This window comes from Chiroxiphia lanceolata, chromosome 2, assembly GCF_009829145.1.
Source record: "Chiroxiphia lanceolata isolate bChiLan1 chromosome 2, bChiLan1.pri, whole genome shotgun sequence".
NCBI classification, from domain to species: Eukaryota; Metazoa; Chordata; class Aves; order Passeriformes; family Pipridae; genus Chiroxiphia; species Chiroxiphia lanceolata.
The window spans coordinates 40,396,674-40,630,591 of record NC_045638.1 but is presented as its reverse complement, the minus strand read 5'-3'; the positions used below and the strand labels follow the sequence as shown (position 1 = coordinate 40,630,591).

Sequence of the window (233,918 nt, the reverse complement as noted above, 5' to 3'; positions counted from 1 at the left end):
CTAGGTTGGATATTAGGAAAAGTTTCTTCGCTCAGGGGACGGTTGTACTCACTGGGGAAGTGGTCACAACTCTAAGCCTGATGGAGTTCAAGAAGTGTTTGGACAATGCTCTCAGGCACATAGTGTGATTCTTGGTGCTGTTGTGTGCAGAGCTGGGAGTTGGACTTTTTAATGATCCTTGTAGGTCCCTTCCAACGCAGGATATTCTATGATTCTATGAAAAGCATGACACAAATATTTCTTGAATGAAATCACTGGGTTTTTGTGGGTGACATATAGGATCTCTGGACTCACCCACTTTCACTGAGATGTCTGCAAAGCAAGTGTCTTCATGTGAGAAAAAAATTCAACTCTAATATTCAGACTCAGACCCTGGAGCTGAGAAAAGGTAAACCCTCGGGAGCTTCCAGTGGATAAAAAAGTAGTGAAAAGTTACAATCTGGCAGCCTGGGCAGCGAATTAGAAAACAGTACAGCTCTGTTTGCTGTTATTTCTTAGATTTAGGACATAATCCTGCTCTGATTTAAGAGTTTTGCGATTGAATTCAGAGGGACCAGAATCAAGCACTTTGTCTGCTCCAGAGCTGACCACTTTATTTGGAAATATAACTTTTTAAAGCACACACTTTTCTCTTAAAATGCTACAAAGTAAAGCAAGTAATTACATTAGGCTCTACCTGAAGCTCCAGAGAATTAATACAAAGGCTGCTTGGCTCTTGCCAACTTTCACTATTACATTTTTACTAGCACCATATGCAGCACTACCGTACCTGCTTGTTTCACTTAGTAAAATCATTGGGTTCTGTTTTGGGGGTTTTTTTCTGTTTCTAAGGAACATGCAATATCCACAAACAAATGCTCCAGGGAGTGGAGACCAGCTCGGAAGCCCATATGGTCTTAGTATCAAAGCAATCAGGGACGGAGCAAGTCTGTTCGCTCAGCAACCCCGTCCTTTTTGCAAACACAGGAGAGTTGGCTCGGGAAAAGGTGCTCTTTTGGGTGGTTTCTGTTGTTTGCTGTCATGCAAGAAACTGTGAAGTGAGATTTCCAGTGTTATTTTCATCACCCCTGTAACCCGAAAGGAAAGGAGCTGTGAGGTAGGGACCTTGCAACTGGCTGCATCAGCTTTGAGACAGTGGAAGGCTTGGGGACAATTTTCTAAGCACAGCCAGGAAAGGGTTTCTCTGCAGAGGAAAGTTTTAACCAGAAAAAGCCAATCCTGTGATTCTCATGTGACTAATTCCAATGCAGGAGAAGAACTGAGTGCAAATTATACATGCAAGGCTTCACATAAAGGGTAAAGTGTCTGAGAAGGCAGAGAAAATTGATGAGGGATTTTTCATCACTGGACTTGAAAATACAGTGATATCTGTCTGAAAGATGGGTTTTGAAGACCAGGGATTCTGCCAGTATGCCACTTTGTCATGCACAAGTACACTGAGATGTGACTACTACAAGGCACAACTGAGTGGAAGTCAGACATTGGTGACTTTAAGACACCAGCTAGCTAAGGCTGACAGGTTTGTTTGCAAACTTGCGTCTAAGCCCCAGCATTGCCTAATGCACACTTGTAAGTGCTAGGCTGAGACCAGTCCTCATGAGACAGGATCTGGCAGAGGTGTCCTCTCTCTCTCTGAACAGGTGCTGATGCTTTGGGACATGCTTCCCCATTGCTCTGGGAAAAAGAACCACAGAATCACAGAAATGTTGGTTTCATGGGACTACTGGAAGTCACCTAGCCTTATCTCCTCTTGGAGCAGGACTACCACCACCATCATACCATTAAATCAGCCTTTATCCAGCCAAGTCATAACAAGCCTCCAAGGAAGGAGCCACCATCACTTCTCTGGAGCATCTGATGGAAAAGGCTTTCCTAATGGCCAATCTGTACATACCCATCTGACATATGTGGGTTTTTCCTTTGTTAAGTCCTCTGGCACACCAAAAAGAGTTTGGCTCTGTCATCTTTGATCTTCAGGCAGACACAGGCTGCTGTTCTATCACCCTTTGGGCTCCTCTTCACTGGGCAAAACAGACCCAGCTTCCTCCACCTCTCTCACACTGCATCTGCACTCCAGACACTGGGCCATGGTGGCAGCCCTTAGCTGCACTGTCCAGTTTTCCACATCCCTCTGGAGGCAGGAGTCCCAAAAATAGATGTTGTACTTCAGTTGGGGATGCACCAGTGCTGGTAAGGGGAAGTGCATGGTGCCAGCTCTTTCAGCCACAGCCTCATTTTGTGGGCCAATGCATGGTGCAGATGCCACTATGCCTCCACTCATGTTCCCACTGCTGTCAAAGGGATCTCAACATTGATATAAACTAGGAGAAACAGAGCAATTTTGGTTAGAGCTACAGATTCAGCTCAGTATCTGCATATCATTTGCCATGCTTGCTCAGCAAATCAGAGCAGCGCCCAACTTACATCCTCTTATTCCTTGAGCTCGTCTTTCAGTCTAAGACTTACCAAAACATAGTTTTATATGCTAATTTCCTTACAGTAAACCCCTTGCTGCATGTCATTCATTGATACCAAGCAGTGTACATGTAAGAGTAGGCCAATATTCTGTATATATTACCAACTTTATGAGTTAAAGAATTACAATGTGCTTGCTTTATTTAGGTGGTAAACTTTTTTAATGAGTCTGGAGGGTCCTTTACATAAAAGTAGTGACTCTAGCTTGGAACCTCTTTCCATGTTTATTAGAAATGTGGTTTACTTTACCATGAAAAAAGCCAAGGAAACACACAGCCTTAAAGTCTAATGAAGTAGTTACTCCTGCAGTCAGAGTTCATAAATTTTAAACACATTTAATTTATAAATTGAAAACATAGCTTGCACTGGCTTTTTCAAGATTATTGCTTGCCACAGGGGTTTTAGGATAGTGGCTGGGCCATGCTTCTTACCTCTTTCCTTTCAAGGACGAGAGGATCTTCAGGATTTGCTCACATTCACGTTTTGTTTTGTTTTGTTTTGATTTGCTTTTTTAAGTGTCTTTTCAGAAAGAGAGCTTTTTCAAATATTAAAAATCATAACCCAGCCAGCAGTCTCTTTGTTCTCAACTGAGGTAAAAGTCGGTTTTGAGCTGACACTTTAGTAGAGAGATCTTTCTCCTGGTGAGAAGCCCTTTCTCCTCCTGGAGACCTCTCTTCTGAGCTAATTGCAAAGAGCAGTCCCTGCAGTGGCAGTCAGAGCTGGATTCCAGTCTCACACCAATAAAACCTCAGTGCCAGCCTGGGTGAGGAGCCCAGCTCCCAGGAAAAAAGAATTTAGGGAAGTGGGGAAAGGAAGATACCAGCTCCCCACTTTTGCCCTCTGCAGTCCACGGACGGCTCATCCATCTTTCATGAGCAACTCTGGCTGCACAAGCTTTACCATGATTTGTCCTACTTGCAAAGCAGTCATGGGTACAAAAGATGCCATAGGGATGTCTGGCACACAGTGGTGCTCTGCCTATTTCAGGAGGAGGTGAGAGGAGGGTTCCAGCCTTATGCCAGCTGGAATTTCCACCCAGCATCCTCAATGGGCACACTGCCTCGTGCTGGTGCCTCCATGAAGTGAGCCAGCAGATAGCTGATGACTGCAGGATTGCTGTTTGTTTACTTGGAGTCACAAGAGGTCAGTTCTGGAGCTTCAGATCACTTCACGTGGATGTCCTTAAAATAGGAATGTGCCTATGATAAGGGAGAACATTGAGTCCACAATACCTAGAATAGTGGTGTTGATATTTAACTATTGTATATTTAGATTTATATGGACAATCCCCCTAAATTTCTTTTAGCAATATAGCAATGCAGCTAAAGAAAAAGGAGTAGCAGGGCTCACTCTCTCTGTTTCCACGCCCCCAAAGCAGTCAATTATACCCAAGTCATTTCAGAAAGATATTTGTCTCATTTGGTCTCAATGTCTACATGCCTTGTCCAGGGAACTTGCTGAGTCCCTGTCCTAACACTTGTAAGGGCCACTTCTGCATGGCTCATCCAGATGACTCCATCTTTAGCCAAGCAGGCACTTCCAAGGACTTCTGCAAAAGGTAGCAGTGAGATGATGCCCTCCCAGCAACTGATGCAAGTCCCCGCTCTGCCTCACTGTTTCTTTTGTCTCCTCCCACCTTAAGCCCCACAGTCCCACATCACTGCCAAGCTGGCAGCACACACCGGGCCCAGCCAGCGCTGGGAGCAGGGCCAGTAATTGGAAAGGGGAATTGCAAAGCACCAAAGCTTATCAACAGGCAGAGAGGGAGAGTTCAGCAGCCACCTCAGGGGCCAGCCCAAGGTCTGGAGTAGGTCGGCAGCCTTTTGTTTGGTGGCACAGGGACATGCACGGCTGCTCCGCTCAGAGTGGGCACCACCACGGCTAAAGCAGGGTGATGGATCACTGTCTGGTGCAGCCTTCCCTTTCTGGGAAGAGCTGCCAAGGCTGTGAAGGAGAGTACTATGGGAGGAGGGAATAGGCATGGCACAGCGCTCAGGGAGCTTGCACTCACCAAGTGTTTTCAGGGTAGCCTCAGGCATGGCTTCTTGGCCCCCAAAGTGCCACCAAGCACCATCACTGTGCACAGAAGTAACAGCTATGTGCTCATATATCTTTTACTCATTAACCATAGCTTCTATATATAGCCTTGACTAGCACTAGTAAGAGATGGTGGGTGCCCTCTGTGGTTGGGTCTTTGCTGCCTGCCTACCTGCAGCACTCACACCTGATCCTTCACTTTGCCAGTGCCAGGTCAGGTGCCCTATGCTCTCAGCCTGGGGCACATGGATAATTTACATTACAGGTTTCCTGATACCACAAACATAGGAAAAGCATGCAGCCCCAGAAATGGAGCCAGCTCCTCCCGTGTTCCTGCCAGCCCTCCATGTGTCGTGCAGTCCTCCCCTTCATTCCTATGCTGACTCCTGACCAAAAAATATTGCTCCTGTCTGGGAGAAACCAGGCTCCTGGTACAGCCAACACGGGTAAAACTCCGGCATCCAAAGCCTGACTCCTTTTGAAGGAGCTGGTCTCACTCATTACCTAGGATGGGTCCATCAGGAGCTCTCCATTCTCTATGGAGAAGGACATAATCTTATCAGGGAGGTAAAATGGAAACTTGCCTTTGCCAGGAAACTTTCAGGATGTATCTAACATGCTTGTTGTTACTATGTTCCATAAGAATTGAAAAAGACAGTCAAGGTACAAAAATTAAAGGACCATTTGCACTTTGTCTGACAAAGAAAAAGGTTATGGATTTTTAAAGGTTTGTTGCTATATTCTAGGTAAAGGAATATGATTATCTTGCATATTGAAATATGAAGTCACTTGTCAGCTTAATGTTAATATAATTCTTTGCCCATTCCTAACAAAATAAGCTTTCCAATGCAGCAAAAAATCTAGGTAGTCTCCAAAACTCCTCCTCAGAGCAGCCTACCATGAAACTTTGTAATCTCTCTATGTGAATTCCTCAGCTCATCTGTCTCAACACCATTTTCTTGGAGTAAATGGATGACCACACTTCTCTAAGCCTGGAATTTGTGGCAGGACAGCATTTTATATAGAGAAAAAAAAGCTTGTAATTGGCATAATAGCCTCATCAGAAGTAATCTGCCTTTTAGTGAATGGCTCCTCATCCATCCTCCCTTACCAACAGATAATTTTTTTTTTTGGTGGCTGGAAATCTAACTATCCATTTCTTCTCTTGGGAAAACAGTATGAGAAAAAAAAATATGTCAGTGAACAAATACTTGGTGGCAAAGCCAAAGAAATCATGTTCTTTTGAGACAAAACTCTCTTTACTTACAGCTGAGTAGACAGAGATTAAGTTATAAGGAATCCGGGCTCCTTTCCAATTCAGCCCCATCTGCTTGTCAGGAACAAATGCTTTGTTATTTGGCTCGGTGAGGGAGCAAAGAACAGGGGAGAGGGCAGTGGGCCATGGCCATGACCTCCTGCAGGTGCTTCCCCACCCACAGGAGCTGCTCTTGCCTGGGACCTCCGGCACTTATGCTTTATGCTGACAGAGAGGGCCAGGGCTAGCTAGCCAGCAGAAGAGGGCACCATTCAGGAAAAAAAACCATCTGGATAGGAGAGAAACGAATCAAGATGAACGTGTGAGGCTTAAGAAAAACAAAGGTGGGTATGAGAAATCAAGAAAGAAGAGAGATTTGCAGTGCCCCTGTGAGATCAAGACACATTGTGCCACAATTAGTGGCTGAGAGACTTCTGGGGGCTGTGTACAACTGAAAGAGCTTGGTAGTACCTGGAGCTCTTAGTGTCACCAGTATACTCTAAAAATGTGAAAAAATCATAACAGCAAGACCAAGAACCATGCACCTTTACCACTGCAGTGGTAATTCATGGGATTTCAGCAATCCCATGAAGTTCAACAAGGAGACACTGAAAGTTTAGCATGTGGGACTGAATAACTCCAAGATGTGAAGTAACAGCTCTGCTGAAAAGGGGCTATGGGGGGTGCTGGGAGGAGGGTGGCCAGCAGATTAAACTGAACATCTGCATGGCACAGGAAAGTCTGCAGGTGGTTGGGACTCCTGCCTCCAGAGGGATGTGGAAAACTGGACAGGTGCAGCTAAGGGCTGCCACCATGGCCCAGTGTCTGGAGTGCAGATGCAGTGTGAGAGAGGTGGAGGGAGCTGGGTCTGTTTTGCCCAGTGAAGAGGAGCCCAAAGGGTGATAGAACAGCAGCCTGTGTCTGCCTGAAGATCAAAGATGACAGAGCCAAACTCTTTTTGGTGTGCCAGAGGACATAACAAAGAGCGACAGGCACACATGGCAGATCGGGAAGTTCAGGCTTGCCACTAGGAAAGCCTTCTGTACCAGGTGCTCCAGAGAAGTGGTGGCAGTTCCTGCCTTGGAAGGTTTTCACAACTTAGCTGGATAAAGGCACAGCTGTCTTAACAGTGGTAGCACTACACTGGCAGTAGACCTGCTTCGAGGGAGGTGATCTCCAACATTTCTGTGACTCTATGATCTTATTTCTTCATGTAAAAATTATCAGTGTAGGTACTGCCTCCTTCACTGGATGGATGGAATTTCAGAGAAGTTGCAAACAACCAATGCAACGCTACGTAGAGAACTTGCTGCAATCCAAACATGTCACCCAAGTCAGGTCAATGAATGCACAGTTTGCATATTCAACTGCATGTATTTTCCATTCAGCTAGATCATACAAATACAATTGTGTGCTTTATGAAGCTTTTCCCACTGCACCCAAGGTGCTGAGTTACTAGCAGACTCAGCTGTTGATTTTCCATAATTGCTTCCAGATTCATGATTTTTGGCAGGCCAAGTCACCACAGATTGCTCTTTTTTTTTTCTTGGCTTGCAAAACTCCTGAAGTAATGTGCTTCAAACACAAATACAGTACTAAGAGATCCTACAGTCCATATGAATCCATAGATTGCTCTGTCAGATGCACTGCCAGCCTACCAGACTACCACTCTGCACTTACTCATTTTTATGAAGGAGGAACAGTATAGAAACTGATCCTTGCTAAAACAGTTGTCAAACATTCAACATACAATATAGTAGCCAGTGCACCCAGTCTGAGTATCTGTGAACAGAGCTGCAGCATTATGTAACATCAGAATAATAATTACCCTTTCCACACTTAAATTTTTTATTTTTAATTTAGAACTATAATTGTTCTGCACATTGCAAAGTCATGCTACTTAGGAGACCATCTAAACTGAAAAGAGAAATAAAAATCTGACTTGCAAAAATCTTGGTATTGATAGATTTTGGATTGTGTTACATTTCCATTTTCTCAGTGGCACTGCACTGTATTCCTGCTCATCCAAAGCCAAGAATGGCAAACAAACACCTTTTTCTGAGCAGTGCCAAGTAACCTTTTCAGACCTACCCACCACGTAGGAGTGTTTATAGATAATTTTCATTATAAGTATACTGAGATTTGCATTGTTAGCGAACTCACACGTCAGGTGAGATTCTTTTCACTACAACCTCTATTTTCTCCTCTGCCTATTTGCACAGTGATCCATACATAGCATGGCAAGTAAACCTCCCAGGGAACATACTGTACTTTCCAGAGAGAAAAGGTCACTGAGAGAGCCATCATCTTTTGACCGGAACTTCCTAAGCATTTCTGTCTCTTTCTTATGTGAATGACATGCATGGATTTTTTCACATCTGATCAACCTTCCTCCCACCAATCATAAATTAAAGAGACAGTTTTGCATTTATCTGTAGTCTACATGAGATATGGAAGATATAAATCAGAATGTAATTTGAAATTTCCCCTAGTTTCCAATGAATTGATAACACAGAATAATAGAGATGATAATTCTTCTACCCAATGTTTTACATCAACTTTTCACATCCTAATCCCATTGATTGCTAATTTAATTAAGCTTTAGACTAACCTCCATCCTGTTATAGAGTGGGACATATTAAGAAAAAAATGTAAAAGAATGTGGTGCTTTAAAAATTATCTCAGCAGAGATCTTATACAAAAATCAATGGGAGGACCTCCTGCTCCTGGTGCACTCTTCTGCCTGAATTATCTAAGCACTCCTAACATGTCACTTTGGAAGGGGCAACAGGGGCACCTAAGAAAGAAGTTTATTTGCAAATGGGGACAAATAGGCAAATAACCTTATTAAACCAGCTTGTGGGTGTCAGCTGGCAAACCCACCTCTTGCAATCTATCCAGTAGAAAAATGTACCTCTTGGTTTGTTTAATCATTCAAATTTGGGTACTTAAAAACCCCAAGAGAATTCATTATGGGGGGAGTTGCAGTAGGTTGGCTTGCTTTTCTTCCTCATTTGAGAAAACAAAAAGCTTCATGCAAAGGATCTTAATATTTTTCTCAGCGTAGGGCAGGTTTGTATTTACTGATCTGGCAAATCCGGTTCTGTTTACAGTCACACACCGTTGCTAAGAAGGCAAAGGCATTTGCATGAAACTACAACACTAGATGTGTAATATTGTGTTCAGGTTTTAGTTTGAATGCTTTTTTTTTATTCCAGAGGAAAAAAAAGTTACCCCATTTTGTACCACCTTCTCTCTCCACACCTAATTCTTCCTCTTCTGTCTTCCACATGCTTGTCTGATCCCTTGCCTCCTTTCTACCCCACACTGCAGCAGTTTAATGAAGACCACATATCCCTAGTTCACCCATGAGAGTGTTATATGGGACAGCATGGGAACGTTTCCTTGTACTTCCTGCCTGCAAGCCACCTTTTATACCATCTTTTTGACTGTCAGGTCATCTTCCTAGGTGGTCACACTGGCCTCTCCCCACATCTTGCTGAGATGTGGTTTTTCATTGCATCTTTGATGCCTCTTTGAGGAGCTGAGAGTTCTCCAGGGCTCCCTTTCCCATTAAAATTCCTTTCCACAAGACTGCATTTACCAATTCTTTGAGCGGGTTGAAGTCTTCTGGTTTAAGTTCATTAGTCCACTGCTTTTGCTCCCTCCTCTCCTGAAATTCGAGAGCTCTGCTGATTTGTGATCTTTTCCACTCAGATTTCCTTCCTCCAGCAACAGCCTCTCAACCAGTTTTCCCACATTAACCAGCAGCAAACTGCAAGCCACCAGATACAGCTGCACAAGCCTCATGTCACTGGAATAAAAAGCTGCTCTTTATCCACAAAACTTCAGGGATGGGCTACACAGTGTGATTGCCTCCCAAACCCATATCTAGGACAGAGTTTCTGGTGCTGTGGGGTGTATCCTACAGGAGGTATAGGAATCACTTCCCCTTGTCCCCTGCTGCAGGCAGGTATCAGCTGGTTCAAGGTATCAGCTCACTGCGGCTAAAGCAGGATGTTTGCAGTTCTACAATCAGCCTCCTAGTCTCCATGCAAACAATTCCCCTAGGAGCTGGGAACCAGCTCAAATGCTTTGGCTCTGTGCTGCCCCACACTCCCTATAAGCCCTAGGATGTGACTGACTGGAAAGAGATGGGTCTGGGAGCTTCAAAGCTCTGTCGACATCCCCGTCTCTGAATCAATGCACTTCTTTCCCTAGTAACAGGCAGTCAGACGTTCAGATGCAGATACTGGTTTTGCATGGTTCTCATCTTGGATGCTGAATTTCTCTCAAGGGAAGTGGCATCAAGCACCCAGCAACACTAAAAGTCTTAAGCAGGTTGTCTTAAGGAGGGCAACAAAAAACCCCAACAAAACCCACAAAAACTCAAGGCATATAAATCTGAAATGCAGAATTTAGAAAAACAGGGGAAAAGAATTTTTATCTGGATTTCTCGCAGAAACAACTACTAAAATTCTCTGTTAGGCTGAAGATGAAGAAAATTATCCTTTAGTTCTACCCACATCATCTTACATAGTATTTTCAACATAATATTATTCATCATAATTTTTCCCTTCTAATTGTGAAGTCCTTTCACTTCTTTTACTTCCAAGTACACAGCTTAAAAGAGGTAAGCAAAACTCTTTTCAGTGTCAAATTCCCCCCAGTTTAGAGGGCTGGCTGCACTGAACTACCATTACCATTTAACATACATCCTGCTTTTCGTGGCTCTCTGTCTTGCTTTTGCTTTTCTCCATTTATTACCTTCTTTCCTTTCTCCACTTTCTATTTCAGGCTGTCAAGGAGAAAGCCGAGTCCCACTCTCGCAATGAAATGCTTCACCTGCAGAGCCTGCTGAGAGTGAAATTGATAAAGGACAGCACCAGCCCAGGCAATTTCACTCACAGCGGGCACTTGCAGGTGAAGCACTACCATAAAATGGAGCAAGGTTACTTGCCCGCTGCCTCCCAGCACAAGTCACCTGCTGATAGCTGCTTCTTTCGTGATCTTTTCCCTCATCTCCTGCCAGGCACCTCTTGCTCCGACCCCAGTGCAAGAGGCAGGAATTGGCCACGTAGACCAGCGTTTTTGCTAGTGGGGGTTGAGCCCAAGTAAGTGCTTCAAATGTTGAACATTGGGCTGAAGCGTGGCCTGGCCACAGGATTCCTGGAGGCCTTCTTCAGGCCATCTTCCCACCAGTGGCATCCCAGGGAGGATGCCTGAAGTCCCATCCGCCTCACTGGGTAGGACAACAGTCCCACAGGGCTGTCACCACTGCAACCACCTAATAGGACAACGGGAACTTGTAGATGTTTCTGTAACATCTGTATAGGTTACCAATCTGATGCTTGATGCAATTTAGGACAATCCATATATCATTTTAGCTGGTGGCTCCCATCGATTTATTTCAGCACAGGTTTGATCACAAACGGCAGGGACACTGTCAGTCCAGCATCACTTTGCCCCAGTCCCACTCTCTTCACTATTTGAAAAACTCGTGTATTAGAGGACACTTTTTGTCCCACATCAGGACTTTTTATTTTGATAGGAATATTCCCCAGAGCCTGACTGACACCAAAGCTGAGGTTTTTCCCTAAGACGGGTTAGTATAATGAGTAGTCATAAGGGAAATGTGGTGATGCAAGGTAGGGAAACTGGGCTCTGTCATCCACCCCTTTTTTCAATACTAGGAGTAGAGGATGAAGCTTAAAAGCTCCAGATTTGAAACAAATTAAAAAAAAATTACGTAATTCATCAAGTATTTATTAAGGTAATTACACTATTTCATACCCACAACAAAAATATTTTGAAATCTAAAAGGGCTTAAGCCTTTAAGGGGAACACTCATAGCTGCAGTTAGATCACATGGATAAAGCAGACTTAAAAGTTATGACAAATAACCTTTCTCATACTTCAGGGCATAAAATTCCAGGAACTGAAGGGATTATTGAGAAACTCCCTTTCTAAACAGTCCTTCTTATGGAGTGCTCTATAGTCCTTCTTAGACACCTAAATACCCGGCAGTGACAGACGTGTTGCTGAACAGATAACCAGATCAACTGATTTGGGGCTCATAGAGCTATAAAAAGAAGCATTCCTCTTTGTTTTATCCACAAACATATTTCTGTGTAAAGGTTTGTTTCTTTGCAATCCCTATAATTGGTACTGATGTTAAAAACATTTATATTCTTACACTCTGAGGGCTGAACACTCTAATTGGTGCAGCCTGAACCAGACCCGCTCCAAACATGGGAGACGTGGGCCAGGGAGGCAGCAATCTTCCCACACTTCCTTTTGTGCTGGTTTAAAACCCACCAGGGACCTCACAGAAACCTTACCTATAGCAACTGCTGGAGAGACTCATAAATGTAGCTGCTCCCAAAGCCCTTAGTGCTCAGACCTCACTAGCTGGTGCCACGTGTCCCTTCTCCCTCATGGAGGAGTCTGGTTAGTGTTTGCTGCAAGGCATAGCCATGTCCCTCTCAGCACGCTCATTTCTCCAAAGGCTCTGCCCCATCGCTCGGGCAAAAGAGTCAGCTGAGCTTAATTTAGCCTTAAATATACGGCAATAGTCTCAGTATTTTCCTTTAAGAGGTAATTCATTAGCTGCTTTTACCTGACAGAGCTCTTTTTTGCCTACTTTATTCAGTAAGTTCCTCTTTTTAATTTGGTGAGTCAGGTATTGGACAGTTGCATATTTCTAGTGCCCTAGGAAACAGAGGGAGAAAAGGACATAGGCCTCTAGAGCATACCAAAAGCCTGAAAGAAGTTATGTTAAACATTAATTTGAAGTTGGTCATAAAGTCACAGGAAGTGCTGGATCTAACGCCTGAACAAAGATTAAAAAAAAAAAAAAAGCACAAAACCAGACTTGCCGGTCACAAAAGCCAAACAAAGTCAGCAATGGTACAACCAGATGAGTTTCTACACACTCTGTGACTACTCTGAATGCTGCACTGTTTATTTAGGTAGTGAATTGGCTGCTGCACTAGAATATATGCTTTTCCTGAAACACTATAGTTCTACTCACTCTCGAGGAGAAAAGGCAACGCAGGAAGAACCGTGTCTTGCGGAATACACCATCTAAGGAGTCTTTCTGTTGTGCCTTTTGCAACCGGATATGTCTGTCACGTATTGGCCTCATAAGTCACCAACGTGCCTGTAACAAATATGGATAAAGCCTTCCCAAATCTTCGTTCGCGAAGCCCAGCCATGATAGTTCTACTCTGACCTGAAGGAGAAGCACACCTCACATGCCACCAAGCCCTGCAGAGTGTTCACAGGTTGCAGTCCTGAGCTGCAGGAGGCCAACACCTACCCACTGGAGGACTGTGCCTTCAGAAAGAGGCAAACCAGCAGGACGTCTGCTCTGGTACCTCACAGATGATGCTGCCATTCATCTGTGTAGGCTGATGATATGATGCCTCCACTCCCCCACGTAAGCTGGTCAATCACAAATTTCTATTGCCATGGAAGCTTTGGATCCACAAAGGACTAGGGCACTCAGTGTGCTCAACTTTGACTCTAGATGCAGAACCATAGCTCTCCTGTAGCTGTGCTCCGCTGTCATCCCACCGAGGAGGAACGCAGATCCCCCTGTTTTCAGGCTCAAAGCTCCCTAAAGGTTGTTGTTCAATCACTTGCAGAAGTACCTTATGCTTAGCAGGACGTTATTGTTCAAATCTCCTCAGGCCAAAGCAGAATGAGTCTTCACAGACTGTAATCCTTCACCTGTTTAATCTGTGAGAAGTTTGTTGACACACTTGATACTCCTGCTGCAGGAGGAACAGAAATTATTATGAGCAATGACTGTTAGCACTGCCATTGGGGACTTTAATTCAGCTTCCATCTCCAGCTGATGAAGTCTTCATCCTTACTTCTCATTTTATAGAAAAATGGCCAGTCTACCAGTGTAGGGGCTACTCAACAGCAGGGGATTTCCACACAAATATGAAAGACAAATATGAAATTTGTCATTATTATTGCCAGTTGTCTCAGGAGAGAAAAAGAAAAAACTTATTTACAAAACTCTGAATTTTAGTTGGTAGGGGACATTCTGGTTCGAGGCTGCAAATAAATAGTCTATATTAAAAGAAAAAAAAGTTGAAATGACAATTAGCAGCAAAGTGGATGTTAGTTGTATCCAGTTAGCACCCTAAACATTATGCAGCAGACTATCATTTTGCTCTTCTGGTACTAAAATTGTAACTGAATTGTAACCTGTGCCTGTAAAACCTGTAGTGGAGGAAACAAGTGTGCGCTTGCAGCTGCCACAGCAAGGATTATTGATCTGTTCCACAGCAAGTGGAATAGCCCCACAGCTTGCCTGCTAAGGCACTATAGTGAGAAAAGCGGGTTACAGCGCCTTCAGGTAGAGGAGGGAATATGCTAGGAGAAGGCATTAGCCCCTGAGCTGTAGGATACAAGGGACTTTTAAGACTTTGAAATAAAGAACTGAACCGTGGGAACTGTGAATCCTCAAACGAAGGTGGCACCCCTTGGAGATCAGATATGAGCAGCAAAAGGTGGAACCACTGCAAGAATAGCAAAAGTTGTTCACAACAGCTTCTGATAAAAAGAAGGGTAAAACTTTTCAAGGAGTGACACTTACTTTCCCAGCAGTTTCTGGCCACTATATTCCTATCTTCATATTTTCTTATCACAAGAATTTATCAGGAAAAAAACCAGACTGTTCTTTTGCTTTGGCTTCTGTTGGTTCATAAGTGTCTGAAAAAATATTTTTTCGTGTGTTTTATTTCGCAGTCTCGCATAACCTTGGAATTTCTGATGATAAAAACCTGTGATACTTGTTTTTCTGGTACTAAAACCACACCCCCTGATCTGTAACCTATGTAGCAGGGGAATTTAAGAAGAGAAATTACCAAGCAAAGTACCATTGAAGTTCTCATTAAATTAGAGAAGATGGGTTTTGCCCAGCCTCAAGTTAGATCTCAAGGACCGTGGTCATTCCTGGGATTATAACCCACTGTTATAGTTGCTCCAGAATAACACAGCCTACAAACGGTTTTTCCACATTACCTTTGCAGAGTAGAGAGGAGGGAGCATCACAGCATATGGCACCACATCCACTGAAATGCTGTTTGGACCAAGTGGTAGAGCATCCCTTAAAATGGATGTGAGTCAGCAGGTTTGGCAGTCACAAAGGCATAGTAAAAGGAGAGATTTAAGCAGATCACAAAATACACAACAACTCCTACCCATTGTGCAGTTTTTTGAGCGTTCTCAAGGAAGAAGAGGATTAAATGGGCAAATGCTTTTAAATATTCTCTCATGCGAAGGAATGGAACTAGGCCCACAAAAGTAATTTGCTTGGAATATTAACCTGGGAAATGGGAGATATGTTCGAACTCCCCTGTGGCAGAAAAGAAACTGAACTTGGGTCATTTACAACCTGATTATCCTAACCATGAGTAATTTTAAATAAAAAGAGGGAACTGGGATTTCTTCTCCAGCTGTGCTTGTCATAAGGCTTGATCTTATAATTGTGCTCTTAGGATATCTACAGGATGAGATAAGTAGGAATTGGAATGAGAAAGGCAGATGAACAACTTAAATTTTAAATATATGGAGAGTTCAAAAATATCTAATGTATATGCTATAAATTAACATGCATTCATCTCAAACTTGAAGAATGGCTTGTGTAATGTAGAAACTATATGAAAATTTATTACAATTATCTTACCTAAAGACTACATTATGTGGCCTAGGTGTTTAGATGCTTAACCCTTTATCTGGTCAGATGCTGTGTGAATTGACCCACCTGAAGCTTCACCCTGCCCTAGACAGGTTGGCCACCATAGCCTGGCATCTCTCTTCCTGCTTTCTCAGGTACTGGAATATTGTGTTGCAGGACACAGACCTTAGGCAACACCTTAGCTGCCTAAAGACTTTGGCTATATATAGGATCGTGTGAGCAACAGGTATGTTCCCCCAACCCTGTAATAACTAGAAGAAAGGAAATAAAACATGTTCTGAGAATCAAGGAAATTAGTGGAAACACTGCAACATTTATAAATATAGTTTTTTGTGAGAGGGTGTTTCTGAAGCTGCACAAACTCAAACTGATGGAAAATATTAGGAAGCAGGGAAAGGTGAAATGAGAATCTGAGCAATGTCCTTTTCTACCTTATCAAAATATACTTTTTATGTCTGCCCCTTCTATAGGTTTGTGGGTTTTTTTGTTGGGATTTTTTTCAGTAGATTGTGCCACAGGATGGCAGCCATTGGTGAAATGGAGGTAACATAGACTCGGGTTGTTCTGAACATTTGGCTGCAATGGGAGTCAACCACAGCCAACACCTACTTGTCTGTCTGTTTTCTCCCAGGCTCCACTCAGCCAGCAGGTACGTCTCATCTGAGAGCTCAGTTTGAAAACAGTGAAGAGTTGTCCATAGAAAAACCCCTGTGAATTAAAAAAAAAAGACAGGGATGTTGTTTGCTCCAAATCTGTTGTGGGCAATAACGTGCCATGGCCATGCACCGCCTGGGTTTGGAGACCATCCTGCCTCCTTGACTACTCAGCCTTCAGGGGCGATTGCTCCCTGTCTAGCTGTGTCAGTCATCATTTCCCCCCAAGGGCCTATGGGAAGAGGAGGGAATAATAGAGACTGGATTATCTATTTGAAAGAGATTGGTTTACATTTTGCATGAAAGTTTTCATATTTTTGTAAAAAATAAGCCTCCTTACCCCTCCCCTTTTCAGACTCCAACCATATTCCGCCGAGGAAGTTTGTGTTTTATTTCAGTGCTGTGAAATTAACTTTATATTCAAATAACCTCTTTCACACTTCAAAACTCTTGGATTGCAAACCGTAGGGAACTCAAGGGTGTTGGCATGAGTGGCTGGGTGCGGCAGATCCCTCCTCCCAGTAAAACCCTTGAGAATTTAAAAAAAAAACCGACAAAAAAAAACCCAGGCAAAATTTATTTTAAAAAAGACAAAATTTATTTTAGAAAGAACAAGGACTGCTGGACAGGCACGAAGCCAGTGCAGCCTAACCGGGATTGGTGGGCTCAGGCCTTTCTGGGACTGCCCAGGCGGGGAGTCTCAAACAGCTGCTGAATGCTGCTCCTGTCACCTGTGGAAATTCACAGAAACACTGAACAGGTCAGGCTGGAAAGGACCTCAGTGGGTCACCTGGGCCAGCCTCCCTGCTCAAGCAGGGTCACCCCAGAGCACATGGCACAGGATTGCGTCCAGAGGGTTCCTGAGTATCTCCAGTGGGGGAGACTCCACAACCTCTCTGGGCATCTGTTCCAGTGTTCGATCACTCACACAGTAAAGAAGTTCTTCCTTCATATTCAGGTAGAACTTCCTGTGTATCAGTTTCTGCCCATTGCCTCTTGTGCTACTGCTTGACACCACCGAGAAGAGCTTGGATCCATCCTCCTGGCACCCTCCCTTCAGACACTTATAGTCTTTGTGAGGTCTCCTCTCAGTCGTCTCTTCTCAAGGCTGAACAGGCCCTGGTCTCTCAGCCTATCCCTGTAAAAGAGATGCTCCAGTCCCCTCATCATCTTTGTTGCCCTCCACTGGACCCTCCAGGGGGGCTCCACGTCTCTCTTGCACTGAGGAGACCAGACCTGGACACTGCACTCCAGATGTGGCCTCACCAGGGCTGAGCAGAGGGGGCAGGATCAGCTCCCTCGGCCTGCTGGCAAGCTGTTGCTAACACATTCCCGGTATCCCTGCCTCTGGAGCGCTCCCGGCGGGACGGCGCCGCGCTGCCATGGCAACAGGGGCCGCCACACCCCGGAAGGGACGGCGCTCGCCGGCCCCGCCCCCCCCGCCGCTCCGTCGGGCGGCCCCGCGCGCCGAGGGTGACGACGTGTCTCGCGCGCGCGCGAGGGGGAAGCCGGAAGCGGCGCGGCCGCGTCAGGGCGGGCGCGCGCGGGGGGAGAGACGGAGGCGCGGCCCCGCTGCCGCCCAGCCACCGCCGGGCCCGGCCCGCCATGGCCCTGCCGCCGCTCCTCCTCACGGCCGCCGTGCTGGCGGCCGCCGCCGCGCCCGCCGCCGCCTTCTACCTGCCAGGCCTGGCGCCCGTCAACTTCTGCGAGGCCGGCAAGGAGAAGCCCGAGTGCAAGGTGAGCCCGGGGGGCGCCGAGCGGAGGCCCCTGGGGCCGCCCGGGATGCGGCGCGGCCCTCGTGTTGTTCCCCTGCGCGGGGGCTGCGTGCTGGGTTTTGCCCGGAGCGTTCGCAGCCGCTCCGCGATGCCGCACCGGAGCTCCCGACGGCGCCGGGGCTGCGGGGGCTCGGAGCGTGGTCCAGTTCCCGCTGTGCTCACAGGATAGTTCGGGTTGGGAGAGATCTCTGGAGATCACCCAACCCCTCCGCCAAGGCAGGGTCACCTAGAGCAGGTGACATAGGAACATGTCCAGATGGGCTTGGAATGTCTCCAGAGAGGGACATTTCACGACCCTGAGCAGTCTGTTCCAGTGCTCTGCCACCGTCAATTTAAAGCAGTTCTTCCTCATGTTGAGATGGAACTTCTTGTGTTTTAGTTTATGGCCATTGCTCATTGAAAATGAAATTCATGAGACAGAGGACCCAGGGGAGTGGTAGAGCTGCTGTCCTGACTCCTGGCTCAGCTCCGGCCCTGCTGGGAAGTGCCTGCGGTCCCTCCGAGGGAAGGAGAGAGCTGTGGGCTCACCCCGTGAGTTACGGCCACGTTGGGGAAGTAGGAAGCCCCGGCCGTTCATCTCTCGGGCCCTTTCAAATCCTTGTAGGAAAGCTGCAGCAAGTAAGGAAGGTCGTGTCGGGGGGTGTGTGATTCTTGGCAGGAGCGAGCAGCTGGTGGCTGCAAGCAGCTGGCAAACTAGAGTAAGCATCCAGTGACGCTTTCCTTTGCTCTGTCTTCCGGGCAGCCGGAACCTGAACTGTAGGGGCTTCTAGGCCCCAGAGTCTCAAGTGAAGCTTAAACTTGGTTTTATGCTTGCAGAAGTGAGAAGCAAAGTTCACATAACCAGGTTACTTGTTTGGTGGATGTCGGTGGGTCAGGGGTCTGTACTTAAAATAGTCTTTGCTGCTTTGGAGCACCTTTTGAAGTTTTTTGCTGCTGCTGTGATGGAGATTACACCAGACTGTTCTTTAATACTTGAATGAGAAAGTTCAAGACCAATCAATTTAATGATCCATGGTCTTACTGCTGTGGAAAGTTGCCGTCCTGCACTTTCTGCGCTCTCAGCTCCTGCAGTACATGAAACACTGGTCTGTGATTCTCCAGAATACGAGCCTATTTAAACTGTATGCTTTTGGTAAATGTGCTTACTTTATCCATTTGCTATCCTGAATCAACAGATTAGGTAGTAAGCCAAACATGTAATGAAGGTGCTTTGGTTGTAGTAGTAAAGCATTCTGTGGACATTCTTTTATAGGACCACAGAAATGGTGAGACCTCAGGAGGTCACATATTGCAGCCTCATGCTTGAAGCACAACTGTTGTAAACACTAGGTCTGCTCAGCTCTATCTTTGTTTAAGCCAGCCTTGGAAACATCCAAGCATGGAGCATCCATCTCCTCCCTGGGTGACCTATTATGGTGCTGCAGTACCCTCTTAAGGAATGTTTTTTCTTCAAATACAGGCTAAGACTTTCAAGCTGCAGTTGGTGTTTTTTCACAACATGCTCGAAAAACATTGCTATGTTTGGATTATTCCTATTTTAAGCTTTTAGAAGAAAGATTTATTTTTTTTAAGTCAGGTGAACCAGGGTGCCTACTGTCTTTTGTAACCAACCTGAGTCACATATGGGGTGACCTTTCTCAGATGTCTCTGCATTTTTATTCCTCATATAATGTGTACAAAATGTTTGTCCCCTCCTGAGAATTTATCATTTAATAAATGTGACGTGAAGTACTTGGGTAATGTAAGTGCCCCATCAGTGGGCAACTGAGCACCCCAACAGGTGTAATATTACAAATATTGGCCACCTCTTATCAATTTACATACGAAGTGAAACACAGGCATATGGAGAAGTCTAAATCACTCCTCACATATGGTTCTCTCTGTGTAGTCTGCAACGGAATGTAGTCTGGTGAGGAGAAACAATAAATAGTCACATAATTGCTATATCATAATATTTATATAAGTGAATAGAACTGAGCTTTCCTGGACAGCTGTCTTTTTTCACATGTTCTCACAGAGTTCTTGCAGTTGTCACTGTTGATTGCAATGTCGGTAATAGCAGTGAATTTTTTTCTGCCTTGAGGACTTCAATCCACATACCAGATCTCTAAATGATACTCTTTAGCTATCATGATCCCTGTGGATCTCCTGTCCTGTGATGGTGAGAAGGGATGGGATGCTGTTAATGGAGCTTGTACGTAGCAGCACAAGAGTGATGAGACTCATGACTTTTCTCCCTTCTTTCAAGTTGCCTGCTAATCTGCTTGGGCAAACTCAATTTGGCTACTTTTCGTGGTTTTGGTTGGAATATCATCAGAAGTGGAATGTGATCTGTGCAGGCTGAAATAGTAATTCTTGCCTGAAGATTAAGAATCCTTACTCAGTTGAAAAAAATACTGATGGCTTCAAAGGATACTTGCTGTTGTATGGGAAATTATCAAATATGCTGATCTGCAGGAATGCATATACTTCTTATGAAAAATTGGAGCATTCAGGTAAATCCTCTCCAGTGAAAAACAGCTAATCTGAGGCCATGGTTCTGTGACCAGCTGAGGCAGTCTAATTCCCTGCTGCTGGGAGTGAGAGATTTCATTCCTGTCTTCCCCTGGGCAATGTGTTCCTGCCCTCTGCGCTGACCCAGCTGTGTTACTTGTTATATCCTTTTTTGAGCTTGTTAACATGGCAGGAAACTATCCAAGTTTTTGCCAGTCCGGGTTTTTGCAGTGTTAGGAAGTTGACGTGGCTCACAGAATTAGGCCAAGCGCGCGTTACCCAGAGGTGAGCAGCAGGTCTGCATGGCTTGGGGGGGGAAAGAGGAGCCGTAAGGTGTGTCTTCACTTGGTGAGTCAACCTAAGAGCTCACAGCTGCCTGCCTCTCACAGAGCTGCATCCTGACTTGGACAAGAACAGCTAAGGTATATTGGTAAAATACAGTACCTGACTGAAGTATCTGAGCTACACACAGAGGTGAACAATTCCATCTTTTTTTTTTTTTCTTTCCTCCAGAATTTCTTGGTTTGTCTAAACTTGAGTGAATTTTCATAGGGACGAAAAGCTCTTTTGTTGGTGAGAAAATAGATGACTTCTTATTGAAAGGGAGAGGTCTTGTTCTTGAGGGCACTCATCTTCCTTTTGCTCTTCAGCTCTTGATTACACAGTAAGACAGCTCAACTTCTGTTGTGGTTTAACTCCAGCTGGCAACTAAGAACTTTGCAGCTGCTGTCTCGCTCCCTGCTGCCCCTGGTGGGATGAGGAGAATCGGGGGAAAAAAAGTAAAAACTTGTGGGTTGAAACAAGTAGAGTTTAATAATTGAAACAAAATAAAATATACTAATAATACTAATTATAATAATATCCATAATAATAACAATAATTACTTTAATGAAAAAGTGAAAGACAGAGAGGGAGAGGAATAAAACCCAAGAGAAATAAGTGATGCACAGTACAGTTGCTGACCATCCACTGACCGATGCCCAACCTGTCCCTGAGCAGTGAGCAGTGGCTCCTGGTCAATTCCCCCCAGTTTATATACTGAGCATGATGTTCTGTGATACGGAAGAGCCCTTTAGCCAGTGCAGGTCAGCTTTTCCTGGCTTCTTGTGTGTTTCCTCGGTGGCAAAGCCTGGGAAACTGAGACGTCCTTGACTAGGGTAAGCACTACTTAGCTTTACTTTAGCCAAAACTAAAACATCAGTGTGTTATCAACATTATGCTCATACTTAATGAAAAACACTGTAGCAGCTACTAGGAAGAAAATTAACTATCCCAGCTGAAATGAAAACAACTTGCTGTGCTACTAAGAACTGCTCTTTAAAATTTTTTTGGGTAAGTCTTTTGCTGTTTTAGCCAGTTGAACTGGTTTACCATGCAAGCAGATAACTGCCAAAACCAGTGTAAGATAAACACTTGAAATACATTGGGACTGTGGGGCTAGAATAAGGGAAGGGATTTTGAGACTAAGAGGGAAAAGACCTCTCCCTTTCCATAGCAGCAGGCTTCCCCATCTGTAATTAATGTATATAGACCAAAGTAGTCGGAAACCAGAGCAGACTGAATTTCAGGTTCTTACTCAAGAGTTGGTAGAGTTACTGAAAAACTTTTATAAGAAGTTAAATCTTTGTCTTCTCTTTGGAAAGAGCTTCTGTTGAAACTTAAAGTAGTGTATCAATCTGAAAAGATTGTTGAAATTCTCACAGGTCAGTTTTCAGCTGGAAAACATAGATAAAATTATCTACTACATAGATAAAATTGCAGAGTACCTTAATTATAGGAAGAAGTACTGATCTTATCTGTACTTTTATTCATGTTCTTTTAAGACTTTTATTACACAAAAGTTATGGTGATGACTAATATAGCTCTAACATGGTACATAAAACTAAAACACTGGCAGCTGTGCTAACTGTATTATCTTTGTGCACGATTCCTTGCTGTCTTGTAGTTTGAGTGGTTGTTAGCCCTGAAGCGAGTTTGTCATGTGGTCACTGCTTTTGTGATGGTTTTACTTATGCTCTCAGCAGATATATTTCATTACACTTCCAAGATGTACAATTACATGTCTTACATTTCCAACTTTCCTTTTATCTCATTCAAACAAACCTATTCTTATATATCCATGAGAATTGAGGGAGTGCTTGAGTGTAACTGCTGATTATCTCTACTCTTTCAGTCTGGAATCGAACTGTTTGTGAACAGGCTTGACTCTGTAGAGTCTGTCCTTCCCTACGAATATACCGCGTAAGTATATTATTCTGTTTATGTTGTTTTAGTTGTAAGTTATTGCAAAAAGACGGATTTAATTTATCTAAAAGTTTTATCTGTATCTTGCTACGGTCATTTGCCTCTGAGGAATGCCTATTTATTTTTTTAACATAAGTTTGCAAAAATAGAAATATCAGTGAATAGATAGGTGTTAATAAGGTAAACGGAAATTAGACTTTTTGAAAAAAGTATGATACTGAATTATTAACATCAGTACATTACTTCCTTCTCAGTTGTCTTTGCTCTTACTTTAGAAGTAGTGCATGGGTTCATAGGCCCTCATGTAGGTTGAATCACTGCTTGAGTGTAATTTAAGATTAAAATGTGTGTGTGTATATATATATTTATATATAGTATTCACTTTTCTGCATTAGTTGTCATTTTGTAGATCAAAGTATTACTGCTGTCTTTAGTAGCCTATAGCCAGATGAGTTAAAGTGGTAATGAGGTGTGAACATCCTATCAATTATCTTAATGAGGTGTTAAATGTTTTCTTGGTACACATCATAGGAGCAAACAAAATGTATCAGTGCCTGGTACAACTATGTAAAGTTTTTGCTTCAAAGAATATTTTGACTGTTAATATTGAAGAGATTAAACACGGATTATATCTATACTTTAGTGAACGCAAATGTGATATACTTAAAAATAGACTGGAAAAACTTGGAGGATGTGCTATGAAATGTGTTGGTGAATAAAACTGCAATAACCTGTTTAATAGTGCTTGTTGTAAGGGAGCTGTCTGTGTGTAGGTTTTTAGTTTTGGGGTTTTTTTGCTGTTATCACGTGCCCTGCCTGCCCCAAGAATCTGGCCTGCATGCTTTTTTCTCACAGTCATCATGAAACTCTATGTAAAGGTTTAAATTTTGGCTAAAATTCCTATTCAAATGGGAAACTTGTAATTACTCAAGGAAACTTTTGTGCTACACTATTCTGAAATAGCCGATTATGAGATTTGGTTGTTGGTTCTGTTTGGTTTATTTTCAAACCGTGTGATTTTCACAGTCTGCTTTACAGTTTAAAGGAGGAAACTGTTGTCTACCAGGAAGGCTGTATAGTTCCTTTACTTGTGATGTAGGTGCTGATTAGGGAACATTATTTGCAGCTGAGAATATTTTATTAATTTTTGTATCTTTTCTCTAATTCAGGTTTGATTTTTGTCAAGCAGAAGGAAAGAAACGGCCTTCTGAAAACCTTGGCCAAGTATTGTTTGGAGAGAGGATAGAACCGTCTCCTTACAGGGTTTGTTCTCTGTCAGGGGGTGTTTGGTAATGTGTATGTTCAAAGGTAACCAGAGGAGATAGGAATCTTGGAGAACATTTTCAGGAGGGCTTTATCTGAAAGACCTTCAAAATCTGAAATTCCACATAATAGAAATCTCTCAGTTTAATCTAATTGTAACTCTGTGCTTTGCACCATGGTGTTGTAGGCTGAAATGGTGCAGAGGTTGTCTTTTCTCTTTGGAACTGGACAAAACCTTATTATTGCTCCTCAACACTGCTGTTTCTTGGAACCATATCTGAAAATACTGGATCCATAAAATGGAAGAATTAGAAATGGTGTTAGCCAGCTTGTCTTATCTGGTGACTGAAGCTCTCGTGTTCTGTGGTACGGGTAGTAGGAGAGAAAGTTATCAATTGAAGCTGCCTGTGACAGCATTGCTGCTGTGAGGTCAAATGACTTGTCTGGTAAATCATGGCAGAAAACATGTTTTAGTCAGTAACAAGGAGCTCTTGGTGCAGGGCTCCTGCAATGAGCACAGAAGGGGTTTATATACGTCAATATAAAAACCTCCTCTGCAGGATTAATATACCTAGTCTTGGTAGTTTGTTAGGTGATTTTATTATAATAGTACAGGCAATTAAATGCATAGGGGAAATTGTTAAATACTGAAATAAGACAAAATTTGTTACAACATTATTGCTTATATGTGTTTCATTCTTCTTAGTTCACATTCAACAAGAAGGAGACATGTAAATCTGTTTGTACAAGAACATATGATACCACAAAGCCAGAAGATAAACAGAAATTAGACTTTTTGAAAAAAAGTATGCTACTGAATTATCAACATCATTGGTAAGTTGGTATCAAAATTGATAGATTGGTTAGTCTAGTGTGTTGGTGATAAATTTATTTAGTTTATAATTTTTTATTTGCAAGTTAATACAGATTTAACACTAGGTATTTGCACTGAATATATTTCCCCTTCTGGTTTTGCAGATGTTGTTTGTTGCCTTCATAAAAATACTTCCTTTACGTGGAGGATAAACACCAGGCATAATGGAAATTAATCTGTTTCCGAACACAAAGCTTTGTGCTTACTGTAAAATACTATTTCTTTGCACCTGTAAATGTAGAAGTTAGTCCTGCCTTAGCTTGAGAAAAGTCTTAAGGGACTTCTATTCTGTTGCTATGTTGTCTTTGGTTTCCTTGAGAACCACTGCACTCCCCTTCAAATATTGTGTTCAGGAAACAGGATCAGTGGTTCTGAAAGAGTTTTATGCAACGTTTGTTTGTCTTCTAGGATATGAAAGGGAAAAGTGGACAATGAAAATTTAATTAATGAAATCATCTTGAGGAACGCATAAATGCTTGGACCTTTCCTATTCTCTGAGTCCCTCTGTAACCACCTGAGTCACCTTGGAGCCTGTTGGGGCTCTGTTTCTGTTTGGATGTGGAGGTCCTCTTCCCGTGGTCATTAAGGGTGGGGCAAGGCTGAATGTGTGTGCTGAATCTCATGGAGATTTTCAGTAGGGATGTAGCCATGTGCTCTGCAACCACAGCCAAGATTGGAAATACCCAACCATGCTATCAGTGTTTGTTTAAGTGCGTTGCATGTTGGTATGCTCTGCTAACAGCAGCCTTCAGGTGCAAGGATAAAAGGAACAACCTGGGCATAAGTTCCTGTGGCATGTTTTTGCAAGGAATACATAAGCATCATTAACCAGTGTTGACCATAGGTATGCCCCAATCCCAAATATGTGCTTCCTGCCTCTCTGGAACAAACATTTCAGTCTTCATCTGATTAGATTAAAACTGTCTGGATATATTAGTAAAAATGCAGGTGAAATGTTGAATATTGCCACTGTCATTAACTGTTTTTCTGTAATGTCACATTCCATTTCCTCAATTTTGTAACAGCCACCCATGCTGGAAAGGCAGCAAGTGCATTTTCTACTGCTCTTGGGAACTGATATGGGATATCCCTTTGTGGGGATAAACTGTGGCTCACCGATGTAAATATTTCTGGGAATCTCTTGAAATTAGTCCTGTAGGAAATTGATAGATTAGGTCAGAAGGGTTCACAGGCAATAGCGATATGTTCGGGTAGGTGAGCGAAGGAGTAATGAAAGAAACTCTGAAAGGTTCAGCTACTGCTGCAGGGATTTGAAGTGTAAATGGCTAATGCTAAAATAAATAGAGCTTCAAACATGCTGGGCTTGGTTTTATATTCCTGTTAAATACTGCATATATTTATAATATTTACACCACTTTGAATTTTAGTGATGCATGTGGGTCTGGCTTAAAGCTTCCACTTTAAAAGTTTGTGTATGTCTTCGTTTATAAATTAAAAATAATTTCCCAAAGCTATGATACTTGAAATAAATTAATTTTTTTAGGAAAACCCATAGCTTAAGGTGATAGAAACTGAAACAGAACTTTGTAAAACTAATCACAGAGAAAATTCTTCAGACTGTTTGGGGGTTTTTTCCCCCATAGATTAAATTGTTTTACAGATATATTTAGTGTATTTAAGTAATATTTTTAGCCAGTATAGGTAACTTGATATGACTGTTGTGATTTAAGTAAGATATAGTTCTGTTTTTCAGTATGAAACCTTCCCTTGAAATTTAGGGTATTTCTGGTATTCTTAGTCCTTTTTAATGGCATTTCTACTATTTAATTTTTTTTGCTAGGCCCACTGCCCTAAAATTTTAGAACGAGTGGCATGAAAAATCCCTGTTTATGGCTGTTAGTCCTCCTTAGGCTTAGCTTCACAAAGTGGCAGTGGCTGGATTTTGTGAATAATGACGCATGCTCCAGGAGTATGGTACAGAGGTATGTTGAACAGGGATCAACAAGGTAGCATAAGCGAGGATTTAATAGAGGTTTATTATCCAGCTTCAATTTATCATGAAATTCCCAGGGAACACAGATGGTGCAAAGTACTTTTAAGGTTTAAAAGCCACTTAATAAGATTAGGAATTGACAGACTGAATTGGACTCAACAGCTATGCTGATATCTTAGCTGACAATGTTCATCACCAGATGTTCTTGAGAGACATATAAGAGCACTGTTGAATAGCATATTTGCTCCACATGTATAATCTCTTCAAGTCATTTTAAATTTGAAGATTAACTGTGAAAAATGATTTGGTGCTTAAACTATCAATTTGTTCCAGCATTGCTGCTTGAAGGCAGCTCAGTATGTCTTTGCTGCAGAAGATGCGAGGGAAAGCCTTTACCCCAGCCAGACTTACTTGCAATAGGTTAATGTTTTACCTGGGTTTGGTTGTGAAATTAAAATACTAACAAAAGCAAAAGTTCTCTCTAGCATATATTATGGAAGTAAAATTTCAAAGATATAATCATAGAGTTGTTTAGATTGGAAAAGACCTTTAAGATCATTGAGTCCTGCTGTGCAGTGGGTTGACCCTTGCAGGTTTTTTTCCCCCTTCTTAAATCTGTTTCCCAGAGGTGCTGCCATAGTCGCTTAAGGGTAACCCAGAGGTGCTGCCACTCGGCCTTGGCCAGTGGCGGGTCTGCCTTGGAGCTGGCTGGCACTGATTCTGTCAGACATAGGGAAAGCTTCTGGCAGCTTCTCACTGAAACCTACCTCTGTACCCCCCTGCCAACTAAAATATTGCCACACAAACCCAATATAAACATTAACCTAACACTGCCAAGTACACCACTAAACCATGTCCCAGAGTGCCACATCTAGATGTCTTTTAAATACTTCCGGGGTTGATGACTCCAGCACTTCGCTGGGCAGCCTGTTCCAATGCCTGACTACCCTTTCAGTGAAAAAATTTTTCCTAATATCCAATCTGACCTCCCCTGGCACAAATCAAGGCAATTTCCTCTGTCGCTTGTTACCTGGGAGAAGAGACCAACCCCACCTCGAATATCCTTTCAGGTAGTTGTATAGAGGTATAAGGTCTCCCCTGAGTCTTCTTTTCTCCAGATTAAACACCCCAGCTTTCTCAGCTGCTCCTCCTAAGCCTATGCTTCAGAACCTTCACCAGCTACATTGCCCTTCTCTGGACATGCTCTAGCACCTCAATATCTTTCTTGTAGTGAGGGGCCCAGAACTGGATGCGGGGTTCAAAGGTGTGGCCTCACGAGTGCCAAGTGCAGGGGAAAAATTAATGCCTTAATCCTGCTGGCCACACTATTTCTGATACAGGGCTAGGATGCCATTGACCTTTGTGGCCACGCTGCTGTTTTATGTTTGGCCACTGTCAACCAGCACCCCTGGGTCCTTTTTCACCGGGCTGCTTTCCAGCCACTCTGCCCCCAGCCTGGAGGACTGCCTGGGGTTGTTGCGACTGCGGTGGTTTGAAACTCCCAAGAATCCAATTTCTAAGTTCAAGCCCCCTCCCACAATTTGCCCCTGTGAGAGGGTTTAGTGATGGCATGGACTTGATATCTTCCTCACTTCATGTGGAGAGTTTTCAGACAAAACACAACTATTCGATATTGGGGGAAGGGGAAAATATTTACAATGGTTTATTTACGTACATATATATATTTACATTAAATTAAATTAAATTCCTCTTTTCCTTCAATAAAAGTCTAAGAAGAAAAGAGAAAAGTCTTTCTGTCACTCCTCAGGCCACAGTTCCTTCATTTCAGTTTTTTGTGGCACTGGTTAGTGTCTTTCATTTTTCTAAGGCAGCATATTTAAGTATAGCACTCAGGATTTTTGTTCTTACTTTGTGGAAATTCCAACCTGACTTTTAGGTAATATTAGAAAAAGGTTCTTCACCCAGAGGGTGCTTGGATGCTGGAACAGGTTCCTCAGGGAAGTGGTCACAGCACCAAGCCTGACAGAGTTCAAGATGCATTTGGATGATACTCTCAGGCATATAGTGTGACTCTTGGGGATGGTCCTGTAAAGGGTCAGGAATTAGACTCAATGAACCTTGTGGATCCCTTCCAACTCAGCATATTCTGTGATTCTGTAATATGAATATAAATCTTGTAAGGCAGTAATATAAAAGGAGCAGGTTTGAAAGTATTTCCCCGATTGCTCGATGGCTTACAATTTTTTGCTCATGCAAACCAACTAGTTAAAATATTCCTTACTCTTGAGTACCTACAACTGAGGTTAATGGTCAAGAGTTTACTTAAATAGCAAAAGAAAAAAAAGTTTAAGGAGTGCCATGAAAAATGTATTTTGCAATGGAAGAGCAATGAGGAAGCTGGACAATGAATAATATGTGATGTACACTTTTTTTGTTATTTTATGCTTTGTCTTAAACTTGAAATAAATTTTAGCTGGTTTAGTAATGATTTTGGCCATTTTTTAATGACAAAATAATGAAATGTTAGACTGTTGTGACTTTGGAGTGGGGGGATTTTTCTGCCTGGGCTATTTCTGTAAGGGGACTTCAGAAAAGAGCTACATGCTCGTAACTCGTTTGGAAACTGGATTGGCAATCAGTGGAATTCCATGGGTTAAGATGTGAAAGAAATATTATTCTTGTAGTTAATTTACCAATAATAATTGTTAGCAAAGTTAGATTAATGTTAATCTGGTATTGTTTCCGTTACACCGTGTATTTTAGGAAGAAATTCTTTACAAAGAGGGTAATCAGGCATTGGAATGGGCTGCCCAGGGAAGTGGTAGATTCACCATCCCTAGAGGTTTTTAAGATGAGACTGGATGTGGCACTTGGTGCCGTGATCTAGTAACCACAGTGGTAGTGGATCAAGGGTTGGGCTTGATGATCTCAGAGGTCCTTTCCAACCCAGCTGATTCTATGATTTTGAATAATTGTCAAATGTCACTGCCATTTACAGGATTGTGGACAACATGCCTGTGACCTGGTGTTATGATGTGGAAGATGGCCAGAGGTTCTGCAATCCTGGTTTTCCTATTGGCTGTTACATTACTGAAGATGGCCGTCCAAAAGATGCCTGTGTTATTAACGTATGTTTATGCAATTCTATATATTTTTAATATCCCATTTTTACTAATTTAAAGACTGGCATTTCTCCTATGTATGTTTCTATGGAAAGTCCTTGCTGTCTTGAGAACCCGTGTGGCCCAAAAACAACTAAGTGTTTTGGTATCTCTGCAAGTACCACAATTTGAAATCCTGATGTAAGCCTAAGAACCTTGTCTCTTATGCTGCGGAATACAGAAGGGCTCTGAAAGATCAAGGGATGAACATGCATAGCATATCATTTAGTACATGTGAAGGGTAAAGGTGAAGGAAAGCACGTTATCTTCATTACCAAAGAAGCTGAAATATTTGAACGCTTGGACTTTACATTTCTGTGGGATAGAAGTGTTTTCATGGTATCAGATTTGCATAGGTATGTTTGTAACTGTGCAGAATTAATACTTTCTGAAGGATTCCTTCCCTAAAACTGGGAACTAATGGAAGAAGGCATAATGTAAGATTTCTGCATTAACAAAATTCTCCTCTGGTAGATCTATTGGATTAGGTGATGGAGGTCCAGATGAATGCAGTAGAAAGTCCAGGAGATCTTTAGATTATCTGAGACTTCCTCCATGGAGAGGTCACTAAGAACTTGGAATAGCATTTGTTTTTTTCAGAATGGCTGGTTTTACTTAATAGATCTTACCAAAGACAACAGTTTCTGCAATTTCCAGTTTTGTTTCCTTGCCTCCATAATAAATTGGTTTCAGAGGCTATATATGAATGGATGCATTTATGATCAAATATGTAATCTGTCAGTATTTTAATCTTATTTAAATACTTACTTTTAATAAAGAGAAAATAAGTCTTGAAGAGGTAACTGAAGGAGATTTATAAAACTATTCTTATAATTAGGGTGAAAAGGGTGGGGATAGAACCCTTAAGAGGTACTAATTGAGCTTCAGTAGACACAGCTGTTAAATCACAGCTGATGATTTAACCTCTTTAACTGACTAAATTCTAAGGCAATGTTTCCCTTCACCTGAGGTTTGTATTTAGCATTCCTGGCTGCTGCATACAGTTCATCCCTGTGCATCTTTGGTTTCAAATGTCATGGTGGTTCTGTCACAGAAAGCATTTGTTTGTGTTGTTTGTCTTGGAAGGTTCTGTTGTCACAATTATCTATTCAGTTTGCTGCTTAAATAAAATAGGACATCTTCAGTTACAGAAATATATTTTACAAATACTTTAAATTCATTTTTCTACTTTTCAGGTATAGTAGACTGTTCTTAGCATTAACTTTTCTAGCTTGTCTTTTTAATGCAGGGATGCACTTTACTGTCTTTGTATTCACAGAATCTCATATTCATACTGTAGGAGAATTTGACAGAAAATGGTATGCAGTCTGTGTTATGTAAGCTTCTGCCTAAGGCTTTTAGATGTCTATATCTTTTTGATTGTTTAATGTCATCTTTTATCATTGCAGTCAGAATTCCATGATAAAGATACCTTTTATATTTTCAACCATGTTGACATAAAAATATATTACCATGTTGTGGAAAATGAAGCTCTAGGAGCAAGACTAGTTGCTGCTAAACTTGAACCAAAAAGGTTGGTATTCGGAAGTAATTTTTCATCAAAAAGTGATCCATCCCAAGATATTTGCTTTGATCTGGGGACCTCCTGGTAGTCAGAAGTTTTTCAGATATGTGACCTGTAGATTAGATGTAGTGTAGTGTAGGACACTCGAACGTGATTTTGTTCTGAATTCAGTGGATCCTGGTGAACTGTTTCCTGTTTGGGCCAAGAAAAGATAAAACCTGGAAGTATTGGTGGGGTGTGGGGTGTGTGTAGTGCATGTAGAACCCTCATTTCCCAGCTGGGGGACATTTGTCTTGTATCGGATGCTCCACCAGTGCCTGATGGAAGCGTGACTGAAGTGCAACATTTCATGTCTTCAGCAGTCAGGATTTGAATAGAATGATTTCACAGATACACTTGTCAGTTGTTCTGGTGTTTTATGTGGCTTTTGCAAAACTGATATCTGTTGTATTATTTCTTAGCATGTTGTTTTTCTTTTCGTCGTATAACTGAACTTGTCACATCGTTGGTTCAGTTGAAAGTATTTTTTCATTACAGAAGCTAATAACTCTAGTGTTGTAACTTTTTGAGTGTTTTAGAGTTCTTAGGAGTACTCAGACCTGTTTCATTTTTGGCACTCTGCTTTAGAGACTGTGCTCTCTATATTTTTCATTTTAGAAGAGACAACTCTTGTTTAAAAAGTTCAAGTTTCAAAAAGTCCTGAGCTTATGATACCTTCCTTATGAGTTCTGAAATTTTTGAGACATTAAGAACAATTTCTATATTTAAGGGGAAGAATGCTTGATATGCTTTTGTAAGATGAATGAATTCTTTCTTAAGAGTGTTGTCAGTGAAGCAGCTTTCATTTTGTGTGTTTTCTTCCTGCAGTTACAAGCACACTAATCCAGACAACCCCGATTGCTCAGGAGTACCTATGGATATAAATAATAAGGCTAGTGGAGAAGTAAAAATTGCTTACACATACTCAGTTTCTTTTCAAGTGAGTACTAAGATTTCTCTGGTCGTTACCTCTTAAAATCATGCATTAATACTCTGAATTATAAAGATGGACAACTAAAATTAGCTCAAAATAGTAAATTTGTAGTTATAAAACTTTATTTGAACTGGAATATCAGCGGTGACTTGGAATTTAACCACATGCTTTACAATTCTGCATACCACCACAGACAGATTGAGTGAGAAATGTGGTTTTTAAAAGAATACCATTTGCATGTTTACCTAGGTTTTCTGGTAGATTATTTTTCAATCCAGACTCTTAAGTCTGAGAAACTGCGTGTTTCATCAAATTCCTCTTGTACGTAGGTTGAAGCTGATCATTTTCTGCTCTCCTGATGCAAAAGCCGCCTTCCTTCTAGGGTCTTACTCCCATGAAAAATGACAAAAGAGTAGGAAGCTGTTCTGCTACTCTTTATTGAAAAGCAGAGGAGCAGTATATCAGGCAACTGCAGGGGAGCAGTGATACTTGAATATGTCTTCTTCTGGTGACAAATAAGATAGGGGTTCTTTGTTGATTTTCCTTTTTTTTAAATGAGTTTTGCTGAACAAACTGTTTCCCAAAATTTTGTACTCTTAATCTAAGACGAAGTTCAAAATACAATAAATGGTATAAGAAATATATACTATGTATGATGTAATAATTGTATTTTGAGAAATTATATCAGTTATGATGCTGAAATGAATTTGTTTACTGAAAAGCAAGTATTTCTGAAAACCTGTGAGAAGTTAGTAATTAAGAATGACCTTAGCTTCATGCTATTATATTGTTCTTCCTTAAAAAATTACATGCCCAGCTTATTTGTATGTGTTGCTGTACTGTGCACAATGTTACATCAATTGGAGGTAGTCTTCTGAAATTGTGTTGGCAGATCAGGTCATCTCAGTAAGACAGAAAAAAGACAGTCTAGGTATGATGAAAAATGCAGTTCTATCTTAGAATCATTTATACTGTTTTAGAAACTTGTTGCTGGCTTTGAGACCTAGTTTTATTACCTCAGTGAACCAGATATTTGACCTTGGCTAATTTTTTTAACCCATTGTTGTTTTTTTTATTTTCAAAACCTGACTTTTCTGGAAAGCACTCTTGCTCTTGCATAAATTACTGAAATAACATCCCGTCAGAAAGACACCTAGCCAATCTTATTACTTGATAGTAGTGTTTGTGGTTTGCTTAATAGCAATCTTCAGGTTAATCAGCACTGTCTATTCCTTTTTTTCATATTTACTGTACAAAATAAAACAAAGAAATGCTCTTCTTGAAGTGTTTCTGATTGATGGTTGAAATGCCTGAAGGAATAATTTGTTTCCCTCTACTAATAGTATAAGTTCTGTAGTATTGTCTCCCCATCTGTCTGGCAGTATAAGCTGTTTGTAACTGGATTGACAGTTGGTACTGAAATGAGGTTGAATGAAAGCAAAGGACAATTCGGACAGACCACTATCTAGAGAGTGAAGTTTTGTGCTGGAGACTGCATAGCATAGCTTAGTTTCTTTGTGTGGACTTACGTATGCTAAAAAATGCATGTTCTTTTATTATTCTGCTGGTCATTTGAATTCCAGGTGAACTCATATAATTCTTGAAGGGAGGAAGCAGAATTAAAATAATTTGATAGGCCTTTATGTCTTAAGAAGACAGGTGCTCAAATTCAGAAAATATTTTTGGTTTCAATTCTATGGTCAAATCTTATGTTTTTTATGGGTAGTCATTACTAAACTATTTTAGGCATGGAGCACTAAATTCACTTAGTCACAAGATTTAAGACTGCTTTGCATGAACATCAGCTTGTAAATGTGCAAGTTGGATACTAACTGTATCTGAGCTCATGTGTTTACTCTTTCAGGAAGAAAAAAGTATCAGGTGGGCATCAAGATGGGATTATATTTTGGAATCCATGCCTCACACTCACATCCAGTGGTTTAGGTGAGAAGAAAATTTGCCTTCAAGTGTACTGTACTGAAGTGTTTACATTGCAGTTTGAATTATGATTTTTCTTTTTTTTTTTTTAATTCAGTATTATGAATTCCTTGGTGATTGTACTCTTTCTGTCTGGAATGGTAGCTATGATTATGCTGAGGACACTGCATAAAGACATTGCAAGATACAATCAGATGGATTCCACTGTAAGTCTAAAATGTACCTCCTAAAATTTATTCGGAACGTAATTTTTTCAGCTAAATGTATAGCTGTAACAGGCTATTTAAATGGCAATCTACTGGGGTAAAATAGGTTTATTTCTTTTACAGGAAGATGCACAAGAAGAATTTGGCTGGAAACTGGTTCATGGTGATATTTTCAGGCCCCCAAGGAAAGGAATGCTGTTGTCTGTTTTTCTAGGCTCTGGCACACAGATCTTAATAATGACTTTTGTTACCCTGTGTAAGTAATTAAGTGGAGAGGAATCAGTTGAATACAGATGATTTTTCACTGCTAGTTGCGTAGTACTAGTAAAAATAGCAGTATAGTTTTTTCTAGAAATTTCTTAAAAGTCATTAAAAACACCTGAGCTGATATAGTAGACATGCAACTTAGTATACACAGATTTTAAGATAACTGATGTACTAGTTTTAAGTTACAGACACTTTCTACTGGTGTGCATCTCTACTTCACAGTTTTTGCCTGCCTGGGATTTTTGTCACCGGCTAACAGGGGAGCTCTAATGACCTGTGCTGTAGTTTTGTGGGTACTACTTGGAACTCCAGCTGGTTATGTTGCTGCCAGATTCTACAAATGTGAGTAAAAGTTATTGAAAATGACAAGGCTTAAGTTCATTAAAGTAAATTATCATCACAGAACTGATTTTTATTTTGCAGCACTGTTTGTAGTTTCCCTTAGGGCAAATTGGAGAAATGTAATTACCGTAATAACAGAAAATACATATAGAACACTAACATGGTTACACTCGTTTGGGTGTAAGCATGACCAAAGACCTTGAATTGCTCTTGCTACTATGTATTTGTGAAATTGGGAAGCAAATTTCATTTTACTAGTACTGAGCTCATTATGTCAGACAGTTCTGTACTTCTGTTTCCTATAGTTGGGGGAGATGATGCAAACCTGCGTTTTGTTTTAGCCATCAGTGTTGCTTGGTAACACTCACCCTCACCCCCAAGTCATGAACCTCAGTTCTTGCATGCCTGTGACTGTCACCTCCTTTTAGCTAGTTCCTAGGTCTGTAGGAGAGTAGTGCTTATCAGACTGTGGCAGGAAGAAGCATTATTAGGTATTCTTTAGCTGTAGAAATCAGCCCAACAGTGTTTAGGCCCCTGACAGGAGTTAGTGGGTACTGCTTTCCTTCACTGGTCCCAGCTATTGTTTCAAGAACTGTCTACCAGCCTCAAAAGGTTGACTCCTCTACCCTCTGGTTTGTTTCAAGGTGAAGCATGGCATTCTACATACAACTTGTTTAATTACCTTGCTCTAGATAAAAGACTCTTTTGACTGAGAGGGGTGAATCTTTTAGACTACTTTAGTTCTGAATATACATGAATAGAGAAGGAGTTTATTTCTGAACTTCAGCCTGGCAGTAGACACTGGAGTTGTTTCTTCTAACTATTTTGTAATTTTCATGTGGGGAGAACCAGTGGGAAAAGTGGGTTTGTATCTTGTGGGGAGTTTTACTACAGTGGTGGTGATGTGATAACAAACTATTCCTCTTCCTGATCTCCAAGCCAGTTAGACTTAAACAGAAGGAGATTTTAGTATGAAGAGCATAATTGAGGACAGAATTATTCTTTACATCGTACTGTATGTTGTGTGTTTTGAAGGATATTTTGAAGTGTATTGATGATAAATTGAATCCTGTTTCTTTGGTGGAGATCTGGCTATTCATGATTGTATTTCATATTAAACTTACTGGGAATCACTTAGCTGATCTTTGAATGTTGTGTTTAACTTCTAAGATAGTGAGTGACTGATCCGGTGATGTTTTTGTTACAACGTGAGGTGGTTCATACCCTGTATAGACCATGCAAGCATGAATATTTTTCCTTATAGTATACAAGTAAAGTAATGTGAGACAAACAAAAATGCAACTGAAATGGATAGCCAGTTTTAAAAGTTGTTGGGTTTTTTTCAACACTGCATTTAAAAAATGAAACCTGACTTGAAATTAAATGGTTAAACTTAATAACCACTGCCATGTTCTACCAAGTTTTTATGAAGAAGTAGAAACTTAATTAAAATCACTCTAACCATAAGCACTTCTGACTCTTGAAATAAAGAAGCATGTCATTATGGCAGTGCTCATATGAAATTATCAGCTTCACTGAATTCCAGCAGGATATTTTCATTTGAAAGTATACTGACTAGAATTTTTATCAGCACAGTGCAAATTCATAAAGATTTTCTTAATAAAGCTATCTTTGGTCTTTTGGTATCACCACTGCTTAATGCTGTTAAGACTCAAGAGAACATCACTGGTTCTGTAAGCATGTTAGTCCTGAGTCTCTTGTAAGATTCACAGGCAAGAATTATTTCAAGAAAACTGTTAAGCTTGCTTTTCACATATTTATGAATCTTTTCCTACTGAAACCTGCAGTCAAATGCTAGAAAGCTTAAACTTCTTAATCACTCCAGGTTTAAGATGTTTTTTAAAGACTTAAAAGAACTCCAAATCTACGTCCTCCTTTTAGCAGATGAACTGGTCAGAGACACAGTTTTAGTTGGATACATTTCCTGACCTTGGTCTGAGACTTTGCTTTGAAGCTCTGTGGCTAAGCAATATGATAAGGAAATTTAGTTTTATTACTGAAGGTTTAGTTTACTGTTTTAAATTTGGGCACGATAGCACGTTATTTGAGTATTTGCAAGCTAAGTATAAAAGGTAAATGGACTGGAAAATTAATAGTTGTGAACCTATAATGCATGTTTTGATATCTGTCAAATGTTTTAATACAGCATTTGGAGGTGAGAAATGGAAAACAAATGTCCTGCTGACATCATTTCTTTGTCCTGGGTAAGTTGAGAAATACCACCATGATTAACAGAATTAAATTGTATCTCTGACATGCATAGCTAATTTTTTAAGTTTCAGCTATACAAGTAAATCTTATTACATCGTCCCTTTATTCTGGAAGTTACAAGACTATTATCACAGTGCTTTTGATAAAGATGAATATGTTAGTGGTATTTATTTTGTAAGCATTTGTTTACTCTTGCCATATGAAAATGTTGATTAAGAAAAAGCATTTTGATAGTAGAAAGTTTTAGACAGACCAATTTTTCATTGCTTTCTTCTGTTATCTGGGCTGTTTCTCTCACCACACTGTAGTTGGTCTTATATAGTGTCATATACTGTATAACCACTCTGATAAATTTTTCTTCTTAATCACAGCAAGCAGTCGTACCTTTAACTCTAGTTAAGACAAGCATATATTTGAAACAGCTTAATTGGAACGTCAGCTCCTGCTGGAGTTCAGTCCCACTGGATTAACAAACAATTTCTTGCGTGACCTCTTTGTTTTGATATTTCGTGTGTCATTTGGTTTTAACAGAGATTTACACTGAAATCTTAGTACAGTGCTATTCTTTTCTTAACATTATAAAATGTTAAGGAGTATTTCTGTGCTCTGTGTATTTTTCAGAATTGTATTTGCGGATTTTTTTATCATGAACCTCATTCTCTGGGGAGAAGGCTCTTCAGCAGCTATTCCATTTGGTACTTTGGTTGCTATTTTGGCACTCTGGTTTTGCATATCTGTACCGCTGACATTTATTGGTGCCTACTTCGGTTTTAAGAAAAATGTAAGTGTTTCTGAGAAGTTGTTTTGTAAGTGTATATACATATATACACACATAAATATTTTTCACTGTATAGGCTATTACCCCTAAGATGGTTGCATTGTTGGTTTCAGTTCTGTTCAGTTACTTTAGAACTTTTAGATATGTGATCTTGGAAGTCGAAGGCTTTGATATTCAGTTAGTTGTTGGGGGTGATACTTCTCTGCAATAGTTGGGGTATTGTGGTTTGTTTTTTTTTGAGTGACTGCTACAGATAAGTCAGTATTTTTAATTTAATTTTTATTTTAATTAGCATCTTTTTCATTACTGAAAAAATTAGTTGACTCAGCAAACATAAGGGAACGTAGGCGTTTGTGGTTTTCCTCATGTATTTTTTGTTCCTGTTTGCCCACTACACTTAGGATATTTTCTGATAAAATTGCTAGAGTTCTCCTGTGAATTATCCTCTTTGCATAAGTGTTCTGTAAATGGTTATCACTGCTTGGCAGACATTAATTGGGATTTACTCATAAACTGATCAATTTTACTTATTTATATGAAGGCTTTTTGTGCCACTGGTGACCAAACATTTCGTAATTGGGTGACCAAATCATTAAATAATGAGATTGGTGGTTTGTTGGGTTTTTTTCACCTTAAAAACTAGTTTACTATCCCCCACAAACATAAATATCTTTAAGTTCACATATTTTTGTGGGTTTTTTCCTGTATCGGAAGCCGGAGTTCTGTCTTTGTAGATCTCGTGTAGTACTTTCACAGAATATTACCTTAAAAGGCACTTTAGGCACTTTTTAAGTCAACTGTGTAGTTATCCTCTTTTTCTTAACCAGAATTCAGTGGGTTTTTTCTGATAACCATGTTGAAATTCCAGCAAGTCCCCCTGCACTGTACAGAGGCACTTCCTTTAAGAAAGGCTGATTTGATAAACTAATAAGACAACATGGTAGGTGCCACAAAAACGTGAAAATCAAATCAGAGAGCAAGTACCTAGCACGTATCTATTGATGCTTCTGATGTAATCTTTATGAAAGGGGAAAGATGGAAAAGTATGCATTTATCTGCCTTTAAACTTTTTTCTCCCACCATGCATGCATCTTAAAGTAGGATTTAATTGCTAGGTTGAATCCTCTCCATTTGTAAGGATTCATGTAAGAATCCTTATGTGATTCTTGAAGTAAATCCTGAAAAACAACATGAAGAGATTTTTAGAAGGGGAAGGCAGGAGGCTGCACCACCACTACTACCAGCTGAAAAGTGATAAATCAGGTCAGGCTCTGTAACAGAGGATAAGTAAAAATAAAAAGCAAAGTTCGAAATATCTGTCATGTTTTCAGTAAGAGCTGTCTGTAGCTGAAAGCAAATGTAGGTAGCTGGGTATGCACATGTTCAAAACAAAGTGCAGACTTTCGTCACCACTCATTTTAAAAAGAAAGCAAAAAGGTGGTCATGTAATTTGACATTTTATTTATTTAGCAATTTCTTATGTTGTTTAAAGGCTATTGAACATCCTGTTCGCACAAATCAAATTCCTCGTCAGATTCCTGAGCAATCGTTCTATACGAAGCCGTTACCTGGTATTGTCATGGGAGGGATTCTTCCTTTTGGATGTATCTTTATACAGTTGTTCTTTATTCTCAATAGTATTTGGTAAGTTAACCACAACCTATTTGAGTTTTCTCTATCACAAAAAGTGGTAATTTCTTTGTATAAGTTTTTCTTCAAGATGCTTTGCCTGATTTTTGGTGATGCAGGGTTACCATAATATTGGTTCAATAAAAATTTGAATGTTAACATCTTTTAATATTTTGTGGGTGTGAAGATACTCAGTGCCTGTTTTGCTTGTTGGTGTGTGTAGAGAGGTGGCTTAGCAATTTACAGCTGACCTACAATATTCAGATAGTTCATTTTCTCGTGCTACTCCTCTGACTTCATGTGGAAGTGGGTGACATGGCATATAACTTAAACGTAGTAAGAATATTAGAATTGACTTGAGGGGGTTTTTTTGTAGTTGTTGTTAGGCTAGAAAAATATTAATGCTCTCAGGAGAAAAAAACAAATTGAGAACAAACTCTTGTGAAATCATTATAAAGGAACCAAGAGAGTAATTATTTTAAAAAATAAAGCACCAAAGACTAGTACAGTATAAGTGAATTTTGATGTGAGCTCATAGCACACTGACAAACTAATCTAGTGTGAGGAATTTGTCTTCCTTCTGGCACAATTTAGTTACTGGATCTTGTTAAACTGCTTCTGAACCTTGAATAGGTGCCTCTACCCAACACAGACAGCTACAGCATTTGACATTTCTTGTTGTTTTGCAGCTCTGCCTCTTTGATTGAAATGTGAGGTGAAATCCAAGTTCTGCTGAAGTCAGTGGAAGAGGTCATGCTGACTTCACTGGAACTATAGTTTCACCATTATGTAATTTCTTTCCTAAAATCCCAACGAGGAGCATACTTTGGGATTGCTTTCTTACTGTTGTCAGACTGAGCTGCCAAGGCACCTCTTCTTTAGTTTGAGAATAAATTAGTCAATTGTATGGCCACACAACTGACAGTACTTCAATAGAAAGTGAAGTACTTCATGTGAATGTCATATGACTGCATATGAAGAGATAATATTACCACAGTGGCCATTTTAATTTTTTTTAACACCTTTTTATAGGTCCCACCAGATGTATTACATGTTTGGTTTCCTGTTTCTGGTATTCATTATTTTGGTTATTACATGTTCTGAGGCTACAATATTGCTCTGCTACTTCCATCTATGTGCAGAGGTAAGAAATGCTCTTCAGTATTCAAACTTGATATTGTTTTAAGAATGCTTAAAAAAGAAGTTAACACTTCCGCGATTGAAAATAAGTATTCCAGTATTCAATGTGAACAACATTACTGAATGAGATGTACTTTAGCCATATCTTTCAAAAGTGAAGGGGGCAACTTCTGGCAAAACTTGTAACAAATATTAAAAGCCTGCACTAGGTACTGCTAAGTCAGATATCACATCTTAAGGTTCCAACTCCCTGTTTTCTGAACATGCTAAACTAATCCATTAACTTTTTTCAGTCAGAGTGCATTTTGGACATGCCTACCCTTGGGAAAAAAAATCTCTGTGGCTGGAAATAAGTACATCTGGCTTATTTGGGGGGTTTAGTATTTTGTTTATTTGATATTGATCCTTAGGTTTCTTATCTTGAATTGTGAATGGTGTAATAAAAGCGGTATTGATTATATATAGTTCTTTTTCCTGTAGATAGAAAAACCTATAAAACCTCACCTTTGGACAAAGTTATATAGAAAAAGTAGCTCTGCATTGAGTAGTAGAGTCAGTGCATTAGAAGTGCACTATTACTAATACTTCTTTTTTCCTCACTCCTTCTAGGACTATCACTGGCAGTGGCGTTCATTTCTCACTAGTGGTTTCACTGCAGTTTATTTCCTAATATATGCAATACATTATTTTTTCTCTAAACTGCAAATCACAGGAACAGCTAGCACCATTTTGTATTTTGGTTATACCATGATTATGGTTTTGATCTTCTTCCTTTTCACAGGTAAGTATTGAACGTTAACTTTAAATTTTGAGTCTACCTTTAGTTTTGCACAGTAGACTCCTTGGCAAAATTTACCTTGATACAGAATTAAAAATTACATATGCCTTTGATTTTTTTCCAGGTAGTTATGTAGCATATTGCAACTCTGATCACAAATTTTAGTGAAAGAAATTAAGTGAGGATGAGGCAAAACTACTGCTAATTTGAGGTGTGGCCAATAATTAGGTCTTCAAATATGTGATAAATACTTCTCCAGATTTCATTCTTATGTAAGTCATGTGACAAACTCATTTTTTAAAATTAGTTGTCTTCAGAGAAGCACACTTCAAATCACACACAATCAAGTATATAAGTTACAGTGTCAAGATAAAAATTGCAGCTTTTGTGGAATAGGAGGAAGGAAAAGAGAGGCAGAGAGAGGAATAAAAATTGACAGAGAATGCTTTTTTCTTTATTGCATTGAAGTGACATGAAAAGCAGACAGAATTTCTCTGACATTTTTTGTATCAATCTCGTCAGAACCTTGTAATCCTTATTGTGAGCTTCTGGAAAAACACCTGTCTTAGGTGCTGCCTTTTCATTTCCTCTTCAGTATGTGAGATGAGGCCACAAAATCATCCATTGTCATCTTCAGTACTAAGAAGGAACCTTTAGTCAGACACATATATTGCTTGTTTAGGGTGGGAGAATGGCAGTGAAAATGCAAAAAGTCTCCACTGAAACTGATGCAACCTCCAACTCCTCAAAAAATCTCAAGAATTCTATGTTTTGCTCCAGCAGAATACAATCTGTCCTTGTATACTTTACCCTATAGAGCAATATTTTTGAAACTATTTTGAACCAATGGTTTAAATAATTTCAAGTTTTACAAGTTTATGATGACATTTAATGATTCTGAAGGCTTTGATGCATAGTTATGTATGCACGCTATATTTTGAGGCTTCCTAGAATACAAATGGCTTGCCATCAGAGCTTTTAATACAGATCTCACTGTAACTATTAAACAGAATTTTCATTTCCACTTACCACAGGAGAGCAAAAATGGTCTAATGAGAAAAGAACTGACATTTGAGAATGGAGTTGATTTTAAGTATAACTGAATATTATTCAAAGACATTGCCACTTCAGCTAAGGAAATATTGAAGCTGTTTGTGCACCATGACAATGCAGATGATGATAATGAACAGGAGCAATGGCCTGCAAGGATTTTCTTGGGTCATTGCCTGTTAAAAGGAAGGAATGGGACTTAGTTACATTATATAATCTCGAAATGAGATGAAAACTGATCAAGCTGTGTTCCAGAAGTGGTTAGTTTTATCTTCCATCCTTCATTTTAAGTCAGAGATTCTGCTTCCCTTGCTCACTTTGTTTTCCTTCTCACACTGCTTTTCTCTTTAATCTTTATTTCTGCTCTGGGTTTACTGATAGTCTCATTTAACTAAGGAATCATAGAATGCATGGTTGTTCAATTAGAAATGAATGGGTAGTGCTGTATGTAGATCGATTTTTAAATGCAGTACAAACTAACAAAGTAGCGTGAAAAATAATTAGGCCTTACGTAAGTGTAAGGTCAATTAGTTTCACGAGCTTTTCCCACAGATGATCAGCATGTCTGCCTTTAATAGTAGTTTTGCCCAAAACCAGGACTGTGTTTACCCTTTCTCCTTTGTTCACTCCGTTTACTTTGGATGCGTGTAGTAATTCTGGAGTGCACACATTCAGGGAAATTTACAGTAATTTTCTGTGCAGAGATTTGATTGAGCTGCCTTTCTGCAATTCAGGTACCCATATAATTTCCATCTTTTGCCCATATTCTTTCAAGTCTGTCATGTCACATGACATTGTCTAGAGGCATTAAGATGTGCCTGGAGCATTCCCCCTTTTCCTTTGCTCATGTGTTCACTTTCTGTTGACCAAATGGCTGTGCAGTGCCTGCCAGCAGATTTGGGAAGTCATTTTTAGGGTAGGTTCACAAGCATGCAAAGAAGAGGTGATTTATTCTCAGCCCCCTTAGATGCTTTCTGTGGCAGTCACTTCTTTGTAATTGGGACAGTGGAGATGTGAGTTGTGCTGTGCAACTTGAACTACGCTTTCAGAGTTTGTATACTCTTGGTTTTTTAAATTTTCAGTTTCTATATTGAAATCGGGAGAATACATATGAATACATATGAAGTTAACCAGGTGGTTAGAACTCTGAAACATCATATACTTAATGATTTTTTTTGTCTACTTCCCACAAGGTTAAGTGCAAATTATCTTCTAATTTCGGGGAATAATCCTATTCCTTAAATTTAAGAATAATTTTGTTCACTTAGGTTGATAAGAACTTGAGAGCAGGTATGCTCAGTTCTCTGAGATCTACGGAAGTGCCCTGAGATAAGGTTTTACTGGAGAAGTTAAGACATGGGGTAAAGAGACAAAGAATTCTCCAGATTCCTAAACAAAAAAGCATATTAGTAGTTTAGCAGAAACTGCTCCCAAAGGCAACTGACTTTTCCCATGTCAGGATGATAAAGAAGCTAAAAGGAAAAAATCATAATTGTTGTATCAAAACTATTCTGCTGCTGCTTACTCATCTGTTAAAAATTGTCAGTATCAGGAAGGGTTTTGACAGTGCCCTGCTGCTATGTAACACATGCTTCAGGCACTTGCATCCATACTGCATTCCAGGTCATTGATCAGACTCAGCAGGCAAAATACCGGGAGCTACATGACAAACCTTTGATTCACAGCTGGGACCACAACTACGTATCATAGTAAATGAGTCAGTTAAACATCAGTAGTTTAGGAAGCGTAAAGGGAAAAAGAAAATTACCATGATATCATTCATGGTTTCTTTCAAGGTTTTCTAGCAAGTGAGTTACCACACAAATTTTGTTGTGCCTCTTACCAGATCTAAAATAAAGGCATCTTTTTCCTTTAAAGAACTTCCTTGGCTCTTGCATAACTTAAGGCTACGATTTTAGAAGTACTCAGGCAAAAATCAGATAATCTTCAGGGCTTTTTTCTTGTCTTAGTTTTTGTGGAAAATTAAGGTTCCTGTAACAGGTGTTCTGAGCTGCTGTTTAGTCCAGTATCATTCTGATTGAGGCTGAATTTTGAAGTAATCCAGTTAAATTAACAAAGCCCAACTGCATTAACTATTTCACATCCAGAATAATATTTTTGTTAAAAGCTTCTGTTGGTGTTTCACCAAGAGAACGGATAAAGCTATTTTTATTCTGCTAAGTTATCAGGGAAATGGTTTTCATCCTTAAAGTTCAGTTCAAATTTGTGTATACCCTTTGACTGCCTTAAGTATTTCAAAAGTGTTTATTGTTGAGGAACATTACAAGTTTTCAGTAGGAACTACAAGTTGTGTAGTAACTACACTATGGTTTGAAATTTCTATTATCTTGATTTTTGTAGAAAGAAAGGTAGTGCTCCAATTTTCCGGGACCTTAAAGTATAACTAAGAAAGGAGAACTCCCTTTGATGCTGTCAGTTTAATTGGTTTATTAACTCTAATAATATTCTGACAGCTGAGTGTGTGTGACTAGTCACTGAAGAAGGGTGAAATGGAGCAATGTGAAGGAGTTGGACTGCAGCATACTGAAACAACAAAGAGTGAATATGTAGTAAGACCAATAACACAGAAACATCTTAAAACAAGAATCTTCCACATGATCTGTGATCGTAAAGTTATTGAGATACTTTATATAGAGTAGTTGATGCTTATAAAGACCAGGTACTGTCTGTAACTTTCCATTATCTGATCTGATTAATATGAAGACTATGGATAGCAGATCGCATATACGTATGTCCTGATTCATGAAGTACAAGTAGAAAATGGGTGTCTCCTGTGTCAGTGTTCCTAACATGTAACTTTTATCTTTTTTTTTTTTTTTCTTTTTTAGGGACAATTGGATTCTTTGCATGCTTTTGGTTTGTAACCAAAATATACAGCGTAGTGAAAGTTGACTGAAGAAACCAATGTAAAGAATAACACAGAAGAGGTTTAATCTTCATTAACGTAACTTAAAGACCTGGTCTTGCTGATGAACTTGAGCTTTATCAGAAGTATTGGCTTCCTGTTCTTTGACAATGATACTGAATATGCACCTACTTTTACACTAACACGTTTGTATTGTGACTTAACCTGTTTTCATTCAAATCTTAATGAAGATCAGAGTTACAGTATTTATGCATTTGTAAATACAATTATACTTTAAAAGAAATATTAAATTCTAATGGCAGGGTAGAAGTGGCTGTATTACACAACTTAATGATACTTCTGATCAAAGTACAACTGTAAATAGGTTTTTCTAGCTTGGTAGGTGGGATGAATTATTTTTCTTTGAGGGAAATGAGAACTTTTTATTATGCTGACTTTGAAGGATGACTCTTAAGAAGTGTTGCTTTTAGGCTGGATGTGATTTTTATTTTTTACTGGTATTACATCCATAAATATTCTGATTTTTGTGACTTAATTAGTTTTGGTGTTCTCGGCCTTTTAAACTATGTGCCTCTTGAGTCCTTGAATTTATAAATTCATAATCTAATAAACATTGTAAAAATGTCTTCAGTGGCTTATTAATAAGTTCATTAAAATATGTAAATACAGTTATATTGAAGATAGATGCTTAAAGATTGCATAGAGTATTTTATGGCATTTTCTATGGTTTAATGTATATTGACACACCCTTAGATCTGCAAGAAATGTTATTTGTGCTACATGGCTACAACACGGAAATATGATTGTGGCGCATGAGAACTGAATTATACACACATTTAAAAAAACCACTTTGCAGCATTAATCCAGTCCTTAACCTAGAAACATTTCCAGAGTTGCTATGGAATTGTCAGTATGTTGAGAAGATCTTACAGTGCATGAGTCAGCATTCTCTGCTGATCTTGCCTTTAGATCTCGATGATGCATATTCTACAGGGCAACTATTGCTGATTGTACTTACTGTAGGTTAAAAAATAAAAGAAAATTACTATTTTTGCCTTATATTAAGAGACTAATGTCGATTTTGAATGACTGGCATTAAACCTATATTTGCCTTTTTTTGGAAATGGAGTATTTTGTTCAAACCTTGTTCGGTAGTTTTAGACTCATAACACGATTTGGCTTTTGGCGTTTCACAAGCCTGGTAAAATTTTATTTAAAATTAAACTTTGTGCACCAATTGCCATTCATAAGGTTGAGGGGGGTTATTCTTACCAGTTTACTTTTCTAAAGAACCTTAACTTGGGCACTCGTGCTCTGCCTGTCCCCAGCCACAGCTCTGTTCAGATGTCATGAACAGGTTTTTTTCCTGCACCCCTCCCAATATGCAGTCTCTAGGAAATGCTGATTTTAGATAAATCTTCCATGTTTTATGTTGAAAACAGGAAAAGGGTGATTGTGGTAAGGATTTGCTCTTTACTAGTGGAATGAACTGCAGTGTGACTCTTGATTCAAATTTTTAAAACTTATAAAATTGAATATTCTTATCCCTGTTTTTGTGATGACCTTCTATATGTATAGTCACTGCCTGAAATCTTCAGTAGTTATTACACAAATGGGAATACTTAGTTTGAGAAACATTATATATACATATATATATATATGAAATATAATATATATATATATATAAAAAATATAATGGATGGTCAAGAGTTTTGGTATGGATATATGAAAACAGATTTTTCTGATGTATTTACAACTGCTGTTTAAAAATCAGATTAATAGAAATGACTTGAAGCCACTGTGGTGTGCTATATGGGTTTTAAACTGATGGGTGTATTTCCCTGGGGTTTTTTTCTACAGACTAGTTGATGAGTCATGGTAGCTTCTTAAGTATCTTATTTTCCCCTTTAAAGGCAGTTTGTGAAGTGTGTCATTATCTTCTGGAATCTAAACCTACTGTATATGCAGTTTTTCAAACAGCCTTGCCTTGTAATAATTGTAGCTGTTTTGCAATTGAAATGTTAAAGTTTCAGCGTGGAGCACTTGAGACAATCCAGAAAGTTATGCGTCATAGTTTTTGCAGAAGAGCTGTTCTAAACTTGTCCCTGCCCTTGTAACTCATTATTGCCTTAGATAATTTTAAAAGATTTTCTATAATTTAGGCTTCTGGTGTGTGTTAGGGCATATAAATTTCTTCTGTATACTATACCTGTTCTTCAGATCTCTTGGGAGGTCTGTGGTTTTGTCTAAACTTTCAAAATAATGGCCCTTTCCAAAATCTTACCGTACTACCTGGTATTTTCTTAAAATGGACTTACTGCATGGATATCTGAGAAAATGTGAATTCATAGGAGGGTTAGGAAGTAGGACAAACTGCTGGGCTGCATGAAGACACAGCAAATTTAGACAAAGCGTAACAGTTCAGAGAAGTGTCACTTTTTGGTGACACGGATTCTTTGGAATCTGAAAAGAAGTGACCATCACTGACAAATGTAGTCTGAAAGGAATCCTTGGTCCAAATCATGTTATGAAACAATGATACAGGAGTTAGTGGCTTGGTTTTCTTTCTCTAAGAAGAAATAAAAAAGCAGCTTTAGGGCAAGCTGTCTCTCATGGTGAGCTCCCCAGCCCATCTTTAGCCTTGTAGCTTCCCTTCTTATTCAAAAGCTCGGCTGTGTTTGAGCACACATAAGAGTCCTCAGATTTCTGCAGTCATACAAGATCATGTGTGCCCTCAGCTGCTTGGCTGAAGTCTTGCAACCATTACCATAAATATTAGGTGACTGTAAGCTAGTTGTTGACAGTATCTTGATGCTCGTGCAATTCTCAGGTAAAAGGCAGTGAGGGATGACTTCAGAAAAAGTCTGGAAGTGAGGACGAGAGGTGAAGCAGGACGGAATTCAGGCAGGCATCCAGGGCACTCAGTTATACTGATTTGAATATCTATTTTGAAGGAATGGGAAACACCAACCAAGTCCTGTTTGAACTGACTTACAAATCCAAAATGTGAAATGCTATGGATGTGAAATACTGGTTTGTTAATACTAGTAAAGGCAAAAATACCAATCTAGGAAGAGTAGGCTGGACAAGATCTGTACTTCAGGCAAGACGGGAGAAGTGAGAAACCTTGAAAGGGAGTGGTTTTGGTGTATCTGACTTTGGTCAGTAGAGTTGGAAATTGTGACCAAATTTTTCTGCCAAGCTCTGTGAGATTGTTGGGGAAAGGCTGCTGCAGCCAGTCCTGATGACATGGGTAGTGCAGAGTAAGTAAAACTGAAGTTGTTATGTGAATTGTTACTCAGCTGATAAGAGATCTGGAGTAACTTACCTGAAATCTTGTAATGGAAGTAGGGTAAATCCTTAACAGCTGGTAGATATTTTTGTATTTGATGATTGATTAAACATAGTCCTAAGCATAGAATCACAGAATGTTAGAGCAGTCCAACTGTTGATTTTTTGGTCTTGTTTGTTTGTTGTGTGGGTTTTTTGTTTGTTTTGGGTTTTGTTTGGGGTTTTTTTTTCCTTTTGATTGAACGATACTGCACTGTTAGATTTAGCATTAGTGTTCCAAGAATGCATGAACTAGAACTGTAGTAAGCTTAGCTGGTGTGGGACATATGTGTCCATGAGTTTATGCCATGAAGTTACAGACCATCCTCTTTCTGTTTGGACATCCTTACCAGTTTGGACAACACCTTTATTTCTGGGGGCAGCTGCATCTCCAACTCCAACAGCACATAACCATTACATATTTTCTTAAATGAAGGAAGTTTACTTGTGCAGAGATGTTCTAGTCTTCTCCCAGCTATGCTGTTTCCTACTAATTGAATTTTTCATTCTCCATATCCCTCTGTTTGTTCTTATGTCAGACAGTTACTAGTGATCTACTCATTTATGTATCTCCATAAATCAGTTCCTCAACAGACTCCTGAAATATTTCTGCTGTTACCTCATATATTGACTTCAGGTACATGTGCCTACACAAGTGAGTGACACTTCAGATTAAAGCACAAACCTTCAGGGACTACTGAGGACTTAATTTATCGGTTGATTACTGTATAACTGCCATCGTGCACTTTCTTTCTTCTTATGGGAAACATCTGTAACTCACTGTTGATGAGATGAAAGTAGTTAACTGCTTGTAAATCAGGTAAGCCAGAAGATTACAAATGAAGCCTGTCATGTCTGGGTGATGGCACATTCTTGCCACTTGACAGGATTCCAGCACTTTCAATGAAAATACAGTTGAAGTTCTTCCCTTGGAGGTATTTGAGCATCGCCTGCTGGCCACAGCACACACACAGGTACAGGGTGCAGGAGCAGAGTCAAGGGGATGACAGGAAAGCTTTACCAGAGCAATCTACAGGAGGGGCTTATCCTTGGCATTAGATCTTTAAATGTATGCTAACTTCAAAGTTTCTGGAAGTGGGCAGCCAAAAATCATGGCAAAAAACAATAACAGTAATTATACAAGTAATTTTTTAGTGAACGTGCAGACATTGTGTCCCCTCCATCTGGTATGGGCACGCTGCTAGCAAGGGTCCTTTACAATTCACTGTATTTCAACCTTGCTTTTATTGCTTTTTTCAACCTTACTCAGGAACCTGTTCTGATACCTTCAAACAGTGGTTTTAAGCTCACAAGAAAATGGTGCTCCAGAGGGGGGCCCACAGGGTGTCCTGAGAGGCTGGACAGCCTGGGCAGTGAGAAGGGCCAAATGCCATGTCCCAGCTTCATACGTTCAGCAGTGGCAACTCCTCGTTTTTGAACAGTTCAGCATGACCGTTGTTTTGCTGCTGCAAAACTTAGTGTGACTTGTGTGGGGTGGTTTGGTTTGGCTTTGGTTTATTTGGAGGAGGGGAGAGGGGCTGGAGGGGGCTTTGTTTAGGGTTGGGTTTTTTTCAGTGATTATATGAAGTCAAAAAGACAGGGCATTTATTTTTAAATTTTGTCTCTATTTTGGAGAAATTATTCAGGTAGAGAAGACATTCTTCCTGATATTTTTCCCAACTTTCCATGACTGTCTTTTGATTTCCTCACTATTATACATTTGGTTGAGGTACACGAAATCATTAAACTGACTCAGCTGTAACTACGCAAAGGAAAAAAATGTGCCTGTGAGAAGAAAAGTGTCATCCCAGCAGGGCAGGCACATCCACATAGACAGTGTGGCCTCTGCTTGCCCTCAGTGTTGCAGGGAGGCTCATTCTCTCTCTTCGTAGCCCAAGGATACAAGAAGTAGTAGGGTTGTGACATTTCTTCTCCAACCTTGCTTAGGAGCTGCAAAATGGAGCAGTCAGAAAGTCAGATGTTTCCTACCCTTTTCTGCAGGTTCTCACGAGGAGTGCTCTCCACTTTTCCACTGGAAACAGCTCCTCTGCCCACTGCAGCAAGGCTAGCAAGACAGCTGAGAAGAAATTAATGTTTTGTTCTGTAACCCTCCTCCCGGTGCCTGCTGGCTGTAGTGACAGCAACAGAGCTAAATCACACAGTTAAGTGTGTTCTGCTGCTGCAGACCAGTGCAGCCGTGAGGCAGGTGGAGGGCAAGGCATAGAGGAAGCAGCAGGTGGCCTTAAATTTGCTATTTATCCCAGAAAGCTGGGTGACTGTAGTAACACTGGACAAAAATTACAGAGAGGAAAAAGAGGCTTCCTTCCCTTCAAGAAGGACAATATTCATGCCCAGGAGGGCAGAGCCCAAATGAATTGACTAACATACCAGGACAATGATGGTTTATTAAACCTAAGTCTTTTCTGTCAGTCTGTTACCAGGTTCAAGTGGGGGTTTTTGCTGGAAGAAACATGTTAGATCCAGAACTGAATTTCTGAATAGACCAAGACAAGCAGATAAATTTAGGCAGATTAAGATGTGACTCTAAATCCCCAGAGATTTTCTTGAGCAGTGGATCATTTTAGGGTTACCATGTCTATCTTTTCTCTTTTGAAACAGCTTTACCAACAGGTTTGTGATGCTGTTACTGTACAGAATGGGACAGAACTTGCAATCTCAGTGTTTAATTGGAGAGGACACTGTCTCCTGTTTCACTCATCCCTGACACTTCTGAGGAATGCTGGTAAAATAATCTGAGCAAGCCATCTTCCATATAATATGATGCAGGAAGACACGATTGCTCTAAGTGCACAATGTCCAGATAAACAGATACCCAGCAGAAGCCCCTGCAGTCTGATGGGCTGTCTCTGTGCAGGACTGGGAAGGGAAAATTGTAGCCACGGAATCCTCAGTGAAAACACTGCCACAGAAAAAGGAGTTAAATAGGAAACAGAAATTGCATGAAAAGTGTTAGAGTTCTAGGGCTGCAAATAGATGACAGCAGAGACAAATACTCTCTCTTACACTTTTTCTTAACTTTGAATTTCACAGCCTGAGCAAATACAGATAAAGCTGCAACACTGCTAGTTCATATACGGTATATAGCATAAATCCATCTAAGTCAGGGCTAGTCACACCAAAAGAAGGTCATGGAAGAACAAATAAATATGCTCTTGCAAGGTTTACAGGAGTCAAGTGCTCTATTTACTGCAGTTAAGCTTCAAAAGAAAATCTGAGCTGCCTGGAATAAAAGGGAAAAGGAACCGGGGTAATCAGAAAATTTAAGATGGTATAAAATGTAAATTGTATTAAAATGATGTTGCTGCTGCAAAGAATTTGTTGAATATTTTTTCATGGGTCTTGGTAAATTTATTTGGAATATCAAAGAACTGGGCATTTTCAGAAAGTCATGATGCAGAAGTTGATACTGAAGAAGTTTGTTCAGAGTACATGAAGAGAAGTGCTGTCATAACCCATCCTGAGCAAGACCATTGTCCAGCACGCTGGTACACAGCTCTCATGCCTCCTTGAGTTACAGATCCTTGAGAACTGTAAAAATCTTGAGATCATGCCCTCAGCCCCACCAAGCTCTGCTCTTCTGCAAGGCTGTGATCTGATCATATTTCAGACTTTCTTTTGGCCTCCTCTCTTCCATCACCCAGAGAGGCTGGATTTTTCCAGACATAGCACTAGCCAGAGGGCCCAGTTTGGTAGGGACATGTTCCAGCCCTTTGCATTTATTTGTGTGGGTGCAAACAGGTTTTTTCTTTTATTTTTTAACACAGCTTCAATACAGTAGCCACATGTTAATGAGTGAAGGCATGGGAAGAAGCAGGTATGTCTCCTGCCTCCACACCTTGCTGGCAGTGGCAATATCCACAGCAGGGACAAAAGACATTTGATAGGGCCAACAAATCAGAGAGCAATAATTATTACCCACCCCTTTCATTATAATTTTGGGCCATTTGTTCCACTGCCTGTCCTGGCAGTTGAGTGGTTTTTGTTGCAGTTTTCCCCCTCTCTCTGTTGTTCATTGTCACAGAAACTCCTGTTGAAATTTTGGTTAGAATCTGCAGGTCACTGTTAGTAGTTTAACACCTGGAGGTCTTTGGGAAGCAGTGCGGAAGTCTGTAGTAAAGGATCACAGATTGGTATCAGTGAATTGGTAACATTACAAATTAAATTTCTAAAATTTGGCATTTTTGAGGGGCTAGGTTTATTCCTGTAGATGAACACTGACAAGATTTTTACACTTGGAAAAGATTGAATTCATCTTATGGTCACCAAGCATAGCAGTTCTCATTTTCAACTGTTCTGTTAAAAAGTGAGTAACTAAAGGCCACTCCTAAACAGCCCAACGCCACGATGGTTAATCAGGCCAGCCGTCATTATCTGGCAGATACAGAGGCGGCTGTCATAGTAGCTGTCACTCACAGCAGCATTAAGTATAAACCACAGCATTAAAATAACAAAGAGAAGAGGAAAGCTGGGCTGCAGAAGGATTATCCTGGGTCCTGTCCCTACTGAAAACACCACATGACCTTCTTCACAAAATGGTAGTCAATCACTTGGTTGCGTGGCAGTGAGTGATCCCCTGGTGAAACTCTGGAAGGCAGCCTTTTCTGAAAGTTACTCTTGATAGAGATTTTTCTTGTCTGCTTAGAGTACAGATTTGGAAGTATTTCTGAAGATGATGATTTTTTTTTTGATGACTGTGTGCTTCCACCATGGATGACAATGGGTTTCTGTGTGGTGTATGGTCTACATCTACTGGCCAAAATTATTTGTCATTTTTACTTTCGGTTTAACTTAGGTTTAATTGTCTTGATTTAAGCCTCTTGCACTAACACTAAGCTGCTTTTGTTTTTACTTTGGATCCAATAATTTTAATGTTTCCTCCATATGGCAGTGGGTTTTCGAAGGAAAAAACAAGGTTTGAGATGGAGTTACTTGAATGGATTGAAATTTGGAAAGTGAAACTAAAAACATAAATAGGAAATACCAAGATATTGTGACATATATGTAGGAATTCCTGTGTGATATAAACATATTCAAAAATTTGACAAAATTTTTCACTTTTATGTTCAATCCTTTTGTATCTACAGCGGATTTTCTACACCTTCAGCAGCTGGAAAAGCAGCACAGCTATTCCTTTGGGATGAATGCCAGAGAATAACAGTTATAAAATACATTTCAGTGATTCTAAACAATTAATTACACCTCCTTGTCAAAAGCATTTTTGTCAACCATAACTGGCCTGTGGGCTTATTCTTGGAGTGTGGTGTACTTTGTTAGCCAAGTTTCCTTTGTAGTCACTTGGATTATTAGCACAGGGAGAAAATACAAGGCTGTCAACCTAGTTTTTTAGTCTAATAGGTATATTTATTCTCCTTTTGAGAATATTTAACCATTTGTTAAATTGGTAAACCCGATATTGCTTCACTGGGGTCTGAAATCTGGGTCCTCTTCCAATTGTGGCTGTGTCCTGTGAGGCCAGACTAGGGGGCTTCACTCCTAAAGGTGGTATGTCAGAGACTATATCTGAAATGTTCATGTGACCACCCTGAACTCATTTCATTTCAAACACGTTTGGTTAGCCAAGGTCTCCTACTTAAACCAGCTGATTTCAACTAAACACCTTGTGGAGTAATCATATGATCCTTTCTCTCAAGTCACCCACCAGGCAGTTTGGGAGGTCCTGCAGGTCTTCTCTGCTAGCAGTTACAATCTCTGCTTAAGGACAGGTCTAACATAATTATGTCCCACTACTCATCTGATGAAGAGTCTGTGTTTTTTTGCTGGGATGGACTGTTACCTGAGTTATTTGAGGAATACAAAATAATTTCACTTGATGTTTCACACACTGAAAAACATTAATGAAATCTTATCACGCTTGCCACACATTTTTGTTCTCTTTATAAAAATGAGAAAATGACCTTATTGAAGTGATATAAGACACTATCCTTTGGATATTTAATGGTCTTTGGAAAACTATTTAGTTTTGAGATACGCTGCTTTTTGACATGACAAAAAGCAGTAGCATCAAAATGATGTTTCAGATTCTATAAACAGAATAATATATTCAGAGTATGCACTGTATTTGGAACACGTGCTCTTACCTTCTTGATCTCGGCAAACTTACTGGTTGAGAAAATCTCACTAGCAATCAGTGAAAGCTGTATTTTTGTTTTCTTTTTCCTACTTTTTACCTTTTGCCATTAAAGAATAATGTACTACATGCAGCCTTTTATATACGGATTTCAGAAATGTTTAAAAATTATGTAAAGTCAGTCAAAGTGGTAGGTAGGCTGGTTATATTTAACTTCTCTATGACTTCTTTAAATGTTTCTTTCATTCACTATTATAGTAGAGCATAACTTCTGAAGCTAGCAAATCCAAATAGCATAAATTCTGAAGCTAGTACCATTGGGCTAAGTTATAAAAGACTATTTAACTAAGGAGAAGTAAAGGCTAAATTGTACAAACCTTTAGATTAGGATTAGATAGAAATTGGACATTCCTTAAATGTTGCCTCCCGGAGAGCTGTGCTGGTAAATCAAGCTCACAAGCTTTTTTCTACATATTTTCCCCTCCAGTTTCCCAGAACTGGTTCCCCAGTTCTCTGCTCTTTTGGAGATGCATTGAAAGGCTGCCAAACGTCCTTCTTTTATTTCATGTTGATTCATGTGACACTTTTTAGAATATGAAGGTTACCTGGTCCCTGCTACACTACCCTGTGCATGAGCATCATGGCCTACAAGTGCAATAGTTTTCCTACTTGCAAGTCACACTTGCTCCCAGAGCAGTGCCTCTGTGGATGCCTTGTGCCGACTCCATTGGCCGTGCCCTTCTGAATGAGGTTTCATAAACTTCTTACAAACCACAGCATCATATGCCATGGGACTGTACAGATATAGGAAATGGACCTGAAAATTAAGATACAATTCAGCTGGTGGATAGTTTGTGGAAGAGAAATCCCCAGCACCGGCATGCTTGCAAGAGTTTAATTTGCATGATATGAGTGTCTGAACCCCTATTCAGAAATATCCAGACTCCTCTGTAAAGTACAATAGGGACCTGGACTAGCAACAACAGGATTAAAAAAAAATACCAAACAAAGCCACAGCTAAAACTGGGATTATAAACAATTTGCAGTATAACTGAAATTTAGTATAAACACATTCCACCTTGGGAAAAAAAAATGGCTCTGTTTTACTTGTTGTAAATATCATGATTTCTATACACAATTTTTTCTTTTCATGTTGGCACTTCACTACTAAAATTTTACTTTGCCCACTAGTTCGCCTGAAAACAAGTGTCAACCAGAGTTCAGCTCCCCATTACACAGAGCGAGCTTTAAAGACAGTGATCCGTGGCAGGCACACAAACAAACACAAGGGTCTCTGCCTTTTAGATAAACCCATTTTCCTCCCCCTTCAGCCAGTAAACAGCTTCTGGCTGCAGATTTGGTCCTATATAGAAGAGATTTTTAAGATGCCAGCTGACCTGTCCAACAGCCTGGTAATCCTCAAATCATCTGCTCGCCATGCTCACATGGAGATGTCACCAAAAAGACATGTTGACAACCTTGCGTTGCATTAAAGATAAGTCTGTAAAACTGCCACTGTGTTACTCAGTTCAACCTCACCACATGCTTGAATAAAACTTCCCCTTCTGACAAATTCAGAAAGACTGTTGACAAAAGAAGATTGTATGAAAAAAAACCTTTTGGTTTCCAGTTCGATTTAGATTACATTGACAGTGATCTGTACAACAGCTAGTGAACCCTTTTTAAAAAATAAAAAAAAAAATTAACAAGCTATTATTTCAGAATTCTGAATGTTCTTTCCATGCACATTCTCATACAATGCACTTTAAACCATCCAAATACCATATTTTATATTAGTATGAAGCTAAACTATTTTAATCGGTAACAGATTTATGTCAGTTATTCAGTTTTTACTTTTGTCACGGAAAGTGACAATTCTCAGGTCTTAATAAGAACTCGTGGCAAAAAGTCAGTAATTTAGTGATGAAATACAAACTGTGATATTATAAGCATCTATGAATCCTTCAATCAAATTTTGCATTGAGTAATAAATACTAATCTCAGCTAAACTGTTTTGTTACACATACAGCATACTCTGATCCCAAACAACTCCTTAATCCACTATTTTAATAATAGTCTATGGATTAAGGGATCTATACTGTATACTGATGCAATGTATTGAGTTCAGGTTCTATAGATGAATATTTCTGTGATCCATTTTAATGGCACACAAGCCATGGTAGCATTATGGTGTCAACAAGCCTGCAGATTATCTCCTGACTTTCAAAGCATCTTGCAGGAAAGCGAGTTTAATGGATCTCCAAAAAGGTGAAAACGTTATCAAATCTATGGGAGGAGAGGACTTTAAAATGAAAGTTGACATTCTATAATTACCAACAAGCATTTATATATAACCAGCTATAAGATATACAGAATGTTTTGAGTTTTGAAATCTGTCAAAATAACAATGTTAAGAAGGACAGTCTGCTTTCTTGGCCCCCTCCTCCTCTACACATGGATCACAATTTTCTCCTAGCATCCTCATTTTCTTCTCACAGCTTGCCAGTATCTCATGTAGGAAATCCATCATGATGGACTTTACTCTTTTTTAAAATAAATTTGCTTCAAATAGCTCCATGTCTGTTATAGTCCTGCTTCTGAACTGTAGTATCACCTGCCTCACGTTAAGTAAAACCGCTTGCGCTGGTGGCAGAGGTTCTCCAGCACCACGTAAGGTAGGGAAGTGTCCCCACCACCCAGCTTCACCTGGCAGCCTCACTAGGTGTTTAAGGTTATTTTTCTCAAGCCCTGCCTGTAGTCAGGGAAAGGACACATTCCTGCAGGAGTAGGAGTTGTTGTTGCTCTGAGGTGCCCTCTTCTCCTTGAACAAGAAGGGTGTTGAGGATGAGCCCAGGCAGGCTGCAGTCAGTGCCCATAGTCAGCACCACATCCTCTGGGAGAGGCATCGGCACTGCTCACAGTCCTCGCTCTGGGCTAAAGTGCTGGGACTCCTTCTCCACAGTGGGCATTGTGTTAGCAAGCCCAAGGTAACACATGCAGGGGAGAGCATCTTGAACCATCCCCATGCATCAATCATCACTACGTGACCAGCTAATACTCAGGAAATACAGCCCTGCTCCAGTCCAGTGAAAGTATCTACTCAATGTACAGCACCAAATGAAATGTGGGGACTTGTGAAGAACGAGGAAGAAACCAAATACAGAAACCACACCACTTTTTGTAATAGATCACCTGCTCCCACTTGGAGAATTGTGAAGCACATCCCTCCAAAGTCTCTTAAAAACTGTTATCTCGTTTCCCCCGTTTCGTCCCGCCGCCCACTTCTAATCTCCCCCAGCCAATGTACAGAGCACATGGGGTGTGTGCTGCTTCCTAGCATGAAAATATTTTGACTTTTTTGAATTCCAGTGATTTCATAAAGCCACTTTTCAGTAATCTCCTCCCAAAGTTGCTTAGTACATAATAGCAGCCAAACTGTATGGCAAAACAATTCACTGTAATGTTCTTCTGATGTCAGGAATTCTTCATATCACTTACGGAGCACTTTCTTTAGGTAACACCTAGACCTGTTCTCGTAGTTTCTACTCACTGCAGCTTCACCTCAGCTACTGGTCCTTTGTTTTTTCCAGATGCTTCTCCCTTTTTTTACTTTCTTTTTCCATCTGTTTATGATACTTACCAGAATCCCCAGCTTACTGGGGAAGAGTTTGATTTCAAAGGTGGAGAACCACACTTGGACAAACAACCTCTAGATAACATCTCTGGTGAGGAGGTTGGGACAGGCAAGGGATATTTATCTTTCTTGAGGAGCTTCCTGTGATCTGGGGAGGATCCAAGAGCATAAGGCTGTGGATTTCCCCTGGTTCAAAAGGATGACGGTAGCAGAGGCTCTCTGCCCTCCCCAAGAGGAGGAAACAGCTGCCTGAGTGGTGCTTTGAGATGGTTAAGAAAGGGAAGCTGGGGTGCTTTGGGCCCTTCAAGACTGCAGAGAAAATTTTTCTTGACGAAATGATCCTGTCTCGATACACCAGGGCTATTCAATCCATTTTCATTAAAATCCACTTTCCATCACACTAAATGCATAGGCTCCAGATGATGTACTCTACATGGATTTATGGTGGATTAAAACACTGCACACTGCTGAAATACAACATGCACTGCACTTCTGTTAAACATAACAGTGCAATGAATAGAGACTGGACAATTTTTCACCCATGAAAGCTATACAGTGTTTGCTGGCTTATTTTTAGTCTTGTATAAATAAAGTTCTGCAGGAGGTCCCTAAGATTTTTTTATTGTTGGAAAGCAGATCCTTCCTTTGGCTCTCCTTCTCCTATGGGAGTAGATGTGTAACTTGAGGGAGTGCTGTGAGCTGCCTGGTGGCATAGGAGGCACTGCAGGAGAAAGCTCCCACTGGGTGACGAGTGGTCTCAGAGCCAGGAGGCAGCAAACACTTGGGCAGGTAGGAGCTCAGGCCCGAGGTAGCATGTTCACCACAGGAGCACTTTAACACTGCTGGCCAGCAGAAATGAATGCCTGTCAGAAGAAGGCACAGAAATCTCAGCAACAGTGGTGCCAGCAGTTATTTATTTCCCATTCTTGCACAATGAGCTGAGGAGGACACCCGTTGGTGTTCAAAACAGCAAGAGGAAGGCACAACATGCCTTGGCTGTTATGATGCTCATTTCTCTCTTGAAAATCAAAGTAAATGAGTGTAAAGAGGACACTGGACACTGACATGCAATAGCTTCAGGTAGCAGAACAGGTCTTTTTTCTACTCAGATTCCAATAAAAAATTATTTATTTTTGTCAGCATGGCTTATTAATAGTTCTACAGTACTCCTGTTCTATACTGCTTCTTTTTTCCTTTCTCATTCAAAAATACTTGCTTTAGTCACTAGTCATACCATTAAGAGATCATTAAGAATTAGAAAATGACTGTAGAAAAATGACCACCACATATACTTCCAAAATATTTGATTTGCACTTTCGTAGCCACCTTATGCTTTCAACATTTCAGAAGATACAACACCAACATTACAAAACAGGTGTTTGAAATATGACAGTTGAAAAAAACAGTGTACATGAAATGTATGTTGCAGCACTGTGGCCGGTGGGATGCTTTGTTGAAATGAGAGAAGGAAAACTGGTAGGCACTTAACCTTTTTTTAGACTATTTTGCCTAATCCATTATAGTTGCTAAATTATTTTCAACAGCACAGTCTGTGAGTAATTCAACCTTTGTAATTTGATGCAGGATTGCTCTCTAGTTATCTCACATTCAGCTGAAACACTTGTGCAGATGAGTTTTTGCAAGGAAACACAAAATCCAATAGCACCCACAGAAGTATCGTAACACTGATGACCAGCCTCCAATGAGCCCAGTGACCCTTTTCTGCACATATTCTTCATGTATGTATGGCTCCAGGGGTCTTAGCCCCAACCATACTGTTGCTATAAGACTCACATCCTCACAAGCACCTGCTACTTAACTCTTGAAGATGTCAGTGGGAATTAGGCTCATAAATACTTTCTGAGCATCCTGGAAAATGTTACATTGGCTTGATCCAATTAAGTGAAAACACAGCATCTTTAAAAAGTCTTCCAATTTTAAAAGGGCAAAACAGACGAACAGTATTTTTCCCAGAACACAGAAAGGAAAAGACAGTAATGAGATTTAATTAGTGTCCCTGTGCTCCTATGATCATTTACAAGTCGAAGGGTCATACATCGTTTGGGCAACGCTCTCAGGTACATGGTGTAACTCTTGGGGCTGTCCTGAGCAGCACCAGGAGCTGGACTTTGATGATCCTTGTGAGTCCCTATCCAATATAAGGATATGCTATGATTCTGTGATTCGCATTTTGGGGGCTCTTCCCCTGTCTGGCTGCACCTCTGCTCACATCCTTTCCAGGCTGGCATGGGGGGTCCTAGAGTGACATAAGCCGAGAGGGTCTGCCAGGTGCCACACATCTCTTTTTTCCCCCACTGCAGGCCATCCTTATCAGCAAAGTGGGGAAGGAGAGCATTTTGTACACCTGGGAGTCTTGGAGCTGGAAAGGGAAAAGACAAGTGGGGTGCCAGAAAAGAAATCCCTTGTTCCTACAGAAGTAAGAGAGCGGCAGGAGACAAGGCTCTCCTCCACCACCTCATGCCATATCATCTCTCATGAGGAAGCTCCCCAAGGAGATAAGACTGGTGGGAGCAGGGAGTGAAGGGAAGGAGGCATTAGTGATAGGAGGGAGAAGAAATAGTCTCTGCCACACAGAGTTCACTGGACCTGTGCTGAGAAGGGTTAACCCTGTCATGCTGCTGTTGATGACAAGAAATGTTTTTTTGTTATCATGGTATGTCAGATTCAAGTGGTATCACCCATGACTTGCACGCAAGATTACAGAAGGAAGGGAAGCTGAGTGCAGGTCACATTCATGGTTCAGCACAGCTCTTCAAAACAGTGTATTTCATTTTTGCTAGGAGGGGAAACTCACACTTTGCTGACACCACTTCCCACTAAGTGATTCTAAGCTAAACCGGAAAATTTGTACACAGCCCTCTGACAAAGAAAAGCAAATCATGTCTCGGAGAAAGAATAAAGTTATACAGCAAAACTCAGTGACCCTAGGAAATAAAGAAGCTCTTCCATGAAGACCTGAACTCGACCCACATGGATGTGAACCTGGGTTTTCTGAGGGGTGGGGGCTCTGGTTTGGGGTGTTATTTCATTATCTTTCTCCTGTTTTATAAAAGCAGTAGAATCTGAGTGCCTTGGGGATGTCTCTCATGTGGCCAGACTTGGTCCAAAGTGGGCAATGTGTTCAGCGGTTGTGGGAGGGTGGGGATGGGAGATGACAGGACAGAGAGGGTGGCATGATCCAATTCCTGTCTTTAGAAAACCTGGTTGAAATATCAACAGTATTGGAGGAGCTTGCTGGGACTATGCTTTGTGGCCTCCCGCACATTCAAGCACAGCAAGGAAAATTATATTCTCAGTCCAGTTTTGGACTGATGGAAAAGATAATCAGAATCCTTGTTTCATTTTCAGGACCCTCTTCTCAAGTTCATTTCCTTCCTGACCCCTCCGCTGCTACTTCATACATTACCCTTGGTCTGAGCTCTTTATTCTCTGTAAGAACCAACTACTCCCACTCATGGCAGTAATTCCCACACTGAGAGGTACGGAGCTGGAGCATCCCAGCCAGAACTGACCCCTGAAGCTGGGGGCATCTGTGCCAAAGGCCTCTGCTGCAGCCACAGGGCTGACCCACCACTAAGGGTCAGCCAGCATTACCCCAAGCATGTGCTGGCTCCAGCAGCCTCACCACAAACACAGTCATAGCTGTAAGTTTTGCTGTGCCAGAGTGCATATCCCGGCGGGCCTGCAGACACTGTCTGGGCACAGCTGACCGCCTCACCACTTCTGTCCCTGACAGAAGCCAGAAAATAAAGGGCCATTGTGTACGTCTCAAATTCCAATAGCTGGATGGCTGTGGAGGAAATCAGGGATCGTTGGTAATAACAGACAAGGACTGTCGGTATTAACGCTCCATCAGAAAGAACATACCCTCACCAAGTCCAGGAGGCGCCTCCACAACTCCAGACATCCCATCACTGGAACCAGGACTGGTGATTTCCTTCTTTCCCTCCTTCCTTTTTTTCTCTCTTTCTTTTTCCTTCTTTCCTCCTATCTTTCTTCCCTTTCTTTTTCTTTTCCTTCCTTCCTTCGCTTCCTTCTTTATTTCTTTCCCTCTCTCCCTTTTCAATCCATCCCTTTCCTTCTCTCTTCCCTTTCACCCTAACCCTTTATCCAAAGCCCACCGCCGTCTGCTTAGACAGCAGCTCAGCGGCACATCAATTTCCATTCCAAGTGGGTAATTTACTAAAAAACTTTGCGGTTTTTTTGCTGACTTCTGTCGTTCCTTTCCACCACGAGCATTTACGGATCCTGGTTATTCCCTTCCCCTTAAAGGCGCTTCGTCACAGGCAGCTGCGGCGGACGCAAGCCCTCCTGCCCTGCCGGCCCGTGGGCTAGTTGCGCTGGAGCAGCGGGGGGAGGCGGGAGCCGTCCCGGTGTCCCGCGGCGGGGGCGAGAGCGGTCCCGACATTCCCGACATTCGCGGCGTTCCCGCCAGGAGCGTCCCCAGTCAGCCGCTGCGCATGCCCCGCCCCCGCGGTGACGTCACGAGCGGGCACGTGCAGAGGGGGCGTGGCCACGGGACCGCCCCCGCCGCGGCCAATGGAAGCTGGGGGCGTGGCCTCGGCGGTGGCGATGGCGGCGGTGTGGCGGGCGCTTTGCCGGGCCGGGCCGCGCGCGGGGAGGCGGAGACTGTGAGTGACGCGGGAGCGCGCGCGGCGGGCGGGGCCGGCGGACCCCCGGACCGCCCCCTCCCCATTCCGGGCTGCAGGCGGCTCTTGGGGGTCTGCCCCCGACACCCCCCGAAAGCCGAGGGGCCCGGGGCGGGGGGGCAGCAGGGCCCGAGGACGCCTCCCCGAGGACTGGGGGGCGGCGGCGACTCCCCACAGCCGGAGCCCCGGGGGCTGCTGGAGGAGGACTTGGCGCTCGGGCACGGGGAACGTAGGAATGGAAATCTACTTCCTGGTCTGAACAGTGTCCCTGCCCACGGCAGGGGGGTTGGGACGAGGTGGTCTTTAAGGTCCCTTCTAAACCAAATCATACTGTGGTTCATCGAGCTACACAAAATCCCCCGTGCCTGGTTGTCTGCTTTGGTGCAGCTTCTGCATGGGAAGTGACCTGGGTCTTTCCCTTTTCTGCAACCAGCCTTGGATTCTAGTGGGCTCCACATGGCTACCGTGCCCCATTTGCCGCAGGGGAAAGCGAGGGACCAGACGGGCTGGATCCACACAGTTGGCTTTCCCCTTTCCTTAAGAGCATCCTGTGTTACCTCCTCTATCAATGCCCCGCTCTAGATGGAGCTGAGGATTGCTAAGGATTGGTCGTGGTTTGGGCAGAAGCGACGCTGTCACAGGCCCCCTCAGCATCCCTCATACTGGCCTTTGGGAGACCCTTGTGAGTCCGGAGCAGTGCTGAGACCCTGTGCTCCTGCCGTGGCAGTGGTTGGATGAGAGAGGGTTTTGTAGGCAACACGTCTGGGGACCAAAACCACCGGGTGTTTTCCTACAAGTGGGTGAACAGATGTCAGGGCTTGGACTTTGGGCAGGATGCTAGGAAAGCTGTACTGTAAATACTGGATCCCCATGCCAGACAGTTTGCAAGATCAGGCTCTGAGTGGTGTATGCTGTGTAAGATGAAGGCTTCACCACACCTTCCTCCTGGAGATCTGTGTGGGTTTGATGTCCAGCTTTCTGCCTGCAGGTGTGGGCCTGCATGTTCCCTGTAGACAGAGAATGACTTCTGCCAGAGTGAGTGATTTAAGGGAAGTTTTCAACAGCACTTAGAGCACTTTTTTTTTTTTTTAATACTGATGTTAGCAAGGCAATCAAGTGAAGCTTTAAATTCTTGCAGTCTCTGCTGAGACCATGATACTGTAAATATTTCATAGTTGAGTGACAAAAGCCTAAGCAGTCTGTAATAACTGTAACATAGATGTTACTGGGAACATGCAGTATTGATGCTGGTGTTCTTTGGGAACCTCAGGGACAGTTAGAATGCCTTGTGTTCTGCTAGAGGCAGCGTGAAGAGCCCAGAAAATCCACGTCAGCCATTCCTGCCCACTATGTCCTGCACAGTTCCCAGCATATCTCCTTTAGCACACGATCCAGCCAGTTTCTGAAGACAATGCATGCATGTACATGCCTTTTTTTTTCTTATTTTCCTCCTTTCTTTCCCCCCACGTTAGTGCGGAATCAGAAATGCTATGCCTTGATATTTCTGATTATGAGGAATTATGAATATTTATAGTGTGGGGAGGAGTCTACACATTGTGAGGGCAATTGGATGATCACGTTTATATGTTCATAGCACCTGTTTAGGGCTGGGAGAGGAGGCTGACTGCATGCCCATGGTGAGGCTGCTCTCTTCCAGCTGTGGTCAGAGGGGGCTTCCTTGTCTGGTGGTGCTAAGGAATCACAATCCCACTGCTAGACTTGCAGAAAAAGTGATGGCCTCCCTGTGTTCCCCCTTGTCATCAATGCTTCTGTGGAGTGCAAGAGGCCACTGGGCAGCTGGAGACCACAGAATTTTGGGCATTCAAGCAGCAGAGACCAGGGCAGGATGAGGCATGAGTCCTTACTTACCTTTAAGCTAGGCATCCATGTGGCTGTGTGCAGTGGGGAGAGAAAATACAGGAACAACTTCAAATGTCAGCAACAGCCGAACATGTTGGTTGGATTTAATTAGCAGCTTCCTGATCTGTAGCAGGAATTGGCAGGTGCCACTGTGTCCAGACCGTGGTGCCTGGGTCCTACAGTGCTCACTGCCATGCTGTTGGGCTGGGACCCTAATTATAGCAGGTACCTCCAATGTAGTGCAGCTGCCTTTCCAGCCACTACCATTCTCTCTTCACTTGGATGTTGCTGCCCCTGTGAAATTGCTGGGCAGTGCTGCCCTGAAAATGTGGACCAAGTATTTATGTCATTATCAGGCAGGTGTAGCATACGGTACCCAGAGCTGGTTTTGATTATTTGTAATGTTCCAGAGCCTATTGAAAGGCTTTCCCTGCCTGTGAAAGATTTTTGTCGTGTTGGAAAAAGTTAAAAACCCTGCTGTTTTTTTAACTTTAACCATCAGCTGTTTTTTAATAACAAATGCAGCTGTTTTTTTCTGTTGTTGTCAAGAGCTTCAAATGTGTTTTTAAAGACAATGTAAACATTAACTGTGAAAACTTCCTTGCTGACAGATCTTTGTGAAGGATTCTCTATTTGCTTGGCAATTATGCTGCAAGAGAAGAGCATTGCACATGTAAGCATGATCACCCTCAGCAAGCCAAGGGCACTTCTGCTACACCCATGTACAAGAGGGGTTTTTACAGGTACTCATTTACATGGCATATTCCAGGCAGATCCATATCCACATGCCTGTACTAAATCTATCAAAAACGGTGTCCACATCTCAGTGGAACACTACAGAGTATGGAATATACAGTGTGTTGATACCAGCATGCCTGCTAGGAACAAAGGAGCCTGAAAAGAGTAATAACCCCGTGTCAGATCTTGTTTAGGGACTGTGCCGATGTCATTTAAAATTTCTATCATTGGGAGTTTCTTCTCTCATCCCTGATTGCCATCTTCCCTCTGAGGAATCCACCGCTTCTCTTTCTTGTGTTTCATGCTCCAAGTTTGTGTCTGCTTGGCAAATTAGTGAAGACATTTTTCATGGGTTGGACACTGGAGGGTGCTAATGCAATGGGAGCTGAAATTGTTCTAGCAAATTAAAGGGTACCCCTTTGTTACTTGTGAAATAGTTTTATTTTTTGTTGAAACGTTTAAATGGAAAGACATGAATCGTGGTCCTTACCAGTAGCTGATCCTGCTCGGTGTGTGTAGAGCTATGACAAAGAATATCAATAAAGTGATGTGTCTGTGAGGCGTTTCTTCCCTGAAACTCTACCAAAAAAAATCACTCATTTTATGTTCTACACATTTTTAAGTGTGTCTTTTGAGATTATGGCCTCGAGGTGAAAATTATGTGAAAGTGTGACTTTCTAGTGATAAAACCACTTTATCTGGGAGAATTGTTGAGATGTTTCTACACAATCTGCTTTTCTACAAGGTCACTTTGGTTCACATAAACTAATACTGTCAGATTGCTAGTGAGGTGAGAACCTGATAGTAGCTCACACTGGGGAGGGAGGGGACGCCCTGAACACTGCTAATCAAGTCCCTGGCGTTGTGATCCTCTCTCTGGGGATGTTCCTGATGGAGTCTCAGTTTACCTTTCAACCACCATTGCTAGGCCATGTGTGAGGGAACGTGCAGGATGGAGCCTTTCGTCAGCCACCGCTGCTAGGGCACATTACAAAACTGAGCCCTAGATCTGGTGTTTCAAATTCGCTCAAACATTTTTGGCAGGTTAAAATTACATTGGGAGGACTTACAGCAAAGGAGGTATTACCTGTTTGCTCCGCTCCAGCTTTCAGCTGAACCAGGTCTCTGCTTTCCTCTGCCCTTGGCAGAAAGACATGGGGGCAACATAAGCTCCCCATTGTGCACTCTGGCAACTCCATACTCGGCTTTAAGGACTGTGAAACTACTGCCTGAGCCAGTTTTCATCCTGGCAGCAGCAGAGGTATGATGATGGGTAATTAATGCTAATGAGAAGCAGGGTGCAAAGCTGAGCATGTCCAGCTAATCACCACTGGCACCCCAACTAGTCTGCTTAAAGCTTACGCTATTCTGGACAGTCCTGCATGGTCCTACCTTTGCAAACTGATTGCCCAAATGAAAGTTGGTATTTGTAACATATGAGAGCAAAACAGAATTGGCTACAAATACATTTTGCTTAGAAGCCTTTTTTGTTCAAGATGCGTGGGAAATGCATTACTCCTCTATTTCATTCCTTTTGCAAATGGATTGCGCTGTCCTCTCCTGGAAAATGTTTTTATCTTGCTGTATGATATTGGCCAGGTTTTGTTCTCTCCCACGTGTTGCAGTTTGCTTACATATGGCTGCTTCAATTTTTATTTCTTTTAAAAATACACCTTTTTTTTTCTGAATTCCTCCTTAAACTGAAGATGTGTAGGAGCATTGGAGAAAGAGCCTGTGGGTGAGGAAACCAAAATCTCCTGTTCTAATACCAGTGGAGACCTGCTGTTCATCTTGCAAACAGAAGCATGGACAATTTCACAGCAAAGTTGCTTAGGTGTTTATCAGAAGCAGCAAAAACATATCTAACTGAAAGTTTACACTTCTATTGCAAAGAGTTTTAGTAGCTGATCAGAATAGGGTTATAAGGAAATGTGAGCCGAAAAGCTTTTAAAAATCATTGTAATAAGTGGTGGTACTGAAGACACTCTGCTTAAGGAGAGATAATGTATTTATTCTAAGCAAACAAAAAGAGATCTGCTTGACAGTGTCATTTCAAGAATGGACATACTAGCTGTGGTGCCAAAAGGATTTGAATTTGTGCATTTTATGTAGGTAGTGCCCTAATTTATCCTGGGAGACCTTTCTCTGGGAGAGAGGCTTAACAGACCTTCCACCAAACCTGTGTGTGTGATTGCATTGAGTTAAACGCTGCCAACTGCAGGATGGCATCTTGAGGTCCAATGCCACCCCTGCATGGTGGCCCTGCATGAAAAAACAGGGTACATGTTCCCTTGGTGGGTGCTTGGTACCCAGCGTTGAGCCTTCGCTCACTTGTGCAGTATTTCTTGGCTACTCATAAAGGCTGGGTGAGTGGGGTCCCTGGGGTTGTCATACCTTCTGGGGAGATTGGGCTGCTGTACTTGAAGTCTCTTTTCTTAAGAGCCATTCTAGCAGGCAGAAGCCCCTTGATGCTAAGAGCTTTGTAGGGTTTCTGCTGATGAACCCCTGTGTATCTCCTTGTTTGGAAAGGGGAAATACTCAATTTTCACTTACTTTGTTAGCTAGGCTGTGCATAGAGGTGTTTCTTCAGCCACTGCCTTTTTCACATTTTTCTCTCCTGCCCCATGAGGCCAAGGAGCACATCAGGTCTGCAGAACTTCGACTGCAAGTGGGTGTGGAGGTCAGCTGTGTGGTTACTGAGCCCCTGGATGTTGAATAAATCCCCTTCATATTTTTCCCTTATTTTCTCATTGGACCTATATTTACTTCTCAAGTCTCCCTATGCCCTTTAAATCTCCCATCATCATTGGTGTAAATAGGATTTGCTTGTCCCTGTGAAATGGGCATCACTGTGACTGCTTGCCTTGCCCTTCTCTAACTCTTCGTGGGCCAGGGTTGTTCAGTTTCATGGGCTGAGGGGCCAAACCTGCTTTCTTCTCTGCCTTTTTAATTAAAAATGGTTGGCATCAGGGGCTTTGCAGCAATGAAAGGGAAACGATGAAACTTTGAAGAATTTGAGGCATAAAGTTGATCTCTAAATTTTAATGTACTCATTGCACTTAAACAGTTGATACATTTTATTATTGAGCATTCAGGTGACCTAATTTCCCTTAGTACTGTACTTTTAGCTTTATACATCTGCACCTAATTTGTAAAAAAGGACTTAATGAGAAACTTCAAACAGTTTAAATGTCAATTACAAAGAAAGCGAGGTTTTAAAGTTCCAGTAATCTGTCCATATTGGTCATCGAAACATGATCCCAGGTGGACGTTAATTCAAGACAGATGGCATTCCAAAGGCACAATTACAAAGAGCTTATATATTTTCAACACTAACAAGCTGTCACGCTATGTTGTAGCTACACTTCCAATACTGTATAAGCACAATTGCTGCTTTATCTGCAGTGGACTCAATAATAAAGGGGTTTGATTCCCCACTCTTGATATTGTCAGTGGGATTTTGGAGGGAGGCTGAACTGGAGAGCAGGGTTAGTTAGTGTGAATATCTTGCATTTGCTCAGTCTGTTGGGTCGGAGGCTTATGTTTGTTTTTATGGTTTTTGTTAAGTTGGTGAAATGCTCTTCAAAGAAGGGGAAATATTGAATATGGGCATAACACGACTAGCTCATCACAGCTATGTTTCTATTTCCTAGATGTTTGCAGTTAGAAAGTCATCTGAAAGCCTTTGGAGTAATGCACATGTTACTTGGAAGACTGAAGTCCAGGGGATTAATAGTGGCTTGAATTGCAATGGTGTAAATGGGCAGCAGCTTGGCTGCAGCCAGGCAGGAGTACTACACCCTGTGTAAAAGGCAACTTGGTTTATTTTCAGTTTCTGAAAGTATTCCTAGGTCCAAAGGCAGAGGTGAAGGAGCTGGACGAACGTAGGGCTTCCATTAGACTGAAGAATCAACATGTGGTATAGTTGATCTAGTTGAAGTTATCCCTGGCCATGGCAGGGGGGTTGGACTAGCTGGCTTTTAAAAGTCCCTTCCAAAGCAAACTGTTCTATATGGTAGATGGCAAGGATGTTGTAAAAGGATGATGTCTGAGTTGAGCTGAGAAGTGATCCGTGCAGCTGAACAATGAAAGCTAATTTAGCAAAATTTCCACTAATTTTTTGTTTGTTTCTTGAAACCAGGTCACGAAAAAGCAAGACTTGCATGTCTATGACTAGATGATGTTTTAACAAGCTTTAAAAATTCTGTGCTGTTAGCAGCAGGATTAATAATGCTCTCCAGGAATGTTTTTAAGCTCCTATGGGCATGTGTATCCTCTAAGAGATGCTGAGAATGAAGAGCTTATATTTCCGCTCATTTATTTACCTTTCATTGGAAAGTGGAGAAGAAAGCAGAAAGGCTAAGATGTTCATCCTCAGAAGACAGGAATTAAATGGTGAGCTTATACTCTTTAATTTTTGTTTTTCATTAATGAATGTGGTAAACGTGTTTTTGAAAGCATTTTACCTGGCTTGCATTTTTGGATGAAATGTAAGTGCTATTTGAAATATGCAGCTCGCCAACAAGTGAATTGGACTCCTGAGCCGCACTTGAAACAAAATGCCAATTTTACCTACAGTTTTACTAGGTTTCCTGGTTTATGCAGTGGCATTTGAATGGCCTCTAGTAATTGTTTTTAGCAGGAAAAAAAATCAAACAAAAATGAAAAACACAACCCGAAGCTCATTAGCACTGTATTTGGCATGCCATGAATCGTTAAATCTTTATATAAATGCAGAAGTAATTTGTGACAAACTAAATCCTTTCTTTTTTCGGAAAGACTTTCTTCTGACTTTTTGTTCATACTGCTGAGGTGCAGTGTGTTTTCCAAACACTGGATATTATTACCAGAATTGGGGCGGAACCAATTAATGTTTTAATTAAATATTATCTATAATCCTTGACTCAGATATGCTTAGTGGTGATAAGTGAATACAATTATGTGAAAAACAAAAGGCAATAGATAAATAAATGCTTAGATAGGGTCTTTTTTACCTAAATTTTTTCTAACCTAAATTTGATGCTAGTGTGTGTTGCTCTCAAGTGGTTTCCCCATGGATTTTCCCAGTCCTTATCAGGGTAACATACTGCAGTCTTTTTATTTAGATCAGGCTTTGCTTTGAGAGTTAACTAATTGTCGAAGCCCAAGCGGGAAACTTTCTTGCACCTGGAAAATTAGGAAAGCAAAAGATGTCCGCATCCTTTCCCTGGTGGTTCTTCACCTGCAAATTTGAACTGCAGTGGTAATAAAAGTTTTGTGGACCTCATTTTATGTGAGATCATTAAGCGACAGGAGAATTCAGGACTAGTTGCCCTTCATAATTCGGGACACTGAAAGGTGCCATTTATAAGCTCGAAGTGCCTGCAGGAAGGCAAAACAGGCTTGTAAAACCCATACTTGAAACCCTGAAAGGGAACCGGTTTGTACTGCTGGCTGCAGCCTTGGAGTGGCAAAATTGCAAAGATGGTAGGGATTTGGTTTGAAAAAATGAAAAAACACCTGCCTCTAATAGTTAATGTAACAGCCTGGATTTTCACACTTCCTGTGTTGATATCTCTTTTGTCCAAAATGACCCCAAAACATCCTGAGCAATGATACCAGTAAAAGCCTTATCAATTGTACTGCCCAGCTGTTGGGCTTATTATCTTTCTTGCTATAGCTCACTGTTTTGCTGAGCTGTTAATTTGGCGATAAAATAAGTTTTTCCTGACCTTTTAGTAATATTTTGCGACTGGTGACCTTTGCCCCTTATGTAGGCCAGGCATTTTGTAGGGAGAACTCTTGCCACCTTTGCTTGAGAATGAGTAGCAGCATGTGCAACACTTCAAATGAAAGGGGTGATATGCCATCATACCCAGTCATAAAAGTGATTGTTACAACTCTAAATGAGCAGTGTAATCTGCAAAATTCACAATATACTGCAGCTTTATGGACTTAGAAAGCCTGAAAGGCAGCTCAAGGAAGCACTGAGCCCAGCGTTCATATTCAGAACAGGTACTGCTTTCCTCACCTGCTTCCCTGTTACTCCTCAAATAAGAACTGGAGCCATAATTTTAAAATTTATGACCAAAGTGTAGCAATTTCTACCCAGAATGAGGTATCCATATCTGTAATCTTAAATGGCTGGGGCTCAGCTTTCCTAGTCCAGCCAACGTAAGCCAGCTATTTGTGGTCACGTTAACGTCCCATGACTGAAGTTACTTGGGTGCCCATTTGTGCCATCAAAGCCTAAATTCCAGTGAAGGCAAGAGCTGACTGCTCATCAAGTCTGCCTGTAGCATCTTTACTTTATTAATCTGTATTAGTTCCATACCTATGTGCTTATGCACACCAATTTTAGCAGCATCTGGCTGTACAGTGTGGTATCCAACCTGTCATCCCTCCTTATGTCAATCGCATAGGAGCTGGTGAAGCTCTGGCTATGCTTCAGAAGTGTATTGGTATTATTCCATGATATTTTCTGATGCTGTTTTTGTTACCTGGATTGATGTGCTCGGGATCCCAGACGCTGCACTGAGCTTAGTATGACCCCAGGACCTTTGCAGGATTGACTGCAGGACTCAAACCTTTATATCCACTATTAAAAGGCAGTTATGTGACTGTTAATGTTAGAGCCAGTTGCTTTGTTGCCTGTGCACGTGCTGTTCCTTGACAAAATTTAGTATTTTTTTTTAATTTATGGTCAAAATGTGATGCATATACTTACCGGAGTACCTTGCTCTGCCTAAATGGCCTGGCTGCCTTCAGTCACCACTCAGATTTCTGTGGGAGAACGGGAGTTGGGGTTTTCTGGCTTTCTGTAGGGATGTGTTCATGGCAGCATTCCTGTTATTTCTATATTTTCTTTGTAAAGGACATAAAGTTTCTAGATGGCATGTTGTCAGTATATTTTTAAATGACATTTTGGGGGTATTTTTCATATAAGTTCTCTAATTTGTAATACATTTCTAGGTTTTGTGGGTTCTTTTATTTAGGCTTTATATATGAATGCATGCTTTGTGGGCTTATTGCCTTAAACATTCACTGGCTTTTGTTAAATCTCTAGCAATACTAAAGTACTGAAGGTGCTTTGGGCTGGGTCAGTACCAAATAATGTATTTGGCATACTAGAAGTATAAAATTTGTTTTCTTACTGAGTGGGGTTTTTTTGAGAAGTTGATAGATGTGAAAACCATTTAACAGCTGGGGTTTTTTCTTCCTTTCCTGTTAAACTAAGCTACTGAGGAAATCTTCCTACTGCTACACGCTGCAATATGTCAGAAACACCGTTATGTTATAGTTGCATCATTATCTAAAGGAAAAATTGAGTGTGGGTTTGAAGTCGACAAGTGATGAAAGTAGCCCTGAGGTTGTCAATTAGAAAGCCAGGGCCTGGAACTGATAAGTTAATGGCTAGTTCCCTTCACACCCCCCTCGCTTTGCTGCCTGCTCCCACCTCACCCTGCAGCAACTTTACTGCTTGAAACAGAAATAAAAGGCTCCCGTTGCTTTGTGTCCTAAAATTTATCTCACTGATATGATTCACTTAAATTCTTGGCTGGTTGCAATGTTCTTAGTTATGAACAGATAGTTAAACGAGGAGAAATGAGATGTAACAGAAAATACAAACTCAAAATCCTTCCCCCCCCGCCCCCCCCGCTTTTTTAAATTAGTTTGTTTATTTTTGTTTAAATGTTGAACTGTTAACATGGTTGTTTCAGACCATCATCTTGCAGTACACACAGCAAATTTAGCAGCAGTGCAAAATTTTAACTTCTACCATATGTTTGTTTGCAAGTTTTAAAACCTGAAATTTAATGGCAGCCAGTGGGAATCCATGTGTTCCTGTTAAAGGCGGAGGGCAACACATGTGGTTTTTCCTGAAGGGAGATACTGGTTACCAAAGTTTATAATATAATGTAATATAATACAAAGTGTTTCTATTTTGCTTGGGCAGGAGGGAACTAACGTGTTGGCATTTCTCCTAAGGAACACATGGGTTTAGATAAATAGATAAATTATGGAAAATAACAAACAGGATTTATTCAGATTTTAATCATTCTTAGTGTTCTAAGTTGTGAGAACAACAGTAACTTTATGAAAAGAGCTTTAAAGTAGTATTGGAAGTAGATGTAGTTCAAAAAGGCATTGTGCAAAACAAAACATGTAATTCATCTTCAGTTTTTTAAACTTTAGGTACAGTGTGGGATTTTAGGGCTTGTAAAAATTTGCAGTTGGGCACCACCTCTGCAGCCTGAGGTTTCTGCTCATGACACAGCAGCTTCAGTGACAATAGAAATCCAAGATTTTTTCCACATAGCCCTGTCTCAACCTAGAACAGATGAATAATAATCATGAGTTTGTGAAGGCAGTTTAATTTGTAAACACAGTCACGTTTTTGACCTTTCTGGTAGTTTCACCATAACCAGCAAACATCTATTGAGTAATAAACAAACTGCAGTTGCTACTTACCCACCACAATCAAATGAAACAGGGTGCTCTGAGCAGAGACTGCTGCTCTTGAGTCCTTCTCTCCTCCAGACAGATTTCAAAACATAAAGTAAATATTTTTCTAGCTTCATTCACAGAAAAAGAGGTGTGACATCGTATTAAACAACTCAGCATGGGATGGTGCTCTCTCCTGATGTGCTAACTTGGCCCAAGACCCATGTGGTTGAGCTTTTCCAGGGCTTCACCAGAGAAGCAGTGTAGAAGAAGTAGTACATGATTTTCCAAAGACACGTGTTCTATCTGTGCCCTACTTTGACTTACTCCTTGAAATACATGTTTCACAGTACCCATAAATAATGAAAATATGCAATGACATTTTTAATCAGAGGCTTTGTTTTCTTACACATTGTGACACTGGTGTTTCTGGTGCTACAAGATAACCTGCTGCAGTGGCCTGCTACAAGAGAGGTTGTCTCAAAATGAATGGTATTTTATCTAGTTTAGCCTGGCTTGTTCAGATATCACACCTACCAGAAAGCATAATTCTGTAGTTTCCTCCTGAACGGATCCTTTCCTTGAATTGCAGTTTTGTCTTTGCAGGAATCTTCTGTAGTTATTTTTTGAATGAGGTTCTGAAAGTTAATGGTGGTGTGTCAACAAAGCTCATCTTCCAGGGAAAAGTCATCTCTATCTGGTTTTTTCTTCTCTTAACCTCTTTCATATGCTTTTATATACCTGTCGGCCCAGCAGGCTGTTGTGCAAGGTGCATTCACATGCTGTATGGAAGCCAGGCAGCCAAATTTTGGTGAAGCCAATCACTGCTCTGCAAAAGGCAGATGGATGCCAAAAATCTCCATCTCTTTCAGTGGGTTGCTCCAGGATGCTGATCTCTGCTCGTCCGGGTTTCTTCCCCCCAGCTTTTGTTTTCGCTGTTGGTTAACTGCATTTTCTCAGTCATGGTACTCTTTCAGTCTGAGAGATGCTCTCTTGCCATGTGTTTCTTTACTTTTGTCATGCCTTAAGTATATCCATGTCTTTCAGTGTGGATGACCATGTGTGCTGTCTGTTCACCAGTTTACACCAGTTACTTCCTTACTTCCAAAACACACGAAGCATAGTGTGCTCAACAGTGCCCACTGTTTAGGGTAAAGGCTGTGGTGTTCTACAGAGAGGTTACAGGTTGCACTGGCCTTTTTGCCCCTTTCCCTACCTAAGGAGGAAGAGTCTCATTTTAGGAAGAAAAGTTTCTTTCCTCCCTGCAAGGCTGGGTCCACATAAACTCTTCAGCGTTCTAGAAGTTTGGTTGCATTGGATCACTTCTGTCTGCAGGTACAGAAGCCTAGTGCCAGAGCTTTTGATGATTTAGAGCTTTCTAAGGCTAAGAATCAAAGGGGCTCCTTTCCACCCACATACTTTACTTTTTCTGACAAATAGAGTTGGAGCAGTGCTCTTTCCTTCCCGTATGAGCATTCTCAAGCCCAAAATTCTTGCCTTGCTTCAAATGAATGTTGGAAAGAAATGAAAATTGCTTACTAAAAAGCGGTGTGGCATTTCCTAGTTGTCTTTCATTCCCATAGGGAACCTTAAAATAGGGAAAAGCTTGTCTAGATTCAGTAATTTGGAATGGATAAAACCATGTCTTATACACAAGGAATTTAAAAAAAAAAAAAAAGGAAAGGAAAACACAGTGACAGAGTGATTGCACAAAGATATGTTCCAAGTGAGAAAGTTGACTTGGCATTTCCAGATTTTTAATTTCTAAAATAAAATTGAAGTGCTCTATTGTCTTTATGCAGTCATGATAGATTTTCTTTAAGTATATCTGAAATTATATAACAGAGCTCAGTTAAGTCAACTTTGTCGTTAATGTCACTGTCATCATCTAAGACATATTTATTAGCAGGATGTCATCCCACAGGAACTCAGCCCACTGAACAAGATAAAGGAATTCCAAAAAAGGAATATGCTGTCAAAGGGCTGCATTTCTTTGGGCAGCTGTTGGATTTTTAAAATCAACTTCTTTGACCACTTTTGCCTGGAAAATTATTTATTAACATTAAAACACAACTGATAAATGTCAGAATATAAAAAATGAAAATAAAAGATGTGATGGTTTAGGTTTTTTATTGTATTGTTTATTATTGTGACTGTATAAAATTACATATTCATTATGCAATGGTAGTGGCAAAATTAAATGGTTTCGAACGAAGTGTAAACTTCTTGGGGGAAACCAGCGACAGTTTGGACCTTTTTGGTATTGTAGACTGCAAATATGTTGAGAGGCCTTGACTTCAGAGACTGGAATATTCACCCCCTGCCTGATGGATCTGTTGCAATGCATGATGGGGTCTGCAGTGTGGAGTGTGGTGTCTGCAGGATGTCTTCACTCAACAACCATGAAGGGAATTAGTTTAGAAGAGAAAGACACTGAAGATTTTTAACACTTTAGACACTGCCAGTTTCTTTTTCAGACCACTTCCAGCCTGTTTTGCAACTGATAAAAATATATATGTTCTGGCATTTTTATATAAAATATTTGAGATGTAGGTGTTGCTGCTTTCTGCCACTAGTAATGGTAATGCTGGCACATTCCTCAATTAAAAAAAAATAATTCTGGAACTAAATGATAAGCAAAGAGCTGAACCCTGAGTTGATGAAATGGCAAAAACTTTGTGATCAAGAAATAAATAAGAAAAACAGTTTTCAGAATTTATGCCGAGTCTATTTTTTCTTAAGAATTTGTCTATTAAAATTATGCCAAGGCCTGAGCTCATTGTAGTCTGTTTAAGTCATAAACACACACCCCTCCCCGCCAAACAAAATAGAAACAGTGCTTCCAGGATGTGGATCAAACCATTCAGCTGATGAAAGTCAATGCCTAAACTCTGGAAACCCAAAGTGTTTGAAGTACTGTGTTGGCCTTTGAGATCAATAGCCTCCTCTGCAAGTACCAAGAGAATATTTTCTTCAATATATTCAATTAGCTGAGTTAAATGACTAATTTATTCAAACGTGACCAAATGGGAGTTGAAAGAAGCAGAAAAGCTTGTTCTTCTACACCAATCTGTGAATAAAAGCTAATTATGAGAGGATTAGATTTGCTAACACTGTAATATTGAAGGATATTAAGACGAAATACTAGATGGGTGCTAATTCTAGCTAATACAGAGTTATTTTAATAGATCAATTTTTAAATCTAATCACAATTTTTTTAGAAGTCTAGCCTCTTTCAGATAGTGTTATGCAAGTGAAAAACTGTCTCATTACGTTTTAAGTTGCATTTGTTTCCATCCAAAGAAACATAAATCATAAGTAAACACAAAGGGATCAACTAGTAAATAAAAATGGTGCCATACATGATTTTCTAACAAAAACAGTAAAATTAATATGAAAAAATGTATAATGAGGTATAGAAAAGTTTAAATATATAGCAGCAGAACTACTCTGTCCTTCTGGCTAGCAATAAGAAGTGCCAAATTTAGTGTAAAAGCTATATTTAGTTACAAAGCAACATACTTCGGTGGTTACAAACTGAGAATTAACCTTTCTCCAAGAAAATAACTAAAACCTTTAAATGGGTAAACAAGATTCAAATTAATTATTTAACTCAAAGTTTCCCACTTCGTAGTTTAATTCATTATCTTTAAGATAAGTAGTTTGAAAGATTTAATTCTGCTGAAAGTAATCAATATCTGAGGTACGTACAAGTGAACATAAATATCAATGCAAGCTTAACATAAGCATTCAGAAATTCAGCCAAGAGCGCGATGTCAAGAAAATGTGAAGATACAATTTTCAATCCTGTCCATAAACATTTGGTATATGGGACACCCCACAATGAAATTTAATTACCTCTTCTGCTGATAGGATCATGAGAAAAACATTGCTTCAGGCACTAGCAGAATGAAGTACGGAGGACAGGATGGAGAGTGTCTCGGTCACTATGTCTTTGCTACAAAGATTCTGAGTCCTGCTGCTGTTGGTCCTTGGTGTCTCAAACAGACACCATCGTGATTCTTCTCCATCTGCTGGTCGTGTTGGAAGCTGTTCCTGTAAATGCCAATTCATAACCTTTCATCAAATTGCTTAGAAAAAACACTGCTTTCTGTGCTAACTATTTAAAATGACAGTTTGGCAGTTCCCCCAAAAACAAGAGTCTGACAGTGGTGCTGAGTTTCTGGGAGGTGGTCCTTCTCCAACAGTTTACTTGACAGTGGGACTGGCTGACTCTTCTTCTCCTAGCCAGGATGAACAGCCAGGGCAGTAGAGACAAGTGCTTGGTGCAGGGCTGCCAGACCAAGAAGCAAATCTTGGGGTGCTCCAACAGTATAGTATTTCTGCTGCTGTGTGCTTGGGTAGCTTCTTTAGGTTTTAAGCTCTCATGAACCTGGGTTCCTCGTCTTCAGCAGGTCCATAAGACCTGCCAAAGTAACTTAACAGCTGACCTGCTGAAGTAACCTGCTGTGTAACTTAGAAGTCACCTATTAGTAAGTAGATAAGGAATTTATGATTGAAAGTTTTGCTGGGTATAATGTCCTGTTTCACCAGATCCCCATTCTCCTCACGGTTATTTCCCAAGGTAGCATTTGTGTTGTCTGTATGTTCTGAGTCTCCAGGAGCCTCCTGCTAAGCACTTGCTTCTCTCGTTGACAAGCCCAGGAGAGGATTTCTCTTAACTGACCACCCAACCCACTGCTCACTGCTGGAGGCACAGGGATGTAGCAAAGACAGGTGTGTCTTCGGATGAAGATCATAGATGATCATGTTTGTGTCCCCAAAACTACTAAGATGAACAGGCTGTGTGTTCATCCCAGCCTCAGTTCCTCTCTGCATGATCTGCAGTCTCCCTTGTTGGACTCTGGGGTCCACAATCCTGCTTGGGCATTCACCGTGACAGCGATGAGGCTTTATGTGTTTATTGAACTGTAACAGCCAGTATAAAAGATGCTGAGATAACGGCTACATGTTACCTGCCCTGTTTGTCTCTCCAGGGTCCAGATTTTTAAATATGCTATTTCTATTTCTTTGTAGTACCCTTCAAGTGAAAATCCAGGTTTTGCCATCAGATGCATCCACTGTGAAAGATTAGCACAGTGTTTAGGTTTTCACGGACCAATTTTCAGAGTAACTTGGACCTTTTTTTTTTTATGTGATGTTTCTAAAACTGGCAGAAGAAGAACTTTTTTTTTAAGCCTGCATATGCCGCAAAAAGTATTTTAAAATACAGATTTTTTTTTTAAATCTTTAAGCATGTTAAGCATGTTTAATGCTTGTATAAGGTGCCAGATTTTAATTACAGTTGGCATTTATAAGTGTGGTGCTGGCAATGGCAACCATATTGCTGAAAAAAGGCATAAATTTTGACACTGGCAATATGGGAACCCAGCATATGAGACTGTAAACCTCATTGCTTTCTGTTTTAATATGATGGTTTAAGGGAAGGACTTTTAACAGTTAATATTTAACTAGAACATTTAAGGTTTGATATAAAGTTGTTCTAATTTCAAACTATTTACTAATTTAGGTCCTATCAAAGATCAGTTTAGGTAATAACTTTCTATTAAATAGCCTTTAAATAAGCATGCTTAAAGTAGGGAAAATAAGATGCTTCATTACAAGAAATGAGGTTGGCATCTACCAGGTTTTCCATTAAGTTCCAGGTCACAGACAAATAAAGAAAGTATGTTAGGAAAAAAAACCTTTTTAAAAATAATTAGGGAGATGTCTGTTTTGTTCACCAGATGGAAAATCAGTAGTTGTGGGTGGTCTGTGCTGGATGGGGCATCTCACAATTGGCAGAACTATGCCTTTAACTTTTAAAGTCCTGGGACAAAATGTGAAAGTAATTGACTGTTCCGAATGCTCTCTCTCTGGATACCTAGCATGCTTTTAAAACCAAGATTTGGTGAGTTTCTGACTTTTTTTTTTGTAAGAACACTCGAGCAGTTGTGTCTGGTATTAGGCCAGTTGGGTATATTTTTGGTAGCTGTTTAGTGGGGCTGTTGTCTTTTGTGTTTACGCCTGCGTGTGCCTGGACCTGCATGCACACAACTGAAATGCCACAGCTTTATAATTCTCCTTTTGCACATGAGTTTCATAATATTGTCAGTGTTTGCTGTGTTCAGAGTATATGTAACTGTTGGTTCACATAATTCGTTTCTGTCCTTTAGTTCATTCTGGTTTAAGGAATTTAAATCTATCCATTTGCCAACATACTAAAGAAAACAAAGTTGCAACCTTATATTCACAACGAAGAAGAAAATTCCTGTTTTAAAATAATGCAGGTGTTTGCAAAAGTATTAAAAATCCATAGTATTTTTAATCCATTTTTTTATGTGAATAAATAAATCCAAATGTGCATGTGTGGATAGTATGTGTACAAATAGGCATATTAAATATGGTCATTTATGAATGTGTTGGAATCTTCTTGGTGCAGTTTGTAAGTTGGCTTGCTGTTTCAGAACTCATACTTTATAATTTCCAGATTAATTTGAGAAAACAGTATTTCAAGTGTGGAAGATAGGTTAGAAAATCCTTGTATTCACATTAAGAATAACAGATTTTGTTATCTGAACTGCCATAAGAATGTATTTTGTTCAGCAGTCACCTCTCAAAGAATGAGACAGAGCCCATTTGCAGCATAGGAGGCAATTGCTTTATATTTACCTTACTTTACAGACAATTTTTTTGCAGTTATCTATATGAATGGTCACAGAGAATTGTATGTGTGTGTTATATCTGTATTGTAGCTTGTGTTAAACTGATCCCCACTCTTACTATGTAGAAGCATTCTTAAAGATAAGTGAGGCACTCAACTTAGTGCCTTCTTTGTAAAATCCCTTTTGCTATGCATGACATGTACTCTGTATTTTTTCCCTTGCAGTAAATTATAAAGCTTTTTTCTTTCCATGAACCTCCTTCCAAGAAAACACATACAGCCTAATAACACTCGCCTTGAGAATGGTGCATTGCTTCCACTACAAAGCCGTGTTTTCATTGAAGAGATAATTATAATATGGTTTAATGTTCTTGTCAACCCTGAAACACTGTCCCTAAAGAGTGCTATTCTGGTGGATGTCTTTTTGAAGAGAGCTGAATGTGGCTAAGAGAACATACACGTAGCCATACACTTTTCTGATAAACCAGGACAGATTTTTAATACAATAAATACTCTCTGAAAAGAATTATACATTTTCTAAGGTGCTAATTCAGAGCTGCTTCATCCACCAGATTCCACTTTTAATAATACGGAAAATTTTCTTGAATTTATTTATTTTACTTTCTTCTCTCCTCATCCCCCATTATATTTATAGACTTTAAATCTATATGAGAACATAAACTCACAATAATAATTAGAATGTTTTTAATGTGCTATGAGGCGCAGACTTCAGATGAGTAAAAAAGCCCAAACTGGAACACAAATGGTTCTTCCCAGGCTGCAAACACGCTTGGCTGTTGATATGCTGTAATTTTCTGCTTTACTTAGTAAAAACAGCAATTACTTATTTGTTCCGTATCCCCCCCAGCACAGATGCTCCTCAGTCTGTCCATTTTCTGAGCACCAAGCAGGCTGCATACGCAGGGATGGGATGCGTGTGCACGCATTCTAGTGCGAAGCAAGTCGAGTTTTCCCCTTGCATGCTGCACTGTTAACAGCATTTATTTGCCACTGATGCTCCTTTACCACCAGCCCAAGACAATGGTGTGCTGGAAGCGGCCGTGGCTGTGAAGGTCTCGCTTTTAGCTGTCTCTCCTGCTGATGGCAAACATTTCCAGGTGCAGCTTAGCAAAGCATCAAGCTGACCTTACAAAGCAGAGCGAGGAACAGATAAAAGCCAGACGATCACACCAGTTAAGACTGAAGTCCAGTCAAACAAAGCTTTAACATTGTTTTTGCTGTATTGTCTTTTGTGGTGGTCTGGTGGTTGTCAACAGTGTCTGATGCTGCTAAAAGCTATGCAGTCTGAAGCAAAAAGGCTTTCAGGGAAATTAAATCACAGGCTGGCTGAAGGCGATGCAAAATTCCCCTTGGCTTCAGGCCATCTGGGATTTCCCCCTTAGTTGCAAAGCCCAGTTAAAGGCTGCTGCACCACGAAAACTGAATGTGACGAAAAACCCCCGAAAACCTAAGAACGACACAACACTTTCACTCCTCCTACAACTGTTAGTATATACAAGGAATTGTGTGGCTCAGCACAATGCAACCTGACGCTGAATCAGGTGCTTGGGATCTTGAATTTAATACCCAATTATTTTTAAGAGCTACTATTAAATGAGGAATATGAGTAAATATGTTAATTAATGAATGGCATTTCATTATGTATTTAATTAGCATAATTCTGGAGAGAGAGTATAAAAGAAATACAATCCCTGCAAAAGTGTATAATTTGAGTCTTCATTACACTCATCATTTTCAATCGATTAGCTTGCTCTGAAGTCAATGGGATTTATTTTTATTTCTTGAGGAGAAATTACAAATTAGGACCTTAAATTAATATTGTAAATAATCTCTCTAGAGAAACTTTTCGCTGCAAAAACTTCCTCAATAGGCAAGTGTTAATACATTTCTGATGCTGCACAGTTTAAAAGTATCCTTGAGATTTTTACCCGCAGGTTTATATATTCAAGATAGATAGCCAACATTCAAAGAATAAGCAAGAGTTTCTGGCAGAACTGACATTTTGCGGTCATGTCAAGTATGTTTCCCCCACCGTTTTTCTTTCACTTTTTTTAGTAGAAGAAAAAGGTAGCCTAAAAATACAAAATCTTAGTTAATGAACATAGATCCTAAGTGGCATGAAAAGAAATTAAAAATGCCATTTTCCCATTGCCCCTTCTTTTCATATCTTTGAATTTGTTACTACACACACTATTTTAGAGTTTATTATCTTTTCACAAGATATGCTGTGTTCCTACCTAACTCAGCACCTAACATTTTGATGGATATTGCTTAGCTTAAGTCTTAGGTTTGGTGTTGTTTGGGTTTTTTTACTGAACTACCTCTTTTCTTTTTTGAACAAAAAAACCCACAGTGGGATTAAATATTTGATAAAAACATATTAGACTTTGCCAATAAGTGAATATACATTAGTTTGGTAATTTTATTTCCTCTTTTTTTTTTTTCAGACTATATATTCAATTTATTTTAAAAAAATCATTCTTTTGTTTTAGCTATGATGATGTCACATATAAATCCATTGCCACATTAGATGCTGTGGTGATCACAGATAAGGCTCAGTGATCTCTGTCCAACAGACAGAGAAAGACCCTCTTCTCCTCTCTGACAAAGACTGCATGGAGGGATACTTCCAGGCAGCCCATTTTGTGCAGTCCTCCTCCCGCTGCCCAGAGGCACTCTTGCACACCCAAATGTTCCTGCTCTGCTCGTAACATATCCTTAATATTCCGCTCGCCTTTTCCATGGACTGTTGCAGATAAGCAATTGTTAAGCTTTAAATATCCTCTCAATGTTTTATTTAAAGTAATCTTGATTTTTAACACCCAATGTTTTTGAAGTCACTTAATTCCCAGTTCACATTCAAATGCTGAGATGGAGAGAGAAATGGCATGGAAGGCTGCGTTGTTGAATGTTGTTGACCAAATCTTGTTTAAGTGGGTAAATACTCTCTTTCACCCCAATTCCTCTGGAAATTCCCATTGGTTTCATACTATTGTTATGAAATGTAAACTGATTCACTAGTATTTTGTTGTCTTTTAAAAGACTGGAGCAAAATTTTGCTGATGTTCTCTTTTGATATTATTAACATTTTTTTCTTTTATGATTCCGGCATTCTTTCAGCCTCTGTATCTCCCTGCACACAGCATTCTTAGAGGTCTTTTCTTATAGGACGAGACTGCAAAGACTTGCAACAGCTCAAAGCAGCTTCATTAAGGCTGGAAAGTAAAATATTCAGGAGCTGGGAAATGTCAGAATTAAGAAAGCTGATGCAGTTGAAGTTCAGCCCCCTTATACATTTGCTTCATACCACAGTCTTTTAAAATCAGGATCATACATAGGTTTTTCCACAGGACCCCTGCCTCAGTTAGCAAACAGGATGGACGACGCTGAGTTAATGAGCAGTTATTCAATATTTTGTTTTCTCCTAATTTTTCAATGTGTAGCCCTAGGCCTTATTTACTGCACACTATTGAAACCCTGCTGTGAAGACAGAATTGTTAATTTCCTCATGAGCTTTTCTATGGCACTTATTGCTATAAATATCTGAATGCTTAGCAAACATTAATTAATTTATCTTCAGAAAACCCTCATGATGAAAAGGGCTGGTATTACTACTGTTTTACAAATAGGGAGCTAAGACATAGGGAGATGAGAGTCGTGAATGTCCCATAAATTTAGGTGCTTAGTTGTCAGCTTACAGTTAAGGAAGTAGGGATCGCTTCACTTGCACCCTTTCACTTTTGAATGTTCAAATAATTTTAATTCTGTGCCAGTAGAAGCTTCTACAGAGATCCACAGAGCATCGTGGCTGTTGACTTCACTTGAGAAGAGGTAGGAATGCTTAGAAGATACAGTGAGCAGGGAATCACCTAAACCTAGACAAGGGGAAATACTGCAGAATACCATTCCTTAAATCACAGCCTTTTCATGGATTTAGTATCCTTACTGTGGGTTTCAGGAGAGTGCTGTCTTCCATTCAAAATTCAGAGCTCCTAGCCCTTTATTAGAGTCACTTATCTAAACTCTTGCATCTAAAAGCAGTTTGGAATTTGATTTAATTAGGTAGGACCCTTCCAGAAGAAGACAGAAACAAAGATGTTGACAGGAGTGTCCTCTTACTTTAGAAAATGGACTGTGATAAGAAGCAATGGCATGAGTTCATTCTTATTTTTGAGGTGATTCAAGCCTATATTTCCAAAACACTGCTTTAACTAGTAATGAGTTAAACTGTGACTTTCTATCTAGATGAATAGATATAGGCATTCACTTGGTAGGGGGCAGACCCAGTTTCCATCCTTGCTCCAATTAGTTACCAAAGTAGTTGGTATTAATCAAGTGTTGGTTAAAATTAGAAGGTAGTTTTTGGTTGAGTCTCGTAGCTTGGCCTTAAAGGTCATGCTTTGTTTGTATCGTCTCCCTCAGAAGCAGTGAATATGTAACTATGCCAGCGAGCAGCACTTCTGCAGTGTGTCCATCAGTAAGGGCAAGACCTTAAAAAGCCTTAAAAAAACCTCACAAACAAATAAAAAACCTCTCAGGTGCCTACAGACAATTATCTTCCTTATCCAGTCATGATTAAGGTCTGTCCCATAAAACATCTCTGCGGGAATATATTATTGAAGACAGTTTCATAAACTGTGTGCCCTGGGGGCTGAATTTGGATTACACAGAAAAGTTAAATTGGCTGTTTCCTAACTTTCTATTAGTTTGCCTCGTAGTCTTAGCAGTAGTGTTTTAGTAAGGTTTTTGCAGATTGCTAAGAGGACATTTTAACCTGAAATGATACTGGACTCCACATGGTTTGTCAGTGTGGCTTGTGAACTGGAGAGCGCTGAGTCACAGAGCCAAGGTGCAGGTAGTATTGCAATATTGCCCTTATTGATATGCATATGGCACCAAGATATTAGGCACTGAAACACTGGCAGTGTCCTCTGCACAGGCATTCTGTCTACTTGGTGTGGTCTGAGGTCACTGAGCCACTGCCCCTGCCACTTTTGTCTCCAGAGCATTGTTGGTACATGGCACTGTCCATGGGATGGGAGGGTGCCTGCTGCTACCTGAGCACACAGCCAGGGCAGGCAAACAGGAGCCTTGTCCGCATGAGAGCGGGGGTCAGAGAACAGGACTGCAGGGCATGGAAGGAAAATGGGGATTCCAGTGCCCTTAGGCCCACTTTCTGCTGCATTTTTTCATCAAAATTTATGATCCCTCACTGTGAGCAAATCACAGGAGCCACACCCTGCCAGAGTCCCATTTATTGTCTAACAACTGAATTATAATTGGTGGTGCTATGACACTTTTTCTGGTTTGGGTTTTTTTTTGGTGGGTTTTGGGGTGGTTTTGGGGGGTTGATTTGTTTGTTAGTGTGTGTGTGTGTGTGTGTGTGTAAAATCTCTGCAACTAAAGATGCCCAGGTGCATCAGAGGCCATCACAGGTGATGTGATACTTTCTGCTGCAGCTCTTATCTTGTCCTCTCTCTTCATCAGTGCATTATTTCAGTTCCATTCCCCATCTGAGGCTTCTCATTTACTTCATCTTTCTTGCTGAGCCAGGACTAGCATTCCTCTTAGTGCTCAGCATTTGGGGGAAAGTTTTGGGGAATACATAAGCAAAATGCCTTCTTCCAAAATTTTCCCAGAACTGCTGGCATCACCATCACAGGGCGAGAGGTTTGGGGTGCATACTCAAGCTGTGCCATGGAGTTCCCTTGATGGGACAGGGTACTGCACAGTCTGGTCTGACCAAGGGCTGCAAGTGGAAGGAGGACAGCAAAATATTTAGGTTACTACTGTCTTAAATGAAACAAATCTTCCCAGCCTACGGTGAACTGGAATTTTCCAGAGGTTTCTAAATTGGCTAAGTTTGGGTGATTTCTAACGAACATGACAAAGACATACATAAAATAAAAAAGACATCCAGTACTCCTTGCTAAGTTAGAAGTACTTTGAAAAAGAACATTCTTCAAGGTCTTGGTCATTCCAATATTCAAAAGAACTTCACTCTTTGAAATTTCCTGTTACTACTGTAAAGTTCTCAGAACTTCAGCCTGAAATGGACATGTAGCCCAGGCAGTTCCTGTCCCTGTTGCCAGCAGAAGAGCGTGCAACTGAAAATGAGGACTATCTGGCAACTAAGGCCATAACATGATCCTACTGTAGATAGCCCACTTCCACGGTGTGGAAGGTGGATGTGGAGAATGATGTTGCTGTATTACTGGAGAAACAAAACTTCCTATAGGATTCATGGAGAAAAATGACTATTTTTCCAGTCTGCTTAAGTTGCAAATTCCAGAAATTTAGAAGAATAAATTCAAGATGTAGGCAGACATATATCCCTCTCCAGTGCTCAGGTGCAGAGCTAACTAAATGTGGATGTTTGAGGGTTTTGTTAACAAAAAGACCAACGTTGCTAATGCAGGCCCCCTGCTATTAGAACACCAGCGCATTGGACTAACAAACTAGCACACAAGAATCTGCAATTGTGGAAAAACTCGGGTGTCATGATTGTAACAATCATTTACATCTTTCTACAGAAAAAATGTTTAATCATGTTGAATTACAACCTCATGTTCAGATGGTGGGCTTCCACATTACTGTCTTTGTAAAGATGAGTTGTCACTTCTCTGATCTAGGTTGCTCTCACAACAAAGAGGCAGTAAAACTTTTTGTTTGAATTGGAGAAACAGAAAAATTTCATTTGGTGCAACAGTTTCCCTAAAGTTGAGCCTTTACTAATTGGTACTGAAATGAAAATTAATCTGTGTGAGAGAAGGGAATTCACAGCTGAATTCTAATTATTGCAAAGAAAGTAAGCAAAACTGTGCTTGGGTTGCACGAAAGAGCAACTTAGGAGTGAAATGCTCAGCTCGAGCTTGTTAACTGGAACTGATGTTCTGAAATAGCAGCTGGTAGCTGGGTCATAGTTGTGCATTTTGAAGCCAGCCGTGGTGGTTGAGAGTGGCGCTGCTTCCCCATCTCACTGCCAGTCCAGGAGCAGCGATTGCTCCCATAGGTCTGCTTTGGAGAAGTTTGATACGCGCTAATGGGGCTAACGGGGTTGGGGGCACTCATGCAACCCCTTCCCACCAGTATGGTTGTGGAAGCAATTGCATCTGGCCCGTGGGTGATCCCAAGAACCCCAGGCTGATGCCATCCCAGGTTAGGCTCAGAAGAGGGCATCTACCAGCAGCCTTCAATCACCGAAAGCAGTAGGTGTCCTTCTGGCAGAGGTTTTATGGCTCCTGCTTAGCACAGTGCTCCCTGGAAAGCATTTCATGTCCCTCTTTTCCCTCTCCCCAACTGAACTGCATAGGCTTTCTTCCCACATGGGTAGTCAGTCAGTGGAAACAGATACCTTACCAGTATAATGAAAGTGTTTATTTTTTACATATTCTTCCTGAAGAGTAAATTCATCCTCTGATTGATGTGCTACATCTCTACTAAGCTCCTGTTTAGACAACATTAGAGCTGGTTGAAAAACCTAAAGCAAAATATCCAGAGTTTTGGAAAAGGACACTTTTTTCCTCTTGATATTTCTGTTGTTTAAAGTAAAACTAATGATTTTTCTTTTGGTGTTTCTTTTTTCTTTCCTCGCTCTCGCTTCCTCTCACCCTGCACTTCTTTTCCTGTTTCTAGTTTGCCTTTTTGAAAATAGAGGGCCAGTAAAATGAAAATAGTGGATCAGGCTGTGCCTGTATTTCTTTGCCTTCAAATTTTTACTGGAATAGCAAAATACCTTTGACAGTGTTTTTAGTGGGGGTTTTTTTGAGGGGGAGTGTTTTGGGGTTTTTTGTTTGTTTGGGTTTTTTTTAATTAATTCTTTTTTAATACAAAACAAAAAAAAAATTCAACCAGCTCTAGTGAGTAGTAGCTTTAGAGTACTCTTGGAGGTTGTTCATAAGTGGCAATGAAATTCTGTAGCAGCAGTACATAGGCTTGTACCGTTCTGGTTTGTGTAGTGGTCATGTGCTGATGCCTAAAATCTTTTCTGACACAGTCACGGGGAAACACGATGCTGAACTTGTACCCCCTGTGCAATGTGGAGTTACTGTTATCACCAACTTCGGCTGTTACTGTAAGGAGCAAAACCAACCAGAACTAGAACTGTACAGAGTAAGAAAAGATCATGCCTTTTGCAATGTCTTTTCTGAAAGACTTGTAAGATTTTATTTATATTAGCAAATGGTGATAAGTGCTGATTTTTACAAAAATGCTTTTTAAAGGACTTAAAAAAACTTGAAAATCTGCTGACAAAAATACAGATGTCCATCTGTTTCTTCAGCATACACTCATTTCTACTCTTCTTCTGCTCTGGAACTGTGGCACTGTCTTTGCCCTGCATATTTAGAGGGACTTAGGCAGAAGAAAACAGGAAAGGCTGAACTTCACAAAAGCTGTTCTTGGCAATTATCTTTGGCAATGCTAAAGTCTATTAACCGTTGATTTTTTTTTTCAATAAAAAGTAGAAATTAAATCCTACTGTGCCCATTGGAGACTTTTTCCAAAGGAAGAGTTACTGATGAGCTATTCTTCCATGATTGTGCTGGTTTCTCCAAATAACAACATCGCCGTGTGTTTTTCACAAAGTGAGTAATTTTCATAGCATGCTTTTGGGAGTTTCTGCTGCTGCCAAAGCTAATTTAATACTCATTAAAGTACTGAGCAAGGCCTTATGGGTCTTCAATGCAGGCCTGTAAAATGTGCAGATTTGCACTTGCTGGGTAGCTCCAGGGAAGGCGTACTTTGGGAAGAGGGGGTTCATGTGCACCCTGCTATCATGGAACTGCCACTGCATAAGGGAGAATTGGGAGAAGATTCCCATCACCGTGGGCAGAGGCATCTGTCCTCTGATAGCAATCCTAGCTGCCAGAGCCACAAATGGAACTAAGGGCCAGCTCTGATGCTGATTGTCCTGTCCCAGCAGGCTGCCCAAGCCATGTGACTGGTCCTGGAGTTCCATGAGGGACAGCTGGTGCAATGCCACGGCTACCCTTCGCCTTGTGCCTGCAGAGGGGCTGGGCTGCTCAGCTGTGCCACCCACCAGCCCTGCTTCTCAGTAGTGGGCCTGCTTGCCCACTGACATTTCCATCTCATGAGGAGTCTCTGCAGCAGATGAAATCATGGCGTTGTCACTGCTTTACATGGGGCCAGGGATTTACCCAGCTTGTTGAAGCTGCTGAGCAACCCAGCTGCCCGCACTTACACTGGGGATCAGGCGATCCGCTGCGAGCACAAAGCCAAAGGTGGCACATGCATCGTGCGGGCAAAGCACATGCCTAGGTGATGCCAGCTGTGGCTTCTCCTGCTGGCGTGGAGCCACTCAGGATGAGTGCTGCCAGGAATACAGAGGGGCCGTGACTGCCATCTCCTACCCCTGCCTGCTGGCGGCTGTGATGCCGATCCCTCTGTTGGCTCGTGTAAGCGCCCCACACCTGGAACAGTGTGAATTAGGACATGGCAGGGCTATAAACACCTGCGCAGCTGTGCGGTGACGGGAGGAAGTCAGTGGCTGCTCCAGCTCCTCAGCAGTGGTGGGCTCACTCCCGACAGGGCACAAACCTTGTCCCGCACCGCACCTGCAGCTTCAGGGTTGTCTTCACAACACATGGTTGTTTTCGAGGCTGAGAAACTGGGAGGTGGCCGCAGGATCTGTTCGCGGGCAGAACGGGTGGGTCCGGCCCAGCGCCCCGTCGGGGCCGGGGGGTTGCCGCTAGATGGCAATGCTGTCCCGGCGGAGCCGCCTCGCCCCGGCCAAGTTGCTACTTAAACCCAGAAGCTCCTTCCATCGCTTTAATGCTATTTTCTGGGGCACAACTGCCGCGAGTACTTGCTTTTTATTTTATTTATTTATTTATTTATTTATTACTACGGTATTGTCATCATCGTGGCTGGGCTTCGCGAACGAAGATTTGGGAAGGGCTCTACCCACGTTTGTTGCAAGTGCGTTGGTGGCTAAAAAGGCCAATACGAGATAGGCATGTCCGGTTGCAACTACGGTATTGTGAAGCATAGATAAATTGGTCACAGCTAGTCACAGAAACAGCAACAATTTAGGGCCCTTTCTAACCAACTAGGAGCTTTTAGGTCCCTTTCAACCCAAGCCATTCTATGATTCCATGTAAACATTAATTCCAAGATTGTTCGCAGCCAGTTTGGTGGAGAAGCAGAGACAAAATGTCAAGGGATACTGTCTAAATGCCATAGGCCTAAGTGTCTCGTGCTGTAAACTGAGACACTGACATTTAATCCAAAAGAATTACACACATTTATTACATCAGAGATTAGGGCTGAAGAATTCTAAATGCCATCATAGTCATGTAATATTCAGGAAATTCCAAATTTTCTGTTGGAAATGAAGGAACAAGTCTCTTTAAGCCATCACCTCTGTGAAATGATGGCTGGTTGTCTGAGGCAGCCCTGCTTCTGCTGCTTAGTGAGATGTTCAGAGCCTACATGCGAGAGCGATTAATCTCTGCGCTTCTTGGTTGAGATAACAGCATCACAAACCTGGCTGTTAAGGTTAACCTGTACACTACACAAGGACAACAGATGGAAATTCTGGTTTAGAGCCACTGCAAAAAATAAAAACATGTTCCAAAGGGAAAAGGAGCTTGTATTTCTGTGTTTGAACCTTTGATCTTCAGTCACATCTGAAGGGAAGAGTAGACCTTTTGCTGAAGACACATGGTTTTGCATCTGTGAAAACACAGCTGTATAGAGCAAAACAAAACCGGTGGAAAACACAATGGGTTTGCTGTGTCAGTTTAGCTCGTGGCATTAAAATGCTTTAGAAATAGTGGGGGTTTTTTGAAGAACCTTTCTGAAAGTCTCTGTCTTTACACAATTGTTTGTTGAGATTTTGCTCTGTGGATTTTAAAGTTTGTCAGTGATCAAGAGACAGCTGCTACCTAAATATTTAAAGCAAAGTCATGGGAAAGTCTGGCAATCTCTCAACAATCCTGATGTAACAGTTTTCTAAAAAAAATATAAATGAAAACATCAGAATTTACAGGAAAATCCACGGTGGCAAAATCACCCTGATTCAGAAAAAAAATAATCCATGTATCATTAATGCTGAAATTCTTAACAACGTACATGCAATATACAGCTATTTTATGCTAACATACTGCTTTATCAGAGTTGCCCCAAAGCACGCCCTCAAAGTGAAGGGACCCAGTGTCCTCAGTCACATCATTTTGCATTTGAGCATGGTGGCAAAGCCTGCTCCCTTATGCCTGCCTGTTGTCTCCTGCCTCCTCACATTTGCAGTGACACATCGCTGTCCCAGCAGTGTCCCCCGCAGCCCTGCTGCCTCACTGCATAGCCCAGCACTACCTGTCCCCCCCCAGCACCTCTCTGTGTCCACCCCCCCAGCACTGCCACACGCTCACTTGTGTCAAGAGCCTGGCAGTGTCACTTGTTTTCTGCTTTAAATCCCCACTCACTCCAGTTGGTTTATTACGAAAGACAAAGAGAGGAGCTAGAAATGAGGAAGGCTAAGTGTGAAAATGCAAAAATATTTTTTTAAATTGAAAGAAATATTCCCCTATGTCTTAACCAACAGATTTCTTTTTGGGCAGGGAGGGAATCTGGCTTTGTTTTTTAACTCTTGACATCAGCGCAACAGCAGTTTACTCTTAAAATGTATCTGTCTTGAAGCCTTACAATAAATTTTCAATTGTGTATGGGTTCCTAAACATACAGCTGGCACTTAATGGGATTTTCAAAAGAGCATAAGCAGGTTAGACGTCCTCCCATCCACTGAAATCAGTGGGATTTAGGTACCTATCTTGCTCAGTTGCTTTTGAAAATCCTGCCAGGTGCCTGTTTGCATCTTCAGTTGCCCTGGAAAATCTGGTCCCCATCTACCCCCGTGACCCCCCCTGCTCCCATCAATATTTGTCTTCTGTCTCTGTCTCCCACACTCTGGCCTGTATTGATGCCAGAGTCTCCTCCTTTGTAGTTCCTTATATCAGAGACATCCCTCTCCTTTCTCCCTACCAAACTGGGTCTTCAGCTGGTTAAAGGTTCAGTTGAGCAGTTATGACCATGCCCAGATTTTTCAAATTAGTTTTCCTCTCCTCCTAATGATTTTTAATTCTTTCTTGGTGATGTTTTGACTGTGCAAAGCATTTGGGGTTAAAAGACTTGGTGCAAACAGGCGTGAATGTGAGGGAGCTCCCTGTTATGCCTCTCTGTTAGGTTTTGTGTGTCTCTAAGCTGAATGCAAGATGGGGAATAATTTCCCCATTAGCCTGTCTCTCCCCTTCCCTTGGAAGGGTGAAGTGGTCAATGGGTTGTATATTTAAAGATGAGAAAATTGGCATTTTAATTTCTATCTCAACCACAGTGACTCGCTGAGTCTCCTTGTGCAAGCAGTTCCCCATCTGTAAAATGGATCCCCGGGTCCCCGTTTGCACAGATATGGAGCACGAATAATTAATTAATGTTTGTACAGCCCTTTGAAAATCCTCAGACAGAAGGTGCTGGAAGGTGCTGTGGGTTGGCCTGGGGCTGAAGAGGCTCACCCCGGAGCCCTGCTGCCATCAGAGCCCCACGGGCCGAGCATGGGAAGTGGGGATGCAGAGAGAGCTGCTGGCCAATTCCTTTGCTGGAGATGTTTTCCATTTTTTTCAGGGGAAAACAAATTGGAAAGGGAGTTATCCGTGAGCACGCCTCCCTCACTGCGTGTTCCCTTCTCCTTTCCCAGGAATAACAACAGCTTCATTAGCAAGCTGACAAAAAAAAAAAAAAAACGGAGCAAAAAGAACGAAGAAGGAGAGTATTGAAATATTAATAATAATAACAGTCCGGGTAATGGAGAGACGCAACAACTCTTGTCTTTGCCTCATGCAGAAAGTTTCCTCTTTGAAGTGATTGCTTCCCTCCTCACCCCACTAGGAGGGAAGGGGGAACAATTGTGGAGAACTAAAGCCAGCCAGGAATGCTGAGCTGATGGCTTTCCTGCCTGCCCCCTGCCCGCACCCCTGCACACATTCCTCTCTACCCCAGCCCGCACCCTGCCCGAATCCCAGCCTGCCCGATCCACATTTCTGCCCGCCCCTTCCCTACCCCCTCCAAGCGCTCTGCCTGCCACGGCCCACACCCCTGCCTGCCTCCCTCCACACCCCTGCCTGCCACTGCCCGCATTTCTGCCCGCATCCCTGCTTGCCTCCTTGCCTGAATCCCTGCCCGCATCCCTGCCCGGCCGCTGCCCGTCGGGACTGGTGGCCGGAGCTGCACTTCCCGGCGCGGCCGGAGGGTGTCACCGCAGCCCCTGCTTTCCCGGCCCGGCGGGACAGGGGCGCCGGACGCCCGGAGTTGGGGGGGCGGTTACCCCAAAGCGAAGGGTGACGACCCCCGCGCCACGGAGCGTCCGAAAACAGGCATTTCCATATAGTCATATCAGGGGTTTAAAGGGTCGGATGGTTTGCTTTTGTTTTTTGTTCTTTGGGGTTTTTTTTGGGGGGGAGAGGGGTTGGTTGTTTGGTTGGTTGGGTTTTTTTGTTTGTTTGTTTTATTTACCGATGGGGTTGTCGAGCTTTTCCTCGCGTGGAGAGGATTCCCCTCCCTTTTGCTGAGCATGGCGGGCTCCCTCCGACTTGCGCTGCCAAACCGGCTGTCGTGAAGGGCGCGATTCCCGTCTTACTGCTTTCTATAGCAGCTACAGATGCCACTGGTAACAGCGAAAAAGGGATTTTTTTCCCTTTCGATGGGCAGGTTTGCAGGTGTCTGCCTGCCATCGGCAGCGAGGACAAGAAATACTTACATTTGGCTGAAGATCATCAATGCACATGAGCGAGAACTCCCTGTCTGACTTTGACCAGCCAGTGAGATAAATGGATATTTGTTCTTTTACAAAATATACACTCGAACCATTTTTATCCCATGAAGTTTCTTGCATATCTCACGGCCACAGTTTCCTCGCAATCCAGGATTATTTTCCTGGAGGGTTATGATTTCTCTCTCTCCTTTTCCTTATGAAAAAAAAAGAAACCAAACCAAACCAAAACACCCCCCCACACACAAAGATAAATACTTTAAAACATCTTCTAATGTTATGGGCTATCCACATTTTGCAATGTATTCCCAGTAATTTGCAACTTTTGAAAGCCGGGCATTGTTTCTCTCAACTTATTGAAATGCACAGATATGTTAAATAGAGGGGGGGGGGAATCCCAACCCCAATGACTTCTGTTTGGCTGCATATGCAAAGAGGGGGCAGCTTGACTCTTCCCTCGGCGTTTGTTAGTCACATCCTCTTGGCCATTGTTTTGCTGTTTGCGCTGGGAATCCAATTTATTTAATGGTAAAGAGCCAAGGCTTGGTTGCGGTTTTTCTCTTATTTCACTCACTCTGAGCTGATCTGAGGAAGCCAAAAAAAAAAAAAAATTAGCCGTGCCAAGGGATAGCCCCCCAAAAAAACTCCGATCTCCTTGGGGGAGGGATGAGGATGTCCCAAGTGACTGGATACAAAATATACAGAGTTATTACACTTTCTTAGTAATTTTTGGTTGTATATTTGATTTCTGAAAATCTTAAAACACATCCCGTGGATAGGTGGTGAAAACTTGGCCGTTTATTTCAGACTCTGGGCTGCATATACGATACTTCTCCCCTTTTAGTAATCCTTAGGAGGTGGTCCCCTGGCTGCTGTAGGTTGCCTGTTTCTTGAAAATCCAAGTCCCCCAGAAAAACTGTTTATAGCAACAGGCCTGTTTCCAAAGTCAAGGGGGGAAGGAGGGGGCATCGTTTTCAAATTACCTTTTCTTTCTTTTTTTTTTTTTTTTCCGGGAAACAGAAATAAATAGGTTCCTTTTGAGAAAGGTGTGAGCTGCCTAAATTGAGAAACTGTCCCACCTTTGAAAGCTCCCAAGTCCCAAAATTATTTTATTAAAAAGGGCATCGAGAACCAAATTTCTGATGTTGTTATGGCAACAGAAATAGTTGGGCGGCAATGTGGGTATCCAGAACATCAAGATTGTAAGAAACTAGCAAAATAAGCGCACTGCCGTATTTGGAAAAACAAACTGAACGGTGGTGGCCAAATCTTACACTTCTTTCATTCAGCGTAATCCCCATTTTCATCTGTTCAGCCATGCCGACAGTGCCTCAACGAAGGTGCCAGCAAGTCATCACAGTATTTATTGCCCTTAAATGCGACCTAGGATTTCAGTTTGTTATTTTCCCCGTTGACATACTAGAAGGAGAATCTTTCCTTATGTTTTTTTATTTACTCCTTCTTCAGTGCCTCCAACTTCTTTTTTTCGCTGCCTTTCTGTAGTGACACGTGCTCCAATCCCTTTTTGTCCCTGTGCTCCCTACCTCGCCTGCCACAGGACCGTCGGCAATCCCCCTGTAAAAACAGCCAGACGTACTCCTCTTAAACCTCCGCGATATTAAAATTTCACCACCGCTTTCATTTCGTTCTAGCTGAGGGAGCCCTGAAACCGCAGCCCCGTATTCCCTAGTTTAGAAACAGCCAAAGTATTTGGGAAGCTCGCGGGTCTCTACTGTAACACGCTTCAGGGACCTTTTGTATAGCAGCCGAATGAGATGAATTTGCCAAGTTTCAAATTTCAGGGGCAGGAAAGACATTTGTAAATCGGTGGTTTTGTTATTCTGGAAAAGTTCTTTGATTTGCAGGCTTTTTTTTTTTTTTTCTTTTACCTTACTTTTAATAAAAAAGAGATGGAGTGTGACATTAAGCAATTTTACAGCATTAGCAGCTTTGGGATGTAAACAAAGACAAACGAATCCCGCTTACTTTAAGTCTCAGAAGTTTGCTGTCAGTCGGTCCTAAACTGGGGACTCGATCCTACGGGACATTATTCAAGCAAAACACGGCTTGAAGTCTCGGAGATTTGTGTCTGAGTAAGTACTCTGGAATCAGCCCCTCTGCCTGCTGGAAAAGAGAAGTGCTGATTATCTGCTTTTAAAGTTCTTTTCTGCGGTTGCAGACTTCATCCTAAAGCTTTTGATTTGCTTTGAGATTGCCTTGCTAAGGCAGCGTTCTTGATGCACAAACTGAAGAGCAAAAGAGAAATCGTTGTTTTTGGAGTAAGGCTGGGGTTTTTTCTTTGTTAGATGTTTTTTCTACTTGAAAAAATCTCCCCCTCCAAATAAAACAAACCAAAAAAGACTTTTATCGAAGCATCTGATTTTAATTTGACATGAATTTTGTTTCGAGGTCCCTGAAAAAATTAAAACATATTCCCTTCAATGAGTTGAGCTTCAATTTCAGCATTTTACAATGTAAGATTACTTGACATTATTTAATTGGACATGAGGGTGTAATACAGGAATTTCCGTTATGTGATGGATTAATTGTTTTCCTAATACTTTAAAGGCTGAGATCCAAACATTTTTCCATTCTATTGCAAAATTAACTGCAATAAATCTGTCAGACCCAATTATTCATTTAAAACATTCCACACTGATTAAATCTGCACATTTGCCTGCGTGCAAGCGCGAGCGAGGGAGAGGAGGTGTGCACGGAGGGGGGAGTCCAGGTTTATTCCCTCTCCTTCTCAAAACGGCAATGGTGTTAGAAACGAGTCCTTTAAATTTAACCTGGAAAATGTGAATAGCTCAATAGTCTAACGAGAGGGTGAAGAATATGTGGACACATGTCCCTGAGCCTCCCTACCATCCTTCCTCCTCGGTACCGGGTCCGAACACGCAGAAGCGTCACGTTTGGATGTTTGATGCTGTTTGAAAAGATCGTATTTTACTTCTAGTGGGGGTGGAGTTCTTGATTTTTTTGTTTTGTTTTGTTTTTTCTTTAGTTTGTTGATGTTTTCAAAGTCTCTAAACAAAGTCAGATGTGTTAACAGTCTTATTAACAATGTTAAAATGGAATTAACAGCTTGTGGATACCTCTGGAGTACAATAGAATGTCAGCCTACCCTGCCCCCTTATAAATCGCGTCCCGCTGTCTTTCTTTTGTTTCGTGCCCAATCAGCAAACTAAAGTTTTGTTGAGACAGAAGGGCAGTTCAAGTGTTCCTGCTTCGGCGAAGGGAGGAGCGGCGGTGAGGTTTCTCCCTGGCCCCGGCGAGGCCCCCATGTGAGCGAGCGACTGAGGAGGGACACGGAGCAACCCCCAAACCTGCAGGCAGGGCTTTGCTGACCCGCCTGCCTCCCTGACCTCTGCCGTCCTGTTTTGTCAGTTTAAAAGGCTTTGCCGAGGTTGTAGTTTACTTTTATGGGCCTTTCAGCGCGGCTACAAAAGCTTTTGTTTATTTTAGATGTAGCGTGGTTCAGATTTCTATTAATCTTCATATAATTTCGGTGGCTTTGCCGCTTCTGTAAAGGTTCGTCGCCGAAATGGTGCCGTGCCTGCTCTGAGGCAGCCAACATCGGCTGGGTAATCACAGCGAGTTCAAGGAATTTCAGAAATAATTTGTCTCTGAGAGTGGAAATTAGCACCAACACATGCTGTTGTTTAACTCGATTTCACCATAATTTGGGTTCAGCACTAAGGACCGACTTTTATTTTACCTTTTACTCCCTTAAGTTTTACTTCTTGCATGCAAACTGTTCAGAAACGTTTATTTCAGCCAATTTCAGCGTTCAATGCAAAGCGAACATTTCGTGAGATCTAATTTTTTTCACGTGGCTAGAATCATCTCGAGTTAATTTGTATAGAAAATTTATGTAAAACAAGAGACATTCCCCATAAGGAAAATTCTTATGTGTTTTCCTTTATGGTAATTATATTTTTAATCCTTTCATCCAAGAATCTCCAAGTATTTACAATTTCTCCTAGAAGTGCAGAGCACTATCAGGCGGATGTGCACTTCAAGCCCTTTTACCACTCAAAAAACTGCAAGGCACAGACAGGTTGCAGTTCACTCAAGGGCTGCAAAACATTCTCATACCCAAAGTAGAAAATGGCATCCCTTTTTTGGGAGGACTCAGGCCCCGTGTGCTCCTGGCCGGCTCCACAGGCTGCCCCAGCATTGCCTGTCCCACCCAACTCTGGCTCCCTGCCCCCGCAGCTGCCCTCTGGACAGGGATTGTGCCTACTGGAGATGCAACTGCCCGCTATGGCACCCAGGCAGTCTCTGTGTCCAAAGCCTGCTATCTGGAGCAATGGTTTTGTCTCTGGCAGCCCATTGGGCTGTGTCCTCTCTGAAATAATTTGGCCAAGCTAGGCTACACTCTTCCCCTGCTTTCCCCAGGCTTCCCAATGCTGGCTCCTGCTGCGTCCCCATGTGCATCCCACAACCCAAATGCTTTGCTTTTGCTTTCCGTGGGGTTAGCAGAGGGATGCTTGTTGTCCAGTGTCAGAGCTGCAGCTGGACTGCCTGGCCTTTCTTTCCTCTGTCCCCTCTGATGTGTGTTCACCCCCTCAAACCCCAGACTAAATCCCTGCTGCCTTCCCTTCCCTTCTTTTCCCTTCCCTTCAGTTTACACAGCTGTTCTGTAAAGGGAGGAGATGATACCAAATGCAATGCAAATGGATCAGTAGCCCATGGGCCATATGACTCCACTCTGATTGGCATCAAGCATAGCTTGCCCTTGCCACCACAACACAATCTGAAAATGTTTACCCTTTCTGTGGGCCATGTTCCCAAGGAGGTCTGTAGTGATGAGGATTGAGTTCATTATTTTCTTACCTAACTGGTACAAAAACTCTCTCACAGGGAAACTTGTACCAGCTTTCCACATATAAAACCCAATATATGGTCTTAATAATGAAAGAACCAGGATGATAAAGACTAAATTATAGAGAAATAAAATGTATGTTATTTATAGTATAGCTTACTTTACCATATTGTAAAAATATTAAATATTTTCTTTCAGCTTATTTGAAATGATCTGTGCCTATTTTTGCACTCTAAGGGGTTTACAACACTTCAAAATTCTACAGATAAAAAGATATATTTTCATCTTATTTTAAGGTTGATGAAACTGATAAAACAAAGAAAAATTTGTAAGCATGTGCTGGTTTATTTGTAGAGAAAAAATAGATGCCCATTTTTGGGATGTGTATTCATTTTTATGCAGCGTCTGCTGAGAGAACAAAAACATCTTTTGTCTGTCTACTAGAAAATTCATAAATAGTGTTTGTTGAGAAAATATTTGTTGCTGATTGAAATTGTGCACTACAATAACTATGACAGTACTTTGCTTTTGTTGTCATCTTCCAAAAACAGGGGTTCTCAAAGGGTCTCAGATAAGCAGTCCTTCCAGGAAGGACGCATAGGAATGTCAAGGTGAGCTGTGCTGGTCACCCTCTGCACCCCTAGCCATCAGCCATCCCCATCACCTGGGGCATAGCCCTCCCATTAATCGCTGTGCTTCTGTTATTATGGCTGTAAATGTCATTTATTTCAGAAGCAGATCAACAGCAATGGAGGAGTGCAGAGTAGCAGGGCAGTCCTTGCCAGCTCACCTTTACAGGGCCCCAGAGCCCAACCATCGGAGGTGCTGAGACCTTCCCGTGGAGCAGCTTCAATGGAGCAGCGGCTGCTCCCTGCTACTTCTCAGCATCAGGCCCTGGCATCGTTTTGTTGTACAGAAGCTTACTCTCGTGTGTGATTTTTCCAGATTCCTTCATTTCTGTGGTTATGCAGAGATCATCTTTCTGTTAGACATCTCCTGAGAGAAGATTTAAGAATAATCACATTTCCTCCTTTTTATTTCTATTCTTTATAATGAGTAGCAAATTCCTATAGAAGATTTTATGGAAAATCTGCAATAGTTTTGTGTATAGAGCTGTATGGAAACTCCTCATATTTATCATAGTCTTGGTGAGTTCTCGGTGATGCCTGCAGGAGTTTGCATGCGTTTTCTGAAAGGAGAGCCCCACAAACGACACAACAAATTTTAAAAAAAGGAAATAATAAACAAACTTAATGCCATTGATTTAAACCAATTTTAAGTGACAGAATATATTACCTATTTGCTCACCCATTTGGGTCCAAATAACTCTCATATAAAAATGCTTGGCAGAAATTGAAGCATGAGAGCAGGGCCAAAGCAGCATTACACTATTAATGAAAAATGTACCCACATATTCAATATTGCAAATGCAAAGAGATCTATTGAAGGTAAAATCTGAAAAAAAATCTTTCCAGGATTAAGCCTTCATACGAATGTCTCTATTTGAAAGAAGCTGTAATATTATACAGTATAATGATATCTGTTATTTAAGTCTAAAAATACTAAATAGTACTTTTTGGACATATTTCCTGCTGATTCATCTGAGGAGTTTCTTCAAGCTCCTGGAGGTAGGCAGAATGAGAAGGAGGATTCAGTTTTAGTGAAAAGTGGCTATGCAAGAGAGGTGGGGGTCGCTTGTTGGCTGGAGAAGAGGATGAGGCATAGTCAAACCCCTTGGAGAAGCCTCTTCCCCAAGACCTCAGAAAAGTCACACATATGTCTGTGGCAATCTGTCCTTTGCCCTTATCTGCAGGAAAAGTGAGCCTTGGCTTTGGAGCAGGAGAAGAGAGTGTGGCTTCAATGGGTGCCAATTTTGTGGTTTGTCTTCCTTTGGGTGAGCTACATATGAGCTAGGACAATGTGAGGGTCAGGGTACATGCCAGGGGGAGAAGCTGCCAAGGATGGAGAGTCCCATCTTTCCTGCAAAGCAAAAAGAAGCTCCTTGACACAGAAAGCACTGTCCTGAGGGCTGGGGCACAAAGGTGCTTGAGAACCAGACGTTGTCCATTCAGTCAGCCTGATGCTCATTTAGGTGGAGAGAGGCACTTGGACCGGACTCCTGGAAACTACACCAGAGTATTCCTGGGGTTCACCTCTGTGCTATACCCCCACCTGGCTAAGCTTTTCTGAGGCAAATAGTTGTGTTCATATTCTGTGTTCATCTGTCTTGAATGATTTATTTATTTCCCTTTCCCATGTCAGGGAGGTTTTATTGAAGAAATCCTGCAGGTTAACTAGTTGCAGGTGACTTTAGGTTGTGTGGCTTCTGCCTTTGCAGCGAGGTGGCCAGAGGGAGGTCTCTTGGGAACCGAGGAGGCTGCATTTCATCCACAGGCAGAGCTGGCATGGGGTGGGTGCAAGTAAGCAGTGCCTTGGGGAAGGAGCTAAGAGAGTTTGTGGGTGCCAGAAAGGAATTTTGAATTCCCCAAATCAATGGAAGAGTCTTATCACACTGATTCTTTACTAGCTTTATATTTTATGAAAACATACTTGTAGTAGGAAATGCTGTCTCAACTCAAAATGTGTCATCTATGTAGGTATACCTATATAGAGATTTTTCCATAGAGGTATAATACATTAAAAATATAAGTAAAAGGCATAAGACACATTTTGAAGATGTAATACCTTTAACTTTATATTCTTTCCTATTGCAAGATGATTTTTAAATTGGGAAACTTGGGAAAACCTTGTAAATGAGGCTGCCGGTTTATTTATTTATTTGTTTCGTTTCAGCTGAGACAGATGGGATTCTCGGATCATGCACTGGTAAGCCTTCCTTTGGAATTCGCGCCACTGTGGCCACAGAGCCCAGATGGTGCTTAAATCTGTCATTTTTTAACAACCCGACTTTCTTAATTTTATATCCAAACACATTGAGCATTCGAAGTGATTAATTACTGTCCAGATATGTCTGTGCTGCAGCAATTTACTCGTGTGTGCCAAAGATCATTTTGTTTTGGAGTAGGTAGTTTGGTGAGGGCTGAGTGGGTGGCAAGAGACTCACCAGAAAATACTTTATGTTGGAAGTAGCAGCATGGGGCTCCTTGTATTCCCACAGCAGTGGCTGAGCAAAAAGTTTCAGTAAGTGAAACAGAATTTTGGTGCACATGGACTTTTTACAGTTTCCATGGGGAGTTTTCGCTATTGCATATAAGCTTCATTTTCACCAAATCTTCCATTTCACATCAAAAAAGAGTTTTTTGGTGCATGACAAGTACCAACGTTATCCTTTCAGGATTTTATATCCAGACACCAGTGGCATGGCCAAGATTATAATGGCCAGGTATTTGGTAAGAGAAAGCAGAAGGGTTTTTGTCAAGAAGCAGAGTTTGCTCCCAGAGGTTTCAAGAACTAAATTAACAGATTACTGTAATTCTTCAGAATCAGATGTTTCTCTGAGTCTTCTCAATTTTGGGAGTTTTTTTTAAGTGGTCATTTTTCTGGAGGAGTTTAAATATTATTTGCAAGTCCGACACCTGCATTAATTTTCATGCTTGTGGCAGGCTGCCATCAGTTCCTCAGTTTTGGAAATGAGGGAAGGGCTGATGCATAGTTCATGCAGCTCTAACTCTAGCTTCACAGTGGACATCAATATAGCCCCTCAAAATCCTTGAGCTGCTGCTGCTGTTCCTTTGACCAAGAACCATCAGACAACCACTTGAAGATTATTCTTGGATGTTACTGCATATTGTTTATTTGGTTACTTAGATTTGGTGCAGGTGGAAGTGTGGCTTTCAAAAACCCAGAGAAGTGGGAGCTTCCTCCAACCAAGAGTCAAGCAGGGTTTCTAGGACTTCCATCCCCTCTGTGAAGGAATTGTATTGCTCGTGGTATGTTTAACACCAGCAATGCAAATGTCTAACTCTTTTCATTACTGGGGGACACTGGGCAGAGTCAGGCTGTGTCATGCCTTCTTCATACAGTCTTTATACCTTGTACAGTCTTAACTGTTAGCACCACTGTTTCGTGTTTTACTCACTATGCACACCACTGCTGAGGACCAGTTCACGCTCAAGAACAATTTGCACTAAGGAGTAGAAGTTTAGCAGTGACAAATCTGGGTTCTTCTTAAAAACCTAGAGAAGGGACTATTCGTCACCATATGAACACATTTTAAAAGGGTATATCATGAGTCTGAATGTTCCAATTTTTGAATGTACTGTTATTTAACACTCTGCTGTAGAAGGGTTTTGTTCCATGAGTGCTACATCTTCGTGTAGACATTTCCCTTGTTAAATTTCAGTAGAATTTAGTTACCATTAGTAATTACTGACTGGTGGTCACTATTGCAAAATGGATAATATTAAAAATCTAATGTACAGGATTTTTAAAAAAAAACCTTCTGAGCAGGGAGGCACCGAAGCCCAGTGCTGTATCCCAGCATTGCTTCTGGAGCAGTGAACATTACCTCTTTCACATCCAAATTTTCCTCCCATCTTCTAACACAGTCTAGGAGGTCTTAGAGGAATTATATGAAGTTGCAACAATGCTTTGATGTTTGTTCGTGCTTTATGATTTAATAAGGCTGTAGAAGACTGAGAGGGCTCTGGTTTTTAGAAGGAAAGATTAATTTCTTTCTGAGGAGGGAGTTTGAGTTACTGTGTGTTTCTTCACTCTTTAAGTGGTGATATTGGTATCTAGCATGACATTTTTCAGACAGACTAAGAGTTAAGTTAGAAAGGAGTTTTTCTGTCCTTTCTGATTTGTACTCTACTGTATACTAAGAGCTGCTTACAATGTTGCCTTATATAGCATTGAATGTTCAGTTAATTTTAATGAAAGTTATGAATCTGAAGTTTATATAAAAAGGACTGATAAACCCTTAACCTGAGCACCTGTATAAAAAAAACTTAACTGCTCTGCATTGCTAGTGTTAGATTAGAAGAAGCCTGGTTAGAATTTATTTTCCTTTTTTTCCTTTGATAAATAATTAATCTTGGTAGAAACTCTATAAGCTGTTAATAAAATCAAACTAATCAAATCAAATAAAATCAAATAATAAAATCTTAAGCTTTCATTAAAATGGATCCTGGTGGTGTGGTGGGAATTCATTCCTTCACTAAGGAGGTTCAGTTCTCTCCTCACCTTGTTCCTGGGTATCATAATAGCTTTGGTAGCCCATTTAGTGCCTTTACTAAGCATCAGCAGTTAATTCTGCACTTTCTAGGTGCCCCTAAAATGTAATAATTGTACTTTCTTAGACAATGAAAGTGATAGTTTGGTGGCTTTTTTCACTCCCTTTATTAAATACAAATAAAGGCAGATTTACATCTGTAGCTCCACCTCTATTTTGTCTTTCCTGTATAAAGGAAATGTCCTAAGTTCTGGTCCTGTTTTCCGTTCACTTTATTTCCAGGAAGACATAGAAAATGATGGTGCTATAGAAAAAGTGCTTCTTGGTTTACATTTTCCAAAATACTTCAGGGCAGTTTCACCCTTGCAGAAATTACCGCTGTTGCCACATTAGTATTGCATGTTTGCCTTTGGAACAGAGATTACTTGGAATATCTTTGCACCATCTTCCTTAAATCTTGTTAGCCACAGAAATACCTGGCACTTCTCATCACCTTCTGACACCTGAGTGTGTCTTCTCCTTGGAGTGTACTCCTTAGGAAATCCAGGGGTTTGATTTGACTACTCAAAATATAGAAATCCCTTGGATGAGTAAAAGTTAAACTAGGTTATCTGATCAAAATCCCAAAACACACCCAAAAGGATGAAACTCCCAAGATCTTGCTTCTTATTCGCCTTTAAAAAACAGTGTACTTCATAGACACATAGAACCACAGAATGGTTTGTGTTGGAAGGGACCTTAGTTCCATTTAGTTCTAAGCCCTGCCATGGGCAGGAACACCTTCCACTAGAACAAGTTGCTCAAAACCCCATCCAACCTGGCCTTGAACACTTCCAGGGATGGGGCATCCACAGCCTCTCTGGGCAACCTGTCCCAGTGCCTCACCACTCTCACAGTAAAGAATCGTCAGATTCATCCGATTTCAAATCTATATTCCTAGCAAAATATATGGTTTTAGGCTATCTGGCCATTTTCACCTCCTGTCCTCTATCAGGGCAGGATAAAAAATTTAATGGAAAAAACTGCAAAACAATTCCTTTTTTCTGGAATATACTTTTGTCATGGAGTCAAAGCATGATGAGTTTGGTACCCACCCTTCCTAGGGCTCCTCTCTCCTTTCTGCAGGAGCACTTCTTCCTAACACCCCAAATGCTGGACTCTCCAGGATGCTGCTCTAATCACACAAAAAAAAGCCGTCTTTCACAACTGAATCTTTTTAACCTTTTCCTAATGAGTTCCCAAGTGCTTTTTGGCCATAGATATTAAAGCTTGTGTGTTTGCGATTTCCCTGGCAAGCTGCCGTTCGTAAAAAGGATATAGTGTTTTCTTGGTCCTTTGCCCAAAGTAATTTTGCAAGGAACTGTAAGTGCATTTAGTACATGTCATTCATTGGAGAGAAGTCATTGTAATTGCATTTGATCACAATCAGTTTATGGGTCTTTTATCATGTTTTCATGCTGCATATCTACTCAAACATTATAGCAAAACTTAATGGCTACTGTTTTACTTCTGCATAAAACATTTTATGGCCTTTTTGTGCAACAGACATTAGGTTTCAATCACCGTTGCCCCATAGAGAGAGAGAAAAAAGTTGGATGAAGAACTATCAAAAGTCCTTAACTACATAAAATTTTATTTCAGGTCAACTTCCCATAAAAGATATTAAATGTATTTTGTGGTTTATTCTGCACGTTAACAATTCTAGAGGAGCTGCGATATTTGGGGGAAAGGAGTATGAAAGGGGGAAGTTAATTCACAGAAGATGTTTTACATTTGGGGTAGTTTTCCTTTGTAAAAGGATGGATTTGAACGTGGAAGGGGTGGCTGGAGAGTGCTGCCGACATACTCGAAGCGGCTTTAAAAGCTCACTGTTGCCTCCACAAAATTCAGATTTCTGACCTTCTGCTCAGCCTTTTTAATCATTGCTTTAAATTTTTGATGTTCCATTCATAAAACCTAGCACAATTCACGTGCCTTAAATTATATATTTTGCTGCCTGAGTGCTGCCGAAGTTCCCAGCTGAAAAGTTTAATTAAAAGGGAAACTTTGACATGCTGCTGAGAAGATTAGTTCGCATTAGAGTGTTGAGATAAAAGAAAATTTACTTCTAATCTAATTAACACCAATTAAAAGATGTAAAAGAATTTGCATTGGCCAATTGTTAATTATGCATCAGTTTGCCTTTCCTGCGACAAAAAAAGCAAAACGTGACCTGTTTTGTTTTAGGATACCTATAGTGTGATGATATTGCCACAGTCATTTTTCATGTGAATTGGTTAAGATGGTAACACTTGCTTTGCATCAACCCAGTGCTTTGGTTTGTGTTCAAGACTTTAGCGCAAGGTTATTTCAGCCTAATTGGTCTGTAACTTGACAACTCTATGTAGGGATGATGGAAACACAAACAAAACCTCCAGTTTTACAGAAACCATTGCTTGCATGTATATGCTTCTTCCCCTTAAATCTGTGTATGTAATAGCTTGGAGGCATTAGAGGGGCATGCTTGTCCACTTCAAAGTTTGTCCGTGTATTTTACACATGCTTGTATTTTTCAGATTCATGCTTTTTAGGTTATAGCTGGGATTATCTGGTAATAAATATGAGTTTATTCCACATGCCTTGGCAGTGCTTTTATGCAGGATGTAGTGTTTTGGGAGAATTGGTGTGGCTAGTGAGCTTCTCAGTGGAAGGCTGAAGATATTTCATCAGTGTATGGTAGGCACTGCATGCTTAAAATGTTCTTTATTGTTTTCATGTGCGTTGGCTTTTTTTTCTAGTTTTGCTTTTCAGCTTTGGAATTTAAACATGAGATGTTTAGTTCAGTATGAAGAAAGGACCCAGGGAAGACTAGGATCTAGAGAGTAAGTACTATGAGGAGCAGCTGAGGGAGCTGGGGTTGTTTAGCCTGGAGAAAAGGAGGCTCAGGGGTGACTTTATCACTCTCTACAGCTACCCGAAAGGAGGTTGTAGCCAGGTGGGGGTTGGCCTCTTCTCCCAGGCAACCAGCAATAGGACGAGAGGAAATGGCCTCATTCTGCATCAGGGGAGATTCAAGTTGAACATCAGGAGAAAGTTCTTCACAGAAAGAATTGTTAAACATTTGAATGGACTGCCCAGGGAGGTGGTGGAGTCACCATGTCTGGAGGTGACTGGACTTGGCACCACTTGGTGGTGATGAGTCAAAGATTGTACTCAATGATCTCAGAGGTCTTTTCCAACCTAAGTGATTCTGTGTCATTCAGTGATTCTGTGACTGTGCTGTTTATGTTCTGTTAAGCACTTTTATTTTTATTGAGGTTATTATATTACTAGATGATTTTGTGTATAAGTACCATTTTTTTGGTAACACCACCAAACGAACAATTAGCTTATGATGTTGATTGCTGCTTGCGCCTTCAAAAACATGAAGCTAAATTCAGTACAAGTTTCCTGAATTCATGTTTACTTCATCATCTTTCCTAGTGCTTTCACTCACTGTCTGTCTGTACAGCTGATAGTGTAGATACAGTTTGCCTTCAATGTGGCAAATCTAATGGGTTTATGAGGATGCCAAAGGTCTAAGCAGAAAGAAAGTTGTGTATTTCCAGTAACCATCTACAGAGGACAGGAGGTGCATGCTGAGGTCTGAAAGAGCAGTTATGTCAACCCCACTTTAGGAAAGAAGTATGGAAATGGAGTTTTATGGCCACATTGTAAATTATGGGGACAAAAGAGAACAGAGAACATGTGAAAGGGAATAAAAATATTTGTGTTACAGTATTGCTTACAATCAAATAGTATAGAGTTGCAACAATGTCTTAATTAAGAATTGCCCTGAATTTGATCACCATATTCAAAAACATAAGTAACTCTTTACCACTGTAAACATGTATCAAGTAGCTCTTCTGTATGTCTTCGTGTTATACCTTGCTGAGCTCTTCTTTATGCTTTATATTGCCTTTTGTGAAAAGCATCACAAAGGTTCTTTCTAAAGAAAACAAACCAGGAGCTAGAACATTAAGAGTATATTATATATTTGACCAATCACTTTTATAAAGTCTGATGCAAGTCTTTAATCTGAGATCCTTGGAGAATGCTTTAGTTTTTAATATTTCTATGACCTTCTCCAGGGGACTGAAAAATTACTTTGAAGTATCAAAGTGGTGCATGGAGTTTTAGCTGTGTGATTCCCATTAAAGTCAGTAGGAGCCAGGTAGCTAAAACTCAACACAACTATGAAAACACACTCCTTGTGCAGTGTTAAGTAGTTAAGCAATTCTGTGACATGGCAGTGACATTTTACTGCATTTGCTGGCTTTATAGGTCCACTCAAGGCTTGTATTTTTACTGGAGTTTTACTGTTCAGTGAAAATAGTAAAGAATTATTCAAAAGCAGGTGTAGGCTATTCTACTAAAAGGCACAGCTGTTGGGAAAAGCTGGAAAATTACCTATATTTTTAATGTGAAATGGCAACATCTGTTTTGCAAACTCTGAGCTCATCACTTGCAGACTGGCCATACTGTAAGCATTTGTTTGAGGTGCCTGAAACTATTTTGCATACTCTCAGCCCAGGACCAAAATCAGCCCTTGGTAACCCATGGTGTTGGCAGGTGATGGGGATTTCTCAGCTCAGCCATGCTCCTGTCAATAAGAAAGATGAACCAGTGCTTCCCAGAGGTACTGACAGGCAAAGCAACCATCCAGAAGAGAAGCCTGATCTAATTAATACAGTTTCTTTTAGAAATATCTCTACATTTGTCTACATGTGTCTATGAAGTTTGATTTACACCAACGTGAGGCAAGAAATCAGCTGTTCTGTTCACCTTGCCTAAAATCAGAAAGGAGGATTTAAAGCTTCCAAATTTTGCGTTTCTCCACAATGTTTGGTAGCCATCTGGACAACCTTCCACTGACATTCCTACCTGGGCCTGCCATGCCCTCACAAGCAAGGACCAGAGCTGTCTACCAGTGCTGCTGTCTGGTACGTGCTCCTCCCTACAGTAGTGGCTCAGAGATGTAGCTTCTGAGAGGACTCCTCCAAGTTGTAAGAGATGAGTAGAATACCCGATGAGATGTATTGTCATATAAGGTTCTTGAGGAAGTAAACTTAAAGCTATCCTATCTGTTTCATAGGCAGCACTGAAAAATTAAAATCAATTACTCCAGTGTATTGGGGCCTGAGTTCATAGTTCATCACCAATATGACACAGCCTACAATACTCAAAAGATAAATCTAGACATTAATATCTGACTACAGCTTCTTGATATGGCAAATGATATGCAGACATTTACATTTTCACCAAAAAATTGTGAAATGCATATAATGCATCACATTACCTGAATAATACCACAACTTTTATGCAGCTGGGAAAGTATATTTATAGTGTTCAAGTTAAAACACATCACATTTTGTAGCAACAAGTGCTTCATCATTAATGTGGTCATTTCAGTTTTTCTCAAACTGACTGAAAATTTTCCAGAATTAAGTAGCGTAGAAAGATAGCGGGTAGTGTCCATGGACTAATATGTCCTTAATTCCCAAATTTTTGTTGTGTGAGTCTCAGCACAGTTTACCAGGATCTCCCCTAGTACTAAACAGGGATTTCAGTGGTGAAAGTCGTGTTAATTCGTCTTTAATATGGGCATATAGCTCCCGGAAGCTACAGGCTTCAGCATATAAAATGACAAAGCACAAACTGCAGAGATAAAAAGTCCGTACCAAAGAGGAGTTCTGCAGCCCTTCTGTTTTGAAACAGGGCACTGCATTTGGAAATCATAGTGTTGACTTCCTTGGGTCCATCATTTATATGACATAGATGTTCTGAGCTTCCTTGGGTTCTTTCTAAATACCATTTTCAAACCCTTTGAGAAGACCATAGTGATGGTCTGACCTATACTATAAGATACAGGCACAAGGCCAAGCACTTGTTCAGTTTTCCTCCTCTGCTACCCCATGCATGTTTATACTGAACTGTTGGGAAATGTATGGTGATATTTATTGCTACATGACAATAGCGAGTAACTCTTCTCAAATGGTTAATGTAAAATTTTGTTTCTGAAATTTTTAAACAACACAGTGCATGAGCGTGCATCTGTATTTGCATATTTAGTTCAATTACTAAAAAAATCTTACCTTTGACTTGCAGAACATAGCAAACATTTGAAAAACAGAAGAAATAATAGTATCATTACATTAGCTTTATTAGGCTTTTCAGGCCTACAGATGTAAATAGAATATGATTTTATTTAATAGATTATTATTTTATTATTCATTTCTCTTTAATTGAGAAATTTTTTGTAGTATGCAGAGACTGAATTGAACTTTCATTATGTACCTAGTCAGGGACCAGTCCAAATAATTCTTTAAGCAGTTTAGGAAAAAAAAAATGCTCATTCAAGACTTGTTAAGTCGTGTGAGAATATGCATTAAATGCTTATCTCTCCTGTGGGTATGTAGGTATCAGCTACTTGGTTTACTGTGTGAGGTTTAATGCTTTTCTTCTAATTTCTAATGAACTTTACCACCAGACTACTTGATCATGACTAAGCCTATGAACAATGCAAATGGAATTGCCCCCTGATGGTGAGGAATGGGGCCCAGATGGCCCTTAAAAGGTGATAATTAGGAAATATAGCATATCTGAGTAGCTAGAAAGAGAGAAATTTGTTGAAGACAGTCAATCTGTTTGAAGCAATGGTCTTTCCCTTAATTATATAGATTTTCATTTAAGGCTGCTTTCAAGTAAATTTTCCCAGAAAATTTTATTTGCAACTGGAAACTAGAAACCACTGATTCTGCTTCTCCCTGTTTCAAATTCTCTGTGGAAACTTTTCATGTCATATTGTCTTCAAAATATGAGTGACAGGCTGGCTGTATATGTTGTCACAGTATTTTGGGTTGTAGGTATCCTTCTGCTGCAAAATGGCAGCAAAATGAGAAGCACCAGAGATATAGATATTAGTACATTGTAAAACATATGTATTACCAGAATTCAACTGTAAATTCTGCTGGATGAGGATTTGCTTGCTTCTAGAAAGACTTGTCACTGTTCTGAGCATTTCTTTGCCTTTTGGGGGTTTCATAAAAGCTCAGATTTTTATTTCTCTATTTAATTTTATAACTTTATTAAAGCACTGTAATTTGGAAATATATTGTTTCTTTATATTATAGATCAGATGGTAATGAAATAGTACACAGGTCATTGAAGGCTTTCCAGTGTAGCTCTCCCTTTACAGCTGCCTTATGAAATGAGGTTTTATGTTGATTGCATTTGCTGTGTTGTGAGAAAAGTGCCAGTGGGGAAAGGACATCCTTCTGGGAGGATGTTACAGGGGAAAGAGACAAGTTACTGGTGAATCCACTACTATTAATTTTGTAAATTTAGTAAACTGTGTCCCTGAGAGTAATGTGACTCAAGCACATATCAGAGTTTCAGACAACAGGTAGATAGATGTAAAAGGAGAGCCATATCATAGATATTAGTTTTTTGAATATGAAATCTTGACTTGAATTCAGGTGTTGAACACAAGCCTGTGACAAGTATTTAGCAGTAAAATCTGTTGTGGTGGCCTACTTGCCTCAAGCTTACATCATGATTCACCACGTCAGAAATAATTCTCCAAAACACAGGTTTGAAGCCTTGTAGGCTGTGTTTTATTGCTGTGAGAGAGGATAGACTTGCTGACAAACTAGGGAAGGTCCTCCAGGAGGACTTTTTGTCCCATAAAATATTTAATTTTGTCTCATATTCTGTCTTTTAGGAGACAGTACAATGTTCTTACCCTGTCACATTGAAATGGAAATATAGGGCTCAGCAGCCACTGTATTGCCTGGGCCCAAAAGTGCTCTGATTGTCATTGTCTGTGTTAGCCTCCCCCTTATGTTATGTATTGTCCTCGGTTCTAAATGCATTTTCCTCAACTTCTCCTTGGCTGAATTGGGATCATTAAAAGGTCAAGTTTCCAGATCTTTAAATATCAATGCATTACTGGTTTCTCTTCTGCTTGACCATCCTCTTCTTACTAGGAACCAAAATCTAGTGCTAAAGGAAAGCCAGCCTACTGAGAGGGAAGCTACAGGAAAATGTTTTTTCCATAATGTCTTTTGATTTTTTTTCTTCCAAGTCTAAGGTACTCTAGTGAATAGGATGATATCTATTCAGTTGTTGCTTCTATGTCTAGAAGTCTTATTGCAGAAAGTAAAAATATTTTCAGGACTTTGAATACACTTATCTTGTTTGATGATGCAGCTAATATTAATGCTAGTACTAATAGGATGTGTAATTAAAAAGTAGTCTTTTTTGTAGGTTTGCTATAGGTTGATCTGACACTTGTAATATATCTGTAAATTGCTCCTCAGGCAGATAGTGGTTTGTCCAATTTTTTTTTTTTTAGTTAAGAGTTAAGAGTTTTGAAGCATGAAAGAGAAGTTTATGAAATTCTCACATTTTTAGGAGAGTTTTAAAACTATTAGCTATTACACAGAAAAAAAAATCTAAATTGTTAAGAATAGCTCTGACTGACAGTATTTAAATTCAAATCAGTATAACTTTAGGAGACGTGTGACTACTGAAGTGCCAAAAAAATACCAGCTGTAAGTGTGTGTGTGTGGGTGGAAATAGTAAATAAACACAGCAGATTTTGTCCTCCCCACCTCACATATCAGAGCATACTGTAAATAAAAACGTAATTTCAGGAAGGCCTGATTCAGGAGTGATCCAGACGCAGACCCCACCAATCAGCATCCATGTCTACAGCCAGATCCAGCGTGCGAGTGAGAGCAGTCACAATTAGAATTGTCTGTGGCCCTTGCATAATTTAGATGATTATCTGAGTATTGGAATAGCACTGCGTATTTGGATAAAAGTAGTTTAGCACACACACAAAAGGGATGTTGTTCTTCTTGATTGTGAGTTTTCCACTTGCTCAGTTTTACGCCCATCTGAAGCAACTAGCATGTCCAAATGGATGGAGTTAAAGGTGTGTAAAGAGAAAGCAAAGGCGACAGACAGTTGATGTTTGCATGTACGAAGCTGTTTGCCTGTTCATCACTTCCAGAAGTGACTTTCCATTTGTCAAGTCACATGGTTGCCTTCCAGGAGGCTCCCACCTTTCCTCCCTTCTGTGCTGCCTACTCCAGGAGGCTGTGCTCTCTTCCTTGCCATAAGGGAAGGCTTTGCTGCCACCTCGTTGTATCTCCCAAGTCTCCCATGTGCTGCATTTCTTTTTGTTCTGTCTGCTTTTAGCCAAATAAGCAAATCTCACCTGCTAGGCATGATGGCACTGCTTTCCAGCATTTCTGTAGGGTCAGCTTTTTGGGTTCCCTTCTGCTTTGAATGGAATAGTTGGGGTTATTCTGCTGCTCTTTTGCAGCTGGTTAAAAAAAAAAAATAGAAGGACTCTTACTGCCATGAATGTTGTATGTTATTCAAAAAGTTGTTGTAGTCTCTCTATCCATCCCAGCCTACCAAAAACCTTCCAGAACATTCCAGATTCTGTCATTTTACAAGTAATTTATTGCAAGGTTAATTTTAAATGGCAGGAAGGAGAAGTCGGAGGTGGAGGGTTACTGCATGGCACTCTGATGCAATTCAGTGTGCTTACTCTGTTTATTATAATTGATTGGGAATGGTTAAAGTACCTAACAGCTGCCTACTATATTGTGCTGATATTTATATGGTACTTTTATATTCTGTCTGAAACCATAAGCACAAAGGGTTTCTAAAGATTTAATATAAAACTTGCTTGTAAAATTCCAAGGTTTATAGCACAATTCATTTGATGCAGACCTGTTTGGTTTATGTGGGTGGATGCTACTTAACTCAGCGCGATCCTTTTCCATCTTTCTCTCACACAGAAGACCTCCACATTTTGAAAAGCTTAAAACCTTTTATCTTACTGAGACAAGCTTAACATCTCTTTGTAAGGAATTATTTCTAGAGTAGGTGACAGGTATACATGCAAGATTAATGTGGCATAGATATCCTGAAGTACTTTAAGTCACTTGGATAACCAGTGGCCGCTTTTCCTTAGCATTTGAAACCTTTTGTTTAGGATTAACTCTTTAGTAGCTTACCTTTCCCCCCTTTCAAACAGACAGCCTATGGCTTGATCTAGGCCATGAAACTGGTACAAACTTGCTCAGGACCATCTTTTCACTTTATCCAGTGACCACACTTACCACGAGATGGGCCTCTTCTGATACTTTCTCCAAAGCTGAATTTATAGTTTCGTGTGTTTTACACTTAACCTTGGGTTTGTGGCTCGTGGTTTCCTGCTCTAGTTGGGGTAAACCATAAGCCCTTTTCCTCCTAAACCTGTGACCATTGGAAGGCTTTGTACCACCTTCATTCAGCTGTGCTGGCCTGTCAGTGAAGGAGCATAATAACCTGGGGGAAAATTTACAGCTCTCTCTAGTTATTGGCAAACATGAATGTCTCAAACACTTGCTCTGGAGCCTCTTCCACTACCACTGTGGTTGCTTCTACAATTTCAATGACTTCCTGGGAGTCGCTGTATTTCAGTCCCATAAATAACATTATTCTAATGCTGCCTTCTGCTCTGCATATATTCTGATTAACTCAACTGGGAGCATGCAGAAGCTGAGCTGGTTGGGATAAACTGAAGGGGCTGGGAGAAAGAGAACAAGTGTATTAGTCCAAAATCAGTGGCTTTGCTAAGGGCAAAGAAGGTGTGATGTGAATTTTTTCCAAGTCATTTCTAACTGCAGGTGGTGGTGAGAGTGTCCTGGACATCTCCACCTCCCAGGACACTGGTCTTTCCCCAGCCCATAGTGTCTTGGGACTTGCCTTGCCTTCAGACTTAGTGTTTGACTGTGGAAGAACACCTTGCAACAAGTGGGCCAGCCCTGTCCCATGACAAACTGCATATGGCTGGGAAGCAAGTTTTCTTGGAGCAGTGTTAGCTGTGTATTGCACTGAGCATTAGTCATACCTGATGCTATAACCTCACCCAGTTGCCTTGCTTTGGTGTTGCGCCTGCTGGGGCACTTGAGTCTCTAATTCCCTCCCTGAATGAGATTTCAGTGAATTTACACCTGAAACATTAAAACCCACAAGGTTTTAACATGTATGGTAATAATGCTAAGAGTATTCTGGTTTTGAACAGTGTGGTTCCCACATTTCCAGGCTTTTCTGTGCTAGCAGATGGCCTTGAGATTTAGCATTTTTTAAAAGTTGTCATGTAGGTCTATGACTCTCAGAAAGTCAGGGTGAACAAAAGACAGCATACCATGTTTTATAATGCTGATAAATCCCAAGGCCACAGTTAGCATACTGAGTGTTAACAAAAATGAGAAGAGGCAAATGCCTCTATGAGTGTGGTTATTTGTGCTCATTTTTTTTCATGGGCTGGATTTAGCTTCAATGAATGCATCAGTGTGGCAGGAGCAGCAGAGGCACTCCCTGCCCCTTCCCACCATTCCCACCCCTGGTCCGGATGTTATTACACAATGTTAAGCATATTCTTTCATGGGCATTTGCAAAAGAATAGGAAGATTACCTTATTTTCATGTCTATAGCCTGCATCACAGATAACTTGTGACCTGTTAGAAGTACTTACACTTGAAAATACGGCTGTGGTTAATCTGCGCTCGCAGAAAAACCTGTATTAAATAAGGAATCAGAAGCAGGGTGGGATTAGAGGGAGAAAAAACTAGTTGGTCACATAGAAGGAGCTCTTGGGCCACTGGAAGAGGAGTAAACTCCCCATCACATGCATTCTCCTTATTTTGTTTCGATTTGTATTTGAACAGTTAAACCATGGATTGCATATATGAAAAGAGGAAACTAGGAATTCATGGTTTGGGAAAGGAGTAAAGCTGCTTGCTTTAACACTGTGCTTCGTAGTGGGATATAAGGATTGCCTTCACTTCGCAAAGCAGTTGTGAGTTCAGGTAGCTAATATACATCTGCTGAGCTCAGGTAAAAACACAGTGAAGAGGAGGCACTTCAGTTTTGTTCTGAGGTCATACCCTGACTCTACATGGAGTTAACCTTCTGACAAAAATGAAGTACCTAGTTTCCAGTGTCATTCTACCTGCCAATATCTGCCATGCACAAGTTATTTCAGTGGGGGAAAAAAAAAAAGAGCAAGCTGCTTTTTTATCAGGGAGAAGCCTGAGGTGATGGAATCCTCAGCCTTACAAAAATATAAATGACCAGGCTTTGATTCCTGCAGCCGGTTTAAGGCTGATTATTTTAAGAACCATTGAAACCTGAAGCCGCAGCCCTCTGATTACAGTCCTAGTCTATATTTGACATAGTGCAGTAATGATTTCTAACATCTATTTTAGTTTGGATTTAGAGAGGGAGAGGCAACCTACACTGAAGTATATTACCATGCTCAGACTTGTGAGCATTGTGTAGGAGGTTTAAGTCAGATTATTTTAAGAACTCAACAAGCCTGAAACAGCATTTTTATGATTATAGCTTTTCCCCCCCTATCCTTTCCACCCAGAGCAGTAGTGAATTCTAACATCTCTTTTAGCTGGCTTTAGAGCGGAGCCAGCCTACACTGAATTGGCCTCTTTTGATGCTACAGTATTGACTGAGGGGAGGGACAGATGGAACAAAAATCCTAATTGCCCAAACTTACAATAGGTTCCCAGCAGCAGCCATCACAAAAGAAATGTTAATGCAGTAAAAGGTAAATGGAAGGAAGCTAAACCCAACTTGTGGACAATTCAAAACCTACATCAATTTATTTTAAACTGCTTCCTGCAGTTTGTGAACACCTTCCTTGTCATAGTAGAATTGTATTTGTTTTTACATTAGTCACTGCTCTGCAGAAGTCTTATCATGCTTCTGCAATTTGTAAAGTAACTGGAAAATGCCATCTTGGGATGAGGAACAAATGACTTCCTGTGGTCCGGGCCAACTCTGTTGAAATTATTTGTTGCAAATGGTCAACTTGCCCTGCACAGTTTTCACAGCTGCAGCTGAACACTATCTTTTCTAGGAGTGAGACTTGAGGGTATCTGCAAGCACAACAGATGGCAGCAGTATTTTGATGTTTCAGCCTCAAAATGAGGGGGCAAAATGTCATTACTCATCCATCCATCCATCCATCCGTCCACCCTTCCATCTCACAACAATTCTGTTAATGTGTCATTCATCACATTTATATTTGCTGCGTTTTCTGTTCCATATCCGTTTTCTGATACCCTTACCTATATGTCTGCCTTTTAAAATGTAGCTCCTGTGGATGATGCTACAACTAATTGTGGTGGTTTGGACTAGGCCTTCCTTGGTGACCAGTTTGTAACCAAGGAAGGGTCGAGATTTACCCAGTATTCCCTACGATTTTTACGTAAACCAGATTATAAGAAGAAAGGAGGGAAGGCCTTCGCCGTCTTTCCTTCCGGCGGCTTGGAGGGGCAGGTTCCCTGCTGTTGAGTCTGTTGTGTTGGGGAGCGAGGCCTGGTAAGGCCTTGTCGACCTTGGGAGGTGGAGGTTGCCGGCGATCGTTCCGGAGCGACTCTCGGTTGTCCCAAGGAGAGTGGTGGGATATTTTCTTTGCTAACTCTTAGTTACTAGATCTTGGGTTACTGATTGGGAGATAGATAGATAGATAGATAGATATACACATATATTTTATTTTGGTTTTGTTCCTTTTCCCACCCCTAAAAAGAGCATGCTGTAAACTGAAGAGTGCATTGCAAGAATCCGTGATCCACGCCATGAAAAGCTCCCCCTCATTAAACAGATTTTAATAGTTAGTTTCTTTGACTGACCATCACTACCTTTTCTAATAATGGGTACATCTCAGGATTGGTTTGCCAGTTCTCAGACTTCCGAAGTAGGCATTAATTCAAGATACAAGTTTAACATACTTTTAGCCAGTGTAAAGAAACTGTAATGACAGTTGTTAGACCAAATATTTGCTATTTGAGAAAGTGATCCATTCTCTAAAGAAACATCAGTCATAAGTAATTAATATCTAATTTTCTAACTTTTTGGGGGATGATTTTCAAAGACTGTTTGGAGTCCACTGTTCTCCAGCTGATGGATACCTGCAATTACACTCTCAGGAGAAGCAAATACAACTGTCCTTTAAAATTAAAGTAACGTGGGAACTGCTCCATATTTAGCCTAGAATATTTTAAATTTTTTTTCTACTGTGTTAATAAAAAAATCATTAACAGTAAGTTGACAAGGACCATGCCTGGAAACTAAATCCTGTCATGACTGGCTTAGTACCTTATTGAATTTGGCAGTCAGGTTCCTCCCTGGCGCTCTCATGACCATACGTCACACCAACAAAATCTCTCACGTGGATGAGAGCTGCAGAGGACAAAGTCTTCAGCCAGTGGGCTGAAGGAAGATATTTCTGCGATTGTGTGTTTAATCAGAAGCTTTCTTAGTCTCTATACATACAATTTAAAGTACTCTGCCATAGAGATAGTTTTATAAAGAAAAACAAAGCTCTCAGATGCAACTGCATTTGTCCAGCCATGGGGTCATATTCAGTGACCTGCTCCTCTGCACCCAGAAGGAGGCAGTCAGGGTCTTGGAGACGGCTATTAATCAGAAAATGCTTACATGAACATACTTGTGGGATGATCTGTGATGCTTTTGTTGTGCAAAAAAACCTCCGAAGTTATCGATATGGTTTGATATTATTCCAACATATTTTGGCAAAAAACATGGAAGTTCCAAGTGCACAAGTCAGACGCAGAGTTGGGTTTTGGGGCTTACCTGTACGTGCCTTTTCAATAGTAAAAATGTTAAGTAATAAAACTTCTAGAAGTTCCTGCAGAAAACTGTGCTGCAGCTCCCTGCAAGGCTCCTACCCTCCCTCCCAAGGTGCCAAGGTACAGTTGGTGTTTGCCACTCTTGCTTTTACCTTGCTACTCCAAAAGCCCCCCTCCACTCACATTACAAAACTGATGTTCATTTTGGCTCAGAAACCTTTGATGGGATCATGGTCAGTTGCTGCATCCAACATTTGTGACCATCGCTTTTGTTCTGGAAAACCTTTTAATTTCCCTCTCCATCCGCAGCATGGTCTCAAGTGGGTGGATGGAGGAGGGCAGCTGCCAGGTCCCTCCCTCCTATCCCTCATCCAACTCCAGCTGGGTTCAAGATTTAGCTTTTAATTATAAAGTGCTTTTTCCCACCTCTGCCTGATTATTAACCCCTTCTTTACCTGACATGCGTATCACTTGTGGGAATGCTGTAAAAACACCAGCCTAGGGTCCCTAGGGAGACGTATCTGGTGGTGCTCAGCAGAGGGGTTTTCATTAGCAGAAACATCTCCCCTTCTCCTGTTTCCCTTTCTGCCTCCTTTTCCAGGTGTCAAGGAGTGAAACTTGGGTTCTTGTGAGCCCAATTACTTCCATCCTGTAGCCACCCTCTACTGTGGGGCACTTGGCTTCAATGCCTGGCAGCAGTGTCGCTTGCTGTTCCCGTCCACGGTAACAATTCAAGGTCTGTATGTTTAGTTATAAAAGTCAAAGGTTAAGTGATTTGGGAATAAAATGTCACTTAATGCGACAGAAATGCGACAGAACTGAACCCGCTGATGCTTGCATTACTCCTGGGGTTTTCTTTTCGCTTGCAGGCTCAATGTTAAGTAATTTTATTAACTGAGGAGGGGGAAACAAATTATTTGCTAACATTTTTATCCTATTGTGAAATTTATTGTGTGTTGCTTCATAAGGTTTTGAAAGCAACACAGTTGTGAAGACAAGGAAGGTAAAAATGGAAAATGTTTGGTTTTTTTTCTTTTGGAGGTGTTATTTAAAACATTGCGCGATTAGTCAAAAAGATTAATTGTTGCTTGTGGCTAAACAGATGATAAATTTTAAAATTATATTATTACAGTGTGTCAGCATAAAAGCTCTGTGTCCCAAGTGTGTCGCCTTTTTATGTTTCTGTTGACAAGGTTCACGTTTTATAGCACGCTACCAGAAAGTGTTGACACATATTCAGATCACTGATTAAATGTTTTTAAAACGTGCCACTCAGAAACTAACCCTGATGGTCTTGGAGACAGGCATTTTAGAAGTCTGAGTGCTTTTCCCTTCATCAGTTGGGTTGTAACACAGTGAGCAGTATTAATTAACGATTCTCTTTTTTTTCTTAAATTTTAGTACATTACTTAGGAACAGAGCTATTTATAATATATTTTTAGGCACATATTTTTAAGGTTGTCTTCAATATCATGTCACAAGTGTACGTTAAATAGTTACTTAGATGCTGAAATGGGCAAAAAATTGTTTTCTCATGTAGGAGTTTGTGGAGGTGTTTTTTGCTTTTGCTTATTGTTAACATTTTGATTTGTCTGTCTTGAGACCATTGGATGATGTTAAAAAGTACAAGGCGGTGTGTTTGTAATTTCAAGCTGAGGTGCTCTCCTTACTTTAGAGAGCATTCATTACATGAGCATTTCACTCATTACATGTTCCAAGTCCTGCAGTGTGATTTTCCAACTCAGACATTTTCTCCTGCATGGAATTGCCTGGAGATGGATAAGCGTCCTCCAGACCCACCATTAAGGTTTACTCAACCACTTTTTATTGTCTGGTGTCACAGGTTTCTGGGCAGTTCCCATTACCTCTGCTTTCACAGAAGGGCTGCTTCTTCCCTCAGAAAACTCATAGGATAAAAAGCAAAACTGGTCCTGAAAGCACAGGTGGTTCCTCCCCAGACCTGCTCACTTTTGCAAATTCAGGCATCTTTGTAGTTTCTGCTCTCATCTATTTTCTTTTCTCGGAAACCAAACGGCCCATTTGCAGGGATAACCATAGGTGTAGTATTACTCAGTTGTAAAAATCCCTCCTGTGAGTTGTCACATGTTTCAGCCTCCTGAGCCTGAGCTTAGCATGAGTATCCCAGCTCTTGCTCTGGGCAGCAGCTGCTGGTTAGCTCCTTCACAGACTGAAAATAATTAACTCTCATTAGAAAAATATTACTTTTCATTGGAGATATGCTGTGAAGCTTAACTTGATATTTTCCACTGGGTTTGAGATTTTTTTAGAGAGAAGATGTTACTGAAATATGAAACATGCCATCTATTAGTGTCCTTTCTCAGCATTTGTGACTCCAGCCTGAGTGAAGCTGTAGTATTTCTGGAGTGAAAAGTTTAGTCAAGTAAGAGTATCAGGTTTACAAATTGCTATTTCATGGAATAGGAATGTTTAAAATACTGTAAATGTATCTATAATTATCTCATCTCTTGGTTCACTGATAGATTTTATTGTCTATCAAACTCTACTCATATTATGAGTGCTGTCTCTATTCTGTTTTGTTGTCTTGCAATACAACTATTCAGAGAATTTTTTATTTTTTTTTTCTGGAAAACGCTACTAAAATTTTGAGCTAATGGGAAAGCTGACCGAGTGGAGAAAGAATTTTTAATTGCACTATTTAAAACCTTTTGCATACTTAGTTTCATCTATCATTAAAAAAAAATGTGGGGCTTCAGCTTCAGTTTCTAGTGAAAACTCCCTGTAAACATTTTTAATAAAAAATATTTGAAAGAAGTCTTCTTCCCATCTTTATGAATTGAAATAACGTGTTGAGGGCGAAATAAGTCCTGTTTTATGTCTGTAAGTCCTGGAAAGCATCACATATATGCTCAAATAGAGCAGATGAAAGAGACCTATCAATCTCCCTTCTGCTCTCGTGGTGATGTTGACCCGTCTCTTGTTTTCCTTTCCTGTTAGGCTACTGAGGAGCATTTTTCTAGTGTCTGGACTGTGAAACAAACCTGTCCATGGGGCTGTCGTGCAGCCACGTGAATAGCAAGTCCCTCCAGTTGCCACCTCACCTGGGAGCCGCCTTTCTTGTTTTGCTCCTGCCATCTGGGGCTGCCACACTTATGCTTGTCCTCTCTGCCAGCAGGAAAGTTGGTAGAGCTTGTACAACCCAGGGTGGTAGGAGTGTGCTAAAGAGAGATAAATCATGATTTTACTCAAGAAGGTAGTTCAGCCCATCCTTGAGACAGTAGTGATGAACCATCCCATGGGGAGATGCCTCTTTCTCCACAGACTTCCGCAAGGAAACAGGTAACTTGTGTGGGCTTGAGACCTTATATGTAGTTGACTAAAGAATTTTAGGAGGCACACTAGCAAAATCCCTGGTCTGTTAAATCAGTGACTTTTTAATGTCATTGAATTCAGTAGTGCCAATATAATTTACACAGAGTGCTCCAGAAAATTCCTCTCTGGCAGTCAGGTGAATGGCCGAGCACAGGGCACCTGAAACTGAACCTCCCATTTGGTGAAATGACATGGCTGACACAGAAATGCAGGATCAGTGACCTCAGCTTGGGGTTCCCCAAGATAAACAAGAAAGCATTACCTCAATATTGGCTTAATTTATATTTTTGAAAAATAAAATACCTTCCAAGCAGTAACAAATGGAGCCTTCACAGCACAAACAGACATGAAAATGCATCCATTGCTCTGCTCATGCTACAAAAAAGCCTGCACCCAAACTCCCAGTTGGGTATTATTTCCTGGATTTACTACAAAAAGAACAATGCATGTTTATTAAAAACAGAGTGGCTTTTAGCAGCAGCAGTAGCACCGCACACAATACACCAAAGCACAACAGGGGCCTTCTCCCGGCAATTGATGTGGAGAAGACCTTTGGCAGAGCAATATGGAAATTCACATTCAGTGGCTTGATTAATTTGGAGTTTGGAAGCCACCTTCCCGAGATGGATGACAGTAGCTTATTAAATAAATAAATAAGGAGCAAGCTGAAGTCGTGCTGGCGTTATAGCATCAGATTTATGTCATCTGCGCAGGCAGAAAAGGCCTTTGTGGCTGCTATTGTTCGGGCTGTCAGCAGAGGCCTTGGCAGCAGCCTTTTGTCGGGACTTGTGTCGGGGGTAATAACAGGGAGATGATGGCGGTTGGTCTGTTTGATGTAACCCAGTTTTATGGATGCCGGGCTTGGCATCCGCACACGCAGGCGGAAGAAAATAAGCGTGCCGGGGCGCTGGGCCTGCCTGCCCTCAGCTCCCGTCTGCAGCGGCTGGCTGAGGTAGGCACCGCCTGGGGTTCCCGGGGTTCAGCTCATGGCCTCAGGCTGTCACCCAGGGAGTTGAACCGGGAGGAAAGGTGTCCCTTGAGATGGCTTGTGTCTGCTCCCCACCACCACAGTTACCTCCTCCCCAGGCTCCAGAGCTGGGGAGCCTGCACGGGTGCTGTGGGAGTATCAGAAACAAGTGATGGCTTTTGGAGTACGTGTGCCTAAATTTATGTGGAAGTAATTAAGAGTTGTTTGGTACAAATCAGAATAACACGATATATAATAGTAATCTGGCACACTCAGGCTAGAAGTGGATAGGAACATTAGAAAAAAATGCTGCACCACAGGTTACTATATGAAATTTTTAGAAGGGTGAAGGAACCCTGATTTAACATCTTTTCAGGAGATGCAATCTGCAATCCATTGGTTTTTGCTAAGATCTTTGTAATTCTTTTCAACCTGATATTTTAATGTCTTGTCCTAAAAAGCAGAAGATTTTAAAAAACAAAATGTTCTTTGGAGTGCTGTGTGATTCATTTTCTCTACAGAAACATAAAAGAGGTTTATGTTGCTCACGTGGGAGTCACTTAGCTCTTCCACACTAAACATGAAAAGTAGATAGATCACTGCAAGTCATCAAAAAATGTGAGCACACTTGAGCTGAAGGTAGAAGATAAAAAAGAAGACACTCAGTTTAGAACCAACTCTAAGAGCAACCCACTTTATTATGCCACAAAGCTAATATCATTGGGTAAAAAATTAAAGAATATTCGGTACCCACTGAGAGTACCTGTCCAGTCTGAGCTCTGTGGCTGTGGATGAGTTTGTGTGAGGACTGAACAGTTGCCATTCACATTGGAGGTCTCAGTTTTCAATTTGCAGGCAGAACGTGAAAGTCATTTAAACTCCACTAATGCAGAACTGAATAACAGTGAATTTATTAGGAAGACTTCTTGAACTTCCTACTTTGGCATTGCTTCACAGGAAAGTAATTAAAAGTGAACTGAGTTTGAAATCTGTGAGCCCAATGAGAAAGACTCTTCATCTAGAAGCTTTTTTTGGGGGGGGGGTGGGCAAGGACATTAAGAACAAAGTCATCAAGTTTCCTACTTTTTTGAGGAGTAGATTTTACACACGTATAAATTTTATGGTACACAAGTAAGAGGTTCACAGTATTCAAACAAACAAACAAACAATAACCCTGGACAAACTCAAATCTTAGTGCATCTCGTGTCATTGCTAACTACATGCTAAAGAGATTTGTCAGGGTGGAATTGCAACACAGGAGTTTACTATAAAATCCACTGCACAGAATTTAATCTCCTTTATGTAATAAAAAAATCTGTAAAAATACTGACCATTATTCTGGATTATGCACAAATTTTAGTCTTTTTGGAAACAGGGGTGTTAATTCTTTGTGTATGCATGTAATGGAGAAAAGTGTTTTCTTGAACCAACTTATTCACTCTTAAATTCGAGGGGGAGCTGAATGTAAAGAAGTACATTTTACTGGCTAATACTGTCTCATTAGCTATATGTATACTCCAGCTGGGCCACTTTGAATGAGGATTTCAGTGTTTGATATGGTCAGTGATGTTACTGAGATTGCATGGCACTGATTTGGTAAGAACTGAGATCTGTAATAATGTAATTTCATTTAAGAAACTGCACTTTCTGTTCACCTTTATGTGGCTGGTGGAGCTCAGTGTAAGCAATGCCAACTTGCTTTGAAAAACTATGTAGATTGGTAGAACAGAACTGCTGTGGTAAGCTAAGAAGGTCCATACTACATGAAACATTTAAAATTTAAGGGCTAAACATTATGGGTAACCATACAAGTCAATTTAGCCTGAATCTTGTAAATTCGAGTTATACATCTGTAACTTTGGAATGTATTTCATTAGTATTACATATATCCTTACATGGCTTTTGATTAACTCCTGCACACACACCATTGGCTTCTTAAAGTGGTTGATTGTGGCCTTGGTGCAGTGAACATTGCATTGGCAACTTTAATGGGGACAAGTTTTCATCCACAGTAACCTTCTAGAAACAGAAAATCCTGTTTCTAAGAGGTTTTCTTCACTTCTGCGTGACTTCAGTTGGTGAATTGAGAGCTTCAGATATTTCAAAAGAAGCAGACCTCATTTTGCAGGATTTATCTACCCTAAATTACCCGTGTAAAAAACCCAGAAAAACAACAAGAACCCCAAAATTGTTATTGAAACATCCTTCTGCTATACATTGTGTGACTTCTCCTTATCTCTGGAGATACTCTTTTGTGTGCTCAGTTGTGAGTGCAAATTAACATTAGACAATGTCTTTAGGTGGTATTCAAAGTATTTGAAAGATATTATGGCATTTATCAAAAGTAGGACACCCTGTTATGGTTTGGACTGACAGAAAATAATACACCAAAACCTGGAATGCTTTTTGAAGTGAAACAAAGCACATATTTTCATCTTGCAAAAGTATCAAGAGCACTTTCTAACCCATTCAAATATTACTCATCTACCGCTGCTGTAAAGATGAATATAGGCCAGACAATCCCTCTTATTACCAGTGTAACCGTCAAACACCTGCACACATAAGAGATTTAGCTTGAGTTTGGCAGGCTTTAGACATACCATTTTCTGAAAGTCTGTGATTATCATTGATTTAGCCATGCAGTCTCATAGATAGAAAATATATTTAAACAAGGTGCTTCTCTTTAAATGCATACCAGAAGTTAGCTGATAATATTTCGCTTTTTCCTGTTTAGTCATGGAAAGCAGTGGGGTTTTTACCAGAGCAGTGGTTTATCAAGAATGGTGGGTATGTGGGTTTCTAAAATGTTCTCCTTTGATAAAATGTTCAGTTTTGTTTTCTGCTCTTAAATTAACTGTATGGCTCTGGCGTCCTTCCATCAGTCTTTTCAAATCTCCTTTTTTTCTCTCTATTTTGACTGTATTTCCTTTTATAACATTTAATTTGGTAGGATTTACTCCTATCTTGTTTGCTTGTTCATAGTAAATAATTCCAGTTACATTTCTTAGGGAAGGGCAAATATTTTTGGGTGAGGATCTGATCCCCCAGGTACTGAGATCACCATTTCAGTTAAAGCCTGCATTCTTAAGCAGCCCTTAGGGTGCAGTCAGATATATATTCCAGGAAACTGAGTTTGTTCCACTAGTTGGATGCAAAAACAGAGCAAAGCTGTTACCTTGACATTTCCTTTGTAGTTTCCTGCACCCCTCTCATCTGGCCAATCTGACTGAGTTTTATTAGGAAGAAAAATTTAGCAGCTACTAATTGGTATTAAAATGTTTTTGCTAAAACTGTATTCCAGGTCCTTGATGTTAAGGGACTAGAAGAAAAATTAAATTCCAAAACTCCTCTTTGACCCATACATTAAGATACCTGAAGACCCAAGCAACCCATAATTCATGGGGAACTAGTCTGAGAAGCAATGACCACTGCAGGTGTGTACACCAACTATTAAAATGTAACTCTGAATCAGAAAACTGTGGTTAAAACAATACACTTGGAGGTCTTTCTACCACTGTTTTGTAATGTAGTGTTTTTTGCTTATTTCTGAGCTAAGTTTCTGGATCCTAACCAGATCTTCCAAAAGAGAATGAAAAGGAGAGAAACCTTTTCGGAGTTTGCCCTGACCTATAAAAGCATTGCTCTGCAGGAGTTACAAATGGCTTTCTGGCTAAGTTCAGCTGAAAGGGCCTCTACTTTTGTCTCCAGCTCTGACAATAGCTGTGGAGAAGAATGTCTTCTTTAAAAGTTCTGGGGATCAAGCTGAACCTTCAGCTGACAGAGTTTTGTCTTTCCTCTTCCCTGCAACACCCCCCCCCAAATGTTAAAGGGCCTAATCCTGCTGCCATTGAAATTGATGTAACTTTGTCTCTTTTCAGTACTTTTTTTTGGTAGGCTCCTCTTTGGGGCTGCTGGAAGTATTTTTTAGGTTACTTTTTAGTATACTTTTAGGTTAAAACCAGGTTTCATATTTTACAATATAATATAAGAACAGGTAAGGAAAGGAGACAAGATTTAACTTCTGAAAAAAAAAACCTGTTTGGGTTTGATAATAAACAGTAGGAAGCTGGTGTTTTCTACATGGTTGCAGATGGTGTGAGCTCTCCTGGTTGCAAGCTTCTATATCAGGGCTATGGGCAGCTGTCCCCCAATACTCAGGATCCAACACCAGTAGGCTCTCTGGAGTCAGGTAAGTAAAGCAGTTATTCCAAGATATAGCTGAGTTGTCAGCAGGTGTCCCTGTTTATTTCTTTAAAAAAGAGTTCTTTGGTGCCTACAGTCTTTCTGATATGCCAGTGCTGCCTTACCTGCCCTGACAGTGAGAGCTAGGCTCAGTCCCACCATCCCCCTGACCAGGTTCAGACTCCAAAAATGCTAAAGTCATCCAGCTACTTGCTGTTTTGGTGGAGGATCCCTTATTTCTCCTTTGGAAGCTGAGCAAGAAAGAAATACCAATTGCTTTTTATATAGCAAAAATGTACCTATCCCTCAGTCTTCCCCAAAACAGCTGGTATCCTGGAAAGCAGGATCTCTGGACAGCAGGGATAATAGGGGGGACTCAGGCTCCCCTTTCCTAGGACAGACTCTTATACACAGTGACCTGCCCTCCTTTTGTACAGCGATGTTTTAGGACAAAGAAGTACTTGTGAGGGAGCTTATGCTGGACTGGAGATGTTCTGCAGCAGGGTGAGGGCCTGTCAGAGCACACTTTGTTTCTCAGTCCCTGGTCCTCACAAAGAGCTGCTGAGGACTGAGGACACGGCAATACAATAGGAAGGGTTAAAAGCCTCCTTAATTGCAATTATCTTAAATTGCTAAGACAGAAGCCTTGTGATGTAGCTGCAGCTTTTAAAGTGCAAGTTGTTGGGGTAACTTCTGCAGTCAGTAAAGGGAGAGAGGTGCATTGGGAGGGCAGGTCCTGCAACCCAAAGATACCAGGCTTATTCTTTGGAAATATCTCATTCTCTTGGTTCATAGTAGTGATCATCTACACAAGGGATACTTTAGATACCGATGTGAGATGAGATTACATCTACTCCTGAACTGGGAAATTATTTAAATTGAAAAAGTTGTGATGCCACTGAAGAAGTTTCAGTCCCAAGGCAGCTGGGGAAGCAGAAAAATCATTCTGCACCCAAAATAAGCCTCACAGTTAGCTGATGAAAAAAAAGAAAAATGATCCTAAAAGATGTGGATTTCCAAAGGACTATTTCTCTGAATATGTATTTGTGAACTTGTAGAACTATTACAAAAATATGTTATGCTTTGCAAAGGAATGTAAAACCGGCATTAAATTGACAAAATAAGATTTCGAGACAATCATTACAATGCCTTCTTCCTTTTCATTATTTGGATTTTTCATATGGAAAGCACGTATCTTCAGTTTAACATCTTCTGGGGTTTTACTTAAAGGGGAAAAAGTACACGTAGAGACTTCCAAGATACTTACACTGTAGCAACAACCATTTTGAGCAGAGGCTGTATTTGCTGGATACAATGCAATGTCACATAGAAATGCTTAAATTACTTCTGAGTGAGCTGGCTCAGGAAGTCAGAGCAACGTAATTACATTAAGTGCTCTACTCAACCTAATGTTTTTTTCTGCTTGTACCAGAACAGCTTTGATATATCTGATGGTATTACATTAGGTGTGTCAACTTTCTAATGCACGGTGCTAAAGAACGGGAAGACCAATATAGATGTCATGAAAAGAAGAAACTCAGTGCTTCTGACACTGCATGATAAACTCACTTTCCTACAGCAGGGAAACATCATGTGTGTGTTTGTGGGTGCTGTATAAAATCTATATGATCTATTTCATATATTGTCAGGCATAATGTAGGGCCTTAGAGTAGGATTAAATCGGAAAGAAAAGGGAAAAAATGTGGGATCATTTGGCCTCCCAAGGCCCTTAAGGGAATAGAAAACAAGTGTAACAATGTGATGATTGTAGCTCCAGGTTGTCTCCTTGGTGTGACACTGTTGTAGGGCTCCCTGGTGTACCTACAAACTGTGGGATTTGCCTTTGCACCCCCCGAAGGCAGCCTTGGATGCGCCTAGCACCACTCCAAAATCACAGCTCACTGAAATGAAATGGAGACTAGTGCATTTCTTTAAGGGTAGAGAAGCCCGGAGGATAATGCACTCATTTAACTGCCTTGCCTGGCTTGATGTATGAAGTAGATTCACAAGTAGTTCCCATAACATTTTGCTGGTGGTTTAATCATTACCAAGAGAAAAGCCCAAAGAATGCAGAGAACAGGACACTGTGCTTGTGGGTTTTTTCAGGAGTAGTGTTTTCTTCTGTTTCTAAGAAATGCATGTCTTTGATGAGATATGGCTGCAGGCTACCATTTTACATTTTATGGCTGCAGGCTACCATTTTACATTTTATGTCGGCTACCTTTTGTCAGCAGCTCATTATTGATGCTGTATTCTGTTTTAATTCACACTCCTCTGCTAATCAATTACAGCATTTATCCATTAATCAGGTATTCTGACAGGGTCAATAACCGCTTTGCAGTTTTGTGGGATGTTGCACATTATCAAGCAGGTAGCAACAGTCGGTGGATTAGTTTAGCATGGTGTTGTTTTCTCAGGCTGGTGGACCTTCAGGGGAGTAAACACTTAGTGAGGCTTCTGGCAATTATTTGGGGTTTTTTGATTCCTTGTCGAAAACCTCATCTGTTTGCAAAATACATCTTCACTGGTGGGTGTGCGAGAGCATGTGTATGAATGTGTGCACTCACGCATGTGAGCCTGCATGCACCCATGTGTGCCTGCCTTCCCCCATCTGTGTGTGTGCAAATAGACGTAGGTACCCTGTAGCCTAAATAGCCACCTTATAAAACGTGCCAGTTCAGCTGTGTGGCTTGCAACAGCTAAACTGATGGTAAATCATCACCAACATTAAAGGTGGGTTTTTTTCATTTTAGCAAGTGGTATAGATAACAGAGGGGGCAACACTTAATTGGACAGTTACAGTTTTGGTAGTTAAGTTACCATCTATAATGATGGTAACAGGTTTCAATTATCTTTTTTATGACAGATGTACCAACATTTAATTGTTTCTCGTCAAGTGTGGAAAGAAAAGACACTTCTGTAGATTTTTCAATTCTTCTACATGTCACTTAGCTGTCTGCACCATTGTTTGAGCTCCTTTCTCTCATCCTTTTTGCAGCAATGAGTTGTGTCATTCCCTCATGATCAGCACTTTTGTTGTCTTTGTTTTTTGCTGTACCTCAGAAGTCCATCTTTTCTTTCATCTCCTTCCCATTCATGCATGAGGGAACAGTTGTGCTCTGTTGTGGGGATGTTCCGCTGGATTTCAAACAGTAGGGTTTCTTTTTATTCCCTTCTAAGTAGTACAATGGGGCTGAATGTCTGTTGCAGAATGCACACACTAATATGCCAGGTTATTTGGTTTCTAAGAAGTCAATAAAAATGCTACATTTAGGTTCAGTACTTGGCTTGCTTTTTTTTTGCTGTTTGCCTTTCGGTCTTCAGTTATAAATCTGTTTGTTTGTTTCTGGTTATAAAATATAATCCTCGATATTAAATCCAGGCATGGAATCAACAAACACTTAGGAAAAAATGTTACTGGAGATGGAGTATTTTCACACTAGCAGATTTGGCAGACTCTATCTTCCCTGATAAGGAAGGGAAAATTGCCGCCAAATCTAATTAATGGGTTCTATAATGGGGAAGGAGAGAGAGGGAGTACAGGGCAGGGGTTAGATGCAATCATGAGTTCACCTTGGCAAAACTTTCTTGTTTCTTGGAGACTTAGCTAGTCTTTGCATTTAAGAAAAGGAAGCTTTAGTATATTTCATTTTTAAGGACTTTTTTTGCTTATGCATATACTTAGTTTATAAACACTTGTTCAAACTCCATTACAATGGCAAAAGGCTAAAGACATAAAAAGCTAGAGATATCTTCAGACACTTTGTTCTCATACTCAGGAACAATCTTCAAAATCCTTCTTAATGAGGTCATAAAAGAAAAAAAATCGAACAAGTGGTACTTGTGTACCTCTCTAGGATGTGTCATCGGGGTCACTTGCCACTAGGTTATCCTATTTAAAAAGGGATTGGGATAGTTCAATCAAGCATTGCATTAAGAGAGAGACTTTGATTAATTCCTTCTCTTCTCTATTGTGCTATAGATAATTTCAGTAAATTTGTGATACTTTCTTCTTAGCCAGTGTTGAGGCTTAGCGTTCTCGATGCGTCATGCTGAGTATTAGCATTTATTGGGCCTATTTGGCTGAAGTAAAGAGGAGTGTAGGCTGCAGACAGCCCTCTAATCTTTGACAAGTGAGGCCATTCTTTCAACATTACCGTTATCTCAGGTCATAGAGAGAAAGTGTTCTCTTACAGGTTTGCTGCAGGAACAAATATGGCATGTAAAGGAAGGGGAAGAAGAAAAAGTAAGTAGGCTGATGATTTATTGCAGATTTTGGAAAAAATAGAGGTGACTTTTACAGAGAAAATTGCTGTCTCGAATAACTTGTTCATTTTGTGACACAATGGGAGAGAATTAAAGGAAGACAAAGCTGAGCTGTGTTACTAACTTGTGCTGTGGCTGGAGACTTGAAATGCAGCAGAACTGCAACTCAGAACCCAGCTGTGATTGCATTATTTCTATATTTTGTGAAACCTAACTTGTTTTTTTAAAACTGATTGGTTTTGGTGGGAAATTTCCTTTTTCACTTAATTGTCATTTAAAGAAAAAAAAAAGGAAAAACCTAAAAGGACCTGTTTTGACAACGAAGGAATCACATTACATCCTATTGCTCAACTTAACATGCACTTTTTTTCCATTTAAATATAAGTCTTTAGAATTTGCATGATATGTCTTTTATTCATTGTAAAAAAAAATTCTGTCTTTATGTTGTTTGGTGTAATCTCCCTTCCCTTCCCTAGCTCATTTTTGAAAATGTGTGTGATAGTTGCTTTGGAAACTCAAGGCCCTGTTGGGTATACACATATTTAGGCGCTCTTTAAAAAGTGGATTTTTGACCTGATAGACCGTAACGGCTCCCAGGGAGCCACTATGGTCATTGTGTAAATCCTTCTTAGTTTTCGGTTTACTCACTTGATATACCGTAACGGCTCTTAGGGCCGTTATGGTCTTTTGTGATAATCCAGCTGCTGCACATGCGTGTGAAGCTTTTGTGCCTAAAAATCCTGGGGAAGTTTTGTTAGAAGCGTAGCGGGCACATCCAGAATTGCTTCCTTTCTGGTGCGGGGGGATGAAATGGCTGGAGGAAAAAGTGGTGGCTCTTCTTCCTTTCCCTCTGGCAGCAGCCAAAAATACTGGGGCACCTGAAAGACTGAACAGCCTGCCAAAAAACATATATACAAAAGATCCACAAAACCTACTGTTGGATGCTCAAAATATCATCTGGAAAGACTGATTTGATTCAAAACGTTTACAAGTGTGAAACGGCTGATTTTTATTTATGCAGTTGTTTAATGTATGTCTAAGATGCGTCAGACTTCTGCCCAGTGGGATTTTTGACAACTGAGTTATTGACCCTTGAAAACAGGGAGTTGTAAGTGAAAGTCTGATATAGTCGTAACTATAGCAACACTGTCAGTGTTCCTGTAATTATTAACTTTTTTTTAATAAAAAAATTAAGAAGCTGTTTCTTTTCTTAAAGAAAGCTTTATTAGAAGCTGATGATGCCACCATGGAGACGTGATATGTTGAAATAATGTGTGTCAGCTAATTACTAAAATAATTAAAGTACCAGAAAGTATGGAAAAGAACCAAACATCACTTGCATGTACGAGTAAGGCCTATTGGTTCGAACAGTTTGTATGAGGCAGTGATGGCAGACAGGTTTAGCCATCATTTTGTTCTGTGTAAAGCTGATAGAAGGCTATGTTTTCATTACCTTGCAACTTTTCATGGGGTGCTGCCCTAAGAGAATCCATGTTTGTACTGAGGCTTCAGGCAGAGATTCAGACATTTATTTGGAGCTAATTCTCTGTTGTTTGGGACCAGGTGATTTAACTACAATGTGCGTGCCTGCTCTCAGCATGGAAGAGCGGCTGCGACTCCCACGGATGCAGTTTTACATGGGCTTCATGGCAGAGAATGCTGCAGAATGTGATCCAGTGGGCTGTCCGAGCCACACTAGCCTGTGCTACACCCTCCCTCTACTAAGAGTTGCCAGAGGTTGCAGGTTCTTATCCTGGCATGTCTCTAAGCACGTGTAAGACATATCTTCATTGTACCACTTCCCATGCTTTTCTTCCAGCTCTTGCTCCATGGTGGCTGTCAGCTGATGTGGTGCAGGTGGGGCACCTTCAGAAAATGATGCTGTTTTTCTGGAGTAACCCTTCACCCGCATGGGGACGCAGACAAAGCCTTCTCATTTGAGTATGGTTTTCCAGGACCATGTGTGTTCATGTTTTAAGGGGGAATCAAGAGGGGAGGAAAACACTTCAACAGAATATCCAGAGCAGCAGATCACTTGCAGAACCCTTTTATGGTTTTCTAAGATTGGCAAGTCACTAAAGCTTTTATTATTGGCCTAGAGTTTGTTTGCATTTTATAGCTCATCTTCTCAGAAGCATAGGAAATACCTATTCTGTATAAAACTTGTGCATCTTAATATTTAATGTGAGCACAGCAAGTATTTAATACTGCCACAAATGGCAGCAAGTCCTCCATTTTCGTATTCCTTAGAATCCAAACTATTGATTGTACTATATTTAATTGAGTTCTTTAATTCCTTCTGTTAAACAATCAGTTGCTAAGCTTTCCTTAGCCAGGTTTTAGATAATGGCTTTTGTTTTTGCTTAGCCATCTGTTCCTGTATTAATTGTCCTTTTCCCCTAGCATTCACCCATAATTTTGGCAAACTGGTTCCCAAGGTTGGTCTGAATTCCTTTTGCCTCACTGTCTGTTGTTGGACACTGTTACCTTTAGCATTTCACACATTTAATGGATGCAGTTCTGGCTACTGAAAGAAAGTTCAGTCACTCGAACTGTGTCGCAGGGAGCTGAAGTTTCTTTGTTTTTATGCAACATCAAGTGCTGGCAAAACAATGTAGAGGCCTAAATTAAAATGATCACTTGTGTGCAGCAAATCTGTGTGTAGGTCAAGTAAAAACATCTTTCTGCTTTCACTGTGAAGTGAGGTGACAGGTCACAGTTAGAGGGTTTCAGAACTACTTCTGGGGTTAGCATCGAAGTACCCATTTCATTTCCGTTCTGCGTGTTGAACCATTTGTTCTGTGTGTTTTACACATCTTCTTCCCCAGTCTGTCACTGGAAGGCTCCTGAACCAGGCTCTGATTCAGAATGGTGCCTAACGAATGATATTATTAGAGTACTCAGACTCTTCACATTGAACTCAGCTACTTGGCTGAATCAAAACCCCAATGTCTCATTTTTGCTTCCTCCTCCTCCCTTGTACTCCCATCCTTGACTGTCTTTTTATTGCTTCATCCTCAAAGATTTGTGCCAGGCTACCCTTGTTTTCCTTAAGTGACACAGCTGGCCACCCTGAGTTAATACATTTTCTCTGTCTGTGGTGTTGCATCAAGAGATTCCTCAGTCCCTGCTTCATTGATGCTTCCTTCACCAAAATCTCCACTGACCTCATCCTCTTCTTTTTTCTTCCCCCTTTTTTTTTTTTTTGATTACATCTTCACCCTACCCCTTTAATCTTGCCTTTGACCTTGTTTTCTTCTGATTTCCAAGTGAATACCTACCATGTCTCCCTTTTTACATCCCTGGTTGACAATGTGGTTTCTGTTCCACAGTCTCATCTCCTGTCCTTGTGCAGCTCTCCCACAGTCCTCCTATGTCTTCTCCTGTGGTGGCTCGGTGTGAGTTATATCCCAACACTGTCTGCCTTGCCACTGGCATGAGACCAAAACCCATTCCTCCCTTTCATGCCTGTGGGCCGTCTCACCAAGACCCTATGCATTTGTCATCCCTCTCCTGGTCAACTGGGCCATCCTGCCTTGCTGTGTGCTGGCTGTTCAGGATCACCTCTCTTGCTTTGGCTCACCTGTTCCATGTTACCAGCTTCAGTTTTTATGTATATAGTGCCCAGGTTCTGCGTTTTCCTCACTCTGTCAGACCAGGCTTCTTGCAGCCTACAATTACCCTTTCATTCTCTTCTTCCTAGAGATGCTTTTTAGTCTTCTTCCTTACTGGCCCTCAGACTTGAGTAGTCTTACCAAAGTCCTCCATCTTCCCTGCATTCAAAACAACCATAGTATTCCTTATGCTAGGTTAAGCATCAGTTGGTTGATTGCTGTTTCCAAGCAATGGAAAAGGTGTATAGAGTAATAAAAGTATATTTTTAATCAAGAGGTGCACATCGTCTAGTTAAATAACAGGGTAACAAACATACTGCAGCCACTTGAAGCCTTAATTATCTCTTCAGCCTCTTTTGTCTTCACTTCTCCATTATTCGATTGATCCTGGTCTAGAATCTGTCTGCTGCTTGCTTTTTTGCAGAGGTTAGAAGATAGAATATTTGAAGATTAGTATAACTATAACCACATAGACTTAAGTACTGGTTATTTATTTTTTAAACTAATAATCTCCTGAGGCATGAATAAATGTACTTACTAATATTTATAGTAACCATTTTGTGGATTGAAATCTAGCAATACCTTCAAAATGCTCGAATTAGCAAGCTTGTTTGTTATCATGGTGGGAAAACAATTGACATTATATCTGCATAGGGCAAGAACAGAGGCAGTCTATCTTTAAAAGACCCCAAAACATAACTGTATTTTATTAAAGAAAAAGCAAGGTTTCAGACCAGATTGCACCATTTTTTTTTAATTTGAGCATGCTGAATGCTGGGATATATATTGTAGAACATCAGGAATGTCCAGCAATGGAACAGCATTTCCTCTGATGAAGTGGACATTTTAACATATAGTGGAAGAAATTATTTAAACTCAGCACTAGCACTGGTAGTGGTGGTAATTACCTTTCAGCTCTTTCAAAGCTATACAAAACAGCTAAATACATATCCATTCAGATTCAGGTATCTAAGATGGGCTGACTTCACTGTTTCCACAGGGATCTCAAGTCTGTTTTGCAAACAGCTCAGCTGTGGTTTTCACAGCCCAGCCTGGGTACAGGAACCGTGCAGCTTTGGGAGAGGGATGAAGAACATCATTTAGATTGGAAAAGACCCTTAAGATCATGGCAAGGGTATGCCCACCCTTCTCCTGGTGCTCCTCAAAAGGGAAGCAAGAATTTTTATTTATTCTCACCACTCCACCCCTCTTTTGTGGTGCAGCTAAGTGGCTTAGGGTACTGCTGTAAATGGCTGTTTTAGCCTTTAGTCTTTCTCCCTGCCTATTAATGTGTACTGGTAGAGTATTGGTGAAACAACCCCTCAATTCCCTCCTTGCCCTCCGAAATAGTCTGAGCTGGGTCAAGGAAAATACGATATGAGATTGTTCGCTTACCTTTTTATGTCTAAAAATGTTGATCTCCAAGAGCTCAAGTGTCACTTGTGGGAAATAGTATGTTGCTTTATTTGTTCTGGCAGGAATTTGGCAAAGACAGAAAGCAGTAACGGTGAGGGGAGAGCTGCTTTGGATCACTGAGAGATAGCTTCAGTCTACAGCAGCTGTAAACCGGCAGGGTCACACCTGAACTGGCGAGATACACAGGATGCCCACAGCGTGCGGATGCAAAGTGTGTGCAAAGACCACAATCCTTGCAAAAGCAAAGCAGTGTCATTGATAACTAATGGTGGAACGGCCTTTGGTCTAGTATCCATGAGGGCCTGGGCAGACTTCATATTCCACTGGAAAATTCCCACTCTAATGTCATTGCTGGAGGTGGAGGAACAAGCAGTTTATTTCAGCAAAATATGAGGAATATTTGAGACTAAAAGTTGTGGACAAACCAGCTTTATTATTTCTTGGATTTATGGAATTCAATTCTTTTTTCTGCTTTCCATCATTCAATGCTGCTATTGTACTACACCACATTGGATCTTTTCATACACATAAATGTGTATATATATGCACATTTATATATGCACATTTATATGTGCATAAATAAATAAATGAATAGATTGTATATGTAGATATATATACAGGCACATAAAAATATAAACATAAGCATGCACACATATAAATGATGTTCACCCTTGATTATTGTGGTTAAAAGCCAAAAGAAAATCTTAACTTTAAGAGTGGGCATATTGTAATGTCTGTTCAGAGTCTCACATTTTTTCCTTGCTTGTACCCAGGACTAGTGAGGTTATTGTTTTGCATTTTCTCTTTTAACACAAATGACACAAAAAAGGAGGAAAGACTTTCCCTGCTGGATACATGCTGGAGAAGAGAGTAGATATGCCACAATTTTTTTTTTCCAGTGCATCTGAAGACAGTCTCTGGCAACGAATCTTGCCATTACTGAGACACTAGGTCAACTAAACTGTTATTTGGGAAGATTAAAATTGAAACATCCATTACATTCTTCCTATCAGCAAGGAAACAGATGATGACAAACAAGGGGCCATGTGAGACTAAAACCGATGGTTCCAACCATCCAAGTTCCTTATATATAATATTGACTTTGGTAGGTACTGTGTTTCTTAATATTAGTACAGAACTGACATGCGCTGCAGAATTAAAATGTATCTCAAGGATGTTATTCCCCCTTTGTGCTAGAGTATATCTAAAATGTTACCCAAAAAAACATGGTAGGCAGATTCAGTAATGGAATATTTTTTCTCTTTATCCAGTACAGGATAAATGACATGACAACTAATTGACTTATTTCCTTAAGTCTAAACTTTTTTCATGATATAGGTTGCTGAAGAACATTCAGAGTTAAGCCAAGTGGTGCCTTTATGTATTTTCAGAGGAAAGTTTTTTCCTCATAAGGTTATATATCAGTGAGTTCAAAGAGTCTGTGTGCTTTCAGGTTTTATACAGATGTGGAGTGCTATAACACTTACTTAGAGAAACACAACTGCTCATTTAAATGTCATAAAAGCTGTTATATAGAGGTAAACTTAATCCTATTTCTCCTTATAGATTTTATTTGCTATAATCCAGGACTTTTGCTTATCTACTACATATCATCATTATGAACTAAAAGCCATTTTATTTGTGCAGATTGCAAAGAAGGCAGTGTATTTTTCTTCTTCACTTATTTTTAAATAAATATTGAACAGTCTTTGTCAAGAATTTAGCTGGAAAAAATTCCTCACCCTTAAACTGGTGCAGTCAGAAGAATTTCTTCTTTCTGGCTCTCCCAAGAGTGCTGTGTGCTTGGTGACATCTTCTCCTGCCTCTCTCTTCCCTTCCCTTCTCTTCCCTCCCCTCTAGGTAATCAGGGACAGGTCTGTTTTCTAAAATTTAGTTTTAAGAGAACAGGACCAATGATGATGATGATGTGTGTTGTGATACAGTGAGGTAGGAAATCCACATTTAACAAAAACTGAGGTGTTTGGGAGAAAAGGGGTATCCTGTGAAACAGGGCCATTGGCGAGGAGAGCAACTTTGATTCTAGAGCTTTAACCTAAGTTTTAGTTGGCTTTTTCATGTGTTCACTAGCCACAGTAAATATATGCTGTAGCAACACAAGGAATCTCACCTGGGAAATACAGATAAGAAACTCCTACAGAGTGTGTAATAAGAGTGCTTACACTTGCACTTGCACAGGCCCATCAGGTGCTCTCGTTGCCCCAAAAGGGGTTGCTAGCTGATAATTCAACTTTTTTTTTTTTTTTTTATGAAAATAAAACCATACTACTTTGTAGGGAAGTTGATTTTCACCCCATCTCACTTCCAGTCTTGATGATGATGATTTTTTGAAGTGTCCATGTTGGTAACTGACTGACCATCAAATGGGATGGGACTTACCAGGTGGAGGGTCTGCAGCGGGGACCTGGGGGCCATGATTTTATGGCCTGTTTCTGAGTTTCCTGGGATGTGGCAAAGCTGATTTGAAGAGTTCTGTGAAAATGTTTAGATAATTAAATAATAAAATTGGCTTAGGAATGGGATTTTATACAGGAATCTTCTGATTTAGTATTAATATGTGTCTCTTGGCCAACATTTTTCTTCCATCACACGTTCATATTATCTGCCTGGTAGATCCAGCACCTTTATGGCCTTTGAGCTTACCTACACAGCAAAGTTCATCCTTGGTAAGACAGGCTGTGATGATATGACCAATGTGTTCCATGAAATTAGTTTCCTGCTGTGGACACCCCTGGGTGCGGTTCATCTGCCCCAGCGTGCTTACCTCCTCAGGCCTGAGTCAAGAGGAGAGTTATGGCTGAATTCCCACTTGGAAAGTGCACCCAGGGCTTTGACCACATACCCCAAATATGCACTCAGGGGGGTGGCAGGACCTGACCCACCATCTTGGTAGAGTGAGGGATTTGTCCCTTTCAGGGCAGCAAAAGCTTATTACTCACCAAGGAGAACTCAGTGGCTAGAGAGATGCTGAGCCTGAAGAGACTGGTGGGTGCTAAATTTACCGTTTTTAGTTTACTGACCTTACTAAGGAGATGATTTTGGAGAGCCATAGTTGAATTAGGGTTTGTTACGACTATTCCTATGTGATAAATTTATCCTTCAGCTGCTTAATGTGAAAGATCAAAATGAGCTGCCAACTACCACTTATTTATCAATTAGGTCCCAATATTTGCTAATTCATTTAAGCCTGGATTCCTAAAATCTCACTTTTAATTTTTTTATATTTTTTTAAGAAATTTTTTGTCCTTGGAAAAGCTTGAAAATACAAAGTCAGGGACACAGAACCAGAAAATAGTGTTTCAATGTGCACTTTAAAAAGTTGCAATTTTTAATGCATCATGTTGTTATGATTTTTTGAATTCTTGGTGGTGTTAACAAACAAAAAATGAACAGCTCTTTTCAAGCAATGTGTGGACTAATGGGCAGATGCAGGATAAATACTGAAAAAATGTAGGTGTTTCATTTTCATCTGTGCCAAAACAGTAATAATGTTAACTTTTGTAATGTACTGGAAAAGGCAGAAGAAAAATGATGGTTTATTATTGGATAATAAAGCTTTTCCAGGTGTTTATTTACTAGAGATCATGAAAGTTCTGTCTCCGTAAGGTTGTTTAATCCAACCACTGCTAGTATGAAAATATAGAAGTCAGAATTTTGGGGCATTCCCTGCTATCTTTTGAATTTAATAAAATAATAATCTGGTTTTCAGCTGATGTCATTCTCAAAGGAAACATTTTGCTAACGTTGAGTAGTGATAGCATAGAAAATTCATTTGATCTTATATAATGTTTTCATGGTTAATAAGATTTGCATATGACATTTTTACATGATTAAAAGTCCTGGAATTTCATTGCAGTAGGCATTAACTTCTGTGATTGAAGTTAAGGGAGATTTTTTTTATTATTTTTTTTTAATAGGTAATCAAGAGTTTAACTACCTCTGGGGCATTTTAAGAAAATGTTATACAGTACTTAACGAACATTATACTACAAATAAGAGTGATATTCCTGTAATTAAAACAGTCTGGATATTGCTTAATGAATGTTTTTCTTATCTTAATGCATAGGCAGTAAGGATTCATGTAGTTGCCTTTATTAACTTGTGGAGTTAGTTAAAAAGCTGGTTAAAACAGTAAGTCCATATCAGGTCAATATAAAATGCTTCTGTAGGGATTTCATTGCTCTTATAAATCTGACTAGTTAAAAAATAAACACAGATGCTTGTTTGTGCCATCCTGAGCCATATTGCAGGGTAGTATTTCTGCCTGTAGACATTTCTAAAGTTAAATGTTGCCTGGAGCACTGCAGGATTTGCAAGAGTTCTTCTTTATCGTCTGTTTAGGAAATATTTTAAAATTTCCACCAGGCTTGTGTTCAAAAGCAGAGAGCAGTTGGATTTCAATTAGTGTAGGCACAATTGCTGTTGTGCATTCGTTCTTTTTTTCTGTCATATTACATCAGCTCTGATGTAATTACAACATTTTCTCTTTTTTTGGTGTAATTGCAGTGCATTGTAGTTTTATAGTTCTGTTCTTCAGCGGTTTAATATTTACTAAGTGCTTGCTAAATTGTTCTTCGCTGCTCAGTTGTTTGGCACAGAAACCATTCTAATTTCAGCTTAAAACAAAAAAATTCTTTGACATAATTATTCCTCTGCATAATAATAATTCTACAAAATAATGCTTGACTGAACACAAATCATATTTTTACTTTTAATCTTTTTCTGAAAATATCATGCAGGGGTTTTTTTCTCTATCTGAGGTTGAGCATCTTTTGTTTGAAAGATACTCACCAGCTGGATCGCATCTGCATACATCTAAGACTCAATTTTGTACAAGTGTTTGTGCCAAAACCTGAAAATAGCAGATTGACCCACGTGTAGCCTAAGAATGCATGGAAATGGAATAGTTTCATAATCCAAAATTAATCGCTGGTCCTGCAGGTCCTTGAGTACGTGGTTAACTGTGTTTGACTAGTCCTTGATTTCTCTGGGCTAAGCACATGCTCCAGTGGGTTTACAAGAAAAATCTCAAAATGCAGAGAAGACTGCAATATTATTTTCTTTTTCCGATGTGGTAAAAATGTCTGTGCTTTATTTAGTAGTATAATTTATCTACATTTCTAAGTACAGGGATCATCAAGATGATTGTGCTTTGGGTAAATGTAGACTGCCATAAATTGCAAATTGAGATAAAATATGGTCTATTTAGTGAAAAATTCTTAGAAGTGTGAAGGGACCCTCAGTTTGTAAAATATCCCCACCACAACCAAAACCATAAAGATGACAGTTTGTAATAAAAAAGTCAGAAATTCTGGAAAACCCAAAGTGCATGAAAAATTTCTTCTTTCTTCTGATTTCTGCAGCACCGGTATATTGATACTCCGTTCATTTCCTTCTGCTAAATAATCTCAGGCACATCTTTAATGTGATTTAATTTTAACTCAGATATAAATCAGAAGTGATTTTAAGGACTGTTTTCCTTTTCTCTGACACCGTGCAGACATGGATATCTAACCTGCACAGGCTCTGGTGAACATAGGGGCTCTCTGTTACGGCAGGGTCATTTTAACAGGCAGGAATGGCACTTTATTGATTCTGACTTTATCAAGTGCCTGTTTCTTATTTTACATATAACTCGTTAGCAGCCTGCTCCTAAACTGCTGAGGAGTCTTTGGCTGTTTGGGACTCAGACTTTAATCACAGTAATTAGCGTGGAATTTTTGAGTTCTGGTCTCGATCTTGACCTTGTAGCATTTAGCCAATGCGCACACAGCTGGACTGGTGGCAGGAGCTGCAAGAGCTCAGTCGTGGGGATGCTCCTTGTGTCCTGGTGTGGGAACTGACGCGGAGGGAATAGAGGGGAGTGGGGAAGAGGGGAAAAGCGTGTTCAGTAAGAAAAGAAGTTCTGTCCAAACATTCTTACCAATTTTTGTGTGTGAACATAGAGATCTAGGTGGGTGGGTGAAAACGTTGAGGCAGAATTAGGAGGAAGGGAAGTACCTGATGGTGAGCCAGAGGGGAGAATTGGAAGAGGCAAGAGTGGTTTTGCAGCGAAATAGAGAATCTCTTCAAAGTTCAGCTTTTCTGCAGAGGTTACCAGTATGGGTCTGACTATATAAACAATTACAGATTTGTGGGCTTTATAATATTCACTTCCTAAGACAGATTTTGGCATGGGATGTTCCAGGATATCTTACTGGTGATATGTGCTTCATCCTCCTCTTGAACTGGAAGATACTTGACCCCCAAAGACATACTTTTTCCTTTGTGCCCTGACAACACTTTGTGCCTATTTGTTTGTACATAAAACCCAAAAACAAATAAACCAAACCTAATCATACATCAATGTCATATATCCAAAGAAATATCTTCTTACTTCTCAGTGTGCATCTTAAAAAAAAGCTAATATATGTATAGCGTTTTCTGAATCTCTCAATATTGATATTTGATCTTCATCTTTATTGTGTGATGTTTTTGTTATTTAAAATGTCTTGTAATTTTCCTTCGCAGCTGCAAATTGAATTCTGTAAAAAAATATATAATGCAAAAACTTCTCTTGGGAAGATGTATAACTAAACAGAATTTTACACAGTCTCTTTAAAAATGCAAATTAGAAACATCACTAATTAAATAAATGAAAGCACTTAAAATTTACTTATAAAAACTAAAACTTACAAACTGTTTATATTTAGTGTTTGTTTATTTCTATGTCTTCATATTTAGGAAAACAGGCAAATGAATTGTTGTCTTAACTACAATGTTCCCTAGGTTTAAGTGGCAAAGTGAACATGTCACAGGCAGACAGAGTGCTTTTCCACTGCCCTGCAGTGTTGTGGGTTTGATTTAGCAGCAGAAAGCATCCGAAGGAGTCAGACACTTTGTTAATGGTAAAAGCAAAGCGAGGAACAGCTCAGCTCGAGAATACTTTATGGGCATCAGGAGTTATCCAGTTATCCACACCGTAAGGAAGGGAGCGAATCCTCAACTGTATGTCACATATGTTAAAGCTCCCCAAGACAGGACACCAATTAACCTTGAATGATAGCAAACACACACACACAGGCTGCCTGAGAGAAGCAGCCTGTTGCCATTAGTAGGAAGCAACAACCCTTGTCACCCTGAGCCATTATTTAAATTTCTTTTAAAATTCACTTATTAATTCAAAGAACAGTAGCACTCTCCTCTACCTCACAAACAGACTACTTTTGCTGCCCTGAAAACAGGAGACGTTAGTAATGTGAGAGGCCAGTGGTCCTTTTATTTTTATCCTCGCTGTCTAATTTGGCCATTTTGAATTGAGAAGAAAAAAAACCCTGATCTTCAGTCAAAGCAATTTAAGGCATGATGGAGCTCAGAGTGAACCAAAACAACAGGGTCAAATGTAGTTGAAAGAACATGGTGGGGTAAATAAAAGGTCTTTTTTTTTTTTACATTTAGTGCTGGTGGGAGGAGAAAGTTTGGTTAACTATTTAACCTATGATAGCCTTTTATCATTTTATGGCTTAGAGGTCCATGATTTTAAGCCTTTGTCAGTAAGTTCCTGGTTTCTATTCAATCTTTTCTCTGGTGTCTAGTTATATGACTTAAATTGATTTACTGGAGATAGGAAAAAGCTATAAATAGCAGACAGACACATATTTTTCCTAAAATTACTTTCCAGCAACTTTGGATTTGGTGCTCAGTTTCCATTTAAATCCTAAACTGCTTTCTTCCACTCAAACTTCCCTCCATCATGATTTTTTTTGATCAGTGGGGCTCTCCTTCCCCATTTGGTTCACCTCTCTATTTTTTGGCTAAAATGCAATGTGTCCTGGTCAGTCGGAGCAAGTGCTTGTGAAAGGTCACTTGGAAGCCCCCTTTTCATTTCTCTCCACTACAGTTTTTCCAGCAGGCAAGCATTCTCAGGAGCAACCCCCTCCAATCTGTCCCTTTTGATATCCAAAGCTGGTTGTTACGGGGGTTAAATTTCTTAATTCACTGAGTTTTTGTGAGCACTTCTTCAACCCACCATGCTCAATGCCCGCAGCTGGGTGCAGACTGCCTGTCTCCCTTAGGATGCTGTGAAAGTTGTTAGGGTTTATTCTTTCACCTTCTCCACACTTTCGAGGGGCCAATTCTATACCTGTGTACCTTCCATCAGCTTCAGGGAAATTAATCTTCATGTTACATCTGTGCTAGATAATATCAACCTTATGGTGAGAAGTTTAAAATCAGACAAAGCCTCCTCTGGTAAGGAAAACTGCTTGTCAAGAGATCTCAAACCATGAGAGCTGGTGGCTTCTGCCTGCCCTGACGAGGGGTTAGGTTAGGTTAGGTTTTTAAACTTAATTAGTTTTTTGAAGGTCAGGGAAATGACCGTGCTGAGTCTGGAACAAAGGGAGAAATCAAAATGTAAAGCTGAATGTTCAGTATGTTGATAACCTCCCAGTTTTAATTTCAACATAATTGGATCAGGGTTAGTGGCAGTTGTTATGTAAAATTCCTTCCCTTACTTTTAATTCAAAAGTAAATATCATAGTTCTTCACTTTTAGCCAAAGTATTTTTCTTTTTTTTCTTTTTTTCTTTTTTTTTTCCCAAAGAAGAGCTGCTCAGTTCACCTCAGATTTCTTTCTACTAGGAGAGCACTAAGATTCGGGGACCTGTATTTTGATGGTAAATCTTGTGACATGACCTTTTGTTTTCCATGTGATGAAACGTTAGCATTTTTTCACATGTTAACTTCTAAACAATTACGGGGAATTTCTTTTCCTTGAAAACTGCCATCCTTTTCTTTTTCCTCCCCTTTTCTCTCTTCTTGATATTTTTATTTCCCTTTTATATGGAGACTTGTAGATTTTGTCACTTCAAACGTTAGCTGTTCCTCCTCTTTTCTTTCGCTTTACAATACACACTAGGAGATTTTTTTTTTTTTGCATATTCCTCCCCTTTCTCTGTGAGATATTGTAGTTCACCAAATTTAAAACACTACAGTATTTAGAATCCCCGCAGTGCCATTTTAAGTATTTGGACCTGGAAAATGCCCCAAGCAATAACTACCTGAATTGCTTTTAATTACACAATATAGCTGCATCATTTTACTTCAGATTCTTTTTGATTGATGCTGTAAGGCAATTGTAACCATGGATGATGGGATTAAGTGCCTCTTGAAGTGACTTTAGCTTCTTGTGGGAACAAAGGGAAAGAAGAGAACACTTAGTCCCTTTTTGAGTGAACAGCTTTTTTTCACTTGCTATATAAAGAAATACAATTAACAAACATTATCCCCAGAGGTGAATTGAAATGTACATGCGGACAATAACCGCTCTTGACTGCAATTAGACATATATGATCCGAGGTATTTTGGCCATTCATTAGTGCTAATTGTTTGAGAAACAAGCCCAGAGAACAAATGATTAAAATGTTAGTGCCATAACCAGGATTATTAGCATGTGTGATAAAATGCATGTGCTGCAGCTGTACCAATAAAACTCTCCGGCGAGTCGCTTTGATTCGACAACTACTCAGCTCGGCTGTGAGCTCTTCGTATTTGCACAGGGCCTGCTGATGTTTATAACAAACAACTTGTATCTTCTTTTCTTAATTAGAAAGAATTACTATGCAAATTGCGGGTCTGTGTAATTCCATAGAAGTTTCTTTGTCTTTGGCAGATTATTTGTGTGTGGTTGTGTGCTACTGCCTAGTGACTTCAACATATGAAAACCATTATATTTACTCTGGAGTGGGGTGGTTTTTTGCATATATCAGAGAAACAATTTGTAGATTTTTGCTGCATTAGCTGGGTCTTGTTCAGGGGGCATTGTGGGTCTTGGGTCACTTCTGTCCTTCTTCCACAGCACCACAGACATCCAGGATTGTGACTGGTATGCATGGATATCGTAGACTCATGCACAGATATCAGAAATACATATTGTGGCAATTATCCAGCTTTTTTAATGGTTTTAATCAAATGCCTAAAAATGCGCTTCAGAAACACTTGGCCAACACTGTGCCAAAGATTGTAGAAGAAGAGATTTGGCTTTTTGAGCAATGTTTTAGGCAGTTTCCAATGTAGCATCTCTTCCAGAGGTAATTTGATTTAGCAAATAAACAGGGAACAGAGGAACAGGTTAAAGTGCTGAATATCACTTGTGGGAGTACTTTACTTCATGTTGTTGGCTCCAATGAGACCGCACAGGTGTGTGCAGTTAAGTATATGTGTGAGTATGAGCAACACTGGAATGTGAAAATGCAGTTTATAGCAGAGAAATTTGCATAATTGGGAGTAATTTCACTGGCTGCAGTCACAGTGTACGGCTGCCATTGCAAAATGCAATGTCTCTTAGTAATCAAAAAGGTTTTCTTTTCTCCTTCCCGAGGATGAACTATTCACTCTTGGGTGAAATGGTTCTCAGAGGACCATGAGTAACTTTAACTTGCCAGCTACTTGTACATATTTGATGAAGACTTTAGTAGAGTGTTATGTTTGCTGAAGAAATCTAGTTTTATTTCCAAGACCCAAGAGCACTCAGCATGCTGTTAAATGCTATGAATGAAAATATGCTGCTGTAAAACAATTTAATGAGCATTACCCAATAGCCTAGTCCTTATTTTAACTCACAGCGCTTAAAGGAAGAAACATTGTCTTAGCAAATTCACTTGGCTTTTGTCCATGTGTTTAGTTTAAACCATAGTCAAGCTTAGTTTGAATCATTAAAATACTTGGAGTCAGGAAACATATGTAAGATTTTCTTCCGCTTTATGGTGCAGGGTTAACAATATAATCGAGATCACAGTGCTGTGTGGGTTTTTTGTCCTAAAAAAGTAACTGCTGGGGAGTTTTTAATTCTATCAAAAGAACAGAAGTCAAGATAATCAGGATAATGTTTCCTACCAGAGTAGCTAACTGCTCATATATAGAGCACCCCAGGCCTTGCCACTGCTTTAAAAAGGTCTATAGGCAGATGGATTTCTTAATAAATCCATGTCTTCCTCTACTTTTCATTTTATTGTAGAACATAAAATACAACTATGCAAGGAAAATGCACAGTAATGATTTAAAAATATATGTCAAAACAATAGCATGTGAAAACATTTACTGCAGTCATACCTAAGCATAACTGTTGAAAACTCCTTTTTTACACAAGCATTTCTAGAGCTCTTTGTTTTGAAAGGAGAAGGATTCTGTGCTGGTCCACTGACACCAATTCCTCCTGTAGATTTTTTTTTCTGACCATATCTCTTGAAAAAGTTGTTGCTTCTTCAACTTGCTAAAATGTCCCGTAAGACTAATAATTTGTCATATTGACAGTATATTTCTTATAATAATTTTTGTCCTGAGAAACCTGTGTTTTGAGCCTATGTGACTACAAAGTTAGTTAGCTTAGAAGGAGATACCAATAGTCAGCAGGCAGTGGTTTTTCTAACATTAAGTGATGGTATTAAGTGATGGTATTTCAATGGATTAAATCTATCACTTCTTTGGAGTCAGGTGGTCTGCTTTGGAAGCTGTGCTGCTCCATCTAAACACAAGTTCATAGACCTCAGTAGTGACACCTGACTATATCTGGCCTTCAAGTACTGATGCTTTTACCTACACAATACTGCACGCCATTGTGTGTGGTATGCAGAGCAGGGCTGCCTTTGTGGGGCTAGCAGCAGTGAGAGGGAAACTGGCTGGTCAAACAGTCCTTCACTTGATGACAGCCCAGAAGAAATCCCGGGAAACATGTGTGACAGGAGATACATCTCATCTCAGCATGCTCTGAGATTATGGTGTTAGCCATGTCTATCAGGTTTCTGGCATGTTGGAGGGTTGGTGAGAGGCAATCATTAAGAGTGCTTCAGGGGCTGCTTGGCTCTAGTCTGGAGTTAACTATTAATGGGCTGAGCTCTTTGACTCCTTTGTGCCGTTGGGAACCACAAGATTGAAGCCATCAGAGAAAGCGAATAGAAATTAATCACTTTTGTCCCCTCATATATGTTTATCAAAGGACAGCAGACCTCTTTACTGACCTCTATGTCACACTGAAAAAAAGACCCTCCTCTTTCCATTTGAGGTAAACCACTCTTCCACCTCCTCCTTGCTCTTCCAAAGTGTACTACTGCAAGAAAATGAGATTAAGTGGATTTAACTAGCAGGCACTTGAGTTACAACAAGTTTTTTTACCATCCCCACTTCAACCTGAAGCAGGGGACGTGAAGTGGTTTGTGGGAGAGGGGCAAAGAGAGTACTTGGGAGACACTCAGTGGATCTCAATGGCGTGTCTCCAAGTGTTGTTAAAACCTCCACCGCCTGAGTCTGGATGTTATTGCACTTAGAGATGAAGAAGACTTATCCACTTATCAAGGGTAACACTTGCACTTGTAATAAAATAATTTGTGTTAAACAGCCAAGCTGCCCCATTTCTTAGGCTGAATGAAGCATTACCAGGCATGTTACAAAGAAGAGTCTGGCAGTGGGTTTTTGTGGGCTCATAAAGTCGGTTCAACCAGGATGTGCAGAAATGCAGCAGTGGAGACAGTGGAATAGTTTTCTTTTTCAGTTTTGTTTACTGAGGTAAAATATGATAAAAACTTTCTTCATCTTTTTAACCCAAGGCTTATATTCAGCTTTTAGGGTGCACACTCCAGAAGAGAGGGTTCTTCAACAGATTCAGCTTAGAAAGGCAAGCAGTATAGCAGCCTGTCGGTGACATACCATCTTGGCTCTGATTTAGATTGACTGAATGCATTTCCAAGCGTTTGAGAGCTTTAGTCATGTTCACTTTGAAGAAAACCCACGTGCATGTGTAGCCACTTGTCATCCAAGTGTAGCAACTTGGGAAGCATTATTAAGAGGGGCATAGTAAAATGCATGGATCCCTGATATAACACGATAATGACATGTTCAGCATGGTGCTGGGAAAACTTTACATTATTCAAAGTGGCGAATAATATACAGGATAATGCATAATGGTGTTATATGGTAGGATTATTTTGTGGCATAAGTGCCTTGTGCTGAGTATGAAGGCAAATTGTATTATTTTGTCCTCATTTTTGGTGTAGCAGAATAGGCCTGGGGGTTACAGCATGAAATGAGGAGAAACAGGAGCAGGCAAGGAGGTTTGTTTGGAAGGCCATGAATCACAGTGGCACCCTCTGCAATTTATTTCTCAGTGCTTGTAATTGTGGAGCAAAGCAAGCTCCCTACCACCCTTGAGAGCAGCCTCACCCAGCAGTCCTAGTGCCTCCAAGTGCACTAACCCAGCTCATACCTGAGGTAGGTTAGCTGGGTCCTCACCAGCACTGTCGGCATGAGGTGGAGACCACCACAAACCTGATGCCTGTGGGCCACCTGTGTCACTCGCTCAAGCCATGTGACACCACTGGAGTGTGGTGCACAAAGCATTTATAAATTTTAAAAGGTGCCACAGCCTGCTGATGATGTTGGTGGGTTTATAAGCTTTGTCAATGGAAGTCTGTGCTGTGGATCTGAAAGTCTGAAGGCTTCTGAGAGAACATGTTAGGATTAGTGAAGTTCCTGATTACATGGGGTTTTCCTTCCTGTTTTCCTCATTTCCCCCTCCCTCCATTTTGCTTATTTAAAATTTGCATGCAAATATGTTTGTTGATATAATGCCAAGGTTGCAAAATCAACTTCACAAGCCCCTATTTGTTTTAGTCAGCACCCCTGCTTCATTCCTAGCATGACGTCCAGCTCCTGGAGAAAATGTGGCAGATAGCAGCCTCCTCTCTAAAGCAGTCCTCATCTGTTCCCAGCACAGTTTGCATCCTACGGAGGAGTCCTATGACAGCAGAAAAGCCAAGCACCACCCTTCTGTATTTTGTGCTTGCCATAGCACCCAGAATGGCCAGCATAATTAAGGCTGAATGGATAACCTCAGCCCTGGCAGGTCTTCAGTTATGACTGTTTATGTTTGCAACTTCTGTTGAACGTAGTAGTTTCAGAGTTTTATACTGAAATTAACTGTAATACAGGTATATCCTTACCTTCACTCTTCCTAAGGGGGGGAAATATAGATAACCCAAAAACAGCCACTATCTACTTAGAAATGTTTCAGTTTTAAAATATAGTCAAATAATAGCATTGTAACCAAAAGCCTAATTTTAACAATATCATTTACAGGGTGAATTCTCCTCTGCCAGCTGGTGTTCCTAAGCTTAGTTATCACTTTGCATCATCTCACAAGTATGTTCCCAGACGAGCTGTCCTGTATGTACCTGCGGATGATGAAAAGAAGATACGAAAAATCCCATCACTGAATGTAGATTGTGCAGTGCTGGACTGTGAAGATGGTGTGGCTCTGAACAGAAAGGTAACAAAAATTATCTGTGTGATACAATCAGCACTAAAGGGAACTTGTGGGAAAACATTGTTTTTGCTTTGGGGAAGTGGCAACCAGAGAGACAAAGATCTTAATCTCAAGATATACAAAGCAATGTCACAGTGATAGGCTTTGTGAAGGTTTTGGGAAAGTCTGGTTACCCAGAACTCAAAGACCTTCCCTGTAAGTGAGGAGGGAGTTTTGAAGGAATACAGAACTGGGTGTAAACTCCCATCACAGAAGAGTGGAAGATACTGTCATTCTTAGGGAAGAGGATAAAAGAGTTTGTAAGAAGAGAAGTGGGAAAGGAAGAGTTAGTTTGGAACCACCAGGTGGCCAGTTTATTGTTGAAATGAAAAATGAAAACAGCTTCAGATTGCAAGCAAACCAGTGTGGGCCTGGGTTTGAACCTTGGAGTGTTTGGAAATATTTGTTTCCTGAGATTTTGGGAAAAAATGCTGTTAGGAATGTTTTTCAAGGAGGGAGAAGATAGATTCTGAGTGTACCAGTGTTTGGAACAAGAATGCAGAGCAGAGTGGGAGATAGATGTAGATGTGTAAAGTACCTATGCCAAGTTTTCATTAAAATTGAATTGTGAAAGAAGAATGATCTAGCATGCATTCAATTTCACTTGCAAGCAAATTTTTTTCATATATGAAAATAACCATTTTAAAATGTTTCGCATCTTAGAATCACAGAATCATTTAGGTTGGAAAAGACCTTTAAGATCATTGAGTCCAGCCTTAAGTGTAACTGCCAAGTCAGACGTCTTAAACAATGTATGCAAGAAGTTAGTGTAAATGTTTCCTAATGAAAGCTATTTCTGAACAGGAATGTAAGTTTGCTGTCACATCATTTTCATATTTGCCAGTTTTCCTAACCATGTTTCAGTGCTTCAAACTACAGCAAACAGTGTTTAGGATTTGAGTATGAATGTGTTGTCCAGGGAGTTAGGAAAATAGGCATGAAAAGTTTCCTGTGTCATCTTAAAAATGTGGATGAAATTTTATTCTTTTCTTTTTCTTATGAGTTAATGCTTTCCAGAAGGACTTTCTTGGATAGTGCTCTCTTTAACCTTCAGCTCTTTACAGGTATGTTGGAAAGGAAGAAGTTTACAGAGTTTGCATATGTCTATTCTAGTTCTGAAAAGGGAAAATAGTATGTTCCTGTGTACTGCTGAAGATTATTGGAAAACATTTTTCAGTTGCTAAAATTCTGTGTGGTAAGACTAAGATTATATCTGCTGTCACAGTGAATTAGTACTGTTTCATCATATTTGGGAGGCTGCTGCTGTAAAATGACACAGATGTATTAAACTGTAGGTTTTTTAGGTGCAGCTTAATTAGATAAAAAAATAATTTATAGCAGAAGCATCTGTTTGTAATAGAGGATGACAGCAAAACAAAAAGTTATGATCAAGATGACAAATTTGACAGTAATAATTTCCAAAGGGTGGTAAAACTCTAGCTCTATTGAAGTGAAGTTATGCCACTGAGTATAAGATTTCAAATAAATTGGGGGGAAAATGGGTGATAGAAACTTGAGACAACAGATGAGCCCCTGACTCAGCTAAATACAAAAAGAAAGCAGACTGGAGGTAGAAATGGGGACAGGCTACCAAGGAGCAACACAGAAGTGTGGTCCAGGCATGTATGGGTAGAATGAGGAAGGTAAAAGCTTGGCTGGAATCAAAACTGGTGAGGGATGAGCAGAACAAGAAGAATGGCTATTATAAGTGCATCAGCAGTAAAAATGAGAAGGAAAACCAGTAAAAGTGTGGATGCACTGCTCCATGAAGCCTCAGGCTTCACTGTCAGAATCTGCCTGCTATCAGACCTGCTAGGTTGTCTCCTAGAAGCAAAGCTTGGGGAAAAGAGATAGCAGCCACAGTAGGGGAGGATGGAGTTAGGGTCTTTTTAAATAAGCTAGTCTATGGGATCAGACAGGACATACTGAAGGCCTCTGAGGGAGCTGACTAGTGTCATCTGAAGCTGCTGTCTGTCATCACTGAAAGGTCCAGGTGGCTGGTAGATGTTCCTGATGCCTGGAGAAAGGCACCTCTGCCAAAAAGGCCGTGAGTGCTGTTGGACAACAAGCCGAATGGGGTCAGCAGTGCCCCCTGGCAGCAAAGGTGGCCAACCACCTCCAGGGCTGAGCTGGCACAGGTGCAGCCAGCAGGTCCAGGGAAGGGGTCTCTCCCCTCCACTTAGTTTTGAGGGTCTCCTTGTGGGGTGCCTGTGCTCAGCTGTGGATACCAGGATAAGAGAGAGGCTGACCAATGGGAAGGAGCCTGATAAGCACCATCAGGGTGGTCATGGCACAGGAGGAGAGGCTGAGGAGCTGGGTTTGTTCATCCTGGAGACAAGATGGCTGAGTTGGATCTTGATGGAGACTTTGCTTCCTGAGGGGAGCTGAATGGGAGGCAGAGCCAGACGCTTCTCAGAGGAGCTCAGAAACGGGACAAGAGCAATGGCCACAGGTTGCATGAAGGGAGACTGACTAGAGACAAGGGAAAAATGAGTTCCTCGTGCAGGTGGTCAGAGACTGGAAGAGGTTGTCCAGACTGGTGGTGTGTCCTCCCTCTGTGGGGTATTCAAACCTTGCCTGAATGAAGCTGTGATCAACCTGGTGCAGAGCAGTAGCTAGCAATGCTTTGAGGAGGTGGATGGATGAGGTGGTCTCCTGAGATCTCTTCCAACATGAATTATACTGTGTGATTGCATGATGCAGTAGCAAAGCCTAATTCAAAGTGATCAGAAGTTTGAATTTCAGTTTTAGATCTGCCACAGATACTCAGGAAGATTTTGAGACTTAGGTTCTATGAATGTGAAGCTGAAATTATTATTGCTTTTGCAATAGTTTGTTAATGTTTACGAGGTGTTTGGAGACTTTGTGTGAAAGATATGTCAAGAACATAGTGCAAAAGGGTCATTTCGAACTGCAGACGAAAAAAATGCTCGGAAACACAGTAACACTGAGGCTGTCCTTTAATTATTCATTATTCTTAAATAGTACTGATGAATTTGACTATTATTGCTGTGTACTATATTACTTAAAATGCTACTTTCTTCAACTTTCTTCAAACTCCTACAGAAAATGTTGTGTTTGGGGAAAATCAGGACCTGGCTGAAGGTTCACAGTGCCTTGGACCAAACTTGCCTATCTACAGAAGATCTTCACTTGCATCAAGTCCAAGCAACAAGTTTGAACCACATTTTAATGGGTCTATTTTAACAAGGTGCTCTGTGTTTTGTATTAGGATTAAGTTAGATTTGGAGAGACCAATAATCTAGCGTGTTGGCAGCTCCTTTTTGTTGCTCATTTAGAAGGAAATGAGTAAGATGAGCTTCCTAACACTGAAACTGATAACATTTGCAAAACTGCATTTCATTGCAGTAGCATCTTATGAAGCTGCAGTCATAAAATAAAAATTTCTAAATATTTTCTATGAAATATTTGCTTTCAATGAAGTCTTGAAAGATTTCCTCTCCTGTGGCTTCCCCTCAAGATTACGTTTTCTAATGGCACCAGAAGTGGGGAACCCATACTCATATGCTAATGTGCACTGACCATGATTTCAGGTATCATCTTCTTTTCAATTTTTTTTGTTGATGGTATTTAGATTAAATCAGTAAAAAAGAAACAACCTTGAAGGAAGAAGTTCACAAGGAGAAAATTTTTCAGGGAATTTTCTGAGGGGAACTGGTGGGAAGAAATGGCTAAAAAGCAAGGTTATAGTATGTTGAGTACTAAGCCTGAAAGTAGGGTTACCCTGATATGAGTAGCACATGGGGCTTTCACAACCTCTTTGGGACTGGACAGAGCTGTAGGAGGTGTTAAAAAATTCAGAATAGGGAAGATAATAGGAATATATGCTAGTGTTGCTGAAAGTTTCTCTTACAAAGTTAGCTTCAGTTCTGCTTACGTATCCTACTAGTGATGCTGATCTCAAATCCTGGTTGGGGCTCCACATGTTTTTAGAGGTTCAAATGCATAGTGTCACATGGTGTAGATCATCAGGTGCCTCTCCAGGTTTCTGACTTTGTAAGATATTGAGAATTTCTGTGACAGAAATTTACGGTTCTAGTTGGGGAAAGAACTGAATACTACTAAAGGAAAATTACTTTCCCTGAGCTACTGTTCACAGATAAAGATAGGATTTTTTCACCACTGCTATACATGTAAAGTTTCTTCAGTTTTATTGTATATTTTAAAGAAATTACTCAGAATTACTGGCTTGGTGATATTTTAAAGTGAACAGTTCAAGTATAAATTCTAAAACTATAAAATTAGATATAATGTAGATTGCAGTGTTGATATATCGCAAATGCATCACACTCTAGAGATTTTTTGTGAAGTGGGACAAAAGTAGCCTATATATATTTCAGGTCTTTACAGGAGTAGTTCTGAATATTCTTTTATTTTAATTGTACAAAATAAAAATATAAAAAGGATGGCTGCATTGAAATGCCTACCTGATTTGTATAGGCCAGTAAGCTGAATTGCATGTGATGAAATTGCGAGATCTCTGTGTAGGAGCTGAGCTATCTCAAGGGCTCTCAGCCAAACCAGCCATCCCTAGTATAGCTTTCTCTGTAGAGCAACATTACTCACTGTACTTATATGTCAGGTGAACCTATTAATCAGGTGGAAAAGTTTCCTCTTCATGTTGGAGTAAGGAATATTTCCATGCCAGTGCTTTCATTTTCCAAGGGCATAGTGAGCTGAGATTTTCTAGTTAGTTCCCATGTGTCATGCAAGGTTACCACCCTTACAAGAGAGTGTTCTAGAATGGCATTTTTTCTATTTCTGATCCTGTCTTAGCACTTCTATTCTTCAGAGCCTCAGGAGGTGTTAGCTGCCAGGTCAGCCTAGCAAGAGAAAAGTTGGAGTTGCTACTGTAGTGTTTATGTCTCTCTCTGAGTCCTTGACAAGAGTTTTGGAGAATTTTGTTGCCTCCAGACCAATGCTATTAGTGGCTTTATCTTCATTGTGGTCCATAGGATGGTTTTGAAGAATTGAGATATACAGCACCTTACTCTGTAGCTCCCTTCAGTGTGCAATCGGACCAGGAAGGGCACAGTCCCTTCTGCCAAAGGTGATCTTTGAAAATTATCTCAGGCAAATTTTGAAAGTGCTAGGATTTGGCCTTTTCTTTGCATGGGGAATGCCAGTGATATAATTAAGAATCAAAACAAAGCCCCATGTTCCCTCTCCTCATGTGTTTTGTATCAGAGGTATAAAAGCAATCCCTTGGAGTGTACATGTAGCTGAGAAATGTCTGTGCAGTCCTCTAACATAAACCATTTGAAAACAGGAAATTTTGCTATTGTTCCTCTGAAATTAAATAGACCTCATTCATCCAATTAAAGATTATTGATATTCAGGGCTGCACTGTAAAATGATGTAGGACTGATTAGGGTTTAAGCTCCTAAACCCTATTTGCTGTGAATCGTGATTGTATCGCTTTGTCTCTTTTAGAAAAAAGTTGGTCTCTCCTCCAGCACTTGAAGAAGAGAAGTTAGGGAAGAGGAAGCCTCAGCTCTCTCCTTTTCCTTCCTGAAGAGAGGAAGCGGTGGCCCCTGAGCCTCTCCTGTTCTCCCCACTCCCCTCAGCAGCGACAGGACATTTGGTTGTGTTAAGAGGATGGATAGAGAAGGACCTATTTTGCTCATCCGCAGCATGGCATCTTGAAATCATAGCATAAATGTGTTCCTACTTAATATCTTGGAGCTACTTAAAAGATCATTGCTGTGCTGTATCATGGAAGAAAAAAAATTCTGTTAATTCTTTTGAATCATCTGTTTTGAAAAATAGGATTAGAGTCCGACCACTTTTCCATGTTCCATTATGAATAACACATACGTAAGAGATGACTCTGAGTTCATTACAGTTAAGAGCAGATCATCCACATACATGCTGATTTTATGGAGATTTCTCTCTGTGAGAATGCCTCCTCCATCTCTCTAGTGACCTGATCCTGGGGTCAGAACAAACAGCATGCCAAAGAGAGAGCATCTTTGCCTGCCATTTTTCCCCTAATCTGAGACCTTCGGACCTTTTTATTCCTTAGCACTGATGAGAAGTGGCTCTTGCATATAAAGCAACACTCCAACTAAATTTGGGGGTGGAGATAAATACATAAAATGGGTCAGCGTGATATACAAAAAGAAAATTCAAGGCTTTCTTTGTTGAAATGCATTTCCTTTTTGATCTTACTGAAGGATTTTACAGTATTAGAGGAAGAAAGCTCCAGTTGGTTTCTATAAATCTCTAGCTACTTCAATTAAAACCAACAGGTTTTCTGTATTATATGATGATAATTTTTTTTTTAATAAACCCATGTTGGTTAGGATTTATCAATGCTGCAGGTATATCTCTAGGCTCATAGTGAGAATGTTAGCTAGTACTTCATAGGCACAGTTGCATGAAACATTGATAACTAGGTTATTTTACCAGGTCTTTGCTTTATTTATAATAAATTAGTACTGTACCTAATTGTATTGGTCCTACAGGGAGAAGGCTCGCTGATAAAGTGTGTAGAGAATGATTAAATGTACACAGGCGCATAGTAGGGTGACTTCTCTTCAAAAGATGCACAAAATTAAAATGGGAATGCTGCTTTCCCCAGTGGCTTGCCATTATTAAAAGTCTCAGTAGCATGGGAAATTTCTTCTGTAGGAATTGGGAAGTCCAAAACTCTCTCTGGTTTATTGTAGGGAAGCTGAACTGTACAGTGAAACTCTGCAAGGCCTTTTTGATCCTTGAAGAGTTCGATGAATATACATTTTTATGAAAGTTGTAAAGTGTTTTCATTTCCTCATTAATCCCACCATGGTCCTGGAAGAACTGCCACTCCTGAGTACTAACTGTGACAATAAAAGTTTTTGTTCTTATTGTTTTACTCTACAAGCCAATCATCTTCCTTACATAAAGATTTGAGGATTCATAAGGAGATCACAATATTCAGCAATTTTCTTCTTAATGAGCTCAGTAATGCCTGTGTCTCTTCGAGCAGAGCCTTTGAATTGCCAGTTATTTCTTTTCCACTGATTCAGATGTATCCAATTAAATTTGACTTGGACGTTATCTGATATAACCATTACTGCTGACAGAATGGTGTCTAGAAACGTAAGGAAAATGTCTTGGCTCAATATTAACAGGGATTTCAGGCAGGAATACATTAATAGACCTGGGAAAATATTTTAAAACATAGTTAATGTCTGTATAGACTTGTAATTCACAGTACTTCAGTTCTTCATTTGCAATCTATTGTCCACAGGCACACAGCATACCTGGGTACTGAAGGCTAAATGCAGGAGTGGAATGTGTTGCTACACATTCCAGGACCAGTTTTCAATATTTCGTCTATTCTACTAGCAGGAAGGACCTGGCTACACAGCCATTGAGCATTTAACACTTAGTTTGAAGGAAGATGTTATGTTTCAAGTATGCTACAGAAAAATCGAGCTAATACAAAAAGTTCAGTATACACATGTACCTTAGAAACAACATGTGGGATGAAATTTGGGCAGTTTTGTTTGCATGCAGAGCCATGTGTTGGGTTGTGTTGTCATGGCTGCAATGGTAACGGGGTGAGGAAAACATAAAGATATTGCCCAGATTGCAGTCACAGGGGTACTCAGCACTTAACACCATTTGCTCCAGGTCTCCCTTGCTTTCTTCATTGGCAATGAGCAGGCAGAGGAACATGTTCGTGTGTCCAGGTTTCTATTGCAATTATCTTGAAACCTAGTCTTGAGCCTAAGATTCCATTGTGCTTGTAAACAGTGGTCCACCCTGCTTCTTCTTCCTCATTGCAAAGAGCCACACTTTGAAAACAGAGAGACAGGTGAAGTGTGAGGAAACCCACAGATCCCATCAACAGGGACATGGATCAGACAATGGTAAGACACACAGACAATACAGCCCTTGCTCTCCTTGATAAGCTTTTCTAAAAGGTATCTCTGTGGTCACAGTCAAGGTGGTGGTCTAGTGGACCTACGGTCTGATTTGGATAAGTTAAGTAGGGAAGGGAAGGTGGAAATGCATGGTACTTTTCCCAGCTCATTGTTGCCATCAAAGCTGGACATGTCCCAGGATGGTGTGGAGTGGAAAGAACCTTAGAGATGCTCAGAAGATTATGAGCAAAATCTGTGGTTTATTTTACCAAACTGTTTAAACATTACCTGTTTACCTGGGGCTTAGTAGTATTATTAGGTAGCAAAACAAGGAAATGTGGTAAGATGCTGGGTAAGAGAAAAGAATTTTTGATGTCGGGTGGAGAAACAGCATAACCATAAATGTGGAAGTTGCTGATGAGGTTGAGGATGTGTGTGGTCATGGCTAGGCCTGGGAACCTTGTCATGTGTCATCTGAATGCATGATATTTAACATCAGTACCTTTGGGTTCATCTATTATTATTCTTCTGGAAACCAGATAAAAGGATCCTAGCGCTCAGTAGTGGGAACTAAGCCACCAGTACCTACGCAAAAGCATGATTTCCTTGCCCTCTCTGACCAGTTAGCAGGAGTCCACAATACTTACTAAGGATTCTGCAATCCTTGTTCAGATAACATGTCACAATGAATTAAGGATATTTGTGTCTAAATTAGTGATTCAGAATTAAGCCCTTCGGGATTTTGAGCTTCTTCCTCATATACACCACCATATATTGAATTGCAGGCATGTGTACTGTGCTAGTTGCAAAATAAGCATGGAACCATCTAAAACCAGTCTTTTATTTCCATCATGAACTAAACCTATGCCATGACATCCCTTTAACTTAGGGTGGAAGAATTTATCTCTGTTCAACAGAAGACAAAACGCATGGATTACGATTGCCTAAAGCCCTGGTTTTTACATATTCTGTGAATTACTTTCTTCTCCGAATTGTGAAAGACTGTATGTTAAGCTGTGCTTCATACACTAAAAGAATACACTTTCATGGAAAAAGCTGATACTCAAAATCTTTAGCTTACTTATAGTGGAGAGCATCCAGAGCCATGAATTTATTGTGCAATTACATACCAGAATAGAACACAATACGCAACTCTTGCAACTTTTCTAGGCCATGTCATAAAAACCATAATAAGCAGGGACAGAACATTAGGAATAATATTTGTTTATTTCTTTATTCCCTAAATCTATAAACATGTATTCCATAAGTGTATAAACATGTATAAACACTGCTGGCTACGTAGTATGCAGTAGGCTCAAGGGGCACAAAAGCTCTTAATGCATCCGGAGGTTACACATGCCATGTCCAGAGTTTGGGCTTCTAAGCAAGGAATTCTTTTGCAAATAAGCAAAAATCTTGCCAAATTTATTTCTTCATTATGGGTAAGCCAAAACATGTAGCTGCATTTGAATGTTGCTCTTTGACAGTGGTTTTTACATCCATATGGAGATTGTGCAGTTGTTAGCACATCTAAATGTACTGACTAGAGTATATTAGGTAACTCCAAAATAAAATGCACACGTCTCCAAATCTGGCCTGCTACAGATTTTGGTGTTAATGTCAGCTGCTCTGCTAAGATTGCCCTTCTTTCCTTTTGGCTATAATATCACGATATGATCTGTCTTCTTATTTATCAATAAGGAAAGTGATAAGCTGACTGTGGAGTCTGATCAGCACTTTGCATCTTTTTTGAAAGCATAAATGAAATTTTAGTGTTTTCTGAGTTTGACTAACGATTTCTATCTTTAAGACAGCTTGGTTGCTCTGAGATAGCTGTTTTAACTCCTGCATAACATAGTGCTGCCTGTGGATCAGTGTAATGGCTCTTTTGCTATCCATCTCTCACTGCAGTGCATTAGGGCTACCCTCTTCAGAACAACGTACTTACCAGTTATTTCAAGATTGGGAGAAAATAATTATAAATATTTTTCTTTATTCTGATCACTGAGCTCTAGAAGACCACAAATCCTTGTGTTGTTCCTCATTTGGGAGCAAATGGTTATAAGGATATGCATGGTTATAAAGGATCCTGGCTGTTCATTTTAGGATTGTTATAAACCACGGCTTGCTCATTCTTTCCTTCTTACTTGTTACAGTCACTTTCTAGATTGCCTCAAACTAGCTGTTCCTAAGCCAGACTTAAGATAACTTCATCTTCTAAGGTTTTGCAATATAATTGTGCGTTAAAAGGTGATATGTTGAACAAATTGGTATTTTCTTCCAGCTTAGCCAGGTTATTTGGTTACATTTTAAGCTGTGATTCCACACAGACCTAGTCTTCCACTTGTTAACCAATTATTTTTAAATAGGATAATTATAGATCATAATTTAGTATGCATTTTCTTGAGAAAAAGGGCAAATTAATAAGTGTAAACATGGATTAATCTATTTAAATACACTGTCCACAAAATCCTTACAATATGTAAACAACATTTGTTATGCCTTGGAGATACCATATGATTGGACTCACGAGACCCTGTTTATCCTACTGAACAGTTTCTTTTATAACTTCAAAGGGAATTTTATATATTTATGGCAATAGCAGGGTGTTAAGTGCAGCTATTTAGTTAATGCCAATAGGGATTAAATTAGATTTTATAGCTGTTAGTAGAAGTCTGTTTTGTAACTAACAAGTGGGATTTTTAAATCCTGGAAAGCATAATCCTATTATAAAACTGGCAGCTGAATTAACATTATCTAGGAAGCATGTCTTCACAGATTAACATTTTTTGACATTAACAAAGAAAAACTAATGCTACAGGGATATTAGATGCTTTTCCCAAAAATAGGAAAAAAAGAAAGTGAATATAGGACAAGATAAATGGCACAAATACTGCAGGAAGGAAAAATGAAGTGAAATATGCATGAGGTGAAATCTGGGAGTGGTCGTGTTCTGCCTCAAATACAAAGGAAATACACTGAGAAGGAAAAGATTCCACAACTGATAATTCATGTTATCCACATATTGATTTATATATGCCTTGTGACTAATTCCCAGTCATCCAAATGAGCATGGGATAGCCACCAAGACCTTCTCCTGTCCTGAGGGGCTGAGATCTCTGCATTCCGGCTATAGGAGCCAAAGACTGGCACCAGTGCAGAAGAAATACTAATCCCTTTACTGAACGGACCCATAAAGCTGTTCCACAGAGATCCTGATAAAGTTTCTCTTACGTACCTTGAAGAACAGTTCTGGGACAGCTGCTGTAGGCAGTGGTACAGGAAATGAGTGGGACACTGAACTTGCTTGGACTGCAATACCTTATTCTAAGCATTGATGGACTGAATAGCTGTAAGAGTATATACCATGTCATATTTCAATTAAAACATCTTTGTCCGCATCACAGGTCCAGAATAAACCTTTTGTTACTTGAAATTGTAAAGTATGCGTCTCTTTATACTATTTTAAAATCTCTGTGTTTAGAATCCGAGGCTTTACTTATTCACAGTTGCAGCATTGAAATAATAAAATGAGTATTTTATTGTGTGGAGGGTTAAGAGGAATCCATTTAATAAACTTACCAGTCACAAAAACATGATGAACAATTTCTTTTAGATTTTACAACATCATATTCAGTGTTGTTGACTTAGTACAGATTTTACAGTAACTGTGTCTTTTGGCTGCCATCTTGTCTCACAAATTTCTTCCTTTTTATCAAATAGAGAATTTCATTAATTACAAATGGGAGCTAAACTGAAACAAATTGTTTTAACTTTGCCTTCCACCCTCCCAATTTCTTGATTCAAGTAAAGCAGAACTTTCATACTGTCATACTGGGGTTGTACTGGGGTTCTGTTGTCAGATTTGCAAAGATGTGGCTTTGCAAACCCACTATGTGACTTCACAGGTTGATTCTTGGCTTGGTGCTTTTGAAATGCTGCATTTTTCCTCCTTGTAGGTTGCTACTTCAATCATTATTACTCAGTGGCTTTCATTTTTACTGAGAATGTTTTCAGCCAGAGCATCCATGTGTAGCAGTCATTGCTCTGGTTAAATCTGTTACCAGAGATGTGGCTGTAGCTGCCTCAATGGCTTTCTTAAATCATGACTGCATAACATAGACCTTACCTTGCAAAACATATAACAACATCTAAGCTGTGGAAAGAGTGTGAAATCTCTAAATTACCAAACTATCCCCTTCTGAAGTCAGTGCCATGAGGAAGGACCTTGGCACCGTTATGTCAGTGGGAAAACTCATCCTGGCTGCTGCTTGACTGTGAAATATGTCATTGAATGTGGAGGGAGGGATGAAGGATGCTTGGCTCTGCCACTGAGCGCTCTTGCATCTAAGTACATGTTTTTCTGCAGTAGATGCTTTGTAGAATCTCGTTCAGGGCCAGCATGTGGCAAACAGCAGCAGCACCACTTGACCATTGCCAGCCAGGGCACCTGATCTCAGAATTTGGCTTCATGATGACAAATTTGCTTGTAATCCATGAGGTACAGTGGAAGTGCTGAGAAGAAAAAGAAATGCCCAGAAATATGAAGGTGGGTTGTGGGTTTCAGTGCTTGAATGTTGTTACAAGTAGCCCTGCACACACATGCTCAATTTTGTAGCTGGAGGTGATTCATACACTGAGCAACCTCTGAGTAGTGCTTAATGTGAATTGACAGAAACTAGCAGAAAGAGCAACTGGCTCCTAGCCTGTGACAGCGATCCTGATTCCTGGTCAGCAGATGCCACCTCTTCCTACACCCACCTCTTCACAGAGGTGTGGTGCTACACAGCAAAGCATTGTGTGGGTCATGCCTCCATGGCGGTGACATTTCCTGCAAGAAGAGGGGCAACTCTTTGCCATAAACACAGCCAGCAGGTTAAAGAGCTCTCAGGGACTTTCCCTTTCTTTTTGCCATGGAAGATCTGAGCTTCCTCTGTGCTGCTACTACTGGTGAACAGACCCACAAGTCTCAGCTTTCCAAGCCATAGTCTTGGCAAGCAGCCTCCTGCTGTCCTGACCAGGGTCAAAAAATAGTACATATTGTGCATATTTAGCAGGTAGTGGCAGGAAGTCCAGGTAGTGGCAGAGGGGACCTCTGTGAGCTTGTTGTGGCATGCAGCAGCTGGAGCTGGAGGTAAGGGAGCTCTTCTACAGTGTGATTCAGGAGTTAGTAAGTGGAACACAGGGTGTGAGGAAATGCTAATGAAGCAAAAATAAGGCACTGCTGAAGAACAGTGGAACAAAGCAGCAGCTTCTCAGTTCAATGAAATCTTGCCTGGGGTTTCACATGGGGCTGCCTTAGGCCCTTTTTTTACTCTCACTGTTCAAGAAAAGAGAACTTGTGCTACCTTTTAAATGGGCAAGTTAGGCACAGAAAGTTCCCAACTTGTCAGCCAGACAAGTGGCTTTCTTACATCCAGAACTTCACAAGTGCTTAGTAAAGTTGGTGTGTGTAGTAAATCTGTCATGGCTATCAAGCCCAATTTCTTGAGTGAAACAGAGCATTTATAGAATTGTGTCCTTTTTTGTTTTACTGACAAATTTATCTGGCAGGGGAAACTAGAACCTCCATTTGGGATAATTTGTCACATTAGCACATTTCCTTTGAAGCTGCTTTGTGGAGCAGTCAAAAGTTTTCTCACATCTTGACCACTCTCCACAGTTTCTTAACACCTCTCTTGAAGTGGCCAAAGCTGGAGATTGTATTCCAGGTGCAGTGTCACCAGTGCTGAGTAAAAGGGGATAATAACCTCCTTAGTCTTCTGAATATGCAATTTGTTTTGTTTGCAATAAGACCACATTGTTCCAGGCCCCTTTTAGCAGCTTCATCCTGTAGTCTGTCACCCCTGGCCAGGTAGACATGGGGTCATCCTGCTGTACAATTTTTTGCTTCTCCTTCCTGAACTTTCTGGGGCTCCTGTGTGCCCAGTACTGGAGTTTCTCATGGTGCCTCTGGACTGAATCACAGAATCACAAATTATGCTGAACTGGAAGGGACCCACAAGGACCATCAAGTCCAACCCTTAGCCCTGCACAGAACCATCTCCAAGAGTCCTATCATGTGCCTGAGAGTATAATCCAAACACTTCTTGAACTCTGTCAGGCTTGGTGCTATGACCACTGCCCTGGAGAGCCTGTTCCAGTGCCCAACCACCCTCTGGGTGAAAAACCTTTTTCTAATATCCAACCTAAACCTCCCCTGACACAACTTCAGGCTATTCACTTGGGTCCCATCACTGATCACCACAGAGAAGAGATCAGTGTTTGACCTTCCTTTTCCCCTCACGAGGAAGTTGTAACTGCAATGAGGTTTCCTCTCAGTTGAACAGACCAAGTGCCCTCAGCAGCTCCTCATACGGCTTCTCCTCAAGGCCCTTCACCCTCTTCATTGCCCTCCTTTGGACGCTCTTTAAGAGCTTAATGTCTTCCTTATATTGCAGTGGCCAAAACTGCACACAGTGTTCAAGGTGAGGCCACACCAGGGGAGAGCAGAGCGGGACAATCCCCATCCCTCAACCAGCTGGTGATGCTTTGCCTGATGCCTGATGCCCCCCAGGACATGGTTGGCCCTCCTGGCTGCCAGGGCACTGCTGACTCAGATTCAACTTGCCATCAACCAGGACCCCCAGGTCCCTTTCTGTGGCACTGCTTTCCAACACCTCATTCCCCAGTCTGTCTGTACATCTGGGGTTGCCCCATCCCAGGTGCAGAATCCTGCACTTTTCCTTGTTGAACTTCATATGGTTGGTGATTGCCCAGTCCTCTAATTTGTCCAAGTCTCTCTGCAGGGCCTTTCTGCCTACGAGGGAGTCAACAGCTCCTCCCAGTTTTGTGTCATCTGCAAAATTGCTTAGTATCCCTTTCAGTCCTGCATCCAAGTCCTTGATGAAGATGTTGAAGAGCACACGGCCTAAGATGGAGCCCTGTGGAACTCCACTAGTGAGAGGTCACCAGTCTGATGTTACCCCATTCACTATTACCCTCTGTGCTCCACCCATGACCAATTGCTCACCCACCACATGATGTGTTTATCCAGCTGTGTGCTGGACATTTTGTCCAGAAGGATCCTGTGAGAGACAGTATTGAAAGCTTTACTGAAATCCAAAAACATTACATCAGCCGGCTTCCTTTGATCAGCTAGGTGGGTTACCTTGTCATAAAAGGAAATCAGGTTGGATAAGCAGGATTTTCCTTTCCTGAAGCTGTGCTGGCTGTAACCAGTGACAGTGCTGTCTTTCAGGTGTTTTTCAATACCTCCCAGAATAATCTTTTCCATAACTTCATCAGACACTGAAGTGAGACTGACAGGCCTGTAATTTCCAGGGTCCTCCTTCTTGCCCTTCTTGAAAATTAGGACAACATTAGCCAGCTTCCAGTCAGCTGGGATCTCTCTGGATTCCCAAGACTGCTCAAAAATCATCAAGAACAGTTTTGCAATGACATCAGCAGCTCTTTGAAGATTCAGGGATGAATCCCATCAGGCCCCACAGATTTGTAGGGATCCAACTGAAACAGCAGATCCCACACAGTTTCAGGGTTGACTGGGAGTTGATCATTCTCACAGTCATGATCCTCCAGCTGAGGGCACTGAGACCCCCTTGGTCCTTCATCCATGTTGAAGACAGACAAGGAAAGTGTTAAACATATCTGCCTTGTCTCTGTCCCTGTTTGTGAGGTGACCATTCTCATCCTGTAATGTGCCTATACTGCCTATTGCCATTAATATACTTGAAGAAACTCCTTTTATTGTCCCCCACATTTCTGGCAGCTTCAACTGCAGTTGAGCTTTGGCTGCATGAATTTTCTCCCTACAGTGGCAAGCAGCATCTCTGACTTCTGTCACTTGATCTTGCTTCCCTTGGGCATACACATTCCTTTTTTGCCTTATGTCCAAGAGAAGATCCCTGCTCAGCCAAGCTGGCCTACTGCCTCCCCTGCTTGACTTCTGACATTTGGGAAGTGCCTGCTCCTGTGCCCTTAGGAGGTGGTTTGAGAGTGACCAGGACTGATGGACCCCACCACTTATAAAAACATTTTCCCTGGGAACCTTACTTACTAATTCCCTCATCAGCCTGAAGTCTTCTCTCCTCATATCCAGAGTCAAGGTTTTGCTGGTACTTTTCCTCCTGTCAACAGAGATTATAGACTTGATTTCTTTGTGGTCACTGTGCCCAAGACAGCCACCAATCTCCGCTTCATTCATGAGATCCACTCTGTTGACAAGCAGCAGACCAAGGAGCGCATCTTTTCAAGTCAGCTTTCTTAGTCCCTCTAGTTTGGTGTCATTGGAAAATTTGCTGAGGATTCATTCTGTGTCATCACTGAGGTTCATGTGGAAGATGCTGGAAAAAACTGGCTCCAGTATCAGAGCCTGGGGTTCTCCACTTGCTACCAGCTACCACCTAGGCAATTCTTCAAACTCAGCTGTCCAGCCAGTTTTCAACCCATCATTTTGAACCCAATATTGTCAACCCAATACTTCTAGCCCATATCTTCTCAGCTTCCAGGTAAAAATGTCGTGCCCTCTAAAGTCAGGGTGTATTACATCTGCTGCTCTCTGTCATATAACCAGTCACTTTGTCATTAAGGACCACCAGATTAGTCAAGCAGAGATGTCCTCCTCCTGCCTCCAAACCACATGAACTTACCTGTTTTCTTCCCTCATTTGGTTGCCTGTGGTTATCATGAGATCATGAGTGCAACTTGTTCTATCCTCTTTTCATTTTTACCCATCTAGAATCAATAGATATAATGAGCAAGAGACTTTGTTCTTACTTTGCCATACAGCTTCACAGCATCAGGTACTTTGAAGCATCCTTGGCACTGGAGCATGTTATGGTTGCCTTGAGTTGACTTTAGACACCTTCACCCAAGAATGCAATTCCCAGCCATACTGCTAACACCTGCATGTGCTCTTAAGTGCTTGAAATTCTGCTTTTGGGCATATTTAGAAACGTTTCTGTCCTATTCTGTCAGCTTGTCTCTCTCATGCTAAGGATATCAGAAAGACCCTTGAGCAATCAAAATTTGCCTAGCAGACTCTGACAAGAGACACATGCAAAGCACAGAAGCTATAGCCTTTTTATTTTAAAATGGCTAGGATAGGAAAGAGGAAATAACAGTCAAGTCCACAGTTACATGGGTAACAGGCTGATGGATCAGGGTCAGAGGGGAAGCCAGAATGGGGGAATGTCATGGTGGTGGATGATCAAGGAGAGACTGTGGACGAAGATTTTTTTAAACAACTGAAAGAAGATTCTCAAATTCTTCCTGACTCTCATGGAGAAGTTTAACCATGCCAGAATTTACTGAGAGAACAGTGTGATGGGTTGCAAAGCAATCCAGATTTCTAGAGTTCAGGGAAGACAATTTTTTGATGCAAGTGCTGAGCAACTGACCAGGGGAGATGCTTTGCTGGAATCCTGAATAAAAATGAGCTATCAGTTAGTCAGTAACAGTCTTTACTGCAGGAGCTGTCAGATACTGGATTTTATGATCCCGAAGGCGGTGAAGAAGGCAAGGACACAAGACTTAAGCTGGTAGACAGAACTGATCCCATGTTAGGCTTCCCCTGAAGGCAAGGGAGCTCATAAGGGCTAGTCAGACTTCAGTGACAGCCTGCACAAAATGCAAAAAAAATCATCTGAAGGGTGGTAGAACAGGCAGGCAGGGCAGCTTGCTGAACAGGGAACTCTTGATTTAACTCAAACATGAGAAGGAAATATACAGGAAATGGACACAGGAATAGCTACCGAGAAGGAATAGAGAAATATTACCTGAGTCTGTAAGCACAGAATGAGGAAGGCCAAAGACTGGCTGGAATCAATGGCCACAGAGTACATGAAGGAAGATGCTGACTGGAGACAAAGGGAAAAAAGTTTTCCCCAGTCAGGTAGTCAGATACTGGAATAGGTTGTCCAGAGCACTAGTATATCCTCCCTCCATGGGGGTATCCAAGCCTTGGCTGGGTGAGGTGAGGGGTAGTTAACCCTGCTTTGAGGAGGCAGATGGATGAGGTGGTCTCCTGAGGTCCCTTCCAACCTTAATTAGACTGTGTGATTGCATGATTTTCCTAGTGTTTAGAAAACTTGTCAAGGAAGCCAGGAATGTGGGTCTATTTGTCCTTATCTGGAGTGATGACAGCATCCTGCTTGCTAAATAAAACTGATATCCATCTGTATGCATGCACTCCTGTGGTAGAGACATCTTCCACCTTGCTTTAAGTACATATTAACTGGGCAGAGACCAAAGCTGGGCCTGAAACTGACTTTCTGGTTCAGTGATTAGGACATGAACCTAAGGAAGACCTGGATTTATATCTGTGCTCCAGGGACAGCTTATACATTTTAGTCTATGGCTTTTTTTTCAAGCATCACAGTGCATGTGTCCCTGTGTGGTTCTAGTCCTAGTTTACTAACCTAATCAAGAAATCAGATCCTCGACAGACATGAAACTGGTACCATCACTAGGAAAATTTTCATTTATGCTTTTTCTTAACAGACTGCCAGCTCCTGTTTAAAGACTTTGAAAAAAATCATGTAGTTTTTACTGCTTTTCTAGTTGTATCTGGGAAATTGTATATTTTATTTTTAACTACTGACAGCTAATTTTTCCCTCTTCTGTCCTCTTCCCTCACCTGTTGCAGTCTGATAAAGAATTCAACACAGTTCCTCCTTTTGTTGGAAGTGCTTGGATAAAATCTGCAAGGGTCAGGAAAAGAAAAAACTATATGCTAAAGGCTGCTGAATCCAGCACCCTATTAGTACAGTTCCACCATCAGTGAGGCTGAGCAAGTGTTCCCAATATGTATGCATACACATATTATGATATATGTGCGTATATAAACCAAGATTTCTCAAAGTCAGAGATTAATGGCAAGAAACTTGCTGTTACCTTTTTTTTAATAGAAATCAGATGTTAAACTGTTTTTGCAAATCCTGTTTAGATGTAGCTATGAAATGAACAGCTGCAAGTGTGGTGTGCTTGAACATCCTAAAGAATTAGGAAGGAGACTTCACAGAACTGATGCATGTTTTATTTGCAATCAAAAATTGAAAGCACTGTATCACTTAGCTGTGCTGACCCACATGTGAGGGTGTGTACGTGCAGCATGTTTTAGTGATCCATTTGTAGAAGGTGATGGAGGAGGAGGAGCAGCTCAACTAGGTTAAGCACAGTAGATGGTATAGATAGGAGCTTCTGGCTACCCTGCTGCTCTTGCAGTTGATTAGCTGTTTTCAGTAATTATGCATTTCCATCAGGGGTGCAATGGTTATCACCTCTGGTAATGAGATTACTCCCATTTCATACAAGTGTAATGTTCTGCCGGTTCCCTTTTGGCACTTTACACATTTCCTTGACTCGCGCTTTCAACGCTTGCCAAGGTTGCACACCATATTCTCTCCTATGGACTTACCGAACCATGCAAATGTGTTCCCCAGCATTTGTCAGTCTCGTGGTAGCAACCTATAGGCCTGCCAAGGTAGCCTCACAGCATGTACAGTAAAGAGCTTGCTTTGAACTAGTTCAATTTTTTTTGTTGTTGCTTTTTTTCCAAGTGGCTGCACTGGGCTGTCAGAGAATGGGAATTACGTGTTTTTCTCATATGTGAAAGCGTCTCTGTAACCCATGACATAGCATCCAAAAATATGGGTTTGTACCCCATTCACCACAGTAGGAAAGGCACTAACCTTGCATCACAATATTGAAAAACTTGCAGATTTTGCTGGGATTCCCTGAATGCAAAGCACTTGTGAAAATCATTATTGCCAGTTATAGGACAAGCCAGAGAAGTAGATGCTGGTGTTACATCCGCTTTACACAAATTGTCTGGTAGAAATTTCCCTGAAAATTTTTTGAATAGTAAAAAAAGAGAGAGAGCCCAGCAAAGGACAAGTAAGTCATTGAAGAAGGTACAAAATCGTAACACATGCTTCTGGAGCTTAACAAAGAGGAAAGAGTATGCAGTGAAATTTTATACTGCACAGAGCTGCAGATTCCAGGCATTCCTTTTGATGGAGCCTCTGAAGGAAGTATAGAGGCTGTGTACTCTTTTTGAGGCAGCTTTACAGGTCACAGATCTGGCCTAAACAAAAGTATTTTTTTCTAAACTACTCCTTTCATTTTCCTCCTTCTCATGTCAGGACTCCAGCAGAGTTTTGTAAGCAATCCGAGGGCTATCCTGGCAGCATCTACCTCCCTGCCTCTGGGGACTGATTCCAGGTCATAGATCAGAGGGAAGGTATACTTCACAGAGTGACTTGGTGTGAGCACACCTCCTTTCATAGTTATTTTTTTTCTTCCAGAGTGTGGCATGAAAAGGGCAACACCATAGGCCACCAATCAACCACCACCTTAAAATAAACCCCATCATCACACTAACTTTCATGTAGACATCCCAGGGAGTAAGCTGCATGGTGCAAAGAAGGGCATCTGGTTTTCACCCTGTTCTGGAAATCAAGTGAGTTCATAAATGTGGTTTTTGCCAAGAAATAGAAATGCAAGTGCTTGAGCTGCAGCCTTGGAGCGTGGAGACATCCTTGACTCTCCATGTGGTTCCAGAAGCCATGTGACAAGTTCCTTTAATGCTTTTTCCCATTAAAATTGATCCAAGATTCCAAAAGATAAGCTATGAAATTCCCCTTATGTGTGAAGCTGCCATATTTTCTAAAGAGTCCTGTCAAGAGACCAGAAAACAATGCTACCTCTGTGGAAAGACTCTCCTTATCACTTCAGAGAAAGGTCTTCATCCTGAAGGTGCTGCTTAAACCAAGTGCTTCCAAGCAATGGCATTTAGGGGGAAAGAGATTAAAGGTACCTCTCTTAAGAATGGGAGGACTGGAGACTCCATGCCAAAAGGAGGCACAAAGGAGCTGTCAGATGAAGCCTGCCACTCAAGGAAATGGTCTCCTCCCTTCCTGTTTTTCCATATATCCTTTCTTGCCCATGGCCCTTGTTTTAACGTGCTAAAATGAGACAGGGTGGTGTTCAATATAGTTGCTTTCTCCGGACTTTAGAGACTCAGGCTTTTGGAGGCCAGGAATGAACTGTGAAGTTAAATTGATAAGATCTACATTTCAACAAAATAAGACATAGAATTCACCCTTGGAAAGTCAGAGGCCTTATTTCTGAGAAACTGCTACTTAAGAGAAGATTTTACTCTTTAATTCAATCTAATCTACCCAGTCTAATTATATGATCATTTCTCCTCTAGTTTTGTATAACAGTAATATAAAAAAATAATATAAAATTCAGGATCTTTTTCAGCATTGCATGAGGTCACTAAGATTGGGTTATGTAAGTGTTGTGAAAGGAACACCAGAGTTTTCATTGAAAGGGTTTGATAAGGGACTTGTGTTGAGGAAAACACGCTTGGATAATTTGTTGAACTTATTACTTCATGTAAAGCAGTAGCTGCAATAATAAGAAAAAAAAATCACATCTAATTTCCTGGAAAAGTGGGAAGTGGAGAGAATATATTTCAATAGCAGTCATACTATTAACTCTTTAAGATTCGAGTATATTTTGGTGATCTCTAAACACAGCTGTACAGTAGAAGTGCCAGTGCTGGCACAAGCTGCATCTGAGAAAGTTCCCTGTTGTGCCAAGACTGTGACATTGCGTTCTGCTGGAGATCTCTTTGGCTTCGTTTCATGCATACCTAGCAGATTTAGCAGATTGTGAAAATGAATGTTTTCCATTCTCATGGCTGATTTTTGCATGCATCTGTTCACTCATCTAAACCTTAGTTACATGCTGCTATGAGAATGAAAGGCTATAATTTTTTCCTTGGAAATTGGGATTGTTTCATGCACCACAATTTCTGCTCAAGGATCCTGCACAGAAATTGTGAAATACGTGTCTCACTAATGTCGTAGAAAAAATTGTAGCTACAGGGATGCATTTTTCTCTCTTTCTGCATGCATATCTGGGCTTCATGTAGTAGGAATTATGTGCATAAATCAAGAGAAAAGTACTCCCCCTAGAATGGAAAATACCTGTTGGCAGGTACCAAAAGATAAATATTTAAACATGGCATTTGCATATAACATTAATAAACCCACGCTGATTGTGTCACAAATTCTATATTGTAATTCATAGTGCTTATTTCATATACCAGGTTGCAAGTTATTGTGAGTGCACAGAATTTGCCAAATTGTTTGAATATTGTAGCTGTGCTATATTACAGGGCATACACAGGCATTTATATGCTGAATATTCCTCTTTTTATTTTTTTTTTGAAAAAACTTAACCTGGCAATTAGCTCGATACAATGAGCTTGAATAGGGTTATGAAAGAAAACTGATGTATGTGACACTTCAGAATTAACAATGTTTATACTCTCACTTTTTAAAAATTACATTTCTTGTACGTTAGATTTTTATGGTGTAATTTCACTGTGTTAACCATTCTAAATACCCTTTAATGTTATTTTTTTTCCACAAAGAAGAGATTTAAATGGCTTAACCACATTCTCATAAGATTTCTAGGCAAAGACAAAGGCTGAGGTTCAGATAGCTCTCAGCTCACCCAACCCTTGCAGTGTTGCTAGTAAATAGCACAAGTCTGAGGTTTTTCTTCAAAACTATTTGTGCTCTGCAGATTTGTATTCCTTTTGTTGCAGAGATGTACTTTTCTGAGCCTTATCCCTGTGCCACCAAAACTAACATGCACCATCTAAAAGGTAAAGACAAGGATACAAAGGCAAAAAAGCCATCAGTAGAAGCATTGTGCTCCACAGTACTCTTAAAACACTTGCTTCTTGTGCATCCAAATCACCCATTAAACCTTTATATCACTCTTCAGAGACTGTCATTTCTTTTTCCACAGCATAAAGTTTACTGGTTCTTCTCTTTTCTAAGGCACCCTCTTTGCTGAGTAGTCACACAAAAGGAACAGAGCTAAAAAGTGAGTCACATTAGTCATGCTGCGTAAGGTCCAGTGAAGTGGATTTCCAATTATTGCTAATTTATTCAAGGGTAAATTGTTGCACTGCGAGGGGGCTAGCAGTAGGGGTGGGTGCAGAGCCACGCTGGCCCAGCGGGTGCCTGGCAGGGCACATCGTGCAGAGGCTGTCATGGTTGCTGCATCTCCCAGGGCCTGGCTTCAAAATGCAAGCACGCACGTGCAGGGGTCCCTCTGCCGTCTAGCGGAAGGACAAAAGAAACGTTGGGTTTCACTGTCCCCTTGCTCCTCTGTGCTGTCACTGGAGGCCCAGATTGCACAGAGAGGCTGAGCTAGACCTGAGTATGGCCGGACACAGGAACATCAGGTCTGCCCTTGTGGCTGGCTCCTACCAGGGGCTGGAGTCCAATGCTTCTCCTGTGAGGATGGGGTGCTTCCTGCTCATCTATGTCACTGGAACTTCATGTCCCTTCTGCTTTGGGAGTATTTCATGGTGGGAAAGGAGAGTACCATGACCCAAGGCTATTGTGTGGCAGTGCTGCAGGCAGCATCCAGGGCCCTAGGAGGTCTCAGGGTGAGTTCCCACTGCCACACGTGCTTGGCTGTGCCCAGTCACAGAGATAAACGAGCAAGAGTGGCCATCAGCAGCTGTGTGCTTCAGCTGGCACGTTGTAGTCCAGGGAGCTCCTTGTTGAACACATCCCTCCTGCCTTGTGCCCAGACACAATGTTGCTCCTTCAGCTCTGTCATAAGTATGGGTTCCAAAACTTTGCACAGCAGGCACTGCTCAGCTCTCCATTATCTTCTAACGAACATCCATGGCTCCACTAAGGATATGTAGGAGAATTTGTATTTTGTTTTCAAGAACCCATCCTCTGCAAGCTAGTACATATGCTGACCATGTTCTGGCAATGCAGGGTAGGAAATGTCACTCACCTCACAGAGCAGCTAATCAATGCTGTCTTAATGTAACTGGAAAGCTCACGTGTGGTCACCTTAGCTAGAATTATGAGAGCACTGGATAAAGACAACTTTGCAATTATTAGCTATATAGCCTTGTGGTTGAGAACAGCTGGTTTGGTGTTAGTGGCAAGCAGTGTGTTTCTGGCTGGGCAAAGTAGCTGCCCATGGGAGCCAAGTCCATCTGGGCCCTTCCCCAAGGGCCACTCTCTCTGCTATAACTAAAGGGTATTTCCCACTCAAGTTTGCCAGCCTTTCTCTGCGAAGGAGCTAGCTACTAATTTTCACATGCTGTCTTAGTGAACTTTTGAGGACCTTCTGAAAAGCTGAGGATGTTTTCAATGGAGTTTAGACATGCTGCTTTAAAAGTCTCATTTAGCCCATTCAAAGCTCTGAGTCAAAGACACATAGTATTGTTTCATAGCAGTTTCTTCTGATCAGGGATTACGGTGGTACTTGCAGAGCCAGAAAGGCTGTATTTTCCTTCTAGGTTAGGAAGAAATACAGTAAAACAGGTGGGGTTTGGAGCTTTACAGGTTGAATGTAATCCTGTTGTCTCTTGCACTATTAATTTAAAATTTCCATTCTGTTAAAGGAAAATCAGAACACAATGTATTTCTTCAAAGAAACAAAGGGTCCTTAGACTTTTAAGACCACACGTGCTAGGTAATAAATAGCAACAGTAAGAATAACCAGTCTTATTTTTACTAATTCCTATTTAGTCTATGATGCTTTGCAAATTTTTCCTGCACATTTTTAATATGTGTGCTAATTGTTGTGGAATTACAGGTGTTGGGTTTGGGGAGAAGGCAGTAAAGTGTTTACATTTGTGAAGATTTTGTTAAACTGGAATGCTATCATATTCTACACTTATCTGATATTTTACATAATGGAAATATAAGTTTGCTTGCCTTCCTCTTTTTTCTTTTTCCATTATAAATGTAACAGCTGAGAATGAATTAGAAATAGTGATTTTCTTTTGGCAACTGAAAACTGTTAATAGTCGGAAAGTTATGTTTGCAGCATGGATTGCTAATAAAATGCGCCTCTTCCTGCCAAAATCAGAGAGTCCAATTTTCAACATCTCTCTGGTATCTCTGCACGAGCCATTCACACCGAACTCACTGCACTTCTGGCTGTTTTGCTCGTGCACTCTGTCAAAAAATATTTTCTGCATCTCTAATTTCATCAAGATATGCTTGACTGCGAGTGTCAGCATCGCTGAGCAGTAGTGTTTAATTCAAAATTCGCTGTGTCTGTGGCTGCGGCAGCTGAACAACTGAAATATCAGTGAGGAACCAGACCACCGAGGTGCCATGGTTTGTCGGCATGTTTGTGCGATTAGGTGGGAAACATCACTCTTGTGTGACTGCCCGTGCTTCAACAGTGCTCCATTGACCATGTATTATCCATTTCTAATATTTACGTCAGCAAAGGGCTATATGTAAAAACTCTGGATTTAATGGCTGTGTTATAGAGGTGTATGCCACATTATGAGAAATAAAAAATACTCTTTTTTCTTCTCCCATTAGTCATAATAACACATTTTTAAATAGCAATCTGCAGTGATATTTATCTCCTTTGTTCAATGTTAAGGTATTTCTTGCACTGAGATATAGTCAGAGGTGTTCAGGCTTTGGTAGTCCTTAAGTGGGTAGGATGGCAAAGGCTGTCAAGAACAAAGACTTGAAGAAAATAGATGGAAAAATTTGGGGTGTCTGCCTGTCTCTTAACTGTGGTTTGTTTTGGGGAACATCAGTCTTTTTTGGAGTCAAACTGTAGTCTTCGTGTTTGATGTGTCCTCACTTTCACTGTTGATTGTGATCTACCTTGTACACAATGGTGATTATCTGCTATCCTGGCTATTTTATTGTCCTTATTTTATTGCCCTGCACAAATAGGGTTCTTTTAAGCACTGGTACACCAGGAGAAGTAGATGTCCAGAATACCAAGAAAGTGATGTTAAGGCACTGCGCTTCTATTCAGGAACAAGGCATTTGTACGGTGAGAGGTCATGTGTTGGGAATGGGCAGCTGTCTGGACTCTCAGAGGTGTGGGTACAGCTGCGTTGGTGTGGTCCAACATGGAAAACTGGCCAGTGAACTCAACTCACATCACGTGTAAATCCAACCATTGCTGATCTTCCCCTGAGTATATTTAGCTAGGGAATTGGGTTTAGTGGGTGAGTGTTTTGAATGATGAGCTGTTCATTACATCTGTTTTCCTTGACTGCTGATGTGAAATAATTGACAGATGAAATGTGAGAGGATAATTTCATGTTTCACACCAGTGAGTCCATTTTATTTGGTACCCTTCTCACATGATTGGGGAAGACTAGTGTCATATGAATCCTTTGCCTAACTGAATGGTGAATCAGCAGGTCAGTGATGAGGTCATACCAAGACCTCCCGAAAAGCTCTTTGTTCTTGTTTTGGTTGGATTGGGTTTTGTGTAGGCTTCTGAATAGGTTTCGTGATGCAGCATGCAGTTTAAGTACTTGTCCCTAGGTTCAGATTTATTACTGGTTGGCACTGTCAAAGATTGAACTCTCTGACAGCAACAAGACTTGGTAGCAGCCCCTTTTCTGGCAGGTTTAGCAAAGTCACCAGTGGTTGGTCAGACAGAGACATTGGTCTGTGCTTTCAGTCCAGGGATAATATATTTATCTTGGGGATCAACAGTACTTGCATGAGCTTGTGTGATACCTTATTAGGGAAAATGGTACCTAGACTCTGCTTGCATCAGGCAAACTTAGTAAATCATAGGATTTAATCAGAAGAGAAAGGCCAGACACAGCTGAAACAAAACCTGTGGTAGGTTTTATCCTGGTAGACAAGCCTGAAGCTTCCTTAACTGCTTGCTTTGCTTCAGATGCCACTGGCTCATAGCAGAGGGCAGCCCTGTGTGCTGTGAAATCAAGTGACTGATCCAAACCACAGCAGGTAATCACAGTGGAAATGAGACCTTAGTGGCAAGGAATAACTCCCCAGAGCAGTCACCAGAGCTTCCAGCCTGCTGTCCAGGAGAAGAGTTCGCATAGCAAAGCAAAGATGAAGGAATCACCTCACCTTTTCCCAGTACTTCACAGAGGTCTATAAAATAGTATTTGTCCCATGTTTGTCAGTTACAGTCGACACTGTAAACATTTCCTGCTGCTGCCCCCCTGATGGAAGAGGATGGGGGGCTCAGAACGCAGCTGCTTACGTGACCACAACATTGGCGACACCATCCTGGCATTCAGAGTGTTAATCCTTTCCATATTTCTGAGATGCCTGTCAGTAGGGTTTTCCAATGCACCAGTGCTCTGGGAATAGAGCTGATTTCCAGCTTACAGAGGGCTCTTCACAATACCCACCTTACAAAATCCTAGTGCAAGATAAATAATTGTTTGGTGATTATGCTTCCTATCAATGGTGCTGTTATTGCAACCATTCCCAGTCCTGATGTTCAGTCTCCCAGTCAGCAGGTGCAGGAAGCTCAGCGAGGGTGGTCCAGGCTTGGGAGGATATCCTGTGTTTCTCAGTAACAGCTTCTCCAACCGGCGGATGAGCCCCAGAGGGAGTCCTGGACAGTCCTGCATTGGGCAGAAGAAGTTGGCAGCGACACAGGACCTCAAGGATGTAGTTTAGAAAGCCGGGAAAAAAATCCCCTCCTGTGGCACAGTGCTCCTTGCCAAGGCCATCATCCTCCCAGCCAAGGCGGGCTGGATGGGTCTCCTGTAAGAGCCTGTCAGCCCCTTTCATTAGGCAGCCAGAGGGGCTGCTGCTGAGTGATGCACGGCACCTCCTTCCACCCTGTGCGTGCTTCCTGCCAGCCGGGGCAACGAGAGGCTGGGATTAGAAATCAAACTCTGAGTTTTCTGCATGACTGTGCAGGGTATATTAACATTAGAACCTCCCCACCTTTATTTATTTATTTTAAATAATTAGTTTTTATTTGGTTTTTCCCAGCATCAGTGGTTTTGTTCTTATCTCCCCATACCCTCAGCCAGAGGCGTGGATACATTGGGGATTGTTCTGGATGTGACTTTTGGGGGTTTGTCTGTCTCATTACAGCGAATGCATCACCTGCGTGACTCAGTCATTCTTTGGCTGCCTGGGGAGAGAGGCCTTCAAGAGCAGTTGCAACAATAATCCTGTCTCATTACTGCACATGGCACTGCTGCTGTGAAAGTAGGCAAGCTAGCAGATCTCCTTCTTAGAAAATACCAGTCTAGCCATGTGGAAAAACTACCTTCTATTACTGGGTAGTGAATGCTATATTGTGGTCTTCTGTAGATGGGGTAATTTAAATCACAATAATTAAAATGAAAAAAATTATGTTAGAATGGTGCAGTATCCTTTTCCTTCGTCTGATATCTGTTATGGAAGAAGAAATAGCAAAAATCTCTGTTGATAAGAAAAAAAATCAAAATAGATTCTGTAGCCTGTGGGTATATTAAATATTTGTAAAAAGCAAATGTACAAAACCCTCATATTTCTCTGTGTTTGCCTGATGATTTTTTTTTCTCCTGCATTTGGGGAAGGATGCTGCAACTGGATGCAGTCATGGGTCCTTCTTTAAATCACTAGCTCAGTTTGCCACTGTCGTGGTCTACCATACTCTTCCAAAACACAGCCCATTCTCTGGAATTTACTTTATGCTGCACTTCTTCTAGTGAACATCCACCCTTCGAGCACAAGGGCTGGTTTGGGTAAAGATTTAGAAAATTCCCTCTGCAAGGAAAAACTGTGAACTGTCTCTTCTTAGGAATCCTTCTCTTCCTATAAATCCACCTATAAATCCATCTAGGACCACTGGGAAATGTATCATCCTGTTATAGCCTTTGTCCTGCTATAGCCACCATCATGGGGCAGCATAAAGCTGCTTCCCTCTACCCACCCAGTACCACTGGCCTCCCCAGCAGCTTTCCCCTGTGCCTGCTCCCAGGTATGGCCAAGGAGCTCCCTGGGGCTGCATGGGGTCTTCCAAATGAGGGCTGCAGGAGCTGGAGTTTGGCTCACACCCGCTCCCACGCAGCGGCCAGAATGGCAGCACCATATTTTAGAGAATTCACTGCAGGAATATCCTCCCAAACTGTAGATGTCCTTGCCAAGGAAGGGTAGTCAAGCTTACGTTTTCTATAAGAACGATGTTTCCTGAATGATTATATTTTTTACTCTGACTCTGTGTATTAAAATATTTTTTAAAAGGACAAAGTATTACTTTGCGCATGTGACTGTGTGGTTTAAATATAATTAAAGGGAAACTAGTCCTTTTTTCTCCGTCTAAAGAGTTGAATTTATACATTTTAATATGAAGATATGCTCAGTAGGGAGCAGAAGCCTATCATTGGCTCCTACTACAGGCAACACAAACTGCAAATCTAAAAGAAAGGGCTACGACACAGAAAGGAGAAAGCGAATTTTAGATGCAGAGGGAGAATACAAGTATTTAGACCATATTTGTAGCTATAAAGCTAGAGATAAAAGGCTTTTTCCTTTATATTTTCTTTTTATTGTTTTTTATAGCACAGTACAATACAAACATTACAACCTGGCTGACTCCTGCAGAGATGCCAGGCAGTAGCATCGTGTCCAAAAATTAGCTTTATACATATGCTAAATTAAAGATTGGCAGCCGCAGCAGCACAAATCCCATATTGGCAGCAGTTTGCAAATCCCACGTTGGCAGTCTTCTCCACATGAAAGAAGAGAGGAAATACAAAGGGCAAAAAGCCCAAGAGTCTTTCTCTAGCAAATAGTAGTGAGTAGAACACAGCAACTATCTGCAGGGAAAAAAAATCTCCAGATTACTGAAGATAAAAGAATATAGCTGAATCTGTGACAAGCTCAAACAAGAGCCCATTTACGCCTTTTGGAGAAAGAGCCATTAGTAAGGAAATGTTATTTTGGTGGGAAGGGTGGAAGTCCAGTGACAGGCAGAGGACAGTACTAGCCCCTGCGTGGTCGGGAATCAAGGGGGCTGGGTTCCTAACCAACACCTATGTAAAGTTCCTTTTAAATCTCTTAAATTTGGCTGTTGATAAATATAGTATATTTGGGTTCCCCTTTAAAACTGTGTATTCTGATCTATCTGCAGGAAAAAAATCAATTACATTTTTTATGAACCAATCAAAATTGTTAATTTTAATTCATTCATCTGAACATCTGTATTTTCACGTCAATTCTGTTTATAATTGTATTCAGGGTGCATTTTACAACAACAAGTAGTTTCTATTATGTGTACGGTTGGCAGCAGTTCTTTCTAGGTCTGCCCAGTTAGGATGGATTAGTTAGCTCCTTGAACCTACCTACCCATGTTATTTTTGCCTGGCATTGCTTCCTTCTTAAGAAGTTACTACAACTGGTTGTTTACCAGGAGCAGTAAATCCTTACAATGTTTTGACTTGCCTGGATTTTAGAAGTCATGGATACTGTTTTCAGGACAGATACCTGTATTTGAACCAAGTTATGCGTTACTAAGTGGCTGAGAGAAGGTAGAAGAAGAGTCACAAGTTGTGGTTTCACCTACTGCTTGGCTGTACCAAAAGGTGGGATCCCAAAATGGATGTGCAGAGGGGTAGAATATTGATTTTTCCAGAGCTTTTGATTTTGCTTAGTCTTTAAGTCCCTATAGAAACTGAAGTATTTCATTATCTTCCGAACCCAGATCTTCATTCTACAACAAGACACGATTTTTTTTTTCCTTCCCCAGAAAGGAATTTGCAGTGAATCAAATAGAAGCAGATGACAGAGATTTAGTTTTTTTCCATCTGTGTGCCACCTGTCAGGTCTCACCACTCCAGTAGCCAGCTCTTTTCCCAGCCAGTCAGTTCCAGGTTGGTGCTGCATGATCTGATGCATTGCTTAGTCAGTGAATGTGGCTCAGAATCAGGTACCTCCGCTGAGCAGCTGAGGGCATGTGGAACACTGGTTTTGCCCACGTGGGACATGGGTCTGGTGCAAGGCATTCCCTGCCCTGTCGCATTTGGCTTCCCACCTCCTGCAGTGCAGGGCACTGGACACCACATCAGATAATCTGCCACAGAAACTCTATGCCATTTCCATGATGCCCTTTGCTTTTCAGCAACTCACACAACAGAGAAGCATGTGACAGGGGACAGCAAAGACCCCACAAGGGTTATCAGAGCTGTGCTGAGAGTCTCCAGCTTCATGTACCATCTCCCGTGCCATCCAGACCATGCACAGGGAAAGCCAGGGTGCTGGTGGATCTGGGTTTACAGAGCACTCCAGTGTCTGTCCTGCAGGACGGGGAAAGGACAAGAGGCCCAGCAGCAGAACAGTGAAGGCTCAGCAGCAGAGGAAGAACTGCTGGATGAGAAGGACCATTTTTATAGCTGATGAATCCCCTTGCAAACAGGAAACAAAACCACTGCCACAGCCACTTGGAAGCTGGTGATTGCTACACTACCAAGTGTTTGGGGCTGCAAAGTGAAAGCTAGCAAAGTTCTTGACCCTCTTTTCCCACAGGTGATGGACACATGGGTTGTCAAAGCAGTCTTTGCTTGCATTGGGCTTTCCAGCTGTACCAAGAGATGGGATGTCAAAGCTGGACATGGATTTAGAGGAGGAGAAAGCGTTGTTACTGTATTATTCATTAGCTGACCTCTGCTAACCATGTTCTGGACAAAGGCCCTTATGTTTTCCACTGAGGCACCCACTGAAGCCTGGCTGTGTTCCATACTCATGGTGGCTTTCTCTGCCAAGTCTGATTTTGCATGTTCACTCTGTGGAGTCCTCTCAACTCTGCAGCCCTGGTTTTGTTCCCAGGGTTTCTCTAGAGCCTGTAGGACCAGCTGTGTCCTTGAGCTGTCTGCCTTTGGCTGCAGATGCCAATATGCTTCAAACAAGAAAAATTATCAAGTGGCACGTTCCAAGCAAATTGAAAAGCAGTTCTGTTTCAGACAATGTATAGTTAGGCTCTTTTCCCTCTTGATAGTGTAGAAATGAACATCAGTCAAAAAGAAACAGAGTATATTCATTAAATAATCCAGTCAAGGACTATTAAACACAAAGAGAGTGCCTTTTGTTCCAAGGATCCCTGATCCAGTGTAGGTAGAAGAGGAAGGTTATTTTCTTCTTACTCCTGGGAACAGAGAATTTTTGACAGATTCAGTGAAAGATGAATGCATCAAGACCAGCTTCCAAAATACAAGAGAGTGAGGAGAAGGAGCTTAGATTGCCTTTTTGGTGATCACTCTGACCATTTGAAGGCACCACACAGACTGGAGGATGTGACTTGGATCCATGCTATTCTAGGCTGATGAATGCACATCTTTGCTCATACCAAGCATACCCTTATTCTGTGATTGCATACTGTGCCTGCAGTACATTAAACCATAAGAGAAAAGTTCTGGGCAGGTTTGTCTGGAAAAGCTTGCTGTGCTGGGAATCCTTTTTGTTATCTCAAGTCCAATTTTGATTTTTATAAATTCCGATACATTAGATGAAGTTCAGAAGAAGATCTGTAATTATGTATGGTCTTCGCTATATGAAATTCCTGACTCTCACAAAATCAATATCTTGTGATTCATGGCCATTAATCCTAGAGAGCTCAAGCTCTCATGGAGAAAGGCCTGAGGCCATGGAAAGCTTAGACCCTGTGTCAGGGCCTGGGCTGTTTGAGATACGCAAGACTGAGGCAGCTATGTAGGTGTGTACATGTGTGTGAGGCAGAATGGAGCTCAAAAAGTTACCCTTCTGCCCAGTACTTCTCAACATGCCCAGAAAAAAGTATGAAACAAAGAGCCTCCAAACATTGCTTGCACACTGAGAGACATGGAAGTCAAGCCACTTTATGGTCATCTCTGGAAACCAGTGCTTCAAAGAGGTTCCCTCCAGTCATCTCTTCTCCATCTACGGTCATTAACTTTTTTTTGCAAAGAACTGAGTTGTCCTTAGCCAAAGGAGCAACAGTTTCTCCAGGGAATCTCCTGTTGCATTTACAGTTGTTTCTGTGTCCTTCTTTAGATGCAGGCAAGTTTCTTGTACAGCTGATCTTGAATTTCTGTCATTGCCATTGACCATGTCATAGGTTTAGCTCAGAGCTTTCTCTTGACTGTCTACTCCTCCAGTGTCCTAAAGTATCCGCACGGATATGCATGGTGATGTCCAGAGCTCTCCTTGGTTGCCCCTGCATGGCCACTGCCTTGACAACACCAGTGCATTCAGTGCCATGACCAAATCATGGTGTTTGGTTGGGGCCACCAGCTCAGCCCCAACACTGGTGATGAGCAGCACTGTGCTACTCTTTGGTGTGGTCTGGGGAGCAATTCAGTCAGTTCAGTTGTTTTGTAGTGGGCAAAAAAGCATCAAAGTTAAGCCAACTTCTTCATGAATCATCATGGCTCTGCACATAAGGGAGGGTAACCACATCCAGGGGACAACCAGGTGGCTTTGGAGGACTGGGAATGGGAAAGGAGTAAGAAGGAATCCATGATAAATCCATGGTTAGTTGAGGGAAGTCCAGTCATTTTTATGCACATCCACAGCCACTATCTGGGCCAAAGTTACCCTTCTAGAAACTATGGTCCCTTCTAGAAACTATGGCCTTCACCTGGTAGAGGGATCTTATGCTGTGTCAGCGCCTCACATCCTGTGGTTGAAATTGTTTTTAAATTTTGGATTAGGTGCTTTAATCATTAGGCACACTTCCACACTGAAAACAGCTTTAATTTTTATAACTTCTTCATGGTACTTAACCAAAATGCTAGTGATGCTTCTCTTTTACTATGTTCAAGAACTTATCACTTTTAGTGAAGTGTTCACATGCTGATATTATTTGTACATGCCTTGCATCTTGATTGTAGTTAAACAAAAAAATATGTATTTATCTCTTTTAATCTCTTTTTTACTTTGCTCCTTAGGAATTTATTTATTATTTATTATGATCTTTCTGATGACAAAGTGACCAGAATTGGAAATAAAGTCTGTCAGTGCTGTTGTTGCTGAGCTGTGCAGAGGTGGAGGTGACACAATACAGCTCTATTAGCTGGGGTTTTTATTAATGCACCGTCACATAGCACATCCCTTTCTCATTTGCCATCCCTCATTTGCCACACTGCCACTTCAGCTTTGTCTTTCTCACTGATGGTCTGTGGCTTTGAATTTTGTTTTTATCCTTATCTCTTTTTTATTTAATTCTCATCCTTTTGCACTGCTTTTATTTGGGTTTTTTTAATGTTAAGGTTGCTAGAAATTTTCTGTACAGTGATGTTCACCTTTTCTCCAGGACCATCGGCATAGATACCAATTAGGAAAAAATCCAACAGGAGTACCCTGGACACTTTTTTTAGCTCAATCTGATTATTTTACTGTTTATTTCAGCTTATGATCTGCTTAACAATCTTTTTCAGGAATGCATCTTTTTCCCCTTGAACATTAATTTTGAGTGCTCGTATCTCAGTGGTAAAATATGTAAATTGCACTGAAATTGTGAGAAAGTCTAGAACAGTAAAATGCTGCTGCGATTCATAATTGTTTGAATTGTCCTCCTCGCTTCACTACATTATTTTCCTTCTATTATATCACAATGGCATGAGCACATATATCAAAAAGCTGAAACAAGCTGGAATCATGACCATCTACTCCTCCCCCATGTCCTGTCAGTTTCTTCATCCCAGATTAGTGTCTGTTGGCTTGGTAAGCAAAGAGGGAGCAGATGGACCACAAAATGAGATTCTGTAACCTTCTTACCCAATAGATCTGCTTTCTGCATGTATTCAGACATATTTACTTACTGTAGTGACAATTATCAGTTTTATTTCTTTTAAGAAAACCAAACAACTTCAGCTCAGTACGAAAGAGCACACTAAATTGTCTTCTGGCACCGTTACCATCCATATAATTTCAAATCAATTAGGAGTTTTGTGGCTGGATTCCGATCTGCATGATACCTGAATATGCCCATTAAATTCATAGGCATGCCCATTAAATGCATAGGTATAAGGGGACAGACACAGTATGTACAGCCTGTGGACTCTTAGGTGACTTTTTATTGTTCATAATGCAGGTCAGAAGAGCACAGTTGTTTATTTCCTGGGATATTTTGTTTGAATATATTATTTGGATGGCCAGATGAAGCCATATTTGTTTGTGAATGGAGTTGGATACAAAAGTAATGAAATAATAACAATAACTACAAAGTTTCAAAACCATGTGATTCTATGAAAATGCATCAAGTGAAGAATTCCTTTTATTCAGAAACTTGCATGTTTCCTATCTCATTCAAGATGCACCCATTCAGAGCACTAGATGTATTTTAAATGAGGGGAAACAAATGTAGTTGACTAGTGTTTGGTTAAGATGAATGGAAGCATGTCCTTGCCCTCAACCATGCAGCATGTCGATACAACCATACGTTGAGTTCAGATCCACTGTTAGTGCAATATTCTTATAGCAGCAGAGGTCTCTAATTAGACCTTTCATATCAGCTAAATGTTGTGTGTCTCATCTGGAATAGGAGACACCAGCCTTGAAAACACTGAGGTGAGACTCAGCTTGCCTCAGCTCTTTAGGAAGAAGGTGCTTCAGCTAAGGGAGCTGGGTGCCTCCAAATAACATATAATCTCTATGTCTTAGGCAGCTGCTCTAGGAGAAGATAAATCTCCTTCCAGATATACTGACCTCTCACTATTGACTGTAAAAAAGCTCTAGTAAAATCCTTAGAGCAGACACCTAACTTTTAAGATGACTCAGGCTGGATGCAAGGAATCCAAGTATATTGTGACAACAGATTTGGCCAGATACATTGCGAAAGCTCCTGAAATAAAAATAAGTGCCTTCACTCTCATGCTGAGCAAATGGGACTTGTCCAACAAGTGTATGGCACACATATGGCCATGCACTGGAAGCACTGAGTATCTTCCTTAGGAGAAAAAAGGAACGTGTCAAACCTAGTGATTAGGACCTGGAGTTTTAGGAGTTTTAGGTAATGGGGGAAATAAAATGGAGAGGTAAAGCCTCTGTGTACAAGAATTGCCTGGCTGCCTTATATACACAAGTGCATTGCCAAGAGCTGCAGGTGTTCAATCAGACTGCTTTTATTTGAGGTGCCTAACATGGATTTTGAAACCATCATGTATGCAACCCGGCTTGAAAATTGACCTTAATTTCTTCTAATTGCATGTCTTATTCTTCATTATTTTTCTTGTTAGAGACAGAATTTTGAAAGGTGATTCACCAGTGCAGCTATTTTTGACTCATCGCTGACTTTGTCTTACTTTGTGTTATTTAATGGATTCCAGTGGCCATATGCTGCAGAGAATCCTGGAACAAAGTGAGTAAACTGGGAGGCATTGCTCAGAAGGATAAATTTCACAGTTGGAAACACACTTAATACTAAGCTTTCTAACCAGTTTTTCCAGAAATCACAAGCTTGATTGCCATGATATCCGAACATGGCATTAGCTACTCTAATGAGGAAAATAATTGATATGCTATGGAAATGAGGTCTAATTAGATCTTGTTAAGATAAATATCTCAGTTTAGCTGAAAACTCGAAGAGATACATTTTGCAGCGTTCCAGATTATAAATATGACCCTTGTTCTTTACCCCCCTCTGCGTCCGGTTACTACTTTGTAGAAATGGATGTGAAAAGCCTCCTTATCAGAATCACTGCAGTCTGTACCCACTTGACATGGAATAAGTGACAAAGATGCTGGATAGTTTAAGCCTTACATAGCTTAAAACACATTTATTTTTTACATCAGCTTTAGACAAAGGTCCTAATTTCAGAACCGTGCAACAAAATGTGTCCCGCCTATTAATTTTCTAATATGATTATAAATTTTCAGATCCACAGCAAATAATGTTCTTCAGAGTTCTTTACTGTTGTTTTCACTGACTTTAGAACAACATGCATGCCAAATTATATCAATACTGTCTTGATGGAGGACAAATATTGAATGCAAACTATAACAAAGTTCCTTTTAAATCTAAAAGGAAAAAAAATTTAAAAAAAAGTCACCAAAAGGTGACTAAACTTCAATAGTATTTAGACAAAGCAGATGACTTATATCTAGATGGATACCTTGCAAGGTACTGCCAAGCAATGGGTCAAACTCATCTTCCCTCTTCACTGGTGGAGTTGCCACAGGACTCAGAGCAGGATGAAACCTTATTGGCAGCTGCTTTGTTTTCTTCCATCTTCCAAAAACACAGGTCCAAAATATTTACTGTCCCAATGGGCTTGAGTTTCCAGCTTGCACATTGATACCCCTTCTGCACTGCAAAAGAGAGGGAAATCAGTGTTCTGCAATAATTTTAGTTTGATATTTTTTCATTTTCACAAAATAAGCTATTTAAAGTGAACCCTTTAAAAGTCTGTCTTCAGATATTACTTTTTCAGAGCCCCCGAGCTAATGACCTACAAGCCCTAAAACAGCTATATGCACCCTTTAACGTCACAGACCATTTAAAAGACATAACATGTTAAGGAGCCAATTTCTATTATTTGCTGTAATTCCTTTGCCATCAACCTGGCAGAGCTGGCAGCTTTAGCCAGTTGTTTCTGTTCCCCGTAGATGCAGTTTGCCTTCTGGGGAGCGGGTTGTGCTGGGGGGTGACTCTGTGGAGCGGTGGGGACAACTTCTTGGTGCACCAGTGCCACTGGGAGCCCAAGGGCATGAAGAAAGCACAGGGGACCAGCCTGGGCAGGGGGATTTGTCCATAAGGACCACTGCTCCAGGAGGTGGGTCCACCAAGTGGTCCCTGCAACAAGGAGAATTCGATGGCAGAAGGAACAAAGGCTTATTTTAGACAATGTCTCTGTGTCTTGAGAAATACATACCTCTCTCCACTGACATTTTTTCTTACAAAATGAGTGTGGGGGAAGCTAGCTTGCAGGGTAAACTACTGTATAATTTCCCTGGATGAAGGAGAATAATAAGTGAGTAAAACAAGATGACTCTTCCTATGACCTTTAAATATTAATAAATTAAGTATCCATTTGCATTACTCATTTTCTATTATTAATGTATTTCTCTTCTGTTTTTCTTGGTCTGTGTGGTCATTACCACTATTCTGCATCTTCTGTTTCAGAAAATACTTGCAAGCATTGAGATGATTCCCAAATATTCTGTCCATGTATACACATATATACTCCATGTATATATACACAGTCAGTGAATGAGATATCATGCAGACCAACAGCAGATGTATGCAGATTTCTTCATCAGAAGTCTATTGCAACAGTCTATTCACTGTTTAAGTCACATAGCATGAAGGCAGCAGTTGTTGGGGTTTTTTTAAATCTATTTACTCTTTTTGTGACAAACCTAATGATTGCAGAAATGAGAAATCAGCCTGCAAACAGTCCAAATTTAAATAAAATCAACCCCGCACTAGACTATAACAGTGGCAGATGGACAGAGGAAGAAAGTGTATATAGTCATGTTTTTTGCCATTATAGTATAGACCCTTTCAGATTGCAGCAAACAACTTGCCATCTGCAAATCTGAATCTTTCCTTTTCTGCTGAGGCACTGATTCAAGAATCATGATTTGTGAAGTTTGAGTTAAAGCATTAAGCAGTTTTTCTCTCATTTTAAAGGCATACTGATCTCCTGATTTTACTTCAAACACATGGGAAAGGCATCCTGAAAATTTCCCTCAAAGTTCTTCTCAAGGCAAAACCCAAAGCCACTGGCTCACACTTAGGTATGTGGTGAGGTAATGGGTTCCTACATGAATAGCTTTTTGTCAAATAGTCTCATATTGCTGTTGTTCTCCGGCTTTCGTTCAGTTTACTCATTGAGGAAGTGATTTGCTCTATGCCTATATGATATGTAGGTCACACTGGGCACCTTCCTTACTGCAGCACACGTACTCAATAGCAGCAATGAGCATTTGGTTTTAACATATTGACCCTCTGAAGAGAGAAGAATCTGATCACTACATAATTGTCACTGATTTTTTAGGGCTAAATCTTCATTTAAATGGCTGCTGATTTAGTGGCAGTCTCAATTTAATACAGATTTGCAAACAAAATCTGGGCACATTTTGACCTCTCCGTGTGTGAACCCACTGCTGTTTTCTTCAGTTTTATCTGACTAAGTTTGCAAGGGAATGTGACCATCACAGACCTCAGACAAACATATACAAGTTGCAGCCTGACAAGGTTTCTGATACTTTCACATTATGGGCAGGGAGTTACTTAATCTAAGGGTGAGGTTTACATAGGTTTTTTTTTACATAAGTTTAACTTTACAGTAACCAAAAAAATCTCTTCTAGGTATGAAAGCCTATTTTGAACTTATTTAAATAGAAGAGGATACAACTCAATTCTGGCAATTCCCTTTCAAGCGGTGCTGCAGTGTGCTTTGCACCATGGTATTTCTAATTTTCACCAAATCAGGGTTGCTCTCTGTGAGGCAAAAAAAAGAAAAGGTTAATTTTGTTAACCATGCATGCAAGAGCTGTGTACAAAATAAAATATCAAATACAGTAATTACAGTAATTTTTGTTAAAATATTTCTACACAATAAACCTGGGACTTTGAAAACTCTACCAGAAGCAAAAGAAAAACAAACTGTAATGAAAAAAATTGAACTCAGAAGCCACTAATAACACTAAAGGGATCCCAGAAGCCAAATTAATGTTTCTACGAAGAAATACTTTCCTATAGCAGGCAAATTCCTACTAAGACTCTTACCTGGGTCTTTACAGACAGGATTCAGATTTCATTTTGAAGCATGTTTTTCACAAACTGTTTAGTGTTCATATGTCATTACCACTGTTGGGCCAGATTGCACCTGGCATCGATATAAACAAAGCTTTGGCAAGAATTCTTTCCTTTGGGATGGAGACATCTGATTTTCAAGCTGAAAACATGTCAGTGTTGCAAGACACTCCAAATAGCCTGTTTTACCAGTGCAGTAAATTAACCCGCCTGGTGTAGTGTTAAATGCTTTACAAACATCGACTGAAGGCGAGGGAGGGAAACAGCAAAAAACAAACAAAAACATTTCAATAACTTGTTTGACTGGGAGCGGTGAAAAAAGTACAAGCAAATCTCAAAGGGATGAGGAGATTCCTTGGGAGATAGGGGGGATCCTTGGGAGATAAGGCAGCAGCAGAATAAAGTTTCAGGATTTTGTCTTGTATTCAACCCAGAAATTGTGCCATGGTGTAGGAAGACACAGAAAGAGCAGAACAAGTTATATAGGTGATAGAAAAGGCATATTCATTTGAAAAGCAGATCAAGATAGCAGCAAACAGTGACTCTAACTCATCGTTGCCTCGTCTAGAGGAGGAAGGCTTTTAGAAAGCTATCGCATGAAAGAGGTTTGCCTTTAATGCTGCAGAACGCTGGTGGACAAAGACTACGTAGGCAAAACAGAAGATAAAATATTAGGCTATCCCCCTTGCTTCCCCATTGTTCAGGATGAAAAAGCTGAGCTGAACTTCTGGGCATGCAGAATTGGCTGAGTGAAAGCTCTCGTTGCTAGATCATGCATTTGTGCTAAGCTTGAATGGTCTAGAGGACAATGGGGTTCAACATGCCTGTGGCTCTACAGTGATTCTGCAATATAGATGTGAAACAAGAATAGCTGGAAAATAGGTCCACATGCGTATGAAGCTGAACAACGACCTGTCCCGAGAAACACAGGCAGAAAGTATTCCTAAATATATATATTTATATAGCTGCTAGTCTGAAGCCATTTTGCTACTCTTGTCTTGCTATTTTAATTATCCTGATAGCCATCTATTTGCAAACATGCATGGAAGTGGGATAGAATAATTAATTAATATTCCTAATTATTCATAAAATGTGACAAAATTTATGTTAGGGTGGATATTAATTCTCAAGAGAATTACATTTCTATTAAGTGTAGATTTATATTAGTAAGATACAGCACGATTGATTCTCGCTTGGCCAGCAATAGAAGACTTAGCATCCATACTGGCAGAGATTATATCTGGTCAACAGGAAAGGAAAACTGTCCAAGAAACTGCCAACACAGAATCTGAAGCTGTGAAACCTGGTCAAGAAGAAATAAAGCCAAATAAGCAACAGATGAAAAATTGTCTTAAAGCAAAGATCAAATCACTCAGTTGGAAATGAGAATTGTATTGGAAAAGGTGATGCTAAGAGCATGGAGGGACACGGGAATTTAAAAAAATAATATTAATAAATAAAATGAAGTACTGGATACTAGTACTTTTTTTTTAAATGAACCTTAACATTTTTCAAAAATTAAAAAGAAGTAGACAGTTTTAATATGGTCAAAGACTTCTGACAAATAGCAGAGAGGACTTCTAAACCTTGCAAATAATTTGGAAGGGAAGGCCAGAGGTCTCAGTGCAGTAGAGCTATGGACATACTGGAGAGACCTTAGGAATGGGCTCCAAAGATGATGAAGGAACTGGAGTATCTCTCCTATGAGGAGAGGCTAAGAGAGCTGGGACTGTTCAGCCTGGAGAAGGGAAAGCTCAGGGGGAGCTCATCAATGTATATAAAGACTTGAAGGAAGGATGGAAGCCAGGCCCTTCTCAGTGGTGCCTCATGACAGGACCAGAGGCAATGTGCACAAGCTGACACTTGGGAGGTTCCCTCTGAACATCAGGAAACACTTTTTCAATGTGAGGGTGACCGAGCACTGACAGGATTCCCAGAGGTTGTGGTGTCTCCAGCCTTCGAGATATTCAAAACCTATCTGGACATGGTCTCAGGTGAGCAGCTCTGGGAATCCCTGCTTCAGCAGGAGAATTGGACAGATGACCCCCAGAGGTCCTTCCCAATCTCAGCCATTCTGGGATTCCTTGACTCTACCTGAAGCCCACTGAGGAAGGTGATAGATAGAATGAAGAACCAGAAAAGAAAGAGGCTTTGGTAAGATACAGGCTTTACAACAGTTTCCTGTACTGTTATACCTGGTACAGCACCCTCAGACACTGGAGTGGTCTAGTGGGCTCAAGAAGGACAATAGCCTCTTTCCTGCGCCCGTGCTGCAAAAATCTTCTGCCTCCAAAGAGACTTCCTAAGAAGTTTACTGATGATTGCATGTCAAATCAAAGAGTAGGGAAAGAAATGGGTAGAGAACTTGTCAACAGATAAAGCCAAAGAGCATTGATATCACTGTGTGTTTTGTCCTCAGAAAATAAGTGAAATTCTCTAGATGCAGATCAACCAGTAGGACCACTTTAGACTGTATAGGCTACAGCCCCATCCTGAGTGAAAGCAAAGGCACCTTAACTAGCGAAGGACCCAAACAACCTTCTGTATCCAGCAGCATAACCACACACCAGTGCAAGCACTGCGAACACACTGCGGGGGACAGTGCCTTGGTGCCCAGCTGGAATGAGCCAGGGAGCTTCCGGAGGTTACAGTGGCAGCTGCCAAACAGACATGATGCTTGGTGGCAGTCTGGCAGCAGAGGGAGCAGCCACAGCCAAGAAAAGGGAAGGAAGTATCACCTGAGTCCCACCAGGGTTAACCTGCACCTGATGCAGGTGATGGGAGTGGGGATTCTGGCTGCAGAAGATGTCTCTGAACACTCTGCGGGAAAAACTACCTTCTGTTCTCAATACCAAACATATTATTACTGGGGCAATGAAAAAGTGTAAACAGATTTAGCAAGTAAAGCAGAACAGTTTCCTATAAAAAGCATTTATTAGATAAGTAGAACATATTTACTTGACTCTCTTTTGTCAGTCCTTCATTCAGATCAAGAAGGAGAATCATATCAAGTCAGAGGGACAAAAAAAATTTCTAAATACATACTTAGTCCAGACAGTTACCCAACAATAAAGCAAATTGGGCAAAAATGCGAGAGGAAAAAAAAAGTGAGAAAAAAAAAGGCAGTTTAATGGGTGTCAGACTTGTGAATACTGAATTCCATTTTATCACTCTTGGCTTAAAATTAATATAAGATAAACAAAGCACCAGTACTGTATGAATGCAGTTATGTTGCTGTAAAATCCTTATTGTCCAGGAATTTCATTCACACAGGAAAATAAATTATACTGCTAGTAGCATTTTAGCAAACAGTTGCATGCCAGAGCTTTGCATCAACTTAATGTTAGTGGTCTCAAATAAATCTGAAGTAGTTCAATCAGTACAGAAGCAAAGTCCAGGCTGACCCCAGCATCTACTGTATGTGTTCAGAAATGGTCCAAAGCTGAGCCCATCTTTTTATTAGTCTTTTACTGACTCTGCATTTGGCAGAGTCATTGTCCAGGAAGTGAGAGAAAATACCTGTTAAGCCATATGTAAAGAATTTTAGCTCAAAATCTGACAGTCTACTTGAAGTGAATGAAATCCATGTTGGATTTGGACTGATATAAGAGTAGGTAACAAAGGCACAAGTGAAGGAGCCCCACATATTCAGAGTAACGTTGTGAAGGGAACAATGTAAGTGAAGGCAAAAGTTTTGTTAGTCAAGTGATCAACAACTTAACAAAGTGCTCTGCTTCCAGATGCCCAGGTCGGTTATTATGCCTAGGTATGTATATGGATTATGGATAAATACATATGGATGTAAGAATGGGAGCTTGTAGTGTTGGTTGTTAAGGGATGCAAGCATTTTTTTGGATCCTACATACTACTCTCCTCACTGGCACAAAACAAGTGAAATGATGGGTGCTTAGCTGGCTGGCTCTGGTGGAAACAAAAACATCTCAAGGAGTTCCTATTTCCATGCTGCCCTTCCTAGCTACTTATTGTCACCCTTTGCCCTTGCTTGCAGGAATGCAATTGTTTGTATGGCCAGCCTGTAAACAGGACTGCTTAAATGGTCTGGAATAAAAACAATTCTACTCTCCCACCCAGAAAAGCCTGAGTTTCTCTAATGGGGTTGCTTCAGTGATCCAGTTTGCATCTTGGCTCAAGAAACAGTTGCATTGGAAATGCTTGCCTGGGGAAGAAGTGGGGCATGGAGTGGGAATAAGCAGAAGAGGGTAGGAACTGCTTAGATCTTCCAGAAATAATCACGTTGCTTTATTTTATCCTTTTATTGGGGAATATGCACCAACCTTACTTTAAACTTCATAGATATTCCAGAAGCCACAATAAGGAGCACCTTCTCAGTCAGCCTAGCATTTAAAAATAATTGATTTCATCAGGAAAATAAAGTTGAAGAAAAGCTTAGGGAAAGAAATGTCACAAGTTCCAGTAACTTGTTCCACTGCTGTCAGGCATATCTAAATGAGGAACTTAAAGAGGTTTTGAAGAAAACCAGTAATCAATTAAGGGTTTCCCTCCACATGTCTATAAGGGTATGTATTTTATTGTACCAGTACAATACATCTATCAGTGGTGTACAAATACCATCCTACAACTGTAGGATTAACATGGGTGAGATTTGACCCAGAAAATAACCACGTTCTCAGGTCCCATTTTCAAATTGGAGAAAAAAATCTCAGTTCCTTTGACACCAATCACAGGTCTAGGCAGGGAAAAATTCACATTGTCAGGTTTGGTTTAGACCACAGAAAACAAGTGAAGTCATTTCTAAAAGGTTCTTACTGCTTGCCATGAATACATGAGTCAAGGAGGGTTTTTTTAATATTTTATTTTATATCAGGGATCAGTCTCTGCCTCAGCTAGTCACTGCTGATGCAAGGACATGTGGGACATGGCATTCTAGTGCTGTTTCCTCTCTCCCACTTCTGGGATGTGGGGGTGGAAAGAAGGGAGTGCAGTTGCTTTTGTACTAGTGCCCATGCTTCCAGGACTCTGCCAAGAGTGAACAGCTAGCTGTAACAGGCTTCATATCATCATTAGGAGCATCTGAGAATATGTTGCCTGCAGGAGGTGCTAAAACCTGCATTTGGGGTGGAGTGGGATGCATGGGTCCTTGACTCATCCCAGTCACCCATCCAAGTGAGCTCTCTATCAGAAGGAAGCCCTTCTGGTAGAGAAAGAAGAAGGATTTCTGGCAAAATACAGCGTAATGAGGTGGGGTTTTGTTGACATAAGCACTGGCTGTGAAACACATGTATAAAACCAGTTTGCTTTGCAGGAAGGCAAGAGTTGTGTCAATTTAGCAAGAAGCTTGTTAGATCAAAGTTTCCCATGGAATTACTGCAATTACAGGCTACTTCTACAATGTTAAATGCATCTGATCCAAGGAGAGATCCCTGCTACCCTCACTAGTGCAACAGAGGGGCTTGAGCCCATGGCATAGGGGCAAATCTCTAGAGCAGACTGAGTGCAGTGATGGATAAGTAACATACGAGTGCCCTGTGTCTCCACGTGGGGATTTGATGGACCTGTAGTATGATCATTTTTCTAGGTGTTTTTTCTTAATTTCCATCAGATGAGCAGGGTGGCATATCAGTGGGGGGGTTGTTAAACTTCATCCAAGGATATGTGTTGCATACCCTGGGGCATGGCAAGATGGCTCATGGGAGTGCTTGAGGGGACACAGGCCTTGCTGGAGCTGCGTCACAGGACTGAGCAGGATGGAGGCAGCTGAACTTGGTGCAGTCCTCCCCAAACCACTCTTTGGGCATGATGCCTGGAGAGATCCATCTCTGAAACCACACCTGTGTTGTGATTTGGAGGAAACAGATGATTCAGTCCTCCAAAGGAGAGTCTGAATGTACATGAGCAGTTGTGCCTTGTGGGCAGCTGGGGTCCAAGACCTTTAGGTGAAGCTGGGAGCTATGTTATCCAATGGTACAGATTTTCTCAGGTCTATAAATGGAAATTGATACTAATGGCATGATCTTACAAGGGCATACAGGACCACATAAAGTAATCTCTCCTTTAAAAAGTGCCTGTGAGATAAGGTGGTTTCAGAAGTCCTCTTCTAGATGGCTCAAGAACTCACCTGGTGCGAGGACTTCCTGGGAGTGCCTTACTCAGCATAAGATACCTGAGTGACCAGTTAGGGCCATGAATCCCCTACTAAACCCATTGCATGGAAACACATGGATGTACAAGGTGACACCACTTAATGAAATATAAGTTGAAAATGAAGAGTTGAGAGGTTTTTTTGTACAATTACAATTTTACTATTAACATGACCTGTAAACACTTGGACTTAGGGCATTCAATGGGGTTTTGATCACATTACAGAATATTAACTTGCTAATTTACCAACGCAGATAAGGCACTTTGTGAAAACTGAGACAAGAGCTGTTAATCAGTATTTGCACAACCAGAACACATGCTCAGTTGTTCCAAGCTTTCTCATTGAAAGACCTAGTTTTATTGAGACTGTAGGTAGACTGGGAAGAGTTTCTTCCAGGAAAGAGAAAGGATGAAAAATGCCATGGCACAGCTGACCTGGCTTTCCTTAATGCTTTCTTCATTCTTAGGGGCTTCTAAGCCGCTTGGAGCAGACCCTAGTTCCTTCAGTATAAGCAGACATAAGCCTCTGGTCAGTTGTTTTTTTTCTGAAAACTGCTGTTTACTTCTCTTGGCTAAGTATTTTTTTCAATTTATTTATTAAATAATTGAGGCAGTAATTAAACAGTGTCTCTGACAGTACCCATTTGCTGATCTTCAAAACGTTTGATCCATATCTCACTTGAATCATCACACTTGAAACCAGCTGTTGAACAGGGATTGATAGTTTGCTAAAGCAGATGTACTTTTGACAGACATTAATGTATTTCACTATCAGCATTAACAAAAAGATGCATTTAAAAAATTAAAAATGGATGGTTAAATGTACACATTTTCCATAATTATCCATTACATCCTGCCAAGTAAATATATCTTAGACTGGTTTCAATTTTTTTAAATTTTTAAATAAAAAATAATCATAACATACAGTTCAGTTCATGTGCCAGATAAAAGAAAAGTATAGCCTTTTTTTTTTCTTTATTGATACATCAGATTGTGTATTTTGTGGCCTTATTTCATCATGCAGCAGCTCATTTGGACTGTTCAGGAAGACTAATTAACACTAATGCGTCTAAAGAATTTTCATTTATGATGCTAATCTGTCACAAAACCAAAAGTACCCTCAGAAAGCCAGGGAAAAAAGTAACCAGACTACATCTTGCAACCAGCCTAAATTACTGTTATCTGGATTTGTCATAATTGAAAGGTTGTTTATATCTCTTTTGTAAGTGTTTATAAAAGTTGGCAGACAGAAGGATAGCTGCCTACTAACATGAACAAAATTTTCATTTATTGAAGCTGTTGTATACAGTGCTGTCATTAAAAACCTCTTGAAATATTTCTGTACACATAGTTGCAAGGTATAATCCTGTCTGTGTTTATGAACACACACGCACACATACCACACTGTATTATTTTTGCTACTGACATACTTATACTCAGTCCTCATATTATGTGAATATTTCTATGTGCCAGTTCATTTTAGCATCCTACTGGCCTCTGTTTAAATTTCTATGAGATATGTGCAAGTCAGAAAAATATCTTGATGACAACTTGTGAAAATGTCTTGCTGTTGTACTAATATACACATCCTTGGATACTTAGGCTCAGAAGAAATGTATTGCTTACATAGCTAAGCACCCCTAAAGGTTTATCGGGATTCATGAGCCTTGGGTTCTGGACTGCTGTCTGGGTGGACCTTGAGCTCTTGTTCTCTAGTTCTCCACATTCACAGCAGCTCAGGAGAGCCACCTGGTCAGCATAGAGAAATTATCCAACTCTGATGATGTTGGATAGGCCCCCACCTAATATCTCCAGGATCCACATTGGCCATGCTGGTAGAGGAGGGGAGAGGCTAAAGTTACATGGCAGCAAGCTGCTCCCAGCTGTTCCTAGACAGCTTAAGAGATCTTGTTTTTTAAAACCACAGGATATATATTGTTGATAGGTGCATTGATGTGTTCCTAAACCTTAAATGAAACTTCTAAGAAAATGGGCAAAGAAATTAGGTTTCCTCAGCAGAGCATAATTAAATTGCTGCTTAGTTCACAATGCTGATTATCGACGTTTGTGTCATTTTAGTGTTGCTAGACCATATACTGCATGTAAAGACAATTAGCAGAGCAGACAGAAAAGCAGCAGATGCTAGAGATGCACAGAGTTAGATACGTCATTATGTCATGAAGAATCTTTTTCAGACAAGTGAAAAGGTTGGTATAAAAAAAAAGAAAAGGCTTGAATAGACCAAATAATTATTAAAGAAATAATATAAAGATTTCAGGAAAGAGTAGCAAAAAAATCAGTGTCTTGCATTACCCTAAAGCATGTGTTTGCCTAACACATGAAAAGCAGAGGAGAAACACTGACATACATGATGGAGACCCTACTCCCCCTCTTCTTCCCCACTCCTGCCCCTTCTTTCATTTAGGATTATGTGGTTTGGTTATGGTGGGTTTGGTGTGTTCCATGTTGAACCAAAAGAAAATGTGTTTTAAAATTTCCTAAGTCTTTAAAAACTCATTAACTGATTACTTGCACAAGGATAACAATAAGAAAATATTTAATAACCACTTCCTGGAGACTTTGTGATGTATGCATATTTTACAACAGTTTTTCAGTCTAACAAGGCTAACTAGAAATAAGTATTTGCCATTTCAAAGATTTTTTTCTCACAAGTACCTGATGCATGTAAGGTAGAAGGCAAATCTCATGAGACAAGCACCTCCTGCTTTCAGAAATGCTCTGCCCCACAGTTAAGAGTTCTCTTTGTTTCCTTAAAAACAAATATAATTTGTCTTTTCTCTTGACAATCTCATTTGTGAATTTGAAACTAAACGAAATATCATTCTGTATGGCATCACTTCATTGATGGAAAATTAAGCATGCAAAAAATGTCAGGCTTTCCTCCTGCAGAAACTCAATTCTGCACAAAAGCCACTATGGGTATATAACATATATGTGCACTTCTGCAAAATCTTATTTGAAAGGCACATTTGTAGGGCAGGCACTAATATAAGTGACAAAAGATTCAGCAATGTCAAGTCCTGTAAACAAACCGCTCCAAGGAATTAACATTAACACATAATTGTATGTTTTTATCATGTCAGACCTGCCACAAAAAAAGAACTTCAGTTGTGATTATAGTAATTAATTTTTTCTCTCCCATTTGAAATATGCCAACTTATTATGGCAATGGGGATGATAGATCCTGGCCTGCCATTTTAGTGCATCATATATTTATATTTCCATATCAGGAATTATTACCAAAAGATTTTAACAGGATGAGATCTATACATAAACATATCTTTAAGTATGACCACTATCTTTATATTATATATATCTTTATATATATGAAGGTCTTTAGAAAAAAAGGAGGTACAACTAGGCAAGAATGTTAAAGCAAAATGGAGATTTTGTCCTCAAAATCAGGTAGGTCTAGAAATCACAGTGCTGGAAAACTGATTTGTAGGGTATCATACCAGTTTGAAAAGAAAGAAGAAAATGTAATCTTTCCATCTGCTGTTAATCTGACCATCTTTGCTTCATTTTTGCTGTATTAACAGCGTGTCCAGGGTGAGTGGGTGGCTGAGCTTCCAGCTCATTGGCATTCCTTCTGTTTTGAAGCAGAAATTTCTATTTCTTGACATATAACTTAAAGGAAAAAACAGGGGAAATAAAGAAAAGAAGGAAAAATGAAAAAGTACTGATTCAGCTGATAGGAAACTGTTTCTAATACTGTTAACCAAAAGGACCTATTTAGGTGCGCTTATACTGTGTAGTTTTATAAATAAGCCCAAGGGGCTCCTTCTTTAGCACCACCCCCTTCCTCAAGTCTTGCGCTCTGCCTGCCTGATCCCATCCAACAGTAGAGCTGATAACGCACTAATCCCCGCAAGTTTGGGACTAATGAACTAACTGCTGGGCTGCCGCCACGGAGCTTGGTCCCAAACTATACTGTACTTCACACTCGATTTATTCTCCAGATGGCGAGACTGCGCAGCCCCGCCGCGAGGGACCACCTCTTCCACTGGAGTGTAAAAGTGGACGGATGTTGTTTTCTTTGCAGATTTGATAATTCAGAGCTAGAAACTCTCGAGGACGGTTAGTTATTAGGTTTAATGGGTGCCAGTCGAGCCAGCAATACGCGTATTCCCAATTTTTATTTCAGTGTTTGTGTGTTTGGGTAGCAGTGGATTTGTCGGCAGTGCTGCGTCACCAAAACCTTTATCTTCTCCAGTTGGCGTAGCTGCACGTGGTAATGAACATCTTCCTGTGTTCTCCTCAGAGTCAAACAGAAGGGATACTAAAGTAGCCACCCTGAACAACTTTTTTTTTCCCAATGGGCTTTCCAACACAGGTTGCAAATTTAATATCTTTAGTAGTACCACAGTTTACCATGAAGCTCTCTGTTGTCTTTCTCCCTAGTTCAGTTAAGAACCCAACTCAGGCAGGACCCAATGAGGATACCACCATCCCAAGCTATCTGGGCATGGAATAGTTTACTTAACAATCAAGTTTATTTCTTTCTCAACTATTCTTTCTTGACCAAGTATTATCTGATGTTGTAGTTCTTGTGCAAAGAACAGGGCAAATAACTTCTTTCACCATTCCATAAAAATTCTCATTTGCTCATTCTTGGCAATATCTGAAAAATGTGTTTATTTCTGCATCTACTTCTGTAAATATGTTATTATGTCAAGGACTACTTTTTTCTCTGTTTTATGTTAAAGTAGTTTACCTAGCTTAGAATTCTCACTTTTTCATGAATCCTACCATAAGAGTAGCATCTACATTTCCCTGTGTAATGAGGCAGAAAGGGCTCTCCCTTTCCTCCATGGTTTTAGATTAAGTCAGAGGTTTTAGCATATTTTTTTTATTTACCCATGAAATGTTTTATTGGAAACCTGCGTGGAGAGCTGATACGCCCCACGAACATCAATGGGATTTTCTCCATTGTAGGAAGGGTCGGCACTGAGTCAGCCCCATCATGAGCTCTGGCTTTGGCAGCCAGGTGCCCTCAGTTTGTTCCACAATTAAAAACATGAATTGAATCTTGATGTGGAAACTGCAGTGAGTAGTACTACATCAGGGAAGGGAAATGTTTCCATTCCTGGAGTATCTAGGCAGACAGATCTAAAATGTAGCAGTTCTAAGAAAATGCATCAATTCTCAACCCAACAGATGGCATGGGTGTGTTAACTAACATAGCAACATATTTTCTATTAAAATATGGGGAAAAAACAACAACCCCCTCCCCATGTTTGTTGGTTGGTATAAATTCAGTGAAGTTGTTGGTTATTTTTGGGATATGTACCAGAGGGATGCACATTTAGTTTATGTAAATTGATAACAGCAACAGCCTGTTAATAAGTGTTTTGTATGGAAATATACCTAGAAAGACATGATCTGTCTTTTTTGGGAAGGGAGTTTGCAGACTGAGGAGAAAAAGAGATATGAGACAATCTATTACTTGTTATTATATTCTGGGGAAAAAAAAAATCACAACAAATTAGTTTGTAAGTTTGCTAGAGATGTGCCTTCATTTGGAATTGGATGCTGCCTTAGTGGATACTTTGGAGAGATCTCTCTTTTGCAAATTGGATCGGTGTGTGCTGAAACAGTGATAATCTGACTTTAATTAAAAGCATAAATTGGTTTGGAGTGTGTTTTTAAGCATCATATCCAGAAGCTTTCAGCCCAGCCCTAGAAACCCATTATCTCTGGTTAGAGAAGGAAAACATAGGGGACTTGTATTACCCAGTATTAGCATCATATGGTTCGGTTTACCTAATTTGGAAGAGCCATTTTAGACAGCTATGCACCAGAGCTGTCTTCCAGCTGGACATGTTTGTACTAAACTGCATACATCTTTATGTGGCTTCCCTAATGGCCCCAGACAAAGTCCATTCACAGCAGTTCAAATGTTTTGGGTTTCATTTTCCAAAGATTACCTCTGAACGTGCCCCCTGATCGCAACACAGGGATACATTCATGGGCTCCTTGTGCCTGTCTGTCCGATTAATGGGCATATGCTCCCAACCTTGGGAGAAGCATAGCTAGTAGCCCCAAGCTGAAGGCTGTTCACTTCAGATTTCATTAGCTTTCTGCTTCATTATTCCTTCCTTTTAACCAGTTAGAGCCATCAACTGCTTTGCTGTAAACTTACCCTAATTATCAGGGGTCCCAGCCCTGTAAATCAGTACGCTGCAGTGCTGTCTTAAACTGGCCTGGGAGACCCTGTTCTCATCGGGCCTGACAACTGCAAGCTACTGTTCCCTCACACTGTTTAACTCAGACCACACTGGAAAACCACCTCTGCTCCTCTCACTGGCAGAGATTTGTATCCGTCTGGTTTAAATCTACTGTCATGTGCTCTCTTGCTGATTGGTATTAGCCTGGATATTAACTTTGATGATTTTTTTTATTATTATTTTTTCCCCTTGAATTTGCCTGCTTTCTTGAAAAGCATCTCTATTCAGCAACTGCATATTGTTAAAGTCATTACTAAACCTCCATGAGTCAGGAGCTTTAAAGTTTTATTAGCCCCATAAAAACTCTTCACAAATGAAATGACTTTTGATAAGTGTGCATTTCGACAATGTGAATTTGTTAGGGGCTGTTGGTGAGTGGAAGGAATTTGGGGTTGAAACTGCAGTTGGCAGGAAGCAGGGAGCCCAGCATCCTCCTTCCACCCCTACCCCTTTCTCAAGACCAAGAAATTTGCTTCATTTCAGAAAAGCATGCAAGTATTCTTCATGCAAATCAACTGTTTAACAGATTTGTAAATCTGCATTCACAAAAATAGCAAGCTACCAGGGGAAGCATGTGTTTTTGGAGATTTTATTTTTCGCCAGCAGAATATCTTTTTATGAGGTTTAAAAAAAACTCCAAGTTATTTCAGTGTTGTTTTCATATGCAAGTTGTAAACTCTACTACTGGCTTTAATACACTTTGAATACATGCAGAAAAGGAAAACCAAAGAAGTATATGTACATCTGTGCTTATGGATGTCCAGGCAATATAGAGATGAATTACAAAAATTAGTTATTTTATGCAGATTTAATAACATTCCATTTTTTGAGACAGTAGACACTTAGTGCAACACATTTTCTTAGTGTAAAGATTCATGTTTGTTAGACGTGTTTAGCAGTAGCAGACACAAAAGTCTTGTTTTGGTAGAAACCCTAAGCATTTAATTTACCAGTTATAAAGAAACAGTAAAGTGGAAGGTAAAATTGCAAGGTGCTGGTGACAACTGCTCCAAGAGTGACAGACATTTGAGAGACACCAACATACTGGCTGTCCAGCTTTCTCCCTATGTATTTCAACAAGTTTTCTTCTCAGTGACTTTTTCTGTCAATAGAAAATATGCTTTATTTTTCTTTTCTTTTGCCTCTAAATTCATATATATTGTAGAAAGAAGCAAGACTGGCCATTGTGAAAACCCTTGAAGAGTTTGACTTTGGCCATGCCGAAAAATGTGTCAGGATAAACTCTGTGTCCAGTGGCCTTGCAGAAGAAGATCTAGAGGTGCTTTTGCAGTCCAAGACCCTTCCTTCAAGCATGATGCTGCCAAAGGTTGAAAATGCTGAAGAAATAAGATGGGTGAGTACCAACAACACAGTAGCTTTTGACTGAAGCTCTTGGGCCAAGTTCACACAGGCACAGATATGAATGACTGTAAGTTAAGGGGAAGGCTGCAAATATACCATATAATGTCATTGCTTGGCTAAGATAGTTGGGAAATGCATCCACTTAAATGTGTGTGTGATGTGCTATATAAAAAACATATATGGACCATGTTGCATTTATAAAGAAAACCAGGTTTATTTCTCCCACGGTCAACCAAGAACCAATATTGCTGTCAGAGTATATGATCAAAAATAGAAGAGTAAGTGCCTGATGCTTCTCTAACTATTCTAAAAAGCAAAACTGGTGTCTGTCCATGAGCCTTAGTTACGTGCATTGGAAGCAGGAGATGGGAAACCATGTTAGCGACATATGAAAAAATGAGTTTGGGGGGAAGGTCACTCCTTGGGGCAACTAGAGGAACAAACAGGAAGCTTTTAACTAGTGTTTTTAATTAGCACAGATATTATTTCCTGAACAGTTCTCTATTTCTTCCTTTTTAATTGCTGACAGGTGTGTTTGTTTCACAACTGACTTTTCAGCCAATAAAAACCTGAAATGTAAATGGTTAGCATGTCAAATTACTTAAGAAAACTTTGAAATAGGCCTAATTATGCTATAATTGTTTTAATTGTCAAAAAAGAGGAACACTTTTTTAGATATACCATTATTGCTGCAACATGACAGTAAAGGAATAATGCTTAATTATTCACTTTATATTTTTGCAAATCATTAGACAAGCAACTAGCACGTGTGCAAGCTGTGATGAAAGGCAGACAGGCATATTAGGATCTATTTTAATCTCAGCATCTAACCTTGATCAAACCATGGAGATCAGGCATGAACGTACAGCTGAGCACAGCCCGATATGCTGGGGGTGTGACAAACCCCGTCCGTTCTGTGGCGCTGCCCCTTTGGCCTCTGCTGCTCGTGATGGAAGGCACACCATCCCCTTCCACCAACATTTAATTAAATTAACCAGAGTATACCTCTCAGGGTTTACAGCCATGTAAGTGTTAGACGTAACTTGTCAGTAATGAATATTAATGATACCAAAATGGCAGAGCCCTTGCTGCCACCAAGTAGGTTTTGCAGGGAGGTGGGATACCAGGGCTCTTTGTCCCCTCATCCTCTTCCACCTTCCCTCTCACTAACTTTTATTTCCATCATGGAAAACAAGCCAATCCCAGCAGCTTCTGCCTCATTGTCCTCCTTTCGCTTCCCTCTCCCTTTGCCCAACCTTTGCACACAAAGAACACACTCTGCTTAACACCACTACCTTCTTTTTCCAATCTACCCAAAATTCACTCCGGCATGATTTGTCAGCCTCCCAGAAGCTGTTTCTTTCCCTCCACCCGCTCCCCTCCCTTCATTTTTATTTATGTGCAGCAGAAAACCTGGAGGCTGATGCACAACTAAAAGATGGGCTTACTTGTTTTCTTTTGTGTGAGAATCTCTTGCTTTCCTTTTGTCCCTAGTGTGGGTACTTGTTTGACTGGCATGGCTTATTGGACTATAACAAGCGTAACTCTCCCTCCTTTGTAGCGGGACAATTCTCCCACAAATCCCGACCAGTGTGCATTCTTCCCAACACACTATTGGGTGTGCACTGGAATTGAAAGAATTGCTGAGGCCTTGCTACTTCATCCCCTCCCCAAGCTTTGTGGGGTTTTTTTTTTCCTCCGCCTTCTTTTTTTTTTTTCCCCTTTCTCCCTGAAATGAACACTTTACCAGGCCGGAAACATTTAATCGTCTCCTTTGGAAAAAAAAAAAAAAATTAATTGAAACTTCTCCACTCGTTACCTTTTGTATTGGTGCTTATTGCAAATCTTTTACAAGGGAGAAGAAGGGAGGCAATATTTAATTAAATGTGCTTTTTTTCTTTTTTTGCTTTACCTTCAAAACAAAAGATAGCAAAAATCCCAGGAGCATGATTTTTAAAATACTGTAAAATAAAACAAACCCTAACTTGCACCTAAAATATACACACAGTAGCACTTTACACTTTTTTTCTCTTAAAAAAATAAAAAACAGATAGGAATCATAAGAATATATGCTGATACCATTATATTACCTCATTTTTTGCATTTGCCTGGGTCAACTTTACTGTTTTCTGTCACTGTAGTACCTGCCGTACTGTACAGAGTGAATTGCACTGATTGGTTTTTTTATCTCCTTGCACATTTTTGAGTGGAATTCTCTTCTCCAAAGAAAAGTTACAGAGAGGGCCAGAGTGACGATGAAAGCAGAAATGGGAAGGGCAGAATTCTTCATGGAAGAAAGCTGTGATTTATTTTGGCCTAATTGTAAAGTTACTGCAAATCGCTGCAAAGCTTTTTTTTTTCCTCAAGATCTGGGTGATTAGATTTTTCCTTCTTTTGGGGAGGGGTGGTGGGGGGAAGCTAAAAGGGGAAATAACACCTCTAATCCAGCTTCTGGTAAATAGGCTGCCAGCTTTTAAAATGAGTTTCCTTTCTATTAGTCAGAATATTATGCTAAGCCTTAAGCATTAGTTTTTTATGTTGCCATAGCAGCCTTATTCCTGCAGGGTTGTGACCTGCGATGATTACAGTACAAAGCTTATAGGGTCTTGAAACCCCCTTTGAAGATGAAAAGTCTTTGATGGTTTATATTTATGCAAATCTCTTAGATATGATTTACCCAACTGAGACTGAATGGAGAGATGATTAAAATTCCCTTTCCTTTGATATCCATTAATAGTCGAATATTCCTTAAATTTAAAATATATGCATGTTATTTCTGTCTTTATTTACTTACATTTTTGCAGTACCTGCAATATGTTTATCTTGACACAAATTACGCGATCTGGACAGATATAATAGATTTACAATATAGGACTGAAGGTTCCCCCCCCCTTTTTTTTTTCCTTTTGAAAGGGGAAAAATCTGTGCAAGAGCTTTTGTATGTTTCCAGATGATAGATTTTGGAATTTGGGCTACCCCACTGGCAGCTCAGAGCTAGCTGTGAACTGGTCTCATGGAAAAAATTGGCAAGCTTTGGTCTTCAAAGAATTAAACTTCCTTTTTAAGGCCTTCCTAGGTAAGCTAAAAAATTATGAAGAAAAGCCTATTGAACAAAAGGGTAATGGTGCCGTAATGAATAATACGGATGCCACTTAGAAGGCTGGGGAGTGCTTCCAGTGCTGGCAGTGCTGGACCTGAAACAAAACTGGACCTCAGGTACAGCAGCACTTCATTGTTTTCCAGGGCCCGCGGATTTGCATTGCACTAAGCCAGGGTGAGAGGTGCTAAGCCTAGATTTTTTTTTTTTTTCTTGCAAACCAACCTCCAAATGTATGGGAATGCTGCAGTTTCAAATCACAGGCCTTGTTAAAAGCTGCTTTAATTTTTTTAATTATCAGATTTTGGGGTGGGGAGAGGTGCTTGTTATAGTCAGGTGAATATTTAATGTGTTATATATACAACTAGACTGTTCTTTTTTTCCTCTCTGTTAGCTCATTCTGTCTAGTTTTAGTTTTCAGACAAATTCTTACATCATCTAAAAGGCCGAACACTTGTAGAGCCAGTGAATTTTATCCCCTTTGTGGAAACTGCAATGGGCTTGCTCAATTTCAAGGTAAGCCAGTCTTGAAGTGTTCATATTTTGCCATCTCAGCAAACTAGGATAAGCAGAATACTCCTCAGTCTCTCTCTAATTTCACCAAGGAAGAGAAGTTAAAAAATACTAAACATATTGTTCAATCTCCAGAAACATTGGCACGTTGAACTCTGATGTTTGTATTGTAAAGGCCTTCATAAATTCAAAATATTCCAGTGAAAGAACAGTTCCAGACAGTCCATGCCAAATAACAAAACCTCTCTGCATTCCTGTTATTGTTTTGAACACACTTGGAGTGGAAACAGGCTTCTCCAAAGATTTGGAATACTCAGTGTTACAGTACACTTGGCTATTTAGTAGCTGTCAGACTCAACTTCTGTATAACATTTAATTAGATAAAAGAGTTAATCGTCCTTTCACTATTGCTAAACTTGCATCTTTATAATGGTTTCTACTGATAACATTACAACCAAATTCCGTGGTATAGTTTCTTTGTGCATATGATGGAGTGTTTAATGCTAAGATTAGAAGTATAATTAACTTTGAAAATATCTGAAAAACATGCTCATTTTTTAGAGTAAGTTATAAATTTCATTTTAATGTAAATCACTCCCCTACCTTTACTATTGAGTCCAGATTTTTCAGAAAGACAAGGCAGCATGGTAATGAAAGCGGAAGACCGTGTGCATGGACAAGAAACTCTGTGTTCCCCTCCCATGCTCTAAGGGAAAAGTTTCAGACCAGCTGAGGACACACAGATCAGAAGTACCTCCAGAAGTACCGGCAGGCCTCACAGGCAGCCTGCTCATTTGATACAGCCATTTATCTTACAGCACACGCTAACCTATCTAGGAGCATAATAAAGCAGTAACCAAACAGACACGCTCCTCTCCAGTGTACAAACAAAGAATTAAATCATATTTTAAACCATCTGAGGTTTTTCTTCACCTACAGTATTTCATAGTGGAGGTTTAATATTGCAGTTCCTGATGTTGGCAGGGGAGTTGCCTTTTAAAGCACTCTGTTAAAGAATAATTTTGTGTCCCACCAGCTGCCATAGAAGAACACCCATTAGTAGAACTGGTAATGACATCTGTCTCTCTCCAAGTACCTTAGCCTTAAAAAATCCTTATATTATCCAAACATCGATATAAAATAGCACTGTTACTCTCTTCTTAGAGGAATATTTTTCTTACTTTTATTTTAATGCTTTTCTGCAGCACTTGTTGCATTTTTAACTTCCTTAGCTAATTATTAGTTATATGTAGCAGAAGACTTTAAATTGGCAATCCTATAAGAAATCCTTATATCCTATAAGGAATCTACAATAATTCTAAACCATTCATATTATTTAGTTCATAAAAGAGATTCTCATCTTTAATGATGTTTGTCATGCAGATATATTGCATGTCAAACTAATCAAATTTAATACTTTTTGCTTGTTTTTAAGCAGTAATTGCCAAATGTTTTGTTTCATATTGTTACGTAGATATCTGAAGTAGTGATCACAGTAATACCCAGGGCATTATGTTAACCAGAAGGTGGGGAACCTGCTATGTTGTCCTGTATTTACACAGTCTAGGGACAGAGGTGCTCAGGGAAAGAAAAATACTTTTTCTCTTTTGCCGAGTCATTTTAAAACAGTGTGCATAGTCAAGCACCTACCACAGCTTTGCTTAATAGGACCAAATTTCACTGAAGTATTTCAGTAACACTGAGTTGCAGTAATATCCTCTGTAGTCTCTCCATCCTGCATTTCTGTAGAAATTAATACTCTGTTCTCATTTGAAGGCTGTCTGTGAAGAAGCACTGAAAAAAGGATCCCAGGTTGGCTTTCATTTGGACGCAGTTGTCTTTGGAGGAGAGGATTTCCGTGCCAGCATAGGTTGTTACTTGTCTCTTTACTATAAATGTTTATGTATGGCATTTGCATTGGAGAAGCCCATGGCATATCCAACAGCAACAATGACAACACTTGATTCTGCATTTTATGTTTTCACTTTTCTCATTAATTTTCTTCAGTGCAGAATGTGTCACTGGCAAATTAAAACATATAAAACATGGTCCCTGGGTTTTACAGGGCATTGATGCTTACTTGTGCTTCTTGCCATTCAACACCAAAAATTAATGAGAAAAAAAACCTGTTGAGTCACTGAAATAATTTTAAAACACTATATAAATAAGCAATATGCACATGCTTTTTAGAACTACATTTAAAAGTCCTAAAATTCTGGTGTCTGCTTCATCAATTCTTCATAGACAACTGTCAGTCAGGCTTTTGATATCATGCACAAATACTCTCCTGCTACATTTTGCTTTCATAAATTTACTTAAATATGTCACATGTCAATATAACCACATATTCACATGAAAGCACTATTAGCCTTCCTAAAAAATAAAAAGTGCTTCACCATTTCTTTTATAAGAGGCCACTTAGCTTCTGATTCAGTTTAAAAATAAATATAAAAGCACAGAGCTATCAACTTCTAAATTAAAAATAAGTATGTTAATGTAAAAATTAGCATTGCTTTATAAAATATTCCTTACAAACTGGAAGTCTGTATCTAAATAGTGACATTATTATTATTATTTTTTTACCACTAGGTTTCACATAAGCACGTTGATTAGCTGGTGCCCTGTGAGCACATGAAGTCTCATGAATACTTTTGCTTCTTCTCAGAAGTCATCTACCGTCATTTTTTCATTCAAATACTAAAGCTTAAATATTCAGCTTAGGACATCAGTTGTGACAAGAATCAGAACGAAGGAAAGTGCAATTCTATTCACAGTGTGAATTTTTTAACCATTTAGTTGGACCTATTATATCAATTTTTGTAGAGCTTCTCTTGCTGTAATGCTTCTCACTGTCTATGCAGTAAATACTAAAATCAAATAATTGCTTCATTTTAGTTCCAAATCAGCAGTCCTCACCAGAGAAAGCTTACACTGAATTCAGTCTTACAACTTCTAATTTAAACCAAATCAAAATGTGAATTTATGAGCTAATGTTTCAAGAGATGGCTTTTTTTTTAATTTTTGATAAAGCAGCATTTTTTTTCCTCAGAAGAGTATCATTGTGGCTATATAACCTTACACCCCTCTTCTGTTTTCTAAATTCGTTAAATAGCATCTCAAACTTTACTGTATTTTTTTTCTTTTAAACAGGAACTATTTAAAGCAGAAAGGTTTAAAAGACTCTCGTCAGCTGTTCTTTGTTTTCATTATTTTCGTAGGTTCAACAAGCAGTAAGGAAACTCACGATATTCTATATGCCAGGCAAAAAATAATAGTCACAGCAAAGGCATTTGGCCTTCAAGCAATAGACCTTGTTTACATCGATTTCCACGATGAAGACGGGCTCCGCAGGCAATCAAGAGAAGGTGCCTCAATGGGATTCACCGGTATGACTTTCTGTTGATGCCTTAAAATAACGTGTATCTTCTTCATTTTAAATATATTGCTACATTTACTGTAACTTAGACAAATAACTCGATTTTTATTTCAGGTCATTTATTGAAAAACTCATTATACCAAGCTCTTCTATGTTCATTAGTATCTTAAAAATTGCAGCTGGAAATTTTGCCTGAAAAGTCACAGGCTGCCTTTTAAAACCACATGCCATGAAGCGTGTGACTGGTTTTGAAGAGAAGTTGGGGTAGAGGCTGTGCAGTGATTCATCCCATCACAGAGCATGGGAAAGGTGATACTGTACTCTGCAATGGCCACTCAACAATTGGAGCCTTTTCTCTTTGTTGTAACCATGGCAGTTGTTAAAAAATACTTTTTAGGCAAAGGAGGGGAGAAGCAAATGTCGTATGCTAACTGTTAGGAGAAAGTTATTTTCTTGTTATTTTCTTTGATTTCTTTCTCATCTCCTGGCTCCCCTGCTAGTAAGTGCTGGTGACACCTATGGGTACTGGCAGACAGCAAGAGCAGCAGGCTCCTTGCCCCAGAGTCTTGTAATGCAGCCTGTTACACTGAGATTGGTGTACCAGGTCACTCGGACACCGTGTTGGGATGGCACAGCCACCAAAGTTTGTGGTTCTGCAATAGAAAACAGTCATTTAACACGTCCATTAGAGAATTCTAACATATAGGACGAACATTACATTATCTTTTCTCTAACCATCACTTAGAATATACATACAGTACTAGTACATCCCTTAGGTTTTTATTAACAAAAGCATGGGTCCTGGCAATGCTACCTAGCAAACTCTGTTTTTACAGTTAGCTTTACATGATATCTTAAAGCACCAAGGAAAAAAAAACAAGTGTTATTTTAAGTGATTTCGGCGTACCAGTGAAAGAATAGCAATCAATGCTCTTCAGCACAAACTCTGCTTTACTGTCTGCAGAGCTTTGACATTTGCAAAACCAAATATTGTTTCAGAGGTGAAATGGCTAGCTCCTCACAGCTACATTATCCACGGCCATGTGGACTTCCACCCTTCACTCATCTGCCTTTGAAGTTGGAAAAATAATAGAGCTGCTGACTGGTAGCACCTGCTGACGGCTACCTAGTCTCAAGCAATATTTCCTAGCTTAAGGAAAGGCTTGATTTTTGAAAAAACATGGGTATCTGAACCTCCTGTTGACAGAAGATGGAGTTGCAGATGCCTAGCACCTTTGAGAGCACTCTTTTTGAATGCTTAATGTGCATTTAAATACTTAACTCAGGCTGCCAATTTAGGAAATTTAGAAATGCTCAGCACAACTAGTGTTGATGGTGGTTTGGACTCCACTGACTTTATGGTGGAAGTTGTCTGACATTGTCTGACAGGGTCCAGACAGGAGAAAAATAAAAAGGTCACATGTGGCAATTTAGAGTGTAAAGTGACTTTCTAACTTGGCCATAGATGTGTCTTGCCTTTCCATACAAGGAGTAAAGGTCTGTAAAAGGTACAGACTTCATTAAGGTGAACTCACAGCTCCTGCTCTTTGCCTCCTGCCTTTCTGCAGGAAAAAAACACATTTCCAAAATCCAGCAAACAACCTGACCATAATATCATAATTAGAGACAGGCAGTACTGACTTTTCTGATTTTTTGTGGGGGTGGGGGTGGGTGGAGAATTTAAAAATCTGTTTAAGCTAAAACAAAACAGCATTTTTTCATTTCATTTTGTAAAAATGAACAAAAATATTTTAGGTCAATCTAAAACCTTTCACTTGTTCTTTGTTTCTTTTGCTTACAGTTTATCTAATGCTTTTATAATTTTTCTTGCTTGTTTTGATTAAAGTAAAATGTAATTTCAAAACTGAAAAAAAAATCTTTTTTTCCCAAACCTATATAAATGAAACATTTTAACATTTCCAATTTCATTCATCACAGAAAATTACAAATGGGTCTTAGCTTAATCCATGACCTTGTATAAAGCAGAAGTGTGTACATCGTATTTGTCACTGACAGTCCTCTGATAATGTGAGGGTAAAGTACTGAAATGTCACCTTAATAACAAGTCCAAAATGTGCAATTCTTCTAATTTTTAAATATATAAGGTCCCTTTCTGCTACTTTTTCACAAAGAATCAGATGACCTGAGGCTTCCAAATTGCTCTCTTAGGTGGAGAACACTCATTTATTTGCATGCACAGGGCTGAATCCACCACCCTCAAAAGCAATGCAAATCCAAAATATTCACTAAAGGTATATATCCTTAGATATCCCCATATTACACCAGTAGAATTTACCTTAGTGTAATCAAATATGTTCACTCAAGATTAAACAAGTGAAATAATATAACAAAGAATTTACCAGATATGTAATTACTGTTGTGAACCTCACTGCTTATGTAACCAAGTTTTCTTTTCCAGTTATCTTAAAAGCAGCCTGATTTTCCTTCAGTGAGTATGTTAACATGAAATCAAATGTTTTCAAATGTAATTTAGCCAAATTAATAGTCCTTTCATATGTATATGTATATATATTTATTTATATACATATATAGCCATAGACACACAGCAAGATGCTTTACAATGCCAGTACCTGTGGACTTTAAAACTGTGTGTTGCCTATATAAATAGGCATAGGTTTTAGAAATGTTTATGTAAAAAATTAGGTAAACCTTGCCATACACTTTAACAGACAACTTAGTTATTATATAAAGTCCTGTGCCACATGCTGAGAAGCCAGATATAAATACGAAACTGTATAGGTTTCCTCTCTTTTGCAGTCTTTTGTAGAAGACTAAAATGACACCATCATACAGTTACCTCAAAGACTTGACAGGTATTGATTTAAAGCACGATATATCAAGTGGTACTGTAAAAAGGATTTCATGGTCATAAATTTTAATGTCTTCCAATTTTGCACTCTCTCAGTAACTTGTCAATAACAACAATTCTGTTTAAAATATTTGCTTCATTCCTGCATGGCATTATGTCTGTTACACAGTTATTTGGATATGCAGTCTGTGACAAAAATCAACCAAACGCTATAAATCAAAAGTTAGATTATATTCTCTGTAAATTTTTCAGTAGTGTTTTAATGATAAAATGCATAGCTTACTGCTACAGGTATCTTTATAAAGCAAATTTTTTTACAGAAATGTTTTACACTTTAAAAATCATATATATGTATTTTTAATTTTGTTATAATTATAGACTAAATGTAATTCAAAATATACTCAATATTTTTCCCAGAAAGTTAAGCTCCTTAGGATTTTTCAAGAATTGTTGGTACACACTTCGATTTTAGAATTAGTAGTTTACCTAGTGAGAATTTGTTACATTACAAATAAGGAACATCATTATCTTAATAATGATGGCATTTTATTAAATTGACTAAAAAACCTTTAATGTAAAAAGCATTGGCTTAAAAAAAAAAACTCTGTGTAATTTCTTTCAAAAAATATAGCTCTTACAGGGGTTTAAGCTTTTACCTATTCTAAAACTATTTTTAAAATAGTTATGAAATTGAAATTTCAAACTGAGTATTTTTATGCTTGTAAAATCATAAACTAAACGTTATTTAATAGGAAATAAAATTGAGCCGCTTATGGCTTTTTAGCAAAGGAACACAGCAACACTGAAAGACTACTATTTCTTTGCTCATTTAATTAAGTAGATTTACTTTGTACTCCAGGTTATCACCCACATGCACTGTAGTCTGACAAAAGTAATCCCAGGGTTTTTTTGCCGTGGTTATTTCATTGAAAATACGTGTATTTCTGCGGTCACGCATCAGGCTTCTCAGATCAAGTGGTGGGCTGATTTCTAACTTACAGCTGGCTTAATGTCCGTAAGAACAGGGGAGCAGATCCCGTTGTGCAGGAAACCTCCGTAGGTCCTGACACTCCAAACTTTTCCTTGCGTGCAAGTCTCGCTCCTGCGAGCGGCTGCAGCAGGCGGCCGGACGGCAGGGCTGTGGGACCCTTGGTCTGCAGGGGACTGCTCACTTGCTGGCAGGTTGGCAGGATCAGGCTCATCCCTCTAACTAGTTCTGTTATCTGGCACCGAGGAGAGTTATTAATTCCACGGGAAACTGGGAATTACGGGAGCCTCTCTTTATTCAAATACTTTGAAAGCAAACTGCAGAAATCACACCAGTCTGTGAAATTCGCATAGAAATGAACTAATAATGTCAAACGTTGCACTTTTAAAATTAGCAAACAAATTAGACGTGTATTTGTTTTAAGGTAGCTAAATACAGTCACGGATTAAAATTGATTATGTGGCTGTCTATTCATGTTTGAAAATCTCTAGTAAAAAATAAAAGGCAACATCTATTTTTATTTTCTTAACTTATGTTTATACAAGAAAGGATTAAAAAAACCCTGCTTCATAAAACCTCAGGACACTGCTGGTAGTTGTTTAGCATACTGGTGACTAAATAAATATTGCAGCCTACCTGCAACTGCCAACAATTGCAGCAACAACAGTTTAAACACCATTGAAGATTTTATGATGCTAAGCCAATACTGAGAATTTAGGGCATGATCCTTAGGTTACTGGTAACTTTTCAGTCCTACAAATCTCTCACCATCTTCTTCAGATCTCATTTTCTGAACACACTGTAATGCAACTTATTTAAGAGTGTCTGGAGCTGCTATTTACATAGTTAAATTCAGAGATGCATTATACTTAAGTGTTATTGGTTGCCCCAGACAAACAATTGCACCTGAAATGACTGAGAGAAGAAGTATGGATCAAAATGGGGAGGGAGGAGAAAGAATCATGAGTTCTTTTAAACTATACTGAATGTAAGCATAGCACAAGATATTTTTATTCTTAAAAAATTCTGGCAAAAAGTTATCTGCCTCTTTTCCAGTTTTAAAAATAAAAAAAAAAAATCAAGTAAAATAATTAGTTAAAGAGCAAGAAAGTCTGCAAGGCATATGAGAGCCTCAAGTGGTTGGAACATTTTGCTTGAACATCTGTTTGTCGATGCATGATTCTGGTGTTATTAATCTTCTTTGTAGGTAAGCAGGTGATTCACCCCAACCAAATTGCTGTTGTCCAGGAACAGTTCTCTCCGAGCCCTGAAAAAATAAAGTGGGCACAAGAACTGATTTCTGCTTTTGAAGAACATCAGCAATTAGGCAAGGTAAATATTCTGTTAATATACCATAGTGGAAAGCAAATCTGAATAATATTTAAGATTTAGAAAGGTTGGGGATGGCTCTTTGCATTTATCTTATGAAGTGTGCTGTAACTGAGAGGAATGCTTATGAAATCTGTCTCCGAATAGACTACAGACTATATTTATTATAAATGTCTCACTTCCCAATATATTTAGAAATAGAACTACTATCTTTTCTTTCCCTCCATTTTAACTTTAATTTTTTGATTACACAGCCTTTTGAGTACCTGCATATATCTACGGCTTCAGTGAATTAAAAGTGATTCTCCATTATGCCGGAGAATCACGGTGTTACTGTCAGATGAAAGTATTTGCAACCAAAAGACAGGTAGCCTGGCAGACAACTCGGACTGCTTGTGCACAGACATCACTTATGGAAATAAATAAATGGATTAAGAAGCCTTGGATTTCTTAAAAAATCTATGTCAGTAGACCTGTTTCACTTTTGGGGGTTTGATCCTGCAAACATGCTCAGTAGTGAGTGAAGGTACTTTTGAGAACAACTGCTTGCAGATTGTGGTTCTTAATCGTTAAAAATGGGAATGTTTTATGTGCCTTTGTACCAATTGCTGGACCTGAATTTTGGATAGAGGAGAAAGCAAATTAACACTAGAATATGATTGTTCCTAATTTAGTGCATCATTGAGTCTCACGTTTCCTGCTCTGTGGGTTTCTGCTATGTAAATATTGCGGTGGTGATGCACAATCTGTCTCCACTTTGTGCCAGTAATACTTAAATTAGGGGTCGCCTGAAGGAAGATTTTATGCTAGTTGCAGCATTGTCAGTTAATTATCTTAAAGGTTATTTGCTATAATCCAGTTTGCCTCTTTTTGAAAGAAAAAAAAAGTTGCAGCCAAATGTATTTATCTTAGTTGCAGCCAAGCCTGGGCTAGTTAAAAAGCGAAGTCCCAGTGTCAGAACGGGGACTGCAGATGAGCGGGAATAGTTCACATGTGCTTGTGTGACATTCAAGTAGGAGACAAATCCCTCCAGTTGTGAAGTTCATCTATAAGATTGTGCACAGGGTCTCACTTTCTCTGGTGCCATATAAATGTTTTCTGTACATTTTTTTTCTGCTTTCTGATGGTTAGAAAAAGATTGGGATGTGTGCCTTCCCTGTTCCCCTGCATTTCTGATACTACAGATGTTGTACATTAAAAATGCTGTAAAGGTCAAAACAGAAATTATGCTTTCTTCTCAGTAAAAGTCTGACAAGGTATTTGCTATTGCTCTGCCCTTCTCTTCAGCAAGCTATCGCATCCCCTTTGTGGTACCTGGGTGTTTCCACTACAGCCATGACTATGATATTCGGGTGCTGTCCTGAGCAGTGATTTCAGGGTCACTATAAGGATGCTGTATGACTGTATCTCTTTGTTCTGTTCCCCTTGGCTTTGAAATGTAGCTTTGTACACGCAAACAATATAGAAGCAAAAAATGTGTGATTGGTTTTGCCCATTATTCCGATTTACAAAGCTTGGCTCCCTTACAAAAGGCTCATTATAAACATAATGGTAGTGTAAATGTGTAGGCAGGTAGATGCAGAAAGAAGAAAGTCAAACAACATACTCAGCCAAATATTGTTTATGTTTCTCATGTGTTCAATACTATTCATTCAGCTGCATTTAATGTCAGAAACTCATCTAAGGAATACCCCTGTCATATGAACAGTCAATTAGGAGACTGAACTAAATTTAACTGTAGTCCCAGTATCACATTATCACTGAGCCAAACATTTAATCTTGAATAATTTTGTATTTGGCAAGCATTAGTCTTTGGATTTGTTTTGAAGCTGCTATTTTACTGAAATAATACGGGGGGGGGGGTTGTCTATATCAACCATTCGGGTGGGGTGAGGGGCTTTTGGGTTTGGGGAATGTTTTTCTCTTCATAAATGTTTTTAAAATAGGTTATAAACTCCTGTAGTTAGCTACCAGAGCAAATTTACTGAGGGTTTGTGGTTTGGGCTATTTTTTTAATCAACCAGGTTGCATGCTTCATATATTTTTGCATGTAACCATCTATCAATAAAAAAGGACAGGCAGGTTAATATGTGAATTTCTGGATCTTGTAGAACTGTTATATTACCAGACTTTATAACAAAATTGGAAAAATAGTTTTCCATGTAATGCTGACAACTCCTTAACCGAGTTTATAATTTGCTATTATGATTGTGTCAGTAAGAAGAGCTTGGACCATCTGATTACTTAATATTTTTTTCAAAGCAAACATATCTCACTGAGGGATCCTCTCACTCTGCATCCTAGTGACATGCTAAAATGTAAGTAATAACTCTTCCCCTACCACCTCCTGGCAAATACTCCACGCAGCGGTTTTAGTAATCCTCATGTCCTAATGAAACACCTCTTCTGTTTTCCTTTCCCTTTTATTATATTAAAGTGTTCATGTCAGTAAGACTAAAAATATAGCTGTGATTAATATGGTTGAGACTTGCATGGGTTTGCCATGTTATTAATGAAAGTTGAAAGCCTGGAAAAAATAAATGTGAGGGATTTGTGCAGCTGTTTGTGTGGTAGATAAGTTACTAGTCTGCAGTCTCTGGGATCATAGTGTACTATTAATTTGGTTTAAAGTTTGATGCCCTTAGTTAACAATATTTTATATTAAAATACAGTAATAAGCTTGTATAATCTATTCCAATTTGAGACCTACATTTGTCATAATAATCTGCTTTTGAAAGAAGACTGAACCAGGCTACTTCATCCTGGAGGCTGAAATGCTTTGACATAGTAGCCCCCAAATACGAGTACTGAGGTCAGGAAAAACTAGGATCTCAGATAAGCCCTGCAGAATTAGAAGTGCTGTGGCAGTGTCCAAACAGAAAAAAATTAGAGAGCTAGCCAGCAAGCCAGAAGGATTAGGGCTTACCTTATGGAGATAGTCCTGTTTGAGGGGTTGCTTTGGTTTGGTTTCTAGGTTGTTTTGGTTGTGGGGCTGTTTTTTACATTTCTAATCCAACTGAAAAATAGCATATCTAGGAAATAAATGGTAACATGGTAGTTTGGACAAGTAGAAGACAAATGTTGAAAAAGTACCTTTTGTATTTTATTCAGCTATTCATTAAGTGCTCTTTTGTCTAGAACTTTGAGATCTAAAACTGAAAAGCGCTTAAAAAGATTTCTATATATTTCCAGTAGAACTGCATTACTAAGGAATATGATTTTCAAAATAAAAATATTCATCCTAAAGAAAGCAGGCATAGCTGTTGGGAAGGTCTAAATATAAGATAAATGTCAGTATGTTCAAAAATTAAAAAGAAGAGTAATAAACACCATTCCGGTCGTCTAAAGGACAATTTCTTTTAGAAATTTCTGAAGCATTTGTACCACATTAAACAGGGAAGGGATCTTATAAATACCAATTAACTGAATTCAAGTGGGTAGAGTTAGCAGGAAAAGTTATTAGCCTATTTTAAGAAAAAGATCTGATTTCTAACAATGAGGGTACATAGTCTTACTATTTAAGTAACTCCTACATTTACATTACCAATATACTGGATACAGGACTGTAATCTCTTCTATATGTAGTGAGTGTTCATATATGACAGAAAAGTAAGACATTAAAAATGCATTTTTAAGCCATTCAACTTATAAATACATCTGGCACAATATCATTATCAAAATTAGGATCTTCCTGAATTGTCTTGTTTTTAAATAAAATTCAAATATAAAGAAAAGCAGAAGAATAAAGTAAAAGGTTGATTACACATTTATCTCACGTACTAATTTATAATGCTTTCAAAGCACCCACACATTAAACCAGGGAATAACTAAATGCTGCCACCAAAGTCACTTGTCAAGTAAGGATTATTTAGAGTTAAGGTAAGTAATTCACAAACCCAAGTTGCAATATGGGTTGAATATTTTAGATCCCATAGAGCAAAACAAAAGAAATATCTGTACATGCCACATACAAATGCACAGAGTGCTTCTAAGAAGACTTTTAGCATATGTTTCTTGCATTATATTCTGTGCCATTGTATATCATGTTCCCGGCAGCTGAGGAATAATATATATGAACTCCAGTGATTTGGCAAACTATGCAATTTCATTTACGGACCTTTCCAGGATTATGAAAAATCTTAGGATTGCATTTATTTACACAGCATCAACCCAACAAAGGAATGGAAATTTCCAGCAGTGGCTCCTTTATAATGCTCTTTGTTTAGGAAAAGCTACCCCAAGCCACTGTATCTTGGAGACGATGCGCCCTCGTGCTTGGGCCAGGTCCAGCTCCCACTGCCTCACAGGGCGGTCTCTCCATGCTTCCCTCCCTCTTCCGACCGTGCTGCAGACCCTGTGAGGGCTCTCCGTGTACGGCCCCAGCCACACGGGATCCAACCCGTCCCAGTCCAGCCCCTGGTTGCTAGGAAAGCAGGACCATGTCCCAGGGGTGCCAGGCTTAGGCTGCCTCTTGGAAGGGTTGCCCTGGAGCATCCCTCTGCCATGGGGCTGTATGGGACCTCATCGACCCACAGGGATTATATTGAACTTTATAGGGCATTATATCTCGGGGCTTTATGAGGAGCTGGGAGTGAGGGAGCAGCCCAGCTCCCCACTCTCCTTGCCCAGGACATACTGCAGAGCTTTGAGGTGCCACCACCTAAGCTGGATCCCATTCCAGGGTGACAATGGCAGCACAGGGTGCTGCCATGCCTCTGTGCATGCTGAACTGCAGTGCTGTTAGCCCTCCCTCCGAGAACACAGGGCATTTGTTGTCGTTTATGTTAATTAGGCAGTGTATATTTCTTCCACTGCAGAGCAGAGGATTCAGGAATTTGTGGTAAATTGCCACCTTTTTGGAGCTTCAGCCTTAATATAGGCTCAGATGCATCTCTATGCAAAGGTGAAGAGTGCTGGTGGGATTTAAGCATGGGCCACTGCTATGTTGTTTATCTTTTTAAAGAGCGGCCAAGTGAAATTTTAATGTGAAAACTGATGAATAAATAGAGGTCAAGAGAGCTTATATTAGTACTCAAAGTTTCTCTATACAGTTTTAGTATTTGAAAGATACTTTAGAAACGTGTTCTGTGTCACAGTTGAAGGCTTTTCTCTTAGAAGCATCCATCTGGGGTCAAATTTTGAACCTTTACAATGGAGCAGAAGGGGTTGCATTGGCTAATTGCTTGTGCTATACTGGTTCCTACACTGGTGAAATCAGTCCTGAGGGAGTTATGCCAGGTGGGGAGAGAAGGAGACAGATTTTACTACACGGGGCTGCAAAAGCTTCTAAGCAGGGCAGAAACTCATACAAAACATTTTCTTGCCAACTTCTCCCCCTCCCACTCCCCAGCAGGCATTTGGTGGCTCTTAATCTGTTTTCCGCCACTCATTAAAGACCTGTGTCCAAAATGTGGAGGGAGAGAGACTCGGGTGGCACTTTGATATTTCCCGCAGGGAGAAGTTTCTCCATGAGCCTGGAGCAGGACAGATGCTGTGCCCCTCATAGCCTTTCCACCTGGAGGTAGCTCCTGGAGGAGGAGGCTCCTCCTGTCCCAGGGGACATGGGCCCTGCAGAGGGGTGGCACCTCTCTGAGTTCTTTCTAAGCAAGGCACAAGCCCTCTCTATCCTTGTTGGCTCAAGGAGATATATGCAGGGTGAGTGCCCTTGCTTTTGGAAGGGCCATGCTGTGTCGGCACATTCCCAGTCAGTCAGTGCTTTGTTATGGGCATGGAGCGGGAAGACACCCATTGCTGCAGACACCTGCCCGCCATCGTGCCAAAACCTGCTCTGCACCAAGCAACCCACCGAGGCAACTACCTACCTCCAAAATCCCTTTCTAAAAAGCATTAACAAGAACTCATGAGCCTCGTTTCAATTTCCAAAGCAGTATCTAACTAGAGATGTAATGTTCTGACCAGATGGCTCTTTTAAAGGCTTACTGAGGGAATTCAGAAGCCTGTACAGCCAAAATATTGTTTCAGTTAATTTAAGTAGCAGCGGTCTTGCTGCCTTTTCACTCCTCTCTGTGCTAGCCAGCTTTTTCAGGGACCTGGAGAGGCTCTCTGCAATAGCTCTCTCAGCTGAAATAGAGAATCACAGTAAAATATGGCTGTTCAATCCTATTCAGAAAATGAACCTAAAATTAGAAAAAACAGAGAACACAAAAATACAGGCAATTCCATTCTTGTTGGCAGAACGAGCTTCACTATTATTATTTTTTCTCAACTGTGTTGTATTTTACAGCTACCTTTCCCCTCAGTATCAAATGCCTTTTGTGTGTCCTGTAATCAGTCATTTACTTTCAGATTGAATTTTCTAGTTTATGTTTAAATTGCATCCATGACCATAAACCTCAAGTTAATTCCAAATTACTTAATTAAGGGTATCTGAGGATACTAAGGTCTTAATATTAGTTACTTTTCACTTTTCCATATAATAACCATGATGCTCACTAGGGGGAAAAAATGCATCATTGGATAGGGTTTGTCCAGGAAGCTGCTTTTGTGCTATAAAATGAAGATTTGCCTGGCAACAGCAAGCGTACTCTCTAGGATTCTTCCATTCACGATACATAAGACAGAGAATGAAAACCAGTGGAGAATATTTCCAACTTCTAAAATGTCCCTCAGTTTCTTTAATTTTATTCTTTCCTACTCAAGAGGAGCATACAGGAAGGCAACAACTACAATGAGAAGGTAACTAAAGAAAGTGCAAAGACAGCAATAAAAATCTCCTCATGTCTGCCCTCCATTCAGGGATCTTAAATAGGTTGTTTGCTCAGTGAGAGGGAGAGACTTGGGGGGCTTGAAGGAGTCTCTGGTGTTGGACCAAGCAGGATTCCCAGGCCCATCCCAGCTGAAAGGGCTGTCCCCAGTGGTTCAGGCAGCTTGGGGGACTGTAAGAGGGGAAAACAGCTTGTCTGGCTCACACAGCAGGGCAAGACCCTTATATATGTGTATTAGTGAGGGTTCGAACCATACTGAATCTTGAAAACCATGACACCGTTGCAAGCTCAACAAAACTGATATTTATTAACAAGAGGTGGCCAACAAAACAAACAAACTCAAAAGGGAGGAAGGAGGAGAGAAATAAGCCCCCAGCACGACCTCCCCAGTTACCCAGCTGTTGCCCATAAAGTTATCTTACCAACCTAGCATGCCTGTAAGTACCCATAGCAGAAGCTGCATCCTTGGAGAGTCAGTAAGTTCACAAACTGGCAGGCGTCCCCGCCAAAGGCAACGTTGTCCTTGAGGTAAAACTACGTTCCCCAAGAAAGCGCTATCTGCTTTTTATACAGTTAATTGAGTGACCTCAACCTCCGCAGGTGTGGCCATCACCGCCAGCCAGAGGCCCTCAGTCCCACCCCCTATTATGCAAGTGCATCCCTTCAGAGCATGCGTGAGAATTTTGGAATTCCCCGTACACATGCGCGGTATGCTTTGGGGGTCTTCCCTAATTGAGTCGGAGGTCGTGATTTCCTCCCTTCTTCTTCGGTTTCTCCTTCAAATGTCCTTGGCAGACGATGAACCAATCACAGAACACCAATTAATATAGTTTATACAAGAAGCTCTCTCCCCAGGGACGAAGCTACCGTTTTATCAGTGAACTTGGCAGGGAAAGAACAAAACTTTTACAGTTGTCTGGGCCAAACACAGACCAAAAGTATCAGCATAAATTCACCCTGATACAATATGGGGCTGGGAAAATAATATCAGGTGGAGAAGATGTGAAGGACCTTGTAGGTCCTTGATCTTCATCTTTCCTGCCCTACTGTGGACTTGAAGGATCACAGAGTCCTTCCTACCTGTTGAGCTTTAGAAAGGGCTTCTTCTGCCAGAGTTCTTGTACTGCTGCTTCGGAGTTATTTGAGGCAAAAATCAGTCTCTATTTCATGTGGTTGTCGCTCTTTCTTTCTTGACCTTTTGTGTCCTTCCATATGCTCCTAGAGGTAGAAGTCTATCTCATACAAACAGGCCTGCTTCTGGCGTTATAAACTGATTTATCCTCTGAACTCACTGACTACTTCTACTCCAGTGGAAGTTTACACTGACAAAAAGAAACAAAAGGTAGTGATATTTAATGTTTTCTTCATACCAACAAAATGGCTACAGAAATTTACTGATGTTGATACTTGGCAGAATTCCCTCCCTGTCCATCCTTCAACAGATCAGAGAGACCCACTGAGCATCTCCTCTTGCCAAGAAGATATCTTTGACAAACCTTTTCAGGGATCATTTATTTTCCTCAGAGATTTTATGTACAAGTGTCTTTCAACCCATAATATTGCTACAGAAAAGGAGCAAATGTGAAAGTGTTCAAAGGAAAGGATATGGAAATATGTAGCTCAAAAAACTGTCCATATAGCTTGCTGTCTGTGAAGTCTTCAGTTTGTCATACGTGACTATACGAGTTATTTGGGCATTTCCTACCTATTGCAAACATGATAAAAGAAGGCCATAGTTGTCTGTCAGCTTGCCCTGGAGGCAGGACAGGCCTGACCAGAGAGGAGGGAGAGACTTTATCTTGTTATAGTCTGGAAAACATGCTCAGTTGACCCAGATATCTTTGAACACCTCCTAGCAGCTCTCTAACCTTTGGAAGTTCATTACGAGAAGGTTCAGTCATGACCCAGCTCTTTATGACAGCTCTTTGGCTAAAACTTGCAGAAGAAAAAAATTAATTAAACCTGCATTCAGCACCATCACAGCTGTTAGCTTATTTCCTACTCTTGACTTCCCCAAAAATATGGTCTCAACCTTCTGTTTCAAGAGAAATCATTCCTTTGTACTCAGGATAATCACTCCTCCCCCAGGCACCGACCCAATGTCATTTGCTGCAACCAGAACTCTTTTCTCTTTTGTTCATTACCTGTAAGCAAACCCGAGCATTCTTTTTAAGCCCCAAAGCAAAGATTTCCAAATTTCCTCTGCAGGGAGTCACTTAAACAATGTGTGTTTTCATTAATCCCAGGGGAATTATCTTCCTGAATGCCATGCTTTTTATGGGGAGCCTTTGCCATCCACCTGCTCTCTTCCCTCCTTGGAAGAGCAAATCTGCCCTTCTTGCAGAACACAAAACTCTTATTTCCTTATAACAGCTAATAGAGTGCAGGATTAGAGGTAATGTTCTCAGAACCAAGCACATTTTAGTGGGTTTATTCCTTGTATTCCTTGTATTTTATAAAACCTTTGGGTTTCAGAAGTGGGCAAGCCACTGAATTACCTTGGAAAGAATTAGTGTTTCTCAGATAACTGTGGATCAAAGATTCATCTTTGAACTTCAGGGTGCTTGTCTATATTGGTTCTCTGTTTCTCCTAGTAGGAGGTATGCAAGGTTTGCCCTGGCCAGCTGGCATCACCCATCCTGCTCGTTTCCATTTAGCCTGGCATCTGCCCACAAGTGCTGACACAGGTCACAGGGGTTGGAAAGGGACTTACATAATTACTTATTTACACAATGGCTGTATTCACACACAGGCTCTGGCCCATGCTACCAGAGCAGTGTGGGAGCTCTATTTGACTCACGACATCTCCTAATGATGAAGGGGGTGGAGGAGAAAAGCATGACTGGCTAGTTGGACCCCATATGTCCATTTCCCCCAGATCCTAGTTGCACATCCCCTCAAAAGGCAGTCAGGTAGGACAAGAAGATAACCCAACTGCCACACACTCTGCAGGGATTTGATCTGCAAAGGAAAGTATTGCTAGCTAAACTGTTGAGCAAAGTATTTGGAAAAAACCCCAAATCTTTATCAGTGAGGCACTATTTCTAATCGTGTCACGGCAGAGTGCTGTCAAAGGACCTCCCCTCACTTGCGAGATTGCTTGTCTTCCACTCAATAGTCTCCTAACTAGTGGCAGAGGGGTTTTTTGGCAATCTCATGAGCATTAGATAACACATATCTTGGACCTATACTTAATTCAAAATTCAGCAGCAGGTGCTTTCTTGTCCATGTAGAAGTTTCTTGGAACATTACCTTGTCTTGCTTTTCCTTTTCTTCTGCTGGCCTGACTAACAAGACTCTCCTCCATTCCAAAGCCTTACCTACTCAACAGGATCCCCTAGCACCTCCAAGCCTGCCATCTAAATAGCCTGACTAGATTCCCAAAGTAAATTGCTTTTGAAAAAGTTGGCTGTCTTTACACAGTGGCCTAGGACAGCCCATATACTGACACATAACAAATTAACATAGCACTATTGGCTATATTCTTTCATCTGATGCAAGATAATAGCTCTTTTTTATTTGTGCTGTAGACAAGCCACGGTCTTAATGTAAGCTCATGTAATATTTAAGAAAATCCTGGCCACTGTCACATGGGAGTTAAAGTTGCTGGCTACACGTACGATGGGATCTGGTAGAACAAGACACCAAAGGTTTGTTAGCAAAGGCTTGCCAGTGACTGAGGTAATGAATAACAACAGCAGTTGTACTGAAGGTCTGCAGTAACGCCCTTAGTGAGCTCATTGCAGTCATCAGGATGAATGTGGTTAGAGGTATAGATAACCACAGATGAAGCAAATGCTGAGGAAAAAGCCACAAGCATTCCCAGGTGCAGGAATACATCTAATTCTTCTGTCTTGTCAGCCAGTGGAGACTAGCTCGTCTGATCATTGTCCCATATGTCCCAGAACAATTATTATTTTACTTTAATTAACTCAAGTACTTTAATCCACAGCTCAGAGATAATTGTGTCACACAACTATGAGGTGCCTTAAATGTTCTGTATCATGATGGTTTTTATCCTGCTTATTCCTCTCCTTAACCCAGTGGTTTGTAAGGAAACAAAAGATGGTGAAAGTAAAACCCCGTGTAACACTGTCTATTATATAAAAAGGTTTCAGGACAGAAGAAGTAGTATAAAACTTTACATTCCCTGATCTTCTGGAAAAACATGAAGAGTATCTCACTTGTCATCCTGTTGTAGTCAACATCAACACAATTCCATATATAACACAATTCCATTATACCCATGATAAACACTAGCAATAAAATTACCTGTATCATTTCTTCCCCTCTCCTTGTTCCATCAGAACATATTGATCCCCAGACAACACAGAAATCATGGACCCTGAATCCTGTCCATTTAACTTCTAGAAAGCTTCTTATCACTAAAAAGATTATGCTCTGTTTATGAGATGGTCTTATAGATTTACCAAGCTCTTAACTACTCTCAAAAGTTTCACAAAGCAAATGTCCCTGGATGCTGCCACACATAGACACACACAAAAAGAGGAGGCCTTCATGTTCCAGGTAACACTGCATTAATGTGTTCATCTTTTGACCAAGGCAAATAACAGACAAATAACAGACTTTTTCTGTGACTTGATAAGTGTCATTTCTTAGAGGTAAAGGAAATCTTTAAGGATGACATAGAGATATGACAAGAGACATGTCCAAGTTCCATGACCAGAGTTGTCTTCAAAGATGACCCCTCAATTACATGTTGAACTTTGCTAGATCTGAGTTGGGTTTCGTAGTGGCTGCATTTATCCAAAAGGAAGCTCACAGGATACAAGCATAAAGTCTGCCAAACTGATGTGTTACAGAGTTTGGTTCTGCACCTCTTAAGTCTCTCCACAACTACCTGGAAATTTTTCGCATTAGTTATTCTCACTGCACAGTTGGATTTGCCTCCCTTTTTCATGAGCCTATATCTTCATCTCCTGACCTGTGAAAATGACTGTTCTCTGTCAACTCCACCTTATCACGTCTTTTGTCTGTAGACTGGATCTTTTTATCAGCTGGGGCTGACCATTCTCAATTCTATTTTTATCAAGACTATAATTTTTTGCCATTACCTTCTGAAAAAAAAAAAAAAAACAAAAAACCAAACAACAACAAACAAACAAAACAAAACCCAGCAGCCTTCTATAATTTTAATTCCCATACAACTGTTTTCTGTATTTGCCAAGTCTTCTCTATTCCATTCTCAAAGTGCCTTAGGGCATACTGAAATTCAAAATAGAGCTGTTAAGACCTTACTCAGCATGGCCTGCATCTTGCATAAATTGCTGTTACTTTTTAAAAATACTACTACTGCTTTAACAGAGCATTAAAACTCATTGTGAATAATACTACACGGTTCCTGGGGGGAGCAGCAAATTTCACAGTACTGATCCTGCATCATCCGGCCCGGAGAATGTGGTCTGATACAAGAGACGGAGGTGGGGAGCAGATGACTTGGTGGGCTCTGTGGGCAGCTGCAGTAGGCAGACAGACAGGAGTTAGATGAGTCTGCTGCCTTTCTCTTCCTCTGCCCGTACAGAGCTATCCAGAAGGAAACACCTTGAGTCTTTCCTTGCTCATCAGTCAGTTAGAAGGACTCTTAGCTAGTCTGCACCATGACCCAAATGGGAAATGCTGCCCATTCACTTTCTTCCTTGATTCCTCCCTGACAATCTGCCCTGACAGAAGCATAGGGTGATCAGGCTGAAGGAGCAGAGAGACTGTACAAATACAAACCCTTCTGCTGTGTTGTACTGATTTCAGAGCTGTACAGTGTGGACCAGCCAAAGCACCCTCACAGCTCCCATACGCTACAGACTGATGAGTGCCAAAAGTCACCCTATTTCTCACAGGGCTTTGCCTTCAGCACATTCACTGTGTGGCTGCATGAAGGATAGCACTGGATAGGTACAACAGAATACACACTGCATTGCTTAAAATAGGGCAGAGTCTTTGGTTCACAAAGCCACCCCTTCTCATAAGGGCAGCACTTTCATATGCTGTCTGGTGAGTGCTGCAGTTGTCCTCCATTCCCTCACTTCTCTTCCAACTCGAGTTACTTGCACCCATGCACCATTACCCAGAGGCTGCACCCACCGTCTTCGACACTGCCTCCTAGCCGCTCCTTCTCCCAGGTTCTCCATCAGCTTTTACCTGGAGGGACTGTCTCTTCCCAGGGCTGGTCTGACACATTTGATTAGCCTGATTGGAGGGTCCCTCTACAGGTTCCTGAAAAGGTTCCCACTGAATGATTTATATGGTGACATGGCAAGCAAGGGCTACAGCCACCAAACACGATGGATGCAAACCTCAGCCTTGCACTACCCACCTGCCATTGTTCCCATTCATGCTGCAAGCTTCCTTACAAACAGACCCTTGGTCCCATAGTTGAACTACTGGAAATCTAAGTACAGGCTGGAAGTGTGAGATTGTTAAGAAAATTAGCCAAAAAGACAATTTAGATCTATGACTAAATTAATCCCCAGATTAATGCTATCAAAGCAAATGGTGTTTATAGGAAATCTTGTTTTCTTTATATTCATGCAAGAGAAAATCAAAAGAATGCTAAAGGCAAATTTCATCTAGCAGAATTGGAAAAGAGAGCATGGGGACAAAGCTGTAATTACTGGTATTTCCTATCTGTTGAAACCTGTGGGTGGAAAAAGAGTCAGTGAATAGAGTATATTCAATAGCATTAAAATCGGTTTCTTTTTCTGGACTTTAGCTCAACACTGCAAATTAGCAGGGAGAAAATAAGCCTCCGAGTGAACAGGCAGAGAAGCCAACTTCATGTTACCCTTTACTGTTAGAAAAGAAAAAAAAAAGAGGGGGGCATTTTTTCCTTCAAGAATTCAAATCCTAGCAACCCGAAGTACAGCTGCACACTGACAAGCAGGGAACATACAGCAGTTCTCAAGTGGTTCAGTGTTCATGTGTCCACATACACAGTTATCCTGGTTTCCTTTCTAAACATGTTATTTTAATGAAGAGAGAACAAGTATGCTGTTTAATTAACTCTTGCTTTGAAAAAAAGACATCCTGACCCAGATTCATTGTCCTACAACTTAGGCACCTTGCAGAGGTATCTGACTTCAAATCATCCTGTATCCAGTCAGTGGAAGGGATAAGACCCTTCCAATCACGATTTGGACTACCAGAGATCAGAACTGATATTGCTAGGCACCCATCTCTTTCTGAAAACTATCGCTGGTACTTAGGATAACTGAGCTCCTTTCACAAAACTGAGAAGGCGAATGCCAGACCTCAACATATTTCTACCTGTCACTGTCATCCGAATGCAGATTTCTCCTGTAAGCAATAGCTGTTACTGAATTAGCTTTACTCTTTACTTGGCTACTGAACTGGCTGTTACTGAATAGGCATTACTGAATGGCTATAGAAAAAAGGTACAATTAAAATATGTTTTTCTTACAGTTAAAAAAATGTATCTTGCAGTTTGAGATCACTGTGTAGACCTGATTATCCTGAATAAATCCTATGTCATAAAATATTTACTTAGTTCCTAATTTTTTTTCACAATAGCTCATAAATTGAATAGTTTGAGGCTGCATTTTCTGAAAAGGTTTAAAAGTGAAAATGACTGATATGTAGCTAAAATAAATTATTAATTTACTAATGTCTTATTAATAGAAATAACAATATTATTTTTGGTGTTGTTGGGGTAAGGTAGGATTAGTTGTTTGCTCTGTAAACAAAAAAATTCAATTTGAAGCATCAACCTTTGAGTTTTTCTGTCATTCCAGTTATTCTCCAAACCTACCTAAAATATTGCACACTACAGTAGGAAAATCTACTTTGAATAAAGTAGTTTTTACTATTAGGTTTTCAATGGCTTTAATACAGCCTGTTCTTACAAACAACAATATTGATTTGTATTAGATTACTACTTAAGGTGGATTTTTGTCTTAAATATTCCAGAATGCGATTTAGTATTTAATCAATACTTCAGTCAAACTAGATATGCCATTGGAGCAACACATTTCCTAAACATTTGTGTGAAAGGATTATATTTTCACCTTACTTACTGGAGTCCTCTATTTAATGATTATCAAGTCTCAAATGGAAACCAGAAAACAATAAATGGCTTGTTCTCCTCTGCATTTCTCTCACTACACGTTCACAGGCACACATGCTGCTATCATTCTTACCCTGTTCTTGGTCAGCCTCGCTCACTGTCAAATCTAGGACCAGCCTGTGACCCCGTATGGATTGCAGCAGGGCATTAAAAGTGTGCACAGTGCTTCACAGAGACGCCCTATGCAATGCTGGGGCCAAGCCCTCAGTTCTGAATTCTTCAGGGAGGGGATTTCGCATTTGTATTTGGTTTTTTGGGGTTTGTTGGGTTTTGTGTGTTTATTCAAATGTGCCAAAGTACTGTTAGAATTGCAAATAAGTTGGGGTTTTTTGTCTACTGAACTTGAGCACATTTTAATGCAGTGTTTTGTCTTCCAAATCCCACCTCAGCAACACGTGTAGATTAAAGCATCCAAAGAAATAAGTCGGGTTTGGCCCTATTTAAAACATATGTCTTCTGTTTAAATTTTAACTATGATTCACAATTAATTGTTTTAAACTTGTCACCATGGTACCAACAAAAAATTCTTAGGAATACAAAGTGACTTTTGAAACCTGTCCTGGCTCTCAGATCACCAGCGCTGAGACACAGAGTAGTCTTCATCCATTTAGGGAAATTCCCTATATGTGGTGCTCAGGTGGGCTTTACCTTGGCTCCAGAACAGATTTGGGCAATATTATTGTACCATCCACTTTTTTTTTCAGCTTTCATCCCCGTCCCTGGCTCTCAGCACAGGCCCAGCCTATCTTTAGCACCAGAGACCTAATGGAGAGGTGAAACAGCAGGACAGCCTAGCAAACCCCCAAGAAAAGAAAACTTCTCTCCACCCCCACAAACACCCATTGCTGTTTCCTGACAAAGATAACTTTCCTGCCTTTTCCTTCTGTCTGTAGGCAGTTTTGTGCTGACCCTGTGGCACAGTCCTGGATCAACGCTGGAGGTGAGCAGCAGAGCTGCTCCCCAGGTGCTGTGTCTGCCAGCCCCTCTCTCCAGCTGGCATGCACAGCCTTGCTACTCTTGGCCCTCAGTGTCTGCCAGCTAGAAAGGCTGAAACAGGCTGGCTGCACACTGGGCTTCTCTTTTCTCTCTCTTTTTACCTCCTCTTTGGAGCACTTCTTGCTCTCTGCATTTCTTTAAATGCACTTGCCCGGTCTCAGTTAGTTTGTCTCCTAAAACTTGTTCAGGATTACTGTGGGAGCTGCTGTTTCTTGGCAAACAAACGTGTCTTTAAAGAACAAGACAAGCCAACTACAATTTCCAGAGGTCTCTCAGGAAGTTTATATTCTCTCTTTTCCAGGGAGCGTTTACTTTCCACGGGAGCATGATCGACATGCCATTACTGAAGCAGGCACAGAACATTGTTACGCTTGCCACAGCGATCAAGAAAAAATGAGCTGGTAAATGAAGCTCTCGCCATGGGGCCCCAGTAGCTGTTTTTAAAGATGACTATAATACTTGGAGGGTGTGGGGGGGAAATTAAAGATGTCAAGCTTAAGCAGAAATTCATTTCCATTTTGCAGATCTGTCATAGTTTGCTTGCCAGAATAGCTAATTACTAAAATTATTCCTGACTCAAACCACTGCTCACTCCTGCATGGCCCATGTTCTACTCATAGCCTGTGACGAAGTTACATCACCAACTGTGTGACATCACGATAATTACTACAAATGTAGGATTATGACTTCACTGAAGGAGAAAGGTGAAACAAACTCTGAGCTCTGTTGAAAGAGCAGACAAAAACTGATTCAATTGCTTCTATTTCTATCTGTGCTTCTTCCCACTCTGATGCAGAACTCCTGGCAAAAAGGGCAAAACCTCAAATGATTAGGCACCAGTTGAAATAATTGCAATGAAAATCTTGTGTGAGCTTTGCATCCCCCACACACCGCCCTTCTGTAAATGTGCAACAGCCATTAAAAATATTGCTCCAACAGTGCAGGACTCTTGACTTTTTTCTCTTTTTTTTAAGTGGTCTCTATTCAGAGAGTTTCCTCCTGGAAGCATCCAGCCCGGGAAAGGTTGGACGGCAATAAACTTGTAGTTTTCGGAGACACAATGCAGCAGAACTCGTGCATATGGTCTCGAGTCAGATTTACATCACATTAGGGATACGGCTACAGATCATGTGGGCTGTGTGGTTAACGGGCTTAGTAAAGCTGTTTTGAAGAGGT

General features: G+C 40.5%; 2 protein-coding genes and 1 long non-coding RNA gene across 4 annotated transcripts; 2 read left to right on the top strand and 1 right to left on the bottom strand.

The window, feature by feature from the left end:
* Positions 1–16,713: 16,713 nt before the first annotated feature.
* Positions 16,714–17,532, bottom strand: LOC116782546. The gene is made up of 2 exons (XR_004355253.1): positions 17,405–17,532; positions 16,714–17,276 (listed from the first exon to the last, which is right to left on the bottom strand). It is a non-coding gene; the product is annotated as an uncharacterized LOC116782546 (long non-coding RNA).
* Positions 17,533–17,637: 105 nt separating this feature from the next.
* On the top strand, positions 17,638–46,667 carry TM9SF2 (transmembrane 9 superfamily member 2). The gene is made up of 17 exons (XM_032679303.1): positions 17,638–17,875; positions 22,580–22,647; positions 23,820–23,913; positions 24,620–24,747; positions 29,701–29,830; positions 31,273–31,397; positions 32,256–32,367; positions 34,226–34,305; positions 34,397–34,505; positions 34,629–34,761; positions 34,995–35,114; positions 37,282–37,339; positions 37,968–38,127; positions 39,617–39,768; positions 40,786–40,897; positions 41,503–41,674; positions 45,571–46,667. The coding sequence occupies exons 1-17, from the start codon at positions 17,744–17,746 to the stop codon at positions 45,636–45,638; spliced, it is 1,953 nt and encodes a 650-aa protein (XP_032535194.1). The 5' UTR covers positions 17,638–17,743; the 3' UTR covers positions 45,639–46,667.
* A 16,598-nt stretch (positions 46,668–63,265) lies between these two features.
* Positions 63,266–233,683, top strand: CLYBL (citrate lyase beta like). 2 transcript variants are annotated; one of them, XM_032678824.1, is made up of 8 exons: positions 63,266–63,333; positions 151,416–151,605; positions 204,594–204,782; positions 208,302–208,403; positions 210,177–210,270; positions 211,619–211,786; positions 216,802–216,926; positions 233,044–233,683. In XM_032678824.1, exons 1-8 carry the CDS (start codon positions 63,275–63,277, stop codon positions 233,137–233,139), a joined length of 1,023 nt encoding a protein of 340 aa, XP_032534715.1. In that variant the 5' UTR covers positions 63,266–63,274; the 3' UTR covers positions 233,140–233,683. The 2 variants fall into 2 exon arrangements, with proteins under 2 accessions (XP_032534715.1, XP_032534716.1); XM_032678825.1 differs by lacking the exon at positions 63,266–63,333 and adding an exon at positions 102,473–102,495.
* Positions 233,684–233,918: the final 235 nt, after the last annotated feature.

What these genes read in the sequence shown, in the direction of transcription:
- CLYBL (XM_032678824.1), top strand. Translation starts at nt 63,275, where the DNA reads ATGGCGGCGGTGTGGCGGGCGCTTTGCCGGGCCGGGCCGCGCGCGGGG. An exon ending in TGCCTCAATGGGATTCACCG is followed by an intron (nt 211,787 to 216,801) that starts GTATGACTTTCT and finishes TCTTCTTTGTAG; the next exon opens with GTAAGCAGGTGATTCACCCC. An exon ending in AACATCAGCAATTAGGCAAG is followed by an intron (nt 216,927 to 233,043) that starts GTAAATATTCTG and finishes TCTCTTTTCCAG; the next exon opens with GGAGCGTTTACTTTCCACGG.
- TM9SF2 (XM_032679303.1), top strand. Translation starts at nt 17,744, where the DNA reads ATGGCCCTGCCGCCGCTCCTCCTCACGGCCGCCGTGCTGGCGGCCGCC. An exon ending in AGGAGAAGCCCGAGTGCAAG is followed by an intron (nt 17,876 to 22,579) that starts GTGAGCCCGGGG and finishes CTACTCTTTCAG; the next exon opens with TCTGGAATCGAACTGTTTGT. An exon ending in TGCTGCCAGATTCTACAAAT is followed by an intron (nt 35,115 to 37,281) that starts GTGAGTAAAAGT and finishes GTTTTAATACAG; the next exon opens with CATTTGGAGGTGAGAAATGG.